Source organism: Bos taurus, chromosome X, assembly GCF_002263795.3.
Source record: "Bos taurus isolate L1 Dominette 01449 registration number 42190680 breed Hereford chromosome X, ARS-UCD2.0, whole genome shotgun sequence".
NCBI lineage: Eukaryota > Metazoa > Chordata > Mammalia > Artiodactyla > Bovidae > Bos > Bos taurus.
Window position 1 is genome coordinate 84,874,303 of NC_037357.1, and position 288,358 is coordinate 85,162,660.

General features: G+C 41.3%; 2 protein-coding genes across 8 annotated transcripts; one reads left to right on the top strand and one right to left on the bottom strand.

The window, feature by feature from the left end:
- The first annotated feature begins 15,994 nt into the window (after positions 1-15,994).
- Positions 15,995-94,628, top strand: CHST7 (carbohydrate sulfotransferase 7). 4 transcript variants are annotated; one of them, XR_240852.5, is made up of 3 exons: positions 16,055-17,648; positions 19,092-19,181; positions 42,217-42,841. XR_240852.5 is itself a non-coding variant. In NM_001193203.1 (2 exons), the coding sequence occupies exon 1, from the start codon at positions 16,157-16,159 to the stop codon at positions 17,615-17,617; it is 1,461 nt and encodes a 486-aa protein (NP_001180132.1). In that variant the 5' UTR covers positions 15,995-16,156; the 3' UTR covers positions 17,618-17,648; positions 94,439-94,628. The 4 variants fall into 4 exon arrangements, 2 of the variants coding, with proteins under 2 accessions (NP_001180132.1, XP_005228144.1); XR_240851.5 differs by having other exon boundaries at positions 19,095-19,181; NM_001193203.1 differs by lacking the exons at positions 19,092-19,181; positions 42,217-42,841 and adding an exon at positions 94,439-94,628 and having other exon boundaries at positions 15,995-17,648.
- On the bottom strand, positions 43,493-225,626 carry SLC9A7 (solute carrier family 9 member A7). Of its 4 annotated transcripts, XM_024988751.2 has the most exons (18): positions 225,197-225,626; positions 129,333-129,532; positions 125,386-125,463; positions 119,300-119,376; positions 114,290-114,402; positions 100,454-100,559; positions 99,976-100,117; positions 98,060-98,165; positions 96,197-96,285; positions 95,992-96,105; positions 93,353-93,464; positions 87,794-87,947; positions 86,927-87,055; positions 77,750-77,809; positions 69,188-69,251; positions 59,038-59,120; positions 53,857-53,962; positions 43,493-49,109 (listed from the first exon to the last, which is right to left on the bottom strand). In XM_024988751.2, the coding sequence occupies exons 1-18, from the start codon at positions 225,510-225,512 to the stop codon at positions 48,834-48,836; spliced, it is 2,325 nt and encodes a 774-aa protein (XP_024844519.1). In that variant the 5' UTR covers positions 225,513-225,626; the 3' UTR covers positions 43,493-48,833. The 4 variants fall into 4 exon arrangements, with proteins under 4 accessions (XP_024844519.1, XP_024844520.1, XP_002700109.1 ...); XM_024988752.2 differs by lacking the exon at positions 99,976-100,117 and having other exon boundaries at positions 98,060-98,184; XM_002700063.6 differs by lacking the exon at positions 86,927-87,055.
- Between the last annotated feature and the right edge of the window lie 62,732 nt (positions 225,627-288,358).

Consider the following 288,358-nt stretch of genomic DNA (forward strand, 5'->3'; position numbering starts at 1 on the left):
AAGAGTCAGACATGACTGAGTGACTGAACTGAACTGAACTGATACATGTTTCAATGCTATTCTCTCAAATCATCCCACCCTTGCCTTCTCCCACAGAGTCCAAAAGTCTGTTCTTTACATCTGTGTCTCTTTTGCTGTCTTGCATATAGGGTCATTGTTACCATCTTTCTAAATTCCACATATATGCATTAATATACTGTGTTGAAGAGGAACTAAAAAGCCTCTTGATTAAAGTGAAGGAGGAGAGTGGAAAATTTGGCTTAAAGCCCAACATTCAGAAAACTAAGATCATGGCATCTGGTCCCATCACTTCATGGCAGATAGATGGGGAAACAGTGGAAACAGTGTCAGACTTTATTTTTGGGGCTCCAAAATCACTGCAGATGGTGATTGCAGCCATGAAATTAAAAGACGCTTACTCCTTGGAAGGAAAGTTATGACCAACCTAGATGGCATATTCAAAAGCAGAGACGTTGCTTTGCCAACAAATGTCTGTCTAGTCAAGGCTATGGTTTTTCCAGTGGTCATGTATGGATGTGAGAGTTGGACTGTGAAGAAAGCTGAGCATCGAAGAATTGATGCTTTTGAACTGTGGTGTTGGAGAAGACTCTTGAGAGTCCCTTGGACTGCAAGGAGATCCAACTAGTCCATCCTAAAGGAGATCAGCCCTGGGATTTCTTTGGAAGGACTGATGCTGAAGCTGAAACTCCAATACTTTGGCTACCTGATGCGAAGAGTTGACTCATTGGAAAAGACTCTGATGCTGGGAGGGATTGGGGACAGGAGGAGAAGGGGATGACAGAGGATGAGATGGCTGGATGGCATCCCTGGCTCAATGGACGTGAGTCTGAGTGAACTCCAGGAGTTGGTAATGGACAGGGAGCCCTGGCATGCTGCAATTCATGGGGTCACAAAGAGTTGGACACGACTGAGCAACTGAACTGAACTGAACTGAATACTGTGCTGGTGTTTTTCTTTCTGACTTACTTTACTCTGTATAATAGGCTCCAGTTTTATCCACCTCATTAGAACTAATTCAAATGCATTCTTTTTAATAGCTGAGTACCATTCTACTGGGTATGCATACCACAGCTTTCTTATCCATTCGTGAGACGGGGCACTCAGGGCCGGTGCTCTGGGATGACCCTGAGGGATGGGATGGGGAGGGAGGTGGGAGGGGGGTTCAGGATGGGGGACACATGTACACCCATGGCTGATTCATGTCAGTATATGAAAAAAACCACTACAGTATTGTAAAGTAATTAGCCTCCAATTAAAATAAATAAATACATTTAGAAAAGAATGTATGCAGAAAAATAATAGTAATAAATTTAAAAAATGTTTTAATTAAAAAAGAAAAAAAAGGGGTGAAACCCTCAAAACCACAAAAGGCCAATGTAGAGGCAGGCGTATTTAAAGGAAATAAAAACGTGATTAATCAAAAAAAGAAAAAATTCTCTAAAGCATAGATTTAACAGTACTAATAAAATCAACAACTACAGCAACAGCTGGAGGGATGGGGAGAAGAAAAGAGAAAAAAATCCAGAAGTAACTATGGAGCACGTTAAGAATAACTAATGTTTATCTGGATCTCAGCTGTCAGTGTCTTTTCCCTCACTGTGAGTCACAGTCCACCTTGCCTCACTAGGATGCCCACTAATACTGGGCTGGTCTGTGAACTTGATTTGGAGGTAGTTCAGACTCTAATCCGGTCCTACTCCTGCATATTCTTGCCTCTAATCTCTGCATCTGCCCATGCTAGTGGGTTTTCTTTTGCAAGATCTCTCATTGTCTATTTATATATTCCACAGACACCAAGTCTGCCTAGTTGATTGCGTTGATTTAATCTGTAGCTTGTACCATTGGTGGGAAGGTTTTGAGTTCTCTTCCTTAGCCATACTGCCCCTAGGTTTCAATTGTGGTTCTGTCTCCACCTCTGTGTGTGAGTTATCCACAGGTGTTTACTCCTCAGGCTGCCCTGGAGGACTGGGTCTGCCCCAGGGAGGACTGGGTGTGGAGGTGGTGTAGCTGCTTGGATTGCAGGGGCCCTGGCTATACCAGGTACTCAAGGAGGCCAGCAGCTCAGACAACAGGGAAAATGGTGCTCTTAGGACTTTTTCTGGTCTCTAGCTGCTCTGTTCCAGTGGGGATCACATGTAGGAGTGGCACGGGCACTTGGATCATGGGTACCTTGGCAATGACGGGTAAGCAGGGGTGACAGTGCCAACTGTCGCCATAAGAATGGAGGTATTAGGGGTTTTTGTCTAGCTTCTTGTGGCTCTGCCCAATGAGGACTGAGCATGGAGGTTGCTGCTTATATTGTGGGAAGTCTGTCAGCGCCAAGTGTACAGGGACAGCAACTGCCTCAGCTGCAAGAGCTATGGTCCTATTATCCTATTACAGTCTTTTCTTAGCCTCTGGAAGCTGGTGATCAGAGGGCCTGTTTGGCTGGTCCTTCTCTGTTGCTTGGCCCATTCATGCACTTACAGGACTCCCCAGTTTGAGTTCTTTTTTGTTTCCTTCACAAGCATTTCCCACTACATTCCATCTTCTCTCTCAGGTCCCCTTGGGCTGTCTCCTGCAATAGCAGACCTTGCCCTGGAATTGCTCTCCAATCTCTATGCTCCAGTTACAAGTCGCTGTACTTTATAAGGGACTTGCACCCCTTTCCAGGATATGTATGGCTGCGGCAAGGACTGTCTGTGTGATTCTCATTCCATTCAGACTGTCACAGATCAGCTGCTTCACTCCGAAGCACCTTCAAATTCTTCACCTCTGTCCCAAACAGTTGCCCTGGTGTGGGGATCTGACCCCTGCTTCAGTTCCCCCACTCCCAGGTACACATCTAGTCCTACTCACTCTCTTTTTTTTCATCATCCTTCCTTTGTCCTACCTACATTGTTCTATATATTCTTTTCTGGTGGTCAGGTATTCCTGCCTGCTCTCAGCAGGTGTTGTGCAAGATATCTTGTGTCTGGAGGTGTATTCCTGATATACTCATGGAGAGAGATGTACTCACATCCACCTACTCTTCCATCATCTTGGATCTCCTAGATGATACCACTTTAATGGCAGAAAGTGAAGAGGAACCAAAGAGCCTCTTGATGAGGATGAAAGAGAAGAGTGGAAAAGCTGACTTAAATTAAAGCTCAACATTCAAAAAACAGATCATGGCATCTGGTCCCATCATTTCATGACAAATAGATGGGGGGAAAGTGGAAACAGTGTCAGATTTCATTTTCTTTGGCTCCAAAATCACTGTAGGTGGTGAGTGCAGCCACAAAATTAAAAGACACTTGCTCCTTGGAAGAAAAGCTATCACAAACCTAGACACAGTATTAAAAAGCAGAGACATCAATTTGCTGACAAAGGTACATATAGTCAAAGCTATGTTTTTTTTTCCAATAGTCATGTATGAATGTGAGAGTTGGGCCATAAAGAAAGCTGAGCACCAAACAATTAATACTTTCAAACTTTGGTGCTGGAGAAGACTCTTGAGAGTCCCTTGGACTGCAAGAAGATCAAATCAGTCAATCCTAAAGGAAACGAACTCTGAATATTCATTGAAAGGACTGGTGCTGAAGATGAAGCTCCAATACTTTGGCCACCTGATGTGAAGAACTGACTCATTGGAAAATACCCTCATGCTGGGAAAGATTAAGGGCAAGAAGAAAAGGGGGTGATGGCAGATGAGAGGGTTGGATGGCATCACCAACTCAGTGGACATGAGTTTGAGCAAAATCAGGGAGATAGCGAAGGACAGGGAAGCCTGGCATGCTGCAGATCATGGGGTCACAAAGAGTTGGATATGACTTAGCTACTGAACAACAACTATATGCTACTATATGCTCTACAGATAATTAATGAGAGTGCACTGTAGCACAGGGAATCTACTCAATGATCTCTGGTGACTTCAGTGGTAAGAACAATGTATGTAAAAAACAATGGGCATATGTATATGCATGATTCATTTTGCTGTACAGCAGAAACTAACACAACATTGTAGAGCAATTACATTCCAATAGATGCACGATGCTGGATGCTTGGGGCTGGTGCACTGGGACGGCCCAGAGGGATGGTATGGGGAGGGAGGAGGGAGGAGGGTTCAGGATGGGGAACACATGTATACCTGTGGCGGATTCATTTTGATATTTGGCAAAACTAATACAATTATGTAAAGTTTAAAAATAAAATAAAATTAGAAAAATAAAAAAAATTTTTTTAAAAAGAAAAAAAAAGAAAATTTCTATATATAAATATGAATCAATGTTATATACCACATTAACAAACTAAGGAATAAAAGCAATATTATCATATCAATAAATGCAGAAAAACCTTTTGACAAACCCATATATGATAAAAAGCCCTCCAGAAAGTGGGCATAGAGAGAACAAATGTGTGTGAGTGTGTGTGTGCTCAGCCATGTCTGACAGCCTGAGATCAGTTCCCCAGAGGGGACACATGGCACACCTGGGACTGTGCTCTCCCGGCACACCTGGGAAATTGAGCAGCAGAGACTGGGCAGGTGAATAAGATGCTAAGATGCATGGCCCACCTGGGACAGTGTGCTCCCCAAGCACCCAGTCACCTGAGCTACTCGGACCTGGGAAGGGCACAAAACACACAGCCCATCCGGGTCTATGCCCTTGCAGAGCACCCAAGAACCTGAGAGCTTAAAACTGGGAAGTGCATGAAATGCAGGGCTCACTTGGGACAGTGCCCTTGCAAAGCACCCTGGAGACTGAGCAGGTAGTTCAAGGAAGCACACACTGCCTTGGGCTCTGGTAAATCCAGTGTGGTCCATCCACTGCAAGCACTCCCAACACGTGTCAGTGGTATTTGTAGTGTCCCTCCATCCCCACAACACAGCTGAACAAGTGAGCCTAAATGAGTGGCCACCTTCGCCCCCTTGTGTCAGGGCAGAAATTAGACACAGAAGAGACTTGCAAACAGAGGATGCCAAAATAAACAAAGAAGGGGGAACTGCTCTGGAAGTAACAGGTGCAACAGATTAAAACCCTGCATTTAATACTGGAGACTTATGAGGGGCATGTATAAAGCAGAACAAGGGACTATATGACACTGAAATGACCCCACACTGCCCACAACAGCTCCAGAGAAACTCCAAGATATATTTTTACTACTATCATTTTTTAATTTAAAAAATTAGTTCTTTATTACTCCTTTAACTTTCATTTTTATAGCCTATTATCTTTCAAAAAAAAACTATTTTTAAAAAACAAATTCCATATTTTAAAAAAAATTATTGTGATTGATTATGTTTTGTTTTTTTATATTGTATTTTTGAGAGTCTAACCTATATTCTAGGTTTTTAATCTTTGCTTTTTGATATTTGTTATCAATTTTCTACTTCTAAGAATCTAATCTTCAGTATCCATTTTCACTTAGGGATTTGACTACCAGCTTGATTGCTCTCACCCCATTTGGCTCCCCTCGCTGGCTGCCACGGACCATGCAGAAGCGTGGCTGGGAGGAGCTACCCCCCGCCCAAGGCTAGGGGCGGCAGCCGAGAGGAGCAACCCCACGTCCAAGGAGCAGTGGCTGCGCAGGCGCAGGAGGGCCAAGAGGAGCTACTCTACGTTCAAGGTCAGGAGGGGTGGCAGTGAGGAGATAACCCTCGTCCAAGGTAAGGAGCAGTGGCTGCACTTTGCTGGAGCAGCCGTGAAGAGATACCCCACGGCCAAGGTAAGAGAAACCCAAGTAAGACGGTAGGTGTTGCTAGAGGGCATCAGAGGGCAGACACACTGAAACCATAATCACAGAAAACTAGTCAGTCTAATCACACGGACCACAGCCTTGTCTAACTCAATGAAACTAAGCCAAGCCATGTGGGGCCACCCAAGACAGGCGGGTCATGGTGGAGAGGTCTGACAGAATGTGGTCCACTAAAGAAGGGAAGAGCAAACCACTTCAGTATTCTTGCCTTGACAACCCCATGAACAATATGAAAAGGCAAAATGAGAGGATACTGAAAGAGGAACTCCCCAGGTTAGTAGGTGCCCAATATGCTACTGGAGATCAGTGGAGAAATAACTCCCGAAAGAATGAAGGGATGGAGCCAAAGCAAAAACAATACCCAGTTGTGGATGTGACTGGTGATAGAAGCAAGGTCCGATGCTGTAAAAAGCAATATTGCATAGGAACCTGGAATGTTAGGTCCATGAATCAAGGCAAATTGGAAGTGGTCAAACAGCAGATGGCAAGAGTGAACGTTGACATTCTAGGAATGAGTGAACTAAAATGGACTTGCATGGGTAAATTTAACTCAGATGACCATTGTATCTACTACTGTGGGCAGGAATCCCTTGGAAGAAATGGAGTACTGTCATGGTCAACAAAAAAGTCTGAAATGCAGTACTTGGATGCAATCTCAAAAACAACAGAATGATCTCTGTTCATTTCCAAGGCAAACCATTCAATCGCACAGTAATCAAAGTCTATGGCCCAACCAGTAAGGCTGAAGAAGCTGAAGTTGAACAGTTCTATGAAGACCTACAAAACCTTTTACAACTAACACCCCAAAAAGATGTCCTTTTCATTATAGGGGACTGGAATGCAAAAGTAGGAAGTCAAGAAACACCTGGAGTAACAGGAAAATTTGGCCTTCGAATACAGAATGAAGCAGGGCAAAGGCTAATAGAGTTTTGCCAAGAGAATGCACTGGTCATAGCAAACACCCTCTTCCAACAACACAAGAGAATACACATGAACATCACCAGATGGTCAACACAGAAATCAGATTGATTATATTCTTTGCAGCCAAAGATGGAGAAGATCTATACAGTCAGCAAAAACAAGACCGGGAGTTGACTGTGGCTCAGATCATGAACTCCTTATTGCCAAATTCAGACTTAAATTGAAGGAAGTAGGGAAAACCACTAGACCATTCAGGTATGACCTAAATCAAATCCCTTTATGATTATACAGTGGAAGTAAGAAATAGATTTAAGGGACTAGATTTGATAGACTGAGTGCCTGATGAACTATGGAATGAGGTTCGTGACATTGTACAGGAGACAGGGATCAAGACCATCCCCATGGAAAAGAAATGCAAAAAAGCAAAATGGCTACTGGGGAAGCCTTATAATAAATAGCTCTGAAAAGAAGAGAAACAAAAAGCAAAGGAGAAAAGGAAAGATATACGCATCTGAATGCAGAGTTCCAAAGAATAGAAAGGAGAGATAAGAAAGCCTTCCTCAGCAATCAATGCAAAGAAGTAGAGGAAAACAACAGAATGGGAAAGACTAGAGATCTCTTCAAGAAAATGAGAGATACCAAGGGAATATTTCATGCAAAGATGGGCTCGATAAAGGACAGAAATGGTATGGACCTAACAGAAGCAGAAGATATTAAGAAGAGGTGGCAAGTATACACAGAAGGGAAGAGGAACTAAAAAGCCTCTTGATGAAAGTGAAAGAAGAGAGTGGAAAAGTTGGCTTAAAGCTCAACATTCAGAAAATTAAGATCATGGCATCTGGTCCCATCACTTCATGGCAGATAGATGGGGAAACAGTGGAAACAGTGTCAGACTTTATTTTTGGGGCTCCAAAATCACTGCAGATGGTGATTGCAGCCATGAAATTAAAAGACTCTTACTCCTTGGAAGGAAAGTTATGACCAACCTAGATAGCATATTCAAAAGCAGAGACATTACTTTGCCAACAAATGTCTGTCTAGTCAAGGTTATGGTTTTCCAGTGGTCATGTATGGATGTGAGAGTTGGACTGTGAAGAAGGCGGAGCACTGAAGAATTGATGCTTTTGAACTGTGGTGTTGGAGAAGACTCTTGAGAGTCCCTTGGACTGCAAGGAGATCCAACCAGTCCATTCTGAAGGAGATCAGCCCTGGGATTTCTTTGGAAGGAACGATGCTAAAGCTGAAACTCCAACACTTTGGCCACCTCATGGGAAGAATTGACTCATTGGAAAAGACTCTGATGCTGGGAGGGATTGGGGGCAAGAGGAGAAGGGGACGACAGAGGATGAGATGGCTGGATGGCATCACTGACTCGATGGACGTGAGTCTGAGTGAACTCCGGGAATTGGTGATGGACAGGAAGGCCTGGCGTGCTGCAGTTCATGGGGTCGCAAAAAGTCAGACACGACTGAGCGACTGAACTGAACCGAACCGATACTTTCCACATTATATATCCCTTCTTACTTTGCTATAAATTAATTGTCCATATATGCATGAGTTTCTCAGCTACCTATTCTGTACTATTGATCTATTGTGTCTATTTACATGCCAATAACATATTGTTTTGATTACTATAGCTTTGCAATATAGTTTGCAATTAGGATGTGTGATACTTCCAACTTTGTTCAACATTCTGAAGATTGTTTTGACTAACTGAGATATTTTGTGGTTCCATACAAATTTTAGAATTTTGTTTCTCTTCCTGTTAAAACTGCCACTGACATTTTGATAGAGATTACCTTTACTCTACAGCTGTTTTGGTAGTATGACTATTTTAACACTACTAATTCTTCCAATCTATGCACACAGAATTTAATTACATTTTTTTTGTCTTTAGTTGATTTTATCACTGCTTTATAATGTACAATTTAAATTATTTTACCTCCTTGGTTAAATTTACTCCTAGATATTTTATTCTTTTGAATTTACTTGGAAATGAGATTGTTTCCTTATTTTATCTTCCTGATATTGTGTTGTTAGTGCATAGAAATGCAACTGACTTTTGTATATTGATTTCATATCCTGCAACTTTACAAAATTGGTATGTTAAATCTAACATTTTTTGTGAAATACAGATTTTTCTATACACAACAGCATATTTTCTGTAAATAGAGACAGTTTTATTTCTTTATTTAAATATGGATGCTTTTTATTTCTTTTGCTGGCCATTTCTCTGCCAAGATTCAGTACTATGTTGCATAAAGTAGGAAGTATGTTTCATAATCTTAGATGAAAAACTTTCAGCTTTTCACCAGTGAGTATGATGTTAGTTGTGGGCTTGTCATAGATGACCTTTATGTTATTGAGGTATGTTTCCTTTATACCTAGCTTGTTGAGATTTTTTATAATTAGATGTTGAGTCCTGTCAAATATTTTTGTATATCTATTGACTGTGTGCTCAGTTGTGTCCAATTCTTTGCAACCCCATGGATTGTAACCTACTGGGCTCGTCTATCTAGGAAATTTTCCAGGCAAGACTACTGGAGTGGGTTGCGATTACCTACTCCAGGGGATTTTCCCAACCCAGGGATCGAACTGGCATGTCTTGTATCTCCTGTACTAGTATACATATTCTTTACTGCTGCCACACCTGGGTACCCAAGATTTGTGTGTGTGTGCCTAAAATCTGTACAAAGTGCTAGAATGCCTTACTGCCAAGGGGTGAAGAAACAGTAGAAGCTAAATCAACTCCAACTTTGTATCTGAAGCCAAGAAAAGATCACATGATTTTTATTCTTCATTTTGTTAATGTGATGTATCACCTTCACTGATCTGCATAATTCCATCCTTGTAATGAATCCCACTTGATTATGTTGTCTGATCTATTTAATATATTGTTAAATTCCATTTGTTAATATTTTGTTGAGTATTTTTGCATCTATGTTCATCATAGATATTAGATTGTAACTATTACTTTTAGTGTTCTTATCACACTTTAGTATGTCAGTAATTGTCACCTGTAAAATTAGTTTGATAGTTTTCTCTGATTTGTGAAGTTTTAAGAATGAGTGAGTGAGTGAAGTCGCTCAGTCGTGTCCGATTCTTTGTGATCCCATGGACTGTAGCTTACCAGGCTCCTCCATCCATGGGATTTTCCAGGCAAGAGTACTGGAGTGGGTTGCCAATGGACACTAATTCTTCACTAAAATTTTGGTAGAGTTCACTAGTGAAGCCAACTGGTTCTTCATATTTACTTTTTGGTGGTTTGATTCAAATGATTCAAGTCCTTTACTTGTAATTAATCTGTTCAGATTTTTTATTTCTTCATGATTCAGTCTAGGTGGATTATATGTTGATAGGAATGTTTCCATTTTTTCTAGGTTGTCCACATGTTGGCATATTATTGTTCATGGTAGTCTCATGATCTTCTATTTGTGTTATATCAGCTATAATATCTTCTCCTTCACTTCTAATTTTATTTATTTGAATCCCCACTCTTCTTTTCAGTATCTAGTGAAATGTTTGTTTCTTTTATTTATTCCTTCAAAAAACAGCTCTAAATTGTATTGGTTTTTTTTCTATCACATTTTTATTTCAGTTATTTCTATTTTGCTTCTACCAACTTTGGGCTGAGTACATTCTTCTTTTTATACTTCCTTGAAAGGTATAAAGGCAGGCATATTATTGATCTTCCCTTTTTATTATTGTAGGGATTTATTGCTGTCAACTATTCTCATAGAATTCTTTTTGATGTAATCCATAAATTTTAGTGTTTTGCTTCCTTTCTCATTTCTATAAAGATATTTTTAAAATTTCTCTTTTGATTTTTTCCTTTGATTTATTGAGTATTTAGTAGCATATCATTTAATCACCACATATGAATTTGTAACTGTGAATTTTCTAGATTTCCCCTTGCAATTTATTTCTAGTTTATACCAGTGAGGACAAAAAACGTCTTATACCAGTATGGACAAAACAGATGCTTGATATGATTTTAATCCTCTTAAATTTATTAAGCCTGTTGTTAGTCTATAGTAGTATCTATCCTGGGGAATGTTCCATGTGTGCTGTGTGTTCTGTTAGATTAAATAATATGTAAATGTCAGTTCAGTCCACCTCATCCAAAGTGTGGTTTATGTTCAATGTTTCCTCATAAATTTTCTGAAAGAAAGAAGATCAAAAAAGAATAGATGGAGGAATTGAAAAATATAAATTAAATTCAATGGGAGCACTGAATATGAACTAGAAAGAGTGAAACAAAAAAGATAAAAGATCATCACATAGTTCAGTTGCTTTTAAACATGGCTGCTCATTAGAAACATACGTGGAGTTCTGGTGAAAAACAGCAATACCTGGGCATTTGTATTTTTCAAAAAGTTTTCAAGATAATTGTGATATGCATCTGGATTTTAAATAGTGAACACAGGTTTTTCTATTAAATGGTAGTGATGATACAGAGTTCTATTGTTTGTAGAGCAATCATGATACAATGGTATTAAGTGTGTAATAGTTACATAATCACAATAGTAAAAGATGTTTATTAGTTTTCACAATCAAGAAAAGAATAGTTTTCACAATCAATAGCCAGACAAAAAAGAAATTACAATTGCAAGCCATATTGGGAACAAGATTAACCTAACAATATTTGGGGGGGGGGGTCAAGCAGAGTGATGTGGTAGGTGGAATTGCATACATGCACATGTTTTCATCCACTCAGCCAGTCTATGTCTTTTGGTTGGTGCATTTAATCCATTTCCATTTAAGGTAATTATTGATATGTATGATCTTAATACTGTTTCTTAATTGTTTCGAGTTTATTTTCTGTAGGTCATTTCTTTCTCTTGTGTTTCCTCTCTGGAGAAGTTCCTTTAGCATTTGTTGTAAAGCTGGTTTGGTGATGCTGAATTCTATTAACTTTTTCTTGTCTGGAAAGCTTTTGATTTCTCCATCAAATCTGAATAAGAGTCTTGCTGGGTAGACTATTCTTGGGTGTAGGTTCTTCCCTTTCATCACTTTAAATATATCGTGCCATCCCCTTCTGGCTTGTAAGGTTTCTGTTGAGAAATCTGCTGATAGCCTGATGAAAGTTCCCTTGTATGTTGTCATTTTTCCCTTGTTGCTTTTAATATTTTATCTGTCTTTAATTTTTGAGAGTCTGATTACTATGTGTCTCCATGTGTTCCTCCTTGGGTTTATCCTATCTGAGACACTCTGTGCTTACTGGATTTGGTTGAATGTTTCCTTTCCCATGTTAGGGAATTTTTCAGCTATTATCTCTTCAAGTATTTTCTCAGGTGCTTTTTCTCTCTCTTCTACTTCTGAGACCCCTATAAGGTGAATGTTGGTGTATTTGATGTTGTCCCAGAGGTCTCTGAGTTTGTCTTTGTTTCTTTTAATTCTTTTTTCTATATCATATTCTGTGCAGTGATTTCAACCATTGTCTCTCAGGTCACTTATCCATTCCTCTGCCTCAGTTATTCAGCTATTGATTCCTTAGTGCATTATTCATCTGTTTGTTTGTTCTTTAGTTCTTATAGGTCTTTGGTAAACATTTCTTGCATCTTCTCCATTGTTTTCCCAAGATCTTGGATCATTTTCACTATCATTATTCTGAATTCTTTTTTCTGGAAGGTTGCCTATCTCCACTTCATTTAGTTGTTTTTCTGGGGTTTTATCTTGTCCCTTCATTTGGGACATAACTTTCTGCTTTTTCATCCTAATGAACTTTCTGTAATGTAGTTTTTGTTTTAGCTGCTGTGGGACTTCAGTTCTTTTTGCTTCTTCTGCCTGCCCTCTGATGAAAAGTTCCAAATTTTTAAAACTTGGAGCTGAGAATTCATCTCCTCTGAAGATGGGATGGGGATAAAATACAAGATCACCCAAACATTTCCCTTAGGACCCACAACAATAGCTCTGTGAGTCTCACACTTTAAAAAAAGTGAATTTTTAGCCTTAAATAATGTTGTTACATACAGACATTTTCTGATGGAAATGCAAGTATAAACAATAGGGATAGAGTAGGATATTTAGGGCTTCCCTCATGGCTCAGATTGTAAAGAATCTGCCTGCAATGCAGGAAACATAGGTTCAATGCAGGAGACACAGGTATAGCACAGGGAACTATAGTCAATATGTTGTAATAACCTATAATGGAAAATAATTTCAAAAATAATATATGTGCATTTATATAACTGAATCACTTTGTTGTGCTCCTGAAACATTGTCAATCAACTATACTTTAATAAAATATATATATTAAGAAAAAAATGGGAAATTTTGTAAAATGAATATTCCAAATTTGAAAGAAAAATTACACATGTTGGCTAAATAATCTGTAGTAATCTTCAACATTACCTAGCCTTTTACCACATTTTCTTCAAGTATCTTTGGTCAGTCAGTTCAGTCGCTCAGTCATGTCTGACTCTTTGCAGCTCCATGGACTGCAGTTAGACAGGCATCCCTGTCCATCACCAACTCTCAGAGCTTGCTCTAACTCATGTCCATCGAGTTGGTGATGCCATCCAACCATCTCATCCTCTGTCTTCCCTTGCTCCTCCTGCCTTCAATCTTGCCCAGCATTAGGGTATTTTCCAATGAGTCAGTTCTTCATATCAGGTGGCCAGAGTATTGGAGTTTCAGCTTCAACATCAGTCCTTCCAATGAATATTCAGAACTGATTGGATCTCCTTGCAGTCCAAGGGACTTTCAAGAGTCTTCTCCAATACCACAGTACAAAAGCATCAATTATTCAGTGCTCAGCTTTCTTTATAGTCCAACTCTCACATCCATTCATGACTACTGGGAAAACCATAGCTTTAACTAGATGAACCTTTGTCGACAAAGTAATGTCTCTACTTTTTAGTATACCATCTAGGTTGGTCATACCTTTTCTTCAAAGGAGCAAGCGTCTTTTACTTTCATGGCTGCAGTGATTTTGGAGCCCCAAAAAGTAGTCTCTCATTGTTTCCATTGTTTCCCCATCTAATGGTATGAAATAGTATGGAACTAACAGAAACAGAAGAATATTAAGAAGAGGTGGCAAGAATACACAGAAGAACTATACAAAAAGATCTTCGTGACCCAGATAACTACAATGTTGTGGTCACTCACCTAGAGCCAGACATCCTGGAATGTGAAGTCAAGTGGGCCTTAGGAAGTATCACTATGAACAAAGCTAGTGGAGGTGATGGAATTCCCATTGAGCTATTTCAAATGCTAAAATATGATGCCATTGAAGTGCTGTACTCAATATGCCAGCAAATTTGGAAAACTCAGCAGTAGCCACAGGACTGGAAAAGGTCAGTTTTCTTTCCAATCCCAAAGAAAGATAATGCCAAAGAATGTTCAACCAGCCACACAATTGCACTCATCTCACACGCCAGCAAAGAATGTTCAAAGTTCTCCAAGCTAGGCTTCAGCAGTACATGAACCGTGAACTTCCAGATGTTCAAGCTGGATTTAGAAAAGGCAGGGGAACCAGAGATCAAATTGCCAACATCTGCTGGATTATCAAAACAGCAAGAGAGTTCCAGAAAAACATCTATTTCTGCTTTATTGACTATGCCAAAGCCTTTGACTGTGTGGATCAAAACAAACTCTGGAAAATTCTGAAAAAAAATGGGAATACCAGACCACCTTACCTGTCTCCTGAAAAATCTGTATGCAGGTCAAGAAGCAACAATTAGAACAGGACATGAACCAACAGACTGGTTCCAAATAGGGAAAGGAGTACGTCAAGGTTGTATATTGTCACCTTGCTGGTTTAACTTATATGCAGAGTATATCATGCTAAATGCCAGGCTGGATGAAGCATAAGCTGGAATCAAGATTGCTGGGAGAAATATCAAATACCTCACCTACACAGATGACACTACCCTTATGGCAGAAAGTGAAGAAGAACTAACTGCTACTGCTAAGTCACTTCAGTCGTGTCCGACTCTGTGCGACCCCATAGACGGCAGCCCACCAGGCTCCCCTGTCCCTGGGATTCTCCAGGCAAGAACACTGGAGTGGGTTGCCATTTCCTTCTCCAATGCATGAAAGTGAAAAGTGAAAGTGAAGTCGCTCAGTCATGTCTGACTCTTAGCAACCCCATGGACTGCAGCCTACCAGGCTCCTCCATCCATGGGATTTTCCAGGCAAGAGTACTGGAGTGGGGTGCCATTGCCTTCTCCAAGAAGAACTAAAGAGCCTCTTAATGAAAGTGAAAGAGGAGAGTGAAAAAGTTGGCTTAAAACTCAAAATGTAGAAAACAAAGATCATGGCGTCTGGTCCCATCACTTCGTGGCAAATAGGGTAACAATGAAACAGTGAGAAACTTTATTTTGGGGGGCTCCAAAATCATTGCAGATGGTGACTGCAGCCATGAAATTAAAAGATGTTTGCTCCTTGGAAGAAAAGCTATGATCAACCTATTCATTGAAAGGACTGATGTTGAAGCTGAAATTCCAACACTCTGGCCACCTGATGTGAAGAACTGACTCATTGGAAAAGACCCTAATGCTGGGCAAGATTGAAGGCAGAAGAAGCAAGGGAAGACAAAGGATGAGATGGTTGGATGGCATCACCAACTCGATGGACATGAGTTAGAGCAAGCTCTGAGAGTTGGTGATGGACAGGGAAGCCTGTCATGCTGCAGTCCATGGGGTCCAAAGTGTCAGACACGACTGAGCGACTGAACTGAACTGAAAATGATCTTCACGGTGTCTGTAAAATATACATGGCGCTCACTGGGCAAAACCCTAGGAACATAATACTTACATTTCCACACAGGGTATACCTAAACAAGTAAACACTCTGTGCGAGTGCAAGTAGGGCCTTCCATTCCTCTGGACCACGACGCACTATGCAACCTCTGTCTTTATCCTAGAGAAGTGCTTCCATCCAGCACTCAGTAACACCCACCCCGTGGCTGATGGGGGCGCCAGATGTAGATAGTGACCAGGGACCCCATTCTAAATAGTGTGGAGGAGGGTCTGCTTATGACAGAGACGGCCAAGCAGGGGACATAAAATAGGAGAGGCAGTGGAGTTGTCCGGGTGGGGTCCACGTCCTGTTACTGGGTGCATTCTGTACACACAAGCCCCTTCCTTGCCTGCAGTCAGTTCATGAAGACTTGACTTCATTAAGGAGGGGTTGGGGAAAGGTGGGGTCTGGCTCCATGCGCCTCCAGCTGGCGTCCCCCACCCCAGGGCAACCCCGCCCAGATTTGACAGAGCTAGCCCAAGCGGAGAGAGAGGTGGGGAGAAGCTGCCGGGTGGAAGGCGGGGCCGGCCGCTTCAAGCCGGCCAATAGGCGGCTCTCCAGGGCTGAGCCAGGAAAGGGCAGGGACGCAGCACCACCGCCTCCAGAGTTTCCCTTGTGGATGCACGGCCCTGGTGACTCCGCTCCTCCCGGCGCAGAGGGGTCTCAAGAGGCCGGAGGAGCGGACTCAGGGCGGGATTTCCGAGAAAGGAGAGAGGAAGGGTGCTCCACCCGCTCTGGAGTGGTTAGGTAAAAGATGAAGGGCCGGCGGCGGCGGCGCCGGGAGTACTGCAAGTTCGCGCTGCTGTTGGTGCTATACACGCTGGTGCTTCTGATCATCCCCTCGGTCCTGGACGGCGGCCGCGACGGGGACAAGGGCGCCCGACACTGCCCGGGCCTGCAGCGCAGCCTGGGAGTGTGGAGCCTGGAGGCGGCGGCGGCGGGCGAGCGCGAGCAGGGCGCGGAGGCGCGGCCAGCCGCAGAGGGGGGCGCTGGCGGGTCCCCCAGGTCTCCGGGCAACCTCAACAGCGCCATCGGGGAGGCTGCGTCTCGCGAAAAGCAGCACATCTACGTGCACGCTACCTGGCGCACCGGCTCATCGTTCCTGGGAGAGCTCTTTAACCAGCACCCGGACGTTTTCTACTTGTATGAACCCATGTGGCATCTGTGGCAGGCGCTGTATCCGGGCGACGCCGAGAGCCTGCAGGGCGCACTCCGAGACATGCTGCGCTCGCTCTTCCGCTGCGACTTCTCAGTCCTGCAACTGTACGCGCCGCCCGGTGACCCTGCCGCGCGGCCCCCGGACGCGGCCAATCTCACCACGGCCTCCCTCTTTCGCTGGCGGACCAACAAGGTCATCTGCTCGCCGCCGCTGTGCCCTGGCGGACCCCGGGCCCGCGCCGAGGTCGGACTCGTCGAGGACGCTGCCTGCGAGCGCAGCTGCCCACCCGTGGCACTCCGAGCCCTGGAGGCCGAGTGCCACAAGTATCCGGTTGTGGTCATCAAGGACGTGCGCCTCCTCGACCTGGGCGTGCTGGTGCCCCTTCTGCGCGACCCAGGCCTCAACCTGAAGGTGGTGCAGCTTTTCCGCGACCCGCGGGCTGTCCACAATTCGCGTCTCAAGTCCCGGCAGGGGCTGCTGCGCGAGAGCATCCAGGTGCTGCGCACCCGCCAGAGGGGCGACCGCTTCCACCGCGTGCTGCTGTCGCACGGTGTGGGCGCTCGCCCCGGGGGAGCATCCCGCGCGCTGCCCGCCGCGCCGCGTGCCGACTTTTTCCTGACCGGCGCACTCGAGGTGATCTGCGAAGCCTGGATGCGCGATTTGCTGTTCGCGCGCGGCGCTCCCACCTGGCTGCGGCGCCGCTACCTAAGGCTGCGCTACGAGGACCTGGTGCAGCAGCCGCGCGCCCAGCTGCGACGCCTGCAACGCTTCGCCGGGCTCCGCGCGCTCGCAGCCCTCGACGCCTTCGCGCTCAACATGACGCGCGGCGCGGCCTATGGCGCCGACCGGCCCTTCCACCTGTCAGCGCGCGATGCCCGCGAGGCCGTGCACGCCTGGCGCGAGCGCCTGAGCCGAGAGCAGGTGCGCCAGGTGGAGGCCGCCTGCGCCCCAGCCATGCGCCTGCTGGCTTACCCTCGTAGTGGGGAAGACGGCGATGTCGAACCGCCTGAGGACGAGGAGACACAGCCGGAGACCGAGGCGGACAGCGCCACGTAGCCCTCCACCCGCGCCCCCGGGACGGATCCGGGTAAGGTGGCCCCGGGTCAGGGAAGGGACAGGAAAGGGTCTTCTGGGAGCTTGGATCAGCCTGCAGGGGAAGGGGAGGGATGCCGTCTCAGATGGATCTCAGCGGGTGAAAATAGGTCCGAGCAGTGGGGTAAGCCCAGCTGGGAGCATTTGGGAGAGTCATCTGGATCTCTAGAATAGCCACCTGCCTTCTCAGAGGAAGACCCTGAGAAGGTAGAGGTTAATAGCTGAGGCGGGACCCAAGCCTCCGCACTCTGTTTCCTCTCTGAAGTAAGAGGTAGTATGGTCTGTTGAGAATGAGGGAGTGGGGAAAGGAGAGGGAGGAGGGGTCTGAGCGGAGTAGCGAAGGTTTGAAAGTTACAATGAAGCTCGAGATTGGGAATTGACATGAAAAGTATAGTATTTCGTGGACCATTTGAGGTCCATCATTATCATTTAATCTTGAGGCCACTCTGTCCTATGGGGAAACCTTTTGAAGCAGTGTTTGCAGGCACAGAGAAAACCAAAAAGCAGGATTTGAGGGAAAGTTAGTCACTGTTATCCTACCTGCCCCTAATCCGTTTCATATTTCTTCTCTGCCTCTGCCTCTCTGACTAGCAGACTCGGAGGCTTTCCTTTGGATTTACCAAGCAAACAGGCGTAGTCAGGCCTCTCTTGGGACAGTTTTTGTACGTGTATGTGTGTGTGTCTCAGGATCTGGTGTATTGGCCGGGAATGGATTTTGATTTCCCCTGGTGACTCCCCCCACCCCCGCCCCCAATTGCTGGCGCCCGCAGGATATTTGACCATATCCCGTTCACATTAGCTCACAAAAGCTGCCTGATCTGCTTCCTCTAATGCAGACAGAACCTCTGGGCTGGGCTTCCCCAACTCTGCCCCGTCCCCTGGAGAAATGGAACCTTGGATGGGCATTAACATCTTTGGCTGTGACTGCAGAAGGATCTTTGTGAAAAGATATCCACCCCCCATTTTTTTTTTTTTGGTTCTTTCTGTGTAAAGCATATATCCAAAGCTATCCTAAGATGCCAAAATGGGGCTTAAATGATCTCAAAATGTGTTCAGTATCTGGGTCAGCCTATGGCCTGTTCGTTGGGCTGAGGGAAGTTTGTTCTGCATGATGCTGACCTCAGGAGTCTAGTGAGTGGAATAGGAATGTGATTCCCCAAACTTTGTATGAGTTGAAAGGGTGCAGTCCAGAGGAGGAAAAGCATCGTGGGCTGGGCGGAAGTGACTTAAGTTTCCATTCATTAGTTTACAGTGTAATTCAGTATTCCTCTGGGATGAAGCTCTGAGGACAAAGTTGAAGATGTTAATGAAGATGGATTTTGTTGCTGTTAATAGAGCCAGGGTTGCAGAGTGATTATGGAAGCTGATTTTTCTCCCAGTGATCAAGTGGTTTTCTTAGTTTCTGTAATTGCTTAGAAAGTCTGTGTTCTTTCCTAAGCAGAGTGAAGGTAAAAGGCACCGGGTGACTTGGAACTTGTCGCTTTTTAACAAAATCATCCTTTCATCTGCTAATCCTGTGTTTACAGATGTAAGTAACATAATGGTTCCCAACCCTCCTTCATGGGTCTGAGGGGCCATCTCTTGAGGACAAATTGCTGCAGTGTTTTATGGCTTTAAGAGCTGACAGTCTCCCAGAAATTTTTAGTGTTATTTTTTTCCATTTTTACTAACATTTGGCACTGACTGGGGTGAGGTAAGAAAGTGAACTGAGAGTAGGATTCGAGGCCACAAGTCTTCATCCTCTAGGAGGTTAGAGTCTGTGTGGATCGCAGTGACTATGGGGCCAGACACTGGTGCTGGAGTTTGGAACAGCCAATTGGGGCTTCCTTTGCAAGCTTGCAGGGACATTTGGGAACAAGCTTTAAGCTCTTTCATTCTCTGGTGATTGAACCCTTCCTCCGGCCTTTCTGCTGGAATTATCAGGCAAGCACCATGTCACCACCAATCAATAGATTTATTAAAATGCTTGTATTCCTGGTTCCTAGAAGGATAATGTTATTGGCCAACTGATGAGTTTCCAAAAGTCTGTCACATTTCACTCTAGGGATGGGAAGGGGATGGATCCTTAGGTACCAATGCACTGAGTTAGGCATAGTGGTTATATCATTGTTATGACTGCCAATAAAAATAATAAATAATCTATAATAGGAATAGAAAAAGTTTTATTTGAGCCAAACTGAGGACTATAGCCCAGAAGACAGGAAGACGGATGACTCTGAAGAACTTCTCCAGAGAAACGTGGTTTTCAGCCCAGTTTTATATTTTTTCAGAACAGAGAACACTAAGCAAGTCAAGAATCCATTCTGTCCAGGTTTTAAAAAAAAAAAAAATCAGCACCTACACAGCCTCAGCCCCTGGGAAGTGAGTCATCATGGAAGGAGCACCAGCATTGGTATCCCAGGAAGGGAGACATTTAATTTTTATTTTTAACATGGACAATACTTTACTTCTGTGCCCTTTTCATTAATAAAGTAGATGAACAGTGTATGTTTGATAGGCCACAAACAGGCTGTTTTAGTTAGCGTCACATTTGAGTTAAATCATGTATAAACCAGAAGGACTTCCCCATACTGCCATATGTGAGCATTTCTTTCATCACGGCATATTATCGGTTTTATAGATGAGAAATCAAAGACTCAGAGAAATCAAATAACTTGCCCAAAGTCACACCTGGGCTGCTGAAGGTCAGGCAACAGTGGTGTTAGACCCCAGAGCTCAGAATCTCTCCGTTATAACACACCCTCATCTGCCCCCACTTACTATCTCCTGGCACACCTTTGGCACTACTACAGCCAGGTTTAGTGGCTAGTCTAGGGTGAGAACCACATTTAGCTTTATTACTAATATTGAAAAAACCAATAAAATATCCCTGAGCACTGCCAACAACAGCTACACAGGAGAGCCTGTGACTCTAGCTAGGGCCGTCTTCCCCATGGCTGTCCTTCACCTGGGACCCTGCAGCATGCCCCTGGCTCAGAAGTGAATTAACCTGAGTGGCTTCTGGATGCTCCAGACCTGACAGCCAGGATTTGGCAGGGTGGGGGGTCAGTGCACTTTTTTTCAGGTCTGGGTGGGAATTGTAGCAACAAACCAAGTCACCAAGGAGCCAGGCCTATTCCATCTTTTCCATCTTCTTGGCTTTCCTTCATCAAATTATCTTCCCACTGTCACAAGATGGTAGCCTCAGCAAGAAGCATCACTTCCTCACCCAACTATGCAGGGTTGTGAAAATGCAGAAAAGAAGGAAGCTGGTTAGTAAGGGGTGCAGTTTTCCCTCATATGTCTCTCTCGCCTTCAATCTGGTTATAAAACCTTCCCCAGAAGCCCCTACCCCAGCTGACTTCCTTCTATGTCTCACTGACTAGAACTGGGTCACATGGTCTGACCTAACCCAGTAATTGGTGAAAGGGAAAGGCATCCTCTTGACTGGCTTAGACCAGTGGGTTCTCAGCCCTGGCTGAGCTTTACCTTCACCTGAGGAGTTTTTGGGGTTTGTTTGTTTTTTTAATGTTGCTATTAAAAGAGCTCAGTCCACAGAGATTCTGATATAATTGGTTTGGGGTGGGATCCAGTTATTGGGATGTTTTAAAAGCTCCCCAGGGGATTGTACAGTGCAGCCAAAGTTGAGAGTCACCAACTTGGACCAGTCTTGCTTCATGCCCTGGGCTGAGCTGTTGCCACTGGATCAAGATCAGGATGGGGACTAAAAGGGTGACGAGCAGTGAACTGTCTGCCACAGTCATTCATGTGGAAGAACTTGGAGCTGTGAAATACCACACAGCTGTACAGAGTTAATATGGCAATAGGGAAAACAGCTTAAATTAATCATGGCTCTATATATCACCCTCTCACGTTCCTTCAGTGCTTCCCCAGTGGTGCTAGTAGAAAAGAACTTGCCTGCCAATAAAAGAGATGAAAGAGACATGGGTTCACTCCCTGGGTTGGGAAGATCCCCTGGAGAAGGCCATGGAAACCCACTCCAGTATTCTTGCCTGGAGAATCCCATGGACAGAGGAGCCTGGTGGGCTAGTCCATGGGGTTGCAAAGAGTTGGACACGACTGAGTGACTTAGCACACACACAGGCTCACTTCATAGAAGTAATCACTATGTTTCTTGTGATGTATGTCTAGGAATGTTTTATGCAAATTCAAACAGAAATATAAAGCCCTTTTGTACTTAAATCTTTTTAACTCCTTAAAATTTTAAAATTGAGATATGACATAACTTTATATTATTTTCAGGTGTTACAACATAATGGTTCAGTATTTATATGTATTGCAAAAGATCTCCACAGTTAGTCTAGTTAATGTCCATCACCACACATAGTTACATAGTTTTTTTCTTATGATGAGAACTTTTAAAATCCACTTTCTTAATAACTTTAAAGTATATGGGAATTCCTTGATGGTCCAGTGGCTAGGACTCAGCATTTTCACTGCTGAGGTCCCAGGTTCAATGCCTGGGTAGGTAACTAATATCCCACAAGCCGTGTGACATGGTCATTGTGTGTGTGTATGTGTGTGTATACACACACAATATAGTATTATTAACTTTAGTCACCATGCTGTACATTACATCTCCATGACTTATTTATTTTATAACTGGAAGTTTATACCTTTTGACCCCCTTCACCCGTTTCAACCTCTGCCCCCTGTACCCTCTGCTTCTGGCAACCACTAGTCTGTTCTTTGCATCTGTGAGTTCATGGGTTTTAGGAAGGGAGTAGAGGGCTTGATTTCACATATAACTGAGATTATACAGTGTTTGTCTTTCTCTTTCTGACTTACTTCACTTAACATAATGCCTTCAAGTTCCATCCAGGTTGTCACAAATGGCAGTCTCATTCTTTTTTTATGATTGAATAGTAATTCCTTGGATACTATATTTGCTTTATCTGTTTATCCATGGATGAACACATAGTTATTTCCATATCTTGGATATTGTAAATAACGCTGCAGTGAACATGGGAGTACAGATATCTTTTTGAGTTACTGTTTTCATTTCCTTTGGGTAAATACCCAAGATTGGAATTGCTAGATCGTATGGTAGTTCTATGTTTAACTTTTTAAGGAGCCCCCATCCCATTTTCCATAGTGGCTTCACCAATTTACATTCCCACCATTCTTGGGTGACAAGGAGAGGCATTTTGCCATACTGGATTTCTGCTGTCATCTGTCTAAAGTCCACAAACATGACGGCAAAGATGAAGTTATCAAAAACATGCCTTTGAAGAAGATGGTGGAGAGAATTCGAATTCACAAGTTCCAGATTCTAAATAACAAGGTAATCACTACCTTGGACAAGTACTTGAAACTGAGCAATGGGGAGAATGTGGCCTTTGAGTATGTTCACCTCTCTCAGTCACCCACCAAACAGTCCCTGGTCATCAGTTAAAAGCATGTATATCACCTGTTTTGAAGAATCCATTACCAACTACATTTATTAAATATAAGGGAATGTTTTTCTTTCTATAAATTGTTTAGTGATATTTTTAGGGACTATTTTCAGTATTCTTGTGCCAGTTAAAGTGGGGTGCTTTTGAATCTAAAAACTTAATTTTATAAAGTTGACTTTCCTAGATTAAAATTGTATATGCTTTTGATAATTGGAAATTCTGAGAATATTCAGAAGACTAAGATCATGGCATCTGGTCCCATCACTTCATGGCAAATAGATGAGGAAACAATGGAAACAGTGATAGACTATTTTGGAGGGCTCCAAAATCACTGCAGATGGTGACTGCGGCCATGAAATTAAAAGAGTTGCTCCTTGGAAGAAAAGTTATGACCAACCTAGACACCATATTAAAAAGCAGAGACATTACTTTGCCAACAAAAGTCCATCTAGTCAAAGCTATGGTTTTCCCAGTAGTCATGTATGGATGTGAGAGTTGGACTATAAAGAAAGCTGAGCACCGAATAATTGATGCTTTTGAAGTGTGGTGTTGGAGAAGACTCTTGAGAGTCCCTTGGACTGCAAGGAGATCCAACCAGTCAATCGTAAAGGAAATCAATCCTGAATATTCATTAGAAGGACTGATGCTGAAGCTGAAGCTCCAATACTTCGGCCACCTGCTGCGAAGAGCTGACTCATTTGAAAAGACCCTGATGCTTCCAAAGATTAAAGGCAGGAGGAGAAAGGGATGACAGAGGATGAGATGGTTGGATAGCATCACCGACTCAATGGACATGAGTTTGAGTAAACTCTGGGAGTTGGTGATGGACAAGGAGGCCTGGTGTGCTGCAGTCCATGGGGTCTCAAAGAGTCGGACATGACTGAGCAGCTGAACTGAACTGAGAATATTGGCTGCTAATTGTTGCCTTCACATTCTTACAGAATTATTTTCCATTTTCCTCTGGAATATTCCAGCAGCTAGCTGTGTCATAAGATACTGCTGAAATCATCCAGTTATCCTTTAGCAAAGGATCAGTAATGTTTAGAGAAAGATTCGTGGACTTAAACAAGAAACTTTATGCCAGTGAATTGATTTAGAATCCTTTACCGATTAGCATTAATCATAATGATTAAGTATTTAGCTTTTGTTTATGGATTTTTCTGATGGTGTTTTGTGAATAACCTTAGCTAAGTAATTCTTCCCTCCCCTTTTGTGTGTCAGTGTTTCAGAAAATAGTGAACTTGATTCCTCTGCCATCCCTAAATCCAGTTGTGACAAAATCTAATTTGTGGGCTGTGATTTAAAGGTTACAGAAATAAAACTGCTGCTGCTGCTGCTAAGTCACTTCAGTCGTGCCCAACTCTGTGCGACCCCATAGACGGCAGCCCACCAGGCTCGTCCATCCCTGGGATTCTCCAGGCAAGAGTACTGGAGTAGGGTGCTATTGCCTTCTCCCGAAATAAAACTAATAAAACCTAAAAAGTAAAAAAAACTTCCCCTATCTTCTTTTTAATGACTATCTAGTATTTCATTGTAAGAATGTATTGTAACATATTTAACTAGTTCCTAGTCCCAACATTTCATTGCTACATTTTTAATTGCATTTCTAATTTTAATTACATTTTAATGTACATGTAAGTACATCCCTAAGAAAACTTTCTGCAGTATAGAAGAATGAGTATATAGGATATGTATATATATATATATATATATATATATATATATATATATGTACACACACACATATATGTATATATGGATTTCCCTGGCGGCTCAGATGGTAAAGTGTCTACCTACAATGTGGGAGACTGGGGTTTGACCCCTGGATCAGGAAGATCCCCTGGAGAAGGAAATGGCAACCCACTCCAGTATCTTGCCTGGAAAATCCCATGGACAGAGAAGCATGGTAGGCTACTGTACATGTGGTCGCAAAGAGTCAGACACAACTGAGCGACTTCACTTCACTTATATACCTATAAGGTATATAGGCTTCTTTACATTTTGTGCTCTGCAACAAGAGAAGCTACTGCAGTGAAAGTTGCACCAACTTCCACCCCCACCAGGTGTTTCTTGGAGTGTCTGTTTCTTAGACTTTCAGCAACAATTTTCAGCAATTTTTCTATTTTTTTTCAATGTGGCTAGTATGATGGATGGAAAATCCTTTTCCCAACACCATTGCCCTCTCTGACCCTACAGTTCATCTCAGACAGTGAATAATTTCTGCAAACCTCAGGTTGTGGTAACCAGATGCCAAGATGAAATTCACTTCTTAGTCCTTCTTCAATGCACCTGTATTTGCAAAGTGTCATTTCTGTGATTCTTTTGAAAGACTAGACATGTTTTGAAATCTAAATGATCATCCTGGTCTACCCTGATGGTCCAGTGGTTAAGAATTCACCTTGCAATGCAGGGGATACAGGTTCAATCCCTGGTCCGGGAAGATCCCGCATGCCATGGAGCAGCTAAGCCCATGCACCACAACTACAGAGCCTACATTCTGGAACCCACAGGCCACAACTACTGGGCCCATGTGCTACAAGTACGAAGCCCATACGCCCTAAACCCTGTTCTCTGCAACAAGAGAAGCCATTGCAATGAGAGGCCCATGCACCGCAACTAGAGAGTAGCTCCTGCTTGCCTCAACTAGAGAAAGCCTGTGTTCACTCACAAAGACCCAGCACAGCCAAAGATAAATAAATAAATAAATATTTTTAAATGTCATCCCTTTATAAAACCACACTTACACAGGCTGTCAGGTTGTAGCAAGCTTCTTATTAAGCTGACCTTCCACTACTGCTACAGGGGATTGTACTCAGTGACTTGAACTTCAGCTATTTCGGGACACTATCACTGGGGAACTGAGGCTGCTTTTAAATAAGATTGAACTCTATACACTTTCACTGTATTCCTGAGAGCCTTCTTTATTGTGTGGGGCAGGAGTGGCAGGCAGAAGTGCCTATTACATTGTTGACGCAGGATTCAGAGGGGTTTTTCAAAGAGGCTTTTTTTAGTCTGGGCAGGGATTTGTTTCCCATGAATACAAATGGAATATAAATAGTTGGGGGTTATGCTTTTAAAAAACATTTATAAGCAGCTGGCTTAAAATTCCTCAGTACTTCTTTTCTCAGCTCTCAGCATAAGCAGCACAGGAAAGACTGAAACTAAAAAAAGCCAAATGGGCCTTCCTTTTATGTGTCCAGTCAAAAAAGGTGGTTAATAAATGAACTTCTGTCTCCATGGGTCTTCTGGCCCCTCATCCTCTCGCTTCATAGTGGAATCCAAGGAAATTGCTCTACTGAAAGAACTAAGGACTTCCCTGGGGTCCAGTGGTTAAGACTGCATGCTACCAATGCTAGGGGCATGAGTTTGATTCCTGATTGGGAAATTAAGAGCCCACACACCACCATGGTATGCCCCCCTCCCCCCAAAAGTTTCTGCTCAGGTGCAATATTAAAAAAAAAAAAAAACAAAAAACAGTAGGAACTAAGAAAAAGTGCTGGCCCAAGTTCAAAAGCACAGAGAAGTGGAGAACTATTGGAGAACTGAACAGGAAGCAGTTTCAGTTGGAGAAAAGTTACCAAGCTCAGTGATGTCTTCATGGGAACAGGAAGCCTTCAGCTCTGCTCCAGCCCACAGGTGCCAAGCCAGCGGCATCTGGCCTTCTGCACATGAGAGGCCGTCATGCTGGGTGCTGAAAAGATGTCAGAGAAGCAGCTGATAGTGAATGTTTTGAAATTTTGGGGTTAAGAGGCTGTGGACGACAACCACCCTGTTTGACTTCAGTGATCACCAGAGCGAGCAGATTCCCCTCCCCTGGAATGCATGCAGCAGGGGGCTGGGCTGTAGAGTCACATTCCAAAGATAACCACTGAGGTAGACCTTTTTTGCCACGTGCCATGGGGGAATCTTAGTTCCCTGACCAGGGATCAAACCTGTGCCCCCCTCAGTGGAAGTGCAGAGTCCTAACCACTGGACTACCTGGGAAGTCCATGTGCTAAGTTGCTTCAGTCGTGCCTGACTCTTTGGGACTACATGGACTGTATCCTGCCAGGCTTCTCTGTCCATGGGATTCTCTAGGCAAGAATACTGAAGTGGGTCACAGTACCTTCCTCCAGGGATCTTCCTGACCCAGGGATCAAATCCACGTCTCTTATGTCTCCTGCTTTGGCAAGCGGGTTCTTTACCACTAGTGCCACCTGGGAAATCCTGGGAAGTCTGTAGACTTATTTTTTACTCGTGGAATGGAAGCCCTTTCTGTTAAAATGTTAACCTTCAGGTAGCAGCATTAGAAAGAGACCCGGAAGGCACAGGAGTGTTGTGAGGACACAGAGAGATCTCTGGGCCCTGATAGCAAGAAGCCCCAAATCTGGCCTGAAATCCAAATGCATAGAGGGCTGGCGTGGACAGATTAATATTGCGTGATTAAGATGGTTTGGTCTTGGTAACCAGCAGGCTGGAAACAAAGAAACCAGCTTAACTGAAAGGCTGAAATAGAGCATTACAAAAGCATTTGTAAAATATGGGGAGCAGGTTGGGGCTGGAGACTGAGTTCTTCTGTAAAGATTATGGATTGGGAAAAGTTATGAGCAGCCTCCTGCAAACTAGGTTGAAGCAGTCCTGACATACGTACAGCTCAGGTGAACATCAAGGAAAAATGTCTCAGGGATTTGAGGGTCACTTTGCCCATGACTGAGACCAGACATTACCAAAAAGGACTCATTACTGCCTTAGAGAGTTTATGAGAACAGCAAGCCAAAAACACTAACATCAAGATAATGTTTTAAAAATAGGACTTCCTTTCAAACAGCCTAGAACTGGCATATGTTAAATATACAGATTTTAGAAGCAATAAAATAGATGCTCTCCCTTCCTCTAATAAAGGATTATCAATAACAAGGATGCAAGAAAGGAAAACAATATATATTTCAGGTTCTGCAAACAATAAAAAAGTTAAACTTTGTTGCCTTTTTGTCCATTCCACTCCCCACCCCATCCCCCAAGCTGGGGATTGCCAAGGGGACCATTTTGCAAAAAAGGAGATGGTTGGCTAAAAATAAACACACATGGCCCTCCCAAAGAACAACAAAACTCCCAGCATTATTAAATGCCTTTTAGATTTGTTTTTATTTCTCCACAGTCAAAGGGGAAGATAAATTATTTTGAGCTCAGGAAAAATCCATCTCCTGCTCCTAAGTATGGCAATCTCTGGCAAGCCTGTGGGCCCAGGAGAGGAGAATGTCCTTTGGGAGTGAACCTACACTTGGTCATGGCACCATTTTATCCCCACTAGACTGTAGATAGTTCTAGGAAAGGGTGGTGCCTTGATGTCTCAGAAGGGAGATAGAACCAGAAGTGATGGGCTAGACTTGGGCTGACCCAAAGACTCTGTACTCTGACTAGCTATTCTAACATGTGAATCCTGAAGCTGATGTTGGGGGCAGCCCTAGCGCCCCCCACTCCATTGACTTATAGCCTTGTAGGGGCTAAAGGGCTGCCTAAATGACAGGTCCAAGCTCTGGGTACTTCCTAGCCCCTGCCACCCCTACTTGGTAGATGGCAAATATCTGCAACTGGGCAGTCAAATAGATAGTATAAAATACTGACTCCTGTTCCTTTATTTAAGTTGGGGATGACTTGACTCACAAAAGCAATTATGTATGCTAATTAAAATTGTGCCTCAGAGCAGCTCAAAGGAAAGGAAAATCCCAAGTCAACGAGGCAAACTCACCTCTTCCCAAGTTTTATTAATGCTGGTTTGGAGTACATTCCTTTTGTTCTGAAGTGAGCTAAAAAAATTTGGGTAATTTTTAGCCGGTAGTGGGTATGATAAAAGTGGAAATAAAATATAAAATTAAAATAAATAAAAGAAAATAAAAGAAATAAAAGACAAAATTATTTTATTCTCATAATGACCATTTCATTTCTGCACTGGCTGACTCTGGGGTTTTGCTAATGAATCACATGGAATGAGGTTTTACTCTGAATTCTGGAGTAGAGAAGTGAGTCCTCTTCTCCCACTGGGAGTAGTGAGGGGTAGGGGTGTGGCTCAGCTTTGGACATGGGCTGGTGGCTTCTCCCCTAGTTTCTCCCTTTACTTCCCAGGCAAGAGTTTTGTTTGTTCATGGCTTTTTGTTTGTTTGTTTAAAAAAAAAAAAAGTCTCTGTTTTCACCTGAAGGGAGAGTTGTATTAAGTAGGACTGAATTATTGACTAATGCAGATAGACTGGTGCCCCCTGCCACTGCCACTTAATTTTTCAGATTAAAAGTTTGGAAACGATTTATAGCATGTATACTGCTTAAAGTACTTTTCTAGGCTGTTTAAGGGGGGCTTGCTTTATATTAGCAAACTCAATGTTTCCTATTCCATTTTGCTTCACAATCACAGAGAGAGAATGCTTGCACTTTGACATAGCTGGTATTTCAAGTATTATTTTAACATTATCCCTAGGCAGCTCCCTTAAAAAAAAAAAAAAAAAAAAGACAACTTAATGGCTGTATTGTCACAAACATTGTCAGTCATTTCCCTTTTCCTTGGCACTGCATCTCACCGATTTGAGGTGAAAACAGGAAGGTGAAGAAAGCTTAACCCAGGTTAACAGATAAGCTTAGATGGTAACATCACCCACAGGCTACGGTTCCAGAATAGGATATCGGAAGATGACCCTCCCCCCCACCCCGCTCAAGAACCTTTTGCCCTTGAAAAGGAGGCTGAAGGCCTATCCTCGGCCCATTTGTTCTGCAGGTCTGGAAGGAAGGCTATTACAATAGGCTGGAAAATAATTCCCCTGTGATAACAGGATGGGTTGAATACCCGGAAACCTCAGCTCCCTCAGCCCAAGTGCCAAGTCCCGGCACTGACGTCTTTAGCATCTGTGAAGTGGCTTCTGGTGGGGAACATGGGGCAACTAACTGGCACAAGTGTGTAGGCAGGGACAGGCAAAACCAAGAAAAACTGGAAGGAAAGAAGGGCGAAGAGAACTAGTGCAATTCAAGGAAGGGAGGGAGGTGCCCGTGCAGGTTGGCAGAGCCACTGGGGACACCCAGGCCTACCTAACGTGAAATGGGCCAAGAAGGCCAGAGAGAGGCAAATTCATTTGGCCGAATCTTCTGTTGTCAACCTTGAAAGCCAGCAGGAAATTATTTCTTCCTCCTCCCCATCCCAGCTTCGAAGGTTGAAAAAAGTATGATTAAAATGCTAGGAGTGTTTTCCTGAGTTGTTCCACCGAGGGAGCCTCAGCCAAGCCAACTGCAAGCAATTGCAGCCTGGAATGAAAACTTCCCTTTAATGGCAGTGAGGCTGTTAGTAGGTCAACCAGCTGTATTTAGGGCCTGGCTGGTCACTTAAATACTCAAGGGAACTATAGCAAAGGAGATAAAATACACCCAATTCATGGGAGTATGACTTTCTATCTTTAAGTGAACAGTCTGTTTTTTAACAGTGCAAGTGAATTTGTGAATTAATTTGAGTATTAGGGAATGACAACACTTCAGTGCCACATATTAAAAGAACCATTTGTAGATGCATCACAAAACAATATATAGAAGTCTCTGTGATTCTGGAAATTAATTTCACTAAGATAGTTTTTTAAATTATCTATTCTTTCTTATCATAGGTCTTTAAATAGTTTTGACTTAGGAGTGACCAGAAGGGTCTACAGCATTTCAGGTGGTTCAGGCAGTAGCAAACATTCTCCCCAGATGCTGAGCAAGAAGAAATCATTTTGATCAAGAAATATAGTACCTTAAAATTTAACTCTACATGATTAAACATCTAGCAGTTGGGAAAAAGGGCAAAGCTATATTCTTGGCAACTGTAACTGGCTGATAACCTGAGAGTTCAGTTTTAAACTGTGCACAAAAACTTGAATACTTCATCGCTCTAAATAAATCAGTCCCTATAGTATTAAGAAGAGTGGGGTCTGGAGTTAAATTCTTAATCCTATATCTAAAGGATTTAAGAATTTGGGGGAACATCACACTAAGAATTCATGGAAATGTTTGTTTTAAACACATCCAAAAAGTAATGAAAAATGGTAGGAAATTAACTGAGAGTTTTTATAGGATCTACTTGGAGGTGAAGTCAGAACTGTAAGGTATTTGAGCCACCCTGTTCTGGTGCAGTAACATTTAGAAATTGAGACCAAACCCAGAATATGGGAATCCATTTCCAGTGTAAAGAAAGGGCCTGGTGGGGTTGCTGCCTGTGCCCTGTCTGGCTCAGCAGGACTTCAGAACTGTTCTTCAAAGACCCCAGAAGCAGTAATATATCTTTGAGGGCACCTATCTCTTCTCTATGGGTTTCCTAGGTAGCGCAGTAGTAAAGAATCCGCCTGCCAATGCAGGAGATGCAGGAAATGTGGGTTTGATCCCTGAGTCAGGAAGATCCCCTGGAGTAGGAAATGGCAACCCACTCTAGTATTCTTTCCTGGAGAATCCCATGGGCAGAGGAGCCTGGTGGGCTACGGAGTTGCAGAGTCAGACACAACTGAGCACACACACACACGTCTCTCTCTCCTCCCACCTTGTAATGCTGGGCGATGTTATAAAAAATCTGAACTTATGAAAAGCAGCTTTTCAGGCAGATTTTTAAAAAAAAATCTTTAAATAAGGTTTTTAATAAAAGGATTTAAAGAGTACTTATGGGTCTGGAGGTTGGACTGATAGCATCTCTATAAATGTCTGTCGAGACATGGGCTCTGATCAGGCAACATTTAGCACTTGGTTGGTTATAGACAGACAGCCACCCTGAGTTACTGCCAGGTTGTTCTCAGATCTTTAAAATGACCCCAATGGAGAGCTAAACTCATTGCATAAAGAGTGATTGCGGAAAGCTTTTTATTTTGAAATAAGTATAGATTCATGGAAAGTTGCAAAAATAGTACAGAGAGATAGAGTGTACCCTTCACCCAGCTTTTCCCAAAGGTAATGTCTTACACATCTTAGATGTAGATCAGTATCAACACTAGGAGATTGACATTGGTACAATCTACAGGCCTTAGTCAGTTTTCAACAGTTTTTACATTCACTCATTTTGTGTGTATTTATGTGTATAGATTTGTCCAATTATACCACATATGTGTAAATACTATCACAATCAAGATACAGAATGGTTCCATCAGCAAAAAGAAACTCTCTTATGCTACCCATTTATAGTCACATACCTCACCTTACTTTCCCTGGCAAACACTAATCTGTTCCCCATCTCTGCAAATGTATTATTTCAAGAATGTTATAATATATAATATTATATGATTATAATATATATAATCACATATATTCATGATATATAATACTCATATAAATATATATAATCATTATATAAACATATAATATTAAATGATTATAATTATATATATAATATATAAATATAGTAACATATAATATTATATATTAATATATAATTACTGTATAATAATATATAAATATATTATACAATTATAATTATATATTATATAATTATATAATATATAATATACATTGTATAAATATACATAATTATGTAATGTGTAATATAATATACCTTATATTATAATCACATAATATATAACCTTTTGAGATTGTCTGTTTTCATTGAGCATAATTCTCTAGAGATCTATCCAGGTTTTTGCATGTCATCAATGTGCTAAGTCACTTCAGTCATGTCTGATTCTTGTGACCCTATGGACTGTAGCCTGCCAGGCTCCTCTGTCCATGGGATTCTCCAGGCAAGAATGCTGGAGTGGGCTGCCATGCCCTCCTCCAGGGGAATCTTCCCCACCCAGGGATTGAACCTGTGTCTCCTGTTGCTCCTACACTGCAGCCAATTTTTTTTTTTTTTTAGGAAACTATTTGATTTAAAAAAAATTAATTTATCTATTTTAATTTGAGGCTAATTACAATATTGTGGTGGGTTTCGCCATACATCAACATGAATCAGCCATGGGTGTACATGTGTGTCACACCATCCTGAACCCCCTTCCACTTCCCTCCACACCCCATCCCTCTGGGTTGTCCTAGAACACTGGCTTTGAGTGCCCTGCTTCATGCATCAAACTTGCACTGGTCATTTGTTTCACAGATGGTAGTATACATGTTTCAATGCTATTCTCTCAAATCATCCCACCCTCACCTTCTCCCACAGAGTCCAAAAGTCTATTCTTTACATGTGTGTCTCTCTTGCTGTCTTGCATATAGGTTCATCATTATCATCTTTCTAAATTCCATATATATGCATTAGTATACTGTATTGGTGTTTTTCCTTCTGACTTACTTTACTCTGTGTAATAGGCTCCAGTTTCATCCACCTCATTAGAACTCACTCAAATGTGTTCTTTTTTATAGCTGAGTGATATTCCATTGTGTATATGTACCACAGCTTTCTTATCCATTCGTCTGCCAATGGACATCTAGGTTACTTCCATGTCCTAGCTATTGTAAACAGTGTTGGGATGAACACTGGGGTACACGTGTCTCTTTCAAGTCTAGTTTCCTCAGTGTGTATGCCAAGCAGTGGGATTGCTGTGTCATATGGCAGTTCTATTTCCAGTTTTTAAAGGAATCTCCACACTGTTCTCCATAGTAGCTGTACCAGTTTGCATTCCCACCAACAGTGTAAGAGGGTTCCCTTTCCTCCACACCCTCTCCAGAATTTATTGTCTGTAGGCTTTTTGATGGCAGCCATTCTGACCGGAATGAGATGGTACTTCATTGTGGTTTTGATTTCCATCTCTGATAATAAATGATGTTGAGCATCTTTTAATGTGTTTGTTAGCTATCTGTATGACTTCTTTGGAGAAATGTCTGTTTAGTTCTTTGAGCCATTTTTTTGATTGGGTCATTTATTTTTCTAGTATTGAGTGCAGCTGAATTTTTTACTGCTGAACCATTGATTCATTCCTTTTCATTGGTGAGTAGTGTTCCATAATATGAATGTACCACAATTTGTTTAACCATTAACCCATTTGAAGGACATTTGGATTGTTTCCAGTTTGGGACTATTACAGATAAAGCTGCTATGAATATTTGTGTATAGGTTTTTATGTGGATGTAAAATTTCATTTCTCTGTGATGAATGCCCAGAAGTGCAATTGCTGGATTGTGTGGTATATGTATGTTTAGTTTTATAAGACACTACCAAAAAGAATATGAAACTACCAAACTGTTTTTCAGGGTGGTTGTACCATTTTACATTCTCATCAGCAATCTTTGAGAGGGAAATTTGTTGCAGCCTCATCAGCATTTGGTATTTGTCTTGTCACTATGTTGCATTTTAGCTGTTCTAATAAGTATGAAGTGGTATGTCAGGGTGGTTTTAATTTCTGTTTTCCTAGTGGCTAGCGATGCTGAACATCTTTTCATGTGCTTATTTGCCATCCATGTATTCTCTTTGGAAAAATGTTGATTCAGATGTTTTGCCCATTTACTAACTGGATTGTTTTTTACTCTTGAATTTTGAGAGTCATTTGTATATTCTAGATAAAAGGCCTTTGTCAGATATGTGGTTGCAAATATTTTCTCTCAGACTGTATCTTTTTTTTTTAATCTTCTTAACCAGATCTTTTGCAAGAGCAGAAGTTAAAAAATTTTGATGAGATCCAATTTATCATTTTTTCTTTTGTGTATTGTACATTTGACGTAATGTCTAAGAACTCTGCCTAGCCCTGGGGCCCTGAGGATTTCCTCCTGTTTTCTTGTGTGAGTTTTATATATTTTTTATTTAGCCATTCCTCATAAATTTTAGGATAAGCTTATCTATATCAACATTTAATTCTGATTTATTTTGAGTTAATTTTTGTATAAAGTATGATGTTCAAGTCAAGGTTTTTTTGTTATTTTGTCTACGGATGTCTAAGTGCTTTTGCACCATTTGTTGAAAAGACTGTCTGTCCTTCAATGAATTGCTTTTGCACTTTTGTCAAAATTTAGTTGGCCATACACATATATATGTCTGTGTATGGGCTTTTTTTCCCTCACTGAACTATCTGGCCCTCACCAGCATTACATGTGATTAATATAGTTAAATATAGCTTAGTATTGAATAGAGTGATTATTCCTACTTTGCTAGCTTGCTAAGTCACTTCAGTTGTGTCTGACTCTGCAACCCTATGGACTGGAGCCTGCCAGGCTCCTCTGTCCATGGGACTCTCCAGACAAGGATGCTGGAGTGGGTTGCTGTGACCTCCTCCAGGGGATCTTCCCGACACAGGGATTGAACCCATGTCTCTTGCATCTACCTGCATTGACAGGTGGGTTCTTTATTGTTAGCACCACCTGGGAAGCCCTATTCCTACTTTATTCTTTTCCAAAAAGGTTTTAGCTATTCTGATTTCTTTGCCTTTCCATGTGAATTTTAGAATAAGCTTCTCTATATGTGTAAAAGTCATTGATAGAATTTGATAGGAATATTATTAAACCTATAAATCAATTTCAGGAAAAACGACATCTTTACTTGAATCTTCCAATCCACAAACATAGTTATATATCTCTATTGATTTAGATCTTGTTTGATTTCTTTTCTTGGTGTTTTGTAGTTTTTAGCATACAAGTCCTTTAGTTCTTTGGTTAGATTTATACCTAAGTATTTAATTTGAATGATTATAAATGAGTATTAAAATTTGCTCTAAAAATGTTCATTTCTAGTATATATAAATACAATTGATTTTTTAATATTGAGTTTGTAACCTGCAAATTTGCTGAATTCATTAGTTCCAGGAGTTTGTTTTGTTCATTCCTAGGAATTTTCTATGTACATAATCATATAATCACAAATAGGGGCAGTTTTATTCCTTTCCAAAAATATGGTTTTTCTTTTTCTTGCCTTATTTAATTGGCTAGAACGTCTAGCATTATGTTGAATATGCATGTTAAGTGCAGATCCCTTTGTGTTCTTCCCAATCTTAAGGGGAAAATATTCAATTTTTGCCTATAAGTAATGAGGTTAGATGTAGGTTTATGTAGATTTAAAAAAAATTAAGTTGAGGAAGTTCTCTATCTGTAGTTTACTGAGAATTTTTATCATGAAAGGGTGTTAAATTTAGTCAATGTGTTAAATTTGTAAGTTTCTTGAGGTGGGTGCTCTGATGATTGGTTTGAGACCTTTCCTTTTATCTAATATAAGCATCTAATACTGTAAATTTCCCTATCAGTACTGCTTTGGCATGTGTCACAAATTTTGGTGTGTTGCATTTTCATTTAATATATTTTTGTTAACTTCCCACGGACTATTTAGAAATATATTCCTTAATTTCCAACGTCTGGAGAATTTCCCCCTATATTTCTGCTATAGATTTCTAGTTTGATTGCATCAGGATTAGAGAACACACTCTGTATTGTTATTTCAGTTCCTTTCAATTTGTTCAGGTTTGTTTTATGAACCAGGATATGGTTTGTGTACAGAATGTTTCATATATGTTTAAAAAGAATTTCATATATAATTTGATATATGTTTAAGAAGAACAATGTTTCTACTTTTATTAGGTGGAATGGTGTATAAATGTCAATTCAAACATTTGATTGATAGTATTGCTTTGTCCTTTTCTATCATTTTTGATTTTCTGTGCAGTAATTCTATCAATTGCTCAGAAAGAGGTATTGAAGTTTCTAACTATAAATTTGGATATGTCTATTTCTCCTTTCTATTTCAGTTTTTGCTTCAAGGAATTTTAAGTTCTGTTGTTTGCTATACACATACACATTTGGGGTTGCTATCATCTTCTTGGTGGGTTGAACATTTTACTAAAGTCTATTTTATCTAATATTAATAAAGCTACTCATTTCTTTTAATTAATATTTGTATGGTTATATTTTTCATCCTTTTACTTTCAATCTACTATATCATATTTGAAATGAATTATATATATATATATATATTTTATATGAGCATATAGATGGATCATGTTTTTAAAATCATTCTGTTGGTCTTTTTGTATACCATATTTGTGGGGTTTGACCATTTATATTTAATGTAATTATTGATAGTATAGGGCTTATATTTTCCAGATTCTTTTTCTTTATCAGATCAGATCAGTCACTCAGTTGTGTCTGACTCTTTGCGACCCCATGAATTGCAGCACGCCAGGCCTCCCTGTCCATCATCAACTCCCAGAGTTCACTCAGACTCATGTCCATCGAGTCGATGATGCCATCCAGCCATCTCATCCTCTGTCGTCCCCTTCTCCTCCTGCCCCCAATCCCTCCCAGAATCAGAGTCTTTTCCAATGAGTCAACTCTTCGCATGAGGTGGCCAAAGTACTGGAGTTTCAGCTTTAGCATCATTCCTTCCAAAGAAATCCCAGGGCTGATCTCCTTTAGAATGGTTATTATAAAATATTTAATTCCCTGTGCTATATAGTAGGTCCTTGTTGATTATTTTATATATAGTACTGTGTATAAATCAACTTCCTGATTTATCCCTCCCCTACCCCTTCTCTTTCCCCTTTGGTAACCATAAGTTTGTTTTCTATGTCTGTGGGTCTATTTGTATGTTATTTTTTTTTTTAGATTCCATATATAAGGGATATCACTTGATATTTGTCTTTCTTAGGCTTATTTCACTTAGTATGAAAATCTCTAGGTTCATCCATGTTATTGCAAATGGTATTATTTCATCCTTTTTTATGGCTGAGTAATATTCCAGTGTGTGTGTGTGTGTGTGTGTGTGTGTGTGTGTGTGTGTGTGTATACACCACATCTTCTTTAGCCATTCATCTGTCAATGGACTTTTAGGTTGCTTCCATGTCTTGGCTATTGTAAATAATGCTGTATTGAACACTGGATCTTTTTAAATTATAGTTTTCTCTGGATATATTATATGCCCAGGAGTGGGATTACAGGATTATATGATAACTCTATTTTTAGTTTTTTTAAGGAACCTCCATACTATTATTCATAGTGGCTGTACCAATTACATTCCCACCAAGATAAGAGAGTTCCCTTTTTTCCATATCCTCTTCAGATTTTATTATTTGTACTTTTTGATGATGGCCATTTTGACCATAGTGAGATGATACCTCATTGTAGTTTTGATTTGCATTTTGCTAATAGTGATGTTGAGCATTTTTTCATGTGCCTGTTGGCCATTATATATCTTCTTTGGAGAAATGTCTATTTAGATCTGCTAATTTTTTTGATTGGGTTGTTTGATTTTTTGATATTGAGCTATATGGGCTGTCTGTATATTTTGGAAATTAATCCCTTGTCAGTCACATCATTTACAAATATTTTCTCCAATTCTGTTGGATGTGTTTTTGTTTTGTTTATGGTTTGCTTTGCTGTGCAAAAGTGGCTTATTTAGATTACACCTATGTAACTAATCATAACCTGCTGTTCTCAACATTTTACTACAAGTGAAGTGTAGAAATTTTATGTCCATTTATGTTCCATTATCCTGTGCCCTTTATAATTCTCTTGTAATATTTTCTCTGTATATTGAGAACCATGTTATACAGTGTTATAATTTTTGCCTCAACTATCAAACATAATTTTTTAAACTCAAAAGAATAGTCTATTAAATTTACTTGTATTTTATCCTCTTCTTTCTTCATTCTGATGTTTCAAGTTCCTTCTTTTATCATTTCCTTTCTGCTGGAAGAACTTCCTTTCACAGTTCTGTTGGCAACAAAATCTAGTTTCCTTCATCTGAGAGTGTCTTTATTTCACCTTATTTCTGAAGGATATCATTAAATATAGAAGTCTGAGTTGACAATTATGTTCTTTCAGCTCTTTAACAATGTGCCACTTCCTTCTGGCTGCCATGGTTTCAGATATGAAATCCACTGACATTCATATCATTGTTTCCATAAATTATGCATCATTTCTCTCTAGTTGTTTTCAAGATGTTTTTGTCTTTACTTTCCTGAAATTTGATTATGTGTATTTTGGTGTAGATTTCTTTGGGGGTTTGTTGGGGGTTCACCCAGTCTCTTGAATCTGTACTTTAATGTCTTTTGCCAAATACGGGAAATTTTTAGCCATATTTATCAAATGCTTTTTCAGCCTCAATCTCTTTTTCCCTCTCTTTTTAGAAACTTTAAAAAATGAACAGTAGATAACTTATTGTAATACCACAGGTTTCTGATGCTCTGTTCACCTCTTCTCACTCTATTGACTCTCTTTTGTTCAGATTGGATAGTTTCTATAGTTATGTTTTCAGATTCTCTAATTCTTTATCTGTCATCTCTATTCTACAACTGGGACCATCCAGTGAGCTTTTAAATTTTTTTTTAATTTTTATGTATTTATCTTTGGGTCTGTTGGGTCTTTGTTGCTGTTTGAGGGCTTTCTCTAGTTATGGTGAGTGGGAGCTCCTCTAGTTTCAGTGTGCAGACTTCTGATTGCAGTGGCTTCTCCTGGTGCAGAACATAGGCTATAGCGTGCACTGGCTTCAGTAGTTGCAGCATGCAGGCTCAGTAGTTGCATGTCCTGGGCTCCAGAGCATAGGCTCAGTAGTTGTGACTCCTGGACTGTTGTCTCATGGCATGTGGGAACTTCCTAGACCATGGATTGAACCTGTGTCCCTTACATTATCAGGCAGGTTCTTAACCATGGGGCCACCAGAGAAACCCTAAAATTTCGGTTATTGTATTTTACAGTTCTAAATTTTCCATTTTGTCCTTTTTTCATTTTTGTTTTATATTTCTTTACCAGGAATTTTTTTTCAAGTTGTGCTTATTTGGAAGTACTTTTATGATGGTGGCTTAAAATCCTTCTTGGAAAATTTCAGTATCCATGTCATTTCAGTGTTGGCATCTGTCAGGTGTCTTTTCTCACAAGTCAAAATCTCCCTGGCTCTTGGTTTGACAGGTGGTTTTTATTGTATCCTGAACATTATCTGTATATTTGAATATGTTATGAATCTCTGAATTTTATTTAAGTCTTCTATTTTAGCAGGCCTCCACTGACAGTGCACTGGTAGAAGGGGTGCATCACCTGGTTATTGCCAGGTGGGTGGGGTAGTCCAGAAGCCCTGGCTTCCCACCAGGCCTCTGCTGACAGGAATGTGTGCATGCACACTAAGTCACTTGTCATGTCCAACTCTCTGCAACTCCATGACTGTAGCCTGCTAGGCTCCTTTGTCCATGGAATTCTCCAAGCAAGAATATTTTCCATGCCCTCTTCTAGATCTCCCCAACCTGGGGACTGAACCTGGGTCTCCCACATTGCAAGCAGATTCTTTACCATCTGAACCACTAGGGAAGCCCTCTACTGACAGGAGGGTTTGTTGTTTTTTTGTTTTTTTTTTTCCTGAGGTGGTTGGGTTTTGTCTTTCTAGACTGACCCTCTCCCTCTCCTTTGGCTAGAGAAAACAGGCTTTTCATGGGGCCTTTATGGTCTATGGCCATTGACATTTCTGGTCTGCTGGATTCTTCGGCACCCATTTTAGGATATAGAGGAGGCAAAAAGAAAACCCAGGCAACTCATGGCTGTGTTGTTCCACAATTCCCAACATCCCTAATCAGTCTACCTTCTTTTCCCTTTCTTTCAGAGTCTTTTCTTTATTTTATAAATCATGTTTGGGAAGAATTTTAGTTATACTTGGTGGGAGGAATAAGGAGAAATGCATCTATTCTATCTCACCTAGAACCATAGTCAGCCCATCTGGAAACTGGTTTTTATTAAACTTAATTATACTGAAATTTGACATGCTGGGGCTTTCTTTATGTAAATAACCTGTACTAACAGAATGCTAAGGGTCATTAGGCCTCAAGGCATTTATGAAATCAGCTCTTTCCTAATGCTTAGTATGATTTTTTATTGTACATTTTTAATCATCCTGAAAGTGCTTCTTACCCAAACACTGCATCAGTAGTTTTATTAAGTTTCATCACATTAGAAAATAACATCAATGGCATTACTTCATTTTTTTTAATGGTTGAGTGATATTGCATTTTATATATGTACCATATCTTCTTAATACCATTTGCAACAACATGGATGGACCTAAGGATTATCATACTGATCAAAATAAGACCAAGAAGGAGAAATATCATATGACACCCCTTGTATGTGGAGTCTAAAAAGAAATGATACAAGTGAACTTATAAAACAGAAAGAGACTCACAGACTTAGAGAATGAACTTATGGTTGCCAGGAGGAAGGATGGGGAGAAGGGATAGTTAGGGTTTTTGAGGTGGACATGTACACACTGCTATATTTAAATGGATAACCAACAAGGACCTACTATATAACACATGGAACTTTGCTGAATGTTATGTGGCAACCCAGATGCATGGGGAGTTTGGGCAAGAATGGATACATGTATATGTATAGCTGAGTCCCTCTGCTGTTCACCTGAAACTATCACAATGTTGTTAATAGGCTTTATCCCAAAACAATAAAAATTAAAAAGAATGTCAAATTTGGCACATATCCAGGATCAGAGGAAGAATCACAGGAAAGCCAGAAACTGGTGGCAGAACATGTTCATGCTGCTCCCATAAAGTGATACAGCACTGTGTTTTAGTGAAAGGAAAAAAGCCCAGATCCCACAAAGGTGGGAAGCTGGACACGTTGCTTACATACAGCCTCAGTTTTACAGAACAGCTGATAGTGGTTGGAATGATTGATTTCACACATGATCTGGTACACAAGTGAAAGATGGATGGTTACATAAAGAAAGTGAGGTCGCTCAGTCATGTCCAACTCTTTGTGACCCCATGGACTGTAGCCTACGAAGCTCCTCTGTCTGTGGAATTTTCCAGGCAAGAGTACTGGACTGGGTTACCATTTTCTTCTCCAGGGGACTTTCCTGACCCAGGGATTGAACCCGGGTCTCCCACATTGCAGTCAGACACTTTACCTTCTGAGCCACCAGGGAAGCCCTGGATGGTTACATGGTTGGTGCCTAAAGATACAGCTTCAGTCCCAGCCCTTACCCCACTCTACCCAGCAGGTCTCAGAAAGTTCTCCTCAACAAGCACTCCACAGCAGCAGCTGCAGAAAGCACAGTCACACTATAAGAGGAGCCCCCATCTTTTTCCTGTCTATCCTCCCCAAACGCCTTTTGGGTCACGAGCAGAAATTATAAATACTGATTCTGTATGGATTTACAGCATTTGATAATGCAGCTTAGGTAAGGAAGATTACAGGTTTCATATTTAAGAGGCCTTATATTGTCAAAGTTCAACAGGCTTTCCATCTGTGGATTTCTGTATTCTGAAGTTCAAACATCCTTTGTTTCTTTCCTTCCAGGTCAGTCACCATAGACCGGGACACTCAGCATGTGGTCCCAGCGTTAGAAGAAGCCACGCTGTGGGGGCAGTCTATCACACTGTCAGAGACTGGGGCTTGACTTGGTACCAACTGCTGTGCAGTTGGAACAGGAATATCATGAGCTGTTAAATAATGACTGACACATTGGTTGAAACGAAGTTTCCAGTAAGGAAGTGACAGTGCAATGCAGATAATTATGGCAATAAAATAGGAAGAGCTTTAGTTCCCAGCCTGACCCTGCCTCTGTTGGAGTCAATTCAACAAGGCATTCTCAGAACAAAGAAAAGACGTGATTTGGTACCATTTCCCATCAGCAGGTGCCTGGACAAATCATCAATGTGAAGACGGGCCAAGTGCAGTCCTGTGTATCTTGATTGAATTACTTAATATTAAATAAAAGATCTGGGTGGTGTATTTTAAAATCTGACTCATCCAGCTCTTCTTCAAATAGCTCCCCTGGCCCCCACCCCTAAATGGATTTTTTAAAAGTAATTTCCTGGGGTGGGAGAACCCTAATGAACTGAAGGAAATGTTTGCTTTTAAATTGTTCTATCTGATGTTTTTGTAATTATACTATTAAATGATTCTGGAGTCACTCTGTTAATGACAAGATTTGTTTTTGCTTTATTTTTCTAGGGAGCAGATTTTATGATATAGTTCAATTGCACGATTTAAGGAGCAGTTAGTCTACATATAGAGGAATACAAGGACTATGAGAGAAACTGTAGGAAGCTCAAGAATCTTAGCAATTCGCCAACCTGTTAAAGATGTTTGCAGGCTGGGAGAAGTCACAGGTTTCAAGTGTTTATTTCAACTCAAAGACACATTTTTAAAGTCTAAAAGTGTTGCTGTGATTTTTTAGATCCAATCTTTAAAAATTTTTTCAAGCATCTAAATTAGTGGTCAGGAAAAGCCTTTTCTGAGAAGACTCTGATAGTAAATAGCTCAGGCTTTATGAGCGCCAGTTGTTCAGTGCCCTTACAACTCAGCTCTGCGTGAAAGCAGTCAGTCACAGACAAAATGAGTGAGTAGAGTGTATGCCAATAAAACTTTATTTACAAAAACAACCAGTAGACTGGATTTGATCTAGGGGCCACTGTAATTTGTCCATCTCTGTTTTAAATGAAGTTGGAGAGGAATAGCTTCCACCCAGAACAGAACCTCTCTGTGTGGGAAAGAAACAAACTAAGAACAGGCCCATACTGCATTCTTCTACTAATGGACAATACTTTTAAAAGTATGAAACAAGATGAGCTCAGCCAGTTAATCTTTTTATTTTGATTTTTGTTTAAAAAAAAAAAGGAAAGAAAAGAAAAAGGCTTTGAGAAAAATGTGTTAAATATCAGTAAAGGGCAGGAAAACATGTAGCTAGCTTTACAATATCAATCTAAACATATACACAAAGGCAAACATTAAGTAAAATGCTAGGGAGAGGGAACACATTGGGGGCCTAACTCCAGTTTTCTTTATTGCACATAAAGGTTGCTGATAATTCCAAGTCTTCACGTTTTCACAGTTAGACATATTTTAATATTATTTTATATAACATGTTTATATAACACACTATGTTAATTTTATAAAACCACCAGTTTGCTACTATTGAATGGAAGTAAAAGACAAAAATTTCCCCAATTACAGTATGGAGGCTGTCTATAAAAAATTCCCCTGAAGGTCACAACAGCCCCTATTAAATTCATCCTAGTCTATTTTAAAAACTGCTTTTCAGCTACTAAATGAATCTTGATGGCCTCCCCATTTAATCATTTTAATGGACATAGTAAAACTTCCTAAGTAAGAAATATCAGATGTATTTTATGTAAAAAACAAACCTAAGTGACCCTACTATGAAGTCATACTTTTGAATGAGTGATTTCAGTGACAGATTCCAAACCCATAGACTTAACACCCATATGACTGAAAAACCACCCCATTGCTTCTCCAAAGCTCACAGCTGGAAAACCATAACTAAAGTCGACCCCCAAATGTCCATGCAGTTAAGACACTCACCCACTGACACTGGGATCTTAACTTGTTTGAAGTGCTTTAGACAGCAGATATAGAGTTTTTCATGATGTTTCCAAGTCCTTTTCCATCTGAGTTCCTCCAACACATACAGGCCCACCCAGATAATTTTCCACTGGCCAAAAGTCGAGCTGACCATGACACTTGGTAGTTCTGTGAAGTTTTTTGAAAAGGTGGCTGTCAGGGTAAGAAAGTGACCTCTCCTAAGTGCTCTTGTGTCTGTTGCAGACCTTTTCAAAGGGCAGCAGAACAGGCAGCCCTCCTTGTCGTTTTCTCCAAGGCTCATGTAGCAGAAAACTGGCTGCCTGTGTGTGCCATGTGGGCCGTAGTTAGAGTATACCCTGCTTATAAAAATAAAACATCAAAAACTTTGGTTTTACTCTTTACAACTTCTGCTAGCCACTGGCTGACAAATGGGTTTGTTAATTTACAGAAACTTGCTTATGAAACTCAGAACTGGAAGAAAAATGGTTTATTTCTAGGTTTTGTTTTGAAAGGATTGTCAAAGAGCCTACTTGCTTTTCCTCATTAGACACTAGCATTGGTTTCCAGAATACTTCTCTGTACGTTGTTCTTATTAGGTTTTAGAAAGAGGGGAGGTCTTTTCAGGTATCCACATGGTGAAAACAGCATTCAGGTGGGTTGTTTCTAAACTGTAAGTCTTGGTCACGGAATGCCCTCAATTTACTGTACCTGTATCAGAATGCAGCAATTGACACTGGTGATTCAGACTGTCAGTTAAAAACACAGAAGGGATCAGAATTCAATGACAATATTTGACAGACTAGCTCCTTCACTAACTCATCTACAGAAGCAACATCAAAAAGCAAGCATGAAGCCTGTCAAGTGCCCCATTTCTGAAGCGGAAAAAGAAGTCATATAGTTACTGAATCAGCAAGCTGACTTTCCTGATGCCCTCAGTCCAGGTTCCATTTTATAGCAGATGGGAAAATCAGCTTTCTGATCCACCTCTTAGAGCTCACAATGGGTACCAAGGTAGATTTCCAAGAGGATGACTTCACCCCCAATGAGTTGCTTGTTTGCCCTGCCAGCAATTTCACCTAAGTGCATTAGCAGTGTTTCTACATTTAGAAATCATTTTGTTCACATTAGATAGCTGACATGAAAACATTAACTTCCACTGCGGACAAAGAAAGGGGGAGCTATGATGGGGCTTGGGCATGTGTGCGTGAAACAGACGTCTGTTTTTGAAACAAACATTATTTGTTTGCCCTAGACTGAAATGTTCATGGATAGCTGAGAGAACATTTTTTCAGGTTTTCTACAGAGATATTTGTTGACTGAACCATGGAGGACATTTTCAGGTCTAGAGAACACAGCCTAAAGAACTCCTTGCTGTTTACTTGATGAAACATTTGATGTCACGGTGTGATTTTTGGCTGCAGGACATCAATGGTTCTTTGTCTGGTCACTCCAACAAGTACCCTGATGGCCAGAGTCCATTTAATCACATATGCCCTTCCTATGCCTGTTTCCTAGGAAGAAATACAGCCTTCTTTAAATTCCAAATTTCCTTCTTTAGTTCAATTCTCCTTGTAGTCCTCAAAAAGCGTATGAGAAGGAATTGCAGGTGGTTTTGTCTTTCCTCTGTTGGTGCTATACAAAAGTTTGCATCTCCTTAATTAACCTGCTACTGACACCATTGCCACATGAGACAGCAGATTTATCACAACTTTCCAAGTAATATTGTTACTCTGCTCTAGCAATGAATGGGCCCATTCTTATTTCGAGGAGTCCAGCATGGATGCAGGCATGAGTACAAGCAAAATGTGAAGAAAAAGATCACTTGACTGTGAAAGGGACTATTAATATAATATCAGGTTAAACTGCAAAGATAGCATCTCAGAAACTGTTACATTTGACTAGTCAGCAGTCCATTTAAAACAAAACCCCCTTTCCCCCCCAACAAATGGGAGCAAAGATGACAATTTTTAATCCCCCCATACATACACTCTAGTCACCCATCTCTCCCTCTCATGCTCTAAGATTTTCAAAAGTGACCTTTTCAGTTGTACTTTACAAAGTATGTTCTTGACTTCTGCAAAGATTATTAGCATGAAACTCTCACAACTATGCTCTCTGTATTGCTGATCAACCTGTTTGTTCCACATGACTAACAATTTAAAATGTTCTTTCCTAGACCATTTCTTTAAGGTTCCAAATAGGGTCCACTGCAAGTTCTAGACTAGAGGCTCTCAACCCTAGCTGCACATTAGAATTCTTGAGGATCCACAACAAAACATGGCAGCCAGGCATCAACCTACTGAATCTGAATCTGAGGGTAGGGCCCTGGCTTCAGTATTTGTAAAAACTGGCCAAGTAATCTTAATGTGCAGCCAGGTATGAGAACCTGTGCTCTAGAGCTTTTGACTACTGAAATGCCACCCCCCCAACCCAGAACAAACATGTTTCTAAGATGACTTGGGATCACTCTCTCAGGGGAACTTTCTTTAGATGGCTGCTAACCATTACTTAGCAGTTTCGATCTGATTTCTGCCAGACTGGCAGCAAATACTCGGCCTTGAGTGAAGAGGTTTCGGCCTTTGTGGCACATTACTTTTTTGTCACTCAGCATAGGCAGGATACTTCTGAGAGGTGGAAGTTTTCTAATAAGTGAACTCACTTCCCAGGACCCCTGGTAAAGTCAGGATTAATCTCCACATCTTGCAAACAAAAATTAGGACCACAGGTCAGTGACTTAATGATTCACTGAATGAAAAATCTAACCAAATAACTACAAATCTAGCTAACTTTTGGGCTCAGCAGATCTCCGTTTACTTATATTTAACCAGGTTAGAATAAAATGTTTGCAGTGGAGAATACAAAGCCCATGGTAGACCATAAAATCAAAATGGACTTTAGATACAAAGGAAAGAAGGGAATAAAAATGATTCATTTATATTATGTTGAATCATATGAAACTGCCATTTCTGTTTTCTTAAATGGTTGAAAATCAGCAATTTCGTATGACTCAGCCTATAATAAATTTTTCCTGGTTTGCACAATTTATCAATTCAAAAACAAAAGTGTCAAACAATGTCTTATTTAAAAAAATATGTCAGCTAAAAAGATTAAATTATTGATTTCATTATGAGTGTCCTAGACTGAACTGGACCAATATTTTGTCTGCTGTAATAAGAAAAATGCCCACATTTTATGAAAGCTTTTTTTTTTTTTTAGAAATTGGGTTTTCAAATAGGCTATCACTGAAGCATAGGAAGACTTTCTAGCCTAGTTTCTAAGAGTTCTCTCAGTATTTCACTACTACAGGTGTGGACAGGTGAAATAGCTCATCCACAAAGAACCCAAACTTTTGACAAAAACCTAAATTTTAAACCACATTTGCACATTAAGTTGGTACAAGGTTCCCCAGATACCATGAAAATGGCCCTCTTCTACATGGCATTCAATGTCAAGACATTCAGACTCTCAAGCTGTCTACTATAGTCGACAGAACCTTCCAACCTTCCACCAGGTTGAATAATGCTTAACTTTCCATTGACTCATCTCTGATTCCTCATGTGGCCACTGAAATCTCATGCATTTATGAACACAAAATTTGGAATTCTACTCAGTCATTAGAATACTATCATGTATTTTCTTTGCAGTTAATTTTGTTTGCAGTGAGATTTCTTCCCTCTGAATACTAGCCTGTTGCCTCTTAGGCTTCTTGCTGCTTTCTCTTTCATAGATAAGACTGCATCCCACAAATTGTGGTGTTATTTCTAAAGCCACAGTAGAACCCAATCCTATTCATTATTTCCCAGGCAGTCAGCTCATATGGAATACCTTGAGAACTTACAGATTTTTGCAATGATATCACCATCAGTTTCTAAACAGTTTCTCCTGTCCTCAGATTAGTTAAAAACAACAGTATAACACTATTTTGCCTTTGGTTTCAAACATTCCAGTAACTTCTTACTTATGGAGATTTCCAGAGAAGGAATTGGAATTCATTTCTCCATGTTGAAATGTTCATGGACATATTTTCCAGTCTTCAGTCTAGAAGAAACACAGGGAGTCAAAAAGGGGCAGGAATCCTGATAGGAGGGTGCAGTCACACAACCTCATTGCTGGAGCCTCCAGTCAAATTGCTTTCTCATGTTTTCTGTCCATTTAACACCAGTTTCTCACAGTCCTTGGAGGTCTAATAGCAACTGCCATCCTTCACAGTCTTAGCCTGTTCTCCCCTTGTATGCCTATAGCCAATGAAACCTACACCGCTGTGTCTGGATACAAAGCCTCTCCTGGGAGGAACCCCTACCACCTGCCACACCTTTTTCAGATCTGCAGGTGAATGAATGAAGACAGCGTTAAAGCATGCTATTTGTTTAACTCTGAACAGCGCACTACGTGAAAAAAGTGGGAATAGGTCTGCATTTGCCTTGATTTAGAGACACTTTCACCCCACCAGCTGCATCTTGGCTGAAATTTTAAATAAGATATCTTCAGACCCCAATAAAACAGAAGTGTTAGTTCCATTCAGTCAAGGCCCCATGTCAACATGGGCTTGCAGCCATCCTCACCCCGCCAGTGGGTCCTCCCCAACCCCATCACTCAGGGCTCTGGGCAGGAAGGCGCACATTATCCTCCAGGGGGAACACCAGGCGGGTGCCCCGGCTGGAAACCTTTTGGTCTCCCATTCCTAGGTCTCGTTCCAGCACCTCCTCAGAGCTGCTTTTCATTCTCCGACCACCCTCGAGGCTCATGGAGGCTGTGTGGGAACCTGAGGAGCCGTTCGCAGTCACTGTGCTATCCCCGAAGGTCAAGGTGAGGTCACCCTCGGTCAGGATGAAATCAGAATCTTCCTCTCTCAGTGGCTCTTGGTTCTGAAAAGTGCAGCAAACAACAGCAACATCATCAACCACATCAACCACAAGTGGGAGACCAATATCTTCCCAGGCCAAAGCCAGCCCCAACTCCTTATCTGAAAATGGGGATCATAAACCTGGCCTGCCTTGAGCCCCTAGTGTGATAACTGGGAGTAAACTCTAGAGTGCTAGTCCATGTAAAACTACTGCTGAACCAGGACTTTGAAGACCAGTGAGCAGTTCTGATTTTAAATGCCTGATAGCACAGGGACAAAAAGTAACAAAAGGAAAGAAAGGGTGATTAGCCTGGATTTTCAGCCTCTCTTGTGGCTCAGTGGTGAAGAATTCTCCTGCAATGCAGGAGATGCGAGTTTGATCCCTGGGTTGGGAAAATCCCCTGGAGAAGGGAATGACAACTCACTCCAGTATTCTTAACTGGAGAATCACATGGACAGAGGAGCCTGGCAGGCTACAGTCCATGGGGTCATAAAAGAGTCTGACATGACTGAGCGACCAACACTTTCACTTTCAACCCAACAAGAAACGAATGGGTAAGGTCCTCGGGTGAACCCGCAAATTAGATTTTGGATCTTCTCTTTTCTGGGAAAGTATTCTGGGAGGTCGGGTAGGCTCCTGCTCTACACAAACCATCCTAAACCCATCTGGTTTACATTTAAATTGCTCTTTGTCTTACTAAGCAATTGAGGAAGAGGATGAGCCATAATTAGGATTTCCTTCCCATTCCCACAGAAACATCCTAATGGGAAGGAAGCCCTCAGGTAGATGAAGTGAGGGACTGAGAGGGAGGGGACATTTTCTTGAGCATCTATTGTCTGCATGTCACAAATGTCACAAAAGCTCTCATTTGATCCCTGCCCCTTCCCTGTGAAGGGCGCATGCACTCAGGTCACAGAGAAGAAAACTGGAGAGACCCCATGGGATCTGCCCAAGGTTGTCCGGCTGCTTGGAAACAGAGTTAGAATTTATGCTGCTGGTAGATGGGTTCTCCCCACAAAAAGGATGTGAAATATTACCCTGTTGGGAAACAGGACTGGCAGGCATCTCATGCTAAGCAGTGGTGGTAACAGAACAGACAAAGCTGAGTAAAGCAGGCTAAATTAGCCAAGTGGCAGCCACTTGAAACTATAAGACTACAGGGAGAGCATCGGGAAGCTGCGTGGGGTCAGACACAACCTTTCACCCTCTGGATGGTTTTACAAGCAAAGTGAGGGGTGGTGCACTCCCTGCACTGCTGCCAACCTCCCACCCCCCCTGCAAGGCCATCAAATACTGGGAACATCTTCCTTAAATGGCAAACACATGGTTCCAAGCTGCTCCAGGTAAATGGTTCTTTCTTTCCTATTTCCAACCTACCTTCAAAGCACATCAGAAATCCTTTGGCCTCTACCTGAGAGGGTCTCCTTGGTGCAGGATGCCGAATCTGCCTCCCTGACAGCCACGTGGTCCCCACTCAGCCAGAGGTTCAGTCACACTCCTGTGTTCAGGCCTGGGATCCTCATCTATGTGAATAACCACCAAACAGTACTGACCTCCCTCCTCTTCCTGGCACCCTTCCTTCAGCTGCTGACCTCATAGGAAAGTGAGAAGTGTTAGTCGCTCAGTTGTGTTTGACTCTCTGTGACTTGATAGATTCCCTGGTGGCTAAGAGGTAAAGAATTCGCCTGCAACACAGGAGACCTAGGTTCAATCCCTGAGTTGGGAAGATGCCCTGGAGACGGGAATGGCTACCTACTCCAGTATTCTTGCCTGTAAAATTTCATGGACAGAGGAGTCTAGTGGGCTACAGTCCAAAGGGACACAAAGAGTTGGACACAACTGAGCATGCCACTCTGTGACTCAATGGACTATAGTCCACCAGGTTCCTCTGTCCATGGGATTCTCCAGACAAGAATACTGGAGTTGGTTGCCATTCCCTTCTCCAGGGGATCTTCCCAACACAGGAACTGAACCCATGTCTCCTGCATTGCACACAGATTCTGTACCATCTGAGCCACCAGGACCTCATAGGAGATGTCTGTTAAATGCACTGACCCAGGGAAGACCCTTGGGTTCTGCCTGCCTCACCTCTCCTATCCTGGCCCATCTCTGGGCATGTACTGGTGACAAGCACATGCTTGTTTTCTGCATTGTTTCTTAGTGATGGGTTCTCCACTCTCCACAGCATCACTCCACTTAACCAGGGCTTTTAACAGGCAAGCACACGAGGCCTCTTGCCTTCTGCCTCCAATCCTCACTGGAATGAGGCAGGGTACCAATGTACAGTTCAATAAAAATCCTCTAGTCAGGCAAAGTATAATTCTAAAACTCACTCTAATCTGCCCCATTCCCCATCTCCATTAGTTCACAAAGTCCTGAACCCCCATCTGTTCTGTGATGGTTTCCTTAACAACAGATGGCATCATGTTCCCTGCTTTAGCACGCTCCATTTCTCCCATTCATACACGTGCTAAGTAATGTTTTTGTTTATCTCTGTCAAAATCTCTCTCCCAGGGCTCCTTAGCTCCCAGTGTTCAGGAGGAGACTCTCCTGGCACATATTTTGCTGTTTTGAGGTTTGGAGTCACGTGGAGACAGAGAGGAATACAGACAGAACAATTGCGTGTGTGCGGAATTCCCCAAATGGAGCCAAGCCACCCCATCAGCAGCACAGAGCTCCTCAATGGGAGCCCTGGGACGGCCCACTCTGACCCCTCACAGTGGGAAGCAGAGCCAAAGTTCACCGACAGGAGGAAACAAGACTGGATGGTGACCCATTCCACAATGAAACCCCCAAGCCCAGAAAAATAGTACCATGGTAACGGTCACTCAGAAACAGGGATGCAGTAAAACCCAGTGGAGAAGGATTTCCAGATTGATGCTTAAGGAATGTTCTATGCAGATGATAAAGCCATCCCACCCCTCTAATTCCAGATGACAGGATCAACAAATTTTTGTTCAGCTGAGGTCTGGGTAATTACATAACTAGCTTTCCAGTGAGGGCTGCTTTGGAAATGTGACAAAATAACCCTGCAGACACCTGCAAGCAAGAGGGTTGTGGTAATTTGTGCATTTAAATAGCCACAGGTGGCGCTAGTGGTAAAGAACCTACTTGCCAACACAGGAGATGAAAGAGACATGGATTCGATCCCTGGGTCAGGAAGATCCCCTGGAGGAGAGTATGGCAACCCACTCCAGTATTCTTGCCTGGACAGTCCATGGTATTCTGGTGGGATTCTGGTGAGCCTGGTGGGCTACAGTCCATGGGGTCACAAATAGTCAGACACAACTGAAGCAACTTACCACACATGCACATTTTCATTAAGTGGAAGAACACTGTTTTCTAGGCAGTTCTCAAACCTAAATTTTGTTTAGAGTGAGTACAAATAAGGAATAATGAAAACCATCCATATCTCCCAAAGAACCTCAGTGAAGTATAAAATGTCCTACAGGTGATGGGGGAGGGCTACCCAACAGTGTGTCAAACAGTCAAAAGAATGGCTCATCTGAGGCCCTCAGCCAGTACTCCACTCCACTCTGTCACCTCTGACTTCCTCAGTTAAAATTCCAAAGACTTTCTGCTGTCACTTTCTCAGCAGCAGGCCTCTCCATGTCTGGAGCTGAGACCCCAGTCAGGACCCCAGCCCCAGGCAGTAGAGGCAGTATGGAGGGTGGTTCTAACCTGCAGAACAAGTCACCCCATCTTGGGTTGGCTGCGGGGAGTCCACAGCCGAAACATGACCCCAGGAAGCAAACATTGGGCAGAATCTTGAAGTGGTGAGGGGAGCACTTTCAATTTAAGTGCCTGGAAGTATATGGAGTTTACTCTGAGGTGTGAGGCAATAGCTGGTAAATTTGCAATTAGATAAGATGTATATAAAGTTTTAAATAGTGGGTGAGTTATTTTACTATTACAGAGACACGAAAAGTGACCCTTGTAAAAATGAAGAAAGAATGAAGGCTTTAGAAACTGCTTAAAAGACACTAGAGTTGGAATGCCAAGACACAAGGAAGCCCAGTGAAACAAAATCAGCGTGATCAGTCAGAGCTTCTTCAGCAGAAGAGATCAGGACACCAAGTCACTTCCCTTTGTTTCTGATGACAGAACACATCCAAATGACCCATGCTGTCACTTTACACAGAGGTCCAAACTAAGCAAAGTATTCCACACTCAAATAAAAGATGTATCGTGCTTGGGGCTGGTGCACTGGGACGACCCAGAGGGATGGTATGGGGAGGGAGGAGGGAGGAGGGTTCAGGATGGGGAACACATGTATACCTGTGGCGGATTCATTTTGATATTTGGCAAAACTAATACAATTATGTAAAGTTTAAAATAAAATAAAATTAGAAAAAAAAAATAAAAAATAAATAAATAAATAAAAAGCAGATGGGAAATCATAAAACTAACTTTTTAATCTATTGGTCTGTATCCTTCCAACATAAAAGATAATTAGCATTATTATCTAGGCTCATATTCCATTAAAAACTCACCACAAGCATTAAAAATCACTTTACAAAACCAAAGGGAAATGGTGCTCTCAGCATCCGACCCATTTTTTTGTGTGTGTAATTTAAAAACAGTTTATCAGAGATGGCACAGGAATTTCATTTTTATATGAGGAGGGGCTGGGGAAGCTGGAAGGCTCAACTGTCTTTAGGTGAAGGAGACATTGATGCTGTTCTCTGCCATGTTTGGTGGCAACTGAAAGCAAAGGCCATGGCAGAACTGCAGTATTACCATGGCAACTCGGCCATGCTGTACTTACCTCATATACCTGGGGACTGGTTAGACATTGAGCGAGCAAGCCACACCAGGCTGGGAGGGTGGTGGTTAATGGGGGTCCACTGTGCGTGAGGATGGGCTTCAAATAACTTTAAAGAAGAGAATTAAGGAAAACTGCCTGCAAAGAAAACACACACCCAACAAAATGTGTTCAGAAATCCCAAGGAGTAAATCATCTGGCATTCTATTCCTCTTTCCCCCATTTTACCAGTACAATACAGAAAGTATGGTACTTGTAGTCTGCAAATATCTGAATCCAAGAATAAACTATAGCCCATCATCCTTAAGTGTTAACCGTTAACTTTCAGGTTGCCAGTTCCCCATTTTCAGTTAAAAATACTTGATTAAAATACCTTTCTCTCTTCTTTGTTATGGTGAATGAGAATTTTGGTTTTGATCAGCCTTCCAGCTTTTGACACACAACGAGCTCATGTTTTGGAAACAGGAAATCGTGTAGCTGGAATGGAGATATTACAGCACCTGGGTCCCCTTTGCTCAGAAGTCACACAGTGGAAATGTTTGAGGTGGACAGGAACTTAGAGGACAAGGCAAAATGGCTTCACAAAGGTCACTCAGACCTCAATCTCCCACCTTCCCATACTGGACTATTCTTCCCTCTACCTGCTGCCTCTCTCCCAGACTCTCTCAACAGTTTCTCCACCTTGATATTACTGGCATCATGGGCCAGATTACCTTTGCTGTGGGGACTGTCCTGCATTGTAGGATGACTAGCAGCATCTCTGGCCTCTACTTACTACATGCCAGGAGCACCCCCAACCCCTCCCTTAGGTGTGACTAGAAAAACGTCTCCTGACATTGCCCAATGTCCCCTGTGGGGAAAACCTGTCCTCGATTGAGCCCCCTGCTCTAACACAAAGGTCAACTGTTCTGTGGAAATTGGCTCAGGGTTTACGAATCTATGGATATGTGTGCTGCCAAATGCATAGTCCTGTGTTGGAAGCACCACGAAGCATGTATCACTTTATGATGGAGGTGGGACCATTTCTGATATCCCCAGTGTAAGCAATGGGAAAAGGTGGAGACCAACAGGATCACCTCAGATACAGGAATGGCCAAGAGACTTTAAAGGCAGATGGGGAGTCACAGCTGTACTCAAGAATATGACTGCTCCAAAGCACTTCCTGTCTTCATTCAGAGCACCAGGAGAGAGAAAATGTTGCTCTATATCCTGCTTATTTAACTTATATGCAGAGTACATCATGAGAAATGCTGGGCTGGAGGAAGCATAAGCTGGAATCAAGACTGCCAGGATAAATATCAATAACCTCAGATACGCAGATGACACCACCCTTATGGCAGAAAGTGAAGGAGAACTAAAGAGTCTCTTGATGAAAGTGAAAGAGGAGAGTGAAAAAGTCGGCTTAAAGCTCAACATTCAGAAAACTAAGATCATGGCATCTGGTCCCATCACTTCATGGGAAATAGATGGGGAAACAGTGGCTGACTTTATTTTTCTGGGCTCCAAAATCACTGCAGATGGTGATTGCAGCCATGAAATTAAAACACACTTACTCCTTGGAAGGAAAGTTATGACAAACCTAGACAGCATATTCAAAAGCAGAGATATTACTTTGCCAACAAAGGTCTGTGTAGTCAAGGCTATGGTTTTTCCAGTGGTCATGTATGGGTGTGAGAGTTGGACTGTGAAGAAAGCTGAGCACCAAAGAATTGATGCTTCTGAACTGTGGTATTGGAGAAGACTCTTGAGAGTCCCTTGGACTGCAAGGAGATCCAGCCAGTCCATCCTAAAAATCAGTCCTGGGTGTTCATTGGAAGGACTGATGCTGAAGCTGAAACTCCAATACTTTGGCCACCTGATGCAAAGAGCTGACTCATTGGAAAAGACACTGATGCTGGGAAAGATTGAGGGTAGGAGGAGAAGGGGACAACAGATGATGAGATGGTTGGATGGCATCACCGACTCGATAGACATGGGTTTGGGTAGACTCCGGGAGTTGGTGATGGACAGGGAGGCCTGGCGTGCTGCGGTTCATGGGGTCGCAAGGAGTCAGTCACGACTGAGTGGCTGAACTGAACTGAACCGGAGGAGACGGAAGGGCGACCCTGGGGTAAACTTCCGGCTGGCAATTACTCACCAAAGGAAGATGTGTGGGCTCTGCTGGGACTTGTTATAAACAGAATAAGCTCCTCTGCCTGCTCTCCTCATTCCTAGAAAGAGCCCCTTTAGCCCTATCAGTTTTTTTGTGTCTTCACTTCAGAAGCTGTCATTGGCTGGATTCGCAGAATGACTAATACAAGAGTCCCAGAGAAGCTGGAGGCTGCCTTGCACTTCCCTGTCTTGGGCAGTTCAAAGACAAGCTGCCTCTTCCCAAACATAAAAGGCCCTCTAACAAGTTTTTTTAAAAGGGGAAAAATATCTACAGATTTTAAATATTCAAGTTGTTGGAAGGGCAAAAATGAAATATCAAACCTCTCTCCCACCCAATCTTTCTGGCAATTTACCATTACAACTTTACAGAATACATTTTTTGCCTATCTCCTGATTTATGCACTGTAGTCAGAAGCTTTTAAGAAGGATGGTAAATTTAATTCATTTACATTTCTGCCTCTTTTCAATTTTCCCCTAATTTTTATTATAATTTTATACTTTAGATATTTAACATTTGTGTTCTGTAACTAATAAGCAAATCTCTGCTTTGTCTATGGATTGAGCCTAATGTTAATGACCAATAAGTAGCACTTATAATAATGCAATTTATGAATATTATTCACTATACACAAGCAGAGTGGTTGGGACACTATTAAAGTAAATGTAATACAACATCATTTAAACTCTGTCAGTAGAGAAAATTTGAGTGTCCTGCAAAAAAAAATATTTTAAAATTTCTTTTTGATTTTATTTCTTCTGGGTTATAACAAATCACTGCTTCTTCAATGGTGTCCCCTTAGCTGTATTTTGTTTTGTTTAATCCTTGTATTACTTTTCCCCCTTCTCCCAGAGGCTTCATGGTGCTAAACTTTCTGAATTCTTACATGTTTAAAAGCCACCATTCTTTTTTGTTTATTTTTGATTAATAGTTTGGGTGTAGAATTCTAAGCTCAGAAAAAAATTTTTCATCCTAGAACTTTCATTTTGTTGATGGTTTCCCTTCTTGTGCTTGTGATATTTTTTAGTTTTATGTAGTCCACATTTATTTTTGTTTTTGCTGCCTGTGCTTTTGATGTCAAAGACAAAAAAAAAATCAGTGCCAAGATCAATGTCAAGGAGCTCTTCCCCTTTGTTTTCATCTAGGAATTTTATGTATTAAGTCATTACATTTAAGTCTTTTAATCATTTTAAGTTGATTTTTGTGAGTTGTATAAGATGAAGTCCAGGTTCATTCTTTCACATGTGGATATTCAGTTTTCCCAACACCATTTATTGAAGAGACTGCCCTATTCCCATTGTGTATCCCTGCCTGTTGTTCTTGCAAGGATTTATTTTTGGGCTTCTTATTCTGTTCCCTTGATCTGTGTGTCTATTTTTATGTCATTGCCATACTTTTTTGATTACTATACCTTTGTAATGTAATTTGAGATCAGGAAGTGTGATGCCTCCAGCTTTGTTCTTTTCCCTCAAAATTGCTTTAGCTATTCAGTGTCTTCTGTGGTTCCATACAAATTCTAGGATGGTTTTCCTATGAAAAATGCCATCAGAATTTTGACAGAGACTGTACTGAACCTGAGGTTGCTTTGGGTAGTACAGACATTTTTAACAATATTAATTCTTCCAATTCATGAACACAGGCATCTTTCCATTTATTTGTGTCTTCTTCAATTTCTTTTATCAATGTTCTTTAATTTTCAGTATATAGATCTTTACCTCCTTGGTTAAATTGATTGCTAAGCATTTTATTGTTTTTGATGCTACTGTAATGGAATTGTTTTCTTAATTTCTTTTTTGGAAGTTCATTATTAGTATATAGAAATGCAATTGATCTTTGTATGCTGATAATATCTCCTGCAACTTTAATGATTTACTTTAAAAACTCTGAACAGTTTCTTGATACAATCTTTAGGGTTTTCTATATATGAGATCATGTCATCTGCAGAGATAATTTTACTTCTTCCTTTGATTTGTATACATTTTATTTCTTTTTCTTGCTTAACTGCTCTGGTTAGAATTACCAGTACTGTGTTGAATAGATGTGGCAAGAGTACATACCCTTGCCTTGTTGCAGATCTGAGAGGAAAAGCTTTCAGCTTTTCACCACTAAGTATGATGTTAGCTGTGGATTTGCCCTTGCTGCTGTTGTTTAGTCGCTAAGTTGTGTCCAACTCTTTATGACCCCATAGATTGTAGCCTGCCAGGCTCCTCTGTCCATGGGATTTTTCCAGGCAAGAATACTGGAGTGGGTTGCCCTTTCCTTCTCCTGGGGATCTTCCCCACCCAGGGATCCAACCCACATCTCCTGCACTGGCAGGCAAGTTCTTTACCACTGAGCCACAGGGAAGTCCCAATGGCATGAGAGGAACTGGTAATTTTGTGTTTTGTGACCTGTCTGGTAATAGATGAATGTACCTATTTGTAATAACTCACTGAGCACTTATGATTTGTGTACTTTACTGTATATATTCTTTATGTCAATACAAAATTTTAAACATTTTCAAAATCTGCAAAGACCATATATAAGCTACCTACCCCTTTGATCACTATGTCAATTTAAGAAATCGGGACAAGATAATCTACTAGAATAGAATCTGCTCTGCATGTAGTCCAATGAAGGCAGGATCAGACTTGGCCAGATTTGGTCCAGCCAATAGGAATAATCCTTCCCACATGAATTAACTGGCCAACCTCCACTTTCATTCTTGACCACAGTATGGTTCAAGTGTAATTTTAACTAATTTACCTACATAGGCATATTTCCCTTGAACACAAAGCTCTGAAAAGCCACGTGAGTCTACCAGGCTATGGGCTGGCTACCCTAATGATGTGCATGTTCCTCTTGGCTAGGGAGATGCTTGTTATGACTACCCATGATTGAGTGAATGACCATTGCATGTGTCCCAAGAGAGGACTGGGTGCATCTGTAGCAAGCACACATCTTTCCTTACTCATCAGAAGTCACACTGACAACCCAACAAGAGAATTTCATCATCAGTGTTTCACAAATACAGGGAAGCCCCTTAAAAAGGATACTTGTGGTCAAAGCTGTACCACAGCCTGAATAGCCATGCACTCTCCTGCTTTGTTCGGTTTCCTCTGGCAGAATCTGAACCATCCTAGGAACAAACAAGAAGACAGATATTTAGTTGCAGAAAGGGGGTTGATATAAGGGAGGAAAGCTTCCCTTTTAACCACAGTCTTTAGAGATTTGAGCTCAGAGTCAAACCTCCTGTATCACCAAAATTTCAAAGATATATCGGGAGGTAATACTTTAACACATTATTGATCAGAGATGTATTAACATTATAGACATAAGTTTCTGCAAAACCCCCCCAGTCAATAATGTGTTAAAAGAAACTGAATAAATCCAAAGGTAGACCAATCACTCCCCAAAGAAAAAGGCTTGGTTATGTCTGGGGGTTAGATCAACTCAATGAAGCACACAATTTCTGAGTAATTTTCCTCAGAGTGCCTTTTGGCAGATTAATTACCCTAAAGTAGTCTAGATCCTAACAAGTCAAAATTAATTTTTAGAGAATACTAAAGAAAGCATCTGTAAAACCAACTTTCCAGGCTCCTCACCCTGCCAAGCTGGCCTAGAGAAATCACACAGTTGAGTTTCCTAACAAACCAATCAAGGGTTCTTGGTGGTCCTTACCCAGCCAGGCAACTGCCTTGTGTTCCAAGCAGTCAGTAACTTGCCCTACCAGCTTTAGGAAGGCAAAGGTGATGGGCAGGGCAAAGAGAGCCAGAACCAGCATCTCTGTTATTTTCTCTGCCCTCAAGTAGTACCTTCCTTTACTATTGTTCCCATGCCTTTCCAACTCAAACATCCCCATCATTTCATTTTCAAAAGAACTGGCAAAAATCAAACATTTATTTAAGGTTTAGGAAATCTGTTCTGTGCAAGTATTATAAGCAGCACACTTAATATTAAAAAGTGGACTGATGGCAGAAATCTGAGGGCACTCCTGGGGTTCCATGTTGCTGGATGATAAGCTCTAGAAAGTACAGGCTACTTGTGAAACGTAGCATCTTTATCATCTTCCTCTGGACTGTTCTAGGGGGAGGCAGCTCTACAAGTGAGGGGCAACAGACAACAATCAAATAAAAGTTGAGTCACAATTTAAAGTATGTATCAACAGTTCTAAATCTCAGTGGGTGTAAATTCTACCTGTAGTAACAGATGCCAAGGATGAGTCAAAAATTTCTGAGAAGGTAAGATATACACAAGTAGAGGCAGAGAAGTTAGCAAGCACTATTTACATTCCTAAAGTTTCCAACGGCCAAGATGACTTTTAAAACAGAGTACCCCATGGTATTTGAGGAATGTTTAATAACCTGTATCTGGAGAAGGACATGGCAACTCACTCCAATATTCTTGGCTAGAGAATCCCATGGACAGAGGAGCCTGGTGGGCTACAGTCCATAGGGTCGCAAAGAGTTGGACACGACTGAAGTGACTTAACACAGTAACCAATATGGAAATGGCTCAGTTAAATGGGCCCATCTGTGGATGAGGAAACAAAAAGAAGAGACCCTAGAGACCAATTTTATTTCACATTTTAATAAATTATGCAGGAGAAAGGGGGCACAGAACGTCTCCATTTGTAGACAATGATCATTTCTTCAGCTAACTAATTGCTAGTCTAATAACAACTCTAGGGAGATCTCATAATACCACATAAGTGAGTGGAAAAGTGGTAGATGACCATTTTGAGAGATGACTGTTTACAAAGAAATTAAATGCTTATTTATCAAGTGACAGGCTCTAAGTTCTTGGTTCTGTCTGCAGAATCTTACTAAAGACAAATCTAGCAAGATGATAAATATCTTCCAGAAGGATGCTATATACCATCAGGCATAAGGTAAGTTCCCGAAAGTCAGTTTTGTTTGCTCTCCCACTAAAACAACAATAAAAATGGAAAACCCCTATTCTGTTATCCTAACCTCTGCACTGCCAAACCACAATGCATTCTCATCAACTGTAACACTTAAGCTCTTGCCATCTCACCTCAAGGAAGCTACAGGAGACTGACTTATATAAGCCCCAAGAGGGACAATGAAAATGAGCAAAGCAAGGGAAAGGTTTCTTTCTGAAGGCAAATTAAGCAAATTTTTCCTCGGCCTACAAAGAGATATGCCTGCTGCTGCTACTGCTAAGTCACGTCAGTTGTGTCCGACTCTGTGTGACCCCATAGATGGCAGCCCACCAGGCTCCCCCATCCCTGGGATTCTCCAGGCAAGAACATTGGAGTGGGTTGCCATTTCTTTCTCCAATGCATGAAAGTGGAAAGTGAAAGGGAAGTCACTCAGTCATGTCCGACTCCTAGCGACCCCATGGACTGCAGCCTACCAGGCTCCTCTGTCCATGGGATTTTCCAGGCAAGAGTGCTAGAGAGGGGTGCCATTGCCTTCTCCGGATATGCCTGCAGTCCACAAATAAAATAAAGTGACTGCAGAAATATAAGACACTAAGAATCAACCCTGAAAGGTTACAAATTCAGGGCAAATAAAAGGTGCAGCTCTGCAACAGGGGTGTTAAACACCTCTAATTCCCAGAGAAGGGGCCAGAAGCATGGTTATCAGTTCAGTTCAGTTCAGTCGCTCAGTCATGTCCAACTCTTTGCAACTCCATGAATCGCAGCACGCCAGGGTCCCTGTCTATCACCAACTCCCGGAGTTTACCTAAACTCATGTGCATTGAGTCTGTGATGCCATCCAGCCATCTCATCCTCTGGCGTCGCCTTCTCCTCCTGCCCCCAGTCCCTCCTAACATCAGGGTCTTTTCCAATGAGTCAACTCTTCGCATGAGGTGACCAAAGTATTGGAGTTTCAGCTTCAGCGTCAGTCCTTTCAATGAACACCCAGGACTGGTCTCCTTTAGGATGGACTGATTGCATCTCCTTGCAGTCCAAGGGACTTGAAAGAGTCTTCTCTAGCACCACAGTTCAAAAGCATCAATTCTTCGGCGCTCAGCTTTCTTCACAGTCCAACTCTCACATCCATACATGACCACAGGAAAAACCATAGCCTTGACTAGACGGACCTTTGTTGGCAAAGTAATGTCTCTGCTTTTGAATATGCTATCTAGGTTTGTCATAACTTTCCTTCTAAGGAGTAAGCATCTTTTAATTTCATGGCTGCAATCACCATCTGCAGTGATTTTGGAGCCCCAAAAAATAAAGTCTGACACTGTTTCCACTGTTTCCACATCTATTTCTCATGAAGTGATGGGACCAGATGCCATGATCTTCGTTTTCTGAATGTTGAGCTTTAAGCCAACTTTTTCACTCTCCTCTTTCACTTTCATCAAGAGGCTCTTTAGTTCTCCTTCACTTTCTACCCATAAGGGTGGTGTCATCTGCATATCTGAGGTTATTGATATTTCTCTGGCAATCTTGATTCCAGCTTGTGCTTCTTCCAGCCCAGCGTTTCTCATGATGTACTCTGCATATAAGTTAAATAAGCAGGGTGTCTGGACAGGAAGAAGTTGGATTCTTCCCCAAAGCCTCTGGGAAAATCAGGGAGGATCTGCGTGGAACAGGACTGATTTAAGTTGACCCAGAAGATAGCCAACAATTGTTTCCCAGCAAGATTTTGGTGGTGACCATGGACAAACTGGTAAGCCCTTGCTGCAGGCTCTGAGCCAGGGTCGGTATGGGTGCAGGTGATCCTAAAATATGCGGGGACTTGCTCTCACACCACATCCTCCTCAAAACCTCCAACCCCACCAGCAAACAAATACCACCAGCTCTGCTTATCACCAAATTTTTGAGCATAAGACTATGAGTGGCTTTTCTCTTGCATTCATTAAGCACCTACTGTGTGCCAGGCCCCACGCTCAGTGCTGCCAAACACAAAGAAGAATAAGACCCCACACCAGCCACTTGAGAAGCACATTTCCAGAGGAGGAGACAGACAGACCTATGTGTATGTGGTGAAGAAAAAGAAAGCATGTTAAAGACCTGGGCAGTGGCCAAAGGTCCTATTTTGAAATAATTTTTCTAGAATTAATGAATAATGATTTCTGGGCAGAGTTATATTTCATTGCATTCTTATGATTAAAGTATATATTTTTTATGTTAAGTTCACTATAATAATAAGAAGAGCTTATTTTTTTTTCAGAGAGGCAGTAGAATATTGCCCTTCCCCTCAAAGATTTCTACATCCTAAACCCGGGAGCCTGAGTGTTATGTTACTTGGCAAAAGGGTCTTTGTGGATGGACTTAAGGTTTTCCAGGTGGGCCCAGTATAAACACATGGACCTTGATAAGTGGGTGGGGGGCTGGGGGTGGGCAAGAGAGTGATGTGGTGATGGAAGAGGCAGGAGAGGTTCAGAGCATGACAGGGGCTTGCCCTGCTGGTGCTCGCGCTGGCTTTGAAGGTGGAGAGGCCAAGAGTCAGGAAATGTGGGTACTTCTAGGAGCTAAGCTTGATTCCTGGCCAATGGCCAGAAAGGAAACAGGACCTCAGTCCTACAAGTATGTGGAAGTGAATTCTACCAACAAGCTGAATGAGCCTGGTGATGGCTTCTCCCCCAGAGCCCAACCCCACAGACATCTTGATTTTGGCATTGAGAAACCTGAAAGAGGGAAGCCAGTAGAGCTTACCAGACTTCTGACTCACAAACCTATAAGACTGTGTTGTTTTAAACCTCTGAGTTTGTGGTAATTTGTTATAGCAGTGATAGCACACTAATGCAAAGTTAAAGAGTACACAGTTGATGACAATGGGGGCCAAGATTTCTCAGAAGGGGTAACAAAGGGTTTAAAAACAGGGAATTAAGTGCTCAACTTTGGCCACCTGATGTGAAGAGCCAACTCATTGGAAAACACCCTGATGATGGGTAAGACTGAGGGCAGGAAGAGAAGGGGATGACAGAGGATGAAATGGTTGGATGGCATCATCAACTCAAGGGACATGAGTTTGAGCAAACTCCGGGAGACAGTGAAGGACAGGGAAGCCTGGCGTGCTGCAGTTCATGGGGTGGCAGAGTCAGACACGACTGAGTGACTGAACAACAAAGCACTACACTGCCTCCACCAGGGCTTCTCAAACTGTAAACTGCACACAAACTTCCTGGGCCCTCTGCTAAAATGAAGATTCTGATTCCACGGGTCTAGATATGGCCTGACAGTCTGTATTTCTAACAAGCTCTCTGGTGATGCCCAGGTTGCTGTCCATGGGTACACTTGGAACAATGGGAAGAGGCCTGTGGTACCTTGTGGAGAAGCAGACAAGACCCTCTATGATCTCACTTCTGCCACTTTCTACCCTCATCCTTCATCACACTGTCACCAAGCCCTTAAGGAGAACGACTCATCTGTCTTATTTGCAGATGTACTCCCAGAGCCTGAAAGAATGTCTGAAATATAACAGATGCTCAATAAATATGTGTCAAATGAATGAATAAATCAAGTTTGAACTTCTAAGAAAAAAAAAAGGAAAGGGAAACCGGGGGCCACGATGGGAGGCAATCAAAAAAAGAAAAAGCGTCATGGGGAAAGGGGTCAGAGAATAGTAATCTGAGCAAAGGCACTTGAGCAACTGTTTTGAAGTTAAAGATGTAAGGGCCTGGCTATCAGATTTCAGCCTGGAAGGAAGCTGGGGGAAGGACCCAGAAACAAACAAATCCAACTTGCCCAGAAAGGTATATGTCAGTGCAACAGCTGAGTTTTTGCAGTTTTCAGTCACACACACACAGGCACCACAAACATAGAAGTTTCCCTTCCTCCACATTCCACTAATATCCTGCTTGTGACCTTGTCCTGCGGAGATGACAGAGGCGGGATACATTCAGATTCATGCTCTGAGCTACTCCACATCGGCTGCATCAGTGAGCATGCTTCTGTAAACTCGGGGAAGGAAATGAATGATGTGTCTGCCTGTCCAGCCAACATAAATCTCAGCTGTGTCTGGCATAAAACATCCCCTCTTGAATGGGTTGGGAGGCCACCCCCAGGCCCAGGCAGCTTGCCTCCAGCTGGGCTTGTTTTTGTTTTGGTTGCAAAGTCACCAAGACCTCCGGAGAAACAAGGCAACAGAGTTTTTTGTTTTGTTTTGTTCTAATGAGTCAAACTTGCCAGGGACATGAAGCTGAAGTCTATCCACAATATTCTTATGCTTCCCTCACCCAGAGCCAAGAGTTCTGGCCAACAGCTCCCTTCCTTCGCCCACATGAGCTAATATTCTGTGGTTCTGTAGCCATGACTCTGTTTATAACCTCAGGCTTCTAGCACTGGTGAGGAAAATGGTGCTCCTTATAAAAAGTGCTTTCCCATCAAATAGCACTTTTTTGTTTGCATGTTTGTTCATTTAGCAAGAGCATTTAGAAATGAGGTAGAGAGAAGTGCCCTTTCTTTTCTAATGGGGAACAAACATCTGGACTTTCCCCATCTCTGATTTCAGTTTCATGACAACACTGAGCATGTGACCTGGATCCAGTTCAGGGGAAGCTGCGAGAACCCAGGGTTTCACCCAAAAATGAGAAGACCATTTACTTCTCTGTTTTACTGGTTTCTCATGACCACTGAGTGCTCCCAGCCCTATTGTTAATGGCTTATTGGAGCAAGACAGTCAGGCCAGGAGGATGTGGAGAAATGAGGCCCTTTCTGCACGAGGGCCTGAGTCATTTTTTCAGAAGGTGACCTGAGAAACCATGCTTGAAGTTCACCTTTTTTCCCCCCATCTGACAGAAAGACTCAAAAAGCCAAAAGGCCTTCTGCATAATATGTATGAGGCTTAGAAGGCAGCCAGTTAAAGGGAAGGTGTGACACAGTTCCTGACTAGGGCCAGCTGAAGGGGCACCACTGGGAGTGCAGCAGAAGTGACCATCACATGTGTGATCAAAACTGGCCCAAAGGATGGCCTCCCAAGCTCACCCTGGGGCTAGGGGTGCTACCTTAGCTATCACTGCATGAACTAAATGCACTGCCAAAACCCTTAACACTTAGGATGCACTGCTTTTTAAACATTTCCACAGCAAGTCTGTTAGTAAGTCAAGCTACAAGCCCAGTGTCTCTGAGAGATACAGTAAGTTCAGCTGCTGCTGCTGCTGCTGCTGCGGCTGCTGCTAAGTCACTTCAGTCGTGTCTGACTCTGTGCGATCCCATAGACAGCAGCCCACCAGGCTCCCCCGTCCCTGGGATTCTCCAGGCAAAAACACTGGAGTGCATTGCCATTTCCTTGTCCAGTGCATGAAAGTGAAAAATGAAAGTGAAGTCGCTCAGTCATGTCCGACTCTTCGTGACCCTATGAACTGCAGCCTACCAGGCTTCTCCGCCTATGGGATTTTCCAGGCAAGAGTACTGGAGTGGGTTGCCATTGCCTTCTCCAAAGTTCAGCTACATGGAACCAATCAAACCATTTCACATATTTCCTTTGACAGATGCTTACGTCCAGAGGCAGGAGCAATTGAAAACAGCAAAAGGGCGGGTGGGGTAGGGGGGTTGGTTAAGGGTGTTGACGGGTTTGGAACTGTCAAGATGAAATTGCCCCAAGCCCTGGCTATCTAGCTGGTAGTGACCTGCTTTTCTTACAAAATTAATCTTGACTAGCCACAGGTCTAGGCAGGATGTGGTGTATCCTACCACAGCCATTATTTTCCTTTCAGTGAAATGAGGATGTCCATTACGGATTTCACCCAGCTTTCCTCAGGTCCAAGTTTGGAGATACCCAAACTGTTAGATTCTAAGTTAGCTGCAAGAGGCACAGTTCCTGAACTCCTACTTTCTAAAGTCCTTAAAGTGAAAGTCAAAGCATTAGTTACTCAGTTGTGTCCAACTCTTTGTGACCCTATGGACTGTAACCTGCCAGGCTCCTCTGTCCATGGGATTTCCCAGACAAGAATATTGGAGTGGGTCACCATGCCCTCCTCCAGGGGATGTTCCTGACCCAGGTATTGAACCCCCGTCCCCTGCATTGCAGAGAGATTCTTTACCATCTGAACCACCAGGGACTTAAAGCTCTAGTCAAATAGCAACTTTTCCAAAGGAACTTCTCATTGAAACCACACGTTACCAAGTGGCACAATGGCCGATTCTAATATAGTCACAAAGGTCTTCTGGAGCACCATTAAAGTGGGCACCAAATCTCCAATGAAGCTCACTGAAAGTTCATCCCAAAATGCCTAGAACTTTCAGAGGTCCCTTATGGGGCCTCAACCAAAGAATGGCCCATCAGGCTGTGACCACCCTCATACAGAGAAAGACCTCAGAGAAAGCTGTGGTGGCACCCCTGGGCCCAACACAGCACCACATTTTGTGAGACTTGTTAAAATCTGATGTGGTTGCTGGAGTCATTTAGAAGATCCTAGGGAATCTAAGACATGCAAACTCGATTTGGGATTAACTGCAATGGTGAGTGTGATTCAAAGCTGACTGGAAGAAAAACAAACACTTGATATGGCTTTGCAGATGATACCTGCACATGGTCAGTGGAGTTTCCCATACCCTGTGCCACTCTTGCTCCCCTATATTCCCATCAAATACCAATCAAGACCCCATGGGCCAGGCACTGTGCTCAGTACTGGGTATTCAACACTGAACAAAATAGTTCTTCATTCCCCAGGCCAAAGAAAAACATTTTGGAAGCAAATTTCTGCTCCTATCATAACTTCCCTTTCCCCCACCATGCCTGCCCAGGAAATGCCGGCCTGAGAAAGGGGAAAAACCTGGAGGCAGAATCATCCCACCAGGCCTACAACAGGGGTGATACTCTGCCTCTGCTTTGCTGAGCATGCGCCCCCAGACACATTGCCTCTCTTGCATCTGACACCACCCAGGTGCCTGCTGCCATTGACTTGGCCTCTGGAATTTCAAATCATGAGTTCCCACTCCCATATCCAAAAAGCACACACTTCCATGTCCCATGGGACCTTTAACCACAGGGTACTCTTCCAAAGTGTCCAATGAAAGGCAGGGGGTCAGTGTTGCTGGGTAGTTTCCTCCAGCTTTAAAACATGGCTGCCACCTCGCTGATGCTTGTTCCATCCAGAGGGGATGGTCTCTATCTCTTCCCGCTGAATCTGGGCTGGCCTGAGCAACTCGTAACCAAGAGAAAGTCCTGGAAGTGATGTTGTATGACTCCCAAGGTTAGGCCACAAAAGGCCAGAAAGCTTCCACCTCACTTGCTGGGACATGGGCTTTTGGAAGCCAGAGCCATCAGGTAAGAAGTCCCACAACCGAGGCCAAGGAGAAGCCATCACAGGCATTCTGCTCACCAGTCCTAGTCTGTGTCCTCCAGCCCAGTTACCAGACACAAGAGCGAACAAGCCTTTGGAAGATTCTAGCCCTCAGCTGTTGACTGACCCCAGCTTTTTTCATGGAGCACAGGCACGCTGTCCCTACTACGCCCCTTGCAAATTCCTGACCTAGACAACGCATGTGGATGAGAAATTGTTGTCCACTTTCCCACATTTGGGGCACCTCATGATGCTGCCAGAGTAACTGGAGCCGACGGCAAAACCAATGGCCAGCCTATGCCTCTCCCCCCTCCCCCAGCACAGTCTCCATCAGGATTCTCTGCAGCAGCAGGAACTCTGAGATGAGACACAGGGCTCTTGCCCTCACTGCTTCTATAGCCTCCATCCTCGGCACTCTGTTCCAGGCTGACACTGCCGCCACTGCCCCACCCAAGCCTTAACTGTTAGTCCTGCTGCAAATTTCACTGCCTATGGGGCTGAGGGCTGCTGCTCTGCTACTATGGGACCATGGAAGCTGCCAGACCCTGGAGGAGCAGGAGGGCCAGCCGTCACCCAGCATCCCTTCTTTCTGGCTTATGCTCCCTGGGCTGGAAAATCAATCCCATCTTTCTCCTTCCCAGAACAAGCTATCATGAGCCAATTGCCAATGTATCCATGTATCCATTTTTGGAAGGGGAGAGTCAGTCATACAGTAGATGCTCTTTTTGGGCCCTTAATATGTTGTTTGAGAACAGGGACTCTGGAGTCAAATCCTGGCTCCATCATTTTCAAATTGTCTGACCACAGAGACACACTTTAACTCTCAAACTTCAACTTCTAATCTGTAACCTGGGCATAACAGTTCCTACTTCATAAAGTTGTTCTCAAGATCACAATGAGGGAATCCATGTAAACTGCTTGGCATGTAGTAAATGCTCAAATAAATTCTAGCTATTTTTAATAACACCTTCCCACAAAGAAGCATCTTTTGTGACTTACCCCTTGTAAGACTTGGAAGCTGTCATTGTTGGGTGGTGGGTCTTGGTCTGGGTCAACACCAACTCTGTAAGTCATCAGGGAGAAAGACAAGGAGAGAAAAACATAGAGTGTTAGCTTAGACCATGGCAGCCAGGCCAGTTAAGCAGCTAAGAGGCTGACCACCTTCCCAAGGTGGAAGGAGTGGTTAGCTAAAAGAAGGGGAAGGCTGTCATGCAGAAAATTATGAGAAAGTGGTCGTACCACCCAGGGATAGGCTGGGTAATCGATCTGTATGCTAACACCTTAAGCAAGGCCTCTGGGGAACGGTACAAGCAGGAAACTGTCTGTCTGCCTTTCTGCAGCAGACGGTCCTAGGTAGCCAAAGGCAGGTCCTGCCTCTTCCTGTCTGCTGCTTCCTCCCTTCCACCTGACCTGAGAACTCACAATTTGAGATCAATAACTGAAGATGGAAAGAAAAAGCAAGGTGGCAAAATTCACTAATAATGAATTCCATGAAAACACTAGGGTCATTGTCTTAGCAGCAACATACCAACTATTGCTCTATGTATCTGTTGATTCTTTATCCCTGAAACTTCCTCATTTTAAGGCAGAGAACAGTAGTACTGATGACACTGATAATATGGGGGCAATGGAGGAGAAAACAAGGATGCCAGGAAACAGTCCTGGAATCCAGGAAACAATTGGAGTTCACTTCTCCCTCCAGTACTGCAAAGAATGTGTGCTCAATCGCTAAGTCATGTCTGACTCTTTGCGACCCCACAGATTGTAACCCACCAGGCTCTTCTGTCCATGGGATTTCCCAGGCCAGAATACTGGAGTGGGTTGCCATTTCTTCCTCCAGGGGCTTCCCCAGGTGGCTCAGGTAAACAATAGCCTGGCAATGCAGAAGACGTGGATTTGATCCCTGGGTCTGGAGGATCCCCTGGAGGAGGAATTGCAAAGAATGGCTGGTATCATAAAAAGAAAACAAGAAACACAGCTTTCAGCACATCTGATCGGAGTTTAAAGAGTGCTGCCAAATGGCCCTGACCAGGGGTTTTATTTGTAGTCTGGAACCAGGGCGCTGACTGCAATGAACAGACAGTAGATATGCAAAGCCCCATATGTGCCTTATTTTCTCTCCTCTCCCTCCCACTTCTCCACCTATGATGCCCAGGATAAATCTTGAGAAGTGAGACTAATGCAAAGAAGGAATAGAAGACAACATAGATGTACCCCTTTCTCAAACGCAACCTCTACCCACCCTTATTCCAGGCTTGCCGAGCACTAAGCCAAGGTTTGTGTCCCCAGATGGAGGCAGGGAGGTACAGAAGGAAAGGGAACATTTACTCCATATTTTGCTGAAGGCAAAGTTTAAAAACTACAAGATGAATTCATGTATTAAGCAAATATTTACTGAGTGCCTACAATGCCAGATCTTATTCTGAGCACTTAGTTAAAACCTGTAATGTACCTGGCACCAGATTTCCTCCCTGGGGACCTGAAGTTTGATGGGCTTTTGGTAGTTAGTTAAATGGACTCTGTTGTGTCTACAGGCTGCTTTCTGAGGCCCAGAGGCTTGGCCTCACAGTTGGACATTAGCCAGGGACTTTTGAGCATCAAACCTTTCAGAGACTTTTGGATGCAAAATTCATCCAATTCTGAGGCACCAGGGCTAGCTACCCACAGAGGTCACATAAGAGAGCCTCAGTGTGCCTGAAGGGTCTGACATACCAGAGGAGAGGTCACACTGAATTCCTAGCTGTTGATCTTTAACCCTTACCGGTTTTGAGGTTCTCTTAATGAATGTTTCATAGAGAAAAGTCCTCTAAATGGTGTTAGCACCTGTAAGATCTGGTGTTAGCATCTGTAAGATCAACAGCTAAAAGTCCAATATTAGGCCTTATTCTGTGGATTCTGTTGGTGAATGGAGCCACTTCATGGCAGACTCATTTACTTAGATGAGTTTCCTAGTAAAGACTCAGAGAGGGGCAGAGCATGGGTTACCAGTAGTCTGTCTCCCAGACAGCCTACCGGAATGCCCATGACACAGCAGCCCTCTGCCTAACCATGGACAGGCTATTGTGGAAGCAGGAGCATCAGCAGTTCAGATCCAACCAGATCGTCTCTCCTTTCTTGACCACGAATTCTGAAAAAGATGTATTAGCCTTTATAAGTGGCTTCCACACCAGTAAAGATAAAACAAAAGGATTTTATCAGCCTAGATGAAATAGGAAGCCTCTGGGTATGAGAAGAGGCTTAAGTGTGCCTTGTCCTACAATGAAGAAAACAAAACCACACATAATAAAAGCTGCCAGATGAAATCTAGCCCCCTCGATTCTTTCCACTAACCTCTTCTAGGAGAAGAGAACTAAAATAAATTGTTTAACAAGAACTGCTTATAAAGACTAGTGTTAGTCCGCTCAGTTGTGACCAACTCTTTACAATCCCATGAATCGTAGCCCGCCAGGCTCCTCTGTCCATGGAATTCTCTAGGCAAGAATACTGGAGGGGGTTGCTGTGCCATCCTCCAGGGGATCTTCCTGACCCAGTGATTAAACCCTGGTCTTCTGCATTGCAGGCAGACTCTTTACCGTCTGAGCCACCAGGAAAGCTCACTTATAAATACTAGATTTGGACTATTTTCATTCAAGTCCTGGCAATGTAAGAGGAATTCATCTATTTAGCCTGTGCCCACATGGCCAGGCCAGAATTCAAACAGTGGAGCACAAAACATTGGAAAACACTGATAAATTCACAAAATTAGGCCCATCTTAACCTCATCTCAAACTTGCTTGACATTTATGCTTGGGGGAACTTGAGAGTGATTCTAGATGCACATGATTCAGTAGAACTTTTTGCAATGATGGTGGTCTTCTAGATATACACTGTCCAATATGGAGGCCACTGGCCACATGTGGCCATTGTGCAGTTGAAATGTGACCAATAGGACTGAGGAACTGCATTTTAACTTTTATTTCATGTTAATTAATTACAATTTAAATTCAAACAGACACATGTGGTGAGTGGCTAAAACTGCAAGATCCAACCAGTCCATTCTGAAGGAAATCAGCCCTGGGATTTCTTTGGAGGGAATGATGCTAAAGCTGAAACTCCAGTACTTTGGCCACCTCATGCAAAGAGTTGACTCATTGGAAAAGACTCTGATGCTGGGAGGGATTGGGGGCAAGAGGAGAAGGGGATGACAGAGGATGAGATGGCTGGATGGCATCACTGACTCGATGGACGTGAGTCTGAGTGAACTCCGGGAGTTGGTGATGGACAGGGAGGCCTGGCGTGCTGCGATTCATGGGGTCGCAAAGAGTCGGACATGACTGAGTGACTGAACTGAACTGAATAAGTACTGGGTTGGCCAAAAATTTTGCTTGCATTTTGAAAAACCTGAACAAACTTTTTGGCCAATCCAATACTAATTCTGGCCCTGTCTCTCTAGCATCACTGTTTTCTCTACAGAAAAAATGACAACTGTCTGTTACCTTCTGCCACCTCAGTGATAAAACCTGAGATTCTTGCTAGGATCCTGCAGAGACACAACTCTGTAGTCCCACATATATTAAATAAAAATTTGTTTGAACTGATTACTCAGACATTGGAGAGATATCTCACTTCACCAGCATAGAAAAGAACACTGATACTCTCTGAAAGTTCTTCTCTATAGATAATCATCAAAAACATGAAAAGAACAACAGGATTAGAAAATTTCCAGTTTTTCACTCACAGGGTAATAACTGCTTCAAGCAAAGGTCATCAGAGTATAATTTTACCAATGGGTAAAAGGCTGATGGGACTCTGACTATTCATATGATGTTAAAGGCTTTCTTTAAAAAAAAATATTTATTTGGCTGCATCAGGTCTTAGTGGTGGCCTGCGGGCTTCTCTAGTTGTTGTGTACTGGGCTGTAGAGCACACTGCTTCAGTTGCTCTGGGGCATGTGGGATCTTAGTTCCCCGACCAAGAATCAAACCCATGTCCCCTGCATTGCAAGACAGATTCTTTATCTCTGGGCCACCAGGGAAATCCCTACAGGTTACTTGTTTAGTTACAAAGGGAAAACAGTGCTTTTATAAGCGGCAAGACCTGGGATCTAAAGTGGTCAAATTTAACATCACTAATAATGAGGGACAGCTGGACAAGACACACAACCTGATATGATGCAACAAGAAGTGCATAACTTCCTTTTACATTATTTTTGGCCAAAAATCAAATGATTCTCTATCTCTAGTCAAGAGGAAAACAAATCCGAAAATTCCAGATTGTAGAGCAGCAGTGGCCACAGGACTGGAAAAGGTCAGTTTTCATTCCAATCCCAAAGAAAGGCAATGCCAAAGAAAGCTCAAACTACCACACAATTGCATTCATTTCACACACTAGTAAAGTGATGCTTAAAATTCTCCAAGCAAGGCTTCAGCAATACGTGAACCATGAACTTCCAGATGTTCAAGCTGGTTTTAGAAAAGGCAGAGGAACCAGAGATCAAATTGCCAACATCTGCTGGATCATGGGAAAAACAAGAGAGTTCCAGAAAAACATCTATTTCCGCTTTATTGACTATGCCAAAGCCTTTGACCGCATGGATCACAATAAACTATGGAAAATTCTGAAAGAGATGGGAATACCAGACCACCTGACCTCTTGAGAAACCTGTATGCAGGGCAGGAAGCAACAGTTAGAACTGGACATGGAACAACAGACTGGTTCCAAATAGGAAAAGGAGTACATCAAGGCTGTATATTGTCACACTGCTTATGTAACTTATATGCAGAGTACATCATGAGAAACGCTGGGCTGGAGGAAGCACATGCTGCAATCAAGATTGTAGGGAGAAATATCAATAACCTCAGATATGCAGATGACACCACCATTATGGCAGAAAGTGAAGGACCTCTTGATGAAAGTCAAAGAGGAGAGTGAAAAAGTTGGCTTAAAGCTCAATATTCAGAAAACTAAGATCATGGCATCTGGTCCCATCACTTCATGGGAAATAGATGGGGAAACAGTGGAAACAGTGGCTGACTTTATTTTTCTGGGCTCCAAAATCACTGCAGATGGTGATTACAGGCATGAAATGAAAAGACGCTACTCCTTGGAAGAAAAGTTATGACCAACCTAGACAGCATATTAAAAAGCAGAGACATTACTTTGCCAACAAAGGTCCGTCTAGTCAAGGCTATGGTTTTTCCAGTGTCATGTATGGATGTGAGAGTTGGACTGTAAAGAAAGCTGAGCACCAAAGAATTGATGCTTTTGAACTGTGATGTTGGAGAAGACTCTTGAGAGTCCCTTGGATTGCAAGGAGATCCAACCAGTCCATCCTAAAGGAGATCAGTCCTGGGTGTTCATTGGAAGGACTGATGTTGAAGCTGAAACTCCAATACTTTGGCCACCTGATGCGAGGATCTGACTCATTGGAAAAGACCCTGATGCTGGGAAAGATTGAGGGCAGGAGGAGAAGGGGACGACAGAGGATAAGATGGTTGGATGGCATCACCAACTCGATGGACATGGGTTTGGGTAGACTCCGGGAGTTGGTGATGGACAGGGAGGCCTGGTGTGCTGCGGTTCATGGGGTCGCAAAGAGTCAGACACAACTGAGTGACTGAACTGAACTGAACTGAATGCAAGACAATTATCCTGGAAAACCTTAAAAAATAAAAAATAAAAAAAAAAAACCTCAATGTCATAAGCGATCAAAAGGAAGAGTGTAGGATTATCCTCAATTAAAGGACTAAAGAGATGACAACCAAGTCAGTCAGAGGAATAGGGCAGAGAGCCACCATGGGCCTGAATTTTTTTAAAAAAGAAAACAAAAAAAGAGATGACAGCCAAAGGAAACTTTGATTGGATCCTGGATCCTACATGTGTGTATAAAATTTGTGTTACTAAAAGTATTGTGATCATGAGAAGATTAGGTTCCTAAGGGATACATGCTGAAGTATTTTAGGGGCAGAAAGTCATGATGTCTATAATGTACTCTGAAGCACTCTGAAATGGCTGAGAGAAAGAGAAAGAAGAAAATGACAGAATGTTAACAATTGGTGTATTCAGGTTAGAACTTGGATATTCAGTGCTTTTTTGCAGATTTAAAATTTTCCACAATTTAAAACAAACATTTAATTATATCTTTAGTGAAAACGTTTCACAAATATTGATACATGAGTACTATTTCTGTCTCTCTGATTTAATCTAACTTACTAATAATGATGATTCAGGATCTCATATTAGTCCAGGGTCTAAAAACAACAAATTGTAAAGATTCATGGACATAAGGTGCTAAAATAGGTAAACAGGTAGATACAGAGTCTAGCAATTACATGTTTTTTCCCCCAGATAAATCCTCCAATCTTTTGTTGAGCTTCTTCTTCTCTTAAAAATGAAGGGCAGGAGAAAAATTCTATGTTACTGAAACATGTGGTTAATCTTCAGATCTGGTTGTGCATGTCCCCTGGAAACCTACAATTCTGAGCAGAGTCCTACCCAGCACCCCCATTTCCTGTTCTTTTCTCCCTCTGCTGTGGAAGCTCTGATCCTTGCTGTAGCCACTTGCTACCAACTACCTGCCTGAGATGCAGCCCTACTCCTGACCACACAGAGCCTCCAAAGATTCCCCAGGGCCATCCTATAGACAGAGAAATGCAGGAGGGCCCATTGGAGGGTCTCAGAGGTCCCTGCTACTGATTTAAGTGCTGAACAGGAGAAAGGTTTACTACTGGGTTTTAAATGCCAGAAGAAAACAGACCAGGAGCCTTGTGACACAGATGGGGTTCTGCTCTTTCACCATTCAAGGCTGTTTACTTCAGGATAATTGAATGATTACTTTTCTGGCAGGGTTGAGGGACCCTTGGACCAATCCACCAGGATGATACTAGATCCCTACAAAGGGCCTCACCCTTGGGACAGGGCGTGTGGTGGTGTGCTGAGTAGCAAGAAAGATCAGGTACATTATTTAAAGTATAATGCCTCAGAAGACTTGGGGTTCTCTAACTTTCTGAAATTCCTAGTTTCAGGCAACTGTCCACAATATACATTTCCCTCCTTACCTATTATAATGCTTTTGATTTAGGCCACTGTATAAATCTAAAACTTTTGTGCTGGTTTATTACATCATATTTTAGCAGTCCCCTGATACATCAGGGTTGAGTTCATCTGACGACATACAATAGTCTTTCTTTCCAGAATGAACTGAATTATCCTTATTTTCATTAAGAATGAGACAAATGTGGTAATCCCATACCAAATGAGAAAAAAAGCAATCACACTGATGTGCTCATTCCAGAATGAATAGATATAGAATATGAATAATTTCCCTTTTGATATATGTATATTCTGATTAACCACCACATAAAATGCCACAAAATCTCAGAAATTTTAGAAGCATTCTATTTTAATCAATAGACGGGTTTTTTAAAATTTGAATGGCTGAGGTCCTAAATAAATTTGGGGAATATGAGACATATGCATTCATATCAAATCTTAAACAATTGATCAGAATCTGAACTCTCTCATGTTCCAAGTGTAATAACATACTTTGCTGGAAGGGCCTTCCTCCTTGAAGGTTGGATATTTCAAAGAAAAGGGTTTCCTCTGAAACTTAACTGGTACCTACAGTCAGGACTCTAATATGAACATCTTTGTGTGTGTATTTTAGGAAAAAAAATGTGAATCCAGAGATCTTAAATGCTTCAATTAATTGTATACATGTCATTAACAGTTCACATCTGGGGCCTGGCAATGTCCCAAAATTCATGCCCCATGACAGGTACTGTTGCTTTCACCACTGTCCTCAGAGAGTAAAACACTTTCACAAGAAGAACAGACTTCAAAGCTATTTTGCATTTGCTTTATCTACCAGCACCCAGAATCAGATCAGGAAGAAAGAATGCCAGTAAAAGGTCCATAAGGGAAGAAGAAATATTAAAGTCTTTACTCTGATTGCCCAATATCACCACCCTTAAGCATAATCTGTCATAAATTTGGTCACTGAGAAACAAATTGCATTAGAAAAGTCTTTCATGATCTTCTGTTTTTTTTTTTTTTAATCTGTTTTTGTATCTTCTGATTCACCATGGTTAGGTACAATTTAAAAATCTATACTTCAAAACTAAAATGGCATCAGTGCTTATTAATTAAGCTGATGTAAACCATATCCAAATCATGGCTGAAATACAAAATTCGAGTACTCTTTATGACTTAAAAGGCTTATTTACTAGATCACAAGCAGGATTTTGTGGGGAAAATGTTTGTGGCTCTGAAAATGGGCTACTCTTAACACAAAGCTCAGCTGTCAAGCAGCTACTCATCAACTCTGGCTTTGGTGCTGACAAAAACTGTCCAAAATGGGGAGGAAGGGGACAGACTTTCAGGAACACCAACACATCAATCAACTCAGAGAAGGGTAGAACGACCAGACTTGACCAGACCTCTTGCCCCTTAAGGGGCAAGGGACTGGTGCCCACAGGAAGAAAGAAAGAGACCAATAGCATAAAGAGAAACATCTCAGGTTAGAGAGAGGGGGAAAAAAAGCCAGGCCTGGTTAATTTGCTTCTGAGGATGCCCTTATGTCACCTGAAGTACTGCCAGCGGTGTTCGTTCTGGTCCTCTTCGGAGGGCTCCTCGATGCCAACTCTGGGCAGCAGAAGAAGGGAACATGAGTGTGACAGGGACCACAGGGGAGCCAGGGGCTCTGGGCACGTGACCTGGACCACATCCATCAAAGACCAGGGCATCTCACTTTACACATAAATTTGTACCCTCTCATAAATTGTCCCCATTCTCTGAAACCCAGAGAGGGTGCCAAATTTATGTAGAAAGAAACAATGTTAGAAGCCAGGTCAAATGAGGATTGATTAGGAATGAAGCCTCTCAAAATACAATGAAATCAGGGGGAAAAACACAACTCATAGAAAATGACTTCAAACTACTTTTCACAAATTTATCTGTTTCACAATGCAAGACACATCCATACAAAAACTAGAAAAGAGAAAGCTATTGACATATATTTGAAGTGTTTATACACACTTTTACACATATTTGACAGGAAGAGCAAAGAACACAAAATTACTGAAAACAGCAACAACGGAAAACAAAATGGCCTTTTTTCCTACAAGTAATCACATTATTCATGGGTTCAACCTAAAGGTCAAGAACCCAACTTCTGCTATTTTCTTTATCTTATGGCCTCAAGAGTTGACACAGTCCATTTTCACCTCCCTCAATAATTACTGGGTTACTCAGAATACATTAGAATTTTACTATAATTCTAATGAGCAGAATTTCACAATCTCAGTACTACTGACATTTTGGGCCCTGGCTTTTACCTGCAAGATACCACCAGTAGCACCTTCCTCCAGTTGAAGCAACCAGAAATGTCTCCAGACATTGCCAAATGTCCCCTGAGAGGGCAAAAATGCCCGAAGGTGAGAACCTCTGCACTAAATCTTGCATTCTCAATGGGGGGTGATACAGCCTCCAGGGGCATGAAAATCTGTCATTTAGGGACAAAAATTTTTTTAGATATTATAGTGGTTTATAGCCCTCTAAAGTTCCATAGTACATAAACAGATATATAGATCTGTTGTAGTAAAAAAAAAAAAAAAATCAAAAAAAAAATCAATGGAAGAGACAGATTAAAAGAACATCTTTAAAGGCTCCTCAGAGGAACAGTGATGAAAAAAAAGGTTGAGAGACACTGTGCTAGAGAGTGCCCAAATTCTCATGCTACTAATATACACTGAAATATACAAGTGAGAACATGATGCTTCTTAAGGTGGTACTTTTAATTAGGCACATGTTGGGAATGTGACTTAAATCAGACTTTATATATTACTGTAGTATCAAAAAGCTATAACAAATTTCAGAAAAGCAAGCTGGATTCCATTAATGCAAAATGCACTAGTAATAGTACTAGCAGTAGTTCTAATGCTATGATTACTAACGATAATATTATAGCTAAAATATACTAAACGTTTTCCATATGCCAGATGGTACATTTAATGGGAGAACTCTTTATCACATTTATTTAGTGTCACATTTTATGTTCACACCATTGTTATCCCCATTACCTGGTGAGGAAACTGAGAGTCAGAGAGGTTACGAAGTTGCCCAAGGTCACAAAGGCAGAAAACGGTGGAACCAAGATTGCAACTGAGGCTGTTAGACCCAGAGCCACAGTGCTACAACTTACAGGCTATTGCCTTTGACTATAAGGTGGCATCTTTAAATTCTTTTAAAATATCCAGTTGCAAAGGATATTACATAAAGAGCTCAGAGCTTCTCCTTGCCTTTATTCCTTAAGTTATCTTACACAGAGCTTTATCTTAAACTCTCAGTGTGACAGGATTATACCTAGCAGAGTGTCCCTACCTGTCCCTTAGTGACTGTATTGCTGCACTCTGGGGTATGAAGGTTTTCCTGTTCCTTTGGCTGCCTGGGTGTATGTCACTGATTCCCCTATCACCACCACCCCTTCATGGGCATGTCACTTGAAGCTGGGCCTTCCAAGAGGATGGCCACCACGTCACCAAAATGTGCTCAGGACATATACAAGGCTCATCTGCTGAGTCTGCTCATCTGATGGTTTTTTGAAGTTGCCAAAATTACACCTTTGTGAATAACAACACTTGCTCAAGAGACTAAAAAAAAGATTACACAGTTTATTGCTCAGTTGTGTCCGACTCTTTGCAACCCCATGGACTGTACCCACCAGGCTCCTCTTTTCATAGGATTTTCCAGGCAAGAATACTGGAGTGGGTTGCCATTTCCTCCTTTAGGGGATCTTCCCAATCCAGGGATCAAACCTGAGTTTCCTGTGTCTCCTGCATTTCAGTCAGAATCTTTACAGCTGAGCCATTGGGGAAGCCCCCATGTAGTAGTTTACTACCAGAAAGCAATTTGGGAATTTTGTCATCAAGTTTTAAAATAGCAAATACATGCTCAATATCGCTAATTATTAGAAAAGTGCAAATCAAAACTACAATGAAGTATCACCTCACATTGGTCAGAATGGCCATCATTAAAAAGTCTACAAACAATGAATGCTAGAGAGGGTGTGGAGAAAAGGGAACTCTGCTACAGCGTGGTGGCTCAGAGGGTAAAAAGCCTCTGCCTGCAATGCGAGAGACCTGGGTTCGATCCCTGGGTTGGGAAGATCCCCTGGAGAAGGGCATGGCAACCCTCTCCAGTACTCTTGCCTGGAAAATCCCATGGACGGAGAAGGCTGGTAGGCTACAGTCCATAGGGTCGCAAAGAGTCGGACACAACTGAGCGACTTCACTTTCTTTTCCTACAGTGTTGGTGGGAATATTAATTGGTGCAGCCACTATGGAAAACAGTATAGAGGTTCCTTAAAAGCTAAAAATAGAACTACCATATAATCCAGCAATCCCACTCTTGGGCATATATTCAGAGAAAACTCTAATTAGAAAAGATACATGCACCCCAGTGTTCACGCAGCACTATTTACAAGAGCCAAGACAAGGAAGCAACCTAAATGTCCATCAACAGAGGAATGGATAAAGAAGATGTCTCTCTCTCTCTCTCTCATGCACACACACATCAAAATATTACTCAGCCATAAAAAAGAATGAAAAATGCCATTTGCAGCAACATGGATGGACACAGAGATTATCATATTAAGAGAAGTAAGTCAGACAAATATCATATAATACCACTTATATGTAGAATTTCAAAAAATGATATAAGTGAACTTATTTACAGAACAGAAACAGAATCACAGACATAGAAAACAAACTTATGGTTACCAAAGGGGACAGTGGGGATGGGAGGATAGGAGTTTAGGATTAACATACACACTACTATATATAAAATAGATAAACAACAAGGTCCTACTGAATAGTACAGGGAACTATATTCAGTATCTTATAATAAACTATAATGTAAAAGAACTTGAAAAGTCTGTGTGTGTTTATGTATGTATCTGAATCACTTTGCTGTACAACTGAAACTAACACATCATAGATTAACTATATTTCAATTTTTAAAAATGGTTTAAAATAATAATAAAATAAAATAACAATCATAAAATTCTAATTTAAAAACACAAGTTGGATTTCTGGAAGGCAGTGACCTGGTTCTGTATTTGTGGATATATTCATTTTATATTATACAGAGACTACAAATTCAGTTCAGTTCAGTTCACTCAGTCGTGTCTGACTCTTTGCAACCCCATGAATCACAGCACGCTAGGCCTCCCTGTCCATCACCATCTCCCAGAGTTCACTCAAACTCATGTCCATCGAGTCAGTGATGCCATCCAGCCATTTCATCCTCTGTCGTACCTTTCTTCTCCTCCTCCCAATCCCTCCCAGCATCAGAGACTTTTCCAATGAGTCAACTCTTCGCATGAGGTGGCCAAAGTATTGGAGTTTCAGCTTTAGCATCAGTCCTTCCAAAGAACACCCAGGACTGATCTCCTTCAGAATGGACTGGTTGGATCTCCTTGCAGTCCAAGGGACTCTCAAGAGTCTTCTTCAACACCACTGTTCAAAAGCATCAATTCTTTGGTGCTCAGCTTTCTTTATAGTTCAACTCTCACATCCACACATGACCACTGGAAAAACCATAGCCTTGACTAGACGGACCTTTGTTGGCAAAGTAATGTCTCTGCTTTTGAATATGCTGTCTAGGTTAGTCATAACTTTCCTTACAAAGAGTAAGCGTCTTTTAATTTCATGGCTGCAGTCACCATCTGCAGTGATTTTGGAGCCCCAAAAAATAAAGTCTGACACTGTTTCCACTGTTCCCCCATCTATTTCCCATGAAGTGATGGGACCAGATGCCATGATCTTCGTTTTCTGAATGTTGAGCTTTAAGCCAACTTTTTCACGCTCCTCTTTGACTTTCATCAAGAGGCTTTTTAGTTCCTGTTCACTTTCTGCCATAACGGTGGTGTCATCTGCATATCTGAGGTTATTGATATTTCTCCCGGCAATCTTGATTCCAGCTTGTGTTTCTTCCTGCCCAGTGTTTCTCATGATGTACTCTGCATATAAGTTAAATGAGCAGGGTGACAATATACAGCCTTGATGTACTCCTTTTCCTATTTGGAACCAGTCTGTTGTTCCATGTCCAGTTCTAACTGTTGCTTCCTGACCTGCATACAGATTTCTCAAGAGGCAGGTCAGGTGGTCTGGTATTCCCATCTCTTTCAGAATTTTCCACAGTTTATTGTGATCCACACAGTCAAAGGCTTTGGCAGTCAATAAAGCAGAAATAGATGTTTTCCTGGAACTCTCTTGCTTTTTCGATGATCCAGCAGATGTTGGCAATTTGATCTCTGGTTCCTCTGCCTTTTCTAAAACCAGCTTGAACATGTGGAAGTTCACGGTTCACGTATTGCTGAAGCCTGGCTTGGAGAATTTTGAGCATTACATTACTAGCGTGTGAGATGAGTGCAATTGTGTGGTAGTTTGAGCATTCTTTGGCATTGCCTTTCTTTGGGATTGGAATGAAAACTGACCTTTTCCAGTCCTGTGGCCACTGCTGAGTTTTCCAAATTTGTTGGCACATTGAATGCAGCACTTTCACAGCATCATCTTTCAGGATTTGAAATAGCTCAACTGGAATTCCATCACCTCCACTAGCTTTGTTAAAAGTCATTGTTAACTCCATGTCCTACCCTGGGCTTCTGGACTTCTGAGAACCCACTAAGTACCTTATCAGGACCTCTGTCAACAGCCTGGGGAAGTAAGAAACAACTTGCTATTGATCTCACTGAGGTCATAGAGCTCAAAACACCACCCTGAACTTCAGGGGATTTCTGAATTATTTTAGAAATAGAACCTGTTTCACATAAATGATTCGTGGTCATTAACACCATAAGCCACAAGCCAGAAAAACCAATCAGTCTCATTACCTTATTCCTGGGGGACTTTGTTTTGATGTAATCACTGCAAATGTCAGTTTCTGTCTCCTACATAATCACTATTTATATACATCTGGAAAAATGTAATGAACTGACACCATATGTATTTTTTACCGATAGTACAATTTGCTTCATTACACTATCCAGGTAGAGTTGGGTAGAAAGAAGGAACTAATAAAGATAGAAGCAGAAATCAATGAAATTGAAAACAGAAAAACAATACAGAAAATCAATGAAGTAAAAAGCTAGTTCTTTAAAAGAATCATTAAAATTGACAAAACCCTAACAAGACTGAAAGATACAAAGAGAGAAGATATGAATTACCAATATCATGAATGAAACACGGGATATCACTATAGATCTCACAGACACCAAAACAACAATATGGTTAGACTATGAACAACACAAACATGACAATTAGATGAGATGGACCAATTTCACAAACTATCACAACTCACCAATATGAAATAGATAATCTTAATATCCCTATAGCTATTAAAGATATTGGCTTCATAATTTATGTAACAAAACTCCTGGAAAAGAAGACTAAAGGACCAGATGGTTTCACCAGAGAATTTCATAAAACTTTCAAGAAGAATTATTAATAACAACGATTCTACACAACCTATTCCAGAAAACAGAGGACTCAGAAAATTGCCCCAACTCATTTTGTGAGGTGAGATTACCCTGATACCAAATCAGCTAAAGGCAATACGAGAAAAGAAAACTGCAGACCAGTATCCCTCAAGAACACAGACACAAAAATCCCTAACAAAATATTAGCTTGTAAAATTCAGAAATATGTAAAACATTTATACAAGCAAGACTAGTTTTAAAGAAGCAATGCTGGTTCAATATTTTAAAATTAATCAATGTAATCTACCATATTAACAGGCTAAACAACAACAAAATATAATGATATGAACTAGTACAGAAAAAGCATTTGATAAAATTCAACATCTGTTCATTATAAAACCCTCAGAAAACTAGCATTCTGTACGAACGTCCTCACGTTGATGATAAACATCTATGAAAAGTCTATAGACTTAACATCACACTTATTGGTGAAAGACTGAATGCTTTCCCCTTAAAATTGGGAACAAAGCAAGGATGTCTGCTCATGTCACTCTTGTTTAACACAGTTCTGATGGCTCTAGTCAGAGCAACAAGTCAAGAAAAGGAAATAAAAGGGACACTGGTTGGAAAGGAAAAGATAAAACCGTCTCGGTTTGCAAACTACCTTCCTAGAACTAATATGTGAATTTGGCAAGGTGGCAGGATATAAGATCAACACACAAAAACCAACTATATTTCTATATCTTGGCAATAAACACATGGAAACTGAAATTGAAGATAGAATAACATTTAAAATAGCTCAAAAAGAAGAAGAAATACTTAGAAGTAAATCTAACAAAATGTGCACAGACTGTATAATGAAAACTATAAAATATTGATAAAAGAAATCAAAGAAGATCAAACAAACAGAGAAACATGCCATGTTTGTGGATTGGAAGACTCAACAAGGTAAAGATGTCAATTCTCCTCAAACTGATAAATCAGGTTTAACACAATTTCTTTGAAAACCCCAGCACAATTTTTTTTAGGAAAAAAATATATATGGAAAGGAAATAGAATAGCTATGAGAATTTTGAAAAAGAAGGATAAAGTGGGAGGACCCACTCTACCTCATGCTCAAGTTGAACATATAATCATAGTTATCAAAACAGTATGGTTCTGGTGGAGGTACACACATATAAATCAACAGAGCAAATAGAAACAGACTCTCATGCATACCACCAACTGATTTCTGGCAAAGGAGCAAAAACAATTCGATGGAGTAAGGATAGTCTTTCTAACAAATTATGCTGGAACAACTGGATGAAAGTGAAAGAAAAAGTTCAGTCATGTCTGACTCTTTGCAACCCCATGAACTATACAGTCCATGGAATTCTCCAGGCCAGAATACTGGAGTGGGTAGCCGTTCCCTTCTCCAGGGGACCTTCCTGACCCAGGGATTGAACCCAGGTCTCTCACACTGCAGGCGAATTCTTTACCAGCTCAGCCACCAGGGAAGCCCGGAACAACTGGATAGCTACAGACAAAATAAAACTTCAACCTGAACCTCATGTCTAATATTAAAAATTAAGTCAAAATGGATCACAGATTTAAATGTAAAGCATAAAACTAAAAAGTCTTTTTGAAGCTAACATAGAAGATCTTTGGGACTAGTGCTTGATGAAGAGTTCTCAGGCATTAACACCAAGAGCATGATGCATTTTAAAAAAGATAACTTGCATCTCATCAAAATTAAAAGTTTTGCTCTAAGACAGACTCTATTAAAAGGATTAAAAGACAAGCTACAGAGCAGGAGAACATATTCACAAAACACATATCTGAAAACAGACTAGTTTCTAGAGCAAATGCAAAACTCAATAAAAAACAAACAATACAACTAGAAGATAGACAAAAAACTTGAACAGATATTTCACCATAGATATTCAACATCATTAGCCATGAGAAATGCAAATTAAGACAACAATGAGGTATCCCCACATACCTATTAGAGCAGGTAAAATAAAAAGTATCAATACCAAATGCTGGCAAGGATGTGGAAAAATTGGATGTTTCATATACACAGTCATTTTGTGACCTTTTACCATGTAGGAGCTGTTATTTTTAAGTGCTAATTTATATATCACTATAATATTTTCACAACAATCCAATTATTATATGTGTACATATACAGCTTGTGTGCCTCAGGGAAAGAGGCCCATGCTCTCAGCTCTGGGCAGGACTATTTCAATGGCCCACTTTTTGAAGTGGGTTTGAGAATGGGCAAAATGTCAAAAGTCAACTCTCTACTCTCAATGGATAATTATTTGGTCCTATATATAATGATAGGTGGGGTCATCACAAAAGGAACTTATGAAATAGCCTGAAAAACGTGATTTAACCTGGCTCTGAGCATCTAGGGCATCTACTGGGTGACAAGGTAAACTGGAGCAGGAAGTAATCACAGAGAGGTCACCAAATGCAGATTCTCAACTGTGTGCAGGGTAAACCATTTTTTGCTCTTATTTTGCTACACAGAACAGAGATGGTACCATCTTATATCTCAAGTTTAAAGCCAAAAATTTGTACGTTTTCTTCTTCAGATTTCTATTTCCATAGATGAACTATTTTCCTTCATATGACTCTTGAGATTCATACCAAGAAACTGAAATTCTAATCATCCCAGATTTTCCAACACAAAAACAGTCACTAACACAGCAAGCCTTTTGGGCAGTATAGTACAGTAGTGAAGAGCACGCCAGGGTTCAAATCCCAGCTTGTTCACTTACAGCTTTGTGACCTTGGGCAAGTTACTGCTCTATGTCTCAGTTTCCTCAGCTCTAAAATGAACATAATAGTATTAGCTCCCTTATAGGAATGCTATGCGGAATTTCTTAATGTAAGTGTTGGCATCTCAAAAAACAGCTGCAGCACAAGTTTTAGCTATTAGAAGACTCTTACTGATAAGTCCACCCAGGTTCTGCAGACCCACCCAGATCTGAGGCTAGGACATGGTAGCTCAGAAATGGTGCAGCCAGCACCAACAACTCCTGGTGACAACCAATGGTGGCCATGCCCAGCAACCCCTGCCTCCCATCAATATAAAAGTTCCAGAGGGGAAAGACTATTCTCTCAAACCCGTTTTCTCCCTGACCCCAAGGATCACTGCAAGATCCTTGTTGGTTCTTTCTTCTCCAAACTAGATGTGCTCCGCAATTGTCAGCTCCACACAAACCAGCAGCCAGCAGAGAGAGGAAAAAAAGAAAAAAACATTGCCATCTTGTGGATTTTTAGAGAATTCTTCATACCTATGTGCCACCAGAGTCTTCTCATCCCCAGCATGTTTACCCTCTGCAGATCTGAAACTGAGGCAGGTGGTGAGAGCACCTCCAATGATGTAGAAAGCACACTCAGAGCTAAAGGGACCTGCAGAAAAGCTGACAGCACACTTTCGTTTAACGTGAAGACATATGGAGGCCCAAAGGCATGAGGAGCTTGTCTTAAACCAGGGCCAGAGTTAGGGTATGGGTCTCTCAACCCATTTCAATGTCCTCTTTACTGTAAGATGCTGGACCAGCTCACAAGCACAGCTTGGAATTCAAATGCTCTTAAAAAAAAACTTAAACTTGGGTCAGTGCTCCTCCATCCTGACACAGCTAACAAAACCACAGGCAGGGGATGTCCATGAGGCTGCAAGAAATGAGGGTGATGCAGGAAATGTCACCTCTTCTGTGCATGCAAGCAAGAAGAGCAGCATAGTTTCCTCCTAAAACAAAACTCTAATTGCTTCTCCTTACTTCCAGCTGATGAACTTATTTTTCAAGTCTGTAGATTTGATTTCAGAGGAATATGAAATGCCAGACACTGTTAGCAGCTATGTCTATTCCCCGTCCTGTAGCTTTAAGACTTTTTGAATTCTTGCCTTAATGTCTCAGCATTACCAAGGTCCAGGTTGTTTCTTACTCTGCTTTTATACCCACAAACATTTTAATGATTTTTTTTTCGTAGAAAATGCAATACTCTGAATTTTTATTAATTTTTTAAAAATTTTAATCCTTCCCCAAACAAAACAAAAAAAAATATTAAAGGCTTTCATGTGCTAAGCTGTATGTAGCAGCCTCTGCGTGGGAATAGTGACATAGTTAGACACAAAACTGGCCTTGTTTCAAACCAACCTTATATTAAGCCATGACAACATGGGCGTCGTGCCTCCACCAATGATCCAGACAGTGAAGAAGACGATGAGGAGAGTGGTCGTGAACATCATCTGGCGTGCGTAGGATGCCGTGTCTCGGATGGCCAGTGCAAATGCCATCGCTCCCCTGAGGCCTGTGGGGACCAAAGAGGAAGCTCTCTTGTCCTAAGGATAAATAACAATGTGTCCCCAGACCTACTGCTTAGCCACACAGGTCTAATAAATTGTATCTGCTTATGCTTCAAAAGTCAAGTTGTTTTCTATAGAAAGAACCTTAAAGGAATTTAAACGATTTCCTCCTATTTGAAGTTTTCTTTTGCAAAATGCCCAAAGGCAATAAGAAAAACACCGCCCTGTTTTGTACAGCACATTGTGAGAATCCCATATGTGAATACCCCATAGTTTTGGATCTAATTTGGTGTGTGGCTAAATTAACAACTTTTCTGGATCTGCTGAGAGTACCTGTGAAGCTTATCCCATACCCGTGGAATCACACTGATGCTAGTATTTGGCAATCAGCAAGAAACTCAAGCACCAATGTCCACTCATCAGAAAATAGAAACATACAACTGCCCATCAAACCAAATGTGCATATGGCCTCGTTGTTGTTTTGTTGCTCAGTCATGTCTGACACTTTGTGACCCCATGAACTATAGCCTGCCAGGCTCCTCTGTCCATGGGATTTCCCAAGCAAGAATATGGATTGGGTTGCCATTTCCTTCTCCAGGAACCCATCTCCTTCATTGGCAGGCAGGTTCTTTACCACTGAGCCACCAGGGAAGCCCCTTAGAATAATAACACTCTTTCATTACTGAAAGAATTCTCCTGCTAGTAACATGAAATAAAAAGAAATATAAATAATAATATAAGCTTTCCAAGTCTGTGATTCAAGTACTACCCAAGTGCTATATAGTCATTATAAACTTAAGATACAGGCTAGGTATGAATATGTGAAATGTACAAAACAGCAGTTACTTAGCAAAGCCAGGCAGAGAAGTAACAATATAACCTGATCTATATCAGGAGATGAAGACTTCTTCTATAAAGGGTCAGATACTAAATATTTTAAGCTTTGTGGGCCAAGAGGAAAAATCAATGATATTAGGTATGTACATAAAAGAGAAAAAAAATTTTCCATGAAATTTTATTGATAAAAATCAAAAGTATAATAAGTATAATATATAAGTACCCTATTATAAGAGCTTCCCTAGTAGCTCAGCTGGTAAAGAATGCACCTGCAATGCAGGAGACCCCAGTTCAATTCCTGGGCTGGGAACATCCACTGGAGAAGGGATAGGCTACCCATTCCAGTATTCTTGGGCTTCCCTGGTGGCTCAGATGGTAAAGAACCCACTTGCAATGTGGGAGACCTGGATTCGAACCCTCAGTTGGGAAGATCCCCTGGAGGAGGGCATAGAAACACACTCCAGTATTCTTGCCTGGAGAATCCCCATGGATAGAGGAGCTTGGCGGGCTATAGTCCATGGAGTCACAAAGAGTCAGACATGACTGAGCCACTAAGCACAGTACATAGCATAAATGCCTATTCACCATGGGTAAGACTGCCTGTATAGTATGAGAATGAAAAGTTATACTCACTATATTTATTTGTATATATTTCCACTTTTCCCAACAATTTCATGATTTCATTCATCTGAGAACCTCACTGCAATTCACTGGAGCAACTCAATAAAAGTTATATTAAAAAACAGAGCAAGGTTGATGTTCTCTATTAATTTGTCTTATTGAAATACTGACACACATCTAGATCATCCTACAGCCAGCTATGACATCACTTAATATTTCAACCTTTAAATGGATGCTGTCTCAAAGAAGAAAACCTGAGGGTCTGGGAGTGATAAAGTGTGCTTCATTTTTCTTTATTAGGTAAATAATGTAGGCAATATGGAAGTGGAACCTCAGGTATTTCTTTCATAGCCTTGAGGAAAATAATTTTGAAGTTTTGATAGCAGATATCTTTAAACAGTACTGTGTATCTCTCAGTCTTTTAACACAGAAGATGATGAACACACTTTATCTAGGTGACCAAGTTATCTCCAATTCATCTTCTTCTTTTCCACTGGCATTTTTCTCATATGTATGGAGGCTCTGCTCTGTCTTGCCTTCCTGAGAAGCCTCTAATGTTTCCCAGATGCTCCTGAATAAAAGTGCAACTCTTTGGCATGGCACTAGGGCTTCTCTGTGGTCTAGACTCCAGCAATGATTCTCAAAGTGTGGTCCTCAAACCACCATCAGCAGCAGCAACAGATGAGAAAACATTACAGCTGCAAATCATTGGGGCCCACTCCATTCCCTCAGAATCACTCTCTGGTGGTAGGGCCCAAAAATCAGCTTTAACCAGCCGAATAGGTGATTCACATGCAACTTGAAGGTTTGCACCAATTCACATGAAATTTCCCTTTCCAACCTCACCCGCATTCTGCATTAGCCTGTGTGTCTCATGTTTAAACCAGACCATTCAGTTCAGTTCAGTCGCTCAGTCATGTCCGACTCTTTGCGACCCCATGAATCGCAGCACGCCAGGCCTCCCTGTCCATCACCAACTCCCGGAGTTCACCCAGACTCATGTCCATCGTGTCAGTGATGCCATCCAGCCATTTCATCCTCTGTCGTCCCCTTCTCCTCCTGCCCCCAATACCTCCCAGCATCAGAGTCTTTTCCAATGAGTCAACTCTTCGCATGAGGTGGCCAAAGTACTGGAGTGTCAGCTTTAGCATCATTCCCTCCAAAGAAATCCCAGGGCTGATCTCCTTCAGAATGGACTGGTTGGATCTCCTTGCAGTCCAAGGGACTCTCAAGAGTCTTCTCCAACACCACAGTTCAAAAGCATCAGTTCTTCGGTGCTCAGCCTTCTTCACGGTCCAACTCTCACATCCACACATGACCACAAGAAAAACGACAGCCTTGACTACATGGACCTTTGTTGGCAAAGTAATGTCTCTGCTTTTGAATATGCTATCCAGGTTGGTCATAACTTTGCTTTCAAGAAGTAAGCATCTTTTAATTTCATGGCTGCAGTCACCATCTGCAGTGATTTTGGAGCCCAAAAAAATAAAGTCTGACACTGTTTCCCCATCTATTTCCCATGAAGTGATGGGACTGGATGCCATGATCTTTGTTTTCTGAATGTTGAGCTTTAAGCCAACTTTTTCACTCTCCACTTTCACTTTCATCAAGAGGCTTTTTAGTTTCTCTTCACTTTCTGCCATAAGGGTGGTGTCATCTGCATATCTGAGGTTATTGATATTTCTCCCAGCAATCTTGATTCCAGCTTGTGCTTCTTCCAGTCCAGTGTTTCTCATGATGTACTCTGTATATAAGTTAAATAAGCAGGGTGACAATATACAGCCTTGACCTACTCCTTTTCCTATTTGGAACCAGTCTGTTGTTCCATGTCCAGTTTGAACTGTTGCTTCCTGACCTACATACAAATTTCTCAAGAGGCAAGTCAGGTGGTCTGGTATTCCCATCTCTTTCAGAATTTTCCACAGTTTATTGTGATGCACACAGTCAAAGACTTTGGCATAGCCAATAAAGCAGAAATAAATGTTTTTCTGGAACTCTCTTGCTTTTTTGATGATCCAGTGGATGTTGGCAATTTGATCTCTGGTTCCTCTGCCTTTTCTAAAACCAGCTTGAACATCAGGAATTTCATGGTTCAAGTATTGCTGAAGCCTGGCTTGGAGAATTTTGACCATCACTTTACTAGTGTGTGAGATGAGTGCAATTGTGCAGTAGTTTGAGCATTCTTTGGCATTGTCTTTCTTTGGGATTGGAATGAAAACTGACCTTTTCCAGTCCTGTGGCCACTGCTGAGTTTTCCAAATTTGCTGGCATATTGAGTGCAGCACTTTCACAGCATCAGCTTTCAGGATTTGAAATAGCTCCACTGGAATTCCATCATCTCCACTAGCTTTGTTCGTAGTGATGCTTTCTAAGGCCTACTTGACTTCACATTCCAGGATGTCTGGCTCTAGGTGAGTGATCACACCATCGTGATTATCTGGGTTGTGAAGATCTTTTTTGTACAGTTCTTCTGTGTATTCTTGCCATCTCTTCTTAATATCTTCTGCTTCTGTTAGGTCCATACCATTTCTGTCCTTTATTGAGCCCATCTTTGCATGAAATGTTCGCTTGGTATCTCTAATTTTCTTGAAGAGATCTCTAGTCTTTCCCATTCTGTTGTCTTCCTCTATTTCTTTGCATTGATCACTGAAGAAGGCCTTCAAGGCCACACACAGCAATGCTTTCCTGCCCTTCTGACCTTCTGCCTCCTGAAATGCCACTGAATCCAAGCCCAGTTGGAAGGCTACCCCGTGGACGAATATGGCCCTGGGCCCTGATTTTCTCCACATTTATGTCACATCTCTTTTGTGCAATTCACCACCCTCTCTTGGGAGAAAGTTAGCTTTTATATTGTGTCTCCCCTCAGTGGACTGTGAGCTCCCTGAAGGAGGCTGGTTTCTATATCCTCCACAACCTAGAAGCGTGGCTTTTATGAAGGGAATGCCCAACAAATGTGTGTCAGAGTGAAAGGAAATCTTTAGGGCTGGCTGTGTACTTAAATGGAGATGCAAGGGAGTAGTAGACAACACCATTGCTTTGCTGAGCAGTGCCTAATGATATGATTTTAGTATGATTCTCTGAGGTCTCCAAGAACTACTGTGTGGCAGTAAAGGGCTGCCACTTGCTGTCCCTCTTGTACATCCCCTCCCCCTTCCCAGACAGAGGTACCTCGAAGGGTCACAGTGGCCTTTTACCCCACTATCTTCTCCCTCTGCTCTGCAGGGATGCTCTTACTTGAGTCTTGTCTATAAAATCGGATGTTTTCCACTCTCACTGAACCATCTGTTCATGCCAATTGTTCTCTCCTTTCTTTTCCTTCACATATTTATTGTCCTTTATCCCTTCAGTGGCTTCTCCACTTTTCTCGGCTTTATAGTGAACAGGGGGCATCTGGGAGACAGTGTAAGTCAAGGAGAACTATCATGGCTCTTATCTTCCAGTTTGGGATTCATCTTGCTAATGTGGGTGTATTTTATTTCTTAGAAAGTTAGAGCTAGGAGGGATCTCAATTGATTATTTCAATTTCATTATGAGAGGACACTGAAGCTCGGAGGTGTCAAATAATTTGGCCTGTACTCTTCATCATTAAAGACTTATTTTCCTTCTAATTATAGGTCTGAAGCCCTTCTGGAAGATTAAGGGTTATGAACACCTACTAAAAAACAATCAAGTACTCTAAATACATATATATCTCCAGGTATATATCTCCTTGGGTGGTAGAGATAAACATGCAAATATTTTAGAGGAAAACGTTCACATGTGGTAGTATGGTTTACAAAATCAGTATCAGCTCTATTTAACATGTCTGTCTGTCTGTCTACTCAGCACTTCAGGGGATCCCAAAGAACCAGAAACTTGAATTTCTGTCTTTTTATGAACCTTATTGATTGCATTTTAATCATACTTACACTGCCTGCTTAATAAAACTCACTTTATTGACTTTTTTTTTTACCTGAAAACATCATCATGTGTTGAAAATTCCAGCCAATCTTGTGCCTTCTGCCCAAGTTGAGGAAGAAGGAAAGTGGGTAGATGTGGGCGGCTCTGCCCAAGAAGATGGCAACCTGACCACCAGGTGGAGGTTAAGGGCTCAACATGTTCCCCAAATGGCATTTTCACACAACCTCTGATTGGGCAGAGAATTTCAGGAACACCATGACACCTTGTTATGATCAGGAGAGTTGCACAGAGAAGGCAGGCTGTCTCATTTGCCTCTAAACAAGTCAGCAGCAAGTGGGATTCGACTGGCCAATTTTCCCAACCTCCAGCTCACAGAGATAATTTCTGGCCTGTTAAACACACTGTTGTAACTTTTTGATCTGATTAAACTGATACTGACCAAGTCTCTGATCTATCTAAAAAAAATGAGTTCAGAGAGAAGCTAAGGTACCATGGCTTGGGTGCAGAGTTAAGAGAAGTAAAGAGTGTGTTTGGACTCTACTGGGAGGAACAAAAAAATCATAAGAAGAAAAAAATTACTAACCTGAGTCAAACTATAAACAGACGGTTTGCTGGGTAAGGTTGTAAGCTTTGGTAAACATTCAGGGTGTGTATGCCCAGGAAGAGCCTACAAGTAAGAGGTGGGGAAGCTTACAGTATTTATACAATGAAGAAACATTCATATTCCTCACAAGGATCAGCCTGGGGAGAGTTCTCTGCCAAAGTGGCTAACATGTCTTTGGGGAGGTAAGAAATGGAGGAAAGGCAGAGTGTGGAAGAGGAACTCACTGTGCAAACCAAAGAATTCAAGGAAACTGGTCATTCGTCACTTGCTGAGTTTAGAACAGAGCCCAACAGAGAGAGGCACACTGCCCTGCTCACAGCAGGAAACCACTGTGCAAGCCAGAGGAACAGGGAGCTTCCGTTTCAGCAGAGCAACCACCAGCTGCCGGAGCTGCAGCTGTTTCAGACAGAAGCGAGGGTGGGACTCTCTTCTGCCTTCCCTAGGATATAATTCAAACTTCTCCTCTGCTTCTTTTCTCTCTCTCTCTCCTTTTTTTCCTTTTTGCTACTGTTGTGTTTGTTTTGTTTTTAACAGGAGAGAAGAGGAGTCCTCAAGTGGAAGTGGCCTTCAGGATTCACAGAGGCCCTGGCTCCCCCCTGAAAAAGGCCCCCCACCATAAACAAGGGCAGCATTTTCACTATGTCTCACAGGATGCCATGCTAAGAATACAAATCACAGTGACATGCAAGGTCTTTCTTAAGAATAAAAACACTGATCTGCCAGATCTTTAGCTCTTTGTCTGGTGAGTGTGTAAACCTAGGAAATGAGCCCAGTTGAAGTAGATAATACTCTTAACAGGCAGGAGTCTGGCATGGCATGAGGCCACTGTCTCTCTCTCTAGCCACTTGGTAAGTATCAGTTATTCCTCCACAATAAGTGAAAAGCTCAGAAGAGAAAAAACACTCCTCTTTGGGGGACCAGCATCCCAAGATCTAAGGATATCCATGAGGCCTCAGAAAAGGCAAAAGGGAATAGGCAGCAATAGTGGCCTCCTGCTCTGGGTTTGGAGCTGAATTGCTATAGTTTCAAAGCCCAGAAGAGTTCACTTTAATGAAAACAATAGGGTCTGAGGCCAAGAGAGCAAAGCCCTCATCTATCAATGCACTGCTGGGCATTCATGTATCTCCTCACTTCAGAGGAGCCAACCCCCAAACTGTCTCTCTTCCAAAATACTGCTGTCACAATGGGACTAAATCAAGGAACCGAGCATTTCTCCATTTTATCTTCTGTTCCTCTCCATTTCCTTTTTTGAAAAAAGAAAAAAAAAAAGGGCGGGGGGTCTTTTCCACCATGGGGAGGCGTGGGTGAAAGCACACACACCATGTGCAGGCTGCCTGTACCCACGTGCAGTTGAGAGCAAGGGTCACAGAAGCTTGACCTCTTGGATTGGAATTCATGTGCCAATGAGAAAAAAACAATTTGGGGGACAGATACGGGTTGCCGATTTTTAGATCTGTTAGGAAGGATGCTTTACAAAACAAACTACCACCTGCCAACCACCTGCGTAACAGAAAGGCCATCTGACACAGAAAATGAAGAAAGGGTATCTAGAAACAACATCGCGAATATTCATTGGAAGGACTGATGCTGAAGCTGAAGCTCCAATACTTTGGCCACTTGATGTGAAGAGCCAGCTCACTGGGAAAAAAACAAAAACAAAAACAAAAAACCCTGATGCTGGGAAAGATTGAGGGCAACAGGAGAAGAGGGCGACAGAGGATGAGATGGTTGGATGGCATCACCAACTCAATGGACATGAGTTTAAGCAAGCTCCAGGAGATGGTGAAGGACAAAGAAGCCTGGCATGCTGCAATCCATGGGGTCACAAAGAGTAGGACACGACTTAGTCACTAAACAACAACATCAACACAGAAAACTCAGAAAGGGCAACTAGAATCAACATCAGTCCTTGAAATCAAATACTTTTAGCTTTATACATTTACCACTTATGCCTTCTCATCATAAAAACACCATGAACCAGTGCTGGTTCAGTCACCTCCCCGCCAAACCAGAGATTATCGTTGTTATGGCTTCCCTGGAAGTGGTCATCTCTCTGTGTAGAAAATGGTGGAATCAGAAAAGGATACAAAAGCTCCAATGATGAAAACAGGGCTGAAAACGTGCTTCTGGAATGTAAACAGTGCCAGGCCCATGTAGGAGAAGATGAAGTTCTCTGCCAGGAAGTGTAATACCTCAAAGAGCTGCACGGAAAGGGAAAAGCAAACCATAAACCCCGTGGGTCCGCTCCCTCATATTCCAGATCACTGGTGAAGACGCACGGCTCTCCCTCACCTGCTTCGTTCGGCTTCTGGATTCCACTGACAGATTGTTGTAGGTGTAATGAGCTTGTGTGATTCCACAGAAAAGGACGGCTACCACACCTGGCAAGAGAATTCAAGAAAAATCCATAGGGGGCAAGGAAAGAAGCTGGAAACAATCTCTCCCTAAATAAAAAGTTAAGGTAGGAAAGCCCAGTTTATCCCACTTCCTGAAAGTTTTGGAAAGTTGCCTATTACTGAAAGTGCCCCCACCCCCACTTCTCATATCAACCTTTGCCTTCTCCCAACTCTGCTCTCCTTCAAAGCCAAGGCCCTCAGTTTTCCCCCTTGTTCCAGTTTTAAGGGTTTTCTCTCCCCTCTTCTAAACTCCTACTGAATTGACCATCTGGATGTGGCATTTAGCATTCACTCCCTCATAGAGACTGTGAAATGTGTACTGGTCACACACTTCTGTCATATTCCTCTCTGTTTGCTGAATGAATGAATTTAATTTCAAACCAATGATTTGTATTTTTGCATGGTCCAGGGATTCAGACAAAAAGGATCCAGAGTACTAGTCCATTTATCCCAGCCCTAAAAAATCAAGACTTCTGGTTAATAGTGATTATTTTGTTGTACAAGACAATTAACACACCTGTAAATATACAGGACTTTGCCTATATATTTACAGATGGTTGTCAAGTTTTAAAGGAAGTAGGTTACATAAAGATACATTACAGTATTTAGAAAAGATGATGAAAAGCACTTCCTAATTACCTGGGTCACAGAGAGCAACTGTACTTGAGTTTTCTAACAGAACAAATCCAATGATTAACTTTTTTTTAATGAGAGAATGCGAAGAAGTAACACCACACAATCACCCACACTAATAATCTATGAATCTAGCACCATAAAAACACAGTCTTGAAAAGCGGTGATTAAACAGATCAGACACAAAACAAGGAAAACTTGTGCTCACACTCATCTGAGTAGATGCAAAATGATCTTTAAAAGGATATATATTTTACTTGTTATCACTACTGTCTGTAAAGTAACGTAGCAATTCAGGGGAGGATACAAACAAGGTGGGCTTCCCTTGTGGCTCAGCTGGTAAAGAATCTGCCTGAAATGTGGGTAGACATGTGTTTGATCCCTGGATTGGTAAGATGCCCTGAAGCAGGGAAAGGCTACCCACTCCAGTATGCTGGCCTGGAGAATTCCATGGACTGAATACTCCATGGGTTTGCAAAGAGTTGGACACGACTGAGCAACTTTCATTTTCACTTTACAAACAAGGTATTAATATATTCAGTAACTTTTGCAGCTGCTGCTGCTGCTGCTAAGTCACTTCAGTCGTGTCCAACTCTGTGCGACGCCATAGACGGCAGCCCACCAGGCTTCCCCATCCCTGGGATTCTCCAGGCAAGAACACTGGAGTGGGTTGCCATTTCCTTCTCCAATGCAGGAAAGTGAAAAGTGAAAGTGAAGTTGCTCAGTAGTGTCCGATTCTTAGCGACCCCGTGGACTGCAGCCCACCAGGCTCCTCCATCCATGGGATTTCCCAGGCAAGAGTACTGGAGTGGGGTGCCAGTGCCTTCTCCGAACTTTTGCAGCTAGGCATCCACTTATGGTCAGAATGAGTACTCAAAGATCTAACTGAGTTTGAAACAATAAAGCTTCAAAATTTTATATATTTTTTAAAATACATAGCTTTGGGGGAAACTAAACTATTTCTAAGGCAGCACACAGGGCTCACTCGGCAATCCTGCATAGGGACATTCTGTGAGTGGTTTATCAACTCCAGGCCACAGCTATTAAGAATTTTGCCCTCCCCTCAAGCTCCCATAGCTCCAGCCACAATGAGGGTAAGGGCGACCCAAGGGCAAAGGAAACCCACCTGTGAACCCACAAGCTTCTGCCAAGAGGAACGTGCTCCACGACATCAAAAAGAAGAGTGCAGTCTCCAGCAGGGGAAAGCAGTGCAGCTTGGTGAACTTGGTCACGTCAGCTCCTGTCAAGGAACTGTCTCCAGTAACAAACATCACAGTCACTGAGAATCATTCTCTGTTAGCCCAGGACCCCTCCCCAAAAGGCTACTCTTTCCCTTCAACTCTTCCTTTGGGGCCCCAAAGCTGCTGCATGGTTTTGAATATAAAGAAAATGAAGCTTCTCCAGTAGAATGGAGGTTTCTGAGCACTGGGAGTCAGGGGATAGGGAGGACAGTATTCAACAGGCACACAGTTTCTGTCGCAGATGATGAGAAATGTTCTGGAAATGGTGGCAATGGTCACACAACACCAGTGGATGCACCTAATGCCACTGAATTATATATTTAAAATGGTTAAAGTGGCAAACTTTATGTTAGGCATATTTTACCACAATTAAAAAATAATAATAATGTAATATACCAAAAACCAATGAATTGTACACTTCAAATGGGTGAACTATACAGCATGTGGATTTCCTCTCAATAAAGCTGTTTTTTTTTTAATCAAGCTTTCCAAGGGAACTAGAAATGGGCTCTCTGTGCTCCTGGTAATGCCCATATTTCTGAGATGCACAGTTGAGGCCTGAGGTGTGACTGGCAGGTGGGTTCTGGCAGTGCTGGGAGTCCCTCAGGCAGACCTCGGAAGATGAGGCAGGGAGACTCTGACCTCTGTGGACTACTAAGGCCTGAGTCCATCACAGGTGCCTAATGCATGCATGAGGGAGAGAGGGAGGGAGAAATGCACAACTCCAGGGGCAACTACAAAGTGCTGTCACTTTTGGGGATTGGCAATTCCCTTCCTCACACTGCCATTCCATGGAGTGGTGGGGGGGGGGCAGCACAGCTTAGAAGCATGTCATGAGTGGTTTCACTGAGCAATATAAGTGTTCAGAGCATCAGAGAGCCTTGAGGAAGAAAGCAATCTACATCTGTACAGTCCAATATGATAGCCACTAGCCCCATGTAACTACCCAACACTTAAATATGGCTAGTCTGAAATGAGATATCCTGTAAGAGCAAAATACACACCATATTTCAAAGACTTGGTACAAATCCTGAAGGGATAAAATCTCATTACTAACTTGTATAAATTCCATTAATAATCTGTGTATTTACTGTAGGCTGAAAAGATGAGGCTCACATTTGTGGCTCCCATTACATCTGTATTGGTCCCTGGTGATCTATATGCTGTTGGAAGAAGATTTGATGAAGAACTCAGTGCACCTGTGGAAGGCTTGCCTGCTCACTCCTACACTTTGCTTTTATGCTGGTTGGTTGACTGGCTTGTTGGTTTTTAACTCAATATCATGCAGTCCTCGGCTTAAGGAAGGTCACCTTGCTAAAATTCCCACAGACAGCCCCTGGCTAGTGAAGGCCATGTTAGCCCCATATGGCCTGGAACAGCGGATGACAGCAGCCAGTCTGGGGCTAAAATACTTCACAGCCTGCTTCCTTCCATCCTCCTGACAGGTGGTCTCCAATTTCCAGCCTCCTGGCTCTTCCACTGTTTCTGTGCTGCCTCCCACACCTCCCAAATGACGCTTCCTCCAAGCTCCTGTCTCCAACTGGTTTGTAGGAAGAAGAGAAACACAAAGGTGAGGACAGAGCTAAGCCCAGAGCTACACTCTCAAACATTTTCTCTGACTCTTAACTAGGCCATCAGCTGTCAAGTTTCACCAAAGGGTGACATTTCAGGGGTCCCCAGCCCCCAGTGGAACAACCAATTTAAGATTCATTTCTGAAAGGAGGAAATGAGAACTCTCTTTTCACAAGTGCAAGGTCACATAATCATACTCAGGCAGGTGCAGAAACCACAGAAAGGATATTAGAGCAGTCACGACACCAGTCACAGCTCCCATGGTAAAAGAGCCACTAAATATACCTAGAAAAATGCCAACTGATTTAAAAAAGGCAGCAGCATCAAAGGCGTGAGTGTTCAGCCCCGCTGGCTGATAGGCAACAATAGACCTGGAGTTTAAAGAGAGAGAGAATTAGAAAGTACTGGGCTGGTTTTATACCATGGTGCTTACAAGTATTGACAAACATAGATATCTACACTCTGCAGAGCACTCCCCATGCTGTATTCATTTAATTTAACCTGCAGGAGCCATATTATGAAGGTATCAGCATTCTGATCACTGCCCACTGGACAAAGCAACATAACTTTATCAACTAAGTCTATAAACCTCATTTAGAAAAGCACCCAATTCAAAATTTAACACTTTTAAGGTGGGCCTCTGATTTTAGCCCAGAGCATTCAGGAAGCCAGAGTCTCTTTTCCCAGGCAGAAACATTGTTACTTACGAGGACAGTACAATGGCAACAGCATCATTTAGGACACTTTCTCCAAACAGAAGTGCGTAAAGGTCCACGTCTGCATGCAATTCATTAAATATCGCCAGTACGGTCACTAAAAGATGGGCCAAAAGCATATAAATTGGTTGTAGTTTCTGAATGAGGAGTGATATGATGCTTGATTCTAACAACACTGCGCTTTCCACTGTAATCCCATCACACTCTGAAAATACTTCTACTACAGAACTTTAAAAATCATCACAATTAATGCAACTTGGCTCTACTGATAAGTTGAAATCTCATTTAAGGCAGAAACCCTATTTTATTTTTAATTTTATTGAAGTATGGTTGATTTACTATGTTGTGTTAACTTCTGCTGTACAGCAAAGTGATTCAGCTATACACATATATTCTTTTTCATATTCTTTTCCATTATGGTTTATCACAGGATATTGAATATAGTTCCCTGTACTATACAGCAGGACCTTGCTGTTTATTTATTCTATATATAATGGTTTACATCTGTTAATCCCAAATTTCCAACCCATCGCTTCCCTACCCTCCTCCATCTTGGCAACCACAAGTCTGTTTTCTATGTCTCTATGTGAGTCTGTTTCTGTTTCACAGATAGGTTCACTTCTGTTGTATTTTAGATTCGACATATAAATTATGTCATATGCTATTTGTCTTCCATTGTCTTATTTCACTTAGTATAATTTCTAGGTCCATCCACATTGCTGCAATGGAACCCTATTTTATTGATCATTGTGCTCCCAGATTCTAGCATAGGGTCAGGGCACAGAGAAGGCTTTACTAAAGATATGTAAAATAATCCAAGTCCTCATTTATAACAGACTATACATAATTACACTTCTCACGGGTTTCACATTTCACAGGTATTTAAAAATCAACTTTTTTCCAGACCAGCAGTTCTCACACTTTTGATCTCAGGACTCCTTTACATCCTTAAAAAATTCTGAGGCTGGCAAAGAGTTTTAGTTTTGTGGGTTATAGCTTTCAATACTTACTGTATTGAGTAAAACAAAAAATTTAACTTATTAATTTAAATTACTAGTAAACCCACTCTATATTAACATTTTTTACTGAAAAATAATAATTTTTTCCATAAAATAGTGTAAAGACAACTACTGTTTTACATTTTCTCAGGTCTTTTTAATATCTGATGTAATGGAACATGGTTTTCACATCTGTTTCTATATTTCATCAATAGGGAGTCAGTGTCACAGTTATGTAAGCCCTGGAAAACTCCACTCAACAGTACACTTCTAAGAAAGAATGTAAGCAAAAAAGACAAATGATATACTACTGCTAAGTTACTTCAGTCGTGTCTGACTCTGTGTGACCCCATAGACAGCAGCCCACCAGGCTCCCCTGTCCCTGGGATTCTCCAGGCAAGAACGCTGGAGTGGGTTGCCATTTCCTTCTCCAATGCATGAAAGTGAAAAGTGAAAGTGAAGTCACTCAGTCGTGTCCAACTCTTTGCAACCCCACGGATTGCAGCCCACCAGGCTCCTCCGCCCGTGGGATTTTCCAGGCAAGAGTACTGGAGTGGGGTGCCATTGCCTTCTCCAGATATACTACTATTACTCTTAAATCAGTTTTGACCTTATGGAACCCCAAAAGGGTTTTGGAGTTTCTGGACTTTGGTTCTACTGATAGTTGAGGCCATATAACTCTTTGTCGTGGGGGCCACATGGTGTGCCATAAGATAGTTTAGCAGTACCCTTGGCCTCTACCCACAAGATACCAGTAGCACCACACACTCTGCCCTGCCAAGCTTTGAAAACCAAAAATGTCTCCATACATTGCTGAACATGTGCTGTGGTGGGGCAAAATCATTCCCAGTTAAGAACCACCACTCTAATCTGTACACACAGGTGGGGTTCACTCGCAACACTCACATTCAACTACCTTTTGTTTTGTTAGTTTCTGCCATAAGAAACTGAGGAACTAAACTCACTTCTTTAGTTTCCCTTGTGGTAAGTGCTACCTTTTGCTGCCTGGAAGAGGGTGAAGCCTGGATACAGTGTGGTCATCTTGCCTCCATGGGGCAGTTCAGTCACTCAGTCATGTGTGACTCTTTGCAACCCCATGGACTGCAGCACGCCAGACCTCCCTGTCCACCGCCAACTCCCAGAGTTTACTCAAACTCATGTCCATTGAGTCAGTGATGCCATCCAACCATCTCATCCTCTCTTGTCACCTTCTCCTCCCACCTTCAATATTTCCCAGCATCAGGGTCTTTTCCAATGAGTCAGTTCTTCGCATCAGAGGGCCAAAGTATTGGAGTTTCAGCTTCAGCATCAGTCCTTCCATTGAATATTCAGGGCTGATTTCCTTGAGGATGGACTGGTTGGATCTCCTTGCAGTCCAAGGGACTCTCAAGAGTCTTAGCCAACATCACAGTTCAAAAGCATCAATTCTTCACTGCTCAGCTTGCTTTATAGTCCAACTCTCACATCCATACATGACTACCAGAAAAACCACAGCTTTGACTAGACGGACTTTTGTTGGCAAAGTAATGTCCCTGCTTTTTAATATGCTGTCTAGGTTGGTCATAACTCTTCTTCCAAGGAGCAAGCATCTTTTAATTTCATGGCTGCAGTCACCATCTGTGGGAGCAGTGGCTGCACAGCGTGGGGGCAGCAGTGAGGAGATACCCCACATCTAAGGGCAGAGAAGCCCCAAGAAGATGGTAGGCGCTGGAGCAGCAGCTGCGTAGTTGCTGCATGGCCCTGGAGCATCACTGAGGAGATATCCCACATCCAAAAGCAAAGGAGAAGCCCCAGAACGATGGTAGGAGGGGTGAAATCACCTTTAGAATTAAACCCCACACCTGCCAGAAACACTTAGAGGGCTCAAACAAACCTTGTGTGCACCAGGACCCAGAGACCCCACAGAGACTGAGACAAAACTGTGTTTGAGTGTCTCCTGTGGAGGTACAGGTCAGCAGTGGACTGCTGTGGGGGCAGGGGCTCTGGGTGCAGCTGACGTGGGTATGGCATAAGCCCTCTTGGAGGAGGTCACCATTAACCACACCATAGAGCCGCCAGAACTTACACAGGACTGGGAAACAGATTCTTGGTGGGCAAAAACAGAACCTTGTGTGCACCAGAACCCAGGAGAAAGGAGCAGTGACCACACAAGAGACTGACCCAGACTTGCCCTTATGTCTCCAGGAGTCTCTGCCAGAGGCCTGGGTCAGCGGTGGCCTGCTGCAGGGCTGGGGGCACTGAGTGTAGCAGTGCATGCATGGGACCTTGTGAAGGAGGTCACCATTATCTTCATTACCTCCACCACAGTTTAGCCCAGGTAAATAATAGGGAGAGAACACAGCCCCACCCATAAACAGAAAATTGAATTAAAGATTTACTGAACATGGCCCCGTCCATCAGAACAAGACCCAATTTCCCCCTCAGTCTGTCTCTCCCATCAGGAAGCTTCCCATAAGCCTCTTATCCTTATCCATCAGAGGGCAGACAGACTGAAAACCACAATCACAGGAAACTAACCAACCTGATCACATGGACCACAGCCTTGTCTAACTCAATGAAACTATGAGCCATGCCATGTAGGGCCACTCAAGACAGACAGGTCATGGTGGAGAGTTCTGACAAAATGTGGTCCACTGGAGAAGGGAATGGCAAAGCACTTCAGTATTCCTGCCTTGAGAACCCCATGAACTGTATGAAAAGGCAAAAAGATAAGACAATGAAAGATGAATTTCCCAGGTCGGCAGGGGCCCAATATGCTACTGGAGATCAGTGGAGAAATAACTCCAGAAAGAATGAAGAGACAGAGCCAAAGCAAAAATAACACCCAGTTGCGAATGTGACTGGTGATGGAAGTAAAGACTGATGCTGTAAAGAGAAATATTGCATAGGCACCTGGAATGTTAGGTCCATGAATCAAGGCAAATTGGAAGTGGTCAAACAGGAGATGGCAAGAGTGAACATCAACATTCTAGGAATCAGCAAACTAAAATGGACTGGAATGGGTGAATTTAACTCAGATGACCATTATATCTACGACTGTGGACAAGAATCCCTTTAGAAGAAATGGAGTAGCCATCATAGTCAACAAAAGAGTCTGAAATGCAGTACTTGAATGCAATCTCAAAAACAACAGAATGATCTCTGTTCATTTCCAAGGCAAACCATTCAATATCACAGTAATCCAAGTCTATGCCCTGATGAGTAATGCGGAAGAAGCTGAAGTTGAAAGGTTCTATGAAGACCTAAAAGACCTTCTAGAACTAACACTCAAAAAAGATGTCCTTTTCATTATAGGGGACTGGAATGCAAAAGTAGGAACTCAAGAAATAACTGGAGTAACAGGCAAATTTGGCCTTGGAATACAGAATGAAGCAGGGCAAAGGCTAATAGAGTTTTGCCAAGAGAACTCACTGGTCATAGCAAACACCTCTTCCAACACAAGAGAAGACTCTACGTATGGACATCACTAGATGGTCAATACCAAAATCAGATTGATTATATTTTTTGCAGCCAAAAATGGAGAAGTTCATACAGTCAGCAAAAACAAGACCAGGAGTTGACTGTGGCAGAGACCATGAACTCCTCATTGCCAAATTCAGACTTAAATCGAAGAAAGTAGGGAAAACCACCAGACCATTCAGGTATGACCTAAATCAAATCAAATACAGTGTAAGTGACAAATAGATTCAAGGTATTAGATCTGATAGACAGAGTGCCTGAAGAACCATGGACAGAGGTTCAAGACATTGTACAGGAGGCAGGGATCAAGACCATTCCCAAGGAAAAGAAACATAAAAAGGCAAAATGGTTGTCTGAGGAGGCAGACAGCTGTGAATAAAGGAGAAGCAAAGGCAAAGGAGAAAAGGAAAGATATACCCATTTGAATGCAGAGTTCCAAAGAACAGCAAAGACAGATAAGAAGGCCTTCTTATCTTAAATGAACAATGCAAACAAGTAGAGGAAAAGAATAGAATGGGAAAGACTAGAGATCTCTTCAAGAAAATTAGAGATACCAAGGGAACATTTGATGCAAAGATAGGCTTGATAAAGGAAAGAAATGGTATGGACCTAACAGAAGCAGACAATATTAAGAAGAGGTGGCAAGAATATACAGAAGAACTACAAAAAAGATCTTCATGACCCAGATAATCATGATGGTGTGATCACCAACCTAGAGCCAGACATCCTGGAATGTGAAGTCAAGAGGGCCTTTGGAAGCATCACTACGAACAAAGCTAGTGGAGGTGATGTAATTCCAGTTGAGCTATTTGAAATCCTAAAAGATAATGCTGTGAAAGTGCTGCACTCAATATGCCAGCAAATTTGGAAAACTCAGCAGTGGCCACAGGACTGGAAAAGGTCAGTTTTCATTCCAATCCCAAAGAAAGACTATGCCAAAGAATGTGTTAACTACCACACAATTGCACTCATCTCACACGCTAGCAAAGTGATGGTCAAAATTCTCCAAGCCAGGCTTCAACAGTACGTGAACCGTGAATTTCCAGATATTCAAGCTGGTTTTAGAAAAGGCAGAGGAACCAGAGATCAAATTGCCAACATCCGCTGGATCATTGAAAAAGCAAGAGAGTTCCAGAAAAACATCTATTTCTGCTTTATTGACTATGCCAAAGCCTTTGACTATGTGGATCGCAATAAACTGTGGAAAATTCTGAAAGAGATGGGAATACCAGACCACCTGATCTGCCTCTTGAGAAACCTATATGCAGATCAGGAAGCAACTGTTAGAACTGGACATGGAACAACAGACTGGTTCCAAATAGGAAAAGGAGTACGTCAAGGCTGTATATTGTCACCCTGCTCATTTAACTTATATGCATAGTACATCATGAGAAACGCTTGGCTGGAAGACGCACAAGCTGGAATCAAGATTGCCGGGAGAAATATCAATAACCTCAGATATGCAGATGATACCACCCTTATGGCAGAAAGTGAAGGACTAAAGAGCCTCTTGATCAAAGAGGAGAGTGAAAAGGTTGGCTTAAAACTCAACATTCAGAAAACTAAGATCATGGCATCCGGTCCCATCACTTCATGGGAAATAGATGGGGAAACAGGGGAAACAGTGGCTGAGTTTATTTTGGGGGGCTCCAAAATCACTGCAGATGGTGACTGCAGCCATGAAATTAAAAGATGCTTACTCCTTAGAATAAAAATTATGACCAACCTAGACAGGATAGTAAAAAGCAGAGACATTACTTTGCTGACAAAGGTCTGTCTATTAAGGCTATGGTTTTTCCAGTAGTCATGTATGGATGTGAGAGTTGGACTATAAAGAAAGCTGAGTGCCAAAGAATTGATGCTTTTGAACTGTGGTGTTGGCTAAGACTCTTAAGAGTCCCTTGGACTGCAAGGAGATCCAACCAGCCAATCCTCAAGGAAATCAGTCCTGAATATTCATTGGAAGGACTGATGCTGAAGCTGGAACTCCAATACTTTGGCCCTCTGATGCGAAGAACTGACTCATTGGAAAAGACCCTGATGCTGGGAAAGACTGAAGGCGGGAGGAGAAGGGGACGACAGAGGATGAGATGGTTGGATGGCATTACCGACTCAACGGACATGAGTTTGAGTAAACTCCGGGAATCGGTGATGGACAGCGAGGTCTGACATGCTGCAGTCCATGGGGTCACAAAGAGTCAGACACAACTGAGCGACTGAACTGAACTGACATGTCTTTTACTCTATGGCTTCCCCCTTTCGTTCCTTTCTATTAGCTCTCTTTTCATAATTCCCTATTGTTTAGTTTTCTCTTTTCTTAACTGTCCAATCCTGATGTATACAGTTCTAACTTCTATCGTTTTGTTAACTTCCTTTTGCTTCTGTTGGCATATTAATAAAGTTTCATCTTCTTTGTGAGCCTCTTTTTCTGGTATGACTTCATTATCTGTAACTTTATTATTCAGAGGGGTTATCCCCACTTTTTCTTCTGTTTACATGAAATTCAACCTCAATCCATTTCTGCTGCTCACAGTAAGTGAGGTGGGTAGAAGCCCAGAAGAGCTTTCCTAGTTTCATGGCTCTATGGCTCCCTCTTCTGGTTTTACACTGAAATATTAAAAAATACAGCCTCTGGGTGCAGCCACCCCCTCAATACAACCACTTCCTCAATCTGAGATCTACTTCCTCTGGTCTCCTTCACCATTAAAATCTGAGCTTTCTTTCTCCTTTAATGCCCCATCAATCAAGGTCAGTGGTCCGAGCAGGTCATTTTTAGGGAGTACCTCTGTTGTTGCAGAGAGATCTTCCACAAGGGATTTCCTGAGAGCCCTGAGGACCCAGGTCCCTCCAGCAGTCTCACAGCTCCTCCAGTCTCCTTGCCCTCACCCACAAATGGGAGCCTGAAAAGCCTTCTCCCAATATCAACTATTGTTACCTGACAGAAGCATAAAATTCTTGACTCCCAGTGGGGACCCGTTCTTTTGAGTGTGAATACTTGTGGGATATTTCTGGGTGCCCTGACAATCAAAACAACCAGTAGTCCCATCTTCCCTTTGCTTCCTCCAGCATAGCTGCTGTTCTTATCCCAAAGTCTCACTGCTGTGGGTAGTTTGACCCCACCGGTTGATATCAGGGGATTCATCAAGATACTCTGTCAGCTAGTTCAGTCTGTTTTCTCTTTTGCTGTCCTGCTTGCTCTATTTTTGATAGAGATTAAGGGAGATTCCCAATCTACCCCTCATTGTGCCCTTCTTTACAAAAAGTTTAATTCATTTTTTTGAGAGTAAACAAAAATAATTTGGATTTGAAAAATGTCAACTATATCACAAGGCAGATCCAGATAATCATAAATCTAGGCAATTAAATCACTACTGTAAGCATTCAGATGTGAACCAGACATCAACATGGGGCATCACCAGCAGGCCTACTTTCTAGAAGACAGACATGTCATCTCTTCATAATACATCTTCAGTATATAAGGTCAATCTCTTTCTTCCACCCCTAAAAACAGTTAAGCAAGTTACACAACCAGCAAAATCTTCAGGGATTAGGCTAAAAAAAAGTTCTTGTCTTGTGGATTATATATTACATGAACAATATGTGCATCTCCTTACATAAGACTTGTGATGGTTAATTTTATTTGTGAACTTGACTGGGCCATGGGGTACCCAGATATTTGATTAAACACTATTGTAGATGTGTCTGAGGTTTTGGATGAGATTAACATTTGAATCAGTAGACTGAGCAAAGCAGATGGCCCTCCTCAATGAGGGTGGGACTCATCGAATTGGTTGAAGATTTCACTGCAGATCTTGGGACCTCTACAGTTTCCATAATCACATGAGCCAAGGCCTTATAATCAATTAATATCTTGTTCCCTCTCCTCCTCCCAACTATGTACACACACACACACACATATCTATTTATTCTGTTTCTTTGAAAAACCCTAATACAAAATTGTTACTCTAGTTTATTATTATATGACATAAAAACTGTCTTGTTTTGAACCCAATGTTGAAGAAAAATTATCAAAACAACAACAATAATTAAGGTTTTACCAGGAAGCAGGCACTATGATAAACATTTTACAATTTTGTTTAGTCCTCATGAAAACCCTAAGTGGGTAGTATTATCATATCCCCCAATTTAGAGATGAGAAAACAGGCCCTGTGTGATGGGCTGTTTTCCTGCTGCAGTATCAAACTTCCCAAAATCTCAGTGGTTGGACCTGACTGAAGTTTTATTGATTACTCATACAGTATGTCTACTGGGGGTTGGCACCAGAGGCCTCTGTTCACAACAGTCAGTCACTCACTCAAGAACTGAAGACTGGTGTAGGTCAGTCTCAGTGAGCAGAGCATAGGGCTGGCAGTCCAGGAAACCTGGGTTCCAGGACTTTATCGGCAAGGGTCCTGGCAAGAACTAGATGAGCAATTTGAGGAGTGTTTAAAAAGGGATTATTTATAGACGTGTAGAGAGAGTACAGGGCTTCCCTGGTGGCTCAGATGGTAAAGAATCTGGCTTCAATGCAGGAGACCGGGGTTCGATCCCTGGGTTGGGAAGATCCCCTGGAGAAGGAAATAGCAACCCACTCCAGTATTCTTGTTTGGAAAATTCCATGGATGGAGGAGCCTGGTGGGCTACAATCCATGGGGTTGCAAAGCATCGGACACGACTGAATGACTAAGCACAAGCACATAGAGAGTATGGGAAAGAGGGAGTGCAGTTACCTGCAGCTGAAAACAGGGAGCTTTTATGCCATCCCTGAGCCTGAAGGAGTGACTGTCAGAACCAGGAGCTATGTGGAGAGGGTCACTCAACAGGAGCTGTGACCTCTGATCAAGAGAAACAGGCAGCCCACAGGGACCGTGCATGTCTACCCCTGTTTCAGTCTCTTACTGGTGCTGCCCCATGGACAAATCCAATGGGAAAGGAGAAGGCATAGGAACCTTTGAAATCTTCTGTACAAGTCAGCCTCCCAGTGCCAAGAAGAGAGTGGAGAAGGATGGTGTGTAAACCTGGAGGGGCAACTAGAAGCCATCCAATAATGCACAGCAAAGTCCAAAGACTTAATAAAGTGAAGGCTTGAGCTACATAATTTTCAAAAGCCCTTTTGACTTTTAGACACTATTTTCCTAAAATACTACTGTGAAAGTGAAAGTCACTCAGACGTGTCTGACTCTTTGTGACTCCATGGACTATACAGTCCTTGGAATTCTCCAGGCCAGAATACTGGAGTGGGTAGCCTTTCCCTTCTCCAGGGCATCTTCCCAACCCAGGGATCGAACCCTGGTCTCCTGCATTGCAGGCAGATTCTTTACCAGCTGAGCCACAAGGGAAGTCCAAAATACTACTATACCAATAGCAAAAATATAATGTACGGTTAGCTTATTTATCTATGATGATAAATGCTAGCTTTATAATTAATTTTAATAATTAACACTTTGCACTAGTCTAAACTTGGCTGTTCTGATTTTCAATCTCTCATTCTCCCTGCCCATCACCTTAGAAAGCAAGGCAGGAAGTCTCCCATGGCCCTCCTGGGCAACCCTGTGTCCGACCAAGATGAGGACTACAGGTGTGGACAATCAGGTGATGGCGGTGGGCAGGGGGGTGGGGAGATAGGCAGGGGATGACAGACTAGGCAGGTGACTTCTAAAGACAGGGAGTAAACAAGCTGCTCGCCTCACAGCTCAACCCTTGGAATCAGAGAGAACAGGGTCACAACAGCTGTTTCCAACTGGACATGGACTGAGAAATCATAATTCACTGACTGAAGACAGCTGTTACAGGTATCTTAAAAATGTGGGGAAAATAAAAGAATAACAGAAAAAGAAAGAATGAGAAAATATCAAGAACCTGACTTTGTTCATTCAACTAACTTTTCCTGAACACTCCATTTGTATACAAAAGAGCACTGAGCACTTGTAAACCCTCGGCACAAAGCAGCAAGTAAAGTTATGTAAGAAAAAGACCCGACTCTAGAGCTGTAAGAGCTACTAACTGAAGCAGTAAAGGAATAATAACTGTAAAGGAAGAATAACTAGGCAAGTGGCAGATTTGAATTCAGTTTCAAAGACTAAGCAAAAGACTGACCAGCCTGGGTGGTGCAATTAGAAAATTACTTTTTGACAGCACTGATCACAGGTTTTGAAACCTATGAATGGGTCTGGTTTTCTTGAGGGGTGCAAAGGTGCCAGGACTACAATGAGAGGAATCACCACATAATGGTTCATAGGAACGGTGCTCATTTCCTCTGGTAGCTGTTTACAGCTATGTACTATGGGTTGGAAACATATATTTTTTTTCCTGAATTGTGGATCCAATTTTAGTCCAGTGCACAAAGATGGCACATGGCACTCATGGCACACAAGTACAGAATGGAGAGGGCTTCTGGTTACAGAGCAGCCTACATCACCCCACACATACACTGTTCCCATCAACGGGAAGACCAAAGACTGGAGCCAAGTACAGTGAAGTCACAAACAAGGACTTTTATTTTTTCATATCCCTCAATATCACAACATAACCCCAAATCAGAATTTTTGTTGGATACACCATGCACAAGAAGTCAATCTAGTCTTATGTTTCCCTCTAACTCTACACTGAAGTTTTTATTTCTTTTATGGCCCAAATTCTCAAACAACAGATTTTTAGGAAGCTGGTAAAACACTTTCAATTTACAAAAACATTATACATTTCAGAAAGATTTCCATTAAAAAGAAGTTAAAGTTAATGTTCCGATGTTTAGTAAGTTTCAAATTTCAATTTTCTAGAACTTCCATTTATATAAAACCCTTACAGTGCCAATCTTCACGGGCCAAATAAAAATGGTGTGTCATGGTAATGCCTTCCATTATTTTCTACCACAGTATGGACACATTAAAGTGAAGTAAATAATTACAAAGATAATATGGAAAAATAAACCTTTCTATCCAATTAAATGCAGCAACACTAATAGTTCAGAAGACAGTATCAATAATCTTTATGTTACACTAACTTGCCTTTGCTTATCAGTGGTACCAGTAAGATATTAGTAATAAACTTATAGATGAGTATAGTTAGTAATATATTTTCAGAAACAATAAACATCTTTCTTAGACTTTAAAGAATTGTTTTTCAATAGACACACATCCGGAAATGTCACAGATATTGTAGTATTAGAATAATAAAGCTACATTTCAGAGTACTTGTGTTAAATGGTAACCTATTATTAAACATACACACAGGGAAAACACAGAAATCTCTGCCTGAGTCTGAAAATGTTTATTAGTTCAGATCAGTTGCTCAGTTGTGTCCGACTCTTTGTGACCCTATAGACTGCAGCACGCCAGGCTTCCCTGTCCTTCACCAACTCCCAGAGTTTGCTCAAACTCATGTCCATTGAGTCGGTGATGCCATCCAACCATCTCATCCTCTGTCATCCCCTTCTCTTCCTGCCTTCAATCTTTCCCAGCATCAGGGTCTTTTTATAGAGACCAATATAATCAGCAGATGCTATGCTCAATGCTTTACATGCATTATCTCATTTAATCTTCACACCAGCCCTTCATAATAGGAAATAGGTACCATTACTCCTAATTAATAAATGAGAAAACTGACACTCAGGAGATAAAGTGTGCCCAGGACACCCAGTCAGCAGCTGGCAGGGCTAGAACTCAAACCACCACTTGCAACTCCACACCCCACATTCTTGTCACAAACAAGGGTGCTTCAACCAGCCAAGTCTTCACTATCAGTTTACTTAGAGTGTTTGTAAGAAAATAGGGGGTGAAAGAGGTCAATGCTTTTCGGATCATCGAGATTTTTCAGAGCCACACAACTGTCTAGAGCTGTGCTATCCAATGTGGTAGCCACTAGCCACTTGGAGCTATGTGGGATGGGGAGGGAGGTGGGAGAGTGTTCCAAAAGGGAGGGGATATATGTATACCTATGGCTGATTTGTGTTGAGGTTTGACAGAAAACAGCAAAATTCTGTAAAGCAATTATCCTTCAATAAAAATAAATTAATTAAAAAAAAAAACCAGTTCTTTGGTTGCACTACCTCACATGTCAAGTGTTCAATAGCCACACATAGCCACTGGCTACTGTAAAGCACTAGGAAGATTATGGAATATTTCTATCATTGCAGATAGGTCTGCTGGCTAGCACTGATCTAGAAGACCCCCAAGAGGCACAGGGAAGTTGTTTGGGGGGGGGGGAATTTTAGTATCTTAGAGATCATCACTGCCCAGAATATTAGAGTCATCACCGACACTAAAAAGACCTTTCCATCTGTACTATGAGAACAAGATTAGCTCTTTCTCCATAAATTCTTTCCCTACAATGGTGTGCTCAGTAGTTAACATTAGAGGAAAGAATAGCTGTAACTATTTTATGTGAACTAATTCAATTATGGGTTCCAACTTGAAGAGGAGAGCCTGTTTGTTTATTCTGAGCTGCAGGGGAGGAAGGGTATATAATAATTCCACTTTTAAGAACTGGTTCAAATAACACTTGAAAAATACAAGGTAACAGATTTATGAATAGGAACCACACCACAGTGTATAGGAACATTGCACAAAAGGACTTCACAAATTAAATTACATTCACTACAGTACTAGTGTACATTTCTACTAAGCAAAGATATTATTTAAACCAAATGATATGCTCCTAAAAAGAAGGCAAAAGCATAACACTGAGAAAAAAAGACAGTCTAAGTGAAAAACTTAGGACCAAATTAGACATTCTAAAATGAAAGACAAAAAGGAGGAAACACAGGTGGAAACAACTCAAGTGCTTGTTGGCAGATGAATGGATAAGCAAAAATATGGTATATTCATACAATGGAATATTATTCAGATTTAAAAGGAAGGAAATTCTGACACATGTTACAACATATATGAACCCTGAGGACATCATGCTAAGGAAATAAGCCAGACAAAAAGAGACAAATACTGATGATTCCACTTATCTGAGGTATCTACAGTAGTCAAACTCATAGAGACAGACAGTTGAATGGTGGTTGCCCAGGTCTGGGAGGTGGAGTGGGGAGAGAATGAAGAGATGTTGTTTAATGGGTACAGAGGTTCAGTTTTGCAAGACGAAAAAATTCTGGAGATTGGTTGCACAACAATATGAATATACTCAATACTGCTGAACTATACACCTAAAGATGATTAAGGTGGTAAATTTTATGTTATTTTTACAGTAATAATAATATTTTTTTTAAAGGGAAAGGCAAGCCCTTCTTAGAAAAGCCATCTAAGTCCATTAGACCACTTGACTTACTGGTCTCTTCCTCTACTTTTATGAAAGGTAATCATTGCTCTGAGCTTTTTAAGATTTAAATAATGGAACATTATGACAATAAGGCCAAATATGCAAATACCTGGGTCAGTAGCAGAGATAATTGCTCCGAAAAAGAGGCAATCTGTGTAGTAAAATTTATCCGAGAGCTGCCCCACAATCTTCATGAGCTTCACCACACCATACATGAGATTTCTATAACAAGAAAAGGTAAACTGTGTCAGAAGAAAAAGAAAAGAAAACCCACCTACTCGAATAAGCTGGCAAATACACAAGCAGAGGAGTACTAGAATATTGCACTTCCAAAGAGGTTTGTGAAACCATCAGGCAGCTGTTGTGGTTGGACACTAACCAGGAACATGTGCAAATAAGACTTTGGCACCAAGTAATGGTCTGCAGCTACTGTCATCTTCCTGAAGTATATTAAGCATTCCATTTTTTTAAATTGTACTTACAACTATAAGGTACGATCATCAACTAGCAACAGTTAGGGCATTTTAAGCAACTGGGTAGTAGGGAAGAAAGGAAGAGAAAGAACCCTGCAAAATGGGTAATGAATTGCTACAAAATTCCCAGGATTCTAAGACAGTGCATTTAAAGTCATGTAAATGAATGGACTGGATCAAGCTAGACAGAAAAAAAAATGGGATGGCCACAAGGATCCAATGGTCAACCTTCTCTGCCAATAATTATCACAAAACAGGGAAAAGAGGCAAAACTCTTTAAAATCTTCCATTAAAATATCAGTGTACCCACTGACATATCTGGCTTCTCACTCTTGGCATGGGTTAGACAGGCAGCCCACCTTACACACTGTGCAGAATGTGATACAGCCCAAGAAGGACCACCAAGTTAATATTTTACCTTGAGCAGAGCACATTTCCTACAGGACAGCTCACAAATTAGGGGGAGTGAGGAGTGTTAAAAGGCCTAGTACTTGTTATTAAAGGAGTGTGTGTGTGGGGGGGGGGCAGCAGCTGTAGGGATTAGGGGAATACAAACAACCACAGAATAAAGAGAAATTAAGAAAACAATCCCACTTACAATGGCATAAAAAAGAATACAAAACTTAGGAATAGATTTAACCAAAAATAAATAGGCACAGTATAGACTCATTGTACCCTATAGTCAATCTCCAGTAAATAGATTCTTGTTAGTCAACACCATATCATTGTTCATCTTTGTACTGTGGGTGTCTAGAACAGTAGATTGATTATCTAGGAGCTCAAGAACTATTTTCAGAGTTGAATCCTTTTGAGAATAAATAGTTATAATTTAAAGTTTTGCCTACTGTGTGCTGGACATTGTTCCAGACACTTAAACAGTTATATTTCAATTCACAGGAACTCTATGATACCCTGGAAGAAGAAATGGCAACCCATTCCAGTATTCTTGCCTGGGTAATCCCATGGACAGAGATGCCTGGCGGGCTACAGTCTGTGGAGTCGCAAAGAGTTGGACACGACTGAGCAACTGAACTCTATGATATAGATTTGATTTGCTCTTTGTTACTTATCCGGGCTTCCTGGTGGCTCAGAGATTAAAGCGTCTGCCTGCGTCTGCCTGCAATGCACGAGACCTGGGTTCAATTCCTGGGTCAGGAAGATTCCCTGGAGAAGGAAATGGGACCCCACTCCAGTATGCTTGCCTGGAGAATCCCATGGACAGAGAAGCCTGGTGGGCTGCAGTCCATGGGGTCGCAAAGAGTCAGACATGACTGAGCGACTTCATTTTCACTTTCACTTTCTTGTTGCTTATCCAAGGCTTCTTTCATCTACCTTTTAAGTATTTCTTAAAACTAGACCTTCCTCTACATTTCCTTCTATCATAAGCTTCAGTTCAGTTCAGTTCAGTTGCTCAGTCGTGTCCGACTCTTTGCAACCCCATGAATCGCAGCACGCCAGGCCTCCTTGTCCATCACCATCTCCCAGAGTTCACTCAGACTCACGTCCATTGAGTCAGTGATGCCATCCAGCCATCTCATCCTCTGTCGTCCCCTTCTCCTCCTGCCCCCAATCCCTCCCAGCATCAGAGTCTTTTCCAATGAGTCAACTCTTCACATGAGGTGGCCAAAGTACTGGAGTTTCAGCTTTAGCATCATTCCTTCCAAAGAAATCCCAGGGCTGATCTCCTTCAGAATGGACTGGTTGGATCTCCTTGCAGTCCAAGGGACTCTCAAGAGTCTTCTCCAACACCACAGTTCAAAAGCATCAATTCTTCAGCACTCAGCTTTCTTCACAGTCCAACTCTCACATCCATACATGACCACTGGAAAAACCAAAGCCTTAGACCTGAGCAATAGACTTCTCTCTGGCAGCATTTTCCCCATCATCACCAATGCCAGTATCCTGTCACTCTCTTACTGGACAAAGTCCAAGCCCCTCCTTTTTTGGTGGCATAAAAGGCTACTGCTTTTATCTCCAGCTTTCCAGATAATATTTTAAAATTAACTAAAGTCCACAGTTCATTCAGGTTTCCTTAGCTTTTACCTAATATCCTTTTTCTGTTCCAAGATTCCATTGAGGATACCACATTACATTTAGTCATCATATCTCTTTTGTCTCCTCTTGGTTTTGTCTCCTCTTGACAGTTTCTCAGACTCTGCTTGTTTTTGATGACCTTGGTAGTTGGAAGGAGTACTAGTCAGGTATTTTGTAGAATCTGAGACCTGTCTGATTTTTTTTTCCCATGATTAGACTAAGGTACTTTGATTTTAGGAGGAAGACACAGTGGTAAATGCCATTCATATCACAAACATCAGAGGTACGGAGTATCGACTGATTTACCAATTTGGGCGTTAATCCTGATCACCTGGCTGAGGTAGTATTTGTCAGGTTTCTCCACTGTAAAGCTACTCCTTCTTACTTTGCATGTGGTACTCTTTGTAAGGAAGTCACTATGCCCACAGTCAAAGGGGGGAAGGGCCAAGCTTCATCTCCTTGAGGAGGACTGGATCTGCACCAATTATTTGTAATTCTTCTAACATATCACTTCTCCCCCATTTATTTATTCATCCAATCATTTATTTATATCAGTATGTGTGTGTCAGTAGCTCAGTCGTGTCCAACTCCTTGCAACCCCATGGACTGTAGCCCACCAGGTTCCTCTGTTCATGGAATTCTCCAGGCAAGAACAGTGGAGTGAGTAGCCATTCCCTTCTCCAGGGGATTGTTCTGACCCAGAGATCGAACCTGGGTCTCCCACACTACAGGCAGATTCTTTACCATCTAAGCCACCAGGAAGCCCTTTATATAAATATAGACACAAAGATACTTGTTTTATACTTTGAATGGTAATGCAAAACAATGTAATTTATTTTGTTGTTCTTTAGTCATTAGGGGGTGGTTTCAGATTGGCTCTGTGTTCCTTTGACATGGTTTGGTATCTTTTTGTTTGCTTGTTTCTGAGCACTTCCTTACTCTCTGGCACTACAAGATGCTCCATTGTCATCCTGCATATTTGCCATCCCAGCCTAGAATCAGCCATTTCTGCAAAGGGCCTTGGCTCTTCACATTGAAGAATGACATTAGAAACCAAGATCCTGGGACTAGGTTTTATTTCATTTCATGTTAATTAATCTTAATTTCAATTTAAATAGTTACATGTGGCTAGTGCTTCCTTGATGGCTCAAGCAGTAAAGAATCTGCCTGCAATGCAGGAGACACAGGAGACATGAGTTTGATCCCTGGGTGGGGAAGATCCCCTGGAGGAGGAAACGGCAACTCACTCCAGTATTATTGCTTGGGAAATCCCATGGACATAGGAGCCTGGTGAGCTACAGTCCACAGAGTCACACAGAGTCAGACACAACTGAGCATGCACACGCACACAATGTGGCTAGAAGTTACCACACTGGCTGATGTAACTCTAAATCTTAATTATAATCATCACCCTTATGGCAGAAAGTGAAGAGAAACTAAAAAGCCTCTTGATGAAAGTGAAAGAGAAGAGTGAAAAAGTTGGCTTAAAGCTCAACATTCAGAAAATGAAGATCATGGCACCTGGTCCCATCACTTCATGGGAAATAGATGGGGAAACAGTGGAAACAGTGTCAGACTTTATTCTTTTGGGCTCCAAAATCACTGCAGATTGTGACTGCAGCCATGAAATTAAAAGACACTTACTTCTTGGAAGGGAAGTTATGACCAACCTAGATAGCATATTGAAAAGCAGAGACATTACTTTGCCAACAAAGGTCTGTGTAGTCAAAGCTATGGTTTTTCCTGTGGTCATGTATGGATGTGAGAGTTGGACTGTGAAGAAGGCTGAGCACCGAAGAATTGATGCTTTTGAACTGTGGTGTTGGAGAAGACTCTTTTGAGAGTCCCTTGGACTGCAAGGAGATCCAACCAGTCCATCCTAAAGGAGATCAGTCCTGGGTGTTCATTAGAAGGACTGATGCTAAGGCTGAAACTCCAATATTTTGACCACCTCATGCAAAGAGTTGACTCATTGGAAAAGACCCTGATGCTGGGAGGAATTGGGGGCAGGAGGAGAAGGGGACGACAGAGGATGAGATGGCTGGATGGCATCACTGACTTGATGGACATGAATTTGAGTAAACTCTGGGAGTTGGTGATGGACAGGGAGGCCTAGCGTGCTGCGATTCATGGGGTCGCAAAGAGTTGGACACAACTAAGTGACTGAACTGAACTGAACTGAAACATCAAAATATTGGACTCTGGTAGTTGCCAGGGATTTGGGGGCAGGGGAAATGGGGAGGTGTTGCTCAAAGGGTACAAACTTCCATTGATAAGATTAGTAAGTTTGGGGATCTAATGTACAACATAAGATCACAGTTAATGATACTGCATCTTATACTTAATTAAATGTTGCTAACATGGTCTCACCACAAAAAAGAAATAGCTAACCATGTGACCAGATGAAGGTGGTAGCTAAGACTACAGTGGTAATCATTTTGCAATTTTCAAGTGTGTAAAATTAACACACTGTATACCTTACACTTACACAATGTTATGTGCCAATTATAGCTCAATAAAGCTGGGGAAAAATATTCAACTCTGTGGACCCATGTGGATCTCATCTCTTTGGAAGTGTGGTAATTTGGTTATATGACAAAGCGTTTACTTACCCAATAATGAAGCAGGAAACAGCAGTCCCCAAGAAGGCATAGGCCAGAATAGACCCAAGATTTCTGAAAAAGTGTCTCTGAATAAAACAAAAAAGCAGGAACCATATTGTGAATTTTGACAGTGAACATTAGAAACACTAGAAGTCTCTAAAAAGTGAAACTTTACTTACTGCTTTCATCAAATCAAGTAATAACTGAAGTTACTCCTGAAAAATGCGATTAGCCTTAGAACATCATGATTTTAAGATGTTCTTTGTCCTACCAATCACTGAGCAAGCAAGCGGCTTTAGTAAATTTCAGAAAAAACTACTCTGCCTGATTGTATTAAATCACAGTGTGTGTGTGTGTGTGTGTGTGTGTGTGTGTGTGAATAGACTGAACATTTTCACAGATTTAACTCGATGATTGTATTAAATCACAGGGTGTGTGAGTAGACTGAACATTTTCACAGATTTAACCCAAACTATTTTATCCTAGTGATTCAACTAGTCACTTCCAGTTCTGGTAGTACTTAGAAGAACATTACAGATACAAGTTTGAAACTAATAAGCTATGAAAGTACAAATGAGTTTTCAGCTTAACTCAGCATCGAAGAGTCTCCTGATATTCATGTGAATTAATCTCTGAAGCCTGGGAAAGAGGGACAATAGAGATAGATGTGGAGAAACAAGAAACAGGTAGTTTCATCTAAAATGGGCAAATTTATAAGGGTGTACACACATGCACATGCACAGATTTACTTCTCATAAACCATCAGGTCTGTGGATACTATGATGGGGAAAAACCCCATTCGTGGGACCCTGAACCACGACCCTTATTTTTCAAGGCATAAAGCTGTTCTCATTGGACAATCAACTATGTAACAAAAATGGGACAAGCAATATCTCCTAAACACTCTCATCAAACAGGAATCAGGAATATTTCATCTAAAAATTTTAAAAAGCAGGAGAGCCCCAGCATGTGAGATGTGCACCACCAGGGAAAGAGAAGGCCAAGAAGGCCAAGAAGAACTTGACCCGGATCAAGTAGCCATCACGAAGTCTGACAAGACAAAGAGCTATGGGCATTCACTGGCCTGCTTTTCAGACAGAGGATCTAAGACCTTGGCTTCAGCCTTCCCCAGTGCCCGCCCCTCTCTGAGGCTGTAAAGAAGGCATCAAGGAATCCCTAGTGCCCATACACCATCTTCTCAGAAGAGAATCCTTCAAAGGCTTCCCACACTAAGTCACCAAATGAAGGCACTGCCTGCACATATTATAGACATATTATGTTTGCCTCCTATATCAGTCACTGTCCTCAGTCTTTATCTTTTTAATGCTAATGCATTTATATGCCACTGTTTTAGAAAACAGTTTGATTTCCAAAAAAAAATTCAAAAACTGTGAGCCCTTAAAAGTTCCATCAAGTGCTTAAACCAAAGAGGGAATACATCAAGGACAAGACATGAGACCAATGAAACCCATGCAGAGTACCCATGAGCAAAATTTTAATCCTAGATATGCTTTCCCTTGCCACTTGGCTTTCTTCTGGTGATCATTCCCATGGTTGGTCTGAATATGTTAAGTACATCTGTATTCATGTTATTAGCCAAAGCAGAAAATTAGAAATGTAAATCCACTACCGAAAATGCATTCATGATATATTCTAACATCACCACACACTGTACACACAAATTACCTATCCCCAGTCGTATCAGCTGATGTGAACTGGAATTTTAATGCACTTTGAAAAGGTGTAACATGCCACTTATTTGTATATTATTACACTTAGTACTTAACTACATACTTCATACTTTACAAAGTACTTTCACATACATTAGCTCATCCAATTCTCACAACAATCCCATCATGAAAGTGTTCCTTGGACCATTTTATGAGAGACATCTAAGGCTCAAAAGTGGGATGTGAGTTGCCTAAAGTCACATGTCCACCACACTGATGCACCAGAACTGGAAACAAGGTCTGCTGATCCCAGGGCATTGTACCACATCCTTTTAGGGAAGAAGAACAGGAGGTGTCTCATGGAATCCTATATTTTTCATCTTCTAATTTGGCCTTAACAGTTCATGGTCATGTGTGGGTCACAGAAACATGACTGGTTTAGTCTCTCCCTTACTTTTCCCTTTCCATTATAGAATGGCAAAAAGAAACAAAAGGAGATGGCATGCCCTGGTAATGCCATTAAGAATATAAACCTAAAACAGACCAAGATTTTCAATGAAAATCTACCTTGGCATCCCAATTCCAGTTGTACCATTCTAAGTTTTATGTTCCTACTCCTTGGGAAACCTTATCATCTTCCATTCCCCTGAAAAATTTTAACATGATGTGTGTGTGTTTGCTGGGGGAAATTCACAAAACATGAAAGCCTCTACAGGCAAATTCTTTCCCTGCTAATGCCCTGTAAGCAAACTGAGTGGTAACACAAAATCTAAGCTAAGGCCATGGTACTTTTTTCAAGTTAGAAAAAGAAAGGCCCGTGTCTGAATGACAACTATATGTACATAGGTCAAGGGGTATGAATCTGTTTACATATCAGCAGTCAACTGGTGAAACACTTATTACACATTTTAACTGAAAACATTTAATCAGAGATGGCAACTACCTAAGAACCAACTATTTACGTGCCTGATCAAAAAGGAAGAGACTAAACTAATAGCTAATAATAACCTTTAAGACTAGCATTTCAAAAACAACTTAAATTGGTAACTGGCAAAGCCTATTATTAGTTTTTTTCTTCTGAGAAAATGAAGCTGACAAAGAAAAAGCTATGCAAACACTAAGGTGGTTTTTTCCAGCCATTACAGTGGCTTTAACAACCAATGCTTTGGTTTCATTTTCAAGCAACTATGACCTTGATTATACATTAAGATAAGTTATTTAAAATACCAAATTCTTCATCACCCATTTGATCTGAAGAGCAGTTCCCAAATTCTTCATTTAAATAAAGAATAACATCATTTATATCTGTAAGATCATCTATTTGTTACATGTCAACAGCTGACATACAGATTCTGGTTACTTTGGCAACCTCATAAATTACTCAGAAAATGGATACTTTTAAAAAGTTTTATTTTTTTATTTATGGCTCTGCAGGGTCTTTGTTGCTGTGAGGGCATTTCTCTAGTGTGGTGAGCAGGGGCTACTCTCTAGTTGCAATACACAGGCTTCTCATTGTGGTGGTTTCTCTTGTTGTGGAGCATGGGCTCTAGCGTGTGGGGCTTCAGCAGTTGAGGTATGCAGGCTCAGTTATTTGTGGCTCCATGGCTCTAGAGCATGGGCTCAATAGTTGTGGTGCAGAGGCTTAGTTGCTCTGTAGCATGTGGGATCTTCCTGAATCAAGGATCAAACCTGTGTCTCTTGCATTGGCAAGTAGATTCTTTACCACTGAGCCACCAAGGAAGCCCAAAGATACACTTTTTGTACTGAAAACTTAACTCTAGAGATAATGTAACTCAGAGGAACAAGAACAATCCTAGTCCCTCCAGTCAGACAAACAGGTCATAACCTTGACTCAGTCCTGAACCATCTACATAACCTCACATGTCATTTGACATCCTCATCAGTATTAATCAAATGCAGGACATTGTCTACATGTCAGTGTATGTGTGCTGGGCTGCTGTGCAGGAATACAGCCATCCATTGTGGAGAGAGAACTTAAGTTCTATCCCTTCTCCCTGAAGATGATGCAGTAAGGAAGAACCATGTGATCTCTAAAGGGAGAGATGGGCTTGACCCTGACTTGCAGCCTTGACCCTCTTATAAAAAAAAGTGGGGGAACACTATTGCTCCCATAGTCTCTATGCTATGAGCAACAGAGGCAGCCTTTGGCAGGCCCAGCAATTCCTAGGATCTTCCCATTTCAGCCTCCCCACCTGTGACTGTGACCAACCTGATGGCTAAAGGGTATGTGTCTTCAATTTATGACGTTAGTAATAAGGAGCCCCATTACCAAGGGCTAACCTTTATCATTCAACATGCACTACCAGGAACTTTGGGTCATAAATTGATCATTCAGTTGCCAATTAGCTCCTTGTGTCTGTTTATAAATGAGTTGGAAACCTGGGGGAGAAAGGGTATGAGGTAATTTGCCACCCTCACATTCATACAGTTTCTATGATGATTAGAAATAATATATGTAAAAACAGAAGTAAAGGATATATGCAAAGTTCCTTATATCAGATGTTCCATAAATAACTGTATTTGTGTGGGTTGTAAATAGTTTAAAAACAGTTTGAAAATTGCAGAGCTGCTTTGACAGAAGAACTGGCCAAATGGGGAGGCACTTTCTTATAAAATCAGTTGGGATTGTTTCCTCCTCTATGTTCTGAAAGATTTTGTGTAGGATTGGTATTATTTCTTTTTTAAATGCTAAATAGAACTCACCAATGAAGCCATCTGAGCTTGTATAAAGTTTTTTAATTATGAAAGCAATTTATTTCATTAATATAGGACTGCTCAAGTTTTCCATCTCTTCTTGGGTCAGTTTTGGTAATTTGTACCTCTCAAGAAATTTGTCCATTTGTCCATTTCACCTGGGTTGTCAAATTTATTTGTACAAAGTTGTTCATATTACACTCTTACTGTCCTCTTAAGGTGTAAAGGGTCTGTAGCAATGTCACCTCTTTCATTCTTGATATACGTAATTTGTTTCTTTCCTCTTTTTTTTTAACCTTGATTGATCTATCTAGAGATTTATCAACTTGGAAGGCATTCTCTACTTCCTAAGGATGTTATTGAGCTTTATTGGCAGTCAACATCTCTCTTTTCTAGGCTCACTGAAAAGGTTTCCTTTAGTCCCCTTTCAGAAAGACAGCTGAAACAGGTTCCTTGGCTGTTATCTGAAGTAGGCATTTTTGGAAACTAAATTTTCAAAGAATAGTCCCACAGTGGGGGAGGAAGGCAGCCACTAACACTATTTATAAAGGTATTTAGTATTTTAAATATTTAGAGCCTTAGACCCAATCTTGCTGCTGAGCACAATGACCCTCCCTCAAAAATGACAGATTTTTTTTTAAGTTTTTGTTTTTTTCTAATTTTTGGCCACACCCTCTGGCATGTAGGACCCTAGTTCCCCAACCAGGGCTTGGACCCATGTCCCCTGCATTGGAAGGCAGAGTCTTAACCACTGGACCACTATAGAAGTCCCAGTAATGATTTTTTTTTTAATTTTTTATTTTGGAGTAATTATAGATTCACAGAAGTTGCAAAAATAGTGTAGAGAGGTCCTGTGGTATCTTCACTGGTTATACCTCAAATAATTGTACTACAATATCAAAATCAGGAAATTGATATTGGTACAATGTGTGTGCATAATTCTATGTCATTTTATCACATGTGTAGAGTCTTATAACCACCACTGCAATCAAGATGCAGAACTGTTCCACTTTCATGAAGATTTCCCTCATGCTATCCCATTTATAGTCACAGTCACCCACTTCTTTTCCCCACCATCCCTAACCACTGGCAACCACTAATTTGTCCTCCATCCCTATAATTTTTTCATTTCTAGAAAGCTATATGAAGGAAACCATATAGTGTGTGATCTTTTGAGACTGGATTTTTGCACTCAGCATAATGCATTTGAGATCTATCCAGGCTGTTTTGTGTATCAGTGGTTTGTTCCATTTTATTACTGAGAAGTATCCCACAGTATGGATGTTTGTTTAACCATTTACCTATCATGGGACATTGTTTGTTTCCAGTTCTGGGCTATTACAAATAAAGTTTCTATGAATAATCATGGACAGTGTTTTGTGTAAATAGAAGTTTTCAATTCTCTTGGATAAATCCTCAGAATTAAGATCTCTGGGACAAATGGTTATTTCAACTTCAGTTTTATAAGAAACTGCAAAAGTGTTTTCCAGAGAGGCTATACCATTTTACATTCCCGACAGCAATGGATGAGAGTTCTAGACTTTAAAACAGAAATGAATCACTGATGATGATGAATCAGCTGCTATCTCTGAGTAGGTACAGAACATAGTAATAACCAATCCGGGAGAAGGAAAAAAACTAGAAAATTGTGCAGGTAACTTAACATAGAGATTCCCATGCTTTAAAAAATACCGTAAAAAAATACCTTACCTTCTTTAAACTGTACCCAGCATGGAAAATAATTGGAGGGAGCAGAATGTTGAAAAAGACCTCTGGATCAAATGTTACCTAAAAGTTAAAAAAAAGCATTTTTATTTAATACTAATTGGTGCCATATTATTTCCTTAATATTTTAAGCCACTGACTAAAGTTTGAATATTTTCAAAAATGACATAAATGTGAAAAATCACACAGGAGAGAAGCCACAGCTCCCATGAACACTGGTCTGTTCTCCATACAGCACTTCTGCACTCTACTCTTGATGGGCTGTTGAATATGTATTAAGACACAACAATTCAGTGCAAATTTGAGAACCAACAGAAAGCTTCTGGGTCAATGTTCTTAAACAACAAAGGTATACATATGGAATTTAGAAAGATGGTAACGACAACCCTGTATGCGAGATAGCAAAAGAGATACAGATGTATAGAACAGTCATTTGGACTCTGTGGGAGAGGGAGTGAGGGGATGATTTGGGAGAATGGCATTAAAACATGTATAATATCATATAAGAAACGAATTGCCAGTCCAGGTTGGATGCAGGATACAGGAAGCTTGGGGCTGGTGCACTGGGATGACCCAGAGGGATGGTATGGGGAGGGAGGTGGGAGGGGGGTTCAGGATGGGGAACACGTGTACACCCATGGTGGATGCATGTTGATGTATGGCAAAACCAATACAATATTGTAAAGTTAAAATAAACTTATATTAAAAAAAAAGAAAAAAATAATAGTAATAAAAAAGAAAGAAAAAAAAAACAACAAATGAAAACATCTTGATTTTTATTAAACTGTTATAAAAGTTCAACTACAGTAAAAGGTGCAGGCATAATTCTTTACTAATTTTCTGCATCCTACCACCTAATTATTTATAGATATAATTTTAATGAATTTAAGTCTCTTTTGACTGACAGTCATTTGTGATATGTGATGTGGCCTAGACCAAAGTCTCCAGTAGTGTTAATGGCTTCCTAAACATCAACAGAAATTTATCAACTCTTTCAGTTCAGTGGCTCAGTTGTGGTCGACTCTGCAACCCCAGGGACTGCAGCACGCCAGGCCTCCCGGTCCATCACCAACTTCCGGAGTTTACTTAAACTCATGTCCATCAGGTCAATGATGCCATCCAACCAACCATCTCATCCTCTGTCTTCCCCTTCTCCTCCAGCCTTCCATCTTTCCCAGCATCAGGGTCTTTTCCAATGAGTCAGTTCTTCACATCAGGTGGCTAAAGTATTGGAGTTTCAGCTTCAGCATCAGTCCTTCCAAATATTCAGGACTGATTTCCCTTAGGATTGACTGGTCGGATCTCCTTGCAGTCCAAGGGACTCTTAAGAGTCTTCTCCAGCACCACAGTTCAAAAGCATCAATTCTTTGCCTCTCGGCCTTCTTTATAGTCCAACCTCACATCCATATATGACTACTGGAAAAACCATAGCCTTGACCAGATGGACCTTTGTTGGCAAAGTATATCTCTGCTTTTTAATATGCTGTCTAGGTTGGTCATAGCTTTTCTTCATAAGAGTAAGTGTCTTTTAATTTCATGGCTGCAGTCACTATCTACAGTGATTCTGGAGCCCAAAAAAATAAAGTCTGTCACTGTTTCCATTGTTTCCCTTTCTATTTACCATGAAACGATGGGACTGGATGCCATAATCTTAGGGTTCTGAATGTTGAATTTTAAGCCAGCTTTTTCACTCTCCTCTTTCACTTTCATCAAGAGGCTCTTTAGTTCTTCTTCACTTTCTGCCATAAGTGTGGTGTCATCTGCATATCTGAGGTTATTGATATTTCTCCCAGCAATCTTGAGTCCAGCTTGTGCTTCATGCAGCATAGCATTTCACATGATGTACTCTGCATATAAGTTAAATAAGCAGGATGACAATATAAAGCCTTGACATACTCATTTCCTGATTTGGAATCAGTCGTTGTTCCATGTCCAGTTCTAACTGTTGCTTCTTGACATGCACACAAGACTTCCCAGGAGGCAGGTCAGGTGGTTTGTATTCCCATCTCTTTCAGAATTTTCCAGAGTTTGTTGTGATCCACGTACTCAAAGGCTTTGGCGTAATCAATAAGGCAGAACTAGATGTTTTCCTGGAACTCTCTTGCTTTTTTGATGATCCAATGGATGTTGGCAATTTGATCTCTGGTTCCTCTGCCTTTTCTAAATCCATCTGGAACATCTGGAAGTTCACAGTTCATGTACTAAGGAGACTAAAATTACCTGTAGGTAATCAGGGAAACTGGGCTTCCCTAGTAGCTCAGCTAGTAAGGAATCTACCTGCAATACAGGAGACCCCAGTTCAATCCCTATGTTGGGAAGATCCCCTGGAGGAGGGCATGACAACCCACTCTAATATTCTTGCCTGGAGAATCTGCATGGACAGAGGAGCCTGGCAGGCTACAGTCCATGCAGTTGCAAAGAGTCAGACACAACTGAGCTACTAAGCACAGCACAGCACAATCAGGGAAATCACTGTGAAACTATTAAAAAAGTCTTATGACATCCAGAAAAGAATTAAACATTCTATAAAGCCTCCTAACCCTTTTAAAGAATTTGCTCCTGTTTCTAGATTAACTGGCTCTTATTTCAATTAATTATTTTAAATCTTCATTCTAATTATTAAATGTGTAATAATTAAAGATTTAATAATTCTAATTATTAAATTAGCATTTCTCTTTAGAAACTGAAACTGTTGATTAGCCTAATTCACAGTATGTTTTCATTCAAATTATGTTTTATTCTATCTTCTTGCTAAAGATAAAAGTAGTCTGAAAAGCAGAGAATATCAGAATGAGAAGGGGCCTTGGACAATATCTATCCAATATGAGGACACTGGGGCCAAAGAGTTTGTGACTTGCTGAAGTCTCCAAACCCAGAAATGTATGAATCAGCACAAGAGTTCCCTGACGCCCACTCCAAAACTCTGCATCAACCAAGCTGCCTCAACAGGCCTCTTCTCCCTTCAACTGACAACAATAATCTTAGCTGTGTTTGTTCTACTACCTTTGCTTTATGTGGGAAAAGTTTAAAAAGGAGGGATCTGAATATACGTTTTTCTAAAGATAACAGAGTAAAAGTCAACTTCATCTTCTATTACGAAACTCAAAGATGGAAATGGGCTGGGGTTCTTCCCCTTTCCCCTACATCCTCTCTAGTATGAAGGACTTGGGTGGCCATTTCAAAACAGCCATTAGTGTGGTATTTACACTGGGTATCTTTCTCAGTTGCATTTAATTTCACAAATGTTTATGGAAATCCTATGCATTCTTATGAAGGGTTGAAAGGAAAGAGCTCACTAGAATTGCCATTAGGGACAGAGAGATGATGGGCATGTTTAATGTTCCAGGTTGAGAATAATTTTCTTTAAGGATTATGGCAGATCCAGAGAACAATAATTTTCAGAATGCAAGCTACACTCTATGACTGCAATCACTAACTGCAGTCAATAAATTGGGAAACGTAAATTGTAGAATATGGTAGAAAGAATCATGAAGAACTAAGAATAACTTCTGAACACTGAATATACAAGCTAAAAGAAAAATGAGAAACCAATCTTATTTTAAGAAAGAAACAATCTCATCCCTAAACCATAACAAGGATAAGAAACATAGTCAAGAAGAGATGGGAGTTGGAGAGAGGAGCTGAGTGGGATGTACAAGCGCAGTGCACCACTGTTGGCCCACATCAGTCTGACAAAGCTAAAAGGCTCAAGTTCAAATCTGGTTCCTTCTCTTCATCACAGTCCAAAAGTTTCCTAGCCAAACTGAGAACCAGGAATGTTATTGATGTTCTAGGAATTTGAAAATATTTCTCTTCACAAGGTCAAGACAGAATTGGAAAATCAAATACCACATCAGTTGTTTTTAATTAAATAAAGCAGTAAGAATTTTGCATTAAAAAAGAAAGATCATGTCAGGACCGTAACAGCTCACCTTCCTCAGCATGTCGTTCTGCTCTACACTGTTGACCTTGCCGGGGCTGATTTCTCCTTTCAGGGTGTATTCAAAGAACTTCCCACTGACATTCACTAATAAGGTGCTGAAGGCCCTGTCTTCCTGAGTGCAGCTGAGTGACTTGTCATGACCACTGGTGGCAGTGGTGCCATACCTCAGGATCACCCCGACGATGAGTCCTGAAACAGAGTGGAAGAAAACATCAGGCCTGTGGAAGGACAGAGAGATTATTTTTTGGAGGCCAAGGAGAGGGTATATATTTTAGGAACAACTCTACAGTCCTTCAGAAGGGTTAGGCATCCATCTATTCTGGTTTGGGTCCCTCAGCCACCAGGAGGACAAGGTAGGCCAGTACCTTTTAGGGTTATGATGGCACTCTTAGTATTCGGAACCACTAATAGTGTCTTACATCCCAGGATTTTGTGGGAGGAAGATGGGTGATAAGAGGCAAAGTTGTTTGCTGCCCAGCAGAACCACTGAGCTCTTTGATTTCTACCAGCAGCATCCCTCAGGCCATCCACAAGCAAGGACAAGGCCTCGAGAATTTCTAGTTGCTACAAAAGCAACTTATTTTGCCACACACCAGAGGAAGGGAAGAAAAGAAAAGAAAGGCTTTTGCTTAGGTCATTTCAAGTATTGGATATCATGGAGAAAATAATTATATCCCTTAGGGAGCCAAACACCACAGTGTAAATTTTCACAGTCATGATTCAGGAACTGGAGAGCTGGCTTCTTGAGGCTGCAGCATTGACACAGCTAGCATAATTAGCTGCAAGTCTTTCCATCACATTTTGTTCTTAGTAGGGTTTTCCCTTTATGAGGAAAAAAACAGCAAAACTGTGTGTAAGCATTTAATCCCATGAGTTATAAAGAAATGTTGCTCCCCTGGTCCTGGATATGAGTCACATATGCCCAAGTTAAAATGAGTGAAATGTGAAAAAAAAAAAAAAAAACACACAAATAACCACAAGACACTTTCTATAATTCTCTCTTAGGAGGAAAATTTCAGATTTCTCTTTAAATTCAGTTGTTAGAAATATTAAGAGAGAGAATGGTACAATGTTCCTCCCATCTCATTTTGCCATTAAAGGAGAAAGTTATATGAGAAAAAGAAAGAACAATGTTTACTATATCCCATGTATAATGTGCTTCCCTGGTGGTAAAGAGTGCTTCAGATGGTAAAGAGTCTGCCTGTAGTGTGCAAGACCCAGGTTTGATCCCTGGGTCAGGAAGATCCTCTGGACAAGGAAATGGCAACCCACTTCAGTATTCTTGCCCGGAAAATCCCATGGACAGAGGAGCCCAGTGGATTACACTTCATGGGATCGCAAAGAGTCTGACACAGCTGAGCAACTTCAATTCACTTCATTTCATGTATAATGTTCTACAATGTCTCTTATCATCAAGATATATAAGAACTCACAAGACATTGTTGAAGAACAAATAATATATAAAATCCAGAAAGATATAGTTCTTTAAGTCACACACTGTGCTCTATTGTTTTATTATTGATGTTATTATTAATATTAAAGACTTGTTCTAACATAATTGAACTTTGTGAAAAAATAAAGTTGTAAATTTTTACTCCAAATTTAAAATGAGGTTCTTAAAAATCTCAGCTTGAGACCTTGGTCTCTACCATCCAGAAGGTACACACGTGGTGTACATTTGGCAGCCAAATAGACTGGAATCCTGGGCAATCTTTTTGTCTGGCTTGGCTGTGCCAACTCTCAGGAAAATTTGTCATAAGAGCTGTCCATAAGGGGCCTTTTTCATCTTTACTTTCATTGTGTCCACCTGTACAACCAAGGTCCTTTATTTTTTAAACTATTTTGGGGAGTAAACCTTCTAGATTTTGTGAAGGTTGCATCCTATGTACTCTCTTGTGCAGGAGGCTCTTGCATGTTTTTGGTGTGAGTCACTATTAAGGTATATCTCATCAATGGCCAGAGGATGGATTCTTTAAACTGGTGAAACTTCTAAATTGGCAAATTTTTAGCTTTCATTATAAACAGCTATTTTATTGGTACCTATGAAAAACAAATTAGATCATGGATTAAAAAAAACATTAGATTGTTAATTAGGTTGATTGATTAATAGGAAAATAAGAACATAAGAAAAACTATACAGATTTCTTTATAACAAGGTGAAAATTTTAAAGGGACTCATCCCAAAAGGATAAAAATCCTTAGATGGTTATCAAGAAATAAGATAAAGAAAATAGATATTAATGGGATCAAAACAAAATGTTTTGATACAACACTACTATGGAGCCCTATATTGAGGTCACAGGACAAAAATCTCTAGAATTGACCAAGCCCCATAGCAACTGTTGCCATGAGCCCTCCTGACCTAAATTTAAATTAGCCTGTTCCCTGACTTCATATTAGGTAAAATATTCACCATATAGCTTTCTGACCAATCACCTAATGCCACCCTTCTAGCAGGAATTTTCTTCATCTCGAGGCTACAAAATTGACCACTAGCCTGTGAAATGGGTCAGCTCTCCCTGGTCTGTCAGAAAGTCAGATGCTATGTTTGCAGCACCCTTCACTATCTTCGTTCTTTGTTCTCAATAAACTCACTCTCTTCTGAAATACTTTGTGTCTGGAAATTCTTTTCTAAGCCACACACAGACCACAACAACTATCTAAGGTTGGATGGGCCAGAAGGACCCCCCCCCACTACTGGTCCCCAACATTAAAGGGCCCCAAACAGTTCAGTTCAGTCACTTAGTCATGTCCAACTCTTTGCGACCCCATGGACTGCAGCACACCAGGCTTCCCTGTCCATCACCAACTCCCGGAGCTCTCTCAAACTCATGTCCATCGAGTCAGTGATGCCATCCAACCATCTCATCCTCTGTCGTCCCCTTCTCCTGCCTTCAATCTTTCCCAGCATCAGGGTCATTTCCAATGAGTCAGTGCTTCGCATCAGGTGACCAAAGTATTGGAGCTTCAGCATCAGTCCTTCCAATACACACACACACACACACACACACACACACACGTATATGCTTTTAACCCAACTGTAAGTCAATTTTTACCCAATGTGTAACCAGGCCTCTGACAAAATTAATGATGACTACACGTCTTGACGTGGTCATTCATACATTTAACTCTATATAGAATTAATTGTAATAGTGCAACTCTAGATGTGGGAATAAGCAACAAAGAAAATACTTCCTGGATCATAATAGACTAGCAAAACAGAAGATCCAGAGAATTTTAGGTTATAAACAGGGCTTAATCCAAAACTTAGCACACTGAGCAGCCTATCAACATAATTCTCATCTGATCTAGGAATTAGCCCTCTTAGCACCATGGGACAAATTAACTGGTCAAGAAATGCCTCCTAAAACTTGGTCTAATTTACATCCAACAGGAAGTGCTGTGAACTACAACAAAAAAAATGTTGCCTGCAATTCTAGTAAACAAAGAATATTTCAGATCAAAGAAACCACCACCACCACCCCTCAAGGTGCACCCTGGAGAGAAGTTAGATGGAGAAAAATAGGCTATGTGTCTCGATAGTTAAGATGCATATCAAATGAATAATTTCAATGAGCCCAGACTCTTACATCTTCCCATACATAGATAAGCATTAAATTCATTAACTTGAGAGGTCTGGGTTTTGTGATTAGCAGTAATTTTTTGATGTTATTCCTGGGCTGTATAGCTGTCAGCAAGCTTCCTGAATAAAACACGTTTTTCTTCAGTCAACAAAGTCTTCATCAGGAAACTAAAATAAGTCATTTATAAAAGGCTGTCCTCCCAAATCAATACCTGCTTCACATAACTCACTGTGTTTACTCGTTATTAGCAAAGCTAACTATAAAGCTAAACCATGATAGGACAGGGTCTTCACAATGACTAACAAAAGAGGAGGTATAATATTGTGATTTATAATAAGAAATATATATTTGGTCTTCGTCCCAGTTTCCTGGTACACAGCACCTAAAACCCCTGGAATCCCTAAGGCTCTAAGTGTCTCTTTGTATGCTAAAGAGATGACTGATAGCTGGGGGCTCCCAGATTAGCCTCTGAATGGGGGCTGCTTGCCAAGGGAATCAACCAGTTGATTAGAGAGTTGGAACTTTTAAAGCCACCCAACCCCTGAGCTCCAGGCAGGGAAGAGGTCCTAGAGGTTAAATTGATCATTAATGACCAATGATTTAGTTAACTATACCAATGTAATGAAACCTCTGTAAAAATCCCCAGAGTACACAGGTTCGGAGAGCTTCTGGACTGGTGAACACATGAGGGCAGAGAAGAGCAGCTGACGGAAACTCCGTGCCCACTCCTACATAACATGCCTCATCCATCTCTCCCATATGGCTGTTTCTGAATTATATCCTTCTCTAATAAATCAGTAATACAGTAAGTAAACAGGTTTCCTGAGTTCTTTGATCTATTCTAGCAAATGATCAAAGCCAAGGAGGGGAACATGGGAACCTCTGACTTACAGTCAGTTGGTCAGAAGTTGGATTTATGACTAACCTCTGAAGTGAGAGGGGCAGAGGTTTTGTGAGGCCTGTGGGATCTGATGATACATCCGGGTAGATAGTGTCAGAGAGTTAAACTGTGGATACTCAGTCGGTATTCGCTTGAGAGCTGGAGAATTGCTTGGTGTGAGAAAATTCCCACACATGTGGTCACAGAAGTGTCTAGTGAGGGTACTGAGAACAGAAGGGATACAGGAGATTTTTCTTTATAGGAGGTTTATATTTGCAGACAAATTCCTCTACTACAGGAAATGTCCTTGAAGTCTCTCTCAGTAATCATCACCATCATACCTAGAAGTGTTATTAGATGATGAATACTGTTTTTACATACTTATAAAATCTTACCCTCCCTACCTGGGCCCAAGGTGCCTATGTTAAACATGTTATGGTGACAATAAAGATGATGCTGCTGCCCCCTTGTGTTAAAACATGACAACAACAGTCTGCTAATTCAAGATAGAGTTTGAGTAACTCCTTAAAACATCTACATTCATATTTATTACCACTGTACTCCATGGCACTAAAGGACAGTCACTGCTACATTAAGTTCACATGTGACATCTTCCACTTCAAGAAATAATAAGATATTAGGAGTATTAGGAGTGTAGAGGGATAGCTTAGAAAGAATATAATAAAGACTTAGAAAAAACATGAATGGCATATTTCCATCTTCTAGACATGGAAGACATCCCCCGACAGGAAACTATAAAGAGATCATAACTACAAGGAATTAGGATTTGACACTAGATATTTTTCAAAGCTTAGAAAGTTCAATATTACCCCAAAAAATGATGGAAAGCAATGGAAGCATTAATGACTTTACTGGATCAACATCATAATGTTCAAGATTACAAACAGCAATAATCTATGAGTGTGGGCCAGAAAAACAGCACATGTCAGCTGATGAAAAGAGACTCACTGATTTCACAGGTATATGACTAATGCTAGGAAAAAAATTAGTTCTGAACTTTTATAGAAAGCAAATATAGATGAAATTCCTTTGACATCTGAGGTGGTTTAAAGCAGCCTGATGAACTACAGAGGTGCAAAAATTCAAAACTTTTTCAGTAGAAAAAAATTCAAAACTACTTCAAACTTTTGAGTATGAAAAAAATTCCTGTATTTATTAATTGTGCTGATGGTGTACAACTGCCAGATTTTCTAATGTTTAAAAGAAACACCTAACCAAAAAAAGAACCCTATATACAGTTTATGAATGTACCCCATTGATGGTATGAGGAAGGAACTTAATTATGGACAAAGTATGGTTCAAAAATTCTATAAGGCCATAAAAGAAACTAGCCTCCATTCTGTGACTGAGTTTGTCAGGAAGACAGTTGAACAAATTGACACTCAGCTGTAATTCTAGACAACTATCCACCTGCTGCAATATTTAAGTGTCTCCATCAATAAGCCTTTGTTAAGGAATTGGGAACAGGTGCATGGATGCCCTGTTCTCTAAGGAGCAGACGATCATCAGTAGGGTTTGGCCACCACTATGGGGATTTTTACAGCACTGTAGAAGTTGTTCTGAGTTCTAAGGCTTCATCTGAAATTCTGAGAAAACAAAATGTCCCATTCCACATTCCATTACACAGTGTCTGAAGAGAGTGATAACTATTTCTAATTGAGCAAATTAAGAGAATGCAATGGATCCCAGCAGTGACAATGATTTTTCAGATTTGGGAGTCATTCAAGTGACTCTGGTTTTGAGAATGTACGTTACAGCCTTTTCAATATCCTTTTTTACTTGTTCTACTACTTACACAGCTGTGTTATTCACTGATATATTCATTTCAAGGAGAATTCATTTAAAATATTTTTATTACTAGTTTTGAGTATGTAGTGAAATAACTTTTTAAAGACAATTTTATTGACGTACAATTTAAATAACATAACATTCCCCATTTTAAGTGTACAATTCAATGATTTTATTAAATTCAGAGTTGTACATTTGGAGCATTTCCTTTGGCAGTCACTCTGTTTCCCACTCCCACCCCCATGCAACTACTGATCTATCTTCTCTCTATAGATTTGACTTTTCTGGACATTTCATAGAAAAGAAATCATACAATATGTAATCTTTTGTATCTGGCTTCTTTCTCTCAGCATAATCTTTTCAGGGCTCACCCATGTGGAAGGAAGATATTAATACTTCATTACTTTTTTATTGTTGAATAGTATTTCACTGTATGGATATAACATATCTTGTTTATTCACCAGTTGATGAGCATTTGTATCGGTTCCATTTTTCTGCTATTATGAGTAATGCTGCTATCAACTTTTGCATACAAGTCTGGATAGACATATGCTTCCATTTCTCTATTGTAAACACCTAGGAGTGGAACCACTATGACATATGGTGAATCTATACTTATTACTTTAAGAAACTGTTGAAGAGTTTTCAGTTGGAAAACTGTATACCATTTTATACAATTCATATCCCCACCAGCAAGGTATCAGAGTTACTTTATTTACAGAGTTTATTTACATGCTCTAAACTCTTTCTTATTGTCTTTTGATTGTATCTATTTTAGAGAGTGTTAAGTGGTATCTCACTGTGGTTTTAATTTGGATTTCCCTAATGCCTAATGATGTCAAGCATATTTTTATGTGCTTATGGATCATCTGCGTATCTTCTTTGGTGAAACGTCTATTAATTCAAATCTTTTGCCATGTTTAAATTAGATTCTCTTATTGAATTATAACAGACCTTGGTGTATTCTGATACAAGTTCTTATTGAATATATGATTTGAAAATATTTTCTTCCAGTCTGTGACTTGTTTTTTCTTTTCTTTCTTTTTTTAAACTTTCTTGATGCTGTCTTAAAATGTTTCTTACTTTTAATATTGTCTTAACAATAAAATGGACTTTTTCCCTTTGTGTGTACACTTCTATGAATCTTTAAATTTTATTTTTTATTGAGGTAACATTGGTTTATAACATTATATATATTTCATAGGTACAACACTATATCTGTACTTCTGTATACAATACAGCATAGATTCACATAAGCACTACCACAATCAGGATACCAAACAGTTCTATCACTCCCAGAAAAAATCCCTTGTACTATATCCCTTGACAGTTACACCTTCACCTTACCTAAAACAGCAAGAGTCATTGATTTGTTTCCCATTACTAGAGTTTTGTTGTTTCAAGATTCAGTTCAATTCAGTTGCTCAGTCGTGTCCAACTCTTTGCGACCCCATGGACTGTAGCACCCCAGGTTTCCCTGTCCATCACCAACTCCCGGAGCTTACGCAAATTCATGTCCATCGAGTCAGTGATGCCATCTAACCATCTCATCCTCTGTTGTCCCCTTCTCCTGCCTTCAGTCTTTCACAGCATCAGGGTCTTTTCCAATGAGTCAGCTCTTCGCATCAGGTGGCCAAAGTATTGGAGTTTCAGCTTCAGCATCAGTCCTTCCAAAGAATATTCAGGACGATTTCCTTGAGGATTGGCTGGTTGGATCTCCTTGCAGTCCAAGGGACTCTCAAGAGTCTTCTCCAAAACCACAGTTCAAAAGCATCAATTCTTTGGTGCTCAGCTTTCTTTATAGTCCAACTCTCATATCCATACATGACTACTGGAGAAACCATAGCTTTGACTAGATGGACTTTTGTTGGCAAAGTAATGTCTCTGCTTTTTAATATGCTGTCCAGGTTGGTCATGGCTTTCTTCCTAAGAGCAGGTGTCTTTTAATTTCATGGCTGCAGTCACCATCTGCAGTGATTTTGGAGCCCAGAAAAATAAATTCTCTCACTGTTTCCATTATTTCCCCGTCTATTTGCTGTGAAGTGATGGGACCGGATGCCATGATCTTAGTGTTCTGAATGTTGAGTTTTAAGCCAATGTTTTCACTCTCCTCTTTCACTTTCATCAAAAGGCTCCTTAGTTCTTCTTCACTTTCTGCCATAAGGGTGGTGTTATTTGCATATCTGAGGTTATTGATATTTCTCCCAGCAATCTTGATTCCAACTTGTGCTTCATCCAGCCCAGTGTTTCTCATGATGTACTCTGCATATAAGTTAAATAAGCAGAGTGACAATATACCACCTTGACATACTCCTTTCCTGATTTGGAACCAGTCTGTTGTTCCATGTCCAGTTCTAACTGTTGCTTCTTGACCTGCATACAGATTTCTCAGGAGGTCAGGTGGTCTGGTATTCCCATCTCTTGAAGAATTTTCCATAGTTTGTTGCAATCCACAAAGTGAAAGGCTTTGTTGTAGTCAATAAAACAGAAATAGGTGTTTTTCTGGAACTCTTGTGCTTTTTTGATGATCCAACCGATCTTGGCAATTTGATCTCTGGTTCCTCTGCCTTTTCTAAATCCATCTTGAACATCTGGAAGTTCATGGTTCACATGCTGTTGAAGCTCAGCTTAGAGAATTTTGAGCATTACTTTGCTAGCATGTGAAATGAGTGCAATTGTGTGGTAGTTTGAACATTATTTGGCATTGCTTTTCTTTGGGACTGTAATGAAACCTGATTTTTTCCAGTCCTGTGTCCACTGCTGAGTTTTCCAAATTTGCTGGCATATTGAGTGCAGCACTTTCACAGCATCATCTTTGAGAATTTGAAATAGCTCAACTGGTATTCCATCACCTCCACTAACTTTGTTCGTAGTGATGCTTTGTTCATAGTGATGCTTTTTGTAGTGATGTTTTTCAAGGTTAAATAGAGTCAAACTATGTGACCTTTTGAGACTAGCTTCTCTTGCTCAGCCAAATACCTAACTTCATTACTGTTTACTGTTGAGTAATATTCCATTGTGTGAATACACTACAGTTTATCCACTAACCTGCTGAGGGACATCTGATTTGTTTATAACTTTTGGCTATCACAAATAAGGCTGCTATGAACATTCGTGAACACGGTTTTATATGAACATGTTTTCACTTCTCTAGGGCAAATACACAGAGTAGGATTGCTCAGTTATTGGGCAAGCATATGTTTAACTTTATAAGAGTTGGCCAAATCATTTCCCAGAGTTTCTATACCATATTCGCAACAATCCACCCACCCCCCAAGCAAGGTTTGAGAGTTCTAGTTGCTCTGAATCTGAAAACTCTTGACAATACAACAGAAAATCTGCAAATAGCCAATCAGCCAGCCTGGGAGTAATGCTACTCTGACAGAGGTAGATTTTAACAAAAGAAATAAAGTGAGTTTGTAGCCCTTCAAGACAAATGTTCTGTCTTGCTTTCCTTAGTATGCTGCTAAGTCACTTCAGTCATGTCCGACTCTGTTCGACCCCATAGACAGAAGCCCACAAGGCCCCGATGTCCCTGGGATTCTCCAGGCAAGAACACTGGAGTGGGTTGCCATTTCCTCCTCCAATGCATGAAAGAGAAAAGTGAAAGTGAAGTCGCTCAGTCGTGTCCGACTCTTAGCAACCCCATGGACTGCAGCCTACCAGGCTCCTCCGTCCATGGGATTTTCCAGGCAAGAGTACTGGAGTGGGGTGCCATTGCCTTCTCCCTTCCTTAGTATACGTGACACTAAAATAGTGAAGATCAGGCCCATCAGCTAAGAGTTCAACCTCCAATTCAATGCCCCTCTTTTTCAATAGCTGAAATTCCAAAGATTTGATTAAAACCAACATGGGACAGGTTTATGTAGTTCAAAATATACCATCAATTCTAAATAGTTTCCCCAAATGTGTAATGTTACAGTTAAGAACAAGAGGAAGAAAATGACTTTAGGTTTTAGATATCTACTTGGAAAAACAAGACATGGAAAAATCACTATATTGTCCCATGAAGTTCTTAGGACACCAGGAACATCTTTCCATCACTTCTGTGCTGCACAGCATTTCTCTGTGGGTGACCAGATACCACATACCTTCTGACAATATTTAAAAACTGGAGATACCCACTCTAGTATATAATGGAAGAGTGGGAGAGTCTTTCATTGAAAACTAGGAACCAAGGAGGCAGACTTGGACTCAGTGACTGAACTTTTAACTATAGGAGTCCAATATGGTAAGCAAGTGTAAATAGATTACATTTGCCTTCTTCTAGGTGGGGCCTCTGCTGGCTCAACACCTCTAGGGCCTGGAGGGATTATTTCTGCCTAATCCAGGGCTACAGTCTCAGGAAGCCATTTTGTCATACCTAAACCACACTCTCCAAGCTCTACCTATCTGGCTCCTTTATCTCCCAAATGGTTCCATTTTGATAGCAGACAGAGTATCACTAATTGAACCCCTCAAATCCCAAGCAATATGGATAACCACTTAAAGTCTTAACCATATTTTCTTTAAAATGCTTTCAAAATAGAATTCTAAGATGCTTGAAAAAATAATGGGAGGCCAGTAGATTCCTGGATTAGGTCTAAGGACTTTAGGTCAGGTATATGAATATTTATTTGATTCTGTCTCACACTCTGACATTTCTCAAAATCAAGGACTGTAAACCCGTGGCTGAGTCATCACTCAACACATTTTACTTGCTGTTTTGTGCGTTCTCCAATTTAATTAAAACACACTAATCAAATTCACATCAACTGCCAAAGGACTACCAATGTTACCACAGCAATTTATCACCATTTTCCTGACCCATTCGCCACTCTTTAAAGGTCTAGGACAAGACTTTCAGCTAAACATTAGCTACCTTTTGAAATAAATTAATCAATCCTTCCTCTGAGCCTCTGCCTGGAACTCTGTTCCCACTCTCTGCTCCCTACCATCTTCACTGGATTAACTCCTACTCACCCTTCAAGTCACAATGTAGATATCATTTCTTCCAGGCAGAGAAGCCCATCCTGATACCTCAGGACTGGGATGTATTCTTCACAGTCAGGGTTGCCCTCACAGATTTCAACATGAAAGAGGCTTCCTGGAATTGTTCAGGGCACAACGAACACAACCATACATGGCAATCCATCTCATCATGCATTTCCAAAACAGTCTCTGGTAGAGAACAGTTATCAGAACAATGATTGCACTACACTGAGACTGCCACTTAAGTGCCTGACCCTCACCCTGAAGGTTAATTTTCCTGAAGGCAATGTGCAATGAGCACTCACCTCCCATCCCTGCAATCTGACCACTACAATCACTGAATAAACGACAATACATTATGGAGATGTTAGCCAACAGCCTTGTATTAACAAGGACATTTGAGTTTTAAGAACCTTTAGTTCTGACTCCTATTTTCAACCTCCTACCTGCCATTAAATTCAAGGGTGCCAAACTTTATTAGCCTTTATAATTTGGCTCAAATTAATAAATAAAAGTCAAGTACTCTTATAGGATAAAAAGTCTTCAATGAGGGACTTCCTTGGTGGTCCAGTGGCTAAGACCGTGTGCTCCCAATGCAGAGGGCCCAGGTTTGATCCCTGGCTGGGGAACTAGATCCCTCATGCCACAACTAAGAGTTCACATGTTCTGCGACTAAGACCCGGTACAGCCAAATAAATAACTGGCAAAAAAAAAAAAAAAACCCTCCAATGATTTTGAGGCATATTACAGAATCTACTTCCTAGAAGCCCTGCAATCAAACAACACTGCAAATAAACAAATGCACTAATCACAGCTATCTTAGAGAGCCATGGAACTGGAACACACAATAGCAACCACATTTGCTGCTCTAGTTACTCCAATTACTAAGGAATGGTTGAGCTTTAACTAAAATAAATGCAAATATAGAGGCATACACAAGTGAAAAGGGAGGGTTCTGAGAGCACACAGTAAAATAAATGAATAAAACAGAGCTTGTACATACTTACTTCACTTTTTGTTTGTGATGCCATATTAAGAAAAAAAAAATATTTAAGAATTCACCTGAATTCAAACGATATAGTCACGGCTATGTTTTTTTCCAGTAGTCATGTATGGATGTGAGAGTTGGACCATAAAGAAGGCTGAACATCAAAGAATACATGCTTTCGAACTGTGGTGTTGGAGAAGACTCTTGAGAGTCCCTTGGGTAGCAAGGAGATCAAACTGGTCAATCCTAAAGGAAATCAGTTCTGACTATTCATTGGAAGGACTGATGCTGAAGCTCCAATAACTTTGGCCACCTGATCTGAAGAGCTGACTCATTGGGAAAGACCCTAATGTTGGGAAAGATTGAAGGCAGGAGGAGAAGGGGACGACAGAGGAGGAGATGGCTGGATGGCTTCACTGACTCAGTAGAATGAGTTTGAGAAAACTCCGGGAGTTGGTGATGGACAGGGAAGCCTGGCATGCTGTAGTCCATTGGGTTACAAAGAGCTGGACGTGACTGAGTGACTGAACAACAACAACCAACCAAATAAACTATCTGCAATGGACTCACTGTGTCCTCTTCAACTCCATATACTGAAGCCCTAACCCCCAAAGTGACTGTATTTCGAGACTGGGCTTTTAGCAGGTAATTAAGGTTAGATAAGGTCATAAGGGTAGGGTCTTAATCCAATAGAATCAGTGGCCATTTAAGAAAAAGGAAGAGAGATCTTTCTGTGTGTGCACACACACAGAGGAAAGGCCAAGTGAGCACACAGTGAAAAGGTAGCTTATCCACAAGGCAGGAAGAAAGGCCTCACCAGGATCCAACCCTGCCAGCACCTGGATCTCAGCCTTCCAGCCTGTGAGAAGATAAATTTCTACTGTTTAAGCCACCCAGTCTGTGGCATTTTGTTACAGCAGTCCAAGCATATGAATGCACCATCTTTTTGAGAAACTGTAGGTGGCTTCTCTGGACCATCAGCAATATCTCTACAGCTAACTCACATCCCAACCTCCCAACTAGGAAACATGTCCTTCTCAGATTAGAACATCCCAATGTTAACAGTAATATAGGGTCCCTAAACCCTGTTCAGAGATGTTTCCAGCTTATTTGTTTTGCTTTTCTCATACCATTACCACAATGAGTATTCTTAATCTTCCAAAGAAGACTCACAATACTGGCCTTCTGACATGAAGTCCCACTTTTGTACAAAGTATTATGCTATGTCACAAACCAAGAAATTACCGTACCTCTGTCCTCCCTGATCAAACATCATAGGATCATATCCAAGTTTAATATTCATTAATGCTTTTAAAATATCACACACTTGGGACGATGATGAAAATGTGCTTAGAACTTTAGTCACAGGCACACAGTACATAATTTTTTATTTAGATGACTAATCAAAAATACTGGAGTGGGCTGCCATTCCCTTCTCCAGGGGATCTTCCTGACCTAGGGATTAAACCAGAGTCTCCTGCACAACAGCAGATTCTTTAACTGAGAGACCAGGGAAGCCCAAGACGACTAATACAACAATTCAAAAAAGTGGGACAAACATTTAAGTTCAAATTTATTAATTACATATACTAATCAGATCACTATAAGAAGGCCATAGGGCATCCTTGGAGTAGGTGCTGAGTCTCTTGTTTCCTAGAGCTGCTCTAGAACCTGCAAAGGAGAGGCTGTTCAGCCTGGGACCCATCTATCTCCTGCCTCAAACTAAAGACAAAACATAAAGCCCAGAAGTTGAGAGCTATATTTTATTCAGTGGACAAAGCTGAGGACTTAACCCTGGGACACAGCATTTAAGAGATCAATCCCTGAGCCTGTGGACTGGAAGCACTGACCCCAAGACCCTACCAGAGAACTAACCCCTAAGGAGTATCAAATAGTGAGAACTCACACAAAGGAAATCACTTGAATACAAGACCCAGCATCTCACAACCACCAGTAGCACCGCATGCAGGACGCCTCATCTAAACAACAAACAAAACAAAAACACAAACCCAATCATCATCAGACAGGATTACCACCTCACTCACCCTTGCCCATCAGAGGAAAAACAAACAAACCTACAAAAACTCAGCACAAATCTCACCCTATACAAAGCTCACACAAACCACTGGACCAACCTTAGGAGGGCAGAAACCAAAAGGAAGAAAGAATTCAACCTTCTTCAAGGAAAAAATTCAACTTTGCTTGAAGCCTGGGGAAAGGAGACCTCAAACACAATAAGTTAAAAATATAATGAAAAGGCATAGAAATCCTGCACAAATGAAGAAACAAACTAGAAACACAGAAGTCCAAATAAATGAAGAGTATTTCCTAGTTTGCCTATTTCGGCAAACTACCTGAAAAAGAATTCAGGCACATGATAGTAAAGAAGATCAAAAACCTTGAAAACAAAATGGAGAAAATGCAATAATCAATTAACAAAGACCTAGAAGAATTAAAGAATAAACATGCAGAGACTAACAACAGAATTACTGAAATTAAAAATACTCTAGAAGGAATCAATAGCAGAATATCTGCAGCACAATGAATCAGTGAGCTGGAAGATAAAATAGTGGAAATAACTTCTGAAGAGCAGAATAAAGTAAAAAGAATGAAAAGAACTGAGGATAGTTTCAGAGACCTCTGGGAACTGAGGATAGTTTCAGAGACCTCTGGGACCAATCACCAGCATTCGAATTATAGGGGTCCCAGAAGAAGAAAAGAGAAAGAAAGGGTATGAGAAAATTTTTGAAGAGATTAGAGTTGAAAATTTCCCCAACATGTAAACGGAAATAGCCAATAAAGTCCAAGAGGCACAAAGAGTCCCATACAGGATAAACCCAAGAAGAAACACACCAAGACACATACTAATCAAACAAACAAAGACTAAACACAAAGAAAGAATATTAAAAGCAGCAAGGGAGAAGCAACAAGTAACATACAAGGGAAACCCCATATGCTTAACAGCTGATCTTTCAGCAGAAACTCTGCAGGCCGGAAGTGAATAGCAGGATATATTTAAAGTACTGAAAGGGAAAAAAATCTATAACCAAGATTACTGTACTCAGCAAGGATCACATTCAAAATTGATGGAGAAATAAAAAGCTTTTCAGACAAGCAAAAGTTAAGAGAATTCAGTACCACCAAACCAGCTTTGCAACAAATCTTAAAGGGACTTATATAGTCAAGAAATACAACAAAAGAAAAAAAGATCTACAAAATCAATGCCAAACAATTAAGAAAATGGCAATATGAAGATATATATCAATAATTACTTTAAAAGCAAATGGATTAAATGCTCCAACCAAGAGACACAGACTGGCTGAATGGATACAAAAACAAGATATATATATATATATATATATATATATATATATATATATATATGCTGTCTACAAGAAACCCACTTCAGACCTCAAGACACATATAAACTGAAAGAGAGAGGATGGAAAAATATATTCCAGGAAAATGGGAAGCCAGAGAAAGCTGGAGTACCGATCCTCATATCAGACAAAATAGACCTTAAAATAAAGATGATTACAAGAAATAAGCAAGGACACTACATAATGATTAAGGGATCAATCCAAGAGCAAGACACAACAATTGTAAATATCTATGCACCCAACATAGGAGCTCAATACATAAGACCAACACTAACAGACATAAAAGGAGAAATTAACAGTAACACAATAATAGTAGGAGACTTTAATACCCCACTCACAGCAATGGACAGGTCATCAAAACAGAAAATTAATAAGGAAATACAAGTCTTAAATGATACATTAGGGGAAATGGATGTTATTGATATCTTCAGGACATTCCATCCAAATGCAGAAGAATACACCTTCTTCTCAAGTGCACATGGAACATACTCCAGGACAGACCACATCTTGGGTCACAAATCAAACCTCAGTAAATTTAAGAAAATTGAACTCATATCAAGCATCTTCTCTGACCATATTATGAGACTAGATATGAATTACAAGAAAAAAACTGCAAGAAACACAAACACATGGAGATTAAACAGCATGTTTCTAAATAACCAACAGGTTGCTGAAGAAATCAAAAGGGAAATCAAAAACTTTCTAGAAACAAATCACAATAAAACATGACAACTCAAAACCTATGGGATGCAAAAAAAGCAGTTCTAAGAGGGACGTTTATAGCAATACAATTCTACCTCAAAAAATGAGAAAAACATCGAATATACAACCTAAAAGTGGTGGTACATATACACAGTAGAATATTACTTAGCAATTAAAAGGAATGCATTTGAGTCAGTTCTAATGAGGTGGATGAACCTAGAACCTATTATACAGAGTGAAGTGACTCAGAAAGAGAAAGATAAATACCATAATTTAACACACATATAGCAAACACCCTCTTCCAACAACACAAGAGAAGACTCTACACATGGACATCACCAAATGGCCAACACAGAAATCAGATTGATTGTATTTTTTGCAGCCAAAGATGGAGAAGCTCTATACAGTCAGCAAAAGCAAGACCGGGAGCTGAATGTGGCTCAGATCATGAGCTCCTTATTGGCAAATTCAGACTTAAATTGAAAAAAGTAGGGAAAACCACTAGACCAGGTATGACCTAAATCAAATCCCTTATGATTATACAATGGAAGTGAGAAATCGGAGAAGGCAATGGCACACCACTCCAGTACTTTTGCCTGGAAAATCCCATGGATGGAGGAGCCTGGTAGGCTGCAGTCCATGGGGTCGCTAGGAGTCAGACACGACTGAGCTACTTCACTTTCACTTTTCACTTTCATACATTGGAGAAGGAAATGGCAACTCACTCCAGTGTCCTTGCCTGGAGAATCCCAGCCTGGTTGGCTGCCGTCTCTGGGGTCGCACAGAGTCGGACACGACTGAAGCAACTTAGCAGCAGCAACAGTGAGAAATAGATTTAAGGGACTAGATCTGATAGAGTCCCTAATGAACTATGGATGGAGGTTCATGACATTGTACAGGAGACAGGGATGAAGACCATCCCTATGGAAAAGAAATGCAAAAAAGCAAATGGCTGTCTGGGGAGGCCTTACAAATAGCTGTGAAAAGAAGAGAAGTGAAAAGCAAAGGAGAAAAGGAAATATATAAGCCTCTGAATGCAGAGTTCCAAAGAATAGCAAGGAGAGATAAGAAAGCCTTCCTCAGCAATCAGTGCAAAGAAATAGAGGAAAACAACAGAATGGGAAAGACTAGAGATCTCTTCAAGAAAATTAGAGATACCAAGCGAACATTTCACGCAAAGATGGGCTCGATAAAGGACAGAAATGGTATGGACCTAACAGAAACAGATGATATTAAGAAGAGATGGCAAGAATACACAGAAGAACTGTACAAAAAAGATCTTCATGACCCAGATAATCACGATGGTGTGATCACTCACCTAGAGTCAGACATCCTGGAATGTGAAGTCAAGTGGCCCTTAGAAAGCATCACTATGAACAAAGCTAGTGGAGGTGATGGAATTCCAGTGGAGCTATTTCAAATCCTGAAAGATGATGCTGTGAAAGTGCTGCACTCAATATGCCAGCAAATTTGGAAAACTCAGCAGTGGCCACAGGACTGGAAAAGGTCAGTTTTCATTCCAATCCCAAAGAAAGACAATGCCAAAGAATGCTCAAACTACCGCACAATTGCACTCATCTCACACGCTAGCAAAGTAATGCTCAAAATTCTCCAAGCCAGGCTTCAGCAATACGTGAACTGTGAACTTCCTGATGTTCAAGCTGGTTTTAGAAAAGGCAGAGGAACCAGAGATCAAATTGCCAACATCTGCTGGATCATCAAAATAGCAAGAGAGTTCCAGAAAAACATCTATTTCTGCTTTATTGACTATGCCAAAGCCTTTGACTGTGTGGATCACAATAAACTGTGGAAAATTCTGAAAGAGATGGGAATACCAGACCACCTGACTTGCCTCTTGAGAAACTTATATGCACGTCAGGAAGCAACAGTTAGAACTGGACATGGAACAACTGACTGGTTCCAAATAGGAAAAGGAGTACATCAAGGCTGTATATTGTCACCCTGCTTACTTAACTTATATGCAAAGTACATCATCAGAAATGCTGGGCTGGAAGAAGCACAAGCTGGAATCAAGATTGCCGGGAGAAATATCAATAACCTCAGATATGTGGATGACACCACCCTTATGGCCGAAAGGGAAGAGGAACTAAAAATCTTCTTGATGAAAGTGAAAGAGGAGAGTGAAAAAGTTGGCTTAAAGCTCAACATTCAGAAAATGAAGATCATGGCATCTGGTCCCATCACTTCATGGGAAATCGATGGGGAAATAGTGGAAACAGTGTCAGACTTTATCTTTTTGTGTTCCAAAATCACTGCAGATGGTGATTGCAGCCATGAAATTAAAAGACGCTTACTCCTTAGAAGGAAAGTTACGACCAACCTAGATAGCATATTGAAAAGCAGAGACATTACTTTGCCAACAAAGGTCCATCTAGTCAAGGCTATGGTTTTTCCAGTGGTCATGTATGGATGTGAGAGTTGGACTGTGAAGAAAGCTGAGCACCAAAGAATTGATGCTTTTGAACTGTGGTGTTGGAGAAGACTCTTGAGAGTCCCTTGGACTGCAAGGAGATCCAACCAGTCCATTCTAAAGGAGATCAGTCCTGGGTGTTCATTGGAAGGACTGATGCTAAAGCTGAAACTCCAATACTTTGGCCACCTCACGCAAAGAGTTGACTCATTGGAAAAGACTCTGATGCTGGGAGGGATTGGGGGCAGGAGGAGAAGGGGACAGCAGAGGATGAGATGGCTGGATGGCATCACTGACTCAATAGACATGGGTTTGGGTGAACCCTGGGAGTTGGTGATGGACAGGGAGGCCTGGCGTGCTGCAATTCATGGGGTTGCAAAGCGTCGGACACAACTGAGTGACTGAACTGAATGGAATGCACATGCACAGAATCTAGAAAAATGGTACTGAAGAATTTATTTACAGGGCAACAATGAAGAAATAGACATAGAGAATAGACTTATGGACATGGGGAGAGGGAGGGGAGGGTGAGATGTATGGAAAGAGTAATATGGAAATTCATATTACCATATGTAAAATAGATGGAGAAGGCAATGGCAACCCACTCCAGTACTCTTGCCTGGAGGTAAGTACGGAGGAGCCTGGTAGGCTGCAGTCCATGGGGTCGCTAGGAATCAGACACGACTGAGCTACTTCACTTTCACTTTTCACTTTCATACATTGGAGAAGGAAATGGCAACCCACTCCAGTGTTCTTGCCTGGAGAATCCCAGCCTTGTCGGCTGCCGTCTCTGGGGTCGCACAAAGTCAGACATGACTAAAGCAACTTAGCAGCAGCAGCATGTAAAATAGATAGCCAATGGGAATTTGCTGTATGGCTCAGGAAACTCAAACAGGGGCTCTGTATCAACCTAGAGGTGTGGGATGGGGAGAGAGATGGGAGGGAGGTTCAAAAGGGAGGGGATATATGTATTTAAAAAAGCACATAAAGATAGTTCACAAAAAAATAAATAAATAAAGAAGACTATAGGGCATCCTTTTTAAAATTTTAGTATGAATTATATCAGATACCTAAAACTATAGGTATAGTGTACATAAGGGATAAATAATAACATAATTGGGAAGGAACATACAAGCAGGTTCAAAGGTACTACTAATTTTCTGGACAGTAAGTACAGGTGTTTATTCCATTTTTATCTGTATATAAGTTATACATAGTATTTCAACTTTTTAGTATACTTCAGAAGAATTTATTAGGACAAGAATGGTTCACATGGTCTCCCTGCTGTGTAATGTTTCAACTTTTCCTTCTGCCTCTCTGTGCCTCTTCCAGGATAATGCCTCAGATACACCATCCAGTTCGCCAGTTCTCTCTTCAGTTCTTTACCCTCTCCATTGGATTTGTTGTTTCAATTACTATTTTTAATTTCTTGAAATTCTATTTAGGTTCTTTACCACATACACCTGACATTTTTTTGTTTGTTAACACAATCTGGACTAAGATTTGAATACAGTATTTTCAATAGTCATCTCTGCACCCTGTGACAGATGCACCTCTTCACCCTGCTGCTCACTTATTCCAATCTACATCATGGAATGGATAACAACACATTATTATAAAAGGCCTCCGTGCCTCCTCCAAACGGTAATGGCTAAATAAACTCTGGCCGTCTCACAAAGTCTGGAATGTGTTTGTCACTCAACAAGTGTTTGCCAAAAAATGAGATAATAAAAATCAAAAACTATGATTTGACTACAAATAATATTGACAGATTATACACATAGGGAAGGATCCCTAAATTATGAAGGTAATGCCTTTTTCCCTTGCAATTCATGTCTGGGATTTGGCAGGCAATGAAACAATATCTGGAAAAATTACAGTTTTGTATTTTTGAAGCAATTTCTTGAGTCATGAAATTTGTGTCTGGAAAGTAGCCAAAGTCAACAACCAGAATGAACACTAATGACACAACCAGACACTTCGCATAATGTACCCAGCAAAATGCTTTATGTGTTTATGTAAGCAGAAAAAAAATCTAAGTACTCACTGGGTTTATTTCAGTCCAGCTCAAAACTATATCATATTTAACAGCCTACTTGATAAAATTATTTTAAAACAAAACACAGAGTGGAGAAGTTCTGATAGAAAATCTGCTGTTCACCCTTTTAAGAGTTGGTACCAAACAAACACACATGCACACACATGCGCGCACATGCACACACGCACACATACTGCATTCCAAGAGGGGAGGGCTCTAGGTTGGGTGCTGAGGAGACTTTGAACTGACTGGGACATAGTACCTGACCCCTCAGCACCCACCCCCTACCCACCCATACCCACACAAACACACACTAGCCCACCCTGGGGAACACATAATCAACAATGAAGTTAGTCAAGCTGTGACAAGCACCACAAAACAGAGGCATAAAAAGGTGGCACAGTGAGGAACAGAATGAATAACTCTTTCAGGTGAAAAAATAGTTGAGGAAAGCTTCACAGAAAAGGCAACTTCTCAGTTGGACCTTTCAAGATGAGTCAGACTTCTATTGATGAAAGAAGGGGGTGCTATATTTCAGAGAAAGACCTCAGCATGAGGTGGGAAAGTCAACACTGACTTGAGCAACAAGGCTGGGGAGAGGGAGGAAGGTGGAGACTGACCATCAAGGCGGGAAAAAAGATGGTGAGCCATCTCCTTAAGCCAAGCTCACAAGAGCAGACTTTAACCCACAGGAAACAAGGGCCACAGAGCCTTTTAAGCTAAGAAGGGGCATGATCGGGCCTGACTTTTGGAATATACTACAGCAGCAGTACAGAGAATTAACTGCTGGAGAGAGAGGCTACAAGTACAAGAACTTCATCAAGCTGTCCTAGAAACACCACACCTCTCAGGGAAAAAATGTCAAAATCATTTCTCCAATTAAGAAGATCCCTATATTATCCCATATGCCTCCACCTCTTTCTTTTGTTCAAGAGCTAGTTATCATTAGGGTTCAGACAAGTAGGACCCAGGATGCTCTGAAACCCACCCAAAGCTACAGATTAAAACAGATTTAGGAGTGATTATTTGATGCTTTTTGAGAGTCCCCTGGACTGTAAGGAGATCAAACCAGTCAATGATAAAGGAAATCAACCCTGAATATTCATTGGAAAAACTGACGATGAAGCTGAAGTCCCAATACTTTGGCCACCTGATGTGAAGAGCCGACTCATTGGAAAAGACCCTGATGCTGGGAAAGATTTAGGGCAGGAGGAGAAGGGGGCAACAGAAGATGAGATGGTTGGATGGCATACTGGCTCAATGGACATGAGTTTGAACAAGCTCGAGATGGTGAGAAACAGGGAAGCCTGGCGTGTTACAGTCCATGGGATCGCAAAGAATTGGACACAATTTAGTGACTGAACAACAGAACAACAAAGACCTATAAAGACAAATCAACCAAATGTAGTTATAGGGACCTTATTTGCATCTTATATCAAACTGAAAAAAAAGAGTCAAGTGGGGAAATGTGAACTCACTGGATATCTAGCAAATATTATGAAATGATCATTATTTTTGAAGGGTGATAATGTACTATGGCTATGTTTTTAAAAGATTCCTTATCTTTTAGAGATGAATACAAAAATATTTATGAATAAAATTTGGAATTTTGTGTCAATGACATGGGGAGGGGTAGCTGTGGGGGATACAGATAAAACACAATTGACTGTGTGCTGGTAATTAACAATGCTGGGTAATGAGTACACAGGGTTTGGTTTATTATACTTCTTTCTGTGTGTGTTTTGCACACCATCAAGAAATTCTCCAATACCAGGTGCATTTTCTGTAATTCAAGTCAAATCTGACACTATCTACCTAGAGATAGTATCAGGTCCTACAGGTTAAGGGCTCAGTCCCACAATACCCCCTCAACCCAACTTCAGATGCCAATCACAAGTCCAAGTTATTCATCTGTGCTCTCACCAACTGGCCATAGTTCAATGGCCCCCACAACATTGTCTTCGGGATTGACTATGCTGGAGAGACTCACAGAACTCAGAGAAACATTTTACTTACTAAGTTACTAGCTTATCATAATAGGATATAACTCAGAAATAGCCAAAAGGAAAGGGAAGATCCTCTGGAGAAGGGAATGAGAACTCCCTCTAGTATTCTTGCCTGGAAAATCCCATGGACAGAGGAGTCTGGTGGGCTACAGTCCATGGGGTTGCAAAGAGTCAGACACAATTGAGTGATTAACACACACACACACACACACACACACACACACAAGGGATGCTTAGAGCAACGTATGTGGGAAGGAGTGCAGAGCTTCCGTGCCCTCTCAGCACCATCGGCCCCTAACAGCACCTCCCCATGTTCACCAACCCAGAACCTCTACAATCATGTCCTTTTGGGGTTTTAATGGAGGCTTCACTACACAGGCATGATTGACTAAATCATTGGCCATTGGTGAACTGAGCTCAAACCCAGCCCCACACCCCCTCCCCAGAGGCCAGGGAGGTGGGGTGGGACTAAAAGTCCCAACTCTATAATCACAAGTTGGTTTCCTTGGCAAGTAGCCTCCACTCTAAGGTGCTTTCAGAAAGTCATCTCATTAACATAAACTGAGATGCGGTTGAAAGGGGATTGTTATGAATATCAAGATGCCATTCTAGCTTTTATTATTTAGGAAATTCCAAGGTTTTTAGGACCTTGGTGCCAGAAACAAAGAGATCAAATTTATATTTCTTAATATAAATCACACTATCATAATTTTTGTGATATTGTGATTTACTGTCTTCACATTTATGTGTTTGAAATTTTCCATAATAAAAAATGAAAAAAGTCATCCACCCAGGTGGCACTAGTGGTAAAGAATCTGCCTGCCAATGAAGGAGACATAAGAGACCTGGGTTTGATCCATGGTTCAGGAAGACCCCCTGGAGGTGGAAATGGCAACACACTCCAATATTCTTGCTGGAGAATTCCATGGACAGAGGAGCCTGGTAGGCTATGGTCCATAGGGTCACAAAGAGTCAGATACAACTGAAGTGACTTAGCACGCATGCATTCACCCAACTTGAAGCTTCAAGGCAGTGATTCTAGCAACTGTAGTTCCAAGACAGTCTTCTCCTCCATGCTCCAGAATCTTACATCCAATTTCTGCTTGACATTTCCCTAATACCTCTAACTCAACAGGTCCGAGAGGTAATTCTCACTCCTCCCTATAAACATTGTTTCTCGCCCCCATTCCCTGTCGCTGAATCCTTATCTCATTCATTCATAAGGCAGTCACCTAGTTCTGCACAAGTAGCAACAATTCTTCTTGCATAAGCTGCTTTCCGAACAGCCTTCCGGCACCCACCTCACACTCCTCAGCAGTCCACCTCAAAACCATTACAAGGATAGCAGTCTACAATAAACACATCTCCCAAGCTTTGAGCCTTCTGGTAGCTCCTCGAGATCTACAGGACAAATGTCTCCACTCTTGAGCAAAGCATGCTGTCGCTCTCCTTGTGTTTATCAGGTCCTGAGGTTTTCCTGATACCATCTTAGTGAATCCAGTTCTCACAGAGAACATGAAACCCATTTCAGAACTCATTATCCGATTAGTAAGAGCCACAGCCAGTTGACCTCTGACAGCCACAGTTACAGGGAAGCACCTCCTAGGGCGGGGTGGCTAGACAGCCCTTATGGGAATGCCAGTGTCACCATTCAGCCACCATTGGCCAATGTATTCATGCCATGGCCACCTGACTGCCTCCACAAGAGATGGGACCCACGGCTCATATATTCACAGTGACTGGCTGCCTAGATAAGCAAAATGTGGCCTCAAAACAGAATTTTGCTGTGTGACTAAATATCTATTTAAAGGTTGAACTCAAACCCAATCAACTGTTCTCCTCCTTAACATCAGAGTGACAGCTCTTAGCAAAGGAATCCAGATATTAATCATAAAAGGAGGAAAAGCCAAGAAAAAGGACATACTCTGTGGTAAGAATAACAAATAGGCATATGAATCACCTTTATAAAAGGTACTCAAAATAGGTTAGCAGAATGCAAGTGGGGAGTGTTCAGAGACTAGGCCAGGCCATGGACAGCAGAGGTCAAGGTGTCTTTTTCCAATAATATCAACTATGTTGTCTATTTCCCCTTCCATGTGCCTCTCAGTCACTCAGCTCCAAACTACAGTTTTGGCGGGGTTTTTTTTTTTGCAGAGAAATTTTTTAAAGTCTCCCAGGCCTCAAAGCATTGATAATAAATAACACTGAACAGAACAAAGTGAAATCTGGGATTGGTGACAGTAGTCAATTTAATGACAACATCCATAATTGGTACCTCTCCAGGTTATACATTCAACAAATATTCATTGAGTAGCTTACCACATGCCCGGCACTGGGAGTACAGCAGTCAATGAGAGTGACAAAAATCCTGCCTTCATAGGGTTTACATTCTACTGAAGGAAAGAATGGTTTAAATAAGTCACTTCAGTTGTGTCCGACTCTGTGTGACCCCAGAGACAGCAGCCCACCCGGCTCTGCCGTCCCCAGGACTCTCCAGGCAAGAACACTGGAGTGGGTTGCCATTTCCTTCTCCAATGCATGAAAGCGAAAAGTGAAAGTGAAGTCGTTCAGTTGTGTCCGACTCCTAGCGACCCCAGGGACCGCAGCCCAGCAGGCTCCTCCGTCCATGGGATTTTCTAGGCAAGAGTACTGGAGTGGGGTGCCATTGCCTTCTCCAAAAAACAAGCTAAATAAGTTAAATAATACATTATAAGTACTAAGGAGGAGATAAAGGAGGGAAGGAGTAGTGTTGTGGATGGTCCTGGGGTAAGACAGTGGTGCAGTATTACACAGCAAGGAAAGAGGTTTCAATGAAAAGAAGAAGTACCATTATATTCTCCACTAGTTATTTGTTCATATTTCTAAAAATAAAATGCCCACATCTTGAAGTTGCTAAATAACACAGGGAGGCCAGTCTGGTCTCCTCTGATGACCTAGAGGGGTAGGACTGGGGAAGGGGAACGAGGAAAATATATAATAATGTCTGATTCACATTGTTGTACAGCATAAACCAACACAAAATTGTAAAGCAATATACCTATAGCTGATTCATGTTGATGTTTCACAGAAAACAACAAAATTCTGTAAAGCAATTATCCTTCAATTAAAAAATAAATAAATTTTAAAAAATAAAATAAAATAAATGCCCACATCTTAATTACTGAAATTAACAAAAAAACAGTGTTCATCTCATCATATATGAGATGACATCTCATTGTCATCTCATATAACAAATTTGACAAACATATACTGAGAACCCACTCTATGTATTTTGTTGTTGTTCAGTCGCTCAGTTGTGTCCAACTCTTTGTGATCCCATGGACTGCAGCACACCAGGCCTCCCTGTCCTTCACGATATTCTGGAGCTTGCTCAAATTCATTTCCATTGAGTTGATGATGCCATCCAACCATCTGATCCTCTGTCTATGTATGTCACTCTATGTATAAGACAATATCAAGCACTAAAGGGGATAGACCACAATAGTACATGATGATTGCTGCCCTCTGAGAGTTCATAATCTAATTGAAGACAAACTGTAGAAGAGAAAAAAAGGCACTGGAGACAGAATACATCTACCATCCTTCTAGTTATATTCCAGCATCCAGTGGATGCTCTTGGTTCTCAGAAGAATCACAAAGTAGTCAAATGCTGGGTGGACACGGATGTCACCTCATTGTCTACCGGGGTGCTGATGGCAGCCTAGTGTAACAGAAAGGAAAGGCCTGCTGCAGATACAGCAGCAGAATTAGTCAATGAAATAAGACAATTAAAAAGACAAGAATGAGGCAAAAGGACAAAGGAGAAGTAAAAGAAAACACCACAGCTTTCCATGTAGGTGGCTAGTAAGAAGTGTATATCATTTACAGAAATGAGAATGTTTAGTGGGAAAGCTGGTATTAAAAGTGGAAGGTGCCAACTCTGTCACTGATTTCAGAGCATGGCACCTTCAGGGGGAAATGGTCCAAATGAGGAAACCATTTGCCTCCAAGGGAAGAAAATGGGATAAATTTCTGTCCAGCAACAAAGGGAGGCCTATTTTTCAGTTGTTTTCTCTTGGAACTTATGAATTTTGTACCATGCTATGTATTATCTTGTCAAAAAATTAATTTTGAAAAGTGAGTTTCAAGAAAGTATTATAGGAATTACATTTTTTCCTGATTAATTATTAGTATATAAAGTAATTTTCCTATTGCAAAAGTAATACATATACACACACATTTCTAAAAGACAGCAATATAAAATCATAAAAGGCAGAAAGCAAAATCCTATGTATTTCACTTTTCAAAATAACCTCTGTTAACATGTGGACCAAATACAAAGACCTGTAAGGCAGCTATGCAAAAGTGACATCTGAAGCCACAGATCAGAGAGTGAAAGAAAGTTATGAGAACAAGGGCTGGCCCTCGGGTCCCTCCACATTTCAGCAGAGTGAAAGCAAGGACAACTGGGCAGACAGAAGACTCTCCTGTGTGACGGGAAGAATCTCATTCAAAAATACTACTGAAAGCATTGTGAATGTAGCTGGAATAGGGGAGAGGTGAGGGGCTCCCACAGATGTAAAGGTAAGAGAATGAAGGCTTTCCTCAGAGTTAGTCAGCAAAACCGCCATATGTGGGAGCAAACCAGAAGGGTCAGTTGTTCCTGTGCCCTGAAGAACCTCAGTTCAGTTCAGTTGCGCAGTCGTTCTGACTCTTTGTGACCCCATGAACTGCAGCACGCCAGGCCTCCCTGTCCATCACCAACTCCCAGAGTTCACCCAAACTCATGTCCATCGAGTTGATGATGCTATCCAGCCATCTCATCCTCTGTCATCCCCTTCTCCTCCTGCCCCCAATCCCTCCCAGAATCAGAGTCTTTTCCAATGAGTCAACTCTTTGCGTGAGGTGGCCAAAGTACTGGAGTTCCAGCTTCAACATCAGTCCTTCCAATGAACACCCAGGACTGATCTCCTTTAGGATGGACTGGTTGGATCTCCTTGCAGTCCAAGGGACTCTCAAGAGTCTTCTCCAACACCACAGTTCAAAAGCATCAATTCTTCAGTGCTCAGCTTTCTTCACAGTCCAACTCTCACATCCATACATGACCACTGGAAAAACCATAGCCTTGACTAGATGGCGCTTTTTTTTAGCAAAGTAATGTCTTTGCTTTTGAATATGCTGTCTAGGTTGGTCATAACTTTCCTTCCAAGGAGTAAGAGTCTTTTAATTTCATGGCTGCAATCACCATCTGCAGTGATTTTGGAGCCCAAAAAAATAAAGTCTGACACTGTTTCCACTGTTTCACCATCTATTTCCCATGAAATGATGGGACCAGATGCCATGATCTTCATTTTCTGAATGTTGAGCTTTAAGCCAACTTTTTCACTCTTCTCTTTCACTTTCATCAAGAGGCTTTTTAGTTCCTCTTCCCTTTCGGCCATAAGAGTGGTGTCATCTGCATATCTGAGGTTACTGATATTTCTCCCGGCAATCTTGATTCCAGCTTGTGCTTCTTCCAGCCCAGCGTTTCTCATGATGTACTCTGCATATAAGTTAAATAAGCAGGGTGACAATATACAGCCTTGACGTACTCCTTTTCCTATTTGGAACTAGTCTGTTGTTCCATGTCCAGTCTAACTGTTCCTTCCTAGGAATCCCCAAACCACAAGGCAACCCACCTGGGATGTACCTGAGATTCACTGTGAGGAAATACAGTCCATCATGTGATACCCAGTTTGAATACGATGGAAAAATAGAGGAAGAAATGCTAACCTCCCAAAGTCAGATGATGAGACCATCCATGCAACCACTGGCTTATGGGAAGGATACAGTGCCTGCCCTGCACCAGCAGTGGAGACAGAGGGAAGGGGACAAGACTATCCCTGGCAAGGAGATGGGTTCATCAGCCTTTCCCAGTCTGCATATAAGCATAGCCTAACCAACTGCTTGTGTCCTTATTCTGTCCTCAACCTTGGGATGACAAGCCAGGGTCCTCTGCTGCTACACAGAAAAAGCTCCACTCTGCCTGCACCTACATTCTGCTATGCTGGATAGTAAACTCCTTACCACAAATTAATAAAGCAGCACTCTGGTTGAGGTACAGGTTTTCTGAGCCCGACCAACATGAGTCTGGCCATGGGAGACAGACTCACTCAAGCTGCTGAAAACTGCAGCTTTTAATCAGGCAATGTCCTTGTCTAGAGTCTGAGCCAAGGAACATGCTACCCATGTGACCTTTGGCAGCCTGCCAGCCTTCACCTAGCAACACCTGAGCCAAGGTCTTTTTTTTTTTCTTGCTTCTCTATTGACTTCTTCTTCAATTCTGTATTTGTTTTTTTTCTTTTTTAATAAATTTATTCATTTTAATTGGAGGCTAATTACCTTACAATATTGTAGTGCTTTTGCCATACTTTGACATGAATCAGCCATGGGTAACTGCAGCTTCTGTTCTCCCAGTTCCATTTCGCCACTCACTCCTCTAATGTCAAGGATGGATACATCCTCCATATCTGTTTTAAGGGTGATTCAGTTCAGTCGCTGAGTCGTGTCCGACTCTGCAACCCCATGAATCGCAGCACGCCAGGCCTCCCTGTCCATCACCAACTCCCGGAGTTCACTCAAACTCATGTCCATCGAGTCAGTGATGCCATCCAGCCATCTCATCCTCTGTCGTCACCTTCTCCGGCCCCCAATCCCTCACAGAATCAGAGTCTTTTCCAATGAGTTAACTCTTTGCATGAGGTGGCCAAAGTATTGGAGTTTCAGCTTTAGCATCAGTCATTCCAATGAACACCCAAGACTGATCTCCTTCAGAATGGACTGGTTGGATCTCCTTGCAGTCCAAGGGACTCTCAAGAGTATTCTCCAACACCACAGTTCAAAAGCATCAATTCTTCGGGACTCAGCTTACTTCACAGTCCAACTCTCACATCCATACATGACCACAGGAAAAACTATAGCCTTGACTAGACGGACCTTTGTTGGCAAAGTAATGTCTCTGCTTTTGAATATGCTGTCTAGGTTGGTCATAACTTTCCTTCCAAGGAGTAAGCATCTTTTAATTTCATGGCTGCACTCACCATCTGCAGTGATTTTGGAGCCCAGAAAAATAAAGTCCGACACTGTTTCCACTGTTTCCCCATCTATTTCCCATGAAGTGATGGGAACGGATGCCATGATCTTCATTTTCTGAATGTTGAGCTTTAAGACAACTTTTTCACTCTCCTCTTTCACTTTCATCAAGAGGCTTTTTTTAGTTCCTCTTCCCTTTCGGCCATATGGGTGGTGCCATCTGCATATCTGAGGTTATTGATGCTTCTCCCGGCAATCTTGATTTCAGCTTGTGCTTCTTCCAGCCCAGCATTTCGCATGATGTACTCTGCATATAAGTTAAATAAGCAGGGTGGCAATATACAGCCTTGACGTACTCCTTTTCCTATTTGGAACCAGTCTGTTGTTCCATGTCAAGTTCTAACTATTGCTTCCTGACCTGCATACAGGTTTCTCAAGAGGCAGGTCAGGTGGTCTGCTATTCCCATCTCTTTCAGAATTTTCCACAGTTTATTGTGATCCACACAGTCAAAGGCTTTGGCATAGTCAATAAAGCAGAAATAGATGTTTTTCTGGAACTCTCTTGCTTTTTTGATGATCCAGCGGATGTTGGCAATTTGATCTCTGGTTCCTCTGCCTTTTCTAAAACCAGCTTGAACAACTGGATGTTCACGGTCCATGTATTGCTGAAGCCTGGCTTGGAGAATTTTGACCATCACTTTACTAGTGTGTGAGATCAGTGCAATTGTGTGGTAGTTTGAGCATTCTTTGGCATAGTCTTTCTTTGGGATTGGAATGAAAACTGACCTTTTCCAGTCCTGTGGCCACTGCTGAGTTTTCCAAATTTGCTGGCATATTGAGTGCAGCACTTTCACAGCATCATCTTTCAGGATTTGAAAGAGCTCCACTGGAATTCCATCACCTCCACTAGCTTTGTTCGTAGTGATGCTTTCTATGGCCCACTTGGCTTCACATTCCAGGATGTCTGTCTCTAGGTCAGTGATCACACCATCGTGATTATCTTGGCCGTTAAGATCTTTTTTGTACAGTTCTTCTGTATATTCTTGCCACCTCTTCTTAATATCTTCTGCTTCTGTTAGGTCCATACCATTTCTGTCCTTTAACAAGCGAATCTTTGCATGAAAAGTTCCCTTGGTATCTCTAATTTTCTTGAAGAGATCTCTAGTCTTTCCCATTCTGTTGTCTTCCTCTATTTCTTTGCATTGATCGCTGAGGAAGGCTTTCTTATCTCGCCTTGCTATTCTTTGGAACTCTGCATTCAGATGCTTATATCTTTGCTTTTCTCCTTTGCTTTTCGCTTCTCTTCTTTTCACAGCTATTTGTAAGGCCTCCCCAGACAGCCATTTTGCTTTTTTGCATTTCTTTTCCATGGGGATGGTCTTGATCCCTGTCTCCTGTACAATGTCACGAACCTCCGTCCATAGTTCATTGGGCACTCTATCTATCAGATCTAGGCCCTTAAATCTATTTCTCACTTCTACTGTATAATCATAAGGGATTTGATTTAGGTCATACCTGAATGGTCTACTGGTTTTCCCTACTTTCTTCAATTTAAGTCTGAATTTGGCAATAAGGAGCTCATGATCTGAGCCACAGTCAGCTGCCAGTCTTGTTTTTGCTGACTGTATAGAGCTATTCCATCTTTGGCTACAAAGAATATAATCAATCTGATTTCTGTGTTGGCCATCTGGTGATGTCCATGTGTAGAGTCTTCTCTTGTGTTGTTGGAAAAGGGTGTTTGCTATGACCAGTGTGTTCTCTTGGCAAACCTCTATTAGCCTTTGCCCTGCTTCATTCCGTATTCCAAGGCCAAATTTGCCTGTTACTCCAGGTGTTTCTTGACTTCCTACTTTTGCATTCCGGTCCCCTGTAATGAAAAGGACATCTTTTTTGGTAGTTAGTTCTAAAAGGTCTTGTAGGTCTTCATAGAACAGTTCAACTTCACCTTCTTCAGCATTACTGGTTGGGGCATAGCCTTGGATTACTGTGATATTGAATGGTTTGCCTTGGAAACGAACAGAGATCATTCTGTCGTTTTTGAGATTGCATCCAAGTATTGCATTTCAGACTCTTTTGTTGACCATGATGGCTATTCCATTTCTTCTAAGGGATTCCTGCCCACAGTAGTAGAGATAATGGTCATCTGAGTTAAATTCACCCATTCCAGTCCATTTTAGTTTGCTGATAACTAGAATGTTGACATTCACTGTTGCCATCTCCTGTTTGACCACTTCCAATTTGCCTTGATTCATGGACCTAATATTCCAGGTTCCTATGCAATATTGCTCTTTAGAGCATCAGACCTTGCTTCTATCACCAGTCACATCCACAACTGGGTATTGTGTTTGCTTTGGCTCCATCCCTTCGTTCTTTCTGGTGATTAGATAATACCAATATTTTCTGCTAACCCAGTCACTTTATACAGGGGTAAAAGTCACAGTTAAAAGCCATCAGAAAACAGCTTGGCATAATGCAACCACAAAAATCTCAAATATACAAAGTCTTCATCCTTTATCACTGAATCAACTGTCCGACTCAGATGTGGCTGACTGAGCATTGCCCACAGATGAGAGAGAACCCATTATGGCTTAATGTACACAGAGCAAGCAGGTTGTACTCCCCTCCCAAGGCCCATTCTCTCCCTTCTTCCTCCAAGACAACCATTGCTCACTTTAGGTTATGTCCAGTCCAAGGTTTACTAAATATCCATAAATATATAATATTATTTTGCTTCAAATTACACCAATAGTATCATATAGAATTAGGAAATAGGTTCAGCTGTTGGAACAAACCCAAATAATACTGGCTTAACTGAAACAGGAGTCTATTTCTTTCACATAAGGGCCAGAGTATAAGGGCTTCCTTGGTGGCTCAGTGGTAAAGAATCCACCTGTCAGCGCAGGAGACACGGTTTCGATCCCTGCTCCAGGAAGATTCCACATGCCATGGAGCAACTAAGCCTATATGCCACAACTAGTGAGCCTGTGCTCTAGAGTCTGGGAGCCACAACAACTGAGCCCACAAGCCACAACTACTAAAGCTCACGTGTTTAGAGCCTGTGTTCTGCAACAAGAGAAGCCACCACAATGAGAAGCCAGCATACTGCAACTGCAGAGTAGCCCCTCCCTGCTTGCTGCAACTAGAGAAGAGCCCCTGCAGCAACAAATACCCAGCACAGCCATAAATAAATATATAAAATTTTTTTAAAGTGAAAAGTTGCTCAGTCATGTCTGACTTTTTGCGACCCAATTGACTATAAGTCCATGTGGTTCTTCAGGCCAGAATTCTGGAGTGGGTAGCCTTTCCCTTCTCCAGGGGATCTTCCTAACCCAGGGATCAAACCCAGGTCTCCCACATTGCAGGCAGATTCTTTACCAGCTGAGCCACAAGGGAAGCCCACAAATACTGGAGTGGGTAGACTATCCCTTCTCCAGTGGATCTTCCTGACCCAGGAATTGAACCGGGGTCTCCTGCATTGCAGGTGGATTCTTTACCAACTGGGCTATGAGGGAAGCCCCATTTTTTTTAAGAGAGTATAAATATTCCTGGGATAAAATAGCGGGTCCCTAGTCTCATGCCTCTGGAGAAGGAAATGGCAACCCACTCCAGTGTTCTTGCCTGGAGAATCCCAGGGACGGGGGAGCCTGGTGGGCTGCTGTCTATGGGGTCGCACAGAGTCGAACACGACTGAAGTGACTTAGCAGCAGTAGCAGCAGTCTCATGCCTCTACCCTCCATGAAGTGTTGCCCTCATCATCAGGCTCACATTTCAGGGAAAGAAAACTGAGACCAGACGAGGAAAGGCCCTCCCTTTCTCTTTATGGGGATAGTCTTTAAATTGCACATACTACTTCCACTCACACCTCACTGCCCAGGACCTGGCCATATGGTCAGATCTTGCTGCAAGAGAGGCTAGAAAAGAAAGCCTTCTTTTGGGAAGCCATTTCTCCCTTCTAAAATTCCACTGTGTGTGTGTGCTCAGTCGCTTCAGTCATGTTCAACTTTTTGTGACCCCATGGATTGTAGCTCGCTCAGCTTCTCTGTCCATGGTTATTCTCCAGGCAAGAATACTGGAGTGGGTAGCCATTCCTTTCTCCAAAGGATCTTCCCAACCCCAGGGACCAAAAGTATGCCTCTTATGTCTCCTGCATTGCAGGCAGATTTTTTACCACTAACAGCACCAGGGAAGGCCAAAGCAGATATTCTGGGGCAAGTAGCATTCTCTTCTATATTTACTGAATGGATTCTGCTGCATCACCCTATTTTTGCTCAACATGATGTTTTCAAGAGTTATCCATGTTCAAAACATAAACATTCATGCATATTCATTGCTGTTCAGTTGTATGTTGTGCATCTTATAAGGGCTCACATGACATGTGCTTTAGAATTTAGGAGCTGTTAATCCTAAACTAGGCTTTATGAATGTATCATATTTATTAAGCCTTTCCCCTATTTCTAAGTAACTGGGTCTTTTAAACACTTAAATTACAGTATTTGGATCATATCAGGGGAAATGTTAAACCAGTTAAATGCTAAACAAATGGACCAATCTCAAGTACCGTCTGATTGTTTCTAAAGCCTTTAAGGTACCCTACAGCAAGCCAATTAAAATAGAAACTGACAATATTAACTATACCATACATAAAAGTGAAGTGAAGTTGCTCAGTCGTGTCTGACTCTTTGCGACCCCGTGGACTGTAGCCCACCAGGCTCCTCCGTCCATGGGATTCTCCAGGCAAGAATACTGGAGTGGGTTGCCATTTCCTTCTCCAGGGGATCTTCCCAACCCAGGGATCAAACCCAGGTCTCCTGCATTGAAGGCAGACGCTTTAACCTCTGAGCTACCAGGGAAGCCCACCGTACATAAAAGGAGGAACTAAATGTATGGTCTTCCTTGACTGTCTGTTGCTGTAGTCATGCATTACATGCTTTCTGGGTTTCTTGACAACTGAAACAAAAAGAAAACTTGTGTTCTAGCTGATTTGCATCATCTGATAAAAGGAAATAAACCAGCTAAGTAAAATGAATGTTTGCTTCATTCTAACACAAATCTGTCATAAGAGCCTTCATCTAAGTTCAAATAGCAAGAAAGAATAATGTCTTTCACAACCAGTTAGATAGAAAATGCACGAGGCTTCTCCAGGAGAATGTTTCCTTGGTTGACCCTTAAAAAGCAGACTTAAAATTTTTTCCACTGAGGGTCACGGGAGTGCCCCAGTTTCAACAAGAGATTCCAGCCTGGAGGGGGACATCCATGAGGACCTGACCACTCAGAAAAGGCCAATTGTCCCCCAAAGCCTAATGGCTTCCCTGCGGTCTGGTAGTTTTGGAGACCATACTATTACTGACTCTGGTATAATTAGGGGATTTTCCTCTCTCCTTTTTACTCAAAGTTTCAAACCATTTTGGAGAAGTGAAAGGATACTGGTTATTTCTGTGTGCGTGTTTTTTTTATCATGACTGCATAGTATGTTCCTTTTCGTTTTTACTCATATTCAGTAGTAATTTTGTCTAAACCACAGTTACCATACACTACCCCAAAGTTGTTTGCTTCTTCCTATTAGTCTAAGTAATTTGCCCCAAACAGATAAGGTACATTTAGTATTTTAAGAGATAACAGTTTCAAACCAATCACTGCAGGATAGGTAATACTTACTAAAGACCCACTTTTACTAAGGATTCTACTTACAACATTATCTCTTAATTTTCACCAAAACTTGAATTAGGAAGTAGGGATTATTAACACTACAGTTAAGAAAACTAGGTCTTAAAGAGTAAATAATTTGCCTAAGGTCACAAAGCTGGTCTGTGTATAGAACTAGGATTCAAACTCATATATTTCAATTCCAAAGCCAGAATTCTTTCTGCTATTTCCTGATGCCTCCCAGATGACAAATGAACTATAGGTAAAATTTTGCTCAGCTTTATAAATAATATAGTACCTATTTTACTGAACTCCTAAACCTGTCCTCATCACAGGCTACTCTCTACAATCTGGCCACAATAAAGTACCCCCCTCATTTGATTTCCTACAATGCTGTACAAGGACCTCTTTCCTCAATCTGATCTAACAGTTTTTATCATTGCCTCCACATTTACAGACCATATATTCATTCAACAAACATTTCTGAGCTTCTACTATGCCCCATACAACGTTATAGTCTCTGGGGGATACATACCAGAGAACAAAACAAAGAGAAATTCCTGCTCTCATGGAACTTATCCCTTCAGTTCAGTTCAGTCACTCAGTCATGTCAGACTCTTTGCAATCCCATGAATTGCATCACGCCAGGCCTCCCTGTCCATCACCAACTCCCAGAGTTCACTCAAACTCACGTCCATCAAGTCAGTGATGCCATCCAGCCATCTCATCCTCTGTTGTCGCCTTCTCCTCCTGCGCACAATCCCTCCCAGCATCAGAGTCTTTTCCAATGAGTCAACTCTTTGCATGAGGTGGCCAAAGTACTGGAGTTTCAGCTTTAGCATCACTCCTTCCAATGAACACCCAGGACTGATCTCCTTTAGAATGGACTGGTTGGATCTCCTTGCAGTCCAAGGGACTCTCAAGAGTCTTCTCCAACACCACAGTTCAAAAGCATCAATTCTTCAGTGCTCAGCTTTCTTCACAGTCCAATTCGCACATCCATATATGACCACTGGAAAAACCATACCCGTGACTAGACGGACCTTTGTTGGCAAAATAATGTCTCTGCTTTTCAATATGCTATCTAGGTTGGTCATAACTTTCCTTCCAAGGAGTAAGAGTCTTTTCATTTCATGGCTGCACTCACCATCTGCAGTGATTTTGGAGCCCAGAAAAATAAAGTCTGACACTGTCTCCACTGTTTCCCCATCTATTTCCCATGAAGTGATGGGACCAGATGCCATGATCTTCGTTTTCTGAATGTTGAGCTTTAAGCCAACTTTTTCACTCTCCTCTTTCACTTTCATCAAGAGGCTTTTAGTTCCTCTTCCCTTTCTGCCATAAGGCTGGTGTCATCTGCATACCTGAGGTTATTGATATTTCTCCCGGCAATCTTGATTCCAGCTTGTGCTTCTTCCAGCCCAGCATTTCGCATGATGTACTCTGCATATAAGTTAAATAAGCAGGGTGATAATATATAGCCTTGACGTACTCCTTTTCCTATTTGGAACCAGTCTGTTGTTCCATGTCCAGTTCTAACTGTTGCTTCCTGACCTGCATACAGGTTTCTTAAGAGGCAGGTCAGGTGGTCTGGTATTCCCATCTCTTTCAGAATTTTCCACAGTTTATTGTGATCCACACAGTCAAAGGCTTTGGCATAGTCAATAAAGCAGAAATAGATGTTTTTCTGGAACTCTCTTGCTATTTTGATGATCCAGCGGATGTTGGCAATTTGATCTCTGGTTCCTCTGCCTTTTCTAAAACCAGCTTGAACATCTGGAAGTTCACGGTTCAAGTATTGCTGAAGCCTGGCTTGGAGAATTTTGACCATCACTTTACTAGCGTGTGAGATGAGTGCAATTGTGTGATAGTGTGAGCATTCTTTGGCATTGTCTTTCTTTGGGATTGGAATGAAAACTGACCTTTTCCAGTCCTGTGGCCACTGCTGAGTTTTCCAAATTTGCTGGCATATTGAGTGCAGCACTTTCACAGCATCATCTTTCAGGATTTGAAAGAGCTCCACTGGAATTCCATCACCTCCACTAGCTTTGTTCATAGTGATGCTTTCTAAGGCCCACTTGACTTCACATTCCAGGATGTCTGGCTCTAGGTGAGTGATCACACCATCGTGATTATCTGGGTCGTGAAGATCTTTTTTGTACAGTTCTTCTGTGTATTCTTGCCATCTCTTCTTAATATCTTCTGCTTCTGTTAGGTCCATACCATTTCTGTCCTTTATTGAGCAAATCTTTGCATGAAATGTTCCCTTGGTATCTCTAGTTTTCTTGAAGAGATTTCTAATCTTTCCCATACTGTTGTTTTCTTCTATTTCTTTGCACTGATCACTGAGGAAGGCTTTCTTATCTCTCCTTGCTATTCTTTGGAACTCTGCATTCAGAGGCTTATATCTTTCTTTTCTCCTTTTCTTTTCACTTCTCTTCTTTTCACAGCTATTTGTAAGGCCTCCCCAGACAGCCATTTTGCTTTTTTGCATTTCTTTTCCATGGGGATGGTCTTTATCCCTGTCTCTTGTACAGTGTCACGAACCTCCATCCATAGTTCATCAGGCACTCTATCAGATATAGTCCCTTAAATCTATTTCTCACTTCCACTGTATAATCATAAAGGGATTTGATTTAGGTCATACCTGAATGGTCTAGTGGTTTTCCCTACTTTCTTCAATTTAAGTCTGAATTTGGCAATGAGTTCATGATCTGAGCCACAGTCAGCTGCCAGTCTTGTTTTTGCTGACTGTATAGAGCTTCTCCATCTTTGGCTGCATAGAATATAATCAATCTGATTTCGGTGTTGACCATCTGGTGATGTCCATGTGTAGAGTCTTCTCTTGTGTTGTTGAAAGAGGGTGTGTCTGCTATGACCAGTGTGTTCTGTTGGCAAACCTCTATTAGCCTTTGCCCTGCTTCATTCCGTATTCCAAGGCCAAATTTGCCTGTTACTCCAGGTGTTTCTTGACTTCCTACTTTTGCATTCCAGTCCCCTATAATGAAAAGGACATCTTTTTTGCGTGTTAGTTCTAAAAGTTCTCGTAGGTCTTCATAGAACCATTCAACTTCAGCTTCTTCAGCATTACTGGTTGGGGCATAGCCTTGGATTACTGTGATATTGAATGGTTTGCCTTGGAAACGAACAGAGATCATTCTGTCGTTTTTGAGATTGCATCCAAGTACTGCATTTCGGACTCTTTTGTTGACCATGATGGCTACTCCATTTCTTCTAAGGGATTCCTGCCCACAGTAGTAGATATAATGGTCATCTGAGTTAAATTCACCCATTCCAGTCCATTTAATAGGGGAAAAACATAAGAAACAAAATAAATTATGTAAGTAAAGAACATGGTAAGCACAAAGGCAAAAAAAAAGAAAAAAATGAAAAAGCGGAGAAAGGGTTAAAGACAGTAGTGTGAGGTGTAAGAGGGCAATTTTAGAAAGAACCAGTAGAAACTCTAGAACAGAAAAACATAAGCTGAGAATTTTATTTCAACTTCAACAGCAGACTAGACACAGTGGCAAATGGGAAGATAAATGTGTTGAAAGAGATTCATTCGTCAAGCAAATGAACATTTATTGAACATCTACTATGTATCAGACATTGTGCTAAATGTAATTTCTCCATCTCTGTAACCTCACAGACTTTCTTTTCAGCTGGATTTCACTTCCAGGTTAAAACTCAACTTTCTAAAGTCTACTCAAGTTTCTTGTTCATACTGATATTTCTCTTCTTTAAACAATTACTTATTATTCTAAAATAATAAATATTTGGGACTTCCCTGGTGGCCCAGTGGTTAAGATTCTGTGCTTCCACTGGATGGGGTGTGGGTTCTATCCCTCAGTAGGGAAACTAAGGTCCTGCAAGCTGTGCAATGCAGCCAAGAAAAAAAAAAGTATTTGCATCACAGATCACACCAGTTCTTAAATTATTCCATATCCCTAACTAAACTGTAAACTCCTAAGGACTAGCTTTAGATTTCTTTTACATGTCCCACTTAAAATAGCACAGTACACACAGCAGGCATTCAATAAATACTTAACTATCCAATTACCACTAATTAGCTAATGAACATTGTGCAAATTGCTTGGGCCCTCCTGGGCCTCAGTTTTCCTTCCTGGCAGCCAAGGTTAAGTGAGCTCTATTTGCAAAGCCCAAACTGACAGGCAGCTCTCCTGCTCAAGCAAGGTTAAGTGGGTGAATTTTGGCCTAAACCTGACTGAGTTCAACTCTCTGCTTCTCAATTACTAGTTTGATGGCTGTGGGTAAATTACTTATCATACTGTGTTTTCCTCATTTATAAAGTAGATATGCTAATAACAGTACCTGCCTCATAATGTTGAGTTAATATTTGTAACCAAGGACACTGTCTGTGATTGGGAAAATGTAAGAATCATGCTCAGAATACACTCATATCAAGGAAACAAACACCAGAAGCTCTGAGATAAGGGTTGACAATAAAGAATCAATGGGATCAAATTTCTGAAAGTATTGAGCTCCTATAAACTATCCTATCAGAACAGTTAACTATCCTCTAATCAAACCTACTTGTCATCAAAATGTCAATTAACAGGGGATTTCTTCATTGGTCCAGTGGTTAAGACTCCACACTCCCACTTGCAGGCAGCACAGGTTCCATTCTTGGTTGGGGAACTAAGATCCCACATGCCACACAGCCCCAAAAAAAGTCAATTAAGAAAAAATTCCTTAATATTATCCCATAACATTATCCTTAAATTACTGTCATTACAGGAGTCTAATTTTCTAAAGTTTGTGAGTATGAGTGTGTGTATATTAGCAACCAAGAGTCAGTCATGTTCTGACTCTTGCGACCCCATGGACTGTAGCCCACCAGGTTCCTCTGTCCATGGGATTTTTCAGGCAAGAATACTGGAGTGGGTAGGCATGCTCTCCTCCAGGGGATCTTCCCAACTCAGGGATCCAACCCATGTCTCCTGTGTCTCCTGCATTGCAGGCAGATATTTTACTGCTGAGCCACTGGGGAAGCCCTTTCTAAAGTTTAATTGTATATTATAACAGCTGCATCGTGGACTAAATCTATTTGGAGGATGGTTGGGGATTAACCACAGTATATATTATTTCTAGGTTCTCATTTTTGTCAAAGTCTGAATGTCAAAGAGTTAAAAACAAGATTATCTTTAAAATACATAGTGAACAAATGCCAAAAATATTATCTGCTTAATTAGGGAACAAGCAGAATGGTAAAAAGCTGGTTTCAAGGAGGAAAGGGAAGATCAGTATATATAGCCAATGGAAGAAAGAATATAGCAAAAAATATTGCTAAATTAGATTTTAAAATACTAATTTTTATGGTCTAAATGTGTGTCCCTTTCCTTTGTCCCCTCCATCCTCACAATTCATATGTTGAAATCCTAACCTTCAAAGGTAATATAGGAGATGAGGGTTTTAGAAGGTCTTCAAATCATAAAAGTAGAACCCTCATAAATCAGATTAGTGTTTTCTAAAAGAGGTTCTAGAGAGATCCCTTTTGCCATGTGGGGACATACAACATAAAAGCAGCTTAACTGAACAGCTTTTTCTCTATAATGGCTCAACTACAATTAGCTCCTAGAAATGGTCACAATATTGTTAATAACTATAGTGTGATTCACTGATCCTAAAATTAAAATATGAGTCCAGTAATAAAAGTTCTGGATCTAATCAAATTTCCATTAATCCTTGGTTAGTTAAGAATGACAAATGTCATATAGAATCTATTTTTCAGCCTTGGGAAGTCTTCACTCCTGGCAAAACCCTCCAAGGTAGGCAGGGCACATATTAGCCTTACTTTGTAAATCAAAATGCTGGGATCTACAGATAGTAAATGGTCTGCTCAAGTACAGATGGGTATTGAAGAGTGAAGCAAAGACTCAGACCCAAGACTTCTGACTCCTAAGCCAGTGTTCATATGAATAGAACTGTATGCACAATACATCTCCAAGTGGCTAACTGGTTAAGTGAACATTTGCAGGGCCTTAGAGGGCTCTGCCTTCCAGTAACTTCTGGTAACATATACTTATTTTTAGAGTAACTACAGCTCATAACAAATGGAAAGCAGCCAAGAAAGGACTCCCAGTTGCCTGCGTTACTCAGCCACTGGATGCTGTAAGCCCTGAGATGCCTAAGGCAGGATCCTACTCAATAGGACAAGATGCTCTAGCACAGGGCAGGAGAGCTGCAGTAGAGGCAAGTGCTAAGGAAGCACAGAGGAAGAGAAGTAACTACCTTGCCCAAATCTGCTCTCAAACTCCCCACTGACTCACCCTGAAAAACACTTGAAATATCAAACTGCAAGAGATCTAAGCCTATTGTCAAGGCACTAATTCTTCTCATTCAAAATACCCAGCAACAGGAAATTGATTTATAACCAAACAGGAAGGGATGACTCTGATATCAACAGGCAAATAATTCCCAACTGACTTTCAACCCAATTTGAAGTTGTTTTGATTATGGTTTAGTTTTTCTCAATTTCTTTTTCATTTTTTTTTTCCTTTTTCTTATTCCAGTTCCTGGGGAAAGGGAGAACCACCTTGTCCTGAAGTCAGTTGACTTCCAGATAAAGCCGGAAGTCTAACCAAAAAGATAAGGGCTGCCCAGGACAAACACAAAACAAAAACCCTAGGCCTGTATTCCCCACATTGTACATTTCATCCGTATGGTTCTCTTCTTTCCATATATATATTTATATATATATTGTACAAACGTTGCACATTTCATTGTACATTTCATCCATATGGTTTTCTCTTTTCCATATGTGTGTGTGTATATATATATAAATATATATATATATAAGTATATATAATCTATTAAAATATATATTTTATATATATATAAAACCACATCTTTTCTATCCATCAATAATTATATATCCTCATCTGGTTAAAGACAGTGACTAGAATTATGGTACTCATCATGTTGAAATGTATAAAAATATTAAACTGCTACATTGTGTAACAAGAACTAACATAGTGTTATAGGTCAATTATACGTCAAACATAAGCAAACTCATAGAAAAAGAGAACAGATTTGTGCTTACTAGAAACGGGCAGGGGAGAGGAGGTGGAATTTGATGAAGGTATTCAAAAGGCAAAAATTTCCAGTTATAAGACAAATAATTATCAGGGATGTAATTAGTGGGCAACATGATAAATATAATTAACACTGTTGTATGTTATATATGAAAGTTATTAAGGGAGTAAATCTAAGAGTTCTCATTACAAGAAAAAAATTTTTTTCTATTTCTTCAATTTTGTATTTATATGAGATGATGAAAGTTTACTAATTATTCCATCAGCCAAATCATTATGCTGTATGCCTTAAACTTATACAGTGATGTGCGTCAATTTTATCTCAATAATATCAGAAGAAGAAAAAAAGAGCTTAAAGCAACAAAAAAGAAAATAAACTGTAAAGACACAATGTGGATATAACATTTAACTTTTTACATAGTTGTAAAATAAACAAATGATAACTTAAAAAAAAAAAAAAAAACTAGTCATGGTTCTCCGCCCTGGACATTTGGTCATATGAGTTATGCCAAAGCAGTCACTAGAATAATCTAATTGCATTTTCCCCCAAAATAATGAAATAATCGGGAAGAAGGTATCACATTCTTGAGCACTGCAGACAGGATTTACATCATCAAAAAGCAAAGCTGCAGTTACAGTCCCTATTCCTAGAAAATACTCAAAAGGTACTCCAAGTAATATAAAATGGATATATATATATATACATATAATATAGATGATAATTATACAAAGGCCAAATAACAAGAAATCCCACTTACTACCACAAAAATTGCCCTAATAGTTCTCTGATTAATTTCTATTATGTTTGGGTAATAAAGTGTTACTTTAATGTCACTGAGAAAAAATACTGTTCAAAGAAGTCTAAGCAGTCTTCTTCTTAAATATCTTAATAAATAATGATGTAGGGTCACCCAAAATCTTCATTCTCCTAAAAAAACATAATTTAATATATATCCAACTGATTAAAATGACTTGAAGTAAAAGCATAAATAAAGTTAAAAGATGAATGAATACATTGAGAACAGAAAAAATCCATAATCAAAAAAAGAAAAATTCACCTGAGGAAAACCATAGAAAATAAGCTTAAAATTCTGTGCTTGTTGCTGACAAGAGCAAAGTGGAAAACATGAGAATAAACATGAGTTTCCTACTCTATCTAGCCTGTGCTATGTTTAGTCGCTCAGTCGTGTCCGACTCTTTGTAACCCCATGGACTGTAGCCCACCAGGCTCCTCTGCCCAGGGGGATTCTCCAGGCAAGAATACTAGAGTGGGTGGCCATGCCCTTCTCCAGGGGATCTTCCTAACCCAGGAATTGAACCCAGGTTTCCCACATTGCAGTTGGATTCTTTACCGTCTGAGGCACCAGGAAAGCCCTATCTAGCCTAAAGGTTGATAAATTTAAAAATTATTTTGTTGGTTCTTTTCTCTAAGAACAATCTGTGTCAGGGTCTTTCTGGAAATTGAGGGGAAGAGAGCCACTAAGGTCAACAATTGACTTAAGGCGTTCCAAATATAAGTAGCCCCTAGACAAAACTAAAGACATGATATCAGTTTGATTCTACAGGGACAACTCTGGGGGTAGAATGTGCATGTGCACCCTAAATCACTTCAGTAGTGTCCGACTCTTTGTGACCCCATGGACTATAGCCCACCAGGCTCCTCTGTCCATGGGATTCTTCAGGCAAGAATACTGGAGTAGGTTGCCATGGCCTTCTCCAGGGGATCTTCCCCACCCAGGGATCAAACCCACATCTCTTATGTCTCCTGTACTGGTGGGCAGGTTCTTTACCACTAGCACCACCTGGGAAACCCTACTTCAGGGCAAAATAATACGGTCCAATTTGTCATTTCCTGGTGTCTTAGGATGAAATTATTAAATTTTTTGGCTGTTCTGGGTCTTCGTCACTGCAGGTGGGCTTTGTCTAGTTGTAGGGAGCAGGGACTACTCTCTAGTTATGGCACGTGGACTTCTCACTGTGATGGCTTCTCTTGTTGCTGAGCATGGGCTCCAGGGAGACCAGCTTCAGAAGTAGCTACACATGGAGTCAGTGGCTGTCATTTACCCACAGGCTCATTAACCATGATGCATGGGCTTAGTGATCCTGTGGCATGCGAGATCTTCCTGGATCAGGGATCAAACCGATGTGCCCTGCATTGGCAGGTGGATTCTTAACCACTGAACCACCAGGGAAGTCCTGAAATTATGTTTTCAAGAATTAATAAATTACATATTCCTTAAGAACATTCTCAAATTCTAAAATTTTCAGCCAGGCTTCTGACACAAGCAGGATGAATGACCAACATGACTAAGATCATTACTGAGGACCTGAATAGCTGGTTACTTAAAAGCTCTATAAACTACAGTTTCCAAGTGTGCCAGTTGTAAAAATATTATTTTTTTTTTAAAAAAAAAAGGATCTTGATTTGTATATTCTTGCCTGCTAAAGAGAGGTTCTAAATTAACAAACAAGAGTTTCCTAAGAAAGCAACTCTGGTTCAAGCACTTGAGCAATTACTTGAGTCAAGCACAAAATCTTGGTACCACTGAGGGGCACCTCATCACCTCCACATTCTATCCTTTTCCAGTCCAGCCAACTCTACAACTGAAGCACTCACTCTTCCTGCTCATCATAATGAGTTAGTAGTTCAACTTACTAATATTACTTTGGTTCAAATCTCCTGCCTGAACTTTCCACAGTAATTTCTTAACTTTCCTCTCTGCTTCTAATCTGGTTCCTTAATCATCATGCATTCTCCAACTACCACCAGACTAATTTCTCTGAATCACAAAAAAGCCAGTCATGCCACGGTGGTGGTGGTTCAGTCGTTCAGTCATGTCCAACTCTTTGCCACTCCATGGACTGTAGCCCTCCAGGCTCCTCTGTCCATGGGATTTCCTAGACAAGAATACTGGAGTGGTTTTGCCATTTCCTTCAGGGGATTTTCCTGACCCAGGGTTCAAACCTGGATCTCCTGCATTGCAGGTGGATTCTTTACCTGAGCAACCAGGGGAACAGTCATGCCATAGCCCTGCTTAAAATTCTTCAGTGACTTCATCACCTATGGAAAAAGAAATCCAATCTCTTTAACATGGCATTCAAGGCCCACAAAGACCTGGCATCTGTCACCTCTCCAATTTCACTTCCTACCACCAAATGCTCCTCACACATAAACACTCATCCTATTCAATACCCTGGAGTGGCCATCATTCACTTTGCTATCATCCTGGTAATGCTGTCTTCCAAGAGTTCTCTTGCAGCATTGGCAGAGAGGGAAAAAGTGGGGAAAGACAGAGGGGAAAAAAAGGAAGACAAGGAAAATAGAAAAGAAGGGAATCTCAGCTAATTTCATCATCCAATCTCATCATCCAATTAAACCCTGGGGATATCTGAGATGATGTATCAAAGCAAAACCACCTACATAGTCAGACTGTCAAGACTATATCCTGAATTCCCAGAGCAAAATCTCTCCCCAAAGTGATAAAGCATCATATAAATGGATGTTAAAGATGAGGTCTCCTGGTACAAGAAAATCCAAACCTAAGAACAAACAGATTGAGGAAAGGACTTCAAACCACATGGCCACAAGATGATTACCTCTGGTCCAAATACATACAATGATATTAACAGCACTTTTAAAATATATTGTCTAACTGTGTCAATTATCTTACTGATCCTATTTGAGGATATAATGTGATTTAACTTTGAGTCGATCTTACAAAAATCTAGGAAATAACTTTTATTCTTAAAAGAGTTTAATATAATAGCCTGCTTAGGTTAAAATGTTCCAACAGATAATACAATTTTCACTTCTAAAATGAAATTACTCAGTAAGAATTGCCAGAAAGAGATGTTATTAATAATTCTCCAGGATGATAGAGAACACACAAGATGTGTTTCCATTTTACCACTCTAATCAGCTAGCAGAAGAGTGGAATTTTTAAAGATGCAAATAGTTCACCTAGGTCATGTTACCATGGATAGAAATCAGAGCTGCAAGAGAACAGGAGACTGAGGGAAAACAGCACTTCCCTCAGCCTATGGTTTCTCTGGCCTCCACAGCTAGAAACAAATGGTTCTCTTTCTTTAAAATTATCCATTAAGCTTCCAAGAAGTAAGTAAGCTTGCTTCAAAATTCAACTTCCCACAAAGTCATCTTCAGATGCTTCACAGTTTTAAATTATTGTTAGTATCACGACACAGCTTGGATTCCAAAGTGAAGGGCCAGGATGAGGAAAGGTATTTCCATCACCACGCATCACCATTCAACTCACTGCAGACTATAGAGACTCTCATGCAGCCAGTATTTGAGTCATCATGAATGAAGCAATCAAGGACTTTGCCTTTAGGGACCTTGTGGTCAAGCATGAGTAGGGAGGAGTAGCCAATTAAAAGTAAACAAAGAGAAGATGATTATATATTGTGCTAAGTGCAGTTAGTGAAAGCAGTTGGTGACATTCACCAACAAGGGGCATTTTTTTCCATTCTACTTCCTACATTCTCAATCAGCATATAATTTCATGGTTTGGACTATGAATTGCACAAATACTAGAATAAACATAGGTTTTCTATTCTAGTCTAAGGGTTGATAAATCAAAAATCTATTTTGATGATCCTGTATTCTATGAAAAAATTGCCTCTGATTTTTTTGTGGAGCGGTGGGTGACAGGGTACCAAGATCAACAACAGCCTTAGTGGTACTTTGCTACAAAGTGCAAAGGTGTTCCACATATGAGCAACCTGTGAATACAGGTTTCAAAACAAGCCAAAAGCCTTAACTTAAAAGAGTTTAATTTAATTATATTTAGAATCATCACTACCTTAATGTTTAAACATCTGGGTGCAAGTCCTCCTAATAAGAGAGAAATGTCTGTTTGTTCATGGCTTTTGTAAATATAAATGCAGTGATCTAAGGCTTAAAAAACACTTTGTAACAATGTTAGTTAATCTAGCTAATAAGAATTTTTGGCAGAAAAAAGGAACATTATAGAGTAATTTTATGTGCAAGTAAGAATTGTTTCTGCCCCAAATCTTAGCTACCTAAATTACTCTAAGATTAGTTGCAAAAACTAAAATTCAGTGAGGCAAGAAGAGTTTTATCAACCTCATTTATGACATTTAATTCAAGCATTATGCACAAAGAAATGGAATATTAAAGAAAGTAAGCAGTAAGAGACAGATGCTGATCACAAAGTCCTTTTCACAGGCATTTCTACCAATAAAAACAGGAAAAATAGCACTAAACATGTGATCTGAGTGCTCTAAAATTTTATATGACAAAGCTACTCCTTCTTTGTGCCTGCAGGTCATTATAACAATAAGACTGCAATTTACTAGACGCCATACACAAGTTCTGCTCTGGGCTCAAAACAGAGGTGTGTCGGGGAAGGGGAACCCCAGAAGATTCTCCCATAGTAAGCAGTAACCTTCTGTCATTTTAGGCCACCACACAGAAACAACTGTTACAGCTTCAGTCATAGAGTGGGATGTGTCATGCTTCATTTGGTACAAAATAGGACAATGAAAATACCAACAACTTGAACAGTACTGTGGAAAAAAAAATGTTGCCTGTCACTTCAGTAAAAAAATAAATAAAAGAATGTTGCCTGCCTTTCAAGTACCTAAATTTTCCCAACCATCAAGCCATGAGCCAGTGAAGCCACCCTGAGGAGAATTCAGGATGGGGGAGAAACAGGGTACTAGCCCTAAATAGTTAAGACACATATCAAAGGAATAATTTGATGTTATCAAGGAGCATAGACTCCTGCATCTTCCTATACACAGAAATGCGTGTGTGTATGCACATGCACATGCTCAAGTCATATCTGACTCCCAGGCTATAGTCCTCAGTAAAGCCTTGAAATAAAACATAACTCTCAACTCTTAGGTTCTGTGGGGTTTTGTTTTCAGTCGACAGTATACTTTAGCAGCCCCTGCTTAGCCAGCAGTGAGAGGAAACTGGAGTACTGGGGTAAAACATCAGGCTGCTTGCAGTGTTGGCCTATCACTGCTTTGTAGCAAAGAATAAAAATCATGATGAAAAAGTCACTTTCAATCTACCCACCTAACAATGAAAGATGAATAAAATATATAAATCACTACTACACATAAGTGGAGGACTTGATGTGAGAGGTATTATATTATATTATATTATATTATATTATATTATATTATATTATATTATATTATATTATATTATATTACAACCCACTCCAGTACTCTTGCCTGGAAAATCCCATAGGCGGAGGAGCCTAGTAGGCTGCAGTCCATGGGGTTGAGAAGAGTCAGACACGACTGAGCGACTTCACTTTCACTTTTCACTTTCATGCGTTGGAGAACGAAATGGCAATCCACTCCAGTGTTCTTGCCTGGAGAGTTTCAGGGATGGCGGAGCCTGATGGGCTGCTGTCTGTGGGGTTGCGCAGAGTCGGACACAACTGAAGCAACTTAGCAGCAGTATTATATTATATTATATTATATTATATTATATTATATTGAGGTTTCCCCAGTGGCTCAGTGGCAAAGAATCTGTCAATGCAGGAGACTGGGGTTCAAACCCTGGGTCTGGAAGATTCCTTGGAGAAGGAAATGGCAGCCCATTCCAGTATTCTTGCCTGGAAAGTCCCATGGACAGAGGGGCCTGGTGGGCTACAGTCCACGGGGTCACACAGAATCAGGTACAACTGAGCAACTGTGTACACGCACATAGGGCTCATTTTGGACAAGGAACAATTTGCTTTCTTTGTTGTGACTGAAGGGCCTGGGTGGGGCAGTCCATGTATTAACGATGAGATTTCTCGCAAGAAAAGGCAAAAGAAACCTTCAACAGAGCAATGTCTGAAGCCCTGAGAAAGCCCCAAGTGCACACCCATTGCTCAGACCTTACCTGGGTTTCCTCCCAGAGCAAACTCCCTCACTCCGCTACAAAGAAGGCAAAGCAGGAGCATCACAGCCATAAGCCCTGCAAAGGATGCCAAGAGGAACTCTGAGGGAGTTCCTATCTGTCAACAGATATGAAGTAAGGCCCTACAGCTGTGGTACAAGCCTTCCCTGGTAGCAGGATGGGGGTACAAGCCAAAAGGTAGGTGCTCCCCTCAACCATGTACCATGTAAGTGAGCCAGGAGACAGATGGGCTCCAGGCTACACGTTTACATCTGCCCCTCTGTTCATACTTCCTGGGGGGGAAAAAATGGACTCCAGGCCAGACATTCACTACAAGACCCCTGTTTACATTTCCCAAAGCAAAAGACAAATGGGCTCCAGGCTACATATTTATGACCAGACTCCTGTCTACATTTTGAGATCTGCACTCCCACGTAAAAAAACAACAACAAGAATAGGGTGGGTAACCAGAAATTGGACACTTTTATGGCAGGAACAGAGAGGGGCTGTTAGAAGATCAAGAGGTCATACATTTCCCACCCTTGGGGCAAGGGAGACATGACACACACGCCAAAGTCTTCAAGAGGTCAAAAAGGCAAGGGATGGTGCAGAGAGCTCCAATCAGGGCTCTGTGACAACCTAGAAGGGTGGGATAAAGGTGGGATAAAATGGGAGGGAGGTTCAGGAGAGAGGGAACATATGTATATCTATGTTGATGTATGGCAGAAACCAACACAATGTTGTAAAGCAATTATCCTCCAACAAAAAATAATTATTTTAAAAGGGCAGGGGATACCAGACCATAGTAAGTCTTGCTATTTTCCTCCCATATGCCTTTGTGATGAAGTCCATCTTGACTGAGAGGTGTGTGCATACCCAGGGGAATGTCCTGAGCCAAATTATCCACAGGGTCAAAGCAAGACAACTGGCCAAGAAGAAGATAGAGGTGCAGAAGACTGCCCACTTATAAAGGTTTAAATTTTCCCAAGATTTGACTCTTGTGACTCTCTCACTGAGTTCACCCATGAATCTTTCCACTTGTACTCTGCTTTTCTAATAAATACTTCACTTTCTTCTATACCTTCTGTCTCCTTATCAGATTCTTCCTTTCATGGTAGACAAGGACTGGGGATTTAGATTCTAGCCACTGGCCCCTATGGTCTAGCAGTTCGGATTCCTGGTTTCCACCCAAGTAACCAGGGTTCAATTCCCAGTCAGGGAACTAAGGTCTCGCTTCCAACCACTGCTCACAGCTAGCTATTGCTCACTGTAAGCTACTGCCCACTGCTATATGCATCCAAAATCATAAGGAATCCGTGCTCCCCAGAAAGTACCCAATAACATAACTCTGTGCAGCTGTAACCCACGTAAGCATACTGACTCAGTTATCAATGATGACATTAAAAAAATAAATAACTCCATTCATTTGCTATCAGGAAGAATGCAGAAGAGAAGTTAGAGGAATTGAAACAGTTCAGAGCACAGATTCTAGAGCCAGAACGCCTGGGTTCAAATCTCAGCTTCACTGTTTGCTAGGCTGGATGGCCTCAAGCAAGCCACTTTACTTCTTTGCACCTCAATTTTCCCATCAGTAAATGGTAAGCAGTATTGGGTTGTTATGAGGAATTAAGTGAGTGAATATCAAGTGCCTGGAATAGTACTTGGCACATATGAAGCACAGTTTATTAAATTTTTTAAAAGTAAAAATAATGAAATTAAAGTGCTCACACAACTAGGAAGAGCTCTGACCCCATTTAGACCTTATATCAGAGCTGTAGATGGAGTTCTGCTCTCCCAGACCACTTGCCAGAACTGCTAACAGGAGTCTCAGTGGCCATGATGGGTACAGATATTCACTATTCTCATCGTCTCCTTGCTATAAGCCTGATTCAGGTCCTCCTTATCCCCAACACAACTGCTCTACAGGCATCTCCCCAGCTCGTATCACTAACCTCTCATTCCCAGGTAGCTATGAAGCTGCAGTGATGGGTTCAAGCTGGCAATAAGACTCCCAAGACACAAACAGGCTTTCAGTTAATACAATATTTACTTAGCTTTAGAGAAGAATGTGTGTGTGCATGTGTGCATGTGCTCAGTTACATCTGATTTTTTGTGACCCCAGGGACTGTATCCCACCAGGCTCCTCTGCCCATGGGATTTCCCAGGTAAGAATACTGGAGTAGGTTGCCATTTCCTCCTCCGGGGGGGGGGGGGGGGGTCTTCCCAACCCAGGGATCAAACCCATGTCTCCTGCATCTCCTGCATTGGCGGGTGGTTTCTTTATCACTGAGTCACCTGGGAATCCCTTTAGAGAAGGATATGGGACAGGAAATACATCAGGCACAGCAGCTTCATCTCCACGAGAGGCCCAGAAGCCATCCAAGTGCACAGTTCTTCTGTCCCCTCACTCACACAGGTGGTGAGTGACTGCCACAGTGGGAGCCAAGATGTCTGTGGGTCTTGTTGAGATGCCACAGCCCCTTTTCCCATCAGACTTTTTATACTGTCCTCTGTAGGCCAAAGGTCCACATGCCAACTGACAGTTCCCCCAGCCAGGTACAACTCCATACAACAACCGAGGCAGGCACAACATCCCCCAATTATCTTAACTGTTTTCAAACACACCAAGATCATTCTTCAGGCAGATCTAAGTCAACCCAAGCCTTTGTGTGTGTCGCTCAGGAATATTCACCAATCTTTTAACATAATAGAGCCTCAGAACTCCCAAAGGGCAATTGAGATCCACAATCTGTTTCCTGTATTATGTTCCTGTGTTTCCTGTATTATGACCTACAGTGATCCCCATATGCCCTAACCTCGCCACATAGCCTGACCTGGCTTTTGGTGCACTGTGTTCCACTCGGTGTTAACTCCCTGGGGGCAGAACCCTTATCTTTATTTCCTTTTCCCACTGCCTGGCACCACAACATAGTCTCTTAAACCTGAAAAACTCAGCAAAATATTAACTGCATTTAAGCAACTAATAAAGCTGGGTCACAATTATTCTGCTACAGTGACGGGATGCTATGTCATTTTAAAAGTCTATGTGTCTGGATGGCAGTGAGAACCCACATGAAATGTTAAAGACTACAAGCCTAATCCAAACCACTCTTTTGATTCCCAGAGGAGGAAGCAGCAGCTCCAGAGGGATCATAAAGCTAATTTCTTAATAACCCCCTGCACACAGCACTCCCACAGCAGTCTTTGTGAGGAAGGTCTGTGTCTCTGTACAATGCTAAGTTGCTTCAGTCGTGTCTGACTCTGTGCGACCCCATAGACGGCAGCCCACTAGGCTCCTCTGTCCCTGGGATTCTCCAGGCAAGAACACTGGAGTGGGTTGCCATTTCCTTCTCCAATCTCTGTACAATAAATAGCCACAAACGCTGGGCTAGTCAACACATGACTTAATTCTGCGAAAATCATGGTTGGGTTTACTTGGGTCTCTTTAGGGAAAGACTAAAATCTGTCATTAATAGACAATACCAAAATAGCAAGGAACTAATCAAAATAAATTAAGGATGTCCCGAAGTTTGACTGAGGCAAAAATCAGCTTCAGACTTCAGAAGTAACTGAATGTCTCATCTCCTGCAATGGTGAGTACTGGGTATTTTTCTTACTGTTAGTGACCAATGATCATGCCATAACATATACATAGAATGCCATCACATGTGACTAGCATATCAACATAAGTAATATAAACAAGGCATGTCTTTTATATTTATTACAAAGCCTATTTGTCATGTGGAGTACAGATAGCCTTACGTGCTTTTGTATGTAAAGAGAATCAAGAATAAATGCTGATTAATAACTGTGAGAGCTGTTGATTTTATATACAAAAGTTAACTCATTAAGAATGTATTAAGATGGACACAAAAAGTAAAAACCATAAAAGGAAAAACTGACAAATTAGACTTGGTCAAAAATTTAAAACTTCTACCCTTCAAAAGACATTGCTAAGGAAATGAAAGACAAGCCACAGACAGGGAGGAAAACTGCAAACTTCTTATTTGATAAAGAATTTGTACCCAGAAAATATAAAAGCACAACTCAACAAGAAGACCCCAAAAAAGTTTTAAAATGGGCCAAAAATATGAACAGTGCACCAAACAAGGTATATGGATGGCAAATAAACACAAGAAGTTTCACATCACTGATCACGGGAGATAGATGCAAGTTAAAACAATGAGATACCACTTCACACTAGGATGGCTAAAATTGAAAATTCCTAAGTAACAAAAATCGGTAAGGCTGTAAGGCAATCTTCCACACTGCTGCAGGGAATGCAAAATGTTTAGTCCCTTTGAAAAAGGTTGCCAAGTTTTTCTAACGTTATATATCCACTTACCATACAACCCAGAAATCTCACTCTTGAGTATTTATCCAACAGAAATGAAAAAAACATGCCCACACAAATATGTGTAGACAAATGTTCATAGTGGCTTTTATTTATAATACCCAGAACTGAAAAAAAAAAAAACCCAAATGTTCAACAAATGGTGAATATGCAAGTAAACCCTGATACACCCATGCAATGGAATACTGCTCAGTAATAACAAAGGAACAGACTAGCAATATACACAGAGCTGCAAAAATATTATGCTAAGCGAAAGAAGCTAGACACAAAAGGGTAGCTAATATATGACTTCATTCACCTTGAGTTTTAGAAAAGGCAAAACTATCAGGACAGCAAATAGATCAGTAGTTGCTGAGGGCTGGGATAGGAGGTAGGGCATGGCCTGCAAAGGTTCATGAGGACTCTGTTGGAGGGATGGATGTTCTATACCTTGATTTTGGTGGTGATCACACAAGGGTGTGTGGGGGGAAAAACTCACTTGACTGTATATGTAAAATAAATGAATTTTACTGTATGTAAACTATACCTCAATAAATGACTTTTAAAAAGGAATACATTATTAAGAAATAAATAGGTAAACAGACAGTGAATGTTTGTTGAATGAACAGTGCAATTGCTAAATAACTTAAGGAAAAATAATATATGTGGTTAAGTCAACAAATAACCTAAAACCTTAAGTAACAAGACAAGATAGAATAGCAGACATTAGGTTATAATTCTAATCCGTGTAGAATTGTTTCGTACCATTAATACCGCAAGGGCTTCCCAGGTGGTGCTAGCAGTAAAGAACTTGCCTGCCAATTCAGGAGACATAAAAGACACGGGTTGGATCCCTGGGTTGGAAAAATTCCTTGGAGGGCATGGCAACCCATTCCAGTATTCTTGCCTGGAGAACCCCTGGACAGAGGAGCCTGACGGGCTACAGTCCATAGGGTCACAAAGAGTCTGACATGACTGAAGCAACTGAGCATGTATTAATATCACAAAACAAACTTCTAGAGTTGTATTTAATTTCAAGTTATCTCTTTGGTGTCACACACATCTGACGTAATGAACTCTCATGCAATCTAGAAGCTGACAGTGCTGAGAAATTATACTCTGTAATCTCAAACTTTGAAAATATGATGACTGACATTTCTAATAAAATTGCAGTAACAATGCATCCCTGAATAGAATATCAGATTTATGGAACTCGGGTTAATTCTAAGATGGTGATATTTTGGTTTGGTCTTGGCCAAATATGAATTTTCACAACTTACCATTCAACAATTAGCCAAAATATTCAGTGTATCTCTAATACATGTGATTTCAGGATTTCAAGCCAGCCTCCACCAAATCAATATCAAAATGCATTCTGGATTCAGCCTTCTCTGCCTTCAAAACTTAAGATAAATCCACCATTACTAACAATCACACTAGAAGCCCTAAGCCATTTTCAGTACTTTGATTTTTTACATTAATTTTCAAGATACTGGATTGGCCAAAAAGCTTGTTGGGATTTTTCCTTATAGAAAAAGCCCAAATGATCTTTTTGGCCAACCCAATACTTCATTTCAAAGCAGAAATATAGTAAAAAGCCTTTGATAATTTTCAGGAACTATCCTGGGCTATGGAAATGAAAATAAAAAATAATGTAGCTAAGCAAATTTAAATAGGGCTTCCCAGGTGGTGCTAGTGGTAAAGAATCCACTTGTCAATGCAGGAGATGTAAGAGATGCAGATTTGAACCCTGGGTCAGGAAGATTCCCCTGGAGAAGGGCACAGCAACCCACTCCAGTATTCTTTCCCAGAGAATCCCTTGGACAGAGGAGCCTGGTAGGCTACAGTCCACAGGGTAGCAAAGAGTCAGACACAACTGAAGTGATTTAGCACGCACACAAATTTAAAACAAAAGCATTCCAGAACAATAGTACAGTTTAAAGACATAGTGGACAAGACCTCATTCATTAATATAATAATAACAAAAATGTAAAATACCTAGGTATAAGAAATGTGCACAACTGAAGAGGAAAACTCAAAAATATTCCTGAAGAACACAAGAGTATTGAAAACTGCAAAGGCATAGGAGGTCCTTGAATAGGAAGAATCAACATTCTAAAAATCATTCTTCTCACATTAAGTCTTAAATTCAACACTATACCAATAAAAATACCAGTAGGCATTTGGGCAGGAACTAGAGAATTCTATCAGTTCAGTTCAGTTCAGCTGCTCAGTCATGTCCAACTCTTTGTAACCCCATGGACCTCAGCACGCCAGGTTTCCTTGTCCATCACCAACTCCCGGAACTTACTCAAACTCATGTCCATCGAGTCAGTGATGCCATCCAACCAGCTCATCCTCTGTTGTCCCCTTCTCCTCCGGCCATCAATCTTTCCCAGCATCAGGGTCTTTTCCAATGAGTCAGTTCTTCGCCTCAGGTGGCCAAAGTATTGGAGTTTCAGCTTCAGCATCAGTCCTTCCAATGAATATTAGGGACTGATTTCCTTGAGGATTGACTGGTTGGATCTCCTTGCAGTCCAAGAGACTCTCAAGAGTCTTCTTCAACACCACAGTTCAAAAGCATCAATTCTTTGGTGCTCAGCTTTCTTTACAGTCCAACTCTCACATCCATACATGACTACTGGAAAAACCATAGCCTTGACTAGACAGACCTTTGTCGGCAAAGTAATGTCTTTGCTTTTTAATATGCTGTCTAGGTTGGTCATAACTTTTTTTCCAAGGAGCAAGTGTCTTTTAATTTCATGGCTGCACTCACCATCTGCAGTGATTTTGGAGCCAAAAAAAATAAAGTCTCTCACTGTTTCCACTGTTTCCCCACCTATTTGCCATGAAGTGATGGGACCAGATGCCATGATCTTAGTTTTCTGAATTTTGAATTTTAAGCCAACTTTTTCACCCTCTTTCACTTTCATCAAGAGGCTCTTTAGTTTTCACTTTCTGCTATAAAGGTGGTATCATCTGCATATCTGAGGTTATTGATATTTCTCCCAGCAATCTTGAGTCCAGCTTGTGCTTCATCCAGTCCAGCAATTCACATGATATACTCTGCATATAAGTTAAATAACCAGGGTGACAATATACAGCCTTGACATACTCCTTTCTAGATTTAGAAACAGTCTGTTTTTCCATGTCCAGTTCTAACTGTTGCTTCTTGACCTACATACAGATTTCTCAGTAGGAAGGACAGGTGGTCTGGTATTCCCATCTCTTGAAGAATTTTCCAGTTTGTTGTGATCCACACAGTCAAAGGCTTTGGCATAGTCAATAAAGTAGAAGTAGATGTTTTTCTGGAACTCTTGCTTTTTCGATGATCCAAAGGATGTTGCAATTTGATCTCTGCTTCCTCTGCCTTTTCTAAAACCAGCTTGAACATCTGGAAGTTCATGGCTTAAGTATTGCTGAAGCCTGGCTTGGAGAATTTTGAGCATTTTCTTTACTAGCATGTGAGATGAGTGCAATTGTGTGGTAGTTTGAGTATTCTTTGGCATTGCCTTTCTTTGGGATTGGAATGAAAACTGACCTTTTTGAGTCCTGTGGCCACTGCTGAGTTTTCCAAATTTGCTGACATATTGAGTGCAGCACTCTCACAGCATCATCATTTAGGATTTGAAATAGCTCACAGAAATCTATAGCCACACACAAAACTAAACAGACAAGAACTAGGAAAACAGGTGGAAAAAAGATCAGTGAGAGACATTAGCCCTAACAGATTTTAAATACATACAGGTATTTAAGATATGATAGAGAAGGCATCTCAAATGAGCAGGGTCAACATGAACTTTTTAGTAACTGGTGTTAGGATAACTAAGTAGATATTTGGGGAGCACCTTTCTAATAATGAAGTCCAGACAACTTAGAAGTAAAAATTCCAGTACTTGATAGCAACAACAACAAACTTCTGAGGAGGAAAACATGCAAATCACTTCAGTTATGTCTGACTCTTTGCAACCCTATGCACTGTAGCCCACCTGGCTCCTCTGTCCATGGGGATTCTCTAGGCAAGAATACTGGTGTGGGTTGCCATTTCCTTCTCCAGGGGATCTTCCCTACCTAGGGACTGAACCCATGTCTCTTATGTCTCCTGTACTGGCAGGCAGGTTCTTTACCACTAGTGCCACCTGGGAAGCCCAGGAAAACACATAATCAAGGTTAAAAAAGATAAACTGAAAAAAATATTTGCAACTCATCACAGACAAAGGGGTGAATCTCCCTTGCTGCTGCTAAGTCACTTCAGTTGTGTCTGACTCTGTGCGACCCCAGAGACGGCAGCCCACCAGGCTCCCCCATCCCTGGGATTCTCCAGGCAAGAACACTGGAGTGGGTTGCCATTTCCTTCTCCAATGCATCAAAGTGAAAAGTGAAAGTGAAGTCGCTCAGTCGTGTCTGACTCTGTGCGACGCCATGGACTGCAGTCTACCAGGCTCCTCTGTCCATGGGATTTTTCAGGCAAGAGTACTGGAGTGGGTTGCCATTGCCTTCTCTGGAATCTCCCTTAGTATATAATATTAAAAGGTCCTAGAATCAAGAAAAAGACAAGTCCATAGGAAAAAATAAAGAAATAGATAATTCATATAAATATTATATAAATAGATAATTCACAGGAAGAAATTATAAATGGCTCTTAAGCTTTTGGAAAGATATTCATCATTATTTATAAGAGAAATGCAAATTCAAGACACTGAAACACCATTCTTATCTCTCAAACTGACAAAAACCCAAGTCTGACAACACACTCTTTTGGCAAGACTGGGAAAACAGGCACTTTCATTGCTGTTAAGAGTGGAAAATGGTACAACTTCTAATGAGAAGACGCTGGCAATATCACCCAAAATTGCAAATGTATTTACCTTTTAAGCCAGCAATCTTACTTCTTGGAATCTACCTCACAGGTACAACCACACTTGTACAAGATGTTCAAGGGTATCCAGTGGAATACGATTTGGTTACAGTAAGACTGGAAACAACTCTAGCATCCACCAAAAGACTAAATTATGGTATGTCCACACAACAGACTGTGTGCTTTGCCCAGCTGTGTCTGACTCTTTGTGATCCCATGGACTGTAGCCTGCCAGGCTCCTCTATCCATGGGATTTCCCAGGCAAGAATACTGGGGTGGGTTGCTATTTCCTTCTCCAGGGGGATCTTCCCAACCCAGGGATCAAACTCACATCCTGCATCTCCTACCTTGAAGTTATAAAAGAATGGGGAACTTTGTTCTAATATGGCAACATCTCTAGGATAACTTGAAGAAAAAACATAAGGTACAGTCAAGGACTATTTATATTTATATATAAATATATATATACATTATATAATATATTTATTAATAGTCTAAAATCTCTTTAGTTTTTCTGTAAGAAAGACTTTCTGTAAGAGGAAGTTAATGTTCAGTAATTAATATTTCAAAATTTTATTTTATTTGGAAATGACCTAGCTATTTAATAAACTTTTATCATTTAGTTTAGTACAATTCTAGAAATTTAAGTTACCCCAATCCTAAGAGATTATTTTAGATTATAATAGATTATTATATTAAAAATATAACTATTTTTAATAGAGTTTATCTAAAAGTTTTCATCTCATTTATATATATATATATAAAGAGTTACCTTTTTGTTGACAAATTTAGTTTACCTTAAACTTAGGCATAATAAAAGTATTATATAATATTGATGAGTTAAGACATGTCTTAATTAGATTGGCAAATAATTATATTTAAATTATATTTATATTTAAATAAACATTATATTGAATATTTTTCAGTTCACGTGAATTTGAATTTAAATAGAGTTCATTAACTTCATATTATCCAAAAACAAAGACATACATTGAGACATAGATAATTTTAGATAGAGTTTTCCGCTTGAAATTTAAAATATCTTGATATACATATATACTTTTTTTTTCTTGAGTTCTATCAATTTGTTTATGACTGGAGTTCCAGATAGAGTGGGCTGTGTATCCCAAGGACATGATAAGAATTAACTTTAGGTTTTTTTCTTAGGCCTATTTTTGTTTCCCAGACAGAATTGGAGCTCAAAAAAGTATTTTAACAAGTTAACCTTTTCCTAACTGCACATGTAAGAAGAATCGGTTTTGCAATTTCAAAAAAGATTTTATTTTAATCAGTTTTCTCTGGAGTCTAAAGAATATCATGGCCATTCAGTGTCAAAAATATCATTTCTCCTTTTTATAGTTACAGTAGATTATTAATGATATATGCATGAGGGAATTGCTGTCACATTGCATGTAAAGCCTTGGCTACAAAATTTTGACAAATAGTAGGACTGTTAAGCATACCTTGAGGTAAAACAGTCTATTGAAATCTTTAATGAGGCCCGATATGATTAGGATAAGGGAGAGTGAAAGTGAATCTCTCCCAGTCTAAAGGGTGTAAAGGTATATTAAAAAAGCAATCTTGTAAATCAGTAATAATAATGTGCCAATTTTGAGGAATAGTAGGAGAAGGCAATGGCACCCCACTCCAGTACTCTTACCTGGAAACTCCCATGGACAGAGGAGCCTGGTAGGCTGCAGTCCATGGGGTCACGAAGAGTTGGACACGGGACACGACCGAGCGGCTTCACTTTTACTTTTCACTTTCATGCATTGGAGAAGGAAATGGCAACCAACTCCAGTGTTCCTGCCTGGAGAATCCCAGGGACGGGGGAGCCTGGTGGGCTGCCATCTCTGGGGTCGCACAGAGTCGGACACGACTGAAGCGACTTAGCAGGAGCAGCAGCAGCAGTAGGTGATAGGATCCCTGGTTGTAATGCCCCATAGGTTTCATAGATGCATTAGCTTTTCTAAGGTCTGTTAAGAGATACCATTTGTTAGATTTCTTTATTATAACAAAAAAAGGAGAGTTTCAAGGAGAGCAAGATTCCTCAATATGTTTTAATCCTAATTGTGTGTCTATAAGTTCTTTAGTAGCCTGTAATTTATCTTTCGTAAGGGGCCATTGCTCTGTTCAAATAGGCTTGTCATTCTTCCAAGTTATTTTAATAATTGCTTTGTTTGTTAAATGAGCAGTGGCCCTTAGGAAACATGTGGAGTGTATATCTGAGTTTGCCATTGCATAAGTAAGTCCCTTCCTATTAGATTAAGGGGTGCATCTATCACATAAGGTCTTAATGTTGCAGGCTGGCCTTTTGGTCTTTCATATGGGTAGATTTGAACATTTTGATAATTTTCTTGTACTTTGGTTTGAGAAATTCCTGCAATTTGGCAAGAGATTTTTTTGTATAGGCCAGGATTTGGGCCATAAGTGTTTGGAAATAATAGTAATATTAGATCCAGTGTCGAGGAGACCAGAAAATCTTTTACCATTAATTTTGATATTTATATTTGGTCGGGCATATTCAGATACCAATGATGTCCATAAGGATTGTTTTAATCTGTACTGCTGAATCTGCCTGTCCATACATCATTAGAGGAGTTAATAAAAATGTAAGGTAAAAGAAGTAAATTGAGCAATTTTGTCCCCCTTTTTGAATTGTCATAGAATCTGAGATGACATCATAATTTGAATCTCTCCTTTATAATCTGAATCAATTATTCCAGGGTGAACAGTAATTCCTTTAGAAGTCAAATTAGATCGGCCAAATAAAAGACCAAAGGTTTGTGGGGGCAGAGGTCCAAAAAGTCCAGTAGGTATTTTAGAAGGGACTGTTGGAGGGTAAAGGAAAAAATCATTTAGGGCTGGTATATCGATGGCAGCACTGCTGGATGTTGAGGGTTTGAGGGAAAAGATAGAATTTGCCCCTGGTTTTTTTTGAAGGGGACCTGGGGAGTCCCCTGCTTGGAGTTTCCTGGAATAGGTTTTCCTTAAATATCAAATTTAGATTTACAATCTTTGGCCCAATGCATTCCTCTATGGCAGCACGAGCAGATTTTTGGAGGATTTTATTAGCCTTCTTAGGGCAGTCCCTTTTTAAATGGTCCTTATCTCCACTTGTAAAACATCCTTTATTTCCCTTTTTAAAGGTACCAGCCATTGTTTCAGCTAGCATTTGTATCTTTTGAGTTTTTGATCCTAGATTGTGACAAGCCTTCAAATAATCAACAATAGTCCCAGTCTCATGAATTGGAGTGACAGCTTTTTGACATTCCTGATTTGCATTCTCATAAGCAAGTAATTTCTCTAGCTGTTTTTTGGTTTCTTCTCCGATTACAGTATGGGAAATAGCAGTTTCTAATCTAGCTAAAAAATCAGCATAATTTTCGTTAGGTCCTCGTACTATTTTAGTGTAGCTACCTGTAGGCTCTTCTTGAGGAGTAATTGGATCCCAAGCTTCAAGGGCCACTGTTTTTAATTGTTCATGCAACAAGGGAGGGCATTGTATTTGAGCTTCTATGGTATCAAATTGTTTAGCGCCAGTTAACATTTCAAAAGTAATTTGGTTTTGAGGAGTGCCAGCTCGAGCATTCTTGTTAGCTTGATCTCTGCCTATATCATGAAAACACACTGTCCATTGAAGATATTCTCCTGGTTTAAAGAGAGCTTTTATTAAAACTTGCCAATCATAGAGAATAAAGTTTCCAATAGAAGATGCCACAACATTTAGAAGCTCTTTAGTAAAAGGCAAATGTGGGCCATACATAGTTACAGCCTTTTTCATTTGTTGCATGTAAAAAAGATTAATACCATCATATTGAGGTATTTATGTGCTCTTGAGTATCAGGATTTCTTAAAACTGGAAAGAACGGAGAAACCATAAGCTTCAGAGACTTGCGATTGCAAAGCCAGTAATTCAGAGAGCCTCTGTCGCAGAGGAGAGCGAGTAAGTGCTGATTTTTTGCAAATATGAGTTTGTGCTAAGAACTTATCATTATTGTTCAGAAAAGCATTGCCAGTTTGGGTGTCAAAAAACATCTCAGGAGAGTCGTTATCAGAATTATTAGGTTCTAGCAAAGGAGAGACTTCTGGATTTGTGCCTGCTGGCAGAAAGAAAGTGAAATCGCTCAGTCGTGTCCGACTCTTTGCGACCTGTGGACTGTAGCCCAAACTCCTCCATTCATGGGATTCTCCAGGCAAGAATACTGGAGTGGGTTGCCACTGCCTTCTCCAGGGGATCTTCCTGACCCAGGAAAAGCATTTGGAGCAGCCGGGGCAGGGCTAGTAGGAAAATTTTTGAAATATTTTATGTTGCTCTAGTTGGGCCTTTTGTAAAGTTTTATCATTTAATTTATATTCATGTAATAAGTGTTTTGTCTGTTGTCGAATATTGGGAGGGCTAGAATTTACCTTGAAATGGTAGAATTACAGCTTTAATGAGAGCCCATAGGGGCCAGAAATCAATTGGAATATTTTCTCCCTGCCTGGCAGCTCGTTCAACATTTTCTTTGACCTAATGCCAAATTTCTAAATCAAAACTGCCTTTATCAGGGAACCAAGGATTACATTTAACCACTGTTTGAAAGCAAGCCTCTATTCATTGGCATGAAACCAAAAGTCCCTGAGCTTTAAACAAATGGTGAAGTAAAGTAGAGAAATGATGGGGCTTTCCAGCCATTTGACCTGTGTCTTAGTACTTACCGACCTCAACAGGTCCCGACCTCAATAAGCCCTGAGTCACTCCGTCCGAAATACCACGTATACCAGAGTCCCTGTTCTGGGCGCCACTTGTTGGGGTTCTTTAATGGACCAGAACCTGGTAGTCCAGAGTCGACAATAAGAAAGTGAAAGAGAGAGCCAGAGGGAGGGAGAGAGAGAAAGAAAGAAAGACACAGGGACCCAAGCTCTGATGGAGCAAAGGTGCTTTAATGATCTTTGTGTGAGTATATATAGGCTGTTGTACAAAAAATTTCTTTTGACAATGATAAAGATCAGAAAACCAAACGTACAGCAACCGTTACCAAGGGAACAAGGGATTAATAATGGTCACAAGGTCAGAAGACAATCCATATCTCAAGAAAGAGGATCGAGACTAAGCAGTTTTGTCATAAGGAGAATGTTTACTGAAGTAGATTCAAGCCTGTCTCATCCTATGACCTCAGTCCTGGGAGTGGCTTGCCATTCCACTGATAAGAAACAGAGGATTTATGAGAAATAGCACGTAGGAATCCTCCTGTTAAACATTCCCTGACACCTGACAAAGGACATGGGATATACTATCTTTTATAGAGAAGAGTAGAAATTAGCATTTATATTTGCATATGCTTACATTTACATGAAGAAATAAAGGAAAGACAAACAATTTACAAAAGTGGTTACTACAATGTCAAGGAGAAATAAATAGAGGGGGTTGGGGCTTATTTATTTATTTATTTATTTATTTACTTAGCTGCCCGGGGTCTTAGTTGCAGTCAGGCCCTTGATCGACCTTCATTGCAGCATGAGGGATCTTCAGTTGTGGCTGGTGAACTCTCAGTTGTGGCTGTGGGGTCCAGTTCCCTAACCAGGGATAGAACCCAGGCCCCCTGCATTGGGAGCGCAGAATCTTAGCCACTGAATCACCAGGTAAGTCCTGGGGCATACATTTTTCAATGTGTCTCTTTTCAATTTCTTTTCTATTGGACCATGTAAATACATTATCTATTCAAAATTTCTTAAATACTTGCAAGAGACTCAGGAAGAGCAAAAAATAGGCAAGACTAAACAGTAAGATTATTAAGAGATACTGATGCATGTCATAAAACTATACATACTATTTCAATTATTACCAAATTTTTTTTGTTGTTGAGTCCAACTAAAATTCCTTTTGATCACATTCTTTATATGATCTCAATCTTTTAAAATTTAATAAGGCTTGTTTTATGGCTAAGCATATGATCTATTCTATAGAATGTTCCATGCATGACTTTAAAAAAAGTGAAGGTGAAAGAGTTACTTGCTCAGTTGTATCCAACTCTTTGTGACCCCATGGGCTATAGCCCACCAGACTCCTCTGTCCATGGAATTCTCCAAGCAAGAATACTGGAATGGGTTGCCATTTCCTTTTCCACGGGATGTTCCTGACCCAGGGATCGAACCCAGGTCTCCCACATTACAGGCAGATTCCTTACTGTCTGAACCACCAGGGAAGCCCATGTGCTTAAAAAGTATGTATATTTTACCTTTCTTGGGTAGTTCAGTTCAGTTCAGTTGCTCAGTCGTGTCAGACTCTTTGCAACCCCATCAATCGCAGCACGCCAGGCCTCCCTGTCCATCACCAACTCCCAGAGTTCACTCAGACTCACGTCCATTGAGTCAGTGATGCCATCCAGCCATCTCATCCTCTGTCATCCCCTTCTCCTCCTGCCCCCAATCCCTCCCAGCATCAGAGTCTTTTCCAATGAGTCAACTCATTGCATGAGGTGGCCAAAGTACTGGAGTTTCAGCTTTAGCATCATTCCTTCCAAAGAAATCCCAGGGCTGATCTCCTTCAGAATGGACTGGTTGGATCTCCTTGCAGTCCAAGGGACTCTCAAGAGTCTTCCCCAACACCACAGTTTAAAAGCATCAATTCTTTGCCACTCACCTTTCTTCACAGTCCAACTCTCACATCCATACATGACCACTGGAAAAACCATAGCCTTGACTAGACGGACCTTTGTTGGCAAAATAATGTCTCTGCTTTTGAATATGCTATCTAGGCTGGACATAACTTTCCTTCCAAGGAGTAAGTGGCTCTTAATTTCATGGCTGCAATAACCATCTGCAGTGATTTTGGAGCCCAGAAATATAAAGTCTGACACTTTCCACTGTTTCCCCATCTATTTCCCATAAAGTGATGGGACCACATGCCATGATCTTCGTTTTCTGAATGTTGAGCTTTAAGCCAACTTTTTCACTCTCCTCTTTCACTTTCATCAAGAGGCTTTTTAGTTCCTCTTCACTTTCTGCCATAAGGGTGGTGTCATCTGCATATCTGAGGTTTTTGATATTTCTCCCGGCAATCTTGATTCCAGCTTGTGTTTCTCCCAGTCCAGCATTTCTCATGATGTACTCTGCATGTAAGTTAAATAAGCAAGGTGACAATATCCAGCCTTGACATACTCCTTTTCCTATTTGGAACCAGTCTGTTGTTCCATGTCCAGTTTCCTGACCTGCATACAGATTTCTCAAGAGGCAGGTCAGGTGGTCTGGTATTCCCATCTCTGTCACAACTTCCCACAGTTTATTGTGATCCACACAGTCAAAGGCTTTGGCATAGTCAATAAAGCAGAAATAGATGTTTTTCTGGAACTCTCTTGCTTTTTCCATGATCCAGCGGATGTTGGCAATTTGATCTCTGGTTCCTATGCCTTTTCTAAAACCAGCTTGAACATCAGGAAGTTCACGGTTCACATATTGCTGAAGCCTGGCTTGGAGAATTTTGAGCATTACTAGCATGTGCTGATGCTGCTGCTGCTGCTAAGTCGCTTCAGTCGTGTCCAACTCTGTGCGACCCGAGACGGCAGCCCATCAGGCTCCTCTGTCCCTGGGATTCTCCAGGCAAGAACACTGGAGTGGGTTGCCATTTCCTTGTCCAGTGCATGAAAGTGAAAAGTGAAAGTGAAGTCGCTCAGTCGTGTCCTACTCTTAGCGACCCCATGGACTTCAGCCTACCAGGCTCCTCCGCCCATGAGATTTTCCAGGCAAAGTACTGGAGTGGGGTGCCATTGCCTTCTCTGACTAGCATGTGAGATGAGTGCAATTGTGTGGTAGTTTAAGCATTCTTTGGCATTGCCTTTCTTTGGGATCAGAATGAAAAGTGACCTTTTCCAGTCCTGTGGCCACTGCTGAGTTTTCCAAATTTGTTGGCATATTGAGTGCAGCACTTTCACAGCATCATCTTTCAGGATTTGAAATAGCTCAACTGGAATTCCCTGACCTCCACTAGCTTTGTTCGTAGTGATGCTTTCTAAGGCCCACTTGACTTCATGTTCCAGGATGTCTGGCTCTAGGTGAGTGATCACACCATCGTGATTATCTGGGATGTGAAGATCTGTTTTGTACGGTTCTTCTGTGTATTCTTGTCACCTCTTGTTGGGTAGACTGTTATATAAATGCCAGTTAGGTCAAATAGGTTTATGGTGTTGTTCAAATCTTCTGTAATCTTGAAGATTTTTATCCAGGTGCACTTTCAATTATTGAGAGAAAGGTATAGAAGTCCTACACTTGATCTTAGCCAAAAGGTTCTGAAAGAGATGGGAATACCAGACCACCTGACCTGCCTCTTCAGAAACCTATATGCAGGTCAGGAAGCAACAGTTAGAACTGGACACGGAAAAACAGACTGGTTCCAAATAGGAAAAGGAGTACGTCAAGGCTGGATATTGTCACCCTGCTTATTTAACTTATATGCAGAGTACATCATGAGAAACGCTGGGCTGGAAGAAGCACAAGCTGGAATCAAGATTGCCGGGAGAATATGCAGATGACACCACCCTTATGGCAGAAAGTGAAGAGGAACTAAAAAGCCTCTTGATGAAAGTGAAAGAGGAGAGTGAAAAAGTTGGCTTAAAGCTCAACATTCAGAAAACGAAGATCATGGCATCTGGTCCCATCACTTCATGGGAAATAGATGGGGAAACAGTGGAAAGTGTCAGACTTTATTTTTTTGGGCTCCAAAATCACTGCAGATGGTGAGTGCAGCCATGAAATTAAAAGATGCTTACTCCATGGAATAAAAGTTATGACCAATCTAGATAGCATATTCAAAAGCAGAGACATTATTTTGCCAACAAAGGTCCGTCTAGTCAAGGCTATGGTTTTTCCAGTGGTCATGTATGGATGCGAGAGTTGGACTGTGAAGAAAGCTGAGTGCCAAAGAATTGACGCTTTTGAACTGTGGTGTTGGGGAAGACTCTTGAGAGTCCCTTGGACTGCAAGGAGATCCAACCAGTCCATTCTGAAGGAGATCAGCCCTGGGATTTCTTTGGAGGGAATGATGCTGAAGCTGAAACTCCAGTACTTTGGCCACCTCATGCAATGAGTTGACTCATTGGAAAAGACTCTGATGCTGGGAGGGATTGGGGGCAGGAGGAAAAGGGGATGACAGAGGATGAGATGGCTGGATGGCATCACTGACTTGATGGACGTGAGTCTGAGTGAACTCTGGGAGTTGGTGATGGACAGGGAGGCCTGACATGCTGCGATTCATGGGGTCGCAAAGAGTCGGACACGACTGAGCGACTGGACTGAACTGAACTGAATAGAAGTCCTTACTCATTATAGTTGAACTGCATATCTCTCTTTTCAAGTCATCCTGCATATTGTAACCCTACTTATTTAACTTATATGTAGAGGACATGATGAGAAATGCCAGGCTGCATGAAGCACAAGCTGGACTCAAGATTGCTGGGATAAATATCAATAACTTCAGATGCAGATATGCAGATATGCACTCTTACGGCAGAAAGTGAAGAACTAAAGAGCCTCTTGATGAAAATGAAAGAGGAGAGTGGAAAAGTTAGCTTAAAACTCAACATTCAGAAAACTAAGATCATAGCACCTGGTCCCATCATTTCATGGCAAATAGGTAGGGAAACAATGGAAATAGTGACGGACTTTATTTTGGGGGCTCCAATATCACTGCAGATGGTGAGTGCAGCCATGAAATTAAAAGATGCTTACTCCTTGGAAGAAAAGTTATGACCAACCTAGACAGCATATTAAAAAGCAGAGACATTACTTTGCCAACAAAGGTCCATCTAGTCAAAGCTATGGTTTTTCCAGTAGTCACGTATGGATGTGAGAGTTGGACTATAAAGAAAGCTGAGTGCCAAAGAATTGATGCTTTCGAACTGTGGTGTTGAAGAAGACTCTTGAGAGTCCCTTGGACTGCAAGGAGGTCCAACCAATACATCTTAAAGGAAATCAGTCCTGAATATTCATTGGAAGAACTGTTGCTAAAGCTGAAACTCCAATACTTTGGCCACCTGATGTGAAGAACTGACTCACTGGAAAAGACCCTGATGCTGGGAAAGATTGAAGGTGGGAGGAGAAGGGGACAACAGAGGATGAGACAGTTGGATGGCATCACCAGCACGATGGACATGAGTTTGAGTAGGCTCCAGGAGTTGGTGATGGACAGGGAAGCCTGTTGTACTGCGGTCCATGGGGTCACAAAGAGTCGGACACGATTGAGCGACAGAACTGACTCATTATCATTGAATTATATATCTCTCTTTTCAAGTCTGTCGGGTTTGCTTCATGTGTTTTTAAGATGTTTTTAGGTGTATACACATTCATAATTTTTGTATCTTCCTGACGGCCTTATGAAGAGTCCCTCTTTATCTATAATAATATTTCTTGTCTTAAAGTCTATCTTGTCTGATATTAACATAGTTACTCCAGTGCTTTAATGATTCATGTTAGGTGGCACATACTTTTCTATCCTTTTACTTTCAACGTGCGTGTGCATGTTTGTCTGTGAACCTAAAGTATAGTTCTCAGCAGGGAGCAATTTTGCCCCCTAAGTGACATCTGGCAACAACTAGAGAAATGTATGTTTATCACAACTGCATATCTACTACTGACATGTAATGGATAAAGGCCAGGGATGCTACTAAATCCCTTGCAGTGCACAGGATAGCCCTCAAAACCAAGAATTATTCAGTCCAAAATTTCAATGGTATAAGGTTGAGAAACCTTACCTAAATTATGTCTCCTTTAGACAGCCCTGGTGGCTCAAATGGAAAAGAATCTGCCTGCAGTGCTGGAGACCCGGGTTCAAACCCTGGGTCAGGAAGATCCACTGGAGAAGGAAATGGCTACCCAATCCAGTATTCTTGACTGGAGAATTCCATGGACAGAGGAGCCTAGTGGGCTACAGTCCATGGGGTCACAAAGAGTCGGACACAACTGAGGGACTAACACTTTCACTTTTAGACAGCATAGAGTTGGAGCTCAGTTTTTCTCCTAGTGTGACAATTTCTGCTTTTTGATTGCAGTATTTAGTCCAATAACATTTAATGGTTGGATTTATGACTTCAATCTTTGCTACTGATTTTCTATGTTACATATCATTTTGGTTCTTTGTTATTTTCTCACTGCTTTCTTGTGTGCATGCACATGCGTGCTTGCTTTCCCTGGTGCACTTGCGTGTGTGCGTGCGCGCACTCTCTCTCTCTCTCTCTCTCTCTCTCTCTATATATATATATATATATATATATATATATTTGTGTGTGTCGAATTATAATTCCTTTTTTAAATTATATTTTTGTGCTATTTTTTATTTTCATAGAAGTTGTTCCAGGAATTACAACAATCATCTTAATCACAATCTACTTCAGTGTGATGCTGATTTCAGTTCAGTAAAATATTGAAAGTTTCTTCGATTTTAGCTCTATTTCCACATACTTCCTTCATAGCAGTATTTTAAAATACAAGTCTTCTGTATATAGTACAAACCCAACAATACAGCAGTATAACAAATGCTTAGTTCAACTTTCTATCTTTTTAAAAGTTTAGAGAAGAGAAAAATATACTTATGCAGTTTTTAATAGTTACTCATATTTACATTTTCCAATGGTCTTTATTTCCTTGTACAGATTTGAGTTATTGCCCATTGTCATTTCCTTTTATACTAAAAGACTTCCTTTAGTATTTCCAATAAGGCAGATCTGCTAGGAACAAGTTCTTTCAGTCTTTATCTGGAAATGTCATTACTTCACCTTCATTTTTAAGAAAAAATAACTTTATTGGTTTATACATAATTTACATTCCATAAAATTCACCCAGTGTATGATTCAATCATTTTTAGTAAACTTACCAAGCTATGCAACCATCATCACCAACATCCCATAAGAACCCTGATACCATTTTACAGTTAATACCTGTTTCTACCTCCAGCTCCAGGCAACACTAATCTATTTTCTGTTTCTATACATTTGCCTTTTCTAAACATTTCATGTAAATGGAATCACACAGTAGGTGACCTTTTGTGCAAGACTTCTTTCATTTAGCATAATGTTGAGATTCATTCATGGTTTAGCATGAATCACTACTTCATTCTTTTTAATCACTAAATAGTATAACAGTCCCCCAGGGTAATAGGGACTGCAAAAACAACTGTGCAAACTGAAAGCAAGGAAAGCAATCTTAATAATCAATGGGGAAAACATTAATTGTTCAATGATCCTTAAAAAATGTCATCAAAACATTAAGATTCTTACTCTTGGCTATAAATGTAAAAGAAATGAAAAGAGAGCAAAACTAATATTTATTTAGTATACTTTAGAACACCCAAAATATTAAGAATTAAAAGTTTTTTCTGTTAAAAAAACTTATCAAAAGTAGTTTGAATAGTGCTTGCTTTCTTTTTCTCACTGTATAATTTACATTACAGAGGGATACTGACTAAGCATCTTGTCTATGCCTTGGTGAACTGTCACACTCCTTTCTAGGTTAGGATCAGCTTCACATTATATCCTTAGCACTTTCTATGACACACACAAATCTTGAAATCTCTCCAACAGCTCCTTCAATCTGAAGTGCTTTGTTTTTTTTTTTTTTTTTTTTTTTCTGGCATCTCTTCCTCTGGATCATCATCCTTTTCATCACAACCACTTTGTTCGTTTATATCAATTCTTCACTAAGTTCATCTGGCTGTATATCTAGTGTTTCTCAAATGGTGGCAGTGTTGACATTTCTGCTACCAACAACTTCTTCTATTATTCCCTTTATGTTTGATACAAATTTCTCTTCCAGTGTTGTCACTTTTCACTTGTCTGCTGCACTCTCATCTTTGCTGGCCAATTCCCTCTTTCAGTCATCCATTTTTGCAAAATGTCACATGGGTTTGTCACTGGGAGACAAGGAAGCAACCCAACTGCAAGCTTTGCTGTCTGTGTATGAACTGAATAATAGGTGGGTGGTGACCATCACAGACAGACTCTGAAAGATTGGTCACTCATCTTGATGTCCATCTGTTATTTATGTAGTACAAACAGTTAGCAGGAAAGATTGAATTTTATGCAATTACTCACAGTTAATATACCATCGGCTCCCCTGATGGCCCAGTGGGTAAAGAATCTGCATGCAATGTAGGAGATGCAGGAGACTCGGGTTTGATCCCTGGGTCAGGAAGATCTCCTAGAGGAGGAAATGGCAACCCAACCCAGTATTTTTCCCTGGGAAATCCCATGGACAGAGGAGCCTGGCAGGCTACACTCCAAAGGGTCAAAGAGTCAGACACAACTGAGCAAAATTTGAACTATGTTGTTAGGGGACTAGTGTTATTTAACCATGGTCACTGAAATTCATACATATCAGACTGATGTGAAGTGAGGACTACCTATGTTTTGGGTGGGTAGGGTTTCTAACTTGCTTCTAACCAAAAGAATATGGCAAAGGTGATGGGATAGCACTCTTGTAATTATGTTACATTATATGATAAAGGTGAAATGATTTTTCAGATATAATTCAAGTCCCTAACCTTCCTTGTTATGAAGTCTACTTTATTTGAAATTAACAAGCTACTTCAGCTTTCGTTTAGCATTTGCATGGTGTATTATTCTGAATCTGTATCTTTATATTTAAAGTGGATTCCTTGTAAACAGCATACAGTTTAATCTTTTAAAAAAATACAATCTGACAAGTTCCGTCTTTTAGACCATTCACATTTTCACATTTAAATTACTGATTAATTGTGATCAGTAATTACTGATCTGGCAGGATTAAAATCTACTGTCTTGTTAGCTGTTTTTTATTTGTTTCATTTGTTCTTCATTTGTCTTTTCCTCTCTGCTTTCTCTAGGCTTTACTGAGTATTTTTTATGATTGCATTTTATCAATTCTATTGCTATCTTTACTTGATGCTTGTTGGCTTGGAAGCAGGGAGGTGGGAAACAGGGGCAGTCTCTTCTGTTTTGATCAGTTCTCAATATTAGATAGGTACTGTGGCCCTGGGTCTTGGGGCTGTGGCTTTCATAAGCATGTGATCCTCATCCACAGCAAAATTCTGGGCTCAGAATTATGATATTCCTTTCCTCCCCTAAGAGTTCAGTTCAGTTCAGTCACTCAGTCATGGCCGACTCTTTGTGACCCCATTGACTGCAGCACACCAGGCTTCCCTGTCCATCACCTACTCCCGGAGCTTGAATATAGCTTCATTGTTTTTCCTGCTCTCCTTTCCCAGGTGCAGTGGGTTTCTACCTGTTTTTGTTCCCTTTCTTCCCGCAAATGAAAACTTTTGTTCCTTTGGGAGATGAGGAGATATGTCTGGGCAGATTTGGGCAGTGGCTGTTGTTCCACTATCTTAGCCAGCATGCAGGAGACACTGTCTCAGGAATCTCCCTGATCTTCCCTGGGAGGACCTGATGGGGACCCTGAAGGAAAAGTCTGCAAGAGGATGAGAACCTTTTAAACCTATGGCCCCCAACCTTTGGCAATTCATTAACAATTTGATCTTACTGACTTATATGACATTCAGCAGTGTCTATCTCAGGTAAGCTAATGTTCCCGTGCTATTTACCCCTACCGTGGCACCTGTGTCTTCTGATTTGGGGTTAGCAGTATGCCCAGAAACCTCAGTGTTCTGGTGGGTTCAAGAAAAATCATGAATTTGCAATTTGTCTAGCTTTTTTCTTGTTTTAAGGATAGGAACTCTACAGTGAACATCTCTGAACTCAAACCAGAAGGTTGTTCATTAGCTATTCAAGTGTACTTATACTTTACATGCAGTCTTTTCCCACAAAGTCTAGATATTTGAAACATTGAAAGACTGTGTCAAGCAAATTACAATGTACTAACAATTCACTGGACATTTTGCTAATCCAACAAATAATCGAAACATTGAACATTCCTAAAGTATTGATGCACAAGCGCAGCCGAGAGGAGCTACCCCACGCCAGAGGTCAGGGGCAGCGGGTGAGAGTGCCAGGCTGTGACGGCATGGGAACGGCTGAGAGGAGCTACCCCACATCCAAGGTCGGGGCAGCGGCTGGGAGGAGCTACCCCACGCCCGAGGTCAGGGGCAGCGGCCGAGAGGAGCAACCCCACGTCCAAGGAGCGGTGGCTGCACAGGCGCAGAAGGGCCTAGAGGAGCTACTCCACGTTCAAGGTCAGGAGGGGCAGTGGTGAGGAGATACCGCTCGTCCAAGGTAAGGAGCAGCAGCTGCGCTTTGCTGGAGCAGCTGTGAAGACACACCCCATGTCCAAGGTAAGAGAAACCCAAGTAAGACGATAGGTGTTGCAAGAGGGCATCAGAAGGCAGACACACGGAAACCATAACCACAGAAAAACTAGTCAATCTAATCACACTAGGGCCACAACCTTGTCTAACTCAATGAAACTAAACCATGTCCTGTGGGGCCACCCAAGACAGGTGGGTCATGATGGAGAGGTCTGACAGAATGTGGTCCACTGGAGAAGGGAATGGCAATCCAGTTCAGTATTCTTGCCTTGAGAATGCCATGAATAGTATGAAAAGGCAAAATGATAGGATACTGAAAGAACTCCCCAGGTCAGTAGGTACCCAATATGCTACTGGAGATCAGCAGAGATATAACTCCAGAAAGAATGAAGGGATAGAGCCAAAGCAAAAACAATGCCCAGTTGTGGATGTGACTGGTGATAGAAGCAAGGTCCGATGCTGTAAAGAGCAATATTGCATCGGAACCTGGAATGTTAGGTCCATGAATCAAGGCAAATTGGAAGTGGTCAAACAGGAGATGGCAAGAGTGAACGTCGACATTCTAGGAATCAGCGAACTAAAATGGACTGGAATGGGTGAATTTAACTCAGATGACCATTATCTCTACTACTGTGGGCAGGAATCCCTTAGAAGAAATGGAGTAACCATCATGGTCAATAAAAGAGTCCGAAATGCAGTACTTGGATGCAATCTCAAAAACGACAGAATGATCTCTGTTCGTTTCCAAGGCAAACCATTCAATATCACAGTAATCCAAGTCTATGCCCCAATCAGTAATGCTGAAGAAGCTAAAGTTGGTTCTCTGAAGACCTACAAGATCTTTTAGAACTAACACCCAAAAAAGATGTCCTTTTCATTATAGGGGACTGGAATACAAAAGTAGGAAGTGAAGAAGCACCTGGGGTTAACAGGCAAATTTGGCCTTGGAATACGGAATGAAGCAGGGCAAAGGCTAATAGAATTTTGCCAAGAGAACGCACTGGTCATAGCAAACACCCTTTTCCAACAACATAAGAAAAGACTCTACACATGGGTATCGCCAGATGGTCAACATCAAAATCAGATTGATTATATTCTTTGCAGCCAAAGATGGAGAAGCTCTATACAGTCAGCAAAATCAAGACCGGGAGCTGACTGTGGCTCAGATCATGAGCTCCTTATTGCCAAATTCAGACTTAAATTGAAGAAAGTAGGGAAAACCACTAGACCATTCAGGTATGACCTAAATCAAATCCCTTATGATTATACAGTGGAAGTGAGAGATAGATTTAAGGGACTAGATCTGATAGATAGAGTGCCTGATGAACTATGGATGGAGGTTCATGACATTGTACAGGAGACAGGGATCAAGACCATCCCTATGGAAAAGAAATGCAAAAAAGCAAAATGGCTGTCTGGGAAGGCCTTACAAATAGCTGTGAAAAGAAGAGAAGCAAAAAGCAAAGGAGAAAAGGAAAGATATAAGCATCTGAAAATGCAAAGAAATAGAGGAAAACAACAGAATGGCAAAGACTAGAGATCTCTTCAAGAAAATTAGAGATACCAAGGGAACATTTCATGCAAAGATGGGCTCGATAAAGGACAGAAATGGTACGGAACTAACAGAAGCAGAAGATATTAAGAAGAGGTGGCAAGAATACACAGAAGAACTGTATAAAAAAGAGCTTCACAACCCAGATAATCACAATATGGTGTGATCACTCACCTAGAGCCAGACATCCTGGAATGTGAAGTCAAGTGGGCCTTAGAAAGCATCGCTACAAACAAAGCTAGTGGAGGTGATGGAATTCCAGTTGAGCTCTTTCAAATCCTGAAAGATGATGCTGTGAAAGTGCTGCACTCAATATGCCAGCAAATTTGGAAAACGCAGCAGTGGCCACAGGACTGGAAAAGGTCAGTTTTTATTCCAATTCCAAAGAAAGGCAGTGCCAAAGAACGCTCAAACTACCGCACAATTGCACTCATCTTACACGCTAGTAAAGTAATGCTAAAATTCTCCAAGCTAGGCTTCTGCAATACACGAACTGTGAACTTCCAGATGTTCAAGCTGGTTTTAGAAAAGGCAGAGGAACCAGAGATCAAATTGCCAACATCCGCTGGATCATCAAAAAAACAAGAGAGTTCCAGAAAAACATCTATTTCTGCTTTATTGACTATGCCAAAGACTTTGACTGTGTGGATCACAATAAACTGTGGAAAATTCTGAAAGAGATGGGAAAACCAGACCACCTGACCTACCTCTTAAGAAACCTGTATGCAAGTCAGGAAGCAACAGTTCAAACTGGACATGGAACAACAGACTGGTTCCAAATAGGAAAAGGAGTACGTCAAGGCTGTATATTGTCACCCTACTTATTTAACTTATATGCAAAGTACATCATGAGAAACGCTGGGCTGGAAGAAACACAAGCTGGAATCAAGACTGCCGGGAGAAATATAAAAAACCTCAGATATGCAGATGACACCACCCTTATGGCAGAAAGTGAAGAGGAACTCAAAAGCCTCTTGATGAGAGTGAAAGAAGAGAGTGAAAAGTTGCCTTAAAGCTCAACATTCAGAAAACGAAGATCATGGCATCTGGTCCCATCACTTAATGGGAAATAGATCGGGAAACAGTGGAAATAGTGTCAGACTTTATTTTTGGGGGCTCCAAGGTCACAGCAAATGGTGATTGCAGCCATGAAATTAAATGACACTTACTCCTTAGAAGGAAAGTTATGACCAACCTGATACCATATTGAAAAGCAGAGATATTACTTTGCCAAAAAGGTCCATCTAGTCAAGACTATGGTTTTTCCAGTGGTCATGTATGGATGTGAGAGTTGGACTGTGAAGAAAGCTGAGCACCAAAGAATTGATGCTTTTGAACTGTGGTGTTGGAGAAGACTCTTGAGAGTCCCTTGGACTGCAAGGAGATCCAACCAGTTCGTTCTGAAGATCAGCCCTGGGATTTCTTTGGAGGGAATGATGCTGAAGCTGAAACTCCAGTACTTTGGCCACTTCATGCGAAGAGTTGACTCATTGGAAAAAAAGTCTGATGCTGGGAGGGATTGGGCGCAGGAGGAAGAGGGGAAGACAGAGGATGAGATGGCTGGATGGCATCACCGACTCGATGGACGTGAGTTGGAGTGAACTCTGGGAGATGGTGATGGACAGGTTGGCCTGACGTGCTGTGATTTCATGTGGCTGCAAAGAGTCGGACACGACTGAGCAACTGAACTGAAGTGAAAGTGTTGATATCTAATTAAGGATTCTGATCAGTTTCAAATAACTGATATACCTGCCTGGGTTACAATAATTTCAATTGTTGGCAATTCTCTGGCAGTCCAATGGTTAGGAGTCTGTTCTTTTACTGCCAAGGGTGTGGGTTCAATCCCTGGTCAGGGAACTAAGATTCCTACAAGCCGTGCAGTAAGGCAAAAAGAAAAAAAAAAACTTGTTTTCACCAACTTATATGTTCCTGTAACATACAAAATGTTTGATGTCCATTTGGCCTTTTGAGGTAGACTAAACTCAAACCTGTATCATTGACCTTGTGTCATTTGCAGGGCTTAACCAGGCCCTCCATACCAGTGGTGGAGACTGAGAATACAGCAGGTGCTTAACTGACTCACTCCCCTGGAGATGTCCTCTTTTACAGAAACCCAACTGTAACTAGGAATGTTCCTAGTTAACTGAATTGTAGAAATTAAAGAGATATCACTCTAAAACATGAACTCAGAGATTAGTACCCTCCATAGGCACAGTTTCCCTGGCTGAACTCATCAATAAAGGGCTTAGAGATGCTAGGGTATCACTGTTAATGTAGCCCCTGTGATTAAAAAACAAAAAGACATTGTTACAGAAATATCTACCATTTTGCTTACAAAGATTAATAACATATGCATTAAATTATAATGTTATTTACACTACAAAAAGGGTCCTTCCAGGAATTCCCTGTTGGTCCAGTGGTCAGGACTCAGCGGTTTCACTGTCATGGCCTGGGTTCAATCCCTGGTTGGGGAACTAAGATCCCACAAGCAACACAGCAAAGCCAAATAAAAAATAAATAAAAAACATAAGGGTCCTTCCTTCTCTCCTCATATTTACCATCACTTCCTCTCCTTAAATAATGTATAATAACTCAATCAAACAGCATCAGTAGTTAAGCTTACAAAATAGCTAATGTGGGGTTTGTTCATGCAGATACTTAACATTTCAACTGTGAACAACTATTTATCATAATAACCTCATCCCATTCTTTAGGCATATATTATCGTAGCAAATGCAGCTTTTACCTCAACACCTAGCGTCCTTTCCCCCAGACTGCTGACAGGAATATTGGCTCCTTGGACCCTTGACCATGCAGCTTTCCTCCTCCCTTCTGGGCCATATCTAGGTATTAGAAATATTATATTTCAGAATGGACATTCAGTTTGAGGAAGGATCTTCACACCAGTCCTGGACTTATGTGACCTCAGATCCATTTTCTACCCTTTGTTGTTCTGCTACATGTTCCGGGGACAGGAAACAAGGAGAAACTCCTGTAATCTACATTTCCAGGCCCCCTTCCAAGTGGCTTCCAGTTAAATTCATCCAATGGGTGGCACCAGTGAGAGACAGGAGGATGAGAGGAAACAGGCGAGGGTATTTTAGGCAACCTCACTCCAGGACTCTGGTAACACCACCTTCTCCCTATGTCCACCCCAGGGGTGACAGTGGCTTCCTGCTGTTGCTTTATCTCTAGGTCACTTCAATGCACCCTGGTTGGCTTCTCAGCTTTTCCAATGCCTGTTTCACAATTGTCTCCTACTGAACTACTTGCCTCTTTTTTTCTGACTGGGATTGAGACTTCATCTGCCACATCAGAGCTCCACCCTTTACCAAATATCCCCACAATGAATAAAAATCACTACTGTAAAGAAAAAATATTGCCTGTCATTCCAGTTCTACAAAGATCAAACCATTAGCCACTACAGTTGCCCACCAGTTCATACATATTCTGGCTTCTCCATCACCTCTTAGAAGAAGTTCCTCAGAACTATCTAAGAGGCTGTCTCCCAGGCTCAGGTCCCCAAATAAAACTCACAACTTTCATGTCATGCATTTTTTTTCAGGTGACACTGCAGTATTACCGTCTTGTCTATGTCTCTCTCCAGTACCATCATAAACACTCTGTACAACACCGCCATTGAAAAGAGACAATTTTCTCATTCATACCACTGAAGAGAATCACTCCAGCTCATTCATAGCCTACTCTGTTAATGAACGCAATTGTTTCTTTCCCTGGTTCTCTCAGCAGTAAAAATGTACAATAGCCAACAGATTCCTAGACTAGAATAAGATCATCCATGGTAGGCTTGTTTTAAAGGTGTGTTCGTGTGTATATAAAAATGAATAGCTGTTGAGGTATGGCAGAAACCAACACAATACTGTAAAGCAATTATCCTCAAGTAAAAAATGCATAGCTGTATAAAAACACAGATATACACATGAAGTCCAGATTTCAATATAAGTAACACAAAAAGAGTGTGTATGGGGATTACAATGACCAAAAAAAAAAAAAAAGACCAAAACTCCTTTATGGAATTAAGGCATCCACTCTGAGACAAGACAGAGAAAGAGGGACTGGAATTAGCTTCATGCCTGAAACAAAAACAAACATAAATACACAAGATAATGGTTTTCAAGACACTGAAAGGAGGCAATGAAGAAGAGGTGATTGAGAGATGGGGGTGGGTAATAAGGTAAGTCATTGACTGCTCCAGCTTATTGCCTTAAGAGAGTTTCCAAGCCACAAAACAAGGAGGGGAAACAGAGACATGTCTAGCTGACTCCCGAAACTGACAAAGCTGGGATTCTGGATACAAAAGCAGCTAAAGTTCATAGGACTGAGTACCAGAAAGGAGACCCAAACAGAGAGAGAATCCTGGAGATCCAGAGGTCTCTCCCTCAGGTATTCAGAAGAAATCAGCATATGCCTATGAGGAGAAAGAACAATTTGAAAGGATTATGACTACAGGGTTTTGGGGGGGGGCATGATAAAAGTGCCCTAAATTGTGAATAATTGATAGAATTACATAGAAAATCATTAATACAGAAGATTTGAAATAAAACAGCCAAAACAATTCTACAAAAGAATACAAATGGAAGACTCACACTACCCAATTTTAAGATGCACTACAAAGCTGCAGCAAGCAAGATAGTATGGTACTGGCAAAAAGCTAGATACAGAGATCAGTGGAACACAAGAGGAAGTCCAGAAATACATCCACACAAATATGGGCAGTTGAGGGAATTCCCTGGCTATTCAGTGGTTAAGACTGTGTGCTTTCACTGTCTAGGGCCCAGGGTTCAATCCCTGGTCGAGGAAGTAAGATCCCGTAAGCTGTGTGACATGGCTATATATATATATATATATATATATGGAATTGATTTTGGAAAAAGTTGCAGAAGTAATTCAATGAAGAAAAGATCACCTTTTCAACAATGAAACATCCATATGCAAAAAAATAAACCTCAACTTAAACTTATCTTAGTCAAAAAATAACTCCAAATAAATCACAGATCTAAATGTACAAAATGCAAAACCATAAAGCTTTTAGACGAAAACAAAACCCTCCTGACCTGGGGTTAAAGAAAAAATTTTTAGACATGACACCAAAAGCACAATCAATAAAAAAGGGAAAGTTGATAAACTGGATTGCATCAAAATTAAAAACATTTGCTATACAAAAGACACTGTAAGATGAAAAAAGGCTACAAACTAGAAGAGAACATTTTCATATTACATATTTAACAAAGGTCTTGATTCCAGAATATAAAAAGAACTCAAAATTCAAAGAAAACAATACAATTAGAAAATGAGCAAAACACTTGAACAGTCACTTCACCAAAAAGAATATGTGAAAAATGACAAATAAGTACAAGAAAAGATATTAAGCATCAGGAAAATGCAAATTAAAACCACAGTGAGATACCACTACACATCTATTTGAATGGGTAAAATTAAAAATACTAACAATACTAAGTGCTAAAGAGAATGTGGAGCAACTGGAACACTTATATATTGCTGGTTGGAATGTACAACTACTCTAGAAAACAGTTTGGCAATTTTCTTATAAACCTAAACACATGCTTACCCTATGACCCATCAATCCCAATCTTGGGTATTTATCATAGAAAAATGGAAACTTACATTCACACAAAAACCTGTGCTCATAGTTTATGCTTGCTCAGTAGCTCAGTCTTGTCTGATTCTTTGCAACCCCATGGAGTGTATGGAATGCATGAACTGTAGCCCGCCAGGCTCCTCTGTCCCTGGGATTTCCCAGGCAAGAATACTAGCGTGGGTTGCCATTTCCTCCTCCAGAGAATCTTCCCCACAGAGGGATTGAACCTGCATCTCCTGCATTGCAGGCGGATTCTTTACCAATGAGACACCAGGAGAGCCAGTAATGTTCATAGTAGCTCTATTCATGATCACAAAAAAAAAAAAAAAAACTGGAAACAATCTAAATGTCCTTCAATTTGCAAACAAACTATGGTATATCCATAAAATGAAATCCAACTCAGCAATAAAAAGGAACTAATTATAGATACTTACAATGACATGGCTAAATATCAAGGGCCTTATGGTAAGTGAAAAAATTAATCCCAAAAGGTTACATACTGAAGGATTCCATTTATGTTGATATTTGAAAGACAAAACAACAGTGATGAAGAACAGGTCAGTGACTGTCAGAGCAGTGTGGTAGCATGAGTTTTTTAGGGTGAAGGAATTCATATTCACCTCAACTGTGGTGGTGGTGGTTACACATATCTATACATGTTATAAAATTCATAAAACTGTACATCAAAAGTCAATATTACTCATGATAATTTTTTAAATAAAATTAATAAATCTAAAAAAGAGATGATTTTTAAAAATAAAAGTGTCATGAAATTGAAGAAGCCTCAGGAGAACAAAAAGCTAAGAGTCAGATGATACCACCCTTCAGGAAAAAGTTAATATAATAGGCCAGATGTTGCTATCTCTAGGAGGCCTGCTTATATGACTGACCCATACAATAGTTCCTGAGAATTTGAGCTTTTGTAAAATATCCCCCATGCTACTAATTGATAAGGTTGTTTCATGTGCCTGGAATACTGAATACAGCTAGATAGTTTCTACAAATGTAATTCATACAGCACACCTGCTTTCTTCTGGGAACCAGAAATTTTGGTAAGAGTACCTAATCAGTCCTTATTTTAAAAAAATATCTGAGCCTTGAACAAGTTTGCTAGACAGAAACACTGTGCATACATTGTTGCATTTACTTGCTGCTGCTGCTGCTGCTAAGTCACATCAGTTGTGTCCGACTCTGCGACCCCATAGACAGCAGCCTACCAGGCTCTGCGGTCCCTGGGATTCTCCAGGCAAGAACACTGGAGTGGGTTGCCATTTCCTTCTCCAATGCATGAAAGTGAAAAGTGAAAGTGAAGTCACTCAGTTGTGTTCGACTGAGCGACCCCATGGAATAAAGCCTACCAGGCTGCTCCATCCATGGGATTTTCCAGGCAAGAGTACTGGAGTGGGTTGCCATTGCTTGCCGGAAGAAGCTTACTCTGTGAAACCCCACCCCTTTAGAAGCCCACATCTAGACTCTTTCATACTCCACCTATTACATCTTTTTCCCTTGCATATAAAACCCTAAAGAATACACACCAAAAAAAAAAAAAAATGTTAGAGATGATAAAACAAATTCAACAAAGCTACAGGGTATAAAATCAACACCCCCCCCCAAAAAAAAACCACTTCAGTCCTACTTGTATATGCCAGTAACGAACAATTGAAAAAGGAAATTTTTAAAAATCATATATAAAAATTAACTCAAAACAGATCAACAGTCTAAACTTAAAGGCTAAAACTGGGAATTCCTTAGAAGTCTAGTGGTTAGGAGTCAGACCTTTCACTGCCAGGGTCAGGTTTGATCCCTAGTTAGGGAACTTAGATGCTACAAGCTGTGCAGCTCAGGCAAATAAATAAATAAATACTAAAAATATAAAACTCTTAGAAGAAAATATAGGAGGAAAGCTTTATGGCATTAGATTTGGCAATGATTTCTTCTTGGATATGATACCAAAGCACAAGCAACAAAAGAAAAAATATATATAAATTGACCTTAATCAAAATTAAAACTATGCACATCAAAGAACACTATCACAGAGTGAAAAGGCAACCCAATGGATAGAAGAAAACATTTACAAACCATATATCTGATAACAGAATAATATCAGGAATATACAAAGAACTCCTACAACCCAACAACAAAAAATAACCCAATTTGTAAAACAGGCAGAGGTGTGAATGAATACTTCTCCAAACAGATAAACAAACAGCCAATGAGCATGTGAAAAGCTCAACATCTCTAGCCCTTCAGTTCAGTTCAGTCACTCAGTCATGTCCGACTCTTTTCGACCCCATGAATCGCAGCACGCCAGGCCTCCCTGTCCATCACCAGCTCCCGGAGTTCACCCAAACTCATGTCCCTCGAGTCAGTGTGCCATCCAGCCATCTCATCCTCTGTCACCCCCTTCTCCTCCTGCCCCCAGTCCTGCCCAGCATCAGGGTATTTTCCAATGACTCAACTCTTCGCATGAGGTGGCCAAAGTATTGGAGTTTCAGCTTCAGCATCAGTCCTTCCAATGAACACCCAGGACTGATCTCCTTTAGGGTGGACTTGTTAGACCTTCTTGCAGTCCAAAGGACTCTCAAGAGTCTTCTCCAACACCACAGTTTAAAAGCATCAATTCTTGGGTGCTCAGCTTTCTTCACAGTCCAACTCTCACATCCATACATGACCACTGGAAAAAACATAGCCTTGACTAGATGGACCTCTGTTGGCAAAGTAATGTCTCTACTTTTGAATATGCTATCAGGTTGGTCATAACTTTCTTTCCAAGGAGTAAGCATCTTAATTTCACAGCTGCAATCACCATCTGCCGTGACCTTGGAGCCCCCAAAAATAAAGTCTAACACTGTTTCCACTGTTGCCCCATCTGTTTCCCATGAAGTGATGGGGCTGGATGCCATGATCTTCGTTTTCTGAATGTTGAGCTTTTTTTTCACTCTCCTCTTTCACTTTCATCAAGAGGCTTTTTCGTTCCTCTTCACTTTCTGCCTATAAGGGAGCTGTCATCTGCATATCTGAGGTTATTGATATTTCGCCCAGCAATCTTGATTCCAGCTTGTGCTTCTTCCAGCCCAGCATTTCACTTCTTCCAGCCCAGCATTTCGCATGATGTACTCTGCATAGAAGTTAAATAAGCAGGGTGACAATACACAGCCTTGACGTACTCCTTTTCCTATTTGGAACCAGTCAGTTGTTCCATGTCCAGTTCTAACTGTTGCTTCCTGACCTGCATACAGGTTTCTCAAGAGGCAGGTCAGGTGGTCTGGTATTCCCATCTCTTGAAGAATTGTCCACAGTTTATTGTGATCCACACAGTCAAAGGCTTTGGCATAGTCAATAAAGAAGAAATAGATGTTTTTCTGGAACTCTCTTGCTATTTTGATGATCCAGCGGATGTTGGCAATTTGATCTCTGGTTCCTCTGCCTTTTCTAAATCCAGCTTGAATATCTGGAAGTTCACGGTTCATGTATTGCTGAAGCCTGGCTTGGAGAATTTTGAGCATTACTTTACTAGCGTGTAAGATGAGTGCAATTGTGTGGTAGTTTGAGCATTTTTTGGCATTGCCTTTCTTTGGGATTGGAATGAAAACTGACCTTTTCCAGTCCTGTGGCCACTGCTGAGTTTTCCAAATTTGCTGGCATGTTGCCTGCAGCACTTTCACAGCATCATCTTTCAGGATTTGAAAGAGCTCAACTGGAATTCCATCACCTCCACTAGCTTTGTTCGTAGTGATGCTTTCTAAGGCCCACTTGACTTCACATTCCAGGATGTCTGGCTCTAGGTGAGTGATCACACCATCGTGATTATCTTGGTCGTGAAGCTCTTTTTTGTACAGTTCTTCTGTGTATTCTTGCCACCTCTTCTTAATATCTTCTGCTTCTGTTAGGTCCATACCATTTCTGTCCTTTATCGAGCCCATCTTTGCATGAAATGTTCCCTTGGTATCTCTAATTTTCTTGAAGAGATCTCTAGTCTTTACCATTCTGTTGTTTTCCTCTATTTCTTTGCGTTGATCTCTGAGGAAGGCTTTCTTATCTCTCCTTGCTATTCTTTGGAACTCTGCATTCAGATGCTTATGTCTTTCCTTCAGTTCAATTCAGTTCAGTCGCTCAGTCGTGTCCTACTCTTTGCGACCCCATGGACTATATCAGATCAGATCAGATCAGTCACTCAGTCATGTCCGACTCTTCGCGACCCCATGAATCGCAGCACGCCAGGCCTCCCTGTCCATCACCAACTCCCGGAGTTCACTCAGACTCACGTCCATCGAGTCGGTGATGCCATCCAGCCATCTCATCCTCTGTCGTCCCCTTCTCCTCCTGCCCCCAATCCCTCCCAGCATCAGAGTTTTTTGCAATGAGTCAACTCTTCACATAAGGTGGCCAAAGTACTGGAGTTTCAGCTTTAGCATCATTCCTTCCTAAGAAATCCCAGGGCTGATCTCCTTCAGAATGGACTGGTTGGATCTCCTTGCAGTCCAAGGGACTCTCAAGAGTCTTCTCCAACACCACAGTTCAAAAGCATCAATTCTTCGGCGCTCAGCCTTCTTCACCGTCGAACTCTCACATCCATACGTGACCACTGGAACAACCATAGCCTTGACTAGATGGACCTTTGTTGGCAAAGTAATGTCTCTGCTTTTGAATATGCTATCTAGGTTGATCATAACTTTCTTTCCAAGGAGTAAGCGTCTTTTAATTTCATGGCCACAGTCACCATCTGCAGTGATTTTGGAGCCCAAAAAAATAAAGTCTGACACTGTTTCCACTGTTTCCCCATCTATTTCCCATGTAGTGATGGGACCAGATGCCATGATCTTCATTTTCTGAATGTTGAGCGTTAAGCCAACTTTTTCATTCTCCACTTTCACTTTCATCAAGAGGCTTTTTAGTTCCTCTTCACTTTCTGCCATAAGGGTGGTGTCATCTGCATATCTGAGGTTATTGATATTTCTCTCGGCAATCTTGATTCCAGCTTGTGTTTCTTCCCGTCCAGCGTTTCTCATGATGTACTCTGCATAGAAGTTAAATAAGCAGGGTGATAATATACAGCCTTGATGTACTCCTTTTCCTATTTGGAACCAGTCTGTTGTTCCATGTCCAGTTCTAACTGTTGCTTCCTGACCTGCATACAGATTTCTCAAGAGGCAGGTCAGGTGGTCTGCTATTCCCATCTCTTTCAGAATTTTCCACAGTTTATTGTGATCCACACAGCCAAAGGCTTTGGCATAGTCAATAAAGCAGAAATAGATATTTTTCTGAAACTCTCTTTCTTTTTCCATGATCCAGCGGATGTTGGCAATTTGATCTCTGCTTCCTCTGCCTTTTCTAAAACCAGCATGAACATCAGGAAGTTCACGGTTCACATATTGCTGAAGCCTGGCTTGGAGAATTTTGAGCATTATTTTCTAGCATGTGAGATGAGTGCAATTGTGCAGTAGTTTGAGCATTCTTTGGCATTGCCTTTCTTTGGGAAGTGTAAATCAAACCCATAATAAACTAACACTTCACAACAACTAGGGTGACTGTCTTTTTTTTTAATATTTATTTATTTGGCTGCACCATGTCTTAGTTGTGGCATGTGAGATCCAGCTTCCTGATCAGGGATCAAACCCAGGCCCCCTGCATTGAGAGTGCAGAGTCTCAGCCACTGGACCATTAAGGAAGTCCCTGCTTCTGCTGCTGCTAAGTCACCTCAGTCGTGTCCGACTCTGTGCGACCCCATAGACGGCAGCCCACCAGGCTCCCCCGTCTCTGGGATTCTCCAGGCAAGAATACTGGAGTGGGTTGTCATTTCCTTCTCCAATGTATGAATGTGAAAAGTCAAAGTGAAGTTGCTCAGTCATGTCCAACTCTTAGCGACCTCATGGACTGTAGCCTACCAGGCTCCTCCATCCATGACATTTTCCAGGCAAGAGTACTGGAGTAGGGTGCCATTTCCTTATCCAAGGAAGTCCCTAGGGTGACTATTTTTAAAAAAAGTATTGGAGAGGATGCAGTGATATTGGAACCCTCGTGCACTGTAGTGGAAGTGTAAAATTTTGCAGCTACTTTGGAAAACAGTTTGGTAGTTCCTCAAACAGTTACCCATATAATTACCTTATGACCCAGCAATTCTACTTATAGGTATATACTCAAAAGAATTGAAAATAGGGATTCAAACAGACACTTGTATACAAATGTTCATAGTAGCATTATACCACCAGTTGCCAAAAGGTAGAAACAACCCAAGTGTCCCTGAACTGATGAATGAATAAACAAAATATAGTGTATATTTAAAATGGGATACTAATCAGCCACAGAAAGGAATAAAGTTCATATACCTACTACAACATGGATGAACCTTGAAATTATTATTCTAAGTGAAAAAAATCAGACCAAATATTGTATGAATACACTTATATGAAATTTCTAGAATAGGCAAATTCATTAAGACAGAAAGTAGCTTAAAGGTTATCAGAGGTTAGGAGGAGGGAGGAATGGGGCATTACTGCTTAAATGAGTATAAGGTTTCTGTTTGGAGAAATGAAAACATTTTGGAAATAGTGGTGATTGCCACACAATTTTATAAATGTTACAAATGTTAGTGAATTATACAGCTAAAATAATTAAAATGACAAACTTCATGTTATACATATTTTACCACAAGAAATAAGAAAAAAAACCATGTGGCTTATCAGCTAAATATACAATTTTCTGCAAATATCTATTCACCTATCCCTTCATTCTCCTTCCTTAAACAGTTCTCTGTGATTCAAGCAGATGTTTTCACAAAAGTTTCCTTCTCAGTGTAAATCTGAGGCACAAGAACTTCAAGGATCTTTAGTGCTAAGCAGTGTTATAGCATCTTTTTGTTAGACAAGGTAGAATCCATTAAATAAATGTTGCCATAGCACCTACTATGTGTTACAACTGTTCTAGGGACAGAGACAGCAGCAAACAAAAGACACTCCGGCCTGCACTGGGTTTCTTTCTAACGTATTTTGGAAACTCTCTCCAGGAGACTGATATGTCTGTGACAACTAGCACAGTAAGAGCAGAGAGACCCAAGAGTGTGACAGACCCAGTTCAATTTGCCTCCCCACCTCTGTGATAGTGATGTGTAGAAATGAGAATACTTTTAGGCAACTGCTCCCACCTGAGAAGGCCTAGAGCAGCCACTCTGATCATTGTTTGACTATTTTGCCCCGTAACACTGGAAGCCTTCTGTCATACTGTCTTAGTTCAGGCTGCCGTAACAAAGTACCACAGGCTGTGCAGCCTATAAACCAGAGAAATTTCTCTCTCCCAGTCCTGGAGGCTGGAAATCCAAAACCAGGGTACAGGCATGTTCCAGTCCTGGTGAGAGTCCTCTTCCAGGTTGCACGCTGCCAACTTCCTGTTGCACCCTCACAGGATGGACAGTTCTCTGGGGCCTCTTTTTAAGGGCACCAATCCCATTCATGAGGGGCTCCACCTTCAACCTAATTACTTCCTAAAGGCCAAACATCCCATTACCATCATCACCCTGGGAATTAAGATTTCAACATAGGATTTTTGAGGGGCACAGACATTCAGTCCATAACACATAGCAACAGAGTAACACCTGGAATGTGGTCTTTGGAATACAAATGAGCAGGTATCTTGGCTTCACTTGGATTCAAGGGCCCAAGGCCAATCTAGCATAGGAAAAGGGATTCTTATAAACTGGCCAACCTCACCCCTTGCAGCTGTACACTGGAGTTTGGAGCCAAAGCCCCAGCTAATAATAAAGGGTTACTTTGCTTTGTTTTATACTCTGGGCATGAATTTCCCTCAATGACCTCCTGGAAGCAGGTGATCAGGGCAGAATCCAGGTTCCCCTCTATCCTAGCCAAATACATCCTCAACCTATTGATCCTATCCTTCAATAGATCCCCATTTACCAATCTCAAATGTGTGACCCTAAACAAATGAGGTACTAAACCTAACTTTCAATTTATTCCTTGAATAAATTTATTTATTCCTTGAATAAATTCCTTGAATAAATAAATACAGTCTTCATTACATTTTCTGTTAAGGTTATATGGCTTAAACTATGCAAAATAATATGGTGCTTGACCATGATAGCAGGTATTCAATAAACAGGTGCTATTTTTTACCACATTTATTTAATTACAAGCAGTGTAGTGAATGAATTTAAAGGATCAAAACAAATATTCTGTAGCAGTGAGTTTCAAATTTCAGTATTTAAAATCCCTGGTAATGCATTGAATGACAGATTTCTGGGCCTCACTGAGACATTCTCAATCAGTCTGGGGCCAGACCTGCCATTTTTAACAAGCTCTCCAGGCGATGCTGATAGGTTCATTGAAGCAACTTAATAAAACTCGAGATGAATGCCCTTTTCAAACTGGATCACTTGAAAATTTACTTTATCAACAACCAACAACAAAAATGCATGAAAATCTTACTACGTTTCTTTTCTGGATTACATATGACAAAGTATTAATCAAATACTTAAGCAGAGATTGGCTAGCTGCTTTCCAAACCTGTTCCTCTTACTCCAACTAGACTACATCTTCCTGCCTCCCTTCCAGTTCAATGTGGCCTCGTGACCAAATTCTGGCCAACAGAAACAGCAAAGCAATGTGCACTACTTCCAGGTTTAGTATGTAAGTCTTCCCCTTATGATCTTCTTCTCTGTCCTTCCTTCATGGGCTGGAGGGGGAGGATTCCAACGGCCCAAGGGACAGATAAGCCACAAAATGGAAGGCGCCTGGTCCCTGAATCACCACTACATGGAGACCCACCTGCCAGATCCCTGCACTGGCCCACTGCATGAGAAAAAAATGAAGTTTTTTCAAGTTAGGCCATGGAAATTTGGGGTTGGTCTATTATAACAGCTAGCATTACCCTAATACAGATATCTACATTGATTAAAAGAGAGGGAGCAAGCTTTAACCAAAAGAGAAAAGTCTCCTAACATATATGCCCTTCTAAGTGAACAGAGGCAGTTTTTCAAAAGACATGTGAATCTGAAAATCAAACCAAAACACTGAAATGAAAAGGAAGTTACAGATTCTCAAGTCATGCAAGCCTAACCATTTCATGAAACCTACTGTTAGAGTTTCACAGTGTCACAGAGAGTTTAATGAGAGTAACAGATGGTTTATCCTCACATGGTAGAAGAGTGAGAAAATCTGGTCTCCTCTTCTTATAAGGGCACCGATCCTATCATGGAGACTCCACCTTCATGACCCCTTCTAAACCTAATTTACTCCCAAAGATCCCACCTCCAAAGACCATCACACTGGGGAATGGGACTTCAACATATGAATTTTTGAGAGAACACAATTCAGTCACTTATCCTGCCTTTCTGCTTCCCCTGACATAGACAGACTTTTGGAAGAAACCAGGACAACTGTCTTACAGATTGTCCCATATTTTGGATATGTCTGTTTCCACACGGTATTTTATAACTTATTTCCCTATCCCCTATATTTCCTATCAACTGGAAGATGCTCCTAAAACCTCCATTAGATTCAGATGAAGCATCTAAAGGATGAATACTACACAGGTAAAGCTGTCTGCTTCCTTTTGTAACACAACAGGAGGCACATAATACTGGACAGTTCCATGAGGACCGAGGATAAATTTGATGACTTGGTTATAAGATGCTGACTGCCAGACCTCTCTACTGTAAAGGCACCTTTTTTCCTTTGTGATAGATAAGTAATCTGTGGTGTGATATTCAACAACATGCAAGTACCATGTTCCCCACAACCTCTCACCTATGGCTCTGGAATTCGTTGAAAATCCTTGCCAAAGTTAATTGTCTTTGGGGGTTGTGAAATGGTGATTTCTAATTACATCATTCCAAAAAGGCTCTAAGAAATGCTTTCAGGAAATATCATTTTCCTAACTTTAAGATACATTTTACTTCCATTTATAACTTTTAAGTAACAACTGCTACCTAACCACATAACTGATCTGTTTCTAATGCCTTTTTTGCTATAAAAAAGTTGTTTGCTTTATTTTTTAAATGTTTCAATTGTAAAAGTAATGGTCAGTGTTATAGAAAGTTCAGGCCATTCAGAAGAGTATAAAAGGAAAAGTAACATCTCCCTTTCCTCCCTCCCAACAACTGATCCCACTGTCAAAGTTTGTGCCTCTATCCAGAGATGCACACATGTTATATGTAAATGTATATATATCATGTTTATGTATTTATATCACAGGACTTAAAAAAAATAAATGAAATGCTATACATACTGCTTTGTGCCTTGTTTTTTCCACAACACTAAGTGAGCTGCCTTAAAAGGACATCTCAAAACACCTTTTTCCCAACTGAACAGTATTCCTTAGTGGGAATATGCTGTAGTTTAACCAGTTCCTTCTTAATGAGTATTGCAACTTGTTCCTGCTGCAATGAATATTATCATCTATATAATGTAACACACTAATGTGATTATTTCTAAAAAATAAAGCCCAAGAATGGAGACTGCTGGATAAAAAAGTAGAACAGCTACCTTATAAATTCTTTTCTAAGTATTAACAAATGGCCCACAAAAAATTATAATGTATACCTATGGCTGATTCATGTTGATATTTGACGGAAAACAACAAATTCTGCAAAGCAATTATCCTTCAATTAAAAAGTAAATAATTTTTTTAAAAAAGAAAATGACAATTCTCATCACTCGCACTAACTGTATCCTAATGCCTTTTTAAATTACAGCAGGACTCTACCCAAGTAGCAATGCTGGCCAAATAATCACAAGTCTAAATTGAAAATGAGAACTAATATTTACCAAGTAAGTAGCAGACACACTGCACTTGACCTTTACAATATCACAATAACAAAAATTCTGTGAGGTGAGTGACACTGTCTCCATTTTTGAAAAAAGGAAACTAAGGTTCAGAGAGCTTGCCCAGTATTGCACAGCTTTACAAGTAAGAGGGCCAGCATTTGAACTCAGGGCATCTGGTACCAAACTGAGACTATACAGAGCTTCCCAATTAACCAGGAAGAGTGTGGTTCTGAAATGTTTGCTCACAAGCTCAAATGTTAATTTCACACTACTGCAAAAAGCCATAATTTCCCCTTTCAGACTTTGCCTATGAACCCTCCCTCAGCCTGTGCTTAGCAATCCAGCACCAGCAAAACAACAATGAGCCCACAGTCCATGGAACCTGGAAGGTTCTGACCAACACATACTTGAAAAGATGATAGGTGTGGAGGAGGGGCAAGCGAGAAGCAGGAGGAGGGGCAAGCGAGAAGCAGGTGGTAGGCTAGCATGACGAAGTTAGATATTTTGGACCCATATCAGCTGTCACAAAAACATTATGGGGAAAGTGGAACTACACACGAGAGAGAACCACAATTAACTGACACAGTCTGTTTATGCCACCTTCCCTCTTCAAACACTTGCTATTTCTGCTGCACAAACACGAGGGGCTTGGTAACTTTAGGATGGCACTTAATCACGTACAGAGCCAGACAGCCAGGAGCTCCCTGCACTGACAAAACAGGTTAGACTGATGCCAGGCGAGCGCCTTATCCGCTGCCCTGCAGCCCTCATCACAGGGTCTGGCGCGGTTGGGGGCAGCTCCCTTTAAGGTCCCTGGAGAGTCCAGTCTATGGTCACCTTCCCTGGTAGCTGCCTGGACCAGTGGTCAGGGAGGAGGAGTGCTTCTAACAGTCCCTTGGTGGGTGGTAGAATTCCTTTCCATTTAAATGCTAAGTATTCACAGCCTGTCTCTTACAGTCCTTAGGTCCTTTGGGATCTATCTGTGCACACCACTCCTAAAGTACATCAACTCTTCTTTGGAGACAATGAGATAAAAGGAGAAAGGAGAAAGAGAGAAAACCTCCCCCCTTTCCCAGTTATGTCTCCATTCCAGACCCAGGGCTCCGAGAAAGTTCCACGGGTACAGCTGACAACTGAAAAGTCACAGAAAATTAATAGCAATTTGATTTAAATAGGGAGTAGTGGGCATCAAACTGGATGATTTGAGGAGTATCTTAAAATGCCACAAGAATGCCACAGAATGGAAGCATGGACATGCTATTAGGTGATTCCACTTCCAAAGTCCAAAAAAAAAAAAACCCACAAAAGTATATAAAGTGATGTCTTCCCTCCCACCCCTACGTTCCACCTACCTTCTTCCTCCCCTACAAGGAAACCAATGGTGTTAGGCTATTGCATATCCTCCTAGAGATATTTTATGACTATACCAGCAAATACACATATTATCACAATTTATTTTAATATATTACCATATATTAACACATTGTTTATATATATATATATATACATATATATACACACACACACACCACAATTTATTTTAAATATTAAAGCTTTTCCTCTCAAAGTACCACTTAAGTATTTTTTAAAGTGCCAGGAATTAGATTTTTTTCATTTCAAGGTAAAACTTTTGAAATTCACAGTTGAACTCTTTCATTCGTGAAAACCTACCAACATTTAAAAGTTAAATTGGTTATCTCCATAAATTTACTTGGGCACCCAGTACACAGCAGATACTTAACAAATGTTTCCTTAGATCATTTTGCCCTTTATTGCTCAGAGGACACTCACTTCCTCTACTGATATCAAGAAATGAAATCTGATGTCTTTCTACTGAGAAAGAGAAGTCCTGAAATCTGCACTGCATTCACTTAAGTATTCAAAGATTTTCATATTGAATTTTTTAAAATCAGAATTCCTATCCCTTAAGTGTGTGTGTGTGTAGTTTGCTAATCAAATGACATCAGAACCCAGATTTGGGGCTGGGGGGTGTGGAACTTAAAACAGAAGACTAAATATCTCTTAGAGAAAAAGAAATATTTTCTCTCAGTTATAGGCAATCCACATCAAAATATTAATATTTGGCAGAACCTAGGACATCACACATTGACAAACAAATTTCTTACTGCATTTCACAGTAACACTAAAAGCCAAAGACACAGAAGAAAATTACAGAGAATGCTATGACAGGATGTTGCCTTTTCTGAACATCATCAATTAAACCAGATTTCCATAACACAAAGTGAAACAGTACACTGGTAGCACAATCCCAATGACTAAGAGATTGAGATGAGTTCAAAAAGTACATATCCACAACGGAAAATTCTATTGTTGTTTTCAAGCCTTAAGATAAAGGTGACTGAGCTCCTAAGAACATGGAGTACTCCTCAGAAAATATATTTTTAAATCTCATTTTCCATGCACTTGGAGCATATATTTATGAGCCCGTCCAATCTACCTTCTAAAAGTATTTCACACTGTACTTTAATGAATTGGATCTAGGAGCTATAAAATAAAAATGTTTTTATGGCTAAAGGCAACGCTCATTTGCTCAGAGTCAACCGCCTGAAATGACATGTTTCAACTCCCCACTCTGCTATCAGCTCAGGAAACCTTCGAGCTTACCTGCTTTAGCCTGGGCATCAGTCATTTGTCACAGATTGATACAAACCACAAACCTCAAGAATGGCCAGGTTTTTTGTTCACATCTGTAATTTGCAATAACTAAACTCAGTTTTAGACCTGGTCCTGCTTCAATTCAAGATCTGTTTAGGCCAGGTCTCTTTAAAACCTAGAGGGCTCCTGGAGAGCACTTCATAACCTTGGTGACCATGAGCCAGGGCTGTCAACAATCAAGCACCATGAGTAAGTAAGGCCCAGGGCCAAGGGTAACTGTCACATTAAAGATTAACGTTTTCACTTTCCATTCTCTATCACAGAATCCTGAATGGAAATTGAGTGGAGAGATCCCTCCAGTATAACTGATGAAGTCAAATGTTTCCTACTGGGAACAGTCATTAAGTGGACTCATCTATTTCACATGAGGATGCCAACCTGGGCCTTAACTCCACTGAATTAAATTCAAAAGGAGAATACTTGGTTCCCGTTTGAAGTCATGTCATGGTGGGCAGGTGTGAGGGTGGAGGGGGTGGCATGGCAGGGGAAGAGGGATGATTCAGATTGTGGCTGACATCCATGCAGTGACGCCAAGATCTGTGCTGACCCTTGTGTATGTAATACACCATGTGCCATTAAACTCAAAAAAGGATGATGGCATAGTCCATCTTTCACAACAAAAGAAGGCTGACTCCAGAATTAAAACCACTACTTTTCCTCTTCATACAGCCTTAAACGTATCTTCAAAGCAGCGTCCTTGTTACAATCGGAGGGATGCAAAAGCTCCTCTTCTCTTAAAGAAAGCAAGTGGGTATAACTTCCCACTTGGACCCAAGGGTGGGAGGCGTGCCCATCTTCCCGACTAGGCCCGCCATGGCGGTACATCACCGTAGGTCTTGGACCACGCTCACCTTTCACAGGGCTTCAAGCTCCGACTTTATTTACAAGACATCCGGGAACACAGATGTCAGAACTGGGCGCCCACCCAGGTTGCCCATTGATGTGGCATCCACCAAGCCCCGTCAGCTCTTACCCACCCTCACGGTGGGCTGCCTCCTAGGGCAGAGCGATCCCTAGGAGGTCACCCCCTCCTGCTCCGGCACACACACATCCTGTGGAGCTGAACTGGGGCTGGGGGTGGGGGTGCGAGGGGTGGGGTGCGAAGCTGAAACAGAACCGATTGGACTGAACCAGACCACCCCGGTGCCTTTCATTTTCCTGGTTCCCCCGGGAAGAAACGTCGAAATGAGGTGGAATTCATTTTCATGGTAATAGGGAGCCGGAAAATGCAGACAGTTGACCTTGGGAGCCGAGACCGTCTCAGCGGGAAACGGAAAAGAAACGAAACACGTCGGCAAGTGAAGGGGGAGCACAAGGCGGCGCGGGGAGGGGAAGGGGTAGGGAGAAGCACAGCAGCCCGGGTGCCCGAAGGGAGTAGGGGACGGTGGGCGAGGGTGCAGGGTGTGCTCACCGTAGATCATGGCCAGCCCGGTCTCGTGCAGGAAGCGAACCCGGCGGTGCTTGAAAAGCCAGATGGTGAGGATGGTGAGCGTGAGCAGCAGGATGAAGGTGAGCAGGCTCACGCTGTCCTGCCGGTGGCTCTCCTCTGCCTCCTTCTCCGTGGCGAGCTCCTCCATGGCGCTGCTGTCCTCAGCCGCCGCCCCATAGGAGGAGGCCGCGGCCGCCCCGCGCAGCCCCCGACCCAGCAGCAGCATCAGCAGCAGCCGCGGTGGCAGCGCCCGGGCCGCCCGCCCCGGGCCGAGGCGCGCCGCGTCACCAGGCTCCATGGCCCCAGCGCCGCCCGCGCCTCCTGCACGCTGGGACCGGCAGCCCGCGCCGTCGGCAGCTTCCCCTGGCGCCACCGACCTGCCCGAGTAGCCGCGGCCGCTGCAGCTCCTCCTCCAGCTCGCGCCGGGCAGGGACCGGGGACGCGCCGGGAGTCGCGCTGGGGGAGGGGCGCACGCAGTGCGCAGGATCCCCAAGCACCGCCCCCCGCCCGCGTACCTGTCCGGCCCCCCGCCGCGCCGCGTGGGGGGTGGGGGGGGCTCTCCCTAAACCCGTCCCGCCGCCCTTCCCCCCTCCAGCGAGGTCGCCTGTCGCCCTCTAGCCCCCGGGCCGAGCCGAGGGCCCCTCTCCTCACTGTGCTCCTCCCTCGGTGCCGGGGTACCTGGCCAGGCCATCTGCGCTCGCGGGCCCGCTTTCTGGGCACTCGCCGCCGCGCTTCGTAAATGGGACGCCAGAGGTCGCCCGTGCCTGGCAAGAGCATCTTGGATGTGCGGTCTCAATTCCTGTGTCTGGGGCCACTCGAAGTGTTTGATCCCCGGCCAGTGTATAGCCGCTCTGGGCCCAGTAAAAGTGGCGTTCTGGAGGAGCCCAGGAACCTTGAAGCCAAGGTACCCCCGTACACCTCTCTTCCCGCATCTCTCAGAGTGACTTCCAGCATTCCGGGCTTCCCAGAATCCGTCAGGCTTAATTCAAACAAACCTCTGCTTTAGCCTGACCCAAAGTGAGAACCAATAAGGGATTAAAATGAGGGAGCAGTGTTAAAAATAGCACCCTCATCACTTGGCAAGTAGAGGGACTTCTTTTTCTGCACTGTGGAACTAACCCTCAGGGAAGCAGATTGAACCAAAAGGAACTGGACACTTGCCCTTCTGGGCAGATGAGCAGCAGGTGGTTCAGTCAGTTCAGTGGCTCAGTCATGTCTGACTCTTTGCGACCCCATGGACTGCAGCACACCAGGCTTCCGGTCCATCACCAACTCCGGGAGCTTGCTCAAACTCATGTCCATCAAGTCAGTGATGCCATCCTCTGTTACCAGCTCATCCTCTGTTACCCCCTTCTCCTTCTGCCTTTAATCTTTCCCAGCACCAGGGTCTTTTCCAATGAGTCAGTTATTGGCATCAGGTGGCTGAAGTACTGGAGTTTCAGCTTTAGCATCAGTCCTTCCAATGAATATTCAGGACTGATTTCCTTGAGGATTACTGGTTGGATCTCCTTGCTGTTCAGGGGACTCTCAAGAGTCTTCTCCAACACCACAGTTCAAAAACATCAATTCTTTGCCTCTCAGCCTTCTTTATGGTCCAAATCTCACATCCATATGTGACTACTGGAAAAACCATAGCTTTGACTATGGACCTTTGTTGCCAAGGTAATGTCTCTGCTTTTTAATCCTCTGTTACCCAGCTCATCCTCTGTTACCCCCTTCTCCTTCTGCCTTTAATCTTTCCCAGCACCAGGGTCTTTTCCAATGAGTCAGTTATTGGCATCAGGTGGCTGAAGTACTGGAGTTTCAGCTTTAGCATCAGTCCTTCCAATGAATATTCAGGACTGATTTCCTTGAGGATTACTGGTTGGATCTCCTTGCTGTTCAGGGGACTCTCAAGAGTCTTCTCCAACACCACAGTTCAAAAACATCAATTCTTTGCCTCTCAGCCTTCTTTATGGTCCAAATCTCACATCCATATGTGACTACTGGAAAAACCATAGCTTTGACTATGGACCTTTGTTGCCAAGGTAATGTCTCTGCTTTTTAATATGCTGTCTAGGTTGGTCATAGCTTTTCTTCCAAGGAGCAAGTGTCTTTTAATTTCATGGCTTCAGACATCATCTGCAGTGATTTTGGAGCCCAAGAAAATAAAGTCTGTCACTGTTTCCGTTGTCTCCCCATCTATTTGCCATGAAATAATGAGACTGGATGCCTTGATCTTCGTTTTTTTGAATGTTGAGTTTTAAAGTCAGCTTTTTCTCTCTCCTCTTTCACTTTCCTCAAAAGGCTCTTCAGTTCCTCTTCGCTTTCTGCCATAAGGGTGGTGTCATCTGCATATCTGAGGTTATTGATATTTCTCCCAGCAATCTTGATTCCAGCTTGTGTTTCATCCATTTTGAATGATGTACTCTGCATATAAGTTAAATAAGCAAGGTGACAATAAATGAGGCGGAATTACCTTGGTGGCCCTTTTATGTTGACCTCCTGATAGCCCAGGGAGTTTTTGATGATCCTTAAGACCAGGCCCAGCTCCGTCAAAAAAAAAAAAACATTCATAAAGTGAACTCTGAATGATAAAGCCTCTTGGAACAAATCCTCAGGAACTAGAATTTTTCAATCCACCTTATTCGCCTGGTCAAAGAAGGAAAGAGAGATGGAATTAATGAATCACTGAATTCCCAGTGCCTAGCTCTGTGCTCATAAGTGTTTGCTGAAGCACTCGGAAATCTATGCCAACTTTCTGTGTTTTTTTCTCCCAGAGGAGTTTGCATTTTTATGAGGATTCATTGAAGAAAGCAAAGCTTAACTAAAAAGAGTAATAAGGGCAGAGATGGCATCAGGTAGGAAAGATATTTGGAGCACTGCAGATTTCCTGATTCCCCTTCAAGTCCCTCTGCCAAGCCTGTTTAGTACCTTCTTTGCAGCAAGAGAATCTCTTAGTCTAGATTTTAGCTAACATCTTTCCATATTCCTCCAGCCTGTCACACAACCTCTACAAAGTCCATATACCTTGAAGTTTCATGGAAGTTCCCAATGAAATTGCAAACACTTGAGAAAGCTAACCAATGGGAAAACTTGATCTAATTTCTAGAGACTCACTAAAATCCATTTTGCTGAAAATTGGCCATACTGATCCTAAACTTTGATATTCAACCTCATAGATTCCCAAAAGTCAAGGAAAGAGCTTCTCTCTGTAATTCACACTGAGAACAACTTAGGATGTACCTTAAAAGTACAGATTTCATAGTATTTACAACAGATTATATTGTCTAAAAGTGCCAGAAACCATGTTTCCAATCTCACATATTTTTCCAGAACCTTCCCACTCCCCCATTAAGAGATGGCATCTATGTTCACTCTTGAACCTTGGTAGACCCTTACAACCACCTCAAAGAACAGAAGTTTGAAACTTGGAAAGTTACGTCATAAAAGGCAATCTGGTTCCTGCCTAGCTCACTCTTACACTCTTGCTCTGCACTCACTTTGGAGCCCTGAGCTTCCATGTAAGAAATCTGGACCATAATGAGATATCACCACCTGTCAGAATGGCTATTATCAAAAAGGCAAGAATAACAAATGCTTGTGAAGATGTGGAGAAAAGGGAACCTTTGTGCAGTTAGTGGGGATGTAAATTCCACCATGTCTATGGTGGTGAAGCCACTATGGAAAACAGTTTGAAGAGTCCTCAAAAAACTAAAAATAGGGTTATCGTATGATCCAGCAATCCCACTTCTGGGTATATATTCAAAGAAATTGAGATCAGGTCTTGACAAGATACCTGCAGCCCCATGTTCATTGCAGCATTACACACAATGCAAAGATATGGAAACAACCTAAGTATCAACAGATGAATGGATAAAGAAGATGTGATATATATATATATATATATATATATATTGCAATATATATACCATGTCATTCAGCCATGAGAAAGAAGGAAATCCTGCCATTTGCAACAACATGGATGAAATTTGAGGGCATTATGCTAAGTGAAATAAGTCAAGAGAAAAACAAATACTGTATGATCTTACTTATATGTAGAATCTAAAAAAGCCAAATTGATAGAACAGAGTAGAGTGCTGGTTACCAGGGACTGGGGACATCGAAGAGATGGAGAGATGTTGGTCAGAAAGTGTAAACTTCCAGTTATAAGATGAACAAGTTCTGAGAATCTAATGTACAGCATGGTGATCATAGATAATAATACTGTACCATATACTTGAAAGTTGCTAAGAGAGTAGAGCTTAAATGTTTTCACCACAGAAAAGAAGGGGTACTTATGTGACAGGATGGAGATATTAGCTAGTGGTACAGTGGTGATCATATTGCAATATATATCAAATCAACATGTCATATTCCTTAAACTTCAGTTCAGTTCAGTCAGTCGTGTCCGACTCTTTGCGACTCCATGAATCGCAGCACACCAGGCCTCCCTGTCCATCACCAACTCCCAGAGTTCACTCAGACTCACGTCCATTGAGTCAGTGATGCCATCCAGCCATCTCATCCTCTGTCATCCCCTTCTCCTCCTGCCCCCAATCCCTCCCAGCATCAGAGTCTTTTCCAATGAGTCAACTCTTCGCATCAGGTGGCCAAAGTACTAGAGTTTCAGCTTTAGCATCAGTCCTTCCAAAGAAATCCCAGGGCTGATCTCTTTCAGAATGGACTGGTTGGATCTCCTTGCAGTCCAAGGGACTCTCAAGAGTCTTCTCCAACACCACAGTTCAAAAGCATCAATTCTTTGGCGCTCAGCCTTCTTCACAGTCCAACTCTCACATCCATACATGACTTACACAGTGTTATACATCAATCATATCTCAATAAAGCTGGAAATTTTTTTAAAAGAAATCTATCTTGATGTTTTCATGCTGGAGAAACCATGGAGAGACCACACAGCAGTAGAGATGAATACAACTGAAGCCCTAGCTTTTTGAGTGTTCCCAGACCAAATGCCACACACATGAATGAGTGAGCCTTCTGATTATTTTATCCTCAGCCACCATTTTACTATAAATATATGAGAGACCCTCCCCAAGGAAGAATCATCTAGCTAAGCCTAATCAATGCTTTAATCTATAATAATAACATGATTTGTGTTATCTTAAGCTACTAAGTTTAAAGGTGATTTCTTCCACAGCAATAGATAACCAGGGACTTCCCTGGTAGTCCAGTGATTAAGATTCCATGCTTCTACTGCAGGGGATGCAGGTTTGACCCCTGTTTGGGAACTGAGATCCTACATGTTGCATGGTGCGAGCCACCCCCCCACCAAAAAAAGTATTCATAACCAGAAAAGTATTTATAGTATAAAGTGGTTGCCTCAGGTAGAGTATGAAAAGAATAGCACCAACTATTCACAAATATATACCAAAGAAAACACTTCATTATCTATACATATTTATATATGAAAACTAATGTATACAAGGGGTATGATTATACAAGGGTTCTGATTCCAGTTAACACAGAATAATCACACTCAACCCATTATCTCCCACTGAGTGAAACTATAAGACCTGAACAGAGTGCATAGAGCAGCTATTCAAGAACTGTTAAAAAAAAAATACATCGTACCAAGCAAGTTGAGGAAAAAAAACAGAATTCAAAGTGAAATGATTAGTAGTGACTTTACCATTTTTTCCCTCCAGTAGCCATGGACTGGACTGAAAGCAGCCCAAAACCCAGTAGGGGGCACGGTGGAAAGAGCAGGAAATACATCTCCTAATATTCAGAGAAAATAGGGAAGTACACCAGGTTGTTTCTCCATTCTCTCACACCCTAGTCAACAGGCAATCCCCTTTCAACAGCTGAATCAACCATGACGATGGAAGCAGGAGTACTCTCAAGTGCCTGAAATGGCGAGGGAAGGGGGAATCTTTCCTCTCTGATTGGAGTATCTGTGGCCCCAAGACAGTGGGGCCAACCCCAAATTTATATATATTTTCTCTCTTTGCCCTCCTACTGCTTGGGTAAAGTTGCAGAAAGTGAACAGCAGAGAGAAGTAAATAAAGACTCAGATTTTTTACCAAAGAATTGAAAAGGGGAACTCCAAGGTACTGCAGAGTACCAGGGATTGTGGAGAGGGAGATGCTCAGAAAAACAACCCTATTCCATTGTTTTATGAGCTCCTAGATTCACCACAACCTTCATGTGGATATGATCCTACCTTAAAAACCAAAGATTGGTAACTCAACTAAGAAACAGATCTCCAGCCAGATCTAGACTAGGCACTGGATGAAAACCATATGTGTGTGTGTGTGCGCACTACTTGTTCAGTCATGTCTGGCTCTTTGCGACCCCATGGAATGTAGCCTGCCAGGCTCTCTGTCCATGGAATTCCCCAGGTAAGAATACTAGAGTGGGTTGCCATTTCCTTCTCCAAGGGGTCTTCCTGACTCAGGGATCAAACCTGGGTCTCCCGCATTGCAGGCAGATTCCTTACTGTCTGAGCCACCAGGGAAGCCCTAAATAGCACAGCAAAACTTTTGAAAATTGAATTCATTTTGGAGCCATGATCCACAAAAGGCAGGTCACAACTTAAATTCTGGACCCAACCATGTTGACTACAAGCTAAAACAAAAATATGAATATGTCCCCATGGGATTAAAACAAGATAAAAAACCCCATAACATAATATTAAAAATGTCCAGACTGCACCCCAAAATTATTTAGCATTCGAAGAACCATGAGAATCTCAACTATTGATTGTCTATTCAAAAGGCAATCAACAGACAACAATGCTGAGATGACATATGACATAAATGTTGGAATTATCTAAAAAAGACTTTTAAAAAGCTATTATAAAAATGCTCCAACAACCACTCCTCCACTTTTTGGCTAAGATCAAGTGTAAAAATGCTCCAACAATTTAAAGCAAACAATCTTGAAATGAATATAAAGCTATTAAGTCTCAGCAAAGGAGTAAACAATTTTAAAAGATTCTAATAGTAATGTTATAATTGAAAAATATAAATAATTGAAATTTTTAAAGGTGAATAAATAGGCTCAGTAGCAGAATGAAGGTGAGTCAGTAAATTTGAAGATAGATCAATAGAAAGTATCCAACTTGAACAACAGAGAGGAAATTCTGAGAAATACATTGATATGTTGTTCATTCACTTAATCTTATCTGACTCTTTGCAACCCCATGGCCTGCAGCATGCCAGGCTTTCCTGTCCTTCATTATGTCCCAGAGTTTGCTCAAACTCATGTCCATTGAGTTGGTGATGTCACCAACCATCTCATCCTCTGTCATCCCCTTCTCCTCCTGCCTTCAATCTTTCCCAGTATTAGGATCTTTTCCAATGAGTCAGTTCTTGGCATCAGGTGGCCAAAGTATTGGAGCTTCAGCTTCAGCATCAGTCCTTCCAATGAATATTGAGGGTTAGTTTCCTTTAGGATTGCCTGGTTTGATCTACTTGCTGTCCAAGGGGCTTCATAAAGACCTGTAGGATAATAGCAAAAGGTCTAACATTCCAGTGTTTGGAGTCCCAGGACAGGAGAAAGAGTGTGACACAGGAAAGAAAGTATGTGAGCATATAATAACTGAAAACATTCCAAAGTTAGCAAAAGAAGTAAACCTACAGATTCAAGCACTTAAACAAACTGCAAAAGGACAAACTCAAAAGAGTCAATGTCCACACAAATTATATTTAAACTATTGAAAAGAAAAACAAAGAAAATATTTATGTATTTAAAGCAAATATTTATAAATATATTTTATGTATAAATTTATATTTATTTAAATGTAAATATTTATACATTACATTTAGAATAGTGACAATTCAAATGACTATGAGAGTCCCTTGGACTGCAAGGAGATCAAACCAGTCAATCCTAAAGGAAATCAGTCCTGAATATTCATTGGTAGGACTGATGCTAAAGCTGAAGCTCCAATACTTTGGCCACCTGATGCCAAGAACTGACTCATTGGAAAAGATCCTAATACTGGGAAAGATTGAAGGCAGGAGGAGAAGGGGACGACAGAGGATGAGATGGTTGGTGACATCACCAACCATCCTACTGCTTGGGTAAAGTTGCAGAAAGTGAACAGCAGAGAGAAGTAAATAAAGACTCAGATTTTTTGCCAAAGAATTGAAAAGGGGATCTCCAAGGTACTGCAGAGTACCAGGGATTGGTACATGGTACCAATGTACATGGTACATGTCAATGGACATGAGTTGAGCAAGCTCCAGGAGTTGGTGATGTTCAGGGAAGCTTGGCATACTGCAGTCCATGGGGTCGCAAAGAGTCGGGCATGACTTAGAAATGAACTGTGCTGAACTGATGGATTTCTCATCAGAAACCAACATGATCATAAAGAAGTGTACAACATTTTTAAAGTGCTGAAAGAACCATCCACCCCAAATAATATATCCAGCAAAACTAGCTTTCAGGAATACAGTGAAATAAAGACAGTGTCTGAAGAAGGAAAACACTGCCAACCAACCTGCTATAAAAAGATGGCTAAGAGAAACCCTTCTTCTCTTTAAAATAGGCTCATTCATTTGAAACAAAAAGGATAACATGATCTAATGGGATTTTTAATGTATGTAGATGTAATACACAAATAGCCATAACATAAAGGAATGGGAGGATAACATACTATATGTTAGTATGGTTTATATATTCCACTTGAATTGGTAAAATATTGATTCTGGGTAGGTTGTAAAAACTTAAGTATGTATGTTGTATCCCCCTAGAATATACAAAGAGATAAAAAAATATGTAAAATACAATAGATAGACTAAATAGAATACTAAAAAGTGTTCAAAGAAACCCAAAAACAGGAAAGGGGAAATGGAGGGGAAAAAAACAGAGAGAACAAAAGAAAACAAATAATAAAAGGGCAGACCTAAATCCAAACATATCAATAACTACATTAAATGTAAATGGTCTAAACAAATCAATTAAGAGTGTCATAATCATTATGACAAGATAGGTAAAAAACCAGGACCCTAAAATAAGTACCTAGAAATCACTTCAAGCACAGAAGCCGGCAAAGAGCAGCCTTGGAGCAGAACTGGGAGCCGGGGAAGGGCTGTTGGTTTATCACACCCAAGAAGGCACAATTGTGCAGAAGCAAAAGCTTGAGAAAAACCTGGAGGTTGGAAGCCAAAAGAGCATCAGATATGATGTGATGAAAGCCAACACCAGGCTGCCCAAGAAGCTAGCACTGTTGAAGACCCCCACCAAGAAGGCAGCAACTTGCTCCTCCACCAAGACACCTTCCTAAGAATGCTACCTCAGAAGAAGCCATCACTGCAGCCCCCTCCTCTTTGCTCAGACCTGTGCAGGTAACTCCATAGGGAGGAGAGGCCTCACTCTGAAGAGCCTTGAGTTGCGCCTTGAACTTTAATGGGGGCCTGGCCCAAAAGCCTCTTGATGAAAGTGAAAGTGGAGAATGAAAAAGTTGGCTTAAAGCTCAACATTCATAAAACGAAGATCATGGCATTTGGTCCCATCACTTCATGGGAAATAGATGGGGAAATAGTGGAAACAGTGTCAGACTTTATTTTTCTGGGCTCCAAAATCACTGCAGATGGTGATTGCAGCCATGAAATTAAAAGACGCTTACTCCTTGGAAGGAAAGTTATGACCAACCTAGATAGCATATTCAAAAGCAGAGACATTACTTTGCCAACAAAGGTTCGTCTAGTCAAGGCTATGGTTTTTCCAGTGGTCATGTATGGATGTGAGAGTTGGACTGTGAGGAAGGCTGAGTGCCGAAGAATTGATGCTTTTGAACTGTGGTGTTGGAGAAGACTCTTGAGAGTCCCTTGGACTGCAAGGAGATCCAACCAGTCCATCCTAAAGGAGATCAGCCCTGGGATTTCTTTGGAAGGAATGATGCTAAAGCTGAAACTACAGTACTTTAGCCACCTCATGCAAAGAGTTGACTCATTGGAAAAGACTCTGATGCTGGGAGGGATTGGGGGCAGGAGGAGAAGGGGGCGACAGAGGATGAGATGGCTGGATGGCATCACTGACTCGATGGACGTGAGTCTGAGTGAACTCTGGGAGTTGGTGATGGACAGGGAGGCCTGGCGTGCTGCGATTCATGGGGTTGCAAAGAGTCAGACACGACTGAGTGACTGAACTGAACTGAACTGGCCCATGAGCAGGTGATCAGTAGGTCCAAAGTACACTGGTTAGCTCCCCAGGGTGCTGACGACCCCACACAGGCCAAGGCGAGGAGGATGCCTTTAGCCACTTTCCATGTCCACCTTCCTTCTCCCCACATCCTGTCCACTGGTTTAACCCAGGGCAATAAACCTGACTTTGTCATTCAAAAAAAAAAAAAAAAACAAGGAAGAAATTCACTTCAAATACCCCAACATAGGTAGGTTTAAAGTAAAAGGATGGAAACATATATACCATGTAAACATGAATAATAGAGAGCTGGGATGGCTTTATTAGTATCAGACTTAGACTTCTCAGCAAAGAAAATTGCTAGGAATGAAAAAGAACATTCCCTGATAATAACTGATCTATCCACCAAGAAGACATTGCAATCCGTATTAGTTTTCCATTGCTGTGTAACAAATTACCGACAAACTGAGTGGCTTAAAACAACACATATCTGTTACCTCACAGTTTCCTTAGATCAGAAGTCAGGGCATAGCTTAATTACGTTCTCTCTGCTTCAGATGTCTGCATCTAGGTCTCAGCTAAGGATGCAGTCTCATCAGAAGCTTAACTAGGGGAAAATCCATTTCCAAACTCACCCGGATTTGGGGAAGAATTCATTTCCTTGCAGCAGTATGACTGACTAGATTAACTAGGGCCCTGGATTTTTGTTGACTGCCCATTGGAAGCCACCATCAGAGGCCATATGCAGTTCCTAGAGGCTAACTGAGGCTCCTGATCATGTGGGTTTCTTCAACATGGCTTCTTACTTCATCAACCCAACAAAGATAATCTCTCACTCCAGTTTGCTAGGATGGAATCTTATAGGAGTGACATTTCATCGTCTTTGCTATGTATCATAAAAATCAAGAGAGTGACGATCTATAACCCTCACCATATTCTACCCATTAGAAGCAAGTCCCAGGTCCTGCCCCTCCTCAGTGGGAGGGTATTACACAAAGGCATGAACATCAAGAGGTGAGTTCATTTTGATGCACCTTCTTAGAGACTGCCTACCACACAATTTCTAGCAATGTGTGCATCAATTACCACAGCTTTTAAACACATGAGGCAAAAGATGACAGAACTGAAAGAAGAAATAAACATGTCCACAATTACAGTTGGGGGTGTCAATACTCCTATCTATGTACAGATAGAACCAATAGACAAAAAATCAGCAAGGATATAGTATATCTGAACACTACCATCAACCAATTGGCTGTAATGGACATTTATAGAATGCTCCACCCAACAACAGCAGAATACACATTGTCTTTAAGTACACATGAAATAAATGGATGGCAAAAGGAGAAGAGGGAGGCAGAGGATAAGATGGTTAGATAGCACCACCAACTCAATGAACATGAATTTTGAGCAAACTCTGGGAGATAGTGAAGGACAGGGAAGCCTGGTGCACTTCAGTCCATGGGGTTGCAAAGAGTCTGACACAATTCAGTGACTGAACACGTGCACATGGAATAAAAGTCTGCAACCAGTTTCACTGGGTTAAATTCAGCAGGACTGTTTCTTTTTGGAGGCTCAAGAGGAGAATCAGTTCCCTTGCCTTGTCCACCTAATGGAGTTGTATTACCTGCCTTTCCTCCATTTTCAAAATCAGCAGTACAGCATCTTGCTTCCATTGCCACATCTCCTACTTCCTCTTTGACCTTCTTGCCTCCCTTTCTTAAGGACTCTTTCAAGTACTTTTTCTGAGCCCACTTAGATAATCCAAATAATCTTCCCATCTCTAGATCTTTAACTTGATCACGTTTGCAAGGTCCCTTTTGCCAGTAAGGTAACATAGTTACAGGTTCTGGGAACTAGGACATAGATAGAGGAGGCCATAATTCAGCATACCTCATAAACTTGTTGAAGAAATTGAACTCGTAAAAAACATTCCAAAGAAGAATTTTACAGACCCAGGTGAGTTCACTGGTAAACTCCATTTTCAAGAAGAAACAATACCAGTACTATACAATCCCTCATAGAGAATATGAGAGGAGTGAACACTTCTCATTTTATGAGGCTAACATTACCCTGACACCAAAACTGACAGACAGTTCAAGAAAATAAAACTACAGACCATTATCTCTCATGAACTTAGACATAAAACTCCTGAACAAAGTATTAGGGAATTGAATCTAACAATAAAAGGAATTATACATTGTAATCAAGTGGTGCTTTTCCTGGTATTGCAAGGCTGATTTAACACAATGAAATCTACCATAATAACTACAGAAAAACCACATGATTATATTGGTGCAGAGAAAGTATTTGACAAAATTGTTGACTTGTCCATTCATGATAGTAACTTTCGACAAAACAGAAATAAGAGGGAACTCCCTCAACTTGATAAAGACCATATATAAAAACAAAACCAAAAAAACAAACAAACCACTATAACTAACAACATTCTTAAGGTTAAAGACTGAATTATTTCCCCCTAAAATGAGGAAAAGATCCTGATGCTGGGAAAGATTGAAGGCAGGAGGAGAAGGGGACGACAGAGGATGAGATGGTTGGCTGGCATAACTGACTCAATGGACATGAGTTTGAGCAAACTCCAGGACATAGTGAAGGACAGAAGAGCCTGGCATGCTGCAGTCCATGAGGTCGCAAAGAGTCAGACATGACTGAGCAACTGAAAACAAAGATGAGGAAAGGTCTTCCCAGGTGGTGCTAGTGGTAAAGAACCCACCTGCCAATGCAGGAGACTAAGAGACATGGATTCAATCCCTGGGTTGGGAAGATCCACTAGAGAAGGGAATGGTTCCAGTATTCTTGCCTGGATAATCCAAAGGACAGAGGAGTCTGGCGGACTACATTCCATAGGGTCGCAAAAAGTCAGACACCACTGAGGTAATTTAGCATGCATGCATGCAGGCAAGATGAGGAAAGAGGCAGGAAGATCCACTATAACCATAACATTTTAACAGTGGATTGAAACTCTTAGTGAAATAAAGCAGAAAAAAATAATAAAAGACATACAGATATTGCAAAAATCACAATATATAAAATTAAATATAATACTGAGAAAACAGAGGAACAAAAAAACCCAGAAAGAACAAAATGAAAAGGAAGCAGATAAAAAGGAGTTCTCAAAGATTATTAGAAAATTTCTCCAATTCACAGATGACATGATTGTCCACTTAGATGGTCCCAAGGAATCCATAAAATCTTAGAATTATTATTATATACTAGCCACGTGCAATTTGAGATGAAATTTTTTTAATATATCATTCACAATAGTGGAAAATAAAATAAAATACTTTGGCATAAATTTAACAAAACATGTTCAGGATCTATATGCTAAAAACTATAAAACACTGATGAAAATAATCAAAGAATGTCTAAATAAATGGAGAAACATACCATGTTCGTGTATCAAAAGACTAAACTTGGCAAAGATGTTAGTTATCTCCAAATTTATATACAGATTTAGTGCAATTCAAGCCAACATCTATGCAGAAATAATTGTAAATATAGACAATGGAAATCTAAAATTAATAGGAACATCAAAGTGGGACTTCCCTGGTGGTCCAGTAGTTAAGACCCTGTGCTTCTACTGCAGAGGCTATGGGTTCAATCTCTGGTCACAAGCCTCACAGTGCAGCCAAAAAGAATGAAAAAGAAGACTTATTATAAAGGTACTAGTAGTAAGGCATAAAGCAATCCAGGCAAGGTATTATTGGTAAAAGGAATAGCTATATAGATGAGTGGAATAGAATAGAATCCAGAAATAAGGTCTATACACAAATACGATGAATTGATTTTTGACAAAAGTACATAAGCAATTCAGTGGAAAAAAATACATTATTGTCAACAAATGGTTTGAAACAATTGGATATCCATATATAAAAAATGAACTCAATTTAAAAATGGGTGAAAGACTTCAACAGACACTTCACAAAATAGGATGTGTAGATGGCAATAATGACATGAAAAGATGTTTAACACCAGTAGCCATTAAAGAAAGGAAAATTACAGCCATGAGCAACCTGTTAGAATGGCTTAAATCAATAAAGCTGACAATACCAAGTAAAGGTGAGAATGCAAAGTACCTAGAACACTTGCACACTACTGGTAGAAATGCAAACTGGTACAACCATTCAGGAAAACAGTTCGGCAGTTCCTTGTAAAATTAACATATATTTGCCCATAAGAGCAAGCAATCTCACTCCTAGGTGTATATCCAAGAATGAAACTTATGTTCATAAAACCCCTGTATATATTGTTAATCACAGCTTTATTTGTAACACCCCCCAAAACCAGAAACAACACAAGTGTCCTTCAATGGGTGAGTAAACTCTAGTATATCACACAATAAAATACTACTCAACGATAAAAATGACTAAACAATTGATATACCTAATAACCTGAATGAATCTCAGAGGCATTATGATGAGTGGCAGTCTCAAAGGTTGCATACTATATGAATCTACTTTTGTGACACTCTCTTTTTCTCAGCTTTATTGAGAAACAATTGACACATCACACTGTATAAATTGAGGTGTGCAATATGTTGATTTGAAGAGACACTGATGTATAGAACAGTCTTATGGGCTCTGTTGCAGAGGGAGAGGGTGGGAAGATTTGGGAGAATGGCATTGAAACATGTATAATATCATGTATGAAACGAGTTGCCAGTCCAGGTTCGATGCACGATACTGGATGCTTGGGGCTAGTGCACTGGGACGACCCAGAGGGATGGTATGGGCAGGGAGGAGGGAGGAGGGTTCAGGATGGGAACACATGTATACCTGTGGCGGATTCATTTTGATATTTGGCAAAACTAATACAATTTGTAAAGTTTAAAAATAAAATAAAATTTTAAAAAAATAAATTAATTAATTAAAAAAATGTATCATCACAGTATTAGCTACCACTTCCATCCCATCACATAGTTTTTAGGGTAGTTTTGAAAAGATAAAACTGTAGTTATGGAGAATGGATCAGTAGTTGCCAGGAGTTAGCAGGAGAGGAAGAGTAAAGGGATAGTACAAGGGAGGACTTGGGGATGATGGAACTGTTCTGTATCCTGATCATGGTAGTGGTTATATGAATCTGTACATGTGTTAAATTCATACAAGTGCATACTAAAAAATGCATTTTGCTGTGTGTTACTTCAAATAGTTCCTCCCTGTTGTGTGTTAACAAACTCTTTCGTTACCCTTGGACATTCTCCTATTTTATGTTAGTTTAAGGAGGTGGTTCAAGCCTCAAGAAGTCCCCTAAACATTTCACAATATAAGTCAAACCTTTATGCTGTACACTTGAAACTCAGTAATATATGTCAACTAGCTCAGTGAAAGTGGAAGAAATTCTAAAATAAAATAAAAACCATGATTTGAAGGAAAAAAAAGTCCCCTAGAGATGTGTCCTAAGTTCAGTTACCCTGAAATGTGGCAGGATGTGACAGGAAAAGAAACCTGAACCCTTAAGTCCAGGCATTTCCACAGGTTACTATGAAGTCTGAGGGCATAAATCATCATGGTGAGGGGTCTGTTTTCTAGAATTGGAAATGAAGTATCCAAAATTAACTCTCTGGTGCATGCATGCTAAGTTGCTTCAGTCGTTTCCAACTCTTTCCAACCCTGTGGACTGTAGCCCAAGAGGCTCCTGTGTCCAAGGGATTCTCCAGGCAAGAATACTGGAGTAGGTTGCCGTTTCCTACTCCAGGGGCTTTCCCACCCAGGGATCCAACCTGTGTCTCTTAAGTCTCCTGCATTGGCAGGTGAGTTCTTTACCAATAGCACCACAGGGGAAACCCTAACTCCCTTGTAGGTTTTCACAGATAAGCTGCGGAGTTACTTACTCAGAATTTAATTTTAAAAAATCACTTTGAGTATTTTCAACAGAAGAGATTTTCTGCAGGTAATTGGTGATACAACAGATAGAAAAGCTGGAATGTGATGTACCCCAAGAGAATAGAAAGTGGAAGACCCTAAGCTGGAGAGACAAAAAAGAAGGGAGTTTGATAAATGACCAGGGGTCAGGGGTGTGTGAGAGACGCTGGGACCACAGCAGGCAGTCCTTTTAGGTTCAGCCAATGGAAGGCCCTCATGGGAGAATGGAAGGCAGCAAGGAAGGCAGCAAGGAAGCAGGGCACAGACTTCCTTCCTGAGTTCTACTGCTCCAGATTGCTCTGCCCAAGTGGAATTTCCTTCAGAGCTTCCAGAACCAACCTCAGCCACAGGACCCCATGAGGCCCAAATATCAATTCCACAGGGCATCTCTTCTGAACCACTAGGTTCTGGTAACCCCATCTGTTCCCTGCTGTGCTTTCAACCCCAGGGATAGCAGCTGCTGCCTGAAATTATTCTGTTATCTCATACTTGCCTTTTTACTCTCTCATTGCTCCGACACCTATGTAGCCAATTCCTTGTAAGCTACTTATTCTATTTTCCTGACTAGACCCTGAGACCCCTCTCTTGCTGTTGTTTTAGTTGGTGTCTCAGTCATGTCTGATTCTTTTGCAGCCCCATGGACTGTAGCCCACCAGGTTCCTCTGTCCATGGAATTTCCCAGGCAAGAATACTAGAATGGGTTGCCATTTCCTTCTCCAAGGGGTCTTCCCAACCCAGGGCTCGAATCCGCTTCTCCTGCATTGTTAGGCAGATTCTTTACCACTGAGCCACCAGGGAAGCCCAAGTCCCCTCTCTAGATACACACTGTACAGTCTGAGGGCAGCCAGCGGTACAGCTGACCCTGAGCTCATTGTGTTTGTTTTGCCTCTGCTTGAAATTGTGCCCGAATTTGAGGATAAAATCAAAATTCCTAAGCATGGTACATAAGGTCTATGGTAGATGTTGCTGGTAGCCCCCAGTTTGAGTGTTGTTGTTGTTGTTCAGTCGCTCAGTTGTGTCCAACTCTTTGCAAGCCTATGGACTGCAGCATGCCAGGCTTCTCTGTCCTTCACTATCTCCCAGAGCTTGCTCAAACTCATACCCATTGAGTCGATGATGCCATCCAACCATTTTATCCTCTGCTGCAACCTTCTCCTCCTGCTCTCAATCTTTCCCAGCATCAAGGTCTTTTCCAATGAGTCAGCACTTTGCATCAGGTGGCTTGGATGCCACCTGATTGGAGCTTCAGCTTTAGCATCAGTCCTTCCAATGAATATTCAGGGTTGATTTCCTAGAGGATTGACTGGTTTGATCTCCTTGCAGTCCAAGGGATTCTCAAGAGTCTTCTGCAGCACCACAATTTGAAAGCAGTATGTGTGAGTTCCTTTAAAACCGAGTAGGACCTGTGGGGCTCCTGGGCATGGAAGTCTTTCTGTGTCCCATTTCTTATTTGTACTGAATAGACTCTAGCCTCCATGACCTTCCCTGAGTCCCAAAGGGCAGATTTGAACAGTTGCTAATCCACAAGGGAAGGGAATTGAGAGACAAAGGAAGAGACCTCATACCTGGTTAAAGGATCCAGAGAAGCTCATCAGGAGACCAGATTAAAGGAGTGTAGGCCCTGCACACACCATGATCCTTATCAGCAATCCCACCCTTGAAGCATTGCTATAAAACTCTTCACCAAATCCCCCTGGGTTGGGACAAGTTTTTGAGACATGAGCCCACTGTGTCCCCCTTTGCCTGGCAAAGCAGTAAAACTATTATTTTCTCTTTCACCCAAAACTCTGTCTGAGATTCGCTTCAGCACAGGTACACAGAGGCCAAGTTTTTGCCATCATTTTCTACTTCTGAACCCAGGGAGGGTTTGAACCTCTTTCAAGTTTTTGGTGGCTTTATGATTTGCTTTTGGCCAATGAAATGAGAGCAGAAATGATGAGTGGCACTTCTGGACAGACATATTTAAGTGCAGGTGCGTGATTCTCTATGTTCTCCTCCCCCACAGTGGTGAATCCTGAACCCTCAGGTTGAGAGGGGACCACGTACTGCAGAAAGCCCATGTATGACGAGTAGTCTGGGTAGATTTTTTTTTTTTTTTTTTACTATGGGGCTGTTACTGAAACCAAGCAAGACCCTGAAGGGCACAAAAGCCTTTCTGTGTCCCCCTTTTCTTGTTTGTAGGAAATAGGCTTCATTCAACCTCCATGACCTTCCCTGAGTCCCGAACAGCAGATTCAAACAGTTGCTCCTCAGGGAAGTAAGAGAACGCAGAAACAAAAGAGCAGTCAAGAAACAATAGTGTAGCTTTAAAGCAGCATCCTTGTTCCTGCTCAAAGAATATACATCAGAGTATCTTTGAGCTCTTCTACAGGAAATAAGGTCCCCATCCAGGTGGATGATGGTAACTTCAGACTGAGAACAAAATTCTTAGAGCACAGACCTTCTTACCTCACTACCCACTAATCAGAAGAAAGTCACACACCCTGCAGCCCTCATTCCAAATTTTGCCTATAAAAACTTCTCCTTGAAAGCCATGGAGATTTCAGGTTTTTCTGAGCATGAGCAACTATTCTCTTTGCTTGGCCCTGTGATCAGTCTTTGCTCCAAACTCTGACATTCTAGTTCATTTGGTCTCACTGTGTGTCAGACACACAAACTGCATTCAATAACATTACCATAGTCAAATCTAGCCTATCCTAATACATTTGTGATTTCTCTCCTGCCCATCTCTCTAGATTCATCTCTAGCTGTGGCCCCAACTCTCTCACTCTCCCATAAGAGCATTCAGACAGCTTAACTCCTTTGGGCTGTTGCATCTGCTTCTCTTTTTGCCTTACTAATCATTTTGACTTGATACCTGCTCCCAGTTGTTGAAAACCCAGTTGAGATGCTATCTGGTCCAGGAAGCCTCCTTAATCTGGGTAAGGTCTGTTTCCTCTATATCCCCCCAACACCTTGTGGTTAATTGTAATATGATCTTTCCCATGTTGTATCACATTATCTACTTATTTGTTGATATCCCACTTTAAGTTCTTTAGAGGCTAGGATTGAGTTGTTGTTGTTGTGTTTGTATTGTTGCTTTTTATATTTATCTCTAGGTAAATAATGCATTGAGTACAATGCCTGGTACATAGTAGATGTTCAAAAAATTTGCTAAATAAATGATTAAACATATATAAATAAGAGGATATGTTTATTTTAATGTTTAGTTATATGCACACAAAGCAATATAAATGGAAGTCATTTTGTGAATTCTATATTTTCCCAAGTTACCTCATGTGGATTTTTTTTTTCTAATTTTATTTTATTTTTAAACTTTACATAATTGTATTAGTTTTGCCAAATATCAAAATGAATCTGCCACAGGTATACATGTGTTCATGTGGATTTTTGATCATCTACTTTATCTAGAATTCATATATTTTTAGTTATTGCTTTCTTTGTCCAATACATTTTCTGCATCCTTCTTATTTTCATTGATCTGTTTCTATGAAAGATCAGCTGGCAAGATCCACTTACTTGATCTGTGTCAGTAAATATGTATAGTTAAAATTCAGTGCAGTTTAGGAAACTGCAAAGGAAAGTTTGGGAAACTGGAAAGAATTTAAATATCTTTTATGTATTTAATGCTATAATACCCTTGTACCATATTCCAGATAAATATTAGGTTACTTTAAAAATAAAATAAGGTTTGGGGTTTTTTTTTCCAGCTATTTTATCATCCCCAAATCACAACACTCCATTCTTATTCCATTTCTAAAGACCAAAAATTCCTCCCAATTCAAATTCAGTCTCAGTTCAGATTCTCTTGAAAAAAGGCAAAGTCATTTCTAGACACTCATAGTTTTATGTTTCTCATTAAACACATTGACATTTCTCTAAATGTGAATCGTTTAAGCAAAGCCTTGGGAAATCTCCAGATTCTTTTTTAATTATCTTAAAGTATTCTGAAGATAGTTAAGCAAATGTTGGAGAAAATGTCCTTATCAAGATATTTGAAATTTTTAAAAAGAGCCTATAATGAACTGAAGATACTTCTCAAAGCTTTTATTGACAGTTCAGGTTTGTCGCTTCTATCTGCCTGCTCCTGTCTCACTACATTAAGCAAAATGTAGGTATTGCCTTCCGAGAAGGCAATGGCACCCCACTCCAGTACTCTTGCCTGGAAAATCCCATGGACGGAGGAGCCTGGTGGGCTGCGGTCCATGGGGTTGCTAGGAGTCGGACATGACTGTGTAACTTTCAAGTAGACAACCTGAGCGACTTCATTTTCACTTTTCACTTTCATGCATTGGAGAAGGAAATGGCAACCACTCCAGTGTTCTTGCCTGGAGAATCCCAGGGACGGGGGAGCCTGGTGGGCTGCTGTCTCTAGGGTCACACAGAGTTGGACACGACTGAAGCGACTTAGCAGCAGCAGCAGCAGGTATTGCCTTTTTTTTTTTTTTTTTTTTTGATATTGTGTTTGTTAAGCTCCTTCTGCTACTGCTGCTAAGTCACCTCAGTCATGTCTGACTCTGTGCGACCCCATAGACGGCAGCCCACCAGGCTCCCCTGTCCCTGGGATTCTCCAGGCAAGAACACTGGAGTGGGTTGCCATTTCCTTCTCCAATGCATGAAAGTGAAAAGTGAAAGTGAAGTCGCTCAGTCGTGTCTGACTCCTAGCGACCCCATGGACTGCAGCCTACCAGGCTCCTCCATCCATGGGATTTTCCAGGCAAGAGTACTGGAGTGGGGTGCCATTGCCTTCTCCGAAGCTCCTTCTAGCATCCTCCAAATTTGGGCTTGCATCCAGGGATGGCTGCAGTGCACCACTTCATGGGTTGACTAAGGTTGAATAGCCCCTAGGGAACTTCCATGGCTGTGTTGACTATCACAGGTATAAATAGATGATCCTTTTCTTAATGCCAGATGGACAGAAAGACACAATGAAGACCCAGGTACCACTGCCTTCATGCTTGCACAAAACCACACAGACTATATGTTTATGATTCGGTAGCCATGTTAGAAAAGTGCTGCCTCAGACTCTAGTCAGAGATTGTTGCTGTTGTTTAGTCACTCAGTCATGTCCAATTCTTTGCAACCCCATGAACTGCAGCACTCCAGGCTTCCCTGTCCCTCACTATCTCCCAGAGTTTGCTCAAGCAAACACACCCACTGAGTCAGTGATGCCATCCAACCATTTCATCCTCTGCCACAACCTTCTACTCCTGCCCTCAATCTTTTCCAGCATCAAGGTCTTTTCCAATGAGTCGGCTCTTCACATCAGGTGGCCAAAGTATTGGAGCTTCAGCTTCAGCATCAGTCTTTCCAATGAGTATTCAGGGTTGCTTTCCTTTAGGATTGACTGGTTTGATCTCCTTGCAGTCCAAAGGACTCTTCTGCAGCACCACAGTTTGAAAGCATCAATTCTTCGGTGCTTAGCCTTCTTTATGGTCCAACTCTCACATTTGCACATGACTGCTGGAAAAACCATAGCTATGGCTATACTGACCTTTGTCAGCAGAGGTTAGCCACAGTATACCTTAGAGTCCCCTCCATAGACGTCATCCTTCTTCCCGTGGTGGCTATAAACTTTTGCCTCGGACATGTACAGGAAAACTCATCAATTATTATAAAAGGAGTTCAGCAGGTTTATTAGAAATATTTTTGCTATAAGTAGTTGAAAAGCCTATTTCTCAATGGCTAAACAAATAAGAGTTTATCTTACTCATGTAACAGGAATTCTCTCTGTAGAAAACTGCTTGTATAGGTTCAGTGCCTAAACGATGTAAGGACCACAGCTCCCCCAGCATCTATGATGGAGAGACAAATACTGCAGCTAAAACTGAGTCCCCTGCAAATGAGTTTCTCTGCCAAGTTTATGATTAACTTCTCCATCCAAAACTTTATTCCCTTTCTTCTCCTGTCCCTGTTTCTCTTAGGATTGAGGAGTATCAAAGAAAATGGGGATTGAAATTGGGCAGAAGAACAAGATGGCAGAGGAGTAGGTGGACATGGAGTACATCTCTTTCCATGGATACATCAGGAATACACCTTCAGACACAGAAGTGCATACAGAACACCAGCTGAGAGCCGACAGGAGGACCTGACCAGTGGAAAAGAATATATAGAACCACCCAAAACTCGGTAGGATGAAGGAACTAGGGGGAAAAACAGAAGTGTTAGTAGGACTGGACCTACCCTCAGCAGGTGGAGGAACTGAAGCAGGGGTCCTATCCCCACAGCAGGGCAATTGTCTGAGTCAGAGGAGAAACATTTAAGGCTGAGAGTGAAACAGCTGATATGTGGCAGCCTAAATGGAATAAGAATCAGACAGTCCTTGCCACAGCCATACATATGCTGGGCAGGAACACGGGCCCCCTGAAAGGGGCAGCGGCTGGGAGCTGGAGTTTAGGGATTGTGGAGCAATCTCAGTGCGAGGGCTGCTGTTGAATACAGAGAGACAGATCAAGGGGATGTGAGGGAGGAGATCATGGTGGGAAATGCCTATGGAGGAAAGCCAGGCAGCCATGGAAGCAAGGTGATACTGCTGAGTCACATGTAGGGGGTGGAGCCATCACCATAGCCTCTCTCTCTCCACACACCAGCATCCGAAGCTGAACAATAGAGAGGCTGGCCCACCAAACACCTGACGCACTGAAATACAGAGTAGGACCCACCCAAGGTGCCCCTTTAAGTGCCTGATGCACTGATCTACAGAATAGGACCCCAGTCAGGGGGGCCCCTCTATGTGCCTGACATGCTGAGCAACAGAGAAGGACCCCAGGTAAGGGATCCTTCTAAGTGCCTGAAAGGGCGGTGCTATGGAGGAAGACTGGCCAAAGAGGCCTTCTGATCACCAGCTACAAAAGGCTCAAAAAAAGACTGATAGGGCCATAACTCCTGCTGCAGAGGCAGTTTGTGTCCCTGAACACTTGGCGCTGCCAGGGTCCCTGCAAGTAGAGCAGCTGCACCACCTTCATGCTGAACTCTCACTGGGGCAGAGCTGCCACAGCCCCCCCCAAAAAAAGTCTTGTGTTTATGCACGCAGAGTCGCTTATGTCCTATCCAACTCTTTGTGATCCTGTAGACTGTAGCCTGACAGGCTTCTCTGTCAGAGAGGGGGTTCTCCAGGCAAGAATACTGGAGCGTATTGGCCAATACTGGTTGCCATACCCTTCTAGAGCACTATATTTCCTGCTGCTCTAGCCGCCAACCCCTCTGAGTACCTGGTGCTGCCATAACCCCTGCGATCCAAGCAGCTCCACCACTTCCACACCTGGCCCTCACAGGGGCAAACCCAAGCCCTTCAGGGCAGCCTCAGGAGCTAAACCCTAGTGGATGACCCACAAGTAGAGGTGGAAATAAAACCACAGTTGAAATCCAGGGGCAGTGTGGCTAAGGAAGAAGACCCCAAACCTTCCCACAAGCTGTACAAGCTGCAGATTAAATCCACACAATCAACTAAGCAGACTCTATGTATATGGAATATACAAAAGGCCACTGAGAGCTCCCACAAAAGAAAATGCACTCGCTCTGATAGCTGTGGACATTGGAGGCAAGAACACACAGGAGGGACCAGATTAGAATCTGAGCTGCCCACTCAGCAGGTCCAGAGATCAGTACAGTGTTGGAGGGCATCCTAGGGAGGTGAGGTGGACTGTGACTCCCAGAGAGGGAAGGGACTCTGACAGCAGTGACTCAAGAAAAACATTTATTATTCTTATCTTTTGATTTGTTCTGAAGATTCTTTTGATTTTTTTTCTCTTTTTCCCCCCTCTGTTGTAGTTGTCGATTTTATTGGCACTAAGAAATCCAATTAAGCTTTTGAGCTGTGTTTTTCTCTTTTTCCTCAGTCACATTTTTTATTGTCATAAACCTCTGCCTCTACCTTGGGCTTTTGCAGTTCTGTGGAGTTTTCCTCTTTTTTTTTTTTTTTCTTTTCTCTTGTTTTAAATTTTAATTTAAAATTTCTTAAGCCTATTATTATTTATTCCTTTGTTTGCTTTTTCTACTGTTCTTTTCCCCTTGCAGTTAATCTTTAATGTATATAAATCTTCTTTATCTACCTCTCTTTAACTTTGCATATCTATTCTTTCTTTCTTTTCTTTCTCTCCTTTCCTCTCAACCTATTTTCATTGCTTTATTCCCCAGTTGGCACCTTGCTTTAGTTTTGTTTTCCAGTTTGTGCTTTAATTAGTTTTGTTCTGGTAGATATAATTTTTGGTTTCCTTTGTTCACCAGGTAAATCTATTGTACTTAATTTTTGTTGGAATGTTTTGATTTTTCTTATGGGTTTGTATGTATATGTTTATATTCAGTCACACTTTCTATTGTTGTTATAAACCTCTGCCTCTACATTGGGCTTTTGCAGTTCTGTGGAGTTTTCCTCTTTTTTCCCTTTTTTCTTTCTTCTTCTGTTTTTTTTCTCTTTTCTCTTTTTTATAATTTTAATTTTTTAAACCTATTACATTTTTTTACATTTATTCCTTCATTTGCCTTTCTTACTGTTCTATTCCCCTTGCAGTTAATCTTTAATGTATATAAATCTTCTTCATCTATCTCTATTTAACTTTGTATATCTATTCTTTCTTTTCTTTCTTTCCTTTCCTCTCAACATATTTGTTAGTTTTGTTTGCATTGCTTTATTACCCACTTGGCACCTTGTGTCTTCCAGTTTCTGCTGAAGTTATTTTTGTTCTTAACTGGTAAATATAATTTTTTATTTCCTTTGTTCATCAAATCAACCTACTGTACTTTATTTTTGATGGACCGTTTTCAGTTTGCTCATGGGTGTGTATGTATATATGTATATTCCATTATTTTAAGTATTATTTGCCTGATTTTGTAACTGCAATTTGTCTGGGGTTCATCTTTGGTTTCTTATTTTGGGATATTTGCTTTACTCTCCCTTAACACCATAACAAACCACTTGTGGAATCTTCGTTCCTGACCTGAGATCAAACCCTGAGCCTTTGGAGTGGGAGCACTGACTCCAAGACCCTAGACTACCAGAGAACTAACCCTAGGGGTATCAAATAGTGAGAACTCACACAAAGGAAACCACTTGAATACAAGACCCGGCATCACTCAACCACCAGTAGCACCCTGTGCAGGATGCCTCATCTAAACAAACAAAACAAAAATACAAACCCAATCATCAGCAGATAGGAGTACCACCTCACTCAGCCTTGCCCATCAGAGGAAAAACAAACAAACAAAAACTCAGCACAAATCTCACCCTATAAGCACAAAGCTCACATAAACCACTGGACCAACCTTAGGAGGGCAGAATCCAAAAGGAAGAAAGAACTCAACCCTCTTCAAGTCCTCCAAGCCTGGGAAAAAGAGACCTAAAACACAATAACTTTAAAAAAAATGAAAAGGCAGAGAGATACTGCACAAATGAAGGAACAAACTAGAAACACAGAAGTCCAAACATATGAAGAGGAAATAGGAAAATTACCTGAAAAATAATTCAGAATAATAATAGTAAAGATGATCAAAAACCTTCAAAACAAAATGGAGAAAATGCAAGAATCAATTAACAAAGACCTAGAAGAATTAAATAATAGCATACAGGGACAAGCAACACAATTACTGAAATTAAAAATACTCTAGAAGGAATCAATAGCAGAATATCTGAAACAGAAGAACAAATCAGTGAGCTGGAAGATAAAATGGTGGAAATAACTTCTGAAGAGCATAATAAAGTAAAATGAATGAAAAGAGCTAAGGACAGCCTCAGAGACCTCTGGGACCATATCAAATGCACCAACATTTGAATTATAGGGGTCCCAGAAGAAGAAGAGAAAAAGAAATAGTATGAGAAAAATTTTGAAGATATTAGAGTTGAAAATTTCCCCAACATGGAAAAGGAGGTGAGGGAATGCAGACACAAATGAAAAGCAGTTAAGAAAGAAAAATAGGGACTTCCCTGGTAGTGGAGTGGCTAAGACTCCACGCTCCCAATGCAGGGGCCCAGATTCAATCCTTGACCAGGAAACTAGATCCCACATGCTGCAACTGAGAGTTCACACACTGCAACAAAGAGCAAAGATCCCATGTGCTACAATTAAGACCCAGAGCACCCAAATAAATAAATAAATGTTAAGAAAATTAATGATAACTTAAACAATAGTCAGCAATAAAGCAAAGTTCTAGTTCCTCCTCAAGGAATTATATGTAACAGTCTGACACATATTGTTGAGTGTTCTATGGGAGCTAAGACCCCCCTACCCAGGTGGAGAATTATGACTACATGCTGAACATCAGCACATAGACCCCAGACTATTTGGAATCAGAAGGCTGATGATTGAGATTCCTGAGAAATCACCTTGTTACCTCTCCACCAACCAATCAGAAGAAAATCCACAAGCTGCAACCTCACCCCAAATGTCTTTAAACCCTTCCCCTGAAAGCCATCTGGGAGTTTGGGCCTTGTGAGCACAAGCTTCCAGTTCTCCTTGATTGGTGTCCTCCAACAAGTGCTCATACAATAAGTCCCCTACATACGAACCTGCAAGTTGCAAACTTTCAAAGATGCGAATGTGTGTTCACATGTCCAATCATGGAAGTTAGGTCACGTGTCTGGTGTCCATTGTCATGTGTGTGCATCCTCTACAAGTGGTTGTGTTTTTGTGTACTTTACTGTACAGTACTGTATAGAGTAGGCTTTCCTGGTGGCTCAGCGATAAAGAATCCACCTACAATGCAGGAGATGCGGATTTGATCCCTGGGTCAGGAAGAGCCCCTAGAGGAGGAAATGGCTCCCACACCAGTATTCTTGCCTGAAGAATTCCATGGACAGGAGCAGACTACAGTCCATGGGGTCACAAAGAGACACGATTGAGTGACTAAACAACAGCAACTGTATAGAATACAGTAGTACAGTATATTTGTTTCAAGTCCAGGATGTCCAGAAGCAAGCATAAAAGCAGCGGTGATGTAGCCGGTATTACTAAGAAGCACCAAGTGATAACAATAGAAACAAAAGTGAAAATAATTGAGAAAGTGGAGTGATGAGAGGAAGAAAAGGCAACTGAAGAACTGAAGAGATTCATGGCACAGGGAATGGCAAGGGGATTTTCTTTATCAGAGGAGGCACTGTTAGTTTTTGAGGTACAAGGACCTGAATGCAGAATGGTACACAAATGTTGCAGCAGCCATTCAGAATGCAATCCAGTGCTACCAAGTCATCTATGAAAAAAAAAAAAAGAGGCTACCTGGGCATCTCTAGGTAGTTTTTTGAAGAGGGTAGATAGAACTGAATCCAGCCAGAGCCTATGCCCTCAATGTCAGGAGTGAGTGAAATTGCAGCTTGCCCTCCATCTCCTATTGCTAATGATCCTTCAGCTCTACCAGCTCCCACCTCTTCTCCCTCCATCAGTCAGTAACTCTTCTTGCCTGTTCACTCCATGTCAATCCCTGTGTGCCAGATGTTGTACTTACTACTTGAGCGCACTAAGCACCGGCGGCTGCGACCGGCTCACTAAGCGAAGCGTGGCTGAGAGGAACTACCCCACGTCCGAGGTCAGGGGCAGAGGCCGGAACTGAACTGAACTGTAAGATTAAAAAAGTTTCTGTACTTTTGTGTTTATTTTTTTATATATTAACTGTGTCAAAACTATTATCAGTTCAGTTCAGTCGCTCAGTCGTGTCCAACTCTTTGCGACCCCATGAATCGCAGCACACCAGGCCTCCCTGTCCATCACCAACTCCCGGAGTTCACTCAGACTCACGTCCATCGAGTCAGTGATGCCATCCAGCCATCTCATCCTCTGTCGTCCCCTTCTCCTCCTGCCCCCAATCCCTCCCAGCATCAGAGTCTTTTCCAATGAGTCAACTCTTCGCATGAGGTGGCCGAAGTACTGGAGTTTCAGCTTCAGCATCAGTCCTTCCAATGAACATTCAGATTCGTTTGATCTCCTTGCAGTCCAAGGGACTCTCAAGAGTCTTCTCCAACACCACAGTTCAAAAGCATCAATTCTTCAGCACTCAGCCTTCTTCACAGTCCAACTCTCACATCCATACATGACCACAAGAAGAACCATAGCCTTGACTAGATGAACCTTTGTTGGTAAAGTAATATCTCTGCTTTTGAATATGCTATCTAGGTTGGTCATAACCTTCCTTCCAAGGAGTAAGCATCTTTTAATTTCATGGCTGCAATCACCATCTGCAGTGATTTTGGAGCACAAAAAATAAAGTCTGACACTGTTTCCACTGTTTCCCTATCTATTTCCCATGAAGTGACGGGACCAGATGCCATGATCTTCATTTTCTGAATGTTGAGCTTTAAGCCAACTTTTTCACTTTTCACTTTCACTTTCATCAAGGGGCTTTTTTAGTTCCTCTTCACTTTCTGCCTATAAGGGAGCTGTCATCTGCATATCTGAGGTTTTTGATATTTCTCCCAGCAATCTTGATTCCAGCTCGTGCTTCTTCCAGCCCAGCGTTTCTCATGATCTACTTTGCATATAAGTTAAATAAGCAGGGTGACAATATACAGCCTTGACGTACTCCTTTTCCTATTTGGAACCAGTCTGTTGTTCCATGTCCAGTTCTAACTGTTGCTTCCTGACCTGCATACAGGTTTCTCAAGAGGCAGGTCAGGTGGTCTGGTATTCCCACCTCTTTCAGAATTTTCCACAGTTTATTGTCATCCACACGGTCAAAGGCTTTGGCATAGTCAACAAAGCAGAAATAGGTGTTTTCCTGGAACTCTCTTGCTTTTTCCATGATCCAGTGGATGTTGGCAATTTGATCTCTGGTTCCTCTGCCTTTTCTAAAACCAGCTTGAACATCAGGAAGTTCATGGTTCACTGGTACTATGTAGCCAATTATGTTAGTTGGGTATCTAGGCTCACTTTGTTGGACTTATGAGTGCTCTCTCAGAATGGAATTCAGTTGTATGTAGGGGACTTACTGTACCTTCTTTCACCTCAATCTGGTGTCAGTGAATTGGTTGTGCAGTGCAGTGGGCAAGCACACCCAAGTTCTGTTTTGTAACACAGCTCCAACCTTCAGGTCTGTGTTCAGAGCAGGAAAATGGGGAAAGGGCATCTGCAGGCTCTATCCTTATATCAAGAAGGCAAAAGAGTTTCCAGATCTATCTCTCTGAGACCCAGCATATTTCAGCTTGGCTCTTATCTCCCAGAACTTGTTACCACCTCTAGCTGCAAGAGCAAAAACAAGGAACAGGAAACAAGGAACAGGGTTGTCACAGTTGGCTTAGTGCAGTTGTGAGCTTGCTACTTCATAGAAAATCAAGGATTCATTAGCTATGAAAAGGGTACTTACACCAAGGTCTTGGGACTTGTACCAGTGTCTGCCTCAGCAAGACTGTTCAGGAACATTATACCCAATTAAAAGACCTTTGTTTAGAATGTGCCATGGAAGGAGGCAGGTACTGTACCTGCTAAGCAGATTCTTCTCCTGTGTTCAGCCATGAAAAAGAAACAAAGTGAAACAGAGCAGGACACTATGTCCTTGCCCCGCCTCACCATGTCCTCTGCCTGTCTTTTGTCTCTGGAAAAAAAAAAAAAAAACAGGTTTGATCAGAGAAGTGAGAAATGTGGAAACAAAGGAAAACAATCAAAGAAGATCAAATAAGAATAATGTAGTCATTAAGCATAGTCAAGGACCTTTAAGTTCTTTCTCAAGGGCTATAGATACTATTCTGAGCCATATCCTGTGTGCTGTCTTACAGACACTAACATTAACTACACGATGACCCGACTGTACCCAGGACATGAGCTGCCACAATCCTGAGAATTGGCGTCAGAGAAATGGGAACAAGTTAACGTTGGAACTGGAAATTAACTGTACCTGAAACAATCAAGATGGCACTGGTCAGACCACCAGTGACCAATTTGAGGATGACTGTCAGAGCTGACTGTGCTGTTTCTGCATGTAGCCCCCTCCTTCTGACTGTAAAAGCTCTTGCCCCACTGGTTACCAATGGTGGGGAAGTCAGCCTTTGAACAGATGTTCACAACCTTCCCCCCACCAGTTGCCAGCATCTGAAATAAAGCAAACTTTCCTTTCCACCAACCTGGGCTGTTTATTGGTTTTTGAGCAGCGAGCAGCCAGACCCCCCCACACACACCTTTTGGTAACAAAAATACTGACACGCTGCTATATCCATGAACTTTGAAACATTATGCTAGGTAAAGGAAGCCAGACACAAAAATTCACATATAGTATGATTACATTCATATGAAATATGCAGAATAGGTAAATCCATAGAGACTGAATGCAGGTTGATGGTTACCAGGAGCTGGGGACAAGGGGAATGAGAGACATTGTTTAATGGGTTCAGGCTCCGTTAAGGTAATGAAAATGTTTTGGAACTAGAGAGATGATGTTTATATAACACTGTGAATGCACCAAATGCCACTGAATTGTTCACTAAAAAAGGGTGTTCTCTTGCCTTATGCTGAAAAAATGAAGGCCAGCTTTGTGCAAATAATCTTTGTATAACACTTATTCTTCAACTCCTACAAACTCATCTTGGCAGTAGTAGTTTCAGTGCTGCTGCTACTGCTAAGTCACTTGAGTCGTGTCCGACTCTGTGCGACCCCATAGATGGCAGCCCACCAGGCTCCCCCGTTCCTGGGATTCTCCAGGCAAGAACACTGGAGTGGGTTGCCATTTCCTTCTCCAATGCATGAAAGTGAAAAGTGAAAGTGAAGTCGCTCAGTCGTGTCTGACCCTCAGCGACCCCATGGACTGCAACCTTCCAGGCTTCTCCATCCATGGAATTTTCCAGGCAAGAGTACTGGAGTGGGGTGCCATTGCCTTCTCCAGTAGTTTCAGTAAGAGCAACCAATTCACAGCCGAGGCTGAGATAACTAGTCAGCGTTCAATATCCCCTTATTCTATACTTTGCTTCCTTAGTAACTGAAACCTAGTCAATGTGCCCAACTAAAAAGCAAAAATAGAAAACTACAATTTCCCAGCATCCCTTGAAGCAAAGTGTGGCCATCGGACTAAATTCTGTTCAATGAAATGTGAATGAAAGCACTGGGTTGGTCTTCCAGGCAAGATCCTTAACAATGTATGACCATTCGTTCTATCTCTCTTTTTTTCTGTCTTCCAGCCTGCAAAACAGACTTGATGGCTGAAACATCACCTGCCAACCTGAACCACGAGATGACTTTGAAGATGGAAGCTGTGCTCTGAGTATGGTCGGGCAAAAGGAGACAAGACTGAAGATATTGCACTATTCGTGGACAGCCTAATTCCAGATTTCCTTTACCTGAGGAGATATGGGAGCAAAGTTTCTATCTTTTAATTTGTTAGGAGGAAGGGGTTGTTGTTTACAGGCATACTTAATTATAAAAGATACAGCAGCATAACCTCCCTTAGGCAATCCTTCATTCTTTAACTCATTCAAGATAGTACAGCCCAGAGCATGAGTAACATACTCCCCTCCAAGGTAAGAATGGACCTGCCTACAGGGCTATAGCCCGTTCTGTAACAAGTGCTGCTGCCAGTTACCTGGTCAGTCTGATAAGAACACTAAGAGTACATTTCTATCAGTATACCTTAGAGGTCACAGGTTGGCCAAACCCATTCTGTAAGTAAATTTTTTTGGCCATGACATTTATTATTAATACTGTTATTATGTTTATTATTTTTAAATTATATTTGAATATGGTAAGGGGGCATGTACTCTGCAGTTTCCCATAATCCCCTCACTGTATTTTCTCAAACTGAATGCTTCAAATCTGTATAGAATCTACTGGGCTCCCGAAGGCATTAATGAGAACTATCCCTGGAAATGATTCTTCCAATCCAGTACTTAAGAAATAAAGTAAGTGGTGTGAATTAGTCAAGAATGACCAGCTTGAAATGATTCACTAACAATGAACTGAAGTCTAAATGTATTGATAACAGACAATACAAAATATACCCTGTGGCTCCAATGTTAATTTCTAATTTTTCTCCCTGAAGAGAAAGCTTTAGGCTGTGATTAGGGGAGCATTTCTATCTGAGTCTTTCAATTCCACCAGTGTTGGAGTCTGTTTCCTCGTATCTGGACTTCAAAGATTTTCAATCTGTCTATATCAACTGCAGCAGCTCACATATCAACTATGTGTCCAGATTTCTAACTACTGCTACTTCCCAGTTGCTGCTGAGAGGATTGTTCAGCTCTGGAATATAAGTTGGTCCCACTTGAATGTTTTGAGGCCAGAAATCACACCTGCTCTCTTCTCTGCACTCTCCCCAACACCCAGCACACAGGGCGTTGGGCAGAGCAGTCAGTCATCTAGGGCTTCATGTATGGTTTTGCAGGTTGTTTCCTAGAGTGGATGCCAAGGGGATAGGGCGTGAGCCAGGACTAAAATCTAGCCCTCCCTGCTCACCAAACCTATTCCCTGGTGGGGGCTGCTTCCATTTGGGAAGATGAGGACTTTTCTAATTTGCACAAAGGTTCCACTGGGCTCCCCAAGCTGAGTGAGAAGAGCTACACCTTCCCAGAAAGTGAGCATTTTTGTAATTCACACAGAGGTTTCTTGTGGAGTGACAGTAGCTCTGGGTGCTCTCATAAACAGTTTTGATATGCTAAGTGAAATAAGTCAGAGAAAGACAAATACTGTATGACATCATTTATATGTGGAATCTAAAAAATAAGGCAAACTGGTGAATATAACAAAAAAAGAAACAGACACAAATGTAGAGAACAAACTAGTGGTTATGGTTTGGGGGTAGGATGGTATGGGCAGCAATACAGGGATGGGGGAGTGGGAGATACAAACTATTGGATGTAGCATAGACTCAAGGATGTGCTGTACAACATGGGGAACATAGTAAGTATTTTTTAATAACAGTAACTGGAAAGTGATCTTTAAAAATTATATAACAGACTTTAAAAAATAAAAAAAAAAACTCTTTGTGACTCCATGGACTGTAGCCCACCAGGCTCCTCTGTCCACAGAATTCTCCAGGCAAGAATACTGGAGTGGGTTGCCATTCCTTTCTCCAGGGCATATTTCTGACACTGGGATCAAACCTGTGTCTCCTGAATTGCAGGCAGATTCTTTACTGTCTGAGCCACCAGGGAAGCCCTTAAAAATTATACAACAGACTTTAAAAAATAAAAACAAAATGTTGAAATGAATAAATGACCTCCATTTATGAGCACTTTAATTCTGGCCATAGTCCGAGGCACACTCGTCTATGGGTGACTCATAGATGACTCACCCAGCATCTATGGAAGGGGCACAGACCCCTCCCATCTTAGTCCATTCAGGTTACTATAACAAAATAACACAGATTGGGTAGCTTATAAATAAAAGAAATTTTTATTTCTCATCTTTCTGGAGACTGGGAAGTCCAAGATCAAGGCACTAGCATAGTGAGGGTTGGCTTTCTAGTAAGGGTTGGCTTTCTGGTTCATAGCTGGTACCTTCTGTAGTATCCACTCATGATGGAATGGGTGAGGGAGCTCTCTGGGGTCTTTTTTATAAGGTACTGATTTGGCCAGTAGCATATGGCACAAGTGATACTGTGTGATTTCTGAGGCTAGATCATATTCTAACTTATTCATTGTAATATTCTCTCTTAGAGCCCTGAGCGGCCATGTAAGAAGTCCCTATCTTGAGGCCCCAGTGCTAGAGAGGCCACATGTAGATGCTCTAGTCAATAGTCCCAGCTGAGCCCAGCCTCTGTAGAACCGTATCCATCAAGGTGCCAGGCGTGTGGGTGGCTCCATCTGAGACCCTCCAGACTAGCTCATCTGTTTGATGCACATCGTAGAGTGATTGCTGTCAACACCACACCTGGAAGAGAAGAATCGCCACAGTAAACCATAAGAAAATGATTGTTTTAAGGCACAGAGCCTTTTGGTAATTTGGTAACTGCAACACCATCCTCAAGCTTAGCTACACTCCAAACACCCTGCCCTCCTTGAGAGTGAATGAACTGGTCATGGGTACAGGCTGGGCATTAGGATTTTTAAAACCTTCTCAGGTAATCCGTTCCCCAGTCAAGGTTGAGAATTCCTACTCTTTAAGGTAGTACCTGTATTATCATAGATCACTTAACCTTTCTGCACTTAAGTTTCTTGGATTTCATGAACTGAAAATCACTTTTACACCAAATCACCTGGGTGATTCCAGCTGTCTGCCTGCCCCCTTGCCAGGCAGTTACCTAATGAGTTATTTTTCTTTCAGCACATGTGTATTTTCTCAGCAATCCATGAGGGTTTAATAAATTTCAGTGTTGAGTTGGACGATATAGATTGGCTGACTTAAACTCTATTTTCTCTTTCCTTACCTATGCTATGGAGGCTATAAAAACTAAAAAGTCCATTTCCCAATCTCCATTATAGTTAAGTCCTGTGACAAGTACAGATTATTTCTAGTTTCTTTTCTTCTACTTCCTCCTTTTTCCTACTGGAATGCAGATGTGATGGTTAAAAGGTACAACAGTCATCTGTATCCAATAGTCAAGGAGTGTGAGGATGGAGGCCTGCATACTAAGCATACCAGGGCAGAAATCTGAGAAGGATTTTGCATGTGTACTCAGTTGCTCAGTCATGTCTGGATAGTTCTTTGTGACCCCATGGACTGAAGCCCGCCAGGCTCGTCTGTCCATGGGGATTCTCCAGGCAAGACTACTGAAGTGGGTTGCCATTTCCTCCTCCAGGCCAAATGGGAAGCCCCTGAGAAGGATTGCATCTTGCTAATCCTATCAGTAGTCTTATTGGTTCTGAGTTGACTGCTAGTTATACAGCTTCTCTGGTGGCTCAGTTGGTAAAGAATCTGCCTGCAGTGCAGGAGACCCAGGTTCAATCCGTGAGTTGGGAAGATCCCCTGGAGAAGGACAGGGCAATCCACTCCAGTAGTCTTGTCTGGGAAATCCAATGAACAGAGAAGCCTGATGGGCTGCAGTCCATAGGGTTGCAAAGAGTCGTTTATGACTTAGTGACTAAACTACCACCACCAGCCACATGTGACTTTAAATTTTAATTAATTAAAAGTCAATAAAATTAAATGCTCAGTCCCTCAATCACATGACAGATTTCAAATCTTCAGTAGCTACACAGAACTAGAGACTAATGTATTAAATAGCCAGGACTTTAGAATATTTCATCATCAAGAAAGCTCTACTTGACAGTGATGATCTAAAGCATCTGTAATGTATACTGTGTTTTGAAAGGAACTCAGAAAAGGAAGGAGTGGTTTTTATTAATAAATCATCTTCCAAAGGCAAAACCATGTGTACTTCCCTCCAAAGGCTAAGTTTGTTTCTGAACCCCTGAAGCAACAGGGTTTTGTTTGGTCCCTCTTTTCACCAAAAGCAAACAATGAGAATAAAACCATGCTGAATTCTTCCAAACCAATTATGTTCCATGATCTCTCAAAGCCAGGAGGAAAAAAATGTTTCTGCAATGATTTGAAGTGATAGGCAGAAGTGGCAACAGGGAAATGCTACAGAGATGCAAGTGAAAAACAGAAAAGAATGAGCCAGAACAAAACAGAGATGATTTTTATTCTGTTTCCTAATAATAGTTATCCTTGAATGGCATATAATGGGCTTTCAGACCCACTGGATTTCAGATGAAACTAGGTAACTAGAGGAGGATTTTTATAGCCTAGAGGCCTCAGAGGGGTTTCTGCATAATAGACAGAGGCTACACAATTAACTGCTGTAGCCTTGCATTGCTATGGGTGTCATCTAAATTCTTTTTCTGACTACAATAGTGTAAAAATAAATAAATAAAATCAAAAACAAAACAGAAAATCTCATATCCAAGTTACTATTTGTTTGAATCTTTTCTTGCACACAGGTCCACAAATAACATCACTTCTTCATGTATATCTTTCTACTTGTTTATGCATGGGTGAATGTTCACCTCACCTGTTGTTGTTCAGTTGCTAAATCATGTCTCACTCTTTGTGACCCCATGAACTGCAGAACTCCAGACTCCTCTGTCCTCCCGGAGTTTGCTCAAATTCATGTCCATCAAGTCAGTGATGCTATCTAACCATCTCATCTTCTGCCACCCCCTTCTCCTTTTGCCTTCAGCCTTTCCCAGCATCAGGTATTTTCTAATATGAGTCAGCTCTTCACATCAGGTGGCCAAAGTATTGGGGCTTCAGCATCAGTCCTTCCAATGAATATTCAGGGTTGATTTCCTTTAGGATTGACTGGTTTGATCTCCTTGCTGTCCAAGGAACTCTCAAGAATCTTCTCCAGCACCACAATTTGAAAGCATCAATACTTCAGTGCTCAGCCTTTTTTATGGTCCAACTCTCATATGCGTACATGACTACTGGAAAAACCAAAAGACCACATATGTGAGCAGACATGCAAATATGTCTTCTGTCAAGTTTCCTCTCTCCCCATATTCAGCCACACAGATCACAGAACTGTAATTAAAGTACTTTTCTCAGTGCTTCATTTCATCAAATAGTGAAATATCTGGGGTCAATCATATGTATACACTATAATTTATAGTGGGCATTATAGCTTAAAAGAACCAACTTCAGTACTTAAAGTCTTTTCTCTAAATATGGAGTGTGTGAAGTAAGTGTCCATATATCAAGGAAAAGTGATATTGATGAAAAATGCCAGCAGCTAACAAATGGAAAAGAAATTTATAAACAATTGGTTTATCTTTGTCTAATAATTACTATTTTTTCATTGACTCAGGAAATATTTAATGAATTCCTCCCATGTACAAAGATCTGCAATCAAGTTAGTGAATTCATGAAGTCAGAGCCCTGCCATCAAAGATCTTGTCATTCTTTACAAGTCAAGGTTCTTCTGCTCCAACCATAAATGTAGGTTTTTCATAGAGCTGTTGGCAAGGTTGAAATATCACACTCAGAAAATGAGCAGAGATCAAGGTAAGCAAGGCAGCCAGAAGAACAGACCAAAGTGTTCCCCCAAACCTTTCTAGCAGAAGCACCCCTGCTGCTTCCTGTGATTCCTGGAGGCTGGAGTTTAGACTGTGACCCTGAGGTCCCAGCATTTCATTGCCACTGCTGCCCTGGAGACTGGATGTCACTGTTGTCATCACCACCAGCACCACACAGATTCCTCACTTGTTGGTAACTCTTTACCTCTCCCACTTGTGATACAAAGTCCCAGGCGGATGTGTTTCTTCAGCTCAGCCTAGATCATGTGCCAGACCCCCAGCTGCAAGGAAGGCAGGCAAAGCAAGCACCAGCTTTTTAAATTTGGTAGTAGAAGGTGGGATCTGTCGAAAATTTATAGGATGAGCGGCAGAGGTAGGGGGTACAGATATCAGGCAATGGATCAACCAAAAATCCATTAAATGAGCTACATATGAAGTAGAATGGGCATTCCAATGAAAGATCACGTCTAGCTGGTGTGATGGAGAAAAAATTCTCCAAAAGATGATTTTTAAGATGAATTTTATAAGACGGTATCATGTGGACTAGGCAAAATGTGGAGAAGAGCATTACCAGTGAGGGGGCAGCATGAGAAAATAAATACACAGAGTTTGGAAAATGTGGAGGCAAGAAATGACAGGAAATTTTATTCCAACAAGCACTTATTAAACATATGCTGTGTGCCAGGCACTCTGTTCAGCACTGGAGACTAAGAAGTGAAAGGCACACTCTTTCTCCTTAGGTGTCCACAGTCTAGCAGGCAGAGGTCAGATCAAACTAAAAGGCTGTACAGCAAAAGAAACCATCAGCAAAGTGAAAAGGCAACTTAGGGAGTGGGAGAAAATACTTTCAAACTATCTATAAGAAGTTAATATCCAAAATGTATAAAGACTCCTTCAACTCAACAGCAAAATAATGACTAATCCAATTTTTAAATGGACAAAGGACTTAAATAAACATTCCTCCAAAAAAGACATACAAAATAGCCAACAGTTATATGAAAAGATGTTCAAAAGCACTAATTATTAGGGAAATCAAAATCAAAATCACAATCCAATATCACTTTATACCTTCTAGTGTGGCTATAACAACAACAACAAAAAGATAAGTATTGCCAAGGATGTGGAGAAATTGGAACATTTGTATTCTGTTGGTGTAAATGTAAAATGATGCAGCAGCTATGGAAAATGGTATGGAGGTTCTTCAAAAAATTAAAAATAGAACTACATATGATCTAGCTATCCCACTTCTGGGTATTTATCCAAAAGAATTAAAATCAGAGATCTCAAAGATATATCTGCATTCCCACTTTTGTTGCAGTATTAGCCAAGATATGAAAACAACATAAACAGATGAATGGATAGAGAATGTACAATATAATATTGTTTAGCCTTCAAAAGGAATTAAATTCTTCCCCATGTGACAACATGGGTGAACCCAAACATTAGGTTAAGTGAAAAAAGCCAGTAACAGAAGGACAAATACTTCAAGATACCACTTACATGAGGCATCTAAAATGGTCAAACATATAGAAACAGCAGAATAGTGGTTGCCAGGGGCTGGGGGAAGGAAGAAATGGTGAATTGCTGTTCAATCGGTATAAGGTTTCAGTCCTACAAGATGATTAAGTTATAGAGATCTGCCTTACAACACAATGCCTCTAGTTAAAATTATCCTGTTATACACTTAAAATTTTGTTAATAGAGTAGATCTCATGTTAAAATGTTCTTACCACACACACACAAACAAATTTTAATACACTGGGATACGTGCTCTATACAGGGTAAGAATCACAGACCAGGGTCACCTAACCAGCCTCAAGGAAATTAGGGAAGGTTTCCCCAAGATGGTGGGCTCAGTATGGAGGATAAGTCAGAATTATTACCAGGTGAAGAAGTAGCAAGTGTGGGTGTACTGAGGTTTGAAGGAACTTCCTGATAGAAAGAATAGCATTGTATTAGTTTGATAGGGCTCCCAGAGAAGAAAGCCCCAAACTGAGTGGCTTAAACAACAGACATTTATTATCTCAGAGTTCTGGAGACTGGAAATCCAAGATCAAGATCAAACAGCATTAGCTTGTCCTGAGGCCTCTCTCTGGGGCTTCCCAGGTGGCACTAGTGGTAAAGAATCCACCTGCCAATGCAGGAGACAGAAGACACTTGGGTTCGATCCCTGGGTCGGGAAGATCCCCTAGAAGAGGGCATGGCAACCCACTGCAGTATTCTTGCCTGGAAAATCCCATGGACAGAGGAGTCTGGCGGGCTATGGTCCATGGGGTCACAAAGAATTGGACACAACTGAGTGAGCATGTACACACAAGGCCTCTCTCCTCCAATCTCAGGTGATGCCTTCTCACTGCATCCTCACATGGTCATCCTTCTGTCAATGTTGTCTGTGTCCTAACCCCCTCTTCTTATCAGGACACAAGAAATATTGGATTAGGGCCCAATTATATGACTTCATTTTACACCAGTTGTTTCTTTAAAGGCTCTATCTCCAAATAAGTCACACTCTGAGGTCCTGACGACTTCAACATATGAGTTGGGAGAGAGGACACAATTTTCAGCCCATGACAAGTTATTCACAAAGGTATGAAAGGGAAAGAATACATTGTATGCTTGGGCAGTCGCAGGAAATTGACATAACCTGTGGCTGAATGGTGACTGATGAGGCACAACTGAGAAGTTTGGGTTTTACACAAAGATGAAGAGAAAATTTTGGGCAGCATCATGATTGGATCATGTTTTGTTTTGTTTTTAGTTACTTTTTTTTTTATTTATTTAGGCCACACAGCTTATGGGATCTTAGTTTCCTGGACTAGGGATCAAATCTGGAGCCCCTGCAGTGGAAGCTCAGACTCCTAACCAGTGGACCACCAGGGAATTCCTGATTGGGTCATGTTTTTGAAAGATCACTGATTATGGTGGTACCAAAAGCAGAAGTCAGAAAATGAATTGTATCATTACCAAAAGGTATATGGGAGTTCGGCTGCTCACCACTCAAAAGCCACTAAACAGGCCAGGTTGGTGGAAAGGAAGGTTTGCTTTATTTCAGATGCCAGCAGCTGGGAGGAGAGGGTGACAGACATCTGTCCAAAGGCCAGCTCCCTGCCTTCACCAGCAAGCAGTGGAGCAAGAGCTTTTATAGACAGAAGTGGGGGAGGACTATAGACAGAAACAGCACAGTCATCTCTGACAGTCATCTTCAGATGGGTCATCAGTGGTCTGACCAGCAAAATCTTGACTGTTTTAGGTGCAGTTAATCTTCAGTTCCAGGTTCCATTTGTTCCCATTTCTTTGCAGTCAATTCTCAGAATTGTGGCAGCTCATGTCCTGGGTACAGTCTGGTCATCGTATAGTTAACTTCTACACTTGGTGTTTTAGTATTGATAAGACAGCTCACAGGATATGGCTCAAAATATTATCTATAGCCCTTGAGAAAGAAATAAAGGTCCTTGACTATGCTGAATGACTACATTATTCTTAGTTGGTCTCCTTTGACTGTTTCCCTTTGTTTCCACATTTCTCATTTCTCTAATTAAACTTATTCTTTGATTAAAGTTTTCCAGAGACAAAAGGCAGGCAGAGGACATGGGGTGGGGGTTCGGGGGCAAGGTCCTGCTCCATTTAAGTATCAGCTAGCTTTATGCTGTGGCAGAAACTTAAACTCAAACTTAGTGGCTTAATGGCTTTATCTCACTATTTTGTGCTTTGGCAATGTGGACTGGGCTCAGAGGGGCAGCTCTTCTGATCTGGGCCAAGCCTGGCTGAACTTCGCTGGGCATTTACTGTTGGTGGCTGGGTCAGCTGGAGGCTGATTGGTCCAGGATAGCTGAGATGGGATGGCTTGTTTCTGTTTCACATGGTCTCTCAGCCTCCAGCATGCTCTTCTGGGTTTTCCAACGTGGCAGTAGGGGTAGGTTTCCAGAGCAAGAGCAAGAGTGGAAGCACACAAGGTCTCTTTAGCCTCTCGCTTGAAATTCACATGATATTGCTTCAACTGCAAAGCAAGCATCAAGGCCAGCCCAGAGCAAGGACTGGAGAAAAAGAGTCCATCTTTTTTTTCTTAGGCCACACTGCACAGCACGCAGGAACATAGTTCCCCAATCAAAGATCAAATCAGTGCCCCCTCCAGTGAAAGCTGAGTCTAAACCACTGGGTCAGCAGGGAAGTCCCAAGATTCCATCCCTTGGTGGAAGGAGCTGCGGTTGTTTATGTCCATTTCTGCAATCCACCACAATAGCTAGGAAGTAACTTTTTGTAATTCAGAAGGAAATAAATGATAAGAAACAAATCACGTTAATGACAGTGGGGATGGATGAGAGACTGACTTGCGAGAAGTGACCAGACTTGGTGATTGAACAGGTCCTCTGGCTCTGACTTGAGTGGTAAAGATATTGGTGTCATCATTTGGAAGATGTGTGCAAAGAAAGGGGCTGACTGAAGGTCAGTTTGACCAGATCGTGTCATTAATGGGTTCACATTAACCTCTGCTACAGTTCTAAACTCTTGGCCTTGCATGCACCATCTTTAGAATTTGCTGTAATCATGGAACATTGTTATCTGCTCGTGAATGAAATAAAAGAGTTAGTGGAAAGAATACCTCTGGGCAGCCATTTTTTGTTACTCCAGCAAGAAAAAACTTTTGTGTTGGCTCAGACAGTAAAGAATCTGCCTGCAATGCAGGAGACCTGGGAGCCAAGATCCCCTGGAGGAGGGAGTGGCTACCCACTCCAGTATTCTTGCCTGGAGAATTCCACGGGCAGAGGAGCCTGGCAGGCTATAGTCTATGGAGTTAGCAAAGAGTCAGACATGACTGACCAACTAACACTTTTACTTTTCAATCATGGAACATTGTTACTGCTCATGAATGAATAACCTCAGATATGCAGATGACACCACCCTTATGGCAGAAAACAAAGAAGAACTAAGCTTCTTGATGAAGGTGAAAGAGGAGAGTGAAAAAGCTGGCTTAAAACTCAGCATTCAAAAAACTAAGATCATGGCATCTGGTCCCATCACTTCATGGCAAATAGATGGGGAAACAATGGAAACAGTGACAGACTTTATTCTCTTGGGCTCCAAAATCACTGCAGATGGTGACTGAAGCCATGAAATTAAAAGACACTTGCTCTTTGGAAGAAAAGCTACGACAAACCTAGATAGCATATTAAAAACCCGAGATATTACTTTGCTGACAAAGGTCCATCTTGTCAAAACTGTGTTTTTCCCACTAGTCACGTACGGACCTGAGAGCTGGACCATAAAGAAGGTTGAGCACCAAAGAATTGATGCTTTCGAACTGTGGTGCTGCAGAAGACTCTTGAGAATCCCTTGGACTACAAGGAGATCAAACCAGTCAATCCTAAAGGAAATCAGTCCTGAATATTCATTGGAAGGACTGATGCTGAAGCTGAAACTCCAATACTTTGGCCATCTGATGCAAAGAGCCGACTCATTGGAAAAGACCCGGATTCTGGGAAAGATTGAAGGCAAGAGGAGAAGGGGACGACAGAGGAAGAAATGGTTGTATGGCATCATTGACTCAATGGACATGAGTTTGAGCAAGCTCCAACTCATTTTGGTGCACAAGTTTCTCATGGCGGTGGCTTCTCTTGTGGAGCACAAAGTCTAGGGTGTGTGGGTTTCAGTAGTTGTGGCTCCCAGGCTCTAGAGCACAGGCTCAGTAGTTGTGGTACACGGGCTTACCTGCTCCATAGCATGTGGGATCTCCCCACACCAGGGATTGAACCTGTGTCTCCTGCACTGGCAGGCAGATTCTTTACCACTGAGCCACCAGGGAAGCCCAAGAATATCACCTTATTCACCTCCACACAGAGCCTGGCACATTCTAGGTGCTCAATACATTTTTTTTTGAGTGAAAACAGACTATTATCTCTATGGCTAGAGGTAAAATGCAATGATACTCTTCCTCAGGTGGTCTTCTTTTTAAATTTGCTTTAATATGAGTTTGGCCACCTGATGCAAAGAACTGACTCATTGGAAAAGACCCTGATGCTGGGAAAGATTGAAGGCAGGAGGAGAAGGGGATGACAGAGGACAAGATGGTTGGATGGCATCACCAACTCAATGGACATGAGTTTGAGCAAGCTCCGGGAATTGGTGATGGACGGGGAAGCCTGAAGTGCTACAGTCCATGGGATCACAAAGAGTCAAACATGACTGGGCAACTGAACTGAACTGAACTGAATATGAGTTTGGAAATACACGTTGAAAAATATGGGGAAGCTTTTGATATTGAAGATGTGATTAAACACTGGAGTGATTTACTGAGTTAGTAAATATTTACTGAGTGTTTACTATGTCCTTTGTATACATGAAGTCATATATTTTTCAAGACGGAGGTAGTGAGGTAGGTGCTATCATTCTGCTCACTTTACGGAAGTAAAACTCATGGTAGAACCCACACTTAAAGCCAGGTCTGTGCTCTTAACCACTATGCCATAGCTTCTTTAAAATAATTCTGCTAGTTCCTCTAAAAACTTCCTCTATTTGTCTAGGATATGTCTGCTTGGAGACAGTGACTAAATAAATACACTATCAAGTTCCTTCACAGGCCTATGAACAAGTACATAAATGTATGACTATCTGATGTGAATGTTAACATTAGTTCCTGTTTCTTTATATAAATAGCCTATTTGAGTCAAGCAGTAAAAAATCAAAGCTCCAATAATTTTACTACACTATCAAACCAAATGTTTGAACAAGTTAAAGCAGTGTTTTTGAAATATGCTACATTTGCTAAAACACCAAAAGCTCAACTAACAAAAGCAAAAATAAATAAGTGGGACTAAATCAAACTAAAAAGCTTCTGCACAGCAAAAGAAGCAATCAACAAAGTGAAAAGGCCACTTATGGAATTGGAAAAAATAATGACAGGTCATATATCTGATAAGGGATTAATATCCAAAATATACAAAGAACTTATACAACTCAATAATAAATGAAACGAGCAATCCAATTTAAAAATAGGCAGAGGACCTGAATAGATATTTTTCCAAAGAAGACATACAAATAGCCAACAGGTACATGAAGATGCTCAACATTACAAATCATCAAGGAAATGCAAATCAAAACTACAGTGAGGACTTCCCTGGTGGTCCAATGGTTAAGAATCTGTCTGCCAATGCAGGAGACACAGGTTCGACCCCTGGTCTAAGAAGAACCCACATGCCACGGAGCAACTAAGCCCGTAAACCACAACTGCTGAAGCCAGCTCACTCTAGGTTCCACGTCCCTCAATTACTGAGCCTGCATGCTGCAACTACTGAAGCCCATGTGCCTAGAGCCCATGCTTCCCAACAAGAAAAGCCATCACAACAAGAAGCCTGTGCACCACAACGAAGAGTAACCCCCTCTCGCCACAACTAGAGGAAGTCCACACACCAGCAGTGAAGACCCAGTGCAGCCATGAAAAAAAAAAACCAAAACACTGCAGTGAAAAATATCACTTCACACCTGTTAGAATGGCTATTACAAAAAAAAGAGAGAGAGAGAGAGAGATAACAAGTGTTGGTTACGATGTGGAGAAAAGGGAACTTTGGGGCACTGTTGCTAAGAATGTAAAATTGGTGCAGCACTGTGGAAAACAGTATGGAACTTCCTCAAAAAATTACAAACAGAACTACCATAGATTTCAGCAATTTCACTTCTGTGTATATATGCAAAGGAAATGAAGTCAAGATTTTCTCACAATATCTGTACTCCAGTGTTCAATGCAGCATTATTCACGATAGCCAAGATAGGGAAACAAACTAAATGTCTGTTAATGTATAAATGGATAAAGAAGATGTTATCTATCTACCTATTTACACAGTGGAATATTATTCAGCTGTGAAAAAGAAGGAAATCCTGCCATTTGCAACAACATGGATGGACCTTGAGGGCATTATGTTAAGTGAGGTAAGTTATGCAGAGAAAGACAATTACTGTAAGACCTCACATACATGTGGAAGCTAAAAAAGCTGAACACATAGAAACAGTAAACTGGTGGTTACCAGGGCCTGTGGGTGGAAAAAATGGGGACATCCCTCCCCATTTGGAAATCCTCATTTGGGAATTTTCTTCCCCAAAGAGTATAAATTTCCAGTTAGAAAATGAATTAGTTCTGAGATTGAATGTACAGCATGGTGACTATAGTTAACAGTACTTTATTATACATACGTGAATGTTCCTGAGAGTAGAACAAAAGAGAATTATGTGAGATGATGGAGATGTTAACTAACTGTACTGTGGTAATGAGTTCACAAAATATCCATATATCAAATCATCAAGCTGTATCCCTTAAACTTTAAATGTCAATTATATGTCAATAAAACAGAAAGAAAAGAGATTCCTAATCAAGGTGCTATCAAGCAATACAATTATTTAAAAAAGAAATATGCTACAAAATGATAGGAAGCTGAAATGAAACACTGGGGTGAATAAAGAATTAGGGCAACTTTTAAAATCCATTCAGAATTATTGAATTTGCTGCAAAAACTGAACAGGAAGTTCCCAAGTTAAAAACAAGGTATATTCTTTCATAGATTAATTGCTTGGAACTTTGGAAGCAATAATATAAACTACTAAATTCAAGGAAATAGTCTCGATAAATACAGACTTTAAAATCAGAGTTATAGCAGATGTAGTTGAGGAGGGGAAGGAATCGTGAGGAAGGGGAAGGTTGAGCTACCTCACTGAGACCTTGGTGCAACCAAAAAAAAAAAGAAATATGCTACAAACTATCAGCAAATAAGCTGAGTTTTCTAATTGTTCTATAGGCCCAGCCCCTTCAATGAATAAAATTATAATGTGTATTCTTTTTCAGAAACAAATTCTGTCAGATGATGCTGTATCCACTATTTATTGTGGTATAACAAACCATCCCAAAACTTAGTGGTTTAAAATAATTATTTATTCAACACGGATAAACTTTGCAGATATTATTCTAAGTGAAATAAGCTAGTCACAAAAAAAAAAAAAAAAATACTGTATGATTCCGCTCACCTGATGCATCTAGTAAAATTCATAGAAACAGAAAACAGAATCGAGGTTGACGGGAGCTGGGAAGGAGGGGGACAGGAGGGTTGTTTTATGGGTACAGAGTTTCAGTTTTCAAAATGAAAAAAGTTCTGGAGGTTGGCTATATAATAATGCAAATACACTTAACACTACTGAACTGTACCAGAGAAGGCAATGGCACCCCACTCCAGTACTTTTGCCTAGAAAATCCCATGGATGGAGGAGCCTGGTAGGCTGCAGTCCATGGGGTTGCTAGAGTCGGACACGACTGAGCGACTTCACTTTCACTTTTCACTTTCATGCATTGGAGAAGGACATGGCAACCCACTCCAGTGTTCTTGCCTGGAGAATCCCAGGGACGGGAAGCCTGGTGGGCTGCCGTCTATGGGTCGCACAGAGTCGGACACGACTGAAGCGACTTAGCAGCAGCAACTGAACTGTACATTTGTAGATGGTTAATTGTGTCTTAACCACAATTAAAAATAAAAATGTTATTATAATTATTGTTTATTATTTCTCACAATTCTATGGGATGGCTGGAATTCAGCTGGGTGGTTCTTTGACTGGTCTTCGGATCTCTTATGCAGTTGTGTTCAGCTGGGATCTCTAAGCGTGGCTGTGGCTAGAACCTCTAAGATGACCTCTCAGACTCCACATGGCCTCTAATCATTCAGCTGTCTAGCCTGGATGACCTTATAGCATGGCAGCTGGGGTTTTGAGAGGAAAAAACAGAAGTTGTCATTCTCTCTTAAAGCCTGGGTTCATAAATCCTTTAATATCACTTTCACCTTTATCCATTGGTCAAAGCAAGTCATACGGCCACACTAGATTCAAAATGTGGGAAGACAGATTCCAGCACTTGATGAGAGGATTGGCAAAGGGCTTGTGGCTATCTTTAATATACCATAGGATCCAACCATCAGATTGTCTGGGTCCAGTGTGTTTTTTTAATAAATTTTTATTGGAGTATAGTTGATTTACAATGCTGTGTCAGTATCTGCTGTACAGCAAAGTGAGTCAGTTATACATATATTCACCCTTTTTTTAGATTCTTCTCCCATACAGGTCACCATAGAGTATTGAGTAGTTTCCTGTGCAGCACAGTAGGTTCTCATTAATTACCTATTTTAAATATAGTAATGTGTATATGTCAATCCCAATCTCCCAATTATCCCTCCTCCTCATTCTCCCTGTTTGTCTTCTACATCTGTGACTCTATTTCTGCTTTGTAAATGAGTTCATTTGTACCATTTTTTTTACATTCCACATATAAGTGATATCATATGATGCTTGTCTTTCTGTGTCTGACTTACTTCACTCCATATGAGATTGTCTGGGTCCTGGAATTAGTGATTATTTCATTGTAGGAGAATATCCCTTATTTTTGTGGAGGACATAGCCTCCATTCCAAATAATCAAGAATATTGAAAGAGGGCTCTATTTCCAACATTCTGAAGCCAGGTATGGGGACAGATTACGGTCATGAGAAGAAGGGGGCAACAGAGGATGAGATGGTCAGATGGCATCATTGACTCAATGGACATGAGTTTGAGCAAACTCCAGGAGATGGTGAAGGACAGGGAAGCCTAGCATGCTGCACTCCATGGGGTTGCAAAGAGTCAGACGCAACTGAGCAACTGAACAACCACATGGGGATAGAAACATAAGAGAAGGATGGATGAGGACCATTTAAGCAAGAGCAACTTTATCAGTTCCTGAATCCTAGTGCCAGGTCAAGCTTTAGTGCTGATGTCTATCCAACATCTCAAACTGAAATACTTAAATCCAAGTACTATTTGGGTCTGAGAGAATTGCCTCTATCACATCACAGTGGGGCTTTAACTATCAAAATAATCACTGTATTGATTTGAAGTTTTTTGGCTACAAGTGGTAGAAAATTCAGCTCAAACTAATTTAGCATCATCATAATAACAAAAAATGATAATGCTTACATCACTGTGCTACACATGAAGATGCACCCCCCAGGTCTCCCTTAAGAGAGCTCTGATAGCCTCCAGTTGGCAGCTCTTTCCAGGGCTGCCTCAAAGTGCAGAGAGTCACCTCCCTCAAGGTCACACCCTTCAAGGCCCACATCTAATGACAGAGCAAAACAGAGGATCACTCACCTTGAGACTTGAACTTTGATAGAAAACACTTGCTCTGGAGACCCCCGCTCTATTGGCCAAGGCTTTGTCAGACCTGCCTCACTGTTGCTCTGCCCAGTCCTGCTTCCTCCTCCTTTCAGAGGTGCTCAGTTGCTCAGTTGTGTCCAACTCTTTTGTGGCCCCATGAACATAGTCTACCGGGTTCCTCTGTCCATGGAATTTCCCAGGCAAGAATACTGGAGTAGGCTGCCAATTCCTACTCCAGGGAATCTTCCCAACCTAGGGATAGAAACTGCATCTCCTATGTCTCCTGCATTGGGAGGTGGATTCATTACCACTAGTACCACCTGGGAAGCACCATAGGAGTTGACCCCTTGTAACCATCTTGCAAACATCTCAATGTTTGCTTTTGGAGACTCCAACCTGCAACAATAATTTAATTGACCAGTGGTATATTTGGCTTCAGGCATGGCCATACACAGGAATACAGAGACTCAAAGATGTACTCAAGCTCTGCTTTCTGTCTCACAGTACAGTTCTACTCATGTTCATATGTTCACTCATTCATAAGAGGCAACCTCATGGCTAGAAGGTGGCAGCAAGGAACTTCTGGGGTATCCTTCCAATTTCACAGTCAACAAAAAAAGAAGCAAGAATCTTCATTTATTCCAGCACCCCCAGAAGTCCTCAAGTTCACTCTAACTAGGTCTAGGTGGGTCAAGTGCCCCAACTCTGAACCAAACACTGGGCTGGGAGAAGGTGATGCTGATTACCTTAGACTCAGCTCATATGCTTCACACTAAGGGAGTTAGGGTGGAAGAGGAATAATTTGCCATATGAAAGCCATGGGATGTGGCCAGAGATTGGGTGAAAGGATACGCAGACATGTTCCCCACAATCACTCCCTGAGACACTCTTAATTTTATTCAGGTAAAAATCTAAACTTTGGTGAAGATAAAGCATATCAGTAAGATGGAGTCTGGATTGAGACTTGGAATGTCCCAGTTGAACATTAGCCACCAAAAGCATTTCTGGAATGTCTAACATGTGTGGAACATAATACAAGGCAGTGTTAGAAAATAGTCCCTACCCTCAAGGTACTTAAAATTTATCAGTGACAGGAGGTACTTGCAGAAGAGTACCAATACCTTTAAGGAAGAGTAGACTTTCTAATTGGAGAAGGAAATGGCAACCCAATCCAGTGTTCTTGCCTGGAGAATCCCAGGGACGGGGGAGCCTGGTGGGCTTCCATCTACAGGGTCGCACAGAGTCGGACACGACTGAAGTGACTTAGCAGCAGCAGTAGCAGCAGACTCTCTAATAGTCTCAAACGTGTGGCATGGAGCAGAATAAGCAAGAAACCTATGGATTGGCTGGAGCAGGCATGTCAAAGCCCACATATCTGACTATGGTGATGCAAGCTGCAGGCTTTCCTGAAGAATCTATCCATTGTTACTTTTAGCTACAAATTTAATAGTCATGGTAAACTCACTCTCCTGCTCATAGTTTAGGAGTCACAGATTATGAAAGGGAGAAGGAGAGTACAGGGTGACCCTAAAGGCAGTAAGAAAGGATGAGTAACAGGCTAAGAGAGAGAAGACAGAATGTGTGGCTGAACCACACTGACTCCATTTTGTCAGCTCCATCTTGGGCCTGCACTCCTACCTCTTCTTTCCACATGACTGAGCTTTAGTCCAAGCCTGGTAAGTCCCCAGTCAACTTTTACCCTTAAATCAAAGTCATGAGAATTGGAAAATAAAGAATAAAACAATTACTAAACCAGAAAAAAAAAAAGACTGGAAGGAAATTTACCTAAATGTTTTAAAATCTAAATGAATAATTTTCTCTCTACCTTATTCTAGTTTTCAAATTTTCCACAACAAAGAGGTAATACTTTCATATGAGGTGAAAAGCAAATGTTACTTTAAAACCCCAGCTAGTGGAACTATAAAAGCACTCAGAGGTGAGCCACAGGGCAAACAATCCTAACACATCTAGGTAGCCATGGCACCATGGGACACAAAGGAAAGATTAAATTATATTTAATATACACTTTGAAAGAAGGCAGATAATTCTACAATCTATTTTAAGAAGTATTCTATAAGGAGTGTTAAATTTTAGAGAAAAAACCTTGGCACTAAAAGAGGTTATATGGAAAATTCCCTCTTGGGATTGACATACACAGACTACTATATATAAAAAGATAACCAACAAGGACCTACTGTGTAGCATAGGGAGCTATACTCAATATTCTGTAATAACCTATATGAGAGCAAACTCCAGGAGACTGTGAAGGACAGGGAAGTCTGGCATGCTAAAGTCCATGGGGTTGCAAAGAGTTGGACATGACTGAGCAACTGAACAACAACATATGAGAAAAGAATCTAGAAAAGAAAGAATATATGTATATGCATAATTGATTCATTTCACTGTACACCTGAAACTAACACATTATAAGTCAACTATACAATAAAACAAAAAATAAAGAAAATTCCCTTATGCTGAACTGCGCTTGCCCCAGGAAGCTCATTTAGTTGAGCAAACAAGACTTCACTGGAACACACAAGAGAATCATGGGAAAATCACAACCCTCATTAGATGTCTTCCATCTTGACCTTGAGAGTGGACATCAACATGGAGGTGGGGCTAACAGAGGTTAAAGCATACAAAGGACTCTAGGAAGGACAGAACATCGTGGAGTGGTGCTAGGGCAGGGTTGGAGAGATTTGCATACAACAGCTGTAACCAAACCCAAGTCAAGCAGACCTTCTTTTCTGAGCTGTCATCCTGTACCCTCAAAACATATACACTCTCACATTCTCAATCCCTAAAGGGCATAAGTCTGGTGGAGAAGGCTGAGTCCAGACCTGGCCCAAAAGAGTTAAGTGTCTGAATGAGTATTCTTATCAGTGATCTAAAAATGGTGATTGAGATGATGCTCAATAAGCTTGCTGGTAACACTGAAATGTTTGCATTGTTAACACCTTAGGAGATAACAGGGGACTAGGAACACATATAAACCCAAGTACATTTAAGGAAATACTTGATGAAGCACAGTTAAGTCCTTTGTGCCATAATGGAGTCATATCTCCATAACAAGCAGAAATATAGTGTTATCATAAACATTATGTGAAAAAGCCCACATTTGCTACATTTGGCTTTGGTAAGACCCCTTGATTTAAATGGTACTCAAAATTTTTGAGGGAAATGAATGGAATTTTATTAATCATAGGATTAATAGGATTGTTAGGCATCAATTATGTGCCAAACACTATGCTTTAGATGTGTTCTCTTATTTTCAAATATGTTTCGGTATGAAATACACCAAAAGATAAAAGTTATAGGCAAATTTTACCAAATGGTTAAAAAGTAAATTGCATGCACACAAAAACTTGCACATAAATGTTTTTAGAAGCTTCATGCATATTTGCTAAAACTTGGAAGCAACCAAGATGTCCTCCAGTAGGTGACGTGTGGATAAATAAACTGATACATTCAGACAATAGGATATTATTCAGTGATAAAAAGAAATGAGCTGTCAAGCCTGAAAAGACATGAAGGATGCCTATTGCTATGCCTATTGCTAAATGCCTATTGCTAAGTGAAAGAAGTCAGTCTGAAAAGGCTGCATACTGTTTGATTCCAATTATGTGACATTCCGGAAAAGGCAAAACTATGGAGACAGTAAAAAGATTGGTGGTTGCCAAAATTTACAGAGAAGGGAGAGAGGAATAGGTTGAGGACAGAGGATTTCTAGGGCAACAAAACTATTTTGTATGATACTGTGATAGTGGATATATATATTATATATTTGTCTAAACTCACAGAATGTACAAGACCAAGAATGAACCCTAATATAATCTGTGGGTTTTGAGTGATTATGAAGCATCAATATAGGTTTATTGATTGTAACAAATGTACAATCTATTGCGGGATATTGATAGTGGAGGGGGCTGTGCATGTGTGGGATTAGGGGGTAAATGGGAATGCTCTGCATTTTTGGTCAATTTTGCTGTGAACCTAAAACTGCTCTTAAAATAAAGCCTATTAAAGTTTTGGTTTTTTTTTAAGTAAAAATATTGTGTAACCACTAAGCAGGTCGGGAAACAGAATATTATTGTCACCCTTGGCTGGATCTGTACTCTCTTCCCTTCCATTCCCCCCAGAGGTAAACACTACCCTGACTTTGATGCTAATCATTTGTTTTCTTTTCTTTTTTTGCTGCACTGCCACAAGCAGGATCTTAGTTTCCTGACCAGGGATCAAAGCCATACCTCCTATAGTAGAAGCATGGAGTCTCAACCACTGAACCACCAGGGAAGTCCTATTTTGCAATTTATAAACGTATCAAATCAACACATTGCACACATTAAATTCCACAGAATTATATGTCAATTGTATCTCAATAAAGCTGAGGGAAAAATATTATTCACAAGGTCTCTGGAAATTAAATACTTGGGTATAAATCTGGCAAAACATGTACAGAATGTGTATGTTGGATGGCTCTATTGAAAAGCAGGAGTGAAGAGGACAGCGATGGAGATGGAAGGCAAGCAAAGGGCAGCCTCTGCCAAACCATCTGCCTCATCCGAGGGAAGTACCTTGTCCCTAGTACACGCCATGGATAATACTCTGGTGCTTACCTCTGCTTCTACTTACCTGGTCTTCATTTCTGTACTCTTCCTCAGAACATGTTCAGTCTTGACTGCTAAATTATCTATTTGCACAACATTGCTCCATAACAAAAAGGCAAGGGAGAAAGGGAAAGACATACCCAGCTGAATGTAGAGTTTCAGAGAACAGCAAGAAGAAATAAGGCCTTCTTAAATGAACAATGCAAAGAAGTAGAGGAAAGCAATAGAACAGGAAAGATTAGACATCCCTGCAAGAAAATTGAAAATATCAAGGAAACATTTCATGCAAAGACGGGCATGATAAAGGACAGGAATGGTAAGGAACTGACAGAAGAGATTAAGAAGAGGTGGCCAGAATACACAGAAGAACTATACAAAAAATGTCTTAATGACCTGGATAACCACAATGTTGTGATCACTCACCTAGAGCCAGACATCCTGGAGTGTGAAGTCAAGTGGACCTTAGGAAGCATTATTACGAACAAAGCTAGAGGAGGTGATGGAATTCCAGCTGAACTATTTAAAATCCCAAAAGATGATGCTGTTAAAGTGCTACACTCAATACGTCAGCAAATTTGGATCCAACTCAGCAGTGGCCACAGGACTAGAAAATGTCAGTTTTCCTTCCAATCCCAAAAAAGGGCAATGCCAAAGAATGTTCAAACTATGTACAACTGAGTTCATTTCACATGCTAGCAAGGTAATGCTCAAAATCCTTCAAGCTAGGCTTCAACAGTATGTGAACCGAGGAATTCCAAATGTACAAGCTGGATTTAGAAAAAGCAGAAGAACCAGAGATCAAATTGACAACATTCGTTGGATCATGAAGACAGCAAAGTCCAGAAAAACATATACTTCTGCCTCATTGACTATGCTAACACCTTTGATCATGTGGATCACAACAAATTGTGGAAAATTCTCTGAGAAACCTTTATGTGAGTCAAGAAGGAACAGTTAGAACCATACATGGAACAACGGACTGGTTCAAAATTGGGAAAGGAATATTAAAAGTCTGTATATTGTCACCCTGCTTATTTAACTTATATGCAGTGTACAGCATATGAAATACCAGGCTGGATGAATAAGAAGCTGGAAACAAGATTGCTAGGAGAAATATCAACAACCTCAGATATGCAGATGATACCACTCTAATGGTAGAAAGTGAAGAGAAACTAAAGAGCCTCTTGATGGAGGTAAAAGAAGAGAGTGAAAAAGCTGTCTTGAAATTCAGCATTCAAAAAACAAAGATCATGGCATCTGCTCCCATCACTTCATGGCAAATAGAATGGGAAAAAGTGGAGGCAGTGATAGATTTTATTCTCTTGGTTTCCAAAATCACTGCAGATGATGATTGCACCCATGAAATTAAAAGACACTTGCTCCTTGGGAGGAAAGTTATGACAGACCTAGACAGTATATTAAAAATCAGAGACATCTCTTGGCCAAATAAGGCTGAACACTGAAGAAATGATGTTTTCATATTGTGGTACTGGAGAAGACTCTTGAGAGTCCCTTGGACAGCTGTTTGCAACCCTGAATATTCATTCAGTAGAAGGACTGATGCTGAAACTGAAGCTCCAATACTTTGGCCACCTGATATGAAGAACCAACTCACTGGAAAAAACCCTGATGCTGGGAAAGATTGAGGGCAAAAGAAGAAGGGGGCAGCAGAGGATGAGATTAGATAGCGTCACCGACACAATGGACATAAATTTCAGCAAACTCCAGGAGATAACAGAAGACAGAGTAGCCTGGCATGCTACAGTCCATGAGGTCAGAGAGTCAGACATGACTTAGCAACGGAACAACCACAAGCTGCATAACAAATTACCCCAAAACTCAGTGGCTTAAAAACAATAATCTGGATTTCCCTGGTGGCCCAGCAGCTAAGACTCTGGGCTCCCAATGTAGGGGACCCAGGTTAGATCCATGGTCAGGGAACTAGATCCTGCATGTCCCAACAAAGATCAAAGATCCCAAGTGCCGCAAGTAAGACCTGGTGCAGCCAAATAAGACATTTTTTAAAATAATAATAATAGTAATAATAAGCATGGGAATTCCCTGGTGGTCCAGTGGTTAAGACTTCATGCTTCCAGTGCATGGCACATAGGTTCAATCCCTGGTCAAGGAAATAGGATCCGCAAGCCATGTAGTATGCCCCCTCCCACCCCGCCAAAAAAACAGTAAGCATGTACTTAGCTCAGATACATGGCTCAGCAAATGTATTAACAGACTGAACTCAGATTGTATGTGTGGAGGGGAGGTGTAGGGGGTGGTTCCTGTTTTTCACTGGGCTCACTCTACTTTCTGGGAATAGGTTAGCTGCAGCTTATCTCAAATAACCTCTCCTGATACTGAGGTGAGTTAACTCTGCCTCATATGTATTTCATCCTCCAGCAGGCTAGCCTGGGCATGTTCTCAGAGGAGCAAGAACAGAAGAAGATACATGCAAATGCTTTTTAATGTCTCTGCATGCCTCACATCTGCTAACATGCCATTGGCCAAAGAAAGTCACATAGCTAAACTCAGAATCAAGGGGCAGAGAAATATACTCAGTTTCCACAATGAGGGGAGCCTCTACGTTCCTTGTCAAAGGGTATGGATAGTTGGAGGAGTTATTCACTGGAGCCGTTAATCTACTAAAACATCAGTGTCAGACTCTCATCTTTGGTACCTACCTTTGCCTCAATACATTTGTGACCTCTGTCATCATTCCTGGACATAATTTTTTCTAATGATTTTTATCATTTTTTTAATTCCTAGCATGAATCTGGCACCTTACATACACAAACTAGAAGCCATAGCAACCTGATTGCTGAGTCAATGTCTATTTTACAGACAAGTCAACAGAAATCTTCCCTGGTGGCTCAGATGATAAAGCGTCTGCCTGCAATGCGGGAGACCCGGATTTGATCCCTGGGTCAGGAAGATCCCCTGGAGAAGGCAATGGCAACCCACTCCAGTACTCTTGCCTAGAAAATTCCATGGACAGAGGAGCCTTGTAGGCTACAGTCCATGGGGTCACAAAGAGTCGGACACGACTGAGTGACTCCACTTCCACTTCAGACAACCCATAAAAACATGTACAAAATAAATAGGCAGATTTCAGTTTCAAACAGAATGTTTGTAAAGGAATATTCCTTTACTCTGCATTATTACTAACAGTGATTACCAATTAATTTTTTATGATGTAGTCATAATTTTTAATGTTTTCCTATGATATCTTCCTTGGTTTTTACCCTCCTAGTTTTGTGCTTTTAATTGTACTTAAAGTCACTTGCCCTATCCATATGAATACTTAATCTCCTTTTAATAAAATATTTACTTGGTTCTAAAATACATACTTGATTGATTTTCCCACCAAATTCATAGGTGGAATTTGTTTGGACATCATTTTTATAACACATTATCATTGCTCCTTCTAATACATTCCTCCAGGATTGGTTCTAAAGCTGGTCTTAGAGCCCATAGAGATGTCAGGGCCACTTTCATTTCATTCTCAAAGCTCTAGACTCTGCAAAGCGGTTGGCCCTGCCTGGGTTGGTCTAGCTGAGTGAGAGTGAGAAATAAATGCCACACAGATGTCTGAGCGTTCTGATTTGCACTGTACTCTGTCTTGATATTGCTGAGCTTCCAGAAGCTTCCGTGTGAGCTTACTTCTCTCAGACTTGCTATTTACAACTGTGTGTCCATTGGTGAGGTTCTTTGGGGGATCCAGAACCAAACACCTCCCTCTGTTATTGAAAAATACTACCAATTTTTTTTTTTTTGACTGCGCTGGGTCTTCATCGCTGCATGTGGGTTTTATCTAGTTGCAGCAAGTGGGGGCTACTCTCTAGTTGCAGTGTGTGGGTTTCTCATTGCTTTTTACTGTGGTGGCTTCTCTTGTTTTGGCTCACAGACTCTACAGTGCAGGCTCAGTATTTGTGGTACAGGGTCTTAGCTGCCCCAAGGTATGTGGAATCCTCCAGGACCGGGGATCAGATCAGTGTCTCCTGCATTGGCAGGCAGATTATTAACCACTGGACCACCATGGAAGTCCACTGCTGATTTCTAGCTGTATATCTGACTATGCTAACTTATTTGTGTGTTCTTTAGTTCAATTATGCACAACAACTGCACATTATCTCTTTCCATCAGAATTAAATTGTTGATTTTCCTCAGTGTTATGAATTCATGATTCCTCTCTGTGTGTGTGTGTGTGCACATGCGTGTGCACACACTCAGGTCGTGAGCGGCCCCATGGACTGGAGCCCACCAGGCTCCACCATCCATGGGATTTTCCAGGCAAGAATACTGGAGTGGGTTGCCATGGCCTCCTCCAGGGGAATCTTCCCAACCCAGGGATTGAACCTACATCTGTTGCATCTCCTGCATTGTCAGGCGAATTCTTTACCACTGTGCCACCTGGGAAGCCCTAAAGGGATCTAAAATACTATGGCTGTCTTCTTCCCATGCCAACTGACCCTCAACTATTGACCCTGCTTTCAGTAAATACTTCATGTTGGTGAGCCCTGTGTTTCAAGCTGAGCACCCAAAGTGTATACTAAAGCCGCATTAGAAGTTGGATGGTGGGACAGAGCCCCAAGCTCAACCTATGAAATAAAAGCTGAGTAGAGATTAAAGCTGGGTCAATTTTGAGTTAAAAGAGACAGATACCATGACTAAGGCTTCCCAGGTAGGGCTAATAGTAAAGAATCCACCTGCCAATGCAGGAGCTGAAGAAGACTCAGGTTTGATCCCTGGGTTGGGAAGATTCCCTGGAGAAGGGCATGGCAACCCATTCCGGTATTCTTGCCTGGAGAATCCCATGGACAGAGGAGGCTGACGGACTGCAGTCCACGGGGTTGCAAAGAGTCGGACACAACTGAAGCAACTTAGGACACACCATGACTAAGCAAGGAATGTATGAGAGCCCCAGTTTGGGGCCCAGTCCCAGGCTTGCCTGGAAAATCCCATGGACAGAGGAGCCTGGTAGGCTGCAGTCCATGGGGTCGCTAATGTCGGACACGACTGAGCGACTTCACTTTCACTTTTCACTTTCATGCATTGGAGAAGGACATGGCAACCCACTCCAGTGTTCTTGCCTGGAGAATCCCAGGGACAGAGGAGTCTGGTGGGCTGCCGTCTGTGGGGTCGCACAGAGTCGCACACGACTGAAGCGATGCAGCAGCAGCAGCAGCAGCATGAAGGTAAAGTTCAGGAGTCTAGGTGATGTTGTATGTTGTGTTCTCTAATAAGCAGACTCTGAGACAGAGTTTAGCATGTAGGATACTTATTAAAGAGTGCCCTTGAAAATGTGAATGAAAAGCATTGCCATCATATCAGTAAACAAAGGATGTCACAACCATCAAGCCACTATAGCTGCCCCCTTACTCATGGTGAGCACTAAGCGAATTCAGGATGGAGACAAAAGGACTGGGCAGCCCTCTGCCAAGCTCTCGGCCATGGCAGCCACCCCTGAGGGTGCACCCTAAGGGGACTCAGGATGAGAAAGCACAGGCTCCAGAGGGCTAAGATGTGTATCAAAGGACCGATTCAGTGAGCCTAGACTCTTCCATCTTCCCATACATAGCAAAGTGCTAAATTCCTGAACTTGAGATATCTTTGGTTTTCTTTAACAGTTATCTTTTGAAGTTCTAACTGTCCAGTCATTGTTGCAAAAATTGCTATATATCCTGGCTCCTTCCTGGTCTCTTCTGAGCAGTCCCTCAGAGTTATCTAAGAGGCTGTGACCCAGGCTTAAGCCCTCAGTTTTGTCTACCAAATAAAATGTAATTCTCAATTTTACATTGTGCATTTTTTCAGTTGACACAAACAGGAACAAAAAGGGAAGAGGGAAGAACTGGGCAGAGAGAGAAGTCAAGCTACAAAATAGACCCAACAACCTCAACCAACCTTATGAGGCATGGTGGAGATAAATGGACCCTCAGAGTTGTCCTGGGCTGGGCCAAAATGACCAGGACATATATTCCCGCATCCATCCATCATCAGATGTGAGCCTTGAGCAAAGATGCCTACCCACAGAGTATACCTAGCAACTGGGCCAACAAGCTCATCCCTCTTCTTCCTTTAAGAGGCATAAGTCACTGATCCTGGAAGCTCGCCTAAGTCAATGTTAAACATAGGACCCCTGAGCTCAGTATCTGGTGGCAATTCTGCTATATTCCTTTCATTCATCTTGGAGATTACAGTTCATTTTTTTCATCATTTTTGTCCAGTCTGATGTATTGTTAGAAAATCATGACATAATCTTTCAGAGATAAATATATAAAGCTTAACACATTGCGGCAATTTAAAAACATGCTGTATTAGAGTTCTCTAGAGAAATAGAAACAACAGCATATATATGTAAGGGCAGGGGCCTCAAACCCCTGAGCTGTGGATGAGTGCCAGTCTGTGGCCTGTTAGAAACTGGGATACACAACAGGAGGTGAGCAGCAGGTGAGCAATTGAAGCTTCATCTGCCACTGCCCATTGCTTGTTTTACTGCCTAAACCACCCCTCCACCCCCCGCCCAAGAAAAAATTGTCTTCCATTAAACTGGTCCCTGGTGCCAAAAAGGTTGGGGACTGCTGTGTTAGGGAACTGTTAACGAAGACTGCCCAACTTGGCTTGATGACAACCACTTGCCTGAGTAGTCTCACAATGGGAGGTCCCAATAAGAAACATGGTGCTGCCAACAAAAACTAACCAGGAGAATTTGGGAAGGGCCAAAAAGAGCGAGGCCTTCCCAGGTGGCTCAGTGGTAAAGAATCTGCCTGCCAATGCAGGAGACACAGGTTGGATCCCTGGGTCAGGAAGATCCTCTGGAGAAGAAAATGGAAACCCACTCCAGTGGGAGTGGGTTCTTGTCTGGGAAATCCCACGGACAGAGGAGCCTGGTGGGCTACAGACAGTGGGGTTGCAAAGAGTTGGACACAACTGAGCAACTGAGCATGGTAGATTAAAATTAGAGGTTTGGTGTTAGTGGTAAAGAATCTACTGGCCAATGCAGGAGACACAGGTTGGATCCTTGGGTCAGGAAGATGCCCTGGAGGAGGGCATGGCAACCCACTCCAATATTCTTGCCTGGAGAATCCTATGGACAGAGGAGCCTGGCAGGTTACTGTCCATAGGGCTGCAAAGAGTTGGACACTTCTTAGTGACTAAACAACAACAAAAAGATGAAGGAGATGCTAGCCCACAATATTGTCCTACCACTCTCCAAGAGCCCTTCTTGCTAGAATCCACCTGGGCTGATTGATGCACATGCCACCAGGCAGGACCCTGAGTCAGACCAAATATGGGCACAAGCAAGATGATTGGCCAGAGACAACCTGGAAACTAACACTGTCACCATAAAACCCGAGACTGCAAGTCTCGTGGCAGAGCAATTCCCCTGGGTTCTCTTACCTTGCTGCTCTCTGCCCAGGCATCCTTTTCCAACAAGGTCTCTTGCTCTGTCAACACATGTGTCCTCAGACAATTCATTTCTGAGTGTTAGACAAGAGCCCACTTTTGGGCTCTGGAAGGGGTCCCCATCCTGTGGGGATACACAGATACACTTATATATGAAGAGATTTATTATAAGGAATTGGCTACTGCTCTCTGAAAGAGCTGAAGACTCAGGAAAGCTGGTGGGGTAATTTAGTCCAACTCCAAAAGCCTGAGAACTAGGAGCACCAAGGGTGGAGAAGGTTATGTCCAACTCAAGCAATCAGGCAGGAAGGACCGAATTCTTCCTTCCTTCATCATTTTGTTCTATTCAGGTCCTCAGTAGATGGTATGATGCTAATCCACAGTGGAGAGAGCAAACCATTTTAATGAGTTCACCAATTCAAACGTTAACTTCATATGGAAATATCCTCATAGAAACAGTCAGAAATAATGTTTAAGCAAGTATCTGGTCACTCCATGATCCAATCTAGTTGACACTTGAAATTAACCATCACACAATGTCCATAAATTCTTTGATTCTCCTTCCCTTGAGGTGTACAGCCTCTGTCTCCTTTCAGTGATCTGGGGTGGGCTTTTGATTGACTTGTTATCAACAGCATGAGGAGAAAGTGATGCTGCATGTTTGTGAAGCCAGGTCAGAAAAGGTGATGCAGCTTCTACCTTGTTCCCTGGGACACTAACCTCAAAGCCCTGACTCACCGTGAAAAAGATCTGGCCTACCCCGAGGCCACCAGTCTTTGCAGTAGCCCAGGCCACATGGAAAAGACACAGGGCAGAGTTCCATCAACATCTCCAGCTGAAGTCCCAGCCAACAGCCAGCATCAATAGGCAAACCCAAAAATGGAGATGCCTCCCCATGACTCCAATCTTTGGGACTAGACTTTGAGTTACCCTAGGCTAGTCTTCCCAGCTAAGGCCCCAGACATGGTGGAACAAATGGAAATGATTCCCACTATACTCTGTCAGAATTCGTGACCCACAAAATTAGTGGGAAGAATAAAATGGTTACTTAAGCCATTAAGTTTGGGGGTAATTTGTTACTGAGCAATGGTAATCAGGGCTTCCCTGGGTACTCATATGGTAAAGAATCTGACTGCAATGCAGGAGACCCAGGTTCAATACCTGGGTTGGTAAGATCCCCTGGAGAAGGGAATGGCAACCCACTCCAGTATTTTTGCCTGGAGACTTCCATAGACAGAGGGAGCCTGGGAAGTTACAGTCCATGGGGTCACAAAGAGTCGGACATGACTGAGCGACTAACACACAATGGTAACCAGAGCACGTAAGACACGAAGTTTCTTGTGATCAGTTCTCAGGTCTGTCCTTGCACTCTTACAGAATAGGCTCTCGTGCATCTTTTGGCTCTGCAGAAATCTGGAAATGACCTGGAGAAATTTTCCCTTTTGGAGAATCAGAAAGGAGAATTTCTTGATTAAAAGCATCATTTTTAGGAGGTCACTATGTGCATTTGATTCAAGAGGCAAGTATATGACAGCTCAATCCAGGTCATCTGGAAAAGTCCAAATGTTAAGATGACTCACAGACGGGGACAAATTAGTCATCAACCACAGTTTAGTTGCTGACCCTAAATGAATGTTTTACAATTTAATCTTGTTTCTGTGCGGTTTGTGTGTATTTTTACATCAACTAAATATAAAATACAGGTTGGTCCAGTTGTGTTAGACATAAAATATATCAAATGGTCTTAGTTAAATAGTTTTAAAGCTTAGAATTTCTTCTCTATAAGATAACCTCTTTTAGTTAATGTTTCAAGACACACTTGAATGAGCATTGCATAACAGTGTTCAAGAAATTTAAATGAAAGTTCTTTTATCTTCACAGTAGCTAGGATAATTTCTCTTGCTAACAAATAGAAGTGAGGAATTCCACTTGAGGATTTAATTAGAATGTAAGAACTCATTGAATTGAAAGAATTGAAAAATACCATCTCCAACAGATCAAGACTGTAGCTGATGTGAAAGCACTGCCTCTTGAAATTTCAGAGCCAAGCTTTCCTGGGGTTCAATGTGATTGACAGTCTATGGACTGGATGAGTGAAAATATCTACTTTATTACCCAGAATGTCAACCAACAAATACTTTAGGGAAACTGTTAGAGATCATGTGCCAGAAATATCCCTTACAGCTTCCGCCTAATCTCTAAAAAGCTTTGTGGAACAGTCAATTTCACATTCAGGTCTACTGTTTTGTTTTAAACCCTTAAAGTCATCAAGTTTTATTAAATGTGAAATCTGTGTGTTGCAAATAATTTCTTTTCCAGTTTGATTGAAATTTACACAGTTCTAGTGTGGAAATGACTTTGGAAATAGCCTCAAGAATACTGTGGTAAGATGAGCTGAAGAAAGAAAATCTCAAAGAGATATTTCCTATTACTCATGCAGTGGGCACCATTTGCTCCTGAGGTCACAAGGTTGAGAAAAATTAAAAGAGAAACTATTCATTGAAGTCTTAAAGATGGCAGGAATTGTTATTACCAGAGAGAAAACTAAAGCCCTGCCACAGACCACATAATCAGGAAGCACCAGGGCCAAACTTTGAACTTGGGCATCTTTCATTCCCTCTTGGCCCCTTCATGGATCACAGCCTTGTCATGGCAAAGGAGCTTGTATAACCCAATGAAGCTATGAGACATGCCATGCTGGGCCACCCAAGACAGATGGGTCATAGTGGAGAGTTCAGACAAATCATGGTCCACTGGAGGAGGAAATGGCACCTCACTCTAGTATTCTTGCCATGAGAACTCCATGAACAGTATGGAAAGGCAAAAAGAAGATAAGCCCAAACACTACTGAGGAAGAGCAGAGGGCAATTACTAATAACTCCAGAAAGAATGAAGCAGCTGGGCCAAAGCAGAAATGATGCTCAGTTGTGGATGTGTCTGGTGATGAAAGTAAAGTCTGATGCTGTAAAGAACAATATTGCATAGGAATCTGGAATATTAGGTCCTTGAATCAAGGTAAATTGGACATGGTCAAACAGGAGATGGCAGGATTTTCATTCATATCTTAATCAGTGAGCTAAAATGGACAGGAATGAGTGAATTTAATTCAGGTGACCATTATATCTACTACTGTGGGCAAGAATCCCTTAGGATAA

What these genes read in the sequence shown, in the direction of transcription:
- CHST7 (NM_001193203.1), top strand. Translation starts at nt 16,157, where the DNA reads ATGAAGGGCCGGCGGCGGCGGCGCCGGGAGTACTGCAAGTTCGCGCTG.
- SLC9A7 (XM_024988751.2), bottom strand. Translation starts at nt 225,512, where the DNA reads ATGGAGCCTGGTGACGCGGCGCGCCTCGGCCCGGGGCGGGCGGCCCGG. An exon ending in CTGGGTACAGTTTAAAGAAG is followed by an intron (nt 119,377 to 125,385) that starts GTAAGGTATTTT and finishes TGTTTTATTCAG; the next exon opens with AGACACTTTTTCAGAAATCT. An exon ending in TGGTACAGCTTTGACCACAA is followed by an intron (nt 53,963 to 59,037) that starts GTATCCTTTTTA and finishes TCTTCTTTAAAG; the next exon opens with TTATTTGAAGCCCATCCTCA.